This window comes from Vulpes lagopus, chromosome 18, assembly GCF_018345385.1.
Source record: "Vulpes lagopus strain Blue_001 chromosome 18, ASM1834538v1, whole genome shotgun sequence".
In the NCBI taxonomy this organism is placed as follows: domain Eukaryota; kingdom Metazoa; phylum Chordata; class Mammalia; order Carnivora; family Canidae; genus Vulpes; species Vulpes lagopus.
This window is the reverse complement of record NC_054841.1, coordinates 15,978,364-16,264,771: the sequence shown is the minus strand read 5'-3', so window position 1 is coordinate 16,264,771 and position 286,408 is coordinate 15,978,364. Positions and strand designations below refer to the sequence as shown.

Genomic DNA, 286,408 nt, shown 5'->3' with positions numbered 1-286,408 from the left:
GCATTTCCTCCAGTGGCTCTTGTGTTAGTTGTCTTACCTCTTTTTTTTTGGAAAGCGATAAATGTTTGCACTCTGTCTCAGATTATGTCTTACAGTATCAGTGAAGCACATAATTGTGTTTTCCTAATGGCTCGACATTAACAATAAGCCACGACCCTGTTGAGGCGTTCTCTGGGACAATTTTCCATCTGCTGACAGCCCTGTGCCCATCTGATGCTCCATCAACACATCCTGTCATTTGCTGTTTTGTCTTGCTTTTCTGAAAGGCGGCTACCTCCCACATGCCAGCTGGGGATACTTGGCTTTGGGAGACATTTACTATTCAGTGACCACAAGTCACACATCAGGATGAGCTGAGGAGCTACCCAAGCCACGATCAAGATCTTTCTGATGTGTAAATTGAATCCTGTCATTTCTCTGGGCAAAACCACACAATGGCTCTCTGTTATGCCTTGGTGAAGTCTTACTTGCCTAAATCAGGCCTCTGCTTCAGACCTTCCAATGGCTTTCCCTGGTGTGTAGATAACATCAAATGCCTTTTTGGGTCCATGTGAGAGGCAGTGTCTGGTGCCGGCAAGTATTTTATTTTGGTTTTATGTTTTTATTTATTCATGTAAGTAATCTCTACACCGAACCTGGGGCTCGAACTTACAACTCTGAGATCAAGAGTTGCACGCTCTGCGGACTGAGCCAGCCAGGGGCCCTGGGGCCTGCAAGTGTTAATAAATATGAATTCCCATTGTAATGACATGCCACCCTCACCTGCTGCTGAGCCCAAGGAAGAGAGTTGAAGTAGAGTCAAGAGGGCTGATATTGAAAATCCTCACATATTTTAATCAATGCTTGACTTCTGGGGCAAGGACTGGCCGACCTCAGGCCCTTGTTTTGTCCCCCTCCCCTGTCCCTGCTCGTGGTGACCTTGGTGCATTCGGGAGGGAGATGTAGCTCCCACTCGCCTGTGTTGGGTATCTGGGGCACAGTCAGTCTGGCCTTCAGAGATAACAAGATCCCCAGCTCGTGGGAACATTTCTGTTGAGCAAGCAGGAATTTTTTGGTGCCTTCTCTCCTGAAGTTATTGCCCCTTCTCTTTTTATTAAACTGTAAATCATGAAGATTATGTTACCTGCCAGAAAGTTTAGGGAATGCGAGAAGGTCCCCTGCCACTGTTGCACCATGCAGACTCAAGAGCAGTGTTGCTTTGGGTGCGTCTTGTCCTGAAGATTCAGAGCCACAAACTGTTCTGCTCCAGCTGGCTCCCCCCAGAAGCCCCTGACCTGCCCTTACCTGTTTTGTCTTTTCTCTTTTCATGGTATGTAATTTGTTCGTTATGTTTATTGTTTATGTCCTGCATCTGCCCCTAGAACTTCAGCTTCGTGATGGTGGGGATCCATCAGAGCAACTCTAACTGCCCTGCCTCCTTTTGGGGCATTGCCCACCTACCTGGCTGACTCCTGCACCCATATCTTTTAAGTTTCTTCTCAAGTGCCTTCCCACAGGAAGGAGGCCTTCCCTGCCTTCCCCTCTGCTGCTGTCATTGCCCTTGCAGCACGTGGAACACTTCGGGTTCCCTGAGAGCTGGGGTGCTCTCTGTCCCCTTGGAGGCCATGTCTGGGAGCTTGGACTGTGTCTCAAGAGCAGTGGGAGCAGTTAGAAGGACCTTGGTGACTGTCAACACATTGGATGGGGAAGGGCAAGAGTGGATGCAGGAGGATGGAGGGAGGTGATTGCTGTGGTTTAGGAGAGAATTGATGATGGCTCGCTGCACTAGCAGGAGAGCCACTAGCCACATGAGGCTGTTTTGGTTTAACATCAAACCAGATCAAATCCAACCTAATTCCTCAGTCACACTACCCATATTTTAAGTGCTCTGTAACCACCGGCCTGTGCAGAACATTCCCATCATTGCAGAAAGACCCAGGCTGTTGGTTCTGGGCCAGAGTAGAACCCCTGGGTCAGAAGGAGTGAGCACTTTTAGGGCTCTTGATTCAGCTGTCACGCCATTTTCCAGAACAGTCATCCACGTTCCCTAGCCGCACAAGGAAGCACCCATTTTGTCGCACCCTCCTGCCGTGTCCTGTTGTCTTCTGAAGAACCTTCAGTTGTGCATGTGCCTCTTGTCAAATCTGCCTTCACGGAGAGTCTAACATGTGGACCATGAAGTCTTTGTGATCAGGGAATTATATGTATATTAATGCAGATTTCAATAAAAAGAGTTATGTTTGCCATTGTGGTACAGTCTGATGCTGTTTAAATGCCTTTGGTAATATCTTCAATCAGATGGCAAACAGAAAATAGGAAAGTTAGTAATAAAAAATGAATTAGAACGATTAGCAAAAGGTGAACCGCTTCCCTCCTCAGGCAACAGGCAGCGTTGACTGAGCTTTGCAGGGTGCTTCTGTCCAAACACGCGTGTGGATTATCGCAGCCTCCGGGGCCGGCCCTGGGGTCTGTTCAGCACATAGGACTTGGTTATTGCCTTCAGTTTTGCAAAGGTCACGGACATCCCCTTAGAGGGACTCTGAGGGGCTCACACGGGGATGAGGGGCTCATGCCCTAGGGTGTCTGGAGTGGGGCCTCAGAAGAGGGGTTTCTGACTCAGGGCAGGCCAGCAGTTCCTCTTTCCAAGGCAGAGACATCTGTGTCTGCGTTCCCCCTCCCTGCATCCCCCAGGACCCTGGAGAATCCTAACCACCCCTCTTTCTAGCATCTTCTCTAGGGATGCCCTTGGGGAGCCTTTCATGGTTGTCTAGTGTTGGAGGTGGGGGTCTCCCCAAGAAGGGGTAGATGCAAAGTCTTTAATTGACTAGTGCAGACACTGGACTAGTTGCAAAGAGAAACAGAATTCTGGGGACAGAGTGAGGCATGTGTGGCTGGAGCTCAAGCCAGAAGGACATGGAACTTGCACTGTGGAACCGTTGAAACTCACTGGAGCATGGGCCACAGAGATGACACACTGGTGGTTGGGGTGATTATGTCCATACTACCTGGCTCACTTCCACAGTCAGTCATCAGGGTTGGATAACGCCACCTTAGCTGTATAACTGCTGCAACAGATAGGCACGTTTTGTTCAGACCATGTTCGCTGGATGGCCCCCACAGTTGGTTGGTAACTACCTACCTTAGGCCAGAGCTGCCCAACCTTTAACAGGCATGGAAATCACGCAGGGTCTTATTAAAATGCAGATTCTGATTCAGTAGACCTGGAGTGGGGCCAGAGATTTTGAGGGTCTAACAAGGTCCAGGAGATGCTGAGTTGCTGGTCAGTGGACCACAATTTGAGAACCAAGGCCTCTGTGTCAGACTGAGCTCTCTAGAAACAGAGCCCTAGACAAGGATGCTGGTGAAAGAGTACTCTCCCTAGAAAGGGCTTGAGGGCCCAGGAAGCCCTGGGGGAGGAGGTGAGCAAGGAGGTGGTCTCAGCTGGAGATCTGCTTCAGCCCAGTTCCGTGGGGAATCCTGGTGGTGGTCTTTTGCACACCCTTGTCCGTGGGTTCCTGGCCATGGGCTTCCTCAGGGAGGGTTGGGGGAGAGGTGTCATACTTTCTATGCTTTTCTTCTGTCAGCCAAGGGTACTTCTGCAAAGGAGGGGGCATTAACATTCACAGCCACTGGAGGATAGATGCACGGCCTGAAAAGAGGGATCTTGGTGGGACCCATCAGCATCCACACACTGTATCATCATCTGAGAATAGCTTTGGGAGTGTGGAAGGGGAGCCAGGACTGTTGGCTTTTGTTTGAACTCTGCTGTGTGACCTTGGGTAAGCCACCTCTGCTCTCTGGGCACTGTTTGCGCTACAGCCTCACACGGTTTGGTTGTGATTGGTCCTTGGTCCTTGTCCTTAGGTTGTGATAGAGCCTGCAGGTAGGGATGGGTGGATAGGTGAGGGTCTGCACAGGGTAGACAACTCTTGCTTCAGAGCCCAAGGAGGGGGAGGAGAGAGGGAGCAGAGAGAGGAGGATGGGGGGGGAGGGGAAGGGGACAGGGCAGTGGTGGAGGGAAGAGAGAGAGGGAGATTGAAAGAGAGGGGGAGGGAGAGACAACAGGGTGGGGGAGAGAATCCCTGAGACCTGCAGTGCTCAGGGAGTGCTTCCTGGCAGAGGTATTTCGACAGGACCTCCAAGAACGGTAGGATGGGGACATATAGAGGAAGGGAGGACAGAAGAGCCAATAATTTCATGTGTACCATGGGATAGGTGTTTTACTTATTTATTTATTCTTCATAACCACACTTGGGAGTAGAAGCTGATCCTGCTGTGCAGATAAAGGAAGGCACTGGAAGTCAGGTGACTGGGCCATTGTCACACTGGGACTGGAACCTGAACCTATTTGCTAAGACCCCCATTCTTGACCTCCATAACATCATCAAGCAGGGAGAGGGTGTGGCCAAGGCCAAGGGGACGGGTGGCTTGGGGAACTGTGGCACAGCTGTCTGGATGGGTACAGGCTAGTGTGGAAGTGGAGACAAAACCTGCAGCTTGGGAAGGGCACTCAATGCCAGGCCTTGGAGTTTGGGTCTTACGGTGGGGAGCCACGGAGGGCTTTGGGGCAGGTGTGATGTGTGCAAGGGAAGTAAGGCAGTGTTGCACCCTTTGCTTGGGGGCCCTTCCCACCCCCACACTGGGCCACCTTCCCCACACATCTGTCTTCCCTGATTCATCAGTCTCTCTCTGTGTGTGTGTGTGTGTGTGTGTGTGTGTGTGTACATGTACATGCTGGGGTGGGGGCCTGGAGTCCTTCCTGGACCCTTTCTGTAGACCACTTTCTTAGCACTTGGGGTCCTTGGGGCAGAGGGATTTCCACATTTGCTGTAGGTGCTTTGTGGTACAGGGGCCCTGGAATCCCAGTGCTATCCAGTGATCTCAGGGTAGGTAAGAGCTGGTTGCCTTGCTGCTTAGATAAGCCCATCTTCCTGCCTCTCTCCTCCTGTGCAACCAGCCCCAAGCTGCATGGTGGCACCTGGGAGGTGAAGGGAGGAAGGACCACAGACCGTCATCCTAGATGGACATAGACGTGGACTTGGGTGTGTCAAGACTTTGAAGTTGAGGATTCGGGTCTGAATCATCTTCAGCCTTCTTTACTCTCTTATCTGTGGCCTAAGTTTTCTCCCCCAGTCAAAGCTGGCAACATCCAGCTCTTTCTCATTCTTCACATAAACCTCTCTCTCTCTCTCTCTCTCTCTCTCTTTTTCAGGATGTTATGTAAGCTACAGTCACAACTTGGCACCTGGCATAAGATGCTGATAACAACCATAGAAACTGTTACTGCCAAGTGGGGTGGCAGGGCTAAGATGGTAGTGGGAGAGGTACCCACTAGGCTGGGGTGGTGACAGAGGAGGAGCTACTGTTTATTGAATACCTACTGTGTGCCAGGTGTCTTATGTATACTGTGTTCTTTAACCCTCACAATAGTCCTGTAAGTTACATGTTATTATTACCATGTCACAAACAGCGGATAGCTGACACCACAGGCTCAGAGGGGTCGAGAAACTTGTCTAAGGTCAACAGCCTGCAGGTAGGAGAGTGGGTCATGAACCAGAACCTGTCCAGCTCCAAAGTCATGATCTTTATTCTGCAACATATGCAGATCTTTAGCTTCCCTGGGGGGAAGGGATTCCCTGCTTAGAGTCAAACCATCCCAACCTAGACTTGGCATAGAGTATATTATTCTCATTGCAGACAGAGGTGAATGCTCACCTTGTCCAGACTCAAACCCTCATCCCCCCCCCACCAGCTGCTTTCCACCTCCCAAGAGGCTTGTATTGTTCTCAACTTGATATTGTATAGACCAGACACTTGTTCTTTGGCTGTGAGAATATCATGGCCAGTGCTCTACTGTTAGCTCCTATTAGTTGCTGCCTAACAAGCCACCCAAAATTAGTTGTTTAAAGCAACCGCTGTTTTATTTAGCTCACAATCTGTGGGTTGGCTGGAGGACTGTCTGGCTGGCTGGTCTCTGCAGGGCTCCCTCCTGCATCTGTGATCACTTGGCTGGTTACCTGGCAGCTGGGTGATCTAGGATGGCCTCACTCACCTGTTTGGCAGTTGGCAGGCTGCTGGCTGGGAGCTGGCTGATTGTTGGCTCGGCTTTCCTCCAGACCTCTTCTTCCAGCAGGCTAGCTCAGGCTCCTTCACTAGGTGCTCCGGGGCTCCTGAGGCTGCAAGAGTGAGACGTTCCAGTGCACACATGCTTTTCAGGCTTTTCCTTGTGGCACATTTGTTGCTGTCTCAGTGGCCAAATAAAGTCACATGGCTAAGCCTGGCTTCAAGATGGGAAGAAAAAGACTCCCATCTTTTGGTAAGAAGAGCAGTGACATCACTGTGCAGAGGGCAGGCATGTAGAAATGGGAGGACCTGTGGTCATCTTTGTAATCTACTGTGGCTGACAACAAACATTTTTATGAAGCCTCTGCTGTGTACTAGGCACTGGGGTGGGAACTCCAGGGTGAACAAAAGATGTATAATGACACAATGAAACACAAAATGTGAGCATGGCAGGGTCAATCAGGAGAGCTACACATGTGCTACGAGGCCGGGTAATGGGGGGGGAGTCAGAGGGAACTTCAGGAATTGTAGGTAGACAGGTTGCCACATGGGGCAAGAGCAGCATTCTAGATAGAGAGGGCAGCATGTGCGAAGGCCCTGTGGAAGGAGAGACTTGGCACATTTGAGCACCCATTGAAGTGCCAGTTCCCTATAAGTGTCAGCATGCTTGGTCTGAGAAAGGAACTTCTGGTTCATAGATGTCCTCTGACCAGCCCCCACATGACACAGTCCTAGGAGGGAGGTAGGGAGAGACCTTTCCATCGGCACCTTATACACAGGGTGGCTAGGCTTGGTGGGCTTTGGGACAAAGGAGAGATTGATGCTCACACGGTCACCCAGCAAATCCTTATACAAGAGGAGAGATTTGAGCATTGGAAAGGGCAAGGGGGCAGTGAGGGAGAGGTCAGATGTGTAGGATCGAGGGGTGGGTCTGGGATGCTGGGTGAAGTACAGGGTTTGGATTTAGTTCTGTTGGCCAGTGATCTTTAGACCCTGAATGGAGAATGTCAGATCTGGTGTGGGGACCTGAGTATCCAGCCCCCTGGGGAACCACCTGCTTACTGCCTTTACTGTCCTTGAGCCTTCAGCAGGTTCTCTCAAGGCATATCAGGGGGTGCAGTTTCAGAAAAGGTCTGAGGTTGCTGGGAGCCAGAATAATGATCATAAATGAGCTAGCACAGAAATGGAGAAATGGGATAAGTCAGACAAATTCGAGTTTGAATCCTTGTTTCTTGTGGTATTGCCCTGAAATTCTGGGCAAGTGCCACTAGCCTCAGGCCTTGGTTTTCTCATCTGAAAATGGGGCCTGATTCCATCCACCTCAGGTTGGGTGAGGAGGGGCCTGTGGGGCCAGGTTAATCTTAGTGCTTCTCCTCTGTGCATGCAGGCTCTTGCCTGTGTGCAGCCGAGGACAGTGCTGGGAGCTCAGTGACTGCAAGTCAGAATATAGCAAACACTCCTCTTTACCAGGCCCCAGAATAAACAGAAACCATGGTAACCAGGAGGCATCACATGGGCGGGCAGCCCTGTCCTGCTGTAGATGGCCTCTAGTGATGGCGCAAGCCATGGGGACTCTATTAGCCCTCCTTCCCTGCCCGCCTGAGGTAGGACTGAGTGGTTCTAGCAAAATCAGTCCTCACTTTGGGTTTCTGTTCAACCTCACATTTCATTATTTAATTTTATTTTTTCAGTCTTGTCCCAGAAAGCATGTCCTGAGTGAGATAAATTGGAGCAAACCCCCCTGCTGTCTCCTTCCCTCTGGCATCTCCTGACTGATGCCCTAGAAGAAGTTGCCACGACCCTTCTGGAGGCAGGAGCTGAAACAGAAGACGTCTACACTAGAAGGGAGGGCAAGGGCCAGTGGGCCAGCAAGGTGGTGACATCTAGCAAGGTGGTAACATTAATGCAGAGAGGCTCACCCTTACCCAGGGTTCACAGCTAGTAAGGGGCAGAGCTGGGATTTGAACCTGGTGTCTTCTTGTTTCAGAACCCATTTCCATATTGCCTTTGGCTGAACTGGCGCCCAGACACTGGCGTGGCCGGGAGGAGTGTGTTTGTCAGCTTGCCACGTGGAGGCAGCTGGCTTGCGATGCCCGTCCCACCCCGCAGAGGTCCAGGGTGTTCATAGTGGAGGGGACCGAGGTAGCCTTGGAAACCCCAAAGGTTTCTAGTCCCTGTGTTTCTGTTTGGAAGCCTCCTTGTGCACATGTGGCAGGAGCAGGCTTATACCCTCCCTTCTAGAAGCATGGCTTTGCCTTGGCTGGATATTGAGAGGGGCCTTCCTGGAGCCCCTGGCTTCTCCCTCTACATCTGCAGCCATCCATACCTGATAGTCAAAGCCCAGGCTTGGGTGAACCTGTTGTCTTTTGTAACCTTGTCTCCTTACCTGTAAAATGACGGATTTGGTGACTCCGTTGACAGCCCATAGTGAGCAGAAGTTTACTTCCAATCCTGCTTCTGACACTTATTAGCTGTGTATATCCAGCAAGTTACTTACCTTCTCCATGCCTTAGTTTCCTTCTCTGTAAAATGGGGATAATAATCACATCTACCTAACAAGGTTGTCTTGAGAACCAACATATGTAAATGCAGGAACAGTACCCAGGACAGAGTATGTGCTATTCTTACTGTTACTTCACGTTGGGAAATTAGTATTGATGTAGCAGGACCTGTTGTGCTTGGCAGGAAGCAGATGTGCAGAAACTGCTTTTGGTTGGGTAGGGGAAGAAGATGGGGTCAGATAGTAGTAGGAAGACCTCTGCTGGGCCCACTGTGGGACCTTGGGACACTACCTAACCTCTCAGGGTCTCATTTTTGGTGGTTGCTTGTTTATTTTTGGTTTTTCAGTAACAAGAACACATAGGAAGATATAGAAGCATATATGGTACATTACAAAACTAGAGTCAAGGAAAATATAAAATAGAACAAATTCTATTGAATTTGGAAAATGAAAGCAGATTTGTTGGCCCTGGGGTCTTATGGAAATTGGCTTGTAAATCTGGCTCTGGGCTTCCTGGCAGATGAGTGAAAAGGGAAATAGATTTACTCCATGATTTTTTTGACCAAGGGGAAGAGGCTTAGCAGGTCCTCACGAGAAACACAGCCTTAACTGGCATTTGGAGCTGAAAGAAATTCCTCTCACCAGCCTCATGGAAGTTCTCAGACCTCAGTTTCCCCAAATATAAAGCAAGGGGATGAGACCCAGCTCCCTTGCTGCTCTGGCTGATTGTGGGGATTATTACATGGGTAGAAAGTACCTGGTACATTCCCAGTGAGTAGTGGGTGCTCAGAGGGCACAGCTCTTACCCCTCTGCCCGGTCATAGCTTGCTCCTATCAGTTTCTGGACAAAAGCTGAAGTCTGCACAAAGTCAGGCCAAATATACCTGCCAGTGCCCGGAGTACAGTTGTGCTGTTGGAACCCAGCGGAGGGGAGTTCTGTGTGCAAGGGGTGGAAGCTGCTTCCTAACAGGATAGACGCCAAGGCCATTGGGGCACTGTGATGAAATGAGGTTGGAATGTGGTGTTGTGCATAAGCCCCACAAACGAGTACAGGTGGTGCAGTGGGAGGTTGTGTGAGGGCCATTCAAGTGAGACTCCCTCCGTGCAGTCCGACATGAGTTCGAATTCCGACAGGGCTGTGGCAGGGTCAGGGGGAGTGGGGGGCATCTACAGAGGATGAAGGGAGGCAGGGCCCAGTGCAGCCTCAGGTATGTAGTGTGGCCCCAGGGTGGCACGCGTTTTGGGGCAGGAGGCATGCAGGACTGGAGCAACCACAATGCCCCGGGGGAGGGGGGGCAGGATCCAGAAGGCATTAGAGGCACAAAGTGGCTTTAATCACTTCCCTTGGGCGAGATTTATTTAACAGCAGCTCAGAGCTTCTCAGCACTTACAGGTGCTGACGGGGGCATCACAATATTGTGAAATTAAGCAGGGAGCCGACTTCATTACGGCTTACCTGGCAAGGAAGCAGCCGCCTTAGCAGCGATGGTTGGATGTGACGGAGCTAAAATTGAACTTGGCAATTACGCTCCAGAGAGGTTCTCCGTGCTGTAAAAGGAAGTTCCATGGAAATCAACCCTGGTAATCATAGGGTTTACAATTAGTCAGTTACTATTAAGGTTGCCCTGTCAGCATGTACTTCAGGGCAATGCAGGGGAAGAGGACGGAAAAGGTTTTGACTGTCTTGGTTTCCATGTGTTCACCTGCATTGGGGTATTTTTTTTTTCTTTTTTTCAAATTGGTTCCAGGACAAAAGTTTGAGAGACCCTGTGTTAATATCACGGTGCAGGGTGGCCATTTGAATGGTGGGTCGTTTTAAAGTCTTTTTATTTTATTTGCATGCCCTCGTACGTCTTTCTCATTTTTGGGTTTTCTCCAGACTCATGAGGGTGCTTTTCCAAACAGCTTCATGACTCCCCTTGGGATATTGTATATGAAGAGCTCAGCTTTTTGTTGACTCCTTGTTCCAGAGGAATGATGTCATAACATGGAAGTTGTATTTATTTTTGTTTTTTAAGATTTTGTTTATTTGACGGAGAGAGAGCACAAGCAGGGGGAGCAGCAGGCAGAGGGATAAGCAGGCTCCATGCAGGGCTCGATCCTAGGACCTCGGGATCATGACAAGCCAAAGGCAGAAGCCCAACCAACAGAGCCAGCCAGGCATTCCAATATAGAAGATTTTGAAGCACCTTCATGGAATTATTTTTATTAAGCTGTGACTAGGATATTACAACAACTTCAGAATATTGTGCCCATTTTGCAGATAAAGGCAGTGAGGAGCTGATGTGTGTTTGGCTGCTGTGCAGTCAGACAGAAAGAAAGGGCTTGTACCGATTCACTTCTAAGTCGCCCCAGGGTGTGTGCACTGACCGTCTTGAATGGGAAGATGGAAACTCAAGTCAGCAACTTGCTTTGAACCCAGGCCGATTCATCAGTATTACGGGAACTTGTGCTAAGCGGTGTGTAAGGATTGAGATAATCCAGGCACAGTAGGAGCTCAGCACAGGTCCCTGTTGCTACTAATAGTGATATTTATCACCCACTCACTTTGTGCCAGGCATGGGACCAGGCCCTTTCTATGAGTGATGGTGGCTTTGCACAAAGACCCCTCAAAGCAGTCTTAAGTAAACACAGGCTCAGAGGGGATAACTTTGTCCAGGTCTTCTTAGTTCGTAAGGGGGTAGTGCCAGGATTCAGATTTGGGCAGTCTGGCTCCCGGAGCCTGGCCCTTGTCCTGCCCCTACTCTGGGAACGGTTGAATGTCAAGAACAAGGCAGCCTGGATTAGCGGCCTCTGTGGCTGAGAAGAGAGAAGCATTAAAACAGAAATATCTTTTCCAAAAGGCTTCTGCTCCTTCACATGAAGCTGAGTCATCTCTCCTTGTTTTGAACCATAACCATCGAGCTGCCCCCAAATGCCCCCAAATTAAAAAAATAAATAAAATAAAAAATGCTGAGCTCTGTTAAGGTACAGAGCCTCCCTGGCTCCACCCCAGAAGGAGCTAAGCAGAGGGTCTGTAGAGCTCAGACCCCCTCAACTGGGTACCGTGGCCCAGATGTAATGGGGACTCACTCTCAAGGTGAGTCCAGGTTGGGAAGCCATTCTGTAACCACATACCTGGGGACAGCATGGTCACAACCCCAGAATTCCTCTTTCTAGGTCATGAGTGGCAGAGTCAAGTCCAGAATCTTCTATTCCCAGGCTCAGCTCTCAGATTCCCTTTCCTGCATGTGGTGGAGGCCAGCATTTGATGGAGAATGCAGGGACTTTCTGCATCTGTCCTGTGTCACCCCACCTCTGCCTCTTAACATGCTTCCTCCCTTCTCTGTATACCCAACACTGCCCCTCCTGCAATCCCCAGCTCAGATGACACCTTTTCTGTGAAGCCCTCCCTTAGCCGATAACCCTGAGGCTCTTAGCCATGAGCACTGTCTCCCTTATGTACTAATTTCTCCCCTTCGTGCCTGAGCTCAGATGTCTTTGGGGGCAAGGACAATGTCCTGATCACACACTCCCCTTGTGTCTGGAACATGCCCTGCATGGAGTGGGGACTAGCCAAAGGGAACAGTAACTGCTGTTGAGTGAATGAGTTAGTAAATGATAATTGAAGGCTTTTTACCTTCACACTTTCTCTGTAACCATCAGTTATACCTTTTGCTTGTTGGAGTCTCTGGTCTCCAGTTAGAAAGTTCAATATCCAACACTAATATGGGCGTTTTTTCATTATCAGTGAATGCAGATCATTTGTCATGGCTGCATAGTATTCCACTGTACAGAGTTGTGATTTATTTAACCAATACCCTATCAATGGATTTTATTCTTTTTTTAAAACAGCAACAGTGTGATATTTAAAGATCTTTTATTTATATATTTGAGATAGAGAGAGAAAGTGACAAGAGGGGCAAAGGGGAGAGAGAGGGACAAACTGACTCCACACTGAGCATGGAGCCTGACATGGAGCTCGATCCCATGACCTTGAGATCAGGACTTGAGCCAAAATCAAGAGTCAGATGCTCAAGTAACAGCCACCCAGGTGGCCCTCAGTTGTATTATTCTTATTTCCATTTTCTTATAAATAATGTTACAACAAAGAATAAATATCTGTGTGCAAATGCATGGGGCCTAGGAAGTCCTTTCCCATCTTAAGCCTATAGAAGCATTCATGGATGAGCTTTTGTAGTACCCTCCCAGCTTTGTGTGTGTGTTTCCAGCTCTTTGATATAGCTGAAATTTCCATCTTTCTGTCATAGTACAAAATCTCTCTTTCCCTTTCCTTCACACAAGGATCCATGCACTGGGATCTGGGCCTTGGATCTACAGATTGCGTGTACTTTCTGTTTGTTGAGCATCTGCTGTGTGTCAGCCTCTGCTGGATCTGCTGATCCAGCCTCTCTGCTAGGAGCCGAGACCCAGAGATGAGCAAGGCTCTACAGAGTCCTGGTCATCATGGAGTTCACAGCCTAGTGAGGAAAGGTGAGCAATAAACAGAAGTGAAAGCCATCAAAACAAATAAACAGAAGCCATTGGAGTGATGTGCTAGGAAGAAAGGAACTCAGTGTGGGTGGGTCAGAGGAGCCCTCTCTGGGGAGGAAGGAGATCTCCAAGCAGAATGTGAATGAAGGATGAGAAGTCGATTGTGTGAGGGAGCATCTGGGCGAGCACGATCCAGGCAGAACAGCATGAGAAAGGTGCAGAGGCATGAACACAGGACCCTTCCTCTCTGGAGCCCTTTCTGATCCCTCCACCCCCTCCTCATGCAGAGGCCTGAGCACTGGTCCCCTTTGTCACCATTTGTTACCTGGGTCCTTCTCCTTATCACTTAGTTTATTATTGGTATAAGTGTTCGGTAGTGGGATACTTCCAGAACTCCTCTCACTGAGTCCTGGATGCCCTCAGCTATGTGAGGCTTCCTCCACAGCCTTTGGTGTTTCTGAAATGTCCAAAAATTAAAACTGGCTTAACAGCACCTGGCACAGTACATGGCACTTAATAGTTACTGTCATCCCCATTTTACAAATGAAGAAACTGAGGCTCAGGGAAGCTAGCACAGCTAGGATTTAAACCCAGTTCTGTCTTACTCGAGTCCACATTCCTCCTGGAGCCCTGAATTAACTGCACCTGTGTGAAAACTAAGGCCGTTACAGGGGAATCCATAGTTCCTCAGGCCAGCGCTGTCCCAGGCCTGATCCAGCCTCGGCCCTTGGCCTGCTGGCATCAGAGGAGTGGGAAGGAACTAGGGCGGCTCTTATATTTTTGGTTAATTTTTTATTTTATTTTTTAAAGATTTTATTTATCCATTCATGAGAGACACAGAGAGAGAGAGAGAGAGGCAGAGACGCAGGCAGAGGGAAAAGCTCCATGCGGGACTCGATCCTGGGTCTCCAGGAGCAGGCTCTGAGCTGAAGGCAGCGCTAAACCGCTGAGCCACCCGGGCTGCCCCATTTTTTTTTTGTCTTAAATTACGAATGTCAAACAAAAGAAAACAAAACAAAACACACAAATGTCATGCATGCTTGTGGAAAAGAAAAAAAGAAAAAAAAATTAGACAAAAAAGAGAAAAGTAGCAGATGAAAAATACCTCCTTCTACTCTGCAGATGATCGCTGTTCTCAGTTTGGCATCTCTGACAGGGCATATCACACACACAGTTATTGTTTTTGTTTTGTTTTGTAAAGATGGGATCATGTCTTTGACTTTTTCTTCCAAAGGGTCCCAAGTCAGCACCTGCAGACCTTCCTCATTCCCTCACATTCCATAGAATGGATATATTTTACTCGGACGCTCAGAAGTCTGATTGCCAATGAGATGGCATGCAACTTTCACAGGTTGACAGGTGCTGCTAGGCTGCCTTCCAGAAGCCTTTCCAGCTCAATACCTGCTCCGGAGGCAGTGTGCGTGAGTGGGGAAGGCTGCCTCCCCTTCCGCTCCCTGAGACCTGGTGTGGAGACCGCTGCCAGGAGCTCGGAACACTCAGGCCCAGATTGGGATAGGAGATGGATTTTGATAAAAGAGGTTAAATAACAGGTTTTTCCATTTCACCTTATAGGAATGGGATGGGGGGCGGGGGTGCTGGGCCTCCAGCCAATAGAGGACCAAGACTTGTCAGGAGGGCTTATAAAGCTTGCTATTTCTGGCATTTTTTCTCTTTCTCTGCTGATTATGCAGCAGAATCGCACAGAGGCTGTCGCGGGCGCGTTCTCTCGCTGCCAGGGCTTCTGTGGAATGAGACTCGGGCTCCTTCTACTTGCAAGACGCTGGTGCATTGCAGGTGTGTTTCAGCAGAAGGTAAGCAGCGGGTGCCCGCTGCCTCCTGCGGTGGAGGTGGTCAGGCCGTTGCTGTAGGGTGAAGAGAGACGGTGCCTGGGTGGGGGCAGGCAGGGGCTTGGACTGGTGCTTGTCACCTTATGGAGTGACGATGCTTTGGAGGGTCCAGGAGGCCTGCAGTTGGCAGCTCCTTCTTGAAAAGGAATTTTGAAAGTGGCTGGGATTGGCCCCTGGAGGGGCAGGTCTTGGCACCCTGAGCATCAGAGGTGAGGTGCCCAGCATGCTCAGGAAGCATCTGTTCATCCATCCATCCATCCATCCATCCATCCATCCATCACACCTTGCAGTGGGCCTGGCCAGGTGTGAGTGGGGGGGTCTGGCCAACTCAGACCAGAAACAAGGATGAGGATAGCACATGGTATGGTAGGAGCCCAGAAGATATCTAGAGTGAGGAGTGAGAAGGGCTTTTCAAGGCAGGAGGGATAAGGAGTAGCTGGGGCTGTCACTATGAGTAAAGTTTGAGCTGCCTTCTTTCATTGAATTTTGGAGTTTGTGGAATCAATAAAACTTTACCCCAAATTTGCAAGTACCACCTTTTCCTTTTGTCCATTAAGGATATGAAAAATAACCAGTTGGGCTCTCCAATTGCCATCCTATTGTAAAAGCAAGGACAGCAAAAGATGAGGAAGGACATTGTCACAGATTTAAGGGCAAATACATACCCATGTACTAGGTGACAGAGATTTTGAATGCAGAAACCTAACATTGATGGCATTTTCCAGCTGTTGCTGGGGAGATGGTCTTTGTGGAGGGTGTTGGCTGATTTGGGGGTGGGGCTTGTTGCAGGTGACAGGGCTGCACCCAGCTGAGCAGGAGGCCTGACCTCTTCTGGTGCTCTGATTTATCACAGTGCTTGTTGAAAAATTAGCTTTGTGCACATGTGTCCCAGAAACAGAAACCACCCTCTCATGCTTGCTTTCCCTTGCTTGGAATGTCCCAGGCAAACTGAGAGAGACCAAGAAACAGGAGCTTCTGTGCCCCCTACATGATCACCACTTTCTGCATGCTGGGTCAAAGGCAAGAGGCCACAGGCCTTCGGTCTGCTGGGGAATGCTTTGGAGCCAGCCAGGCACTGAGAAGGTAGCCAGGGACTGCCTCCTGTGTGCCAGGGTCTTGGTTAGATTCTGGTTTCAGATCTCACTCTGCCACAAATACAATCTGTGACATAGGGCAAGCTTCTTGAGCCTTGCAAGTCTCAGTGTCCTTATCCATAAAATGGGAACACTGATACCTCCCCTGTATTGTGATGATTGTGTGTGTGCGTGCATACACATACTGTCTAGCACTTTGCCTTATATGTGGTAGGACCTCCACAAATGTTGAGCGAGTGAATGAACAAATGACCCAAACCCTTGGTTCTGCTTTGGAGAACTTCATGGCTAACACTGTGTGTGTGTGTGTGCATGGACATGCCTGTGCATGTGACCTGGGGACCTCTCTCCCTTGTGCTTATGACCAGAGACTCTTACGTTCTGGTTCTCTTCTTAGGGAGCTTGGATTCAGAGCCACATTCTACTTCATAGCCCTGTCTGGTACCAATTTCTCTATGTCTCTGGTTATGTCCATAGTCTCTTGACTGGGAGAGGAATTAATTACAGGGACTTACTGGCTGTCTTGAAACAGAACTGACTCTTATTTTTAATGCTTCCAGAACAGCTTTCTGAATACTAGCATTGTATTGGTGGGGTCTTGGGATAATAGCTGCCCAGTAAACCAGTGCTAGCTGAGAGCCCAGGGTGAAAGAAAGGCTTTGGAAGGGAGGTGGGAATGGTTTTAGAAGGGAGAGTGTGGCTGAAATATCACTACCTCTGAACACTCCCTGGACCTGGGGAACAGGAGCTGAGCCCAGATTTAAGACTTGGCTTTGAGCCCTGGCTCTGCTTTGTGTTTGCTGTGTGGTCTCTGGCAGGTCGCTTTACCTCTCTGAGCCAGTTTCCTTATCTATAAAATGGCAGATTATTGGAATTAAATGGGACTAGATCTATAAAGCACTGTGTTGGTGCTCAGTAAATAAAAATACCCCTCTTGGGGAAGGACTGTGGAAGCCTTTGACTGGAGCCCAGTGTATCTGCTGGCACATAGAGTTTGAAACACAGCAGATGCCTGATGAATATTTATGGAGAGGATGAAGGTGCCCAGGGAGTGGGAAGTCAGAGTTATATGTTTATATCCTCCTGTGTAATCACTTTGCAATCATTGATAAGTTCTTTGCCTTCTTTTGGTCTCTGACTTCTTTTGGTCTCTGATTCCCTTAGAAAAATAGTTCAGGCTGGTCCTACCAACTCCTACTGTTCTATTCCATGTTGGAAATTGGAGCCGTATGTGGAACTTCCAGTGAAGGATGAGCTTCATGTTTGAAATTAATTTCCTTTCTGTGATTAGTGGCACCCGTGATGACTCTCTCCCTCCTGCTGCCTCCTGCATTCTCAAGCCAGTAATTAATGAAATTGGGAGCAGAGGCAGGGATGCAAGGTTTCCTCAGGAGGCATCTCGGGCATAGCTGGGCCTCCCTCTGTGGCACCTGCTGTGATTGCAGGAGGCCCAGGGCTGTCCAGGAGTCTCTGTCTCGGTCCAGCCACAAGGCCTGGCAAGTGTTCACATGTGTGGATCACAGCTGAAGCCCTGAAATATCATAGATGGGAAGTAATTTCTCCAGCTTTCCCTAGCCCTGGGATGGGGTGGCGGGGGTGGGGGTGGGGACCTCCTGCTTTTGAGTATCTGTCCAAATGGGCATTGATACAGGAATCAGGTGGGCCTGGATTTGCAGGCTTCCCTCTCTTGATTTTTGGCTGAGACATTAAGCAACGTACTCACCTTCTCTGGGTCTACCTTGCTGTGTGAAGCAATTGAGGCCATGGGAACAGCAGCCTTTTATGAATGGGGCAGTGGTATAGAAAAGCCACTTTGGTTTGCACATCTTTGCCCCAGAAGCTTCATCTCAAGGAGACAGTGGCTCTAAATGGTCCTTGTCTTGACTCATCTGCCCCCACCCCAAGACACGCCCTCCCTAGTCATGCCCATCTTGGTAAACACAGTGACTATCCACTCCTTGGCTTATATCATCCCTGGCTCTGCTCTCTGCCTCACTCCCTGACGGTTGCACCTGCAGGGTACAACCCCACCTCCCCACTTCACTAGTACCTGGGTGATCGCCTGGGTGATACAGGAGCCTCTGCTCAGGCCTCCTTGTCTCCACCTTCCTTGTAGAGTTTGCTCTCCACACACAGCTGGCAAGTTCTCTGTGAGCCACTCCCCTGCTGAAAGCCTTTTGTTGGATGGTTGCTTGTAGCCTGTTGGATCTGTTCTGATACCCTTAATGTGGCCACTTGGGGGGCTGGGGCACCTGTCTGATCTCATTTTTTGCATTCAGCAAGCTAGCTTCTGCCTCCTTCCTCCCAGGCGGAATCATCACGGCTGAGCAGCTTCCTGAAGCCCCCTCCCCCACTAGCCAAGCTGTGGTGCTTCTGGATTTTATACATGCAGACCTTTTTGTCCAGAATGTTTCCTTTCCCCCTTGAACTCCTGCTCATTCTTGCAGACAGAGTTGTGACATCACTGCTTTCCAGAAGCCTGCTCTGATCCCGCACTCCTCCCACCCCCAACAGTGTGGGCCAGGGACCCTTCCCTGTACCCAGCCCACTGATGCAGGGTCTGATGCACCTTTATCCTCATGCTCTCTGGAAGGACATATAGCACAGAGTAGCTGCTTGAAAAACAGTAATTTACGTGCAGATGCAAATAACTCCTTGCAAATTTAAGGGCCTTCAGACAGACTGGATTAGAATCCTCAGCCTGTGGTTTGGTTTTGGCTGTGTTACCCTGGATAAACCATCTAACCTCTCTGATCTTTGAGGGTCACGAGGACGGACAAGAGGACACATAAAACCGATCTCCCCTTCTTTCACACCTGCTGGACAGTAAATGTCCCCAAAGACACTTGGAACATTTCAATGGCTCCTCTACTTTACTCTGAGCAGAGCAAACCCAAAGAGGGGCCGGATCCAGCGGCCCCCAGTACTGTGCACAGAGGAGCCCTGCACAGAACCTCAAACGGAAGCAAAAATAGCACCCATTGGGGCAACCTGAGTTGCAGAAGCCACAGGAAGAAGCCGCAGGCCGAGCGGATGTCAGCTGCTCTGAGGCCCCACTGAGGCTCCTCGGATGTGTTGAGCTGTTGCAGCCCTCACGCCTGCCCTTACTGGCTCCTCTGACCACAACTATCAGATAAGGCTGCAGAAAAAGTGCTGGCTTCCTCTCTCTGGGGAAGAGTAATCTCAGTGCCATCTGTGGGGGATACTCCATCCTCTGTTGCTTCTCTGGTTTCTCTTCCACCCCCCTACCTCCTTGCTCGCTCTGCCCACCCTACTGGTCTTCACCCTCCTAGCCCCACCTTAGGGCCTTTACACGGGAAGTTTCTCCACCTTCCCCCCCTTCCCCATACTTGCCTGGCTTAGTCTCTTCCCCTAATAAACTAATTAATTTATTAGGTAATTAATAAATATCCTTTCAGGAAATGAATGCATGCATGAGGGGAATAAGAACCAGTCCAGCAATTAGAAGAGGGTCAGGCTGGATGTGTTTGGATTCTTGTTTTACATGCGCACACACATGCATGAACACACACGTGTGCTCACACAGGGGTCCTCAGCCACTTTTTTGAGGCTCTCAGTGTTCAAAACAGGACTGGCCCAGGGTAGGTGCTCATCAAATGTTTGTAGAAAGGAAGGGGAGATGAAGCAGGACCAGTGGGACTAGTGCTAGCAGGACTAGCAGGACTAGTGCTCTGGGGAAAGGGCCTTGGCACATTCTGGGAGTGGTTCAGCTGGCAGGAGAGGAGAGGTCCAGTGGGAGATGACGAGGGATGGGGCTGGACAGAGTGGCAGGAATCAGGTCAAACAGGACCACGGAACCAAGAGAAAGAGGTTAGGAGCCTTTGAAGGATTTTAATCAGGGGATGATTTAGGACTGGCTTCTCCTGCTTTGTGATTAGGTGGGAAAATCTAGTCTTTGTTCTAAGTCAGCCATATGCCATTCACCCTTGCTTGTGCTTTTTATAAGGCTTCTCATGAACCCATTATGTAGATGAGAAAATTGAAAGTCATGGACAGGAGTCCCACAGAATCCATCCTCCTCCATGTGAAAGCCTGAGTCATCTTCTAAAATGTAAATCAGAACCTGTTACTCCTTTGCAAGAACTTGCCAACGGCTTCCCATCTGGGATAGAATCCGTATGTCTGCTATGGTCCCAGGGTTTCACATGCTTGGGCCCCTGCCGACCACTCTGGTCTCAACCTTGTCCCTACTCTGTGTTCTAGCCACATTATTTCTCTCCCATGTGGCAGTTTTCTGCTTGCTGACCCCAGGGACTTTGTGCTTGGTAATCCCTCTGCCCATAGGGCTTTCTTTGTGGCAGGCTCCTTCTCCCCCCCAGGGCTCCCCTAATTTAACTATCACCTCTAAAGTAAGTCAATCGGAGAAGGACAAACAGTGTATGTTCTCATTCATTTGGGGAATATAAATAATAGTGAAAGGGAATATAAAGGAAGGGAAAGGAAGGGAAAAGTTGGGAAATATCAGGAAGGGAGACAGAACATAAAGACTCCTAACTCTGGGAAACGAACTAGGGGTGGTGGAAGGGGAGGAGGGCGGGTGTTGGAGTGGAATGGGTGACGGGCACTGAGGTGGACACTTGATGGGATGAGCACTGGGTGTTTTTCTGTATGTTGGTAAATTGAACACCAATAAAAATTAATTAAAAAAAAAAACTATCACCTCTAGAGAGAGATCTTTTCGAGTCCTTCCTCTCCACCTTTTATCTCTGTAGTTCCCTTGTGTACTTCACGGCGTTTATCACAACTGTAGCCATGTTTGTGTGTTTGCATGTTTGGTGCCTGCCTCCCCCAGTGGGCTCTGAGGTCTCTGGGCCTGGGACTATGTCTGCAGAGGATGCGGGGAGCTCTGGGCCTCTGTGGCCCTGGATGGCTACATGTTCCTGGGCCTGTGTAAGGAGACAAACACCAGCCCCCCCTGCCCTGAGGAGGAGCATCATGATTCCTGCCCCACCTGGTCTTGACCCCACTCCCAGTGCCACCCACATTCCCCATAATGCTAAATGCTCTGTCTGGCATTTCACCTGCCTAGAGAATCTAAATATGCGTGGAAAGATGTCAGGGTTGGGCTTAAGTCCCAGCTCAGCCACCTAATAGCTGTGAGACCCAGAACAGTTTCCTTTACCTTTCTCACTTTGCTCCTCTGTAAAATGGGCACACAGAGGGATGGTCTCTCAGCAGGGGCCTACCACCTTGTGCTCAGTACTTGATTCAGCTCTAAACTCCCTTATCTGAAATCCAAAAAGCTCCATCACCAAATGTTGGTTTGTGAATATGCCACAAACTCATTTGGCCACAGAACCTGATCTGAACTGACGCGAAGCTCTTCGTAATTTTTACTTAACCCACTTGTGTGAATATTCATAGGATTCAGTGAAGAAATATGAATGTGTTTTACTGCAGGGGTTGCTCTGGACCCCCTACCAAAGGCACAATGTAATTTGTGGGATTCTCACACAGAGATCCAAGCAGATTCTGAATTCTGAAATCTCATGAGTTCTGGCTAAGAGGATGGCCCCTGTGTATGTGAGCTGGCACTGAAGCCCTCTTGGGGCATGGGAGGGTTGGGGGGCCTCTGACAGCTCTCACAGAGCCAGAAACCTCTTGTTTCCTCTCGGTTTCTTGGCAGCCAGTGTCTCTGGCTGCCTGGGGTTAGGTTGGGTTTTGTTTGCTCGGGGCAGAGGTTATGGCTTGGGCAGGGTGAACTCAGGTGCTCAAGCATTTCTGGTTTGAATTTAAAAGGGGAAATTTTTTTCTTATGAATCATCAGAAAAAGAAATCAGAAGGAAGTGTGTGACCAAGGAGAGGAAATTAGGGTTTGTGAACTGGGTGAGTCACCCCCTTTCTGACTCCTGGGTGATCCCTTGCTCTTGGCAGTTTTCATTCATCTCTGAGACTCTCGGTGGTTCTGTATGGAAAACACGCTGGGATTTTATTCTGGCTCGAGCCCTGCTTCCCTTTCTAGCCATCAACATAAAATGTCTCTTTTTGAATCACTGCCACATTGGCTTACTTATTATTACCTTATCAAATGTTTCTTCTCTCCCCAGGCTCTGCGCAGAGTCCTGCTTCCTGGTCCCCCCTGCCAATCATCACAGCAGCATCTGCCTGGCTTCCTGGACAGGCTTCATACTTACCTTTTCCAACCCATTCCCTGTCTCGAAGCCAGAGGCCAGCTTCTAAAATGCAGCTCGCACCCTGGGCTTCAGCTCCCTAGTATAGCCCTGGAAACCCATCACATGATAAGGTCCTGTTTGCCTTGCATTCCAGCTCTGGCTACCTCCCTGCTCAGTGAATGCGCCCCCTCTCCAGCACCCCCAGTCTTGGAGAGTGTTGTTCTAATGCTCTCTCCCTTCCATCTGGTGCCTTCTCTCATCCCTGGCCTATTATGCTCATCCTGCTGGTAGGTCTACTTAGAAGCCTTCTCCTCTGTGAAGTCTTTTTACAGTGGCCCTTCTGTAGGCTCCCACGAACTCTGGCTCCCAGTATGCTCATCACCCATGTTATAATTCCTGGTCCTGTCCCCCTCACTACACCACAAGCTCAGGAGGATGAAGACCATGTCCCACCCATTGCTGGTACCATTGCCAGCACTCAGAACAGAAGACCATTTTAAGCAAGACAGGGTGCACTTGCGACAGGATGGGCAGTGTGGTGAGGGGGTGACTCCTGAGGCAGGAGACAGGGTCTTGGGTTTTCCATCTACTCTGCTTCAAGCTGGCTGGCTGCCTTGGGAGTGGCTGCCATATTGCTTTCCAGTAGGCTGGAAATGGTTTTCCTTGTCAGCAGTGGCGTGAAATACCCCTTTCCTTACAGTAGGTGTGGTTCACATACATTTCTCCCGTCATCACCTCAAGTGTACATTTTGCCTGTACATTTGTTTCTTGGAAGATTGCCTCTTGCGTGACTTTCCTGTTTGTGTCCTGTGTCCTTTTGTCTATCGGTATCTTGCTGTCTCTTTAATTTGACTGAAATGTTTCTACACCGTATATATTAACTGTCTCATAGTTGGTGCTGATATTTTCTTAGTCTGATGTCCTTTTCATTTTGGTTTTATTATGCTTCCTTCTACAGAAGATATTAATGCATATATATTTGAATCTGTCAATCTCCCTTCCTCTGTGATTGCTTCAAGGGCTGAGGAAGTTATCCTGCTGCCATAGATCTGATAAACATTCTGTTCTGTTTTTCTGATATTTCCCTATAACATGATTTTTTATACTTAACTCTTTAATCTGTTTAGAGTACATTTTGGTGGGTGGCTTGCAGTGAGTATCTAGTTAAGTGTTCCTAAATAGGAACAGGATAACCCTATTATCCCCATTCTGGTTTTAAAGAATTGGACTTTGTCTCTTTGTTTCCAAAAGGAGAGACAAAATAGAATAGTTGTTATCAGGGTGAACCCTGATAGAGCTAAGATTTTGGCTTTGCCACTTTCTAGCTGTGTGACCTTTGAACAGTTGCTTGAATTGTACCATTAATTTTCTCCTGTGTAAAGTGGGATCATATCGCCGTCAAAAGCTTGAGGGAAATACTGTGTAAATCATGTGACATGGTACCTGGCATATAGTGAATGCCCTCCTTCACCGTATGTTTTCATGCAGAGGTGGGTCTAATTCTGCACTTTCTCTTCTGCTGCACTGATTTAAAGTTCTCCCTTGAGGGACGCCTGGGTGGCTCAGTGGTTGAGTGTCTGCCTTTGACTCAGGTCATGATCCCAGGGTCCTGGGATCGAGTCTCTCATCGGGCTCCCAGCAAGGAGCCTGCTTCTGCCTATGTCTCTGCCTCTCTCTCTGTGTCTCTCATGAATAAATAAATAAGTTCTTTTTATTCTTTTTATTTTTTTAATAAGTTCTTTTTAAAAAATAAAGTTCTCCCTTGACATCACTATCATACTCCTTTGGTTGCTGGCTTCACAGAAAGTTTTAGTCTCTGGCCAAACTAGGCACCCCTCCATTAGTTACTCCTCTTTTAGGAATATTGCTGCAAACCCTCCCTGTTTTGTTCGATGAATGTTGATTCCTCCTGCCCACTCAGCACAGCCCCCTCAATGATTCATACACGCGCCCCGACCACTCATGCACACACACCCTGGGGTTTTTAACCCTCCCAGCTGCCTGGCCTTTGCTCACTCTAGTCCTTCTACCTAACAGGTGTGCATCAGTTGCTCTCACTTGGCTTATTTCTACCTCATTGCCTTGTCACCCCTGGTGTCATCGGTGCTGGCACCTGGATTCCCTCTGGATCCCAAGGTTCCCTGGGGATCGTTTGTGTGTCCAGTCCTCAGGGTCTGGCACATGGCTGGGTACATTGTAGGTACTTGGGTCAGGGATTGGGGAGGGCAGGATGCTCCCTGTGACCTTCAGCTTTGATGGCAAGCAGGCTAAGTCTGGCTTCTTTTTGAGGCACAGGCTCAGGGGACCCAATGGTGGTTGTCACCCCCAGCACGCTGTTACCAGCAGCTATGGGTCATCTACCAGCCCAGGCCTCAGTTTCCTCCGTGGGATAATGGTAGGGTCTTTGAGTTCCCTGACTTATCTTAACCTGGGTGGCTCTAAAATGAAGATGAAGTAGAAGAACTCACTGGCCTGTGCTGTGCCTCCGTGCAGGCTGCTCTCTCTCTCTCTGATTTCTGGGGAGCTAAGGTCTGTTGGGACAGAGGTTCCTCTTTGCCTTCCTGGCCCCTGTGCCTGCGAGGTCCTCAGGGAGAGCCTAGACTTGGGGCATAGGAGTTGATTGTCAAGAGCAGAAGGGTGAGGGTGGGTAGAAATCCAGCCTTCCTAGCGCAGCAGCTTGGTGTACCCTCACGCTGCGATGCTCCCAGCCTGCCCGTCCCGTTCCTGTTTTATGGGGAGGAGCCCGAGGATCTGACCGGCCAGGCCCTTGTCTTGGCCAAGGGCCACACTGGGCATGAGCGAGTCCCGGTCTGCGGGCTTCCAGGGCTGCGCCGAGCCAGGGTTCTGTCTGCTTCCCAGTCCAAAGGCTGGTTTTAAGACAGCACTTAAAAATACAGCAGCAGTGTTTACAAATATCATTTCCTGTGTTATCTGGTAGTGACAGAAGGAAGTGAATTTGGTACTTCGTCTGTGTTAGGTTTTGGGGTTAGATGCCTAAATGCCAGGTTCAGGTGACCTAGAAAATCTTTCTAGGTCAAATTACTATTTCAAACGATTTTTCTCCCCCCCCCCCCCACCACACTTTCTTTTTAACCGTCCCACGATTGAACGCTGTCGTTGACATATTTCCCTTCCAACAATGCCAGCCCTTTGTGGCATGATTGAGGGCTTGTTTTGTAGCGCTGGGAGAAAATATCTCCCAAATCATCTGCTGCTCATTGTCTCAGGCACTCGCTCACCCCGCCCCCCCGCCCCGTGCCACAGTCTCACCCGACGCACGCTCATGTGGCCTTTGGTTAATTGTCTTTGGCAAGGATGGGTTTTGGGACTCGTTCCCAACCGCGGAGGATAGATAATTGTCAAGCACGAATCCTGGCAGCACTGGCGCCCTGAGGCTCTGGACGGCCGACCGCAGCGGCTGGGATTGGACAGCTCCGTGCCTTCGCAGGGTGGCAGGGCCAAGCCAGACACGGAGAAGCCTGGGCGTCAGAGCCGCGACCCCCCAGGGGCACTTCCTGGGTGTTTGAGTCCTGACTCTGCCCCCTACCAGCTGTGTGGCCTTGGGCAAGCTGCTTAACCTGACTTAACCTCAGTTTCCTCATCTGTAAAATGGGAGCCTGAGTAGTAGTGACTTACCTCGGGGTTGTTGAGAAGATGATACGAGCTAAACTGTACAATTAAAGGAGTCCCTGGCTTGTGCAAGCACCGCATAAATGTTGCACAAATCAGCTAAAATGAATAAATGATAGTGGTAGTGGATGCTCTCGTGAGTCACCCAGAGCCCTCCTCAACGGAGACACTCATTCTGGCAGCTATTGAGAACGTCAGCTGCCGTTGCCCTCTCTGGGGGTTGCCTTTGGTGGGGGGAGGTGGCCTTTCCCGAGGTTATCACCCTTCCCCGGGGCAGCCCGGGTCCAGTGGGTCCAGCCTGGGTCCACCTGAGAATGTGGTGGCTCCTTGCCTCAGTCTGGGACATCGCTCCAGAGCTGTTGTGTGGACAGGCTGCTGCCTCTGATGTGACTGCATCGCAGCTCAACTTGTCCCTCTGCCCCTCCTGCCTCCCGTCTTTCCTGTGGTGCCCCCCAGCGAACCTCCAACCTTCATTCTCAGAGCCTGTTCCCAGGACCCTGCCCTAAACCCACAGGTAGCCACCAGGGGCTGAATGGATCTCGACATCCATTTTAAAACACGTTTATTTCACTTGCTTGTGTTTCCAGAAGCTTTTTTGAGGAGCAGCCTTGAGGTTTCTGCACCATCCCTGTCCCCCCATCTCTGGGTGTGTACCATTTGTGCACCACAGATGTTGGCAAACTTCCCCTGCTCTGTAGGGTCCTGGCGGAACATTTGGGGGGGCAGGTTGGTGATTTCAGGACCCTCCTCTGGTAGGAAGAGGAAGGTCTAGTTTTGAGACAGACCGTAAAACTTAAAACTGACCAACCAGGGCCACCTAGGCGGCCCAGTCAGTTAAGAGTCAGAAACCAGTCTGACTCTTGGTTTCACTCAGGTTTTGATCTCAGGGTTGTGGGATTGAGCTCCCCATCAGGCTCCACACTCACCAAAGTCGGCTTGAGTGTCTCTCACTTTCCCTTTTCCCCTCCCCCTGCTTTTTCTCTCTTTATAAATAAATAAATAAATAAATAAATAAATAAATAAATAAATAAATAATCTTTAAAAAACAAACAAACAAACACCTGACCAAATGACTAAAGGACCCAGAGAGCCTCACTCATTCAAACCCCTTCATATACAAAAGAAGAAAGTGAGGCCCAGGGAGGGGAAGGTGTTGTTGAAGACCACACAGTACACAGAGACCTCCCCCCACTCCCAGAGGAGATGGTGCTTTGGGGAAATAGTAGGACAGGCTGGTCTTAGGAGTCAGACATGCAGCAGTTGGGTATGATGTTATGGTCCAATAAATGCTTTCATAGTACTCCCAAGCAGAGGGGCAGCTAGTCCTATTGGGGGCTTCCTGGAGGAGGCAGCATGGAGCGAGTGGGAAGTAACTGCAAAGAGAGGGAAGAAAGAAAGAAAATAAAAACAAAAAGAGAGGGAAGAGACGGAGGTGCAGGAGGGGGGAGTGCAGAGCTGAGACCTGGATGTGTGTTTGAGACCTCTTGGAAAGGCAGAGCAGGGGAGGAGCCCAAGTGAGGGACAGGAGGCCACCAAGATAGTTGGGTTGGCTGGGGACAGGTTCACAAATGCTTTCCAAGACTTTTCCCCAGTGGGCAGAATGTGGCTCTAGGGACAGGGTCCTGGGCAGAACCAGGCAGGTGCCTCATCTTTCCTGACCCACCCTGGCCCCTCCTTGCCAGTTCAGGTCTCTGCGCAGGAAATAGTTGTGGAGTAAATGAGTGAACGGATGAGAGAAGGGAAGACTGCTGGAGAAAGCCGACTCCACTGCAGTTTGGGGGGTGGGTAGGAGCAGGGACAAGCAGGAGGCTTTAAAGACACCAGCTCCTGGTGGGGGAGGACTTATTTATTTTATGCTCCGAGCTGAGAATGTAGGTCCCTATCCTCCCTTCTCCGACCCTGGTGAGGCCCATTGGTGCCAGCTGAGAGGACACTGTGGATACAGTAAGGGTGCAGGTGGGACCAGCTGAGAGCACTCACGCTGACATCTCCTGCCGCAGGAGCCTGGCGGAAGGCCACCAGAGTCCGATCCAGACCTGCGGGGGTCCTTGCCCTACTCTTGGACAGCCTCGTTGGACCACACCCTGACCCACTTCTCAGCCTGCTCCCTCCAGCCGCAGGCAGCGTCTGCAGCCCCTTTGGAAACATTCCCCCTCACAGCGGCCAAATGAAAATGTTTGTTGAAAACAACATGTGCATAATTAAAGCTTAATGAGCGCTTGTCTGTTTGGAATGTGCAATTAGATTTATAATCGGGGATGGGAGCGAGCTCCAAATGGCTTTAAATGGAGCTGAGAGAGAGGATAATTTTTGCCATAAATCTGTGGTAGTGCGGATGGTATGTAAGCTGCCACGGTCCTGCCAGGCCATGCTGTGCGCACTGGGCTACCCTGCCCGTCAGCCTCTCTTGGCCGCTGCAGCTGGCTAATGGCCTGTGTGGGACTCACCAGGGGTCTTTGAGGTGGTTCTGCTCTGGGCTGGAGTGGGAGCTCTGGGCTGGAGTGTGTGTCTTCCTTTCTGTACTCCCTGAGCTCTGTAATCAGAGCTCACTGCGGGGAGACGAGGGTTGGTGCTGAGTCCAGCTGCCCTGGTCCATGGGGGCCTGGCCGATAAGGAACCAACCGTATCCTCACCATGTCACCCCTGGGTTGGGAAATGCCTCCACATTTTGTTCTCTGTTCATCCCAATACCTAGAACTCAAGTAACATTCATTGAATGAGTGGTGAGCCTCCATACCAGCCTCTTGCCTTAAACAAGTCACTCCCCCTCTGTGGGCCTCAGTTTCCCCATATCTATCACAGAGAATTCTTCTATTTCCTGGGGACTGCATCTCAACCAGTGCTGTCCAGTAGAAATGGAATGCAAACTACATATGTAATTTTAAGTTCTCTAGCAGCCACATCTAAAAAAGTAAAAAGAAACAGGTCAAATTAATTTTGCTAATATATTTTAGTTAACTTTATATATATGTATATCTCCATCCAAAATGGTATCACTTTAGCATGTAATCAATATAAATATATTGATGAAGCATTTTACATTATTTTGCTGTTATTCTAAGTCTTTGAGACCTAGTGTGTATTTTACACTTATACACATCTTAATTTGGACTAGCTGTGTTCCAGTGCTCCGTGGCCTAATGTGGCTGATGGCTACCATGTTGGACAGCACAGGTCTAGAAGGAGAATGGTTGGAGCCAGTTGAGACCATTCTGCTTCCCCATCTGTAAAATGGGGACACTGACTCCTGTCTCCTAGAGGAGGCAGGTGCCTGGTGGCACTTCACCATAGGTGCTGTAGTGATCACTCTACACCTCAAAGTATTTTATGGCTAAACCAGGCAGTACTATCCACACCCAGTTGTCAGCAGTGGGGAGGAGGGTCCTACAGTAGCCACAACACTGGGCTTACTCACAAGACCCACTCCCAGCCCCCCTGGCTGGCATTATTCCCTCTGACTGCTAGATGAGGCTCTGGGTGCAGAGTTGTGAGGTCACCTGCTCTGGTTTACAAAATTTGGAAATGGTGGGGATGGGAGGTCAGTATAGGCCTTTGGGGGATCAGCAGCCTGGGCTGCAGACTCAGCTCGGCCACATCCTTGCTGTATGACCTTGGGCAGATCCCCTAACCTCTCTGGGCCAATAATAGTGTTGGATTTCTCAGCGGGTAGAAGAAAAATGTGCATTATGCCCAGTAAAGCAGGTGCACCAATAAAGAGAAAAACTCTTTTTATTTTATTTTATTTTTTTTAAATTTTTTTTTTATTTATGATAGTCACAGAGAGAGAGAGAGGCAGAGACACAGGCGGAGGGAGAAGCAGGCTCCATGCACCGGGAGCCTGATGTGGGATTCGATCCCGGGTCTCCAGGATCGCGCCCTGGGCCAAAGGCAGGCGCCAAACCGCTGCGCCACCCAGGGATCCCGAGAAAAACTCTTTTTAGAGAGAAATTGATATCTGATATTTAGGAACAAAGCACGAAAGTCATCATCATGGGAAAAATCCTCTCTCACTTAGACTCTTATGAAGATTTTAATTTACCATTTTATTTCAAATTATAGATGGCAGGTAGATTGGGGCAGGTAGACCTCATCAGGAGTCTTTCCCATGTGTAAGATCTCAGAGGTTTGCATGCAGGCCCACTCAGTTTCCTCACCTGTGGAAGAGAGGTAGTTACAGTGACCTAGTGACCTCTCAGGGTTGTTGTGAGGATTCAATAATAACGTAAGTAATAGCTAACAATTATCGAGTGCACGCTGTGTACCGGATGTTCTGAGTACTTTCTGAATATTAACTTATTCAATCTAAGTGACTAAGTGATAGTCCTCCCCATTTTCCAGGTGAGGAAACTGAGAAATAGGAACTTAGTTAGAATGTCACACCACTTGAAAAGCAAGGCTGAGATTTGGACCTAGGGAGCCTGGCATCAGAGCCAGTGTTGGTGACCACTGTACCACCGTCCTCTTGTAGGTGCGTTTGTGCCTGACAGCTCTGTCTCTGGCCCCCTTCCATCTGCGCAGTGCCTCTCTGCCCCTCCTCCACCTCTCCCTGGTCCTGATGTGCATCTCTCTGTGACACCGCCACGGAAAACCGCACTCTCGGCAGGGCCCAGCGCGTAGCTGCCACATTCGCTGCTTCTAGCTTTTGAGCCGTGTTTTATCTGTGCAGAAGGAGTGTTCTCACGGCCCGACGTGGGGGTAGGCAGGCGCAGTGTATGCTGCTTTGATTGTTTCCTCTTTAGATCTCTGTGAGGTACAGTTCTCAGTGTCTGCCACTGACTGTGCTGGGGGCTGTGCATCCTTGGTCTTTGATCTTGTCTCTGGGCAAGGGAGGAGAAGGGGGAAGCAGATTCTACAGAACAACTGTTGCTTTGGTACCAGGAGTCAAGGCCAGGTTCAGAACTGGCTGGATGGATTTGGGCAAGCTCTCCAGCCTCCCTGAGCCTTGCCTTGCTCATCTCTATAATGGGGCTAGTCATGTAGTGTTGGGATTTCTGGGAGGGTCCCAGTGAGATGTCCAGGCACAGTTCTTGGCTGAGGTCTGGTATACAGAAGGTGCTCACTGGTCTGAGCTCGTAGCAGTCTTGGATGCCATGTTCCCTGCTCTTTGCCTGGCCAACTCCTGTGTGTTCTCCCTCCTGGGGCTCCCGAGTTACCTTTTCAGGAGCCTTTCTTAAGAGGCCCTCCTCTTTGCATCCACTCCCCTGTGATAATTTATCCTGCCATTGTCACATTTGTCAAAGAAGCAGCCATTATATGATATCTGAAATGCTGAATTCATTGCTATACTTTGCAAAGCTAGTCTCTTCAAATCAAGCATGAGCTGAGCTTTGTGGGTTTGGGGGGGAAGCATGGACCCTTAGGGTAGAGGGACTTTGAGAAGCAGGAGGTTCTGGGACTGGACATGTGGCTATTGGAGTTAGACTGTTATTGATCACTTAGGCTGGGTGAATGCAAAGCTGTCACTGACCAATTGGGATGGGCTGCAAACAGGTTTTGTAGTTACTTGTTCCCATCTCAGGACTATGGCCAGTGAACTGCCTTTCTTTCTCAGGTGTGGAGAATAGGAACATTTTATTCCTTGAAGCTTCTCCATAGAACTGGGAACTCCTTGAGGGCAGGGACTGTGTCATAATCATTATGGTGTACCTTGTGTCAGTACGATGTTGGGCACATAGTATACACTCTCTAGATATTGTTCAGTAAGCAACTGTTGCCCCCTCTGTAACCTCAGAATCCCTTTGCGTTTATGTTTCTGTGCCTTGTGACAAGTTTTATTTATTATAAGTTCCCAATAGTTGGGGGTGCATTCCTTGGTGCATTGTAAGTGTTTAGTACATGGTATACCAGGGAATGGACTGGTTTTATTTTGCTTCTGCATATTGAAATTCGATCCTAGGGACAGAGAGTAAGAGTGAATGAGGGGAAGACATGAGAAGAGTGGGGTCAAGATGAATGGACAGAACTGAGATATTTCACCTTTTCAGAAGAAGGAAAGTGGTCAGGATGGGTATACTGTCAACAATGTGGGGGAGAGGAGAGATTTGAAGGGGTAGCTGACAGCCTCAGTGACTGTCTCCATCAGGACCGTGTTTCCTATGGTCCTGATGGAGAGGGTTGTGGCTGATGTGGTGATAAGAGTTTAGTTCATAATAACAATAATAGGTTAAATCCAAGGTCAAATCAACTAGTTACTGGTGGAACCAATACTCTGATTCATGAATCCATACTGTAGCCCAGTATATCACAGTACATGTAGAAGTTAAATGGAATCCAGGGTCGACTTGGGATGGAAGCTTTAAGGTTGGGCCCAAGAATACAGGTCTACAGAAGCAGGCAAGACTGCTAAGGGGGCACTGCGTAGCCAGGAACAAAAGACCCAGGGACAGTTCTATTTCAGTGGGTAGAAAAGTGGGGAAAGAGGGTCCTCCAGGCTGATGATGGGACAGTGTGTAAAGGCAGGGGCACTGAAGGCTTCTGCAACCTTGAGGGATGTCGTGGGAGCTGAGACACAGGGCCAGTTGTCATGGAGGGTCCTGGATGTAAAGGCTAATGATGTGGTGTCATTGCAGGGTTTTGATCTGAGCACTGAGGAATCACTAGTGATAGCCACAGTAGAGGATGGACTTGGGGGAAGGGGAGCTGAGGACAAAGCCTCTGTGGGTGTTTGGATTAGGGGTATGTAGGGGCAACGGGATCCAGAGTCATCCTGGAAGTATTACCTGTGTCCTGTGTAGAAGGTGACATCTTCTACCATGATGGTAGACCACTGGAGGAAGAAGAGGTCCATGCACATGTCATGAGTTCAGTGTGGATATGTGGAATTTGGGATGCTCATGGAACAGATATCCAGGGAGAAGCTATACATTGGAATTTGGACATAACTTAGTTGAAGATGAGCATTGGAGAGTCAGTGACATGTTATAACCCTAAGAAGGCATGACATTGTCCAGGGAAAGTGTGAATAGAGTGAGAAAGAAATACCAGATATAATTATCCACCCACCTATCCATCCCACTCACCCATGTAACACACTCTATCAACCCAGGGATCCCACTCATCTGTTTATCTCACCCACCATTGCAGTCATTTTCTCATCCACCTATCTCTTCATTCGCACCCAGCCATCCTATCCATCCCACCCACCCATCTTCTAAATCTGCTATCTAATCACTGAGTCATCATCTGTTTATCTATATACTGGCCCATCTATCCCATTCATTCCTCCAAACTACTTATCTTCCCTACCCACGTATTTATCATCCATGCATCCAGTCATCCATCCATCCATCCCACCCATGCACCTACCCACCATCCATCCACTCATATTACCCATTACAATGATTTCCTTTTCTATTCACTATGTCAGCCACCACCTACATGTGACTTTTGAACACTTGAAGTGTGGCTAAGTCTAAAGTAAGAGATGTGCTGTAATGTAAAATACACACCAGATTTCAAAGACAGTATCAAAAAAAAAAAAAGGACTGTAAACCATCTCATTCACAATTTTTCTGTTGATTACATGTTGCAATCATAATATGCTAAAAATATTGGGTTAAATAAAATATGTCATTAAAATTAACTTGACTTGTTTATATCTGCTTTTTCAACTGTGGCCACTAGAAAATTTAAAATGACATACATAGCTTGCATTTGTGACTTGCATTATATTTCCATGAGACTGCGCTGAGCTATACACCATCTATGACTCATCCACCTATCCATTCACTCACCTTCCCACGGATATTTAATTTACACCTATGATGGATCAGTGACTCTGTGGGTCGTAGAAATGAGGAAACCGAGGTGTAGATCAGCTAAGACACATGCCGATGGAGCTGACATCATATGAGTCTAAGATCAGGGCTCTCACCTTTCACCTTGGCTGCCTATTTGCTAAGTTTCCTTAAAGATTAACATGAGACCTAAGTTGAGAGGGTTGTTGGAATAGGGGCCCAGTCGCCCCTCTTGCCAAGGGGACAACACAGCACCGAGGGAGAGACAGACCCTTCTGAAGCCTCTATGAGCAGAGTCGCTGGTGGCCGTCATGAAAGGGTTATCCCCACACGTTCGATATTTGCAAAAAATGTGGGTTCTTTCAGATTCCAAAACTCATTTCCATGACAAAACTCTTGGGAAGAGAAGATGAAGGTCTGGCTTTTGCAGAACAATCTTCCAGCTGTAATGAGGACTGAAGATGGCGATGGGAAAAGGAATTATAATTAGAATATGAAATGGGGAAAATTAATCTATTCCAGTCAGTGGTAAGAGGATGTTCTCCTGGCATTTCGTGGAAATTCTTAGGCTGTTGTCTCCCCTGCATTTTACCCCCTGATTTTAAAGCATGCAGAAGGTTGTGTGGTGTGAAAAAAAATAGTTTGGGCTGAGGAACTGATCCAAATATGATGTGAAATATGCACAGAATTTAAGTTCTTGTGTATGTCTCTACATGCTCAGGCCATTCACATTTGTGGGCACATTTAGGTGAGTTCTATTCATGTAGTTGCAGATGAGGGGTGTATTTTTTTTTTTTTTTAAAGACCTGGCCCCTGCACAAGGGGATTCTGAGCTGCTGGGAGTGTGTCACCCAGGGCTGCCGTGCACAGGTGTCTTGTTCAGCCCTCACTGCTGGCACCCATCAATGTGGCTGTATTCACCCCTCTTTTCATGGCGTGGGCTTCCTGTGGCCATCGACCCTTAATCTTTTTTTTTTTTTTTTTTTTTTATGATAGTCACAGAGAGAGAGAGAGAGGCAGAGACACAGGCAGAGGGAGAAGCAGGCTCCATGCACCGGGAGCCTGATGTGGGATTCGATCCCGGGTCTCCAGGATCGCACCCTGGGCCAAAGGCAGGCGCCAAACCGCTGCGCCACCCAGGGATCCCGAGGGGTGTATTTTTATACACATCTGTCCATCCCTTCCTTTCCATGTGTGCGTGCTGTAGACATTGCATAGTAGTCATGTGAAGGGTCTATGACACATGCACACTCATGTTTGTGCTGTGGATGCCTTTGTGTTGTGGTACATGTGTGACTAAGTGCTGTCGTTGAGTGCTGTGTTGTGTTTGACACGGTCCTCCACTGGTTTGTGGTGTATATATGGTCACCATGCTTGGGAACATTGCATCTGTCATATACATGTGTGTCCATGTATACAGTCAGCATTTGCTGTGTGGTGGGTATAGACGTGGGGATTTGTGATCTTGGTTGTGCACACGGAGGTGGAGGTGGCCCTGCTTTGCTTTGTGACTTCTCCTTTTGGCTTACAAGTTCTTTCCACTGGAAAGCAACCTCCCCAAAAGAGCTGAGGAGGTAAGCCCAGGCATTAGGACCCTGGGGGCCAAACCAGGAGAAGCCTGGGACCCTTGGGGTCATCCTTTCTCCTTCTTTCCCCCAAGGGCTCTCATATGGTGGAACCCTGGGCAGAGGTAGGGCAGAGAGCAGACCCCCACTACCACCTCGGGTTCATGGCCACTGAGGGGCCAGGTCTTGAGCCCAGTGTGCTCCCAGGGCACCATGCAAGGCACCTGGGAGTAACCAGTCAGAGGCTGATCCGGCCTGGCCTTGGGACCCTCTGCCAACGTCTCAGGTCTTCGCTGAAAGTAAGAAGCAAGCTTTATTCTAGTATGTGGCAGCTTTTCTTGTTTGAATAAATGAATAAGCCCATTAGAGGCAGGCTCTGGTGACCTCAGGGAGTCCCACTGACCGACTCCCTTGTGTCCCCCAGCGTATACACTTCAAAACCCAGAGTTTGGGCAGCCCCGGTGGCTCAGCGGTTTGGCTCCAGCCTTCAGCCCAGGGTGTGATCCTGGAGACCTGGGATCGAGTCCCACGTCGGGCTCCCTGCATGGAGCCTGCTTCTCCTTTTGCTTGTGTTTCTGCCTCTCTCTCTCTCTCAATCTCTCTCTCTCTCTCTCTCGATCTCTCTGTCTCTAATAAATAAATAAAATCTTACAAAAAAAAAAAAAAACCCAGAGTTTTCTTCTCTCATATCCCCAGAGCCATCCCCCACTGCTTACCGCAGATAATGCCTCCCTCCCTGAAGCACTAACACATATTTACCACACACCTATTATGTGCCAGCCCCAGGCTAATGATTGGTTCTGTAGTGGGGTGGGGTGCAGCAGAGCCTTGATCCCCACTCTTAAGGAGCTTCCAGCCTAGTGGGAGAGACCAAACCAAAGGAGTAGGCAGCCCACTCTGAAGCCCAGCCTTGTCTCTATGTGTGCAATTTTGGGCAGCAGCTAATCCTCTCAACCTGTTTCCTTGCTTTTAAACAGGGAAAATAACACCTGCTTCACTGGGTTGTTTTGAGGATGAAATGAGATCTTTTATGGCAAGCATTTTACTCAGTGCCAGGCATATTCATTCATTCACCAGATACTTGTTGAGTGCCTGCTCTGTTCAGCGGGGAGAGCTGATAGGGGTCCTTCCTTTTGTGGTGGTTCCCTTATAGCCAGCAGTTAATAAATTAATAAATGGTCTGTTACATGGGTTTTGGGGGGGAACATCATTCCCTCTGCTTCTTTGATACATGTTCCTATATTTTTAACCTATACCATACTATTTGATTACTATTGCCTTATAAAATGCTTCAGATACCTGGTTAAACTAAGTCCCCCTCCATTTCTAGTCATTCTTTCTTATAGAACATACTTATAAATTATGTGTGGTTTTTAAAAAGGTTTTACTTTTATCATAGTATTAAATGGCCACATCAGATAGTAACCAGGAGCTCTTATTTAAGCTCCCCACCCTGTCCCATTCCTAGTCTCACTTCTGATTCTAGCCTCTTCCAGGTGGTGGGAGGTTTGGAGATGGCCAAGACACAGTTCTAGCCTCCATATTGCTCTGGGGCAGGAGACAGTCTGTGTTGTAAGATGGATAGGCAGAGGAGGCGAAGAGCATGGCAGGCCTCCTGGAGGAGGTGGTTTCTGAGCAGGGCCTTGAAGCGTGAGCTTCAGGTGCAATGTGGTGGATGGACCCCTGCCTTCGGGGCCAGTGCCCAGACTCTAGGCATGGTGCTACCTTTTCTTTCGTTAATCCAGCAGTCACTGAAGGACTCATCCCATCCCTGTGCTGGCAAGGCATTTGGGTATAGCCATTAATCCTATTGCCTTGATGGGAAGACTGGCCTAGTAAAAGATAATGTGAATGGTGTCGTGCTTGCTTCATTCATTCATTCATTCATTCATTCATTCAAAAAGCAATTATTGATTATCTGCTTTGTGCCAGGCACTATTCTAGGTGTTTGGGAGGCAGAGAGATTGAGATCTCTGACCTCCAGGAGCCTCAAGGGAAATCCTCTATAAGCAGTGAGCATGGTAAAATAAGTAAGTGATATACAATGTTAGCAGGTAAAAGGGTTTATGGAACAAAGAGCAAGGTAGAGCTGGGCAGGGGAATCAGGAAGGATGGTAGTGGTGGGCCCGCAGAGGTAGGAGGCTGGCATCTGAGCTGGTTGTTGAGGAAAGCCTCTTTGAGTGAAGAGGGTCTGGATGAGCTGACACCTTGTGCATGATCATGGGGAGGGGGGATTTTTACAACCTCCATGAAGGTGCTTGGCGATGCCTAGCAAAACTACAAATGCACACACGTCTGGACCAGCGATTATACAAACTAATCCCACAGATAAACTCACACCCATGCGGAATGATGGATGTACAAACATATTCATCAACACAGTGCTGAAATAGGGAAAGACTAGAAACAACTCAATTGCCCGTGAGCTCAACTAGTTAAATATATCTATTACATCCATACTGTGGAATACTAGGTACCAGAAGACAGAATTACGTTCTGATATAAAACACTTCCCAAGATGTGTTGCTGGGAGAAAAATGAGGTGCAAAACAGGGTGTATAGTATGTTGTCATTTATGTGAAAGAAACGACTATAAAAATGTATATATGTGACCATCTCTGAAAGGATATAAAGCTGGTCGACTCAGCGGTAGCCTCCGGAGAGGAGCTATGGCTGGCTGGGAGGTGAGGTGGGACAGACTTCTCACTCTGTTGCTTTCTGTGCTCTGGAAATTTTGGACCATGTGAATATAACCTAATAAAAAAATTAAAATTTCAATTAAAATGAAATGGCCAACTGCCACTGGGGCCCCTCCCAGATCCCTTGCCTACACAGCCATCTCCCATCTGCTAGGAGCACTGGCTGCAAATGGCTCACAGCTGACGCAGTTCTCTGGGGAACTGTCCCTGGCCAGATTGGGGCCACCCTGCTCAGAGGTTATGCCTCCCCTTGTCCCCTGAGGGCAGCCCACAGCCAGGGACTGACTGAACTCCACGGGGTGGTTCATGCCCCACAGCTCCTCGTGGAATCGGGCTGCAGTGGCTCTCCAGCTGAGACCACGTCTTTGCTTAGCTACTTCCACTGCCCTGTCCTGCTTCCTTCTCTCCCTTACAGATTTTCCTAAAGAGCACTTCTGAAAAATCACATGCCTTGGAGTCCTGGTCTCAGGCTCTGCATTTAGGGAACCCGATCCAAGACACCTGTTTCAAGGAAAGAGAACTTACTGTAAATGAGCTAAATGCTTTACATGGTTTGGTACAATACCTCATGGAGAGGGGACCACTGTCATTATCCTCATTCAACGGATGAGGAACCTCAGAAGTTCAGACACCAGCTCAATAACACACATCATGGGAAAAAGCCAGTGGCCCCCAAGCCCACACTTCTCCTATGGCACCTGCTTCCTCCTGCAGGGAGATCTTCCTGAATCCAGAGTTGGCAGCTTGTCAGAACACAGGATTGTAGTTTCTATGCATGGTTTCTACTACAGTCCTCACTGCCTGTGGTCAGGGATGGCCTAGGGGGCAAGTGTGCGGAAGCAAAGATTCTTAGGATGGTAAGACCTGTGGAGGGCATGTCTGGGGCAGGTGTCATGACCTGAGGGGTCTGAAGATCTCCGCCTCCCTCCATCATGTGAAATTCCAGCTGTAGCTGATAGTCTGTCATTTTGGCCAGAGAGATATTTGCATACTTCCAGGAATGGGGAGCTCAGTATCTGACAAAGATCACCTGCCACATCTGTGGACAAAGCATAAAGGGCAGAAAGGTTTTTCCTCTCTTCATCTTGTGATTAATGGTGCTAATCCAGGCCCACGGGGGCCACAGAACAGGGGCTGCTCCTTTCACCCTAGAGGGAATCCTGCTGAAATGTGATTTGGGCATCTTGGGCTCATGCTTTGCTTCCCAGGCCACCCCCAGACCTTTCCTCTCAGTGTATTCAGCACTCTGACCTCCTCAGGCTTCTCCTGGGGCCTTCTTGAAAACATCTTACTCAGACCTGCTTCTCTCTCTTTCTCTGTTCTAGTTTGATGGTGACAGTGCCTACGTGGGGATGAGTGACGGGAACCCAGAGCTGCTATCGACCAGCCAGGTGGGTGCTCCATCCTCCCTGTGTGGGGGTCCAGCCTGGAGCTGGCTGGAGCTATGGTGCTTCAAGGCGGGCCTGGGATGGTGCAGAGCCGTGGGGCACAGCCCACGACTCTCCTCTCTCACGTTGATCAAGAATATCAAGTATCTCCTTTAAAAAAGACAATCCAAATGGGACTATAGTGTTTTCTGTAAATCACCTACCTGGCTACGGTTGACTTAAAATGGGCACCATTGAAAATTTGGTAAAACTCCAAATATGTTGCCCCCATTCCCCATGCACAAGAGGAGAAATTTTCACCAGCAGCGAGGAGAGATGTCACATGCTCTCTTGTGTGCCTCTTGCCACCACATAGCACCCATGGGATATACACTGACAGGGAGGCACACACATCCATGCAAAGGCATGCAGAGTTCTCCTGCCCATTTAGAGCTGTTTAGGACCACTGGGGGGAGGGGAGGGGATTGTGGATGTGGCATACAGGGAAGAGAGCAGTGGCTTCCTGCGTGCTCCTTCCAGGTGGTGAAAGAGACTGAGTCATCCTGGGCAAGGCTATCCTGTTCCCTAGCCCTCTGGGAGTCCCAGATGCCAACTGGAATCTGAATTTCCACTGAGAGCCTGGTCTCCAAAAGCTAAGCTTTCTTTCAGCCAGGAGTAGCCTCCACTGCAGGCCAGGATGCTGGGGAGGGTCTTCACCATAGGCTCTGGCAACCTGGAGAATGGTTCTGTAAGGAGTTGGTGCCTGCAGGATGGCAGTGGTTCAGGGTGCACAGGGACTTGGGGAACTGGAGGGAAGCTGGAAGATAAGCCCTGGAGCTGACCTCCATCCTCTGTCTGTGCATCATGAAGGTTGTGGCAGTCCAAGTTGGGTGGCTGCACCCACATTTTCCAGTTGGGGAATCACAACCCTGTTCATTCACACACATTTGTGTGCCCTCCTATGTGACAGGTGGTGGACATAGATGAGTAAGGCATGGGCCTGTGGCCCCTGGCGCGCACTGCCAGTGAGGGAAGATACTGTGTTCACAGTACAGTGCACAAGGCCCGCTGCAGGGCACTGCGCCCCCGTCCTTTGCCACTACAGGGGTGCTCATGTTGGGGCCACCATGCCGTCCATGCCCCTTCTCTGGCCTGTGACCATGTGAGCATCATGATGTTGCTGCCAAGCTGCCTTTGCATGGCTCTGACTCATGCCAGCCTGAGAGACACTCTGGTGGGCAAGACTCCAGGTCCTGGAAATGCTCATTTTGGAAGAGACCACTGAAATCATTTAATTGTCCATAATCAGCTTGGAAATGTGGTTGTCTCAAAAGACCAGAGTTTCCTCCTGAGCATCTCATCTGAGCCCTTTCACAATGTTTAAAGTGCATTTTGTTAACATGCCGAGCCTTGGCTCTCAGAACCATGGCGCAGTGGAGTCAGCATGGCTCAAACACGAATGGGGCCTGTTGGCACAATACTCCCATGAGAAGGGGAAGTGGAGCTCACGGGGCTCCGTGTATGCTCCAGGCTTGGGCAGGGGAGCACAGTCCTTTGGAGAGATGCAGGGCAAGTAAGGGTCCCTATGAGCTGTTCACAGCAGCGCCCTCACCTGCTGCCTGGCTCCTCACAGTTGCAAAGCCTTTTTCTCAGTGCTTGTTTCAGCTGATCTTCACCAGTCTTGAGAAGTAGTAGGTTACCATCGAGCCCATTTTGTAGATGGGGAAACTGAGTCTGGAGGATGTTGAGTGGCTCATCCAGGGAGGAGGACAGCTGGGACTCAGAGCTCCACACATTACCTTGCTGTATGTGGAGCACTCCATTCCCACCCAAGCCTGCCACCGACTTGCTTCAGCTAAATGTCCATTTCTCAGAGAGCTTTGGTAACCTTGAGATCCAAATTAGGTCCCTTCCCCGTGATTCTCTTTCATGGCACCATGTCCTTTTGATTCATGGCATTTGTCACTGTTTGAAGTGGCCTGCTTATATCTGTGTGACAACTTGGTTAGTATCTAATTTCCACACTAGACTGTGACCTCCATGAGAGCAGGATCTGGTCTCTTGTTCACTGCTGTGTCCTCCAGTATGTTACAAAGCCTGGCACGTAAAAGGTACTTAGGAAAGATTTGCATAATGGGTCATATGGCCCCTTCTCTTCTCTGGACTTCAGTTTCCCTGGCAGTGAAATGAGGCAATTGGATTCCCCAAGGGTCCCTTCAACTCTCTTGTGCTGTCACTCAAGAGTCTCTCTAACTTAGCACTTTATAAAGAAAACATCAGGATTCCCTGCAGCTAAGTACACCTGGGGGCGTGAGCCAGCCTTGATGGGAACAGATTTAGCAATTACAATCTAGACTTCTTACAAGGTCCCAGTTGGCTTTTGCTGCATAAGAAGCATGTCAAGGGGATGGATCAGTTGGTTGGACGATACGTTGTATCTGGTTGTTGGGCTCTTGATTTGGGCTCAGGTCATGATCTCAGAGTTGTGGAATTGAGCCCCACATTGGGCTCTGTGTTCAGAAAGGAGTCTGCTTGAGATTCTCTCCCTCTGCACCCCCATTTTCTCTCTCTCTCTCTCTCAAATAAATAAATAAATAAATAAATAAATAAATATCTTTTAAAAACCCCACGTACTCAACTTAGTGTCTTAAAACAACAAATATTTATGTAGTTCATAATTCCTTGGGTTGGCAGTTTGGTTGAGTTCAGGTGGGTGGGGGGGCTCTTCTGCTCATGGCTAGCACCTGTGTAAGTGGCATCTGTAAGCTGCCAGGTCAGCTGTGGGGTGGTTGGTGTCAGGACCTGCTTCTCTTCCAGATGGTCTCTCATGTCCCTCAGGCTAACTTGAGATCGTTCATGTGGTGGGAGAAGGGTTCCAGAGTAGTCAGAACAGAAGCTGCAAGACCTGTTGAGGTCTAGGCTTTGAACTGGCATATGAGTACTTGCAGCACATTCTGTCATCAAAGCAAGTCAGAGAGCCAGTCTAAATTCAAGGACTGGGGAAGTAGACCCCACCTGTCGATGGGAAGAGCTGCAAAGTATCGTGGTCTTTTAATAAACTTCAACTGCCACCCATGGGAACGAAGGATAGTGCTCATACTGATTTTACTGAAGAATAACAGACTTATCCCGGACGTGCAGCCTCCAGTGGCTGGATGGGGCTCCAGGATCCTTACTTCTTAATGTTTTCTTCCAGTCTTTTCTCTGAAGTGCTTGCTTGAACACGCACACACACACAAGCTCATGAACGTCCTGTCATGGTGTCCTGCCTCACCAACTGCAGGGATTGTGTTGTCCCAGTTCTTGGGGGACTGGACAGAAACACCTGGGCAAAATGAGGGCCTCCTTGCTGATAGAGGATTCAGAGTACAAACACTCTATATTTGGTGGGGGGTTTTTGTTTTGTTTTTGTAATGTAGGCTCCATGCCTAGCATGGAGCCCAGCGTGGGGCTTGAACTCACAACTCTGGGATCAAGACCTGAGTTGAAATCAAAAGTTAGGCGCTTAACTGCCTGAGCCACCCAGGTGCCTCCAGAGTACAAACGCCCTACATGGCATAAATGCATTTTATAAATACAGTTAAATATAAGGTTCACTTGTTCAACAAATGAACCTTGGGCACCTGTTACATGCAAAGCTCTCAATGTAAGCAGGAAGCCTTTTCTGGAAGACGTTTTCTTCCAGAACATAGGATTTCATCATGTTAAAAACCTGCTCTTTAATCTTACCTTCTCTGGAAACATCATCTTCTTTATTTAGAAACTTCAGTAGAGACACAGGTTCTTTTGGGTATATATCAGGCAACGGTGCTCCCTGTTAAAAACTTTCAAACCAGCTGTTATGCGCTTAAAGTTTCTTTTGCAAATGCATGCTTTGTTGTTTGGTTTTTGCAAGTTTCCACAAAATACCTGCCTGGCTGCCTTAGCTTTCATACAGTATCCCCTTTCCCCCTTCCCTGGACCTTGTGTTTCTTTTTTTACCAGACTTATGGGGTGGTCTGAGGCCAAGATGCAGTCCTCAGGCATGGCTTCTGGCCCATCAGCAGCTTCTGGGAGGGGAGGGCCCTGTAGAGATCAGCTCTTCCCCCTGCTGAGAACAGACCCTGGCCAGGAGTTACAAGGAGAATATTTCCTTTTTTTTTTTTTTAATTTTATTTATTTATGATAGTCACACAGAGAGAGAGAGGCAGAGACACAGGCAGAGGGAGAAGCAGGCTCCATGCACCGGGAGCCCGATGTGGGATTCGATCCCGGGTCTCCAGGATCGCGCCCTGGGCCAAAGACACACGCTAAACCGCTGCGCCACCCAGGGGTCCCGATATTTCCTGATTATGCCACCCTGGGAAGTCTCCTTCTTGCTAGGATAAGGCTGAAGAGGAAAGGAACGAGGCTGTGGGCTCAGCAGACTTGGGTTCAAATCCAGCTCTTGCACATCTCAGCCAGATGTCCACTATAACCCTCTGCAAGTTGTGTCAGCTTTCTGTCAAATGGGCGGAGTAACGTCTGCCTCCCAGAATATTATAAGTACTTGAGGCAAGTGTTATGGATTCCTGTCACCAGGCCAGAGCACCTGTCATCCAGCTGTTGTGAGTGCTGGCTGCTAACTATTCACAGCTGCCCCTTCTCTGGAGAATTGGCCTCTGCCAAATGAGAACCATAAATGGGGAGGGGTGTGGGGAATGGTCTAGAAGGCCAAGTGGGCTCCCTGTCTCAAGGGGGGAGCAATTCTGCAACTCCCAATGGAGCTCCAGCTAACACAGCTCCTTTCCCTGCCCTGTCCTGCTTCCCTTCCCTTCCCAGTCACTTCTCAAAAGGAATGTCAATGTGCTAGGAATCCCTATTTCAGGCTCTACTTCAAGGAAATCTAACCTAAGATACTATATAAACTACCAGTGTTCCATAAAACTAGCTGGGACTTACTTCCATGTTTTTCTTATCATAAGTAATGCTTTGGTTACACAGTTGACTTCTGGTCACCTCTTATGCCCATTTATAGGTCTGTGCCTTTATATGCACTATTTCCTCTGATAGGATCCCCCAGCCATTTTCACCCAACAGGTGCCTATTTGTTCTTTAAGGGGCACTGCAGATATCACCTCCTTAGTCTACTCTTCCTGGCTGTAGGTAGAATGTTCCACTCTCATGGCTGTAAATATGATTTCTGCTAAAGATTTCTGACTTTGTTCTAAGAATTATTGAAAGGATGTGTTTGGAGGGTGGGGAGAGAACTGGCACAGGATTTCTAGCACATTCTATTAGGCAAAGCAAGTCACTGGGCTTTGTTAGTGAGAAAGAGATTGAGATTGGATAACATGATCAACTGATGCAGTTTTAAAAGCTGTCAGTGGCAAGATCAGATACAGAGAGACGACACAGGAGGGTAAGTGAATGATGATGTTGTCCTCTATTGTGGTTGAGGCAGAGGATATGGAAAGACGTGGATGGATCTGAGATAAGTTTTGGAAATAAAGTTGGTAGGTCTTGATATGGATGGATCTAGAGGGAGAGAGAAATGAAGGAATAAGGGATGATTCCCAGGCTTCCAGCATAAAATTTTCTCCAGCATGGTGGTATCATTTTTCTGAGTTGGGGAAGGTCTGGGGCAGTAAAGGTTTGATAAGGTCAGACTTGGACATTTTGCATTCAAGATACTCATCCAAGTGGAGATGTCCAGGTAGGTAGATGGCTGTACAAGTCTGGAACTCACTGGGGAAGTAAACTTGGAAGTTCTTAGCGCATGGTGTTAAAACTGTGTGAAGACAAAATTTGCAAAGACAGAGAGAGAGAGAAAGAGTGAGAAGAATAGAAGATCAAGGAGTCTTAAATGTTGAGCTCCAATATTTGAAAGCAAAGTGGAGGAGGAGAATATTGTGAAATAGGTTGAGAAGCAGTTACCAGAGAGGTAGGAGGAGAACATGGAGTCTTAGAAGCCAAGTGCAGAGTGTTCCAAGATGGAGGTAAGGAATTTAGGGCAATATGATGTTGGATTGACAGCTTCTTTCCTATCAAAGGATAACTTTTGAATAAATCAAAGATTTAGGTACTCAATGGAAATCATAAAGGCACCAGGAAAAAAAAACCCTTAAGGTATGCTTTACAACTTTAGAGTGGGAAAGATATTTCTATGACTCAGAGTCTTAAAAGAAAAGACTTAAAAATTTGATGACAAAGAAAAAAGAAACAGAACTTTTGTGTGGCTGAAACAGCATAAGTCAAAAGACAAGTGAAAAATTGGGCAAAATTATTTTCAACTCACAATACAGTCAAAGGATTAATCTCCCAAATATATAAAGAGTCCCCAGAAATCAATTCAAAACTCTGGTAGAAAAACACGTGGGAGATATGAACCAATAGTTTCCAGCACAGGAAATGCAAGTGCATCTTAAGTTTGTGAGAAGATACCAGAATCAGTTCATAAGAGAAACAAAATTATCATTTTTCATCTTTTAGATTGACAAAAATCCAAAGGTTTGATAAAACACTCTTGGAGCCCTTGTGGGGAAACAGGCACTCTTGAACATTGCTTAAAGGAAGAGTGAATTGGTATAACCCCTATGGAGAGCAAATTGGCAACATCTATCAAAATTTCAAACCCATTGACCCTTAACCCAGCAAGTTTTCTCTTAGAAACACATCCTAAAGATATATTTGCTCACATGAGAAATGATGTCCTCAAGACTACTCATTTTAGTATTGGTATATAGGCAAAGGATTGGCAACAACCCAAATATGAAACAGTATGGGACTAGTTACATAAATTATGTACATTTATCAAGTGGAATACTGTGTGGCTGTAAAGAAAGAATGAAGGAATTGGAAAGATATTAAAGTTCTTTAGATACAGTTTACTGAAAAAAGTAAGGTGGCTGGCTAACAGTCAGTACCCCCATGTTACCATTTGTGAAAAAAGGTAGTGAGAATGTTTGTTTGTATTTGATTAAAGCAACTGTGGAAGAATATGTGGGAACTAGTAACAATGACCTTGTACATTGTGTGTGTATAAGTGTATCTGTGTGTGCACGTTTGTATGAGTGTGTATATGTATCTGTGGTGTGTGTGTGTGTGTGTGTGTGTGTGTGTGTGTTATGGAAACTGGGCACATGGACAGGTGTGGGAAAAGACTTTTCACTTTTTTATATTTTAGGGATTTTAAACTATAGGGATTTACTATAATTTCAGAAAGATGAATAAAGTATAAACAAGAAGGAGGGGATCAAATGCTCCTGAGGGATTGGTTGGTATAAGTGTTGAAATGTGTCCAATTGTTTTAAGAAAAAGGAAGTCATCCTGGATCTCAGAAAAGACGGTTTTGATGGGTAGTGGACTTCATGCAGGTCCTGGGGTGGATTGAGAGGGGAGCATGGGGCAAGGATGTAAACAGTGAATGTAGACAACTTGTGTGGGTGAAGTCTAGGACACACAGGGGCCAGCACCATAGCTCAATGAGATGAGGACACCAAAGGAAGGAAAATTTTTTAAATGTTTAGAATGTTTAGTTGTCAATGGAAGGTATCCGAGAGAGGGTAAAGCTTGGGTTTCAGGAGATATAAGGGTTAATTGATGGTTTAAATTTTGGGAGAAGGTGGGAGGGGCTGGGTCCTGCCCAGAGGTGGAAGCTCTGGCCTTAGCCAGGAGCAAGGACAAAGGGGGAAAGGAGTGTGTCCCTGTAGACTGTTCACGGGAGCAGAGGGCATCTGCATCTGACAGCATCCTCCTGGAGAGGTTGGGGGGGGCAGGTTACCTGCTGAGTCGGGGCACTGAAGTCTGAGGGGGTGGAGAAGGTCTGGGATTTTGTGTGGCCTGTGGGAGACTGAGTTCTTGGTATAGGTGATATGAGGGCAGGCAGTTGGTTTTATCCATGGTGTAAGGATTTGCGAGGCAGGTATACCAGAAGGATGCTTAAGCTTTTCTGTGCAAAAGAGAGACTGAAATAAAGATAAATGAAGAATCCAGTCATCTAAGCTAGATGAGGAGAGAAGTGAGAGGGACCAGGCTCAGAAGGTCACCAAGTGGGGTGCTGGACAGTGAGGATGCCTTAGTCATGGAGTGGGAAGAGGGTGGTGATTCTGAGAGAAGGAGCTGTGGGCATTCATGGGGTCCTAGGTGCATCCGGGGGGTGGGTTGCTGACACAGAGTGGTGCAGAGCCCAGCATAGCATGGTGGCTGAATTCTAGGGACCCAGAATGGTGCCAAGGTGGGGGAGATGGAAAGTCAGAGCCCGGAACCAGAGCCTGGGAGCATGATGGGGTAGGGGGATAAACAGGAGGTGTGTGGACAGCACTTGCGCCAAGATGCTGATGGAGCTGAGGAGGGTGGGGTGGAATTTGTAGGGAAGATAGACAGCGGTCCAGATGGGACAGCAGAGAGGGAGGAGGATGTCAAGCTTGCCTTCCAACCTGAGATATGTGAACAGTGGGGGGATGGGCAGCTCGTCTGTAGAGGAGACAGGAAGTCAATGGAAGGCATGTTCTAAGAAGCTCTGGGGAAATAGGGAAATTTTTGTTCTTGGAGTAGGAATCCCAGTGGGTCCAGGGGCTATTTGCAAGGGGAGAGGTTCAGGTGGCTCATATTCTAGGTGTTCCTTGGGGAAGCCTGGGGCCTGGAGACTGTCATCAGCACCACCAACTATGAGCCAGGTGTGAGCAAGGTCCAGTGTGGGTCCTGCCCATCCACTGCTCCCTTTGCGTCCCTTGCTAACATATCTGCGGAACATGTGCTAGACTAGAGTTATGTCATAAAGGCCAAGCTTCTCATGCTACAAAAGGAGGCCTCGCAGTTCCTCCCACCACACCTGGCACACAACAGGCATGCAAGGACTTTGAGCTAAGCAGATTCTTGCTGTGGGGTCTACACACCACTGTGTGTGGTGACCCTCCTTCATAGATCCCAGAGATGCCTGGTCTATTTTTCTTACCATTGGATCAAGCATAGCCCTAGGGTGTATGGTATAACCAGGAGCCCAGAAGACCAGAGCTGGTCAGAGTCACACCTGTAGTTCCCCGGCACTGTACTCGTGGCTTGAAGCTGCAGCCTCCTTCAGTAAGGGATGATGTAAGATGCCTGGGATGGGGAAGAAACCCAGAGCTCTGAGTTCCAGATTCCATCTGCTTCATTTTCCTTCACCTGTGTTGGTATCTTTCCCAGCCTATTATTCCCCATGCAAATGATGAGGGTAGATGGTCTGTTGGATTTTCCCAGCCCAAATACCGATGGTGCTGACGATAATGAACATTCACAGCACACTTCCTTGGGCTCAGGCACCGGAGCTAAGTGTTTTCCATTGCAGTCTATCAGGTAAGTACCGTTGCTATCCCATCTTACAGATGAGAAAACTTCAGGCCAGAGAGACAGAGAGGTGGTGGAGTCTTTTTGAAACAAAAATCAAATGATGCCTTGGGAATAAATGCACCAACAGTAAATGCACTGGCAGGCAGGAGGCCCTCCTGTCCTTGTTGCAATCTAAGATTCTGGGCTTGGTAACTCCGGCCTCTGAGTCTGTGTGTACAACGTAAAGGGCAGAGACGACACGGCTTTTATTGCTTTAATTAAAACCTGGGTGAAGAGCTCGCGATTCATATTAAAATGAAATTGTGTTTCGCTGGCCGTGGTGCCGAAAAGGGAACGGCAGTGATTACTGCTAAGATTACAAACAATCAAAGAGAAAAGGCCTTTTGCAAGCATTTCCTATTAAAGCCACAAACATCACACTTTAAAAATAATTATGGTTGTGTTATCCGAACATGATTCATGAATTCTGAATAAATATGAGGGGGCCTTGAAGGAAACTGTTTCAAGACCATAGATTTTGTTCAAATCTGATGAAATTTAATATCATTTCACAGCTGGAGAATAAAATGCAAGGAGGGGGAAAAAAACCCATCCTATGTGTATGGAGAGAATTGAGTATATGTCAGACTGAACTAATGAGCTTTCCCTCATCAGTCCTACACACGTGCTTAGAAAAATGGACGAGCCTCTCTTGTTTTCATTGAGAGAAAACTGCTGAGAAGGAGTCGGTACTTACACCTCACAGATCTTCATTTTGCATTCCAGCGGCTAAAAATATATGCAGTTTAAAGCTCTGCATTCCTGGCTGTGACATGTTTAAATGTTTGAGGGTGCAGGCGTGGAAGCGTTAGGGGACAGATTTGGGGGTGGGGAATTCTGGTCTGCGTTTACTCCGCCTCCCCTGTAGTAAAGATATTTTTCATACAATGCAGTGAATGTTTACAGCATATAGTTTTGTTTCCTTCCAACTATTATGAGAGAAATTGAATCCCTGGAAACGTTCCCTCTCTCTAAATGGGATGGAAACAATGAAGATGATGCAGGAAGTTTATGGGTTGGGGGAGGGAACAGCAGCGGGCTGGAAATGTAATTGCAAGGATTTTCTCTAAAACAGCACCCGTCTCCCACTCTCAGACACCTTGAACTCAGCATCTTCGACTAGGCCTGGGTCTTTGCTGGGGAGTGTGGGAGAACCATCTGCTTTAGCACATTGATTCATTGCTACATGAAAATGAGCATCAAGAAGTAGAAACAAAGCCTTATGAAGCACCTTTCCAAAATGAAGCTGGATCCTTAGTTTCTGGAGGACTGAGAGCCTGAGTCTGGCCTCTTTGACCATGTACCCTTGGGGAGGTCATTTGCCCTCTCTGAGCCCCATGTGGTTCTTTTGTTTTGTTTTGGTTTGTTTTTTGGTTTTGGTTTTTGTGTCTGTAAATGGGGGCTGAATTGGTATCTCTGAGAGATCTTCGAGGTTATAATCTGTGGCCAAAGGATTGGTTTCCTCCACCCCCTGCCCGAGTCTCTAGGAGAGACAGTGGTCTGTCCAACATGCCAGAGGCTCACCTCTCCTCCACATAGCTGAGTTGCCCCAGTGCTGAGGGGACCTTGGAGACCGAGATCAGTGGCTCTGAGTGAGGGTCCAGCCCACCACTGGCAACAATAAAGAGATTCCAGTGATCACATGGCTTATAAGGGTAAAGATATGAGAAGACAGGCAGACCTGGGCTCAAATTATGGCTACTGGGTTTTGTTTTGCTTTGTTTTTTAAGATTTGTTGTTTATTTGAGAGAGAGTGAGTGCACACGTGCTCTGGGGTAGGGAGGGGCACAGGGAAAGGAAGAGAGTCTTAAGCAGACTTGCTGCTGAGCATGGAGCCTAATAAGGGGCTTGATCTCATGACCCTGAGATCATGACTCAAACTGAAACCAAGAGTTGGATGCTTAACCGACTGTGCGCCACCTAGGTGCTCTTCAAATTATGGTCTTTGTGTTCCATGATTGGGTGACCTTGGACACATCAGTCAGTTTTCCTAAACCTCAATTTTGTCTTTAAAAGCTCCTCAAGTGACAAAACATGAGAGACACCTAACTCTGGGAAATGAACAAGGGGTAGTGGAAAGGGAGGTGGGCGGGGGGTAGGGGTGACTGGGTGATGGGCACTGAGGGGGGCACTTGGCAGGATGAGCACTGGGTGTTATGCTATATGTTGGCAAATTGAACTCCAATAAAAAAAAATATATATATATATATAATTTTTTAAAAAGCTTCTCAAAGTGATGCAGGGAGAAGTAAATAAGGTGCATTTATGTCCTAAGTTTTTATTATGGTACTTGGTACATGGCAAATGGCAAAGTTACATGAGGTGCTATTAAAGTATCCATTTTACAGATGAAAACACTGATTTTCAGGAAAATAAAACAACTTGCTTAAGGTCATCCACCCAGTATATGGTGGGCACAGGAGTCAGTGAGGCTTCAGAAATAACAGTAAAGGGGAGCTAGTCAGCTATTTTTCTTTTTTTTTTAACTTTTTTTTTTTTTAAGATTTATTTATTCATGAGAGACAGAGAAAGAGAGAAAGTCAGAGACACAGGCAGAGGGAGAAGCAGGCTCCATGCAGGGAGCCCGACGTGAGACTCAATCCCGGGTCCCCAGGATCAGGCCCTGGGCTGAAGTCGGCGCCAAACCGCTGAGCCACCTGGGCTGCCCCTCAGCTATTTTTCTTAAAAAAGATTTTGAGAGAGAGAGAGAGAGAGAGAGAGAGAGAGTGAGTGGGAGGCAGAGGGAGACTCCTCTGAAGCGGACTCCTTGTTGAATGTGGAGCCTGACGTGGGCTCCATCTTAGAACCACAAGATCATGACCTGAGCGAAAACCAAGAGTCTGATGCTTAACATACTGAGCCACCAAGCACCCCACCAGTCAGCTATTTTATCTGATGCAAATCAAATTATGTTAAGGGTTGAAATTGAAAAGATGATATTGGAACTATCTTGCTTTTAAAATATGCCAAGAAATGTTCCCCCTGAAATAGCAAAAATAACAGAAACTGCCTCCTACTAATTGCAAACTTGCTGAAGATATGCGACCCCTTCCCAGCTCCCTCCATTAGACTGTCCTCCAGCGCAGTGCTCCAGGGAACAGCCAGCACTGTCAGGCCTCCTTGATTCACATTATCATTAAAAGGACATCATGGGGTCCAGACAGTTGATTTCTCTGTTGAATATACTCAAAGCCCATAGCTCTGGTGGGGAATGAAAGTCTGGGAATGAGGTGGTCACTGCTTCTGGGCCTGGCATCCTTCATCCTGCTAGCTCCCAGGAAAGTGTGGAGCACAAGGGACCCAGGTGAGAGTGAGCAGCAGGTCTGTGGTCCTTGGGACTCCTACTTCTGCCTTGTTCTTACTGTATGACCTTGACCATACTACTTACCCTCTCTTGGCCACACTTTCTACTTTTCTGTCAAATGGGAGTATTATTACCATCATGGCAGGTTAAGAAAGCCAGAAGTGGGTAAAGCTAAGTTAATAGTTTAGTGTAGTTAGATTAGTTCAGTGGTGGTAGGCTAGTTAAGACTGGTTAAGTGGATAGAAGGTAAGCAGCTTGGCCAGTGCTAGTTATAATAGGAGCTTGGTAAAGTTTTTGTTGTTGTTTTTGGAATTTACAATGTGGAGAAGAAAAGCAAAACAGTGAAGGATCTAGCTAATTGGAGCCTGACATGGGCTCCATCTTAGAACCACATTATTAGCTCTAATTTTCTGTGAATATTTGTCATGTAGGACTGGGGTGGAATGAATAAGATGGAGTTTGTGCCTCAGATAGGCAGAAATCTCACTCAGGCCAGCACCGCAGGCCCCAGAGATGCACCTATTTACCCAGTACCACAGTCTGAAAAACCACCCAGGGGCACTGAGCTGTTGGGAGGGGGACTCACAGGAGCCTAGGGGAGCCGAGGTGCATAGCCTCAAGGGGAAGTGCATGCCAGGCTGGACGAGGACAGGGAGGTGGGCTGTGTGAATGACTATTGGCTTTGGAGATGGGAAAAGAAGGCCTTGCAGAGGTCTGGCTTGGCTTTGTGAAGTGGGGTCATCTCTTTGAAGTCCCCTTGAGAAAGCCTTAAAGTTCTCTCTAACAGCAGGCCTTGAAAGTTGATCAGGAATACTTTGGGCTGTTTACCATGCTGGAGTGGCCCTCAGGGACAGTTGGGTCATGGCTAGAGGTGGTGTCTGTGTGATACATAAATGTGGGGCAATTCTAAACTCACTGCTGGCCTTCATAAAGAATTGCCAGAGACAGCAACATGAGCCGGACAGCAGAGGGCATGAGGAGGCATCTTGAAATTTATTAAATACTCTCCCCAATGCCACCAAATGTAGAAAATGGAAAAGACAGAAAATACCAAATTAGATAGGATGGAGAGGACCTGGTACCCTTGTACGTTGTTGTATAAACTGGCATAGCCACTTTGGAAAACGATTTCTTGGCCTTCTAAGCAACATGACCCAGTAATCCAGCTCCTTGGTAGTCATTCAAGAGAAACGCATGCATCTGTTCACCAAAAGACATGTGTGGGAATGTTCATAGTGGCACTTTTCATAAAAGCACAAGATGGGAAGTAATCTGAATGCACTTCCACAGTAGACCAATGAACGATGACAGGATATTCTGATACCATGGAATACTACACAGCAACCAGAACCAGCGATTTATCACCACACATGATAATACAGAGCAATCTCACAGACCCCAGGGTGAAGGGAAGAAGCCAGACACTGAGACAGAACATTCTGGATGATTCCATTTACTTAAAGCATATGAACAGGCAAAACTAATCTATGGTGATAAAAAATCTGGATTGTGGTTGCCCTGGTTGGGGGCAGGAGGGGCTTGGGTTGTGAGGAATCTTGAGGGGCTTCCGAGGTGCTGATATGGTTTTCTCTCTTTATTTGGGTTGCGGTTTCTATGTTTGTTTGCTTTGTAAAGATTCATCCTTGAGCGCTTGTGCACTTTTGGTTGGTATCCTGTGCTACAGTAAAGAGTAAAAAAAAAAATTTTTTTTCGAGGTATTTGCACAGATGTCTCCATTTTTAGAGACACGGCAAGAAGGGGAAGGGGACCTAGCCAGATAACTTGTGTAGTAGGTTCCCAGTAGAGGTGTGGGCGGACTAGCCCTTCACAGCCTGGGCAATTTATTTAACCTGCTGGGAGGGGAAGGACTATTTTCACCTCATCATGGATGATGAACTGTGAAATTGCTCTAGCAGTGGCTCACCCCAGGGGAAACAGGTGGTATGGGCTGTCCTGGATCGGCTCAGCTCTGCGGGCCCCGATCTTCACTCCAATTTCTCTGTGGACAGAGCTTTAGGAAATGATTGAAAATATGAACACCTGAGAAAAAAGAACGTGTATGTGCATATGTGTGTTTTTATGATACTCTGTTGTGGTGCCAGGAAATCTTGTTTATGGAATATTTGAAGATATCTGGGCACATGCACAGGTACATACATGCTCGTACACAGACACATTCACACACAAATACAAACGTGTGCATGTCACACTCACATAGGCACTCTTGGGGATATACACCTTTTTATGCACTAAGTATCACTTTGTGATGCTGAGCAAGCCATTTAACCTCCTAGTGCCTCAGTTTCCTCAGTGAAATGGAGCTAAAGATAGTACTCAGTCCTTACGGCTGTTATGAACAACACACACACATACATAAATTAGATTTTTATTTGTGTTTGTTTGATGGCTGCCTCCCTCCCAGACTGTTGATGTAGTGGGAGCAGGGACTTGGCCCAGAGTAGGAGCTGAGGGAGTGAATGAATGAATGGACGGCTCCTACAAATCCACTGGCACATGTACTGATGTTTAGATACCTCGGCACACACATTGGTGCATGTCTGGAGACACATCCATTCACATGTGTAGACACACACACACACACACACACACAGATAGATATATCCAGGTACAGAGCTCAGGAAGGTGGATTTAGCTGCAGTTTTAAGACTTTGAGCTGGAAATCAGAACACAGGGCTCTGTTTGGGGCTCCAGGTAACTGTCATTTATTATGTGACCTTGGGTAGAACTTTCCACCTCTCAGAGGTTAAGGACTCCTAGCTGGGATGTAACAATTGAAATTTGAACCATGGTCTGTCTGGGTCCAAGTCTATGCTTTTAATGCCTAAGGCTTTGCTGTCCACAGGGTGACCCACAGACCAGTAGGCTCACCTGGAGCTTGTTGGAAATGCAGCATCTCAAATCCTACCCCAACCTCCTCAACCAGAACACTCATTTGAACAAGTTCTGCAGGTGATTTGTGTGCGCATTACTTATTGAGAAGCATGGCCTGAGGTACACTGTCTTCCTAAGATTAAGAGGAATTGGGGTTCATAAGGTGGGTGGAGCACAGGCGCATGTCCATCCTGAAGACCACCAGAGAGGAGCAATCAGAGAATGGGAGGAGGGCAGCCAGGAGCTGCCTATGCACAGAGGCTCAGCATTGCTCATGAGGGACTCGTGTTCAGTCCCTGCTATTTATATACAGAATCACACAGTCGTTAGGATACCAATTCATAAGCTAAACTTTTAAATGTAAAAACAACACATGTTAATCATCTTGTGGTTCCTGTGGGTCAGAAACCCAGGTTTGGCTTCACTGGGTTTGGCTCAAGACCTCTCACAAGGCTGCAGTCCATGTGGTGATCAGCACTGCAGCCTCATCTGAAGGCTCAACTGGAAAGAGATTTGCTCCCAAGCTCATGGGTGGTTATTGGGTTTCAGATCTCTTGAGCTTGACTTCTGAGTTGGAACCTGGCTCTATCCCTTCTTAGCTGCATGACTTCCATCAAATTTCACATCTTGGTGCTTCTGGTTCTTCCTCTGTGGGATGGATATAATAATAGCACCTAAATTCATGTACAAAAAAAGTCCACAGAACAGGGAAGTACTATATGAATTCTTGCTGTTCTTATTATTTGAACAAAAGTGCAGAAGCAGGACTGCACAAGCTTGGCTCCCAGAGGGTACTCCCTAAGCCTTAGGGAGTGGATGAACTCTGGTTTGCAGTTTCCTGTTAGGGCTTTGGGGCATATTAACAGGAGCATGGGGTCCAGGCTGTCAGAGGAGGCTTTGCTCCATTCTGCTCAGAGCAGACTTAGAGTGCTGGGCATAGTCCTTGGTATTGCCACCTGGGAAGGCACAAGGGTGTTGCGGTGATCCTAAGCATGAGCAGGTGTCATAGTGGCCCATGCAGAGAGTCTAGCACATCCAGGGGCCTGGTGATTTATTAGAGTATGTGTTGTCTGGGGTGGGAGTTGCAGTGGGCTCCCTGTGCCTGGTGTCAGGTGATGTTGCAAGATCTAGCCCAGGAGGTGTCATGTGCCAGACAAATATGAGGAGCCTGCTTGAGGAGCCTTGGAACAGTCTGAGCAGGGTAGCGTCCTTGGAGCAGCATGGACTGGGGGACTTACCTACTTAGCTATATGTCAGAGGACTCAGAGCACTCACAAAAGCCAGTGTCTGAGAACTTGGGTGCCTTCATACCCACGCTGCTGGCTTGGCACATTTTTAGATGATGCCACTTCTATAGTTTTCAAAAGGTAGAGTTAGAAAAGAAAAAAGACTGCAAATAGAATTTTTTTTTTCCCCCAGAAGCTATTTTAACACGGAAACAACTGGAGAGCCTACTCATCATTTTAAAATGCTTTTAAAATTCATGCTGCCTCATATCTGCCTGTGTACCTGCAAACCAGTGGCACATACATGGAATAAACTTGGGTTTAAAAATCCCTTGGTCCAACTCCCTCTTTTCACATATGGTGTACCTCAGGGCTAAAATGGGGCAATGACTTTCCCAAGGTCATATAATCTATCTGGGGCAGAGATGGGGCTCTAGCATCTTCATAGGAGATGGTTTCTAAGATGAGAACAGGGAACCAGGAGACCCTCATGGGTGAGGTAAGAATTATTTCATTCTGAGAAGCATTTTTAAGTGGAAGGCTGCTCCAGACATTTGCTGACTTCTTAGAGCTTACGGGGAAAACGGTGAAGAGCCCAGCCTGTATGACAGCAGGCCATCAGTAAACTCATTCATGCATGCATTCATTCAAAACAATATTTACTGAGTAGCTACCTTGTGTCAGGCAATGTTCTAGGTGCTAGAGATACAAGCATGACCACAGCAGTCCATTCTCCTGATTCTCATTCATTCATGTATTGTTTCATTCAGCAAATGTTTGAGGGCCTAGTAGGTACAAGGCGCTCTTCTTGGTCTTGGGATAGTGACCAAACAGCAGAATTTATGTTCTGGGGAAGGGAATAGGCAATACATATTTTTTAAAGGTTTTGGATAGTATATGTTAGATGGGAGAAGTTTGATGAGGAAGAAAAACCACCTCTAGGACAGGGCTCAACAAATTATGGCCCATAGGCCAAAGCTGGTCCTCCACTTGTTGTTAATAAAGTTTTATTGGTTCATAGCTGTATTTGTTAGTTTAAATACTGTCTATGGCTCCTTCCATGCTACAGCAACAGAGTTGAATAGCGACAGAGACTGTATGACCTACAAGCCAAAAAGGTTTATTATCTTTACCTTTGCAGAAAAAGTTTGCTGACCTCGCCTCTAGGATATCCAAGGGAAGGTGTCAAAGAGGCAGTTGATGTGTGATTACAAAAAAAAATGTCATTAAAATAAAACTCTGACACTTATTGGAAAAGTGAACATCCTTATCTGTAAAATGGGGTGGTGCCCGGTGCTCAGGCTGCCCCATCTCCCCGGAATGCTGTGGTTCAAAGTGAGCCTCAGCTTTGCTACTTGCTGGGATTGTTGTCTCCTAAAGAAGGGTACTCCACCACTCATGGCTCATGTTTCTAGAAACACGTCCCGACCCCCCAGGTGAATCAGTCCAGAAAGCTACCTGAACCTTAGAGTGACAGATAATTTTCCAAGGATTCCCATGTTTGTTCCCAGATAGAGTTTTAGTAAACAAAAATCATGGCTAATGTGACTGGTGATGGCCTCTTTCTGCTCTGATCTAAGCTTTTCAGGGTCAAGACCACCAACAGGAGGTTGTTATACTCCCTCCTGCGCCCCGGTTGCCAGGGCTTGGGAGATCTGCCTGTAAATAAAGGCTTAAAACAATCTTGGATTCCTTCCATTCCTCCAGAATCCACATTTAACTTTAACAATATGGCTTTTTCATTTCCATTTTGTTTCTATATGGTACAAGCTTTTATTTGTTTGTTTATTTTTAAGAAGCATTTTGAGTCTGGGAAAATGATAGCCCAACAAGAAGGCATAATTGTACTGATTTTCCGAAGTGCGGCAATACTCCAGCTCTGATGGACTGCGAGACATGAATCAGAAAGATTCTATTACACATCTCTGGGACGGGCGACACAGGGGTATCATCCAACATGATTAATTTGACTTGGTCATTATGGACACAGACAAGCCTGACAAAATTGCATTTCATTCCCCACTGAATTCATAAAATCACTGTACACATAATAAGTTATAGCGATGGGTGCCCTGCTCCAGCGGATCAGGGATTTCAGATCTGGACAAGGTACCATTTTCCCTGTTTTGAAAACAGAGCCAAGAAACACTGAATTGTATGACAGTCTTTTTGCTGAGATGTTCTTATAGGGTGTGGACTCTCCTTGTGAAAATAGTAGGGTGGTAAGGTGGCTGTATCATTTACTGTCCAGACCAGGATGATTTTAGAGTAAAAGAGAGTATTAAAAATTACCCTGGGACAAGAGGCATAAGGCAGGACTGTCCCTGGCTAGTCAGGATCAGTGTGTGTGCTGGGAAAGCGCCAATAGTGGCATGGCATATGTTGGCTCTGGATAGGGCTTCCTGTCATTGTTCCCGAAAATGCTACCTGTGTGACTCTGGAGAAGTCATTTTGCCTTTTTGGGCCTCAGTTTCTTCATCTGTATGGTGGAAAAGACATTTAATGCTTGTTCTGCTCTGCCACCTGACATCTTTTTTCCCCTCCCTGGGTATGGGGGTGGGGTGGAGATTGTGTTCACTTTCTGTTCACGTATTTTCACATCTGTTTCCTTGCATGATTCTCTCAGCTGTTAGGTGGGGTTTCATAGATAAGGACACTCAGGAGTAGACAGTTTGGACAAACTGCCAGAGGTCTCTGAGCTGTACATGGTGGGACTGGAATTCCCCAGGTCAGGCTAACTCCAAGGCCAACATTCTGTCTGCAGATCAAAAAAAACCCCCAGTATTCACTGATTTTGTATTCCAAGAAACTTGAAGCCTTTTTGGGGAAAAATATTTGAAATACATAAAAGCATCTGAAACCCCAGAGTCCTGTGTCAACATAAGGTACTGTTGCTGTCACTCGGGTTATTTATTTAGCAGCCTGGGCTTCTGCAAGAAGGCAGAGGTCCGTCCCTTGTTCATTCTTCCCATGGGGAGCGGCAGTGGGAACGAGGGTGGTCTCATTTCCTCTGCTGCTGTTGGAGACCCTAGGGTTGGGCAGGGTGAGGTGCAGTTAAGGGAGCAAGGGTCAGAGCATCTTGCTGACTGATGTCCTACCATCCTGCGCCCACTGTTCTAGTAGATTATCACATACTGCTTCTTTTCCATGAGGCACTTGGAGCTGGAATTCTGGCCGTGGCTCCCCTCATATGGCCAGCTTCGCAGCTAGTATACCTGCTGGTGTAACTCCTGCTGCTGAGGCCTCCCTGCCCTATTAGTAGGCCACTGTCTTGGGTGGGACCCTTTTAGATGCCTTCAGCCAGCTGCCTTCCTTAGCTTTCACTTGCTCCCTAGGACTGTTCACGCATCCTTGCCTTGCCAAACCACGTCCACGCAGATTGTTCTCTGTCTCTGTCTCTCTCTCTCATCCTCTCTGTCTCTCTCTTTTATTCTCTCAGTCTCTCCTAGCCCTTCCATTTCAGGCAGCTCCATCTCCCCAGAACCTAACAATGCTGGTGGCCTCCTGAGCCTCTCAACTCTGGGAACACAAGCTAGGTCCCCATGAGGGCATTTTCTCACCAGGTTTCACTGGGTAGTGAGGTGTCACATCCTGTTATGTGCTGCACCCAAGTCCCAACAAGCTGTGCTACCAGGGCTTTTCTTACGTGGCTCAAAGGTGGGGCTACTCTCCTATCGATTCCCCCTCAGGGAAACCTTCCACCTTTCTCTTATAGAGCGTTGGGGTGGGTGATGAAAGTGGAGTCCAAATGCCAGTCTGAGAACCTTCTGGAAGCATTAATTGAATGAAGTAGGAAACCATTGAATTGCAAAATGTATATTTCCCCAAAAAGATATCATTAATTTGTAAATAATGACATAGCTCTGAAACAGATGAAGCAAAAATAAACAAATTCAAGAAGAAATTGATCCAAATCACAATCATGGCAGACATTTTTATGTCTCTTATAAACCAGGGATCAGCCAGAAAGAGAAAACCAATGTTAATAGAAGATTTAAATGACATAATTAAGCTAGAAATGATAAACCTGAATGAAAATTAGCTTTATATTATATAACAAAGGACTTTTCATTGACTTTCAAAGAATCAATATATTTTTATTCTGAGTATGTATATTTTCATTTTGGGTATTTTTTTTTCCTACTCAGTGGTTTTCTCATTTATTAGCCCTTTAAAAACACCCAGCTATTCCTTAAATTTGTCTAAAATTCATTATCTGTTTTTTTACTCTTTCTTCTCCTGGTTTATTTTGTTTCTGTGTCTAGCTTCTTGAGTGTTGAGTTTAATTTTTTGTTTTTCTTATCTTCTGTAAAATTCACTTAGGTAAAAAAGTTATGAATTTTCCATTGTTCACTCTCACAAGTTTTGTCAGATAGTGTTCTCATTTTCTGTGATTTCAGTTACAATTGCCTCTTTAACTCAAATGTTCTTGAGAAGATTGCTCTTAAAGTGTCCAAGGATTTAGGAGCGTCTGCCTCCCTCTATTTTTTCCTGCTCCTTCTTTCTCTACTTTCTTTGTTTTTTGTTAAAAACTAGGTTAGTGCATTTAGATGGTAGAATGTGGTCTGTGTCATTTCTTCCTTTTGAAAAATTTGAGATTTTCTATGTAGCTAGTACATGGACATATTTTTTAACTGTCCCACAGACATTTGAAAAGAATGGGTGTTCTTTAAATAGCGGAAGAGATCAAGAGGGTGCATTATGTTGTTCAACTCTTCTATCCTTACTGATTGATTTGTCAGTTTTTGAAGAGAGGTGTTAGTGTGTCACTATGTTTATGGTTTTGCTAAATCTTTTTGTACTACTAAACAGTCTTTTTACATTTTATATTCCTGTGGTTTATCAGTCACCATAAAAGTTTATGTCTGTCATTTTTTCTTAATGGATTGTATCATTTATCAACTTAAGTATTTCCCTTACTTCTTTCAGTGCTTTTACTCTGAATTATACCTAATGTCTTGTTAATTTTGCCACTTCTGCTTTTTACTTGTTTGCTCTATTTGTAATCTTCTGTGTCATTTTATTTTGGGCATGCCTATTATAAGTGCCATATGCTGTATTTATTTATTTTAACCAAATAAAGGGATTTAAATCATTCATATTTATTGTGGTTAATAATATTTAATCTTAGTGCTGTCATTTTATGAAGGTTTTATTATCTTGTTTCATAGTTCATTCCTGTGTTCCTTCTTTCTTTTCTAATTATTGTTAGGTTGGTCAGATTATATTTTCTTTTCCTTTGTTTTAGTTCCTCCACCAATGTGGAATTTCTGTTTTCCCTTAAAATTATAAACAAAAATGCTAAGAAATGAATTTAGTCAAGTTTCAGAGCATAAGATCAACACATAAAAATCAGTTGTGTTTCTATATACAATGCAATGAACAATCCCAAAAGGAAAACAAGAGAACCAATTCCATATGTAATAGTGTCCAAAAGAAGAAAATATGTAGGAATAAATTTATACAAGCTAGTGAAAGACTTGAACACTTACTATAAAAGATTACTATAAGAAATAATTAAAAAAATAAATGAAAAGATATAAATAAATGGGAAAGACATCCTGTGTTCATGGATTGGAAATCATGATTTTGGTAAGATTGCAATATCATGCAAGCAAGCTACAGATTGAGTGCAATCTCTCTATCAAATTTCTACCAGCCTTTTTGGGCAGATGTGTTAATAGCTGATCCTCAAATACATAAAAGTTGCAGGGGGCCCTGAGTAGCCACACAAATCTTAAAAAAGAATAACAAAGTTGTACAACATACATTTCCCAATATCTACAAAAGCTGCAATAGAACAGTGTGGTACTGGCCTAAGGATAGATATACAGACCAATGTAATAGAATTTTTAAAATCTAGGAATAAACCTCTACACCTATAGCACATTGATTTTTGACAAGAGTGCCAGGATCATTCAGTGGGGACAGAATAGTCTCTTTACCAAATAGTACTGAGACAACTGGATAGCCATGTGGAAAATAATGAAGTTGGACTCCACCTCCTGCCATATGCAAAAGTGAAGTCAAAATGGACCCATGACTTAAGGCTGAGAGGTAAATCTATAAACATTTTAGAAGAAAACATAGGGGTAACCCTTCATGACATTGGATTTGGCTGTGGATCCTTAGGTATGACAACAACAAAAACAACAAAAGAAAAAAAATAGATGAATTGGATTTCATGACATTACGCACTTCTGTGTATCAAAGGACATTATGAGAAAAGTGAAAAGACAACCTACAGGTTAGAAGAAAAATATTTGCAAGTCATATATCTTATAAGGGTCTATATCTAGAATACATAAAGAACTCTTTAATACAACAACAAAAAGACAACCCAATTTAGCATATGTGCTGCCGAAGTGAGCACAAAGACAACTCAATTTAAAGATGGGCAAAAGACTTGAACAGACATTTCTTCAAAGAATATATGCAAGTGGCCAAGAAACACATGAAAAGATGCTCACCATCATTAGTTGTTAGTTTGATACAAATCAAAACTACAATAAGAAACCATTTCAGATCCCCTAGGATGGCTATAAAAAAAAAAGTAATGGAACATAAATGTTGGTGGTGAGGATGTGGAGAGTTTGAAACCTTCATATGTTGCTGATAGGAATGTAAAATGTGCAACCATTGTGAAAAATTGTTTGATGGTTTCTCAAAGTTAGACATAGAATTACCATAAACCCAGCAGTTCCACTCCTTGCTATATATGCAAAAGAACTGAAAACAGGGACTCTAATAAATATGTGTACACAAAGCAGCACTTTTTACAATAGCTAAAAGATGGAAACTGCCCAACTGTCTGCCAATGGATGAATGTATAAACAAAATGTGGTATTTACATACAGTGGAATATTATTGAGCCATAAGGAATAAAGTACTAATGCACACCACAATATGGATGAACCTTAAAAACATCATGCTAAGTGAGAGAAGCCAGACACAAAATGTCACATATTATATGGTTCCATTTATATAAAAACTATCCAGACTAGGTAAATCCACAGAGACAGAATGCAGATTGGTGGTAACTGGGGGTTCAGGGACCAGAGTACAAACTGCTTAATGGGTATGAGGTTTCCCTTTGGGGTGATGAAAATATTGAACTAGATAGAAGGGGTGGTTGTAGAACATTGTGAATGTACTAAAAGCCATTGAAATGTAAATTTTTAAACAGTTAACTTTATGTTATATGAACTTCATCTCAGATTTAAAAATTGTAACATGTATTTAAATTTTCCTTACAGTGTAAATAACTATTAATATCTGTAATTTCCTTCTTTACAGAAGACACAGCTTCTATCCAAAATCCTCTAGATTTTTAGTTTGTGGTCATCAATAATTTTATAATCCTATGCTATCTCTCTTCTATTGTAGGAGTCCTTATAAAACAGTCACATTAAACCCTGCAGCCACCTTATCACCTTATTGGAGGGCAGCTATTTTGAATTGATATAAACTCTAGTGGTTTCTGAGCTCACTACTCTTTCTAGAATCCCTTTCTTGGGTTTCCTTTTTTTTTTTAAGATTTTATTTATTGGGAATCCCTGGGTGGCTCAGTGGTTTGGCGCCTGCCTTTGGCCCAGGGTGCGATCCCGGAGCCCCGGGATCGAGTCCCGTGTCGGGCTCCCTGTGTGGAGCCTGCTTCTCCCTCTGCCTGTGTCTCTGCCTCTCTCTCTTTCTCTATGTCTATCATGAATAAATAAATAAAAATTTTTTTAAGATTTTATTTATTGATTTGACAGAGAGAGAGCAAGGACAAGCAGGGAAGCAGCAGGCAGAGAGAGAGAGAAGCAGACTCCCCACTGAGCAGGGAGCCGCATGTGGGGCTCGATCCAGGACCCTGAGATCATGACCTGAGCTGAAGACATATGCTTAACCCACTGAGACACCCAGGCACTCCCTTCTCAAACCATTCTCTAGGTTTGAACTTTGAGTATTTGTCTCAGAAAATATCATTTAAGACAATATGTATGTATGTATTACTATGGATGAATTTTTTTATTCCTTGTCATTTTGTTGTAGTAAATGAAAGAGTATATTCTGATGATTTCATAGAACATAAGCTTATCGGGGCGCCTGGGTGGCTCATTCAGTTAAGTGTCTGCCTTTGTCTCAGGTCATGATCTCCAGAGAGAGCCCCAGCATTGGGCTTCCTGCTCAGCAAGGAGTCTGCTTCTGTCTCTCTTTCCCTCTGCCCCTCCCCACTGCTTGTTCTCTCTCTCTCTCTCTCTCAAATAAACAAATAAAATCTTAAAAAAAAAAAAAAGACATAAACTTATCACTGCAACAGGCTTCTGGCTCTTTGGATATTCTTAGATTCCTTCCTCTGTGTCCCCTCCTCAAAGCCCAGAGATGAACCCTTTGCCCCTGTCTACTCTTCCTGCCTTCAAGAGTCATTGCCTTAGGTGCTTAATGAAGACCCCTCCTCCTAGAAGCTCCAGGAGAAGATGTACGCTTCCCTGACCCAAAGGGCAAGCCACATGTCAGAACAGCCTAGCATTCTTCCTTTCCTGGTGCAAGGAGTGCACAGCAGTCTGTCCTTCTGCATATCCCTTCTACTCCAGCCACATTGCTTTGCTCTGAATTTCCATTCCTTAGTTATTTGGAAAGAAAAGCACAAATGGAGGAATTGAGGAACAAGGTGATTTTAGCAGCCTCATAACCCACTTCTGTGTGGTTGGGGAGCTCTACCTTCTTGCATGTTGGTCAACTCCACATCCTGGCCCTGCCATCTGCCTCAGTGCTCCCTCCCTCCACTTTCTGCCCCAAAAGGACCATCAGTTAAGGTTTTTCATACACCACTTCTGGGGAGGGAGGAACGCTGGATTGATTCAAACTGCCTGTCCTGCCCTTGGGTCACCGCCAAGACAAGCCCTCTCTCAGAAGGGGGATTTCATGGTCTGCCAGTCTGTTCATTTTCTTCCTACTCTTACTTCTGGCATGTGGTAAGAAGTTCATCTCTTCATCTGTTCACTATTTGAGCACCCATTACTGATGACGCTCAGGATACAGCAGTGAACAAAACAGATGAAAACCTCCCCCTTCATGGAGCTGACATTCAATGGAATCTATTGATTCCAATGAATCAATAAAATTTGAAGGACGTTAGAAGGTGATAAACCTGAAAGGGATAAAAACAAGCAGAAAAGGGAGCGTGGCCAGTGGTTTGTAATTTTAAATCAAGCAGTGAGGGGATATTTGAGTAGACATGAGTGGCAAAGGAATGAGCTGTGTGAGTATCTGAGAGAAGAGTGTTCCAGAGAATGGAAACAGCCAGTGCAAAGGCTCCGAGGCAGAACCATGCCTAGTATGACCAGAGTGGCATGAACTGGGAGAATGGTGGGAGATACTGGGGAGGTAAGGGAGATGGAGGTGGGAGTGGGGGCACTGGACCATATAGCATGGGGGTAGGAGGCCATTGTAAGGGCCTTGTTCTTACTCTGAGTGACAAGGGGACCACTGGAGGATGGTGAGCAGAGGAGTGCACGATCTGATATTTTAACAGGATAATTCTGGGCCCTGAAGGAGAAGAGACCATAGCAAGAGTGGGGGCAGGGAAACCCATCTCTTAGGGGGAGTGAGAAATGGATCTTGAAGAAGCCTCTGATCCAGTGTAGGAAAATGCTGGATTCAGAGTCGCAAGACCTGGGTTTGAATCCCATCCAAGACTTCCTACCTATGTGACACCCCCACTTTCTCAGCTTCATCATCTTCACCTGCAAAATGGAGAGAATAGTCATATGAATTATTTGCAGAACTGATGTGGGTTTGATGGAGAATGCATGTGGAAAAGCTGGCTCTAGTGGCTGGCACACAGTAGGTGCTCAGTAAGAAGCAGTAGCAGAATGAGGCAGTATTCAGGTGTCATGCATTTAGGATTTGATTGCGTTTGAGGGAGGCATGTAGTGTTTGCATGCTTAGTTATTTTTAAGTGTGCTAATCGCCTCTTTAAATGAATTGTCATAATTGTGTTATTCCAATATTTTGATACAACATATGCTTATTTTTGCAAAAGGCTTCTGGTTGGTTGGGCTGGCTCCAGTGTGTTGAGGTTTTGGTTTTTAAATGAAAGGAATGGACTTGTGTACTCATTTAGCATCATGTGCCAGCACCTGCTCTGGGAACTGGGGTGGAGGGGGGCGGGCAGGGGGGCTGTATGGAGAGGCATGAGCTACAGATGACTGACGGACTCCCAGTCTGTCAAGAGGGACAGATACAGATTGACCTAAGTGAGCTCTAAACCTAAAGTCTGGCACAGTCCTCATTCACATTCTAACTGAGTACCTACTATGTGCCAGGCACTGTGCTAGGTGTTGGTGATGAGACAGTCTTACCCCTGCCCCGTGGAGTCTGAGATTGGGGGATGTGGGCATAAGTAAAAGGTAAATAAAGAATCAAAAATAATTGCAGGTGTATGTGATATTCTGGGGAGCAAAAACAAGGGGCTGCAGAAGAGGAATGTGAGGAGTAGAGTCTTGTTGCTGGATGGGCAGGGGAGCTGGGGGAGGCTTCCTGGGATGATGTGATGCCTGTGGCTGAGTCCCACCAAAAGCCAGTCAGCCCCCAGCCCATCCCAGTAGTCAGGCTCAAGACAGACCTATCACCCCACGGCACGCAGGCTTGGGGTGTGAGGAGTTCAGAACACTGACCCAGTGCCAGGCAGTGGCCTGAGCAGTTCACATGATTGATCCAGTTCCTTTTCACAGCCACCTTGTAGCACCTGCTGTTATTACCCTCTTTTTACAGAAAAGGAAACTGAGACACAGAGCAGTTAAGTAGTGTGCCCGAAGTCACATACCTAGTGTGTGGCAGAGTCAGGATTCAAACCCAGGCCCTCCAGCACTTGACCACACACTACACTCCTGTGCAACAAGGATGTCCAGGGCAGTCATGAGGGTTGAGTGAGATGTGATCCCATGGTCTCTGCCCTGGGATCTGGCTTGTTCATCCATTTGACTAATTATTATTTAGTTCTTACTTTGTGCCAGGTTCTGGGAAGCAGGACCAACAAGGGCTATCCCAACAGAACTCACGTTAAACATTAAATAACTATGCAAGCAGTTAGTTGACTACACATTCAATGAGTGCTTCCAAGGGGAATGCAGAGCCACTTGGGGGTATATGATGCGCTCTGACCCACTCTAGAGAGTATCAGGGAAGCCATCTAAACCAACTGATTGCTGGGGGTTGAGTAGAAATAAGCAGGTGAAGGGAGAGCATGTGGTGGGCACAGCATTCCCGCAGAGGGAACAGCCTATGTGAGGGCCTGGAGGCAGGCAAAGTCCCTGTGGCTGGAGGGGTGATGGGGAGCAGCAGGCATGTGAGGATGACAGAGCCATGTTTGAGACTATGGACTTTATCCTCAGGGCAGTGGGGAGCCATCAAAGCATTGTAAGCATGGGAGTGGCAAGGTGATCACCTTTCTAGAGACTACTCTGGCTACATGAAGGGGATGGATTGGTGGGGGAAGGAATGGGATACCAGGACAGAGGCTGTTGCAGTTGTCCAGGAAACAGATGGTGTGGCCTGGAGCAGGGCAGGGGTAGTGGGAATGGAGAGATGTTGGTGGGTTTAAAAGATAGTTCAGAGAAGTTTCAGTGGATTTGAGGGGTGACTGAGGGTAAGCCCCAAGTTGGTGGCTTTATTACCTGCATGGAGGACAGGATGAGGGAGATGCAGCTGCAGGGTTGGGGAAGGGCAATGTGAGGGCAGCTTTGCACATATTAACTCTGAGATGCTTGTGATATGCCAGGTGTGAATATTGGGAGGGGGCAAGTGTTTAGATGCTCACATCTGGAGCTCAGATGGGTGCCAAGACTGGAGATGGAAATGTGGCACCTAGATGGGAATGAAAACTGAGCCTGAGATCCAACCGGGGAGAGGTTGTAGGGAAGGAAGGGAGAAGAGTCAGGACTCAGGCTGAGAGAATGCAGCATGGTTACGTAGAAAAAGAGGAGTGGGCATTGGAGAAGATGAAGTGGGAGCAAGAGGATGAGCAGCAAGAGGTCCTGGATGCTAATGGAGGGATGTTCTCAAGATGAAGGGAAGGGATCTATTGGACCAACATTGCTGAGGAGACAATGAAATGTGGTTTGAAAACTGATTTGATCTGGCACCATGGAGGCCTCTGGGAGGTGGAGTTTTGGAGGGTGGGGGGGAGCAGGTCTCAGTGGGCTGTGTAGTGAGTGGGAGATGAAGAAGAGGAGCTGACCACCCTTTCAGAAAGACAGATGTGGACTTGGGAGGAGGTGGTGGCAGCTGGAGAAGGACAGGGGAGTGTGCAAGTCCAAAGAGAGATGAGCATGTTTCAGTGCCAATGAGAGTGGTCCAGCAGAGGGGAAGGCTGAAGAGCCAGGAGCAGGAAGAGTTCATGGGATGCCCAAAGTCCTTGGACAGAGGGGGAGGGGAGAGGGAAGGATCATTCTCTACACAGGCAGGGAGATTGGCTTTAGGAAGGAGGGATGGCTCTTCCGGCATCAAAACAGGAGGCAAGTTGGTACCAAATAGGCAAGTTTGTGTTTCTGGTAACAGGATGCTGTTAGAGTTATTTTCTATTTTCCCTGAGGAGTAGAAGGTGACAGGTCATCTGCACTGGGTAAAGGGGCAGAGAGTGCTGGAGGATGAGGATGGAAGACAGGCTGGGGAGAACTGCCATGGGAATGAACAAGCTGGGAGGGAGTGGATCCCAGAGGCATGAAGACATCACACACAGCTGGTGACCCTGATTTCTGGTGCAATTTGGCCAGAGATTTGCTCAGCTCTCTTGGTGAGGGTGAGAAGGGGTGGGTGGTTGGGTTCATGTCATGGTAGGGGTTTCACTAGCCAGGTGCCAGGCATAGAGGAGCAGAGAGAGGCACAGAGTGCTTTCTCTCTTCCACCTATTTCTGATTACTTGGGGGTGCTCTGCCCCCTTCTCCATTCTACCCCCCTATAGCTATCTCTTTCACCAAGCCCTGGATTACTCAAAGCCTTAACCATAAAATTATACCAATTGACCTATCAGCACCTGTCTTGGAAAATATGCACTTAACGGCAAAATTACATTAATACCCATATATATGCATCAAAGTGCATCAAAATATAACATGAAAAATCATTTTCATCCCCCGCAGGGTGCCCATGTTAAGATGTTTAGAAGGTTCTCTCCCTCTCTTATTCTCTCTCCGTCTACCCCTTCCCCAAGATTTCCAGTAGAGATGTACTAGTTTTTAAGCATGAAATATTCAGGATGTATTTATTACCACTCAGTGGCCTCATCCAACAAATATTTACTGGAACCAGGTACTGTGTTAGGCTTCAATTACCCTAGCTTTTCTAGCATACACACTTAACTTATCAAAGAGAACAAGATGTTAGAAGATGTTATTTCCCATATGCTATCATGGTTTTGTGAGGTTCCCCCTTCCCCTTTACACAATATGTATTATAATTGTTCTAAGATTTACCATTATATTCATTAGTACCTTTGGAGTCTTTCCTCAGTTCTGGAATATTCCCAACCATTATCCCTTCAGTTACACCTCTGCGCCATTCCCTCACTCTTCTCCTTCCAGAATGCTGATCAAACAGTGTTAACTTAGACACTTTCACTTTGTCCTCTGTGTCTTCTAACTTCTCTTTGATGTTTTCTTATATTCATCTACAAATCTACATGAGTTTCTTGTCTGTGGCCTGATCTCTTTCAGAGTACAGAAAAGGGGAGTGATCCCCCAGGCTAACATCATCTTTATACTAAAACCCAGCAAAGGCAGAAATAAAGAGGGAAATTATAGGCCAGTCTACTCATAAGCTAGATGCAAAAATCCTGGACAAAACATCAGCAGTGAAAATCCAGCAAGGCATAATACATCATAACCAAGTAGGGTTTATTCCAGAAATGCAAGGTTGTTTTAACATTAGAAAACCAAGTGAAGTAATTTACCATGTATTAACTAAAGGAGCAAAGTCACTAGAACTTTCAGTAGATGTGGGGAAAGGAATCCAATAAAAGTAAAACAACAACAAACTACACACAATTGAAAGAAAAATAAACACCTTCTTGACGAACTAGCAATGCCTTCACGCTGTTACAGAACACCTATAAGAACCCATGGCAGATGTTGTACTTAGTGGTAAAACATCAAGATATTTAAGATAAGGAAGAAAACAAGGCTGCCCACTCTCACCATTTTTATTCAGCATTGTACTGGAGCTTCCTCATTGTGCAGTGAGGGGCAGGGGGAAATGAACAAACAAGGACTGGAGAGGGAGTCCAGAATGGCTCCTGGCTTCTGGGGGAGTCTTTGTACCATTTACTAAGGAAAGACCAGAAGAGGATCCAGTTGGGCTGGGTGTTCAGGGCACTCAAGGGAATTGGACACCTTTCTCAGGTGTCCAACTGCCATGGAAGACGACCAGGCAGGAAATAAGGATACTTCAGCTCTGTTCCCAACTCTGATTAACCTTGAATGGACCACTTTCTTCTTGGACCTGGATTCTCTCATCTGTAAAATGGGTGGATGTGAGAAGACTCGTGGTAGGCTGCAGTGTTTAGATCTGATGGGAAAATGAAGAAGATGGGAATAAAAGCTGGTCCCACTCTCCAGGGGAGCAGGTTTTTGTATACCAACCCCTAGTGGGAGGGAGAACCCATTTGGAGATGGGGCAGGAATCTGACCAAGTCATAGGGCCATCTTGACTGTCTGCCTTCCAGAGGAATCATCCTTTCTTTCCTTTGTCGAGAAGTTGTTACCATTTTGTTGTTATTATTGGTGCTATTAAGCATGTTCTGCAGTTGTAAGACACTGACTCCCCAACAACATGCCCTTTTGATGTTTTAGACCTACAACAGCCAGAGTGAAAGCAACGAAGACTATGAGATCCCCCCGATAACACCTCCCAACCTCCCTGAGCCATCCCTCCTGCATCTGGGGGACCACGAAGCTGGCTACCACTCGCTGTGCCACGGCCTTGCGCCCAACGGACTGCTCCCTGCCTACTCCTACCAGGCCATGGACCTTCCAGCCATCATGGTGTCCAACATGCTGGCCCAGGACAGCCACCTACTGTCGGGCCAGCTGCCCACGGTGAGTCTCTGTCACCCACCATGATTCCTGCTGGATACAGCAGGGAAGACAGTTGGGAGGGAAGCAGGATGCCAGTGTTTTGATGAGGACCCTCTGCTTGTATGCAGGATGTGGGCTCGGATGTTTGTGTGGGGTCTGCAGAATATGCGGGATGGGTATGGAGGGCCATTTATGTCTTCATATGGGTAACTTCTGGAGCCCTGTTTATAATATCCTGGTATTATTTGTTTTATTGTTATTTCTAATAATATCATCTTTATTTTTATTTTATAATGACTTTATTGAGATATAATGCACACATCATACAGTTCCCCCATCTAAAGTGTACAAATCAATAGATTTTACACAGGGTTATATGACTGTCAACACAGTTCATTTTGGAACATTTTGATCATCCCGAAAAGAAACCCTACATCCCTTAGTCCTCATTTTCAAACCCCCCCTCCCCCAGCCCCTAGCCCTACGAAACCGCTAATCCACTTTCTGTCTCCAGATATTTGCCTATTCTGGACATTTCATATAAATAGAATCATAATATTTTAAAAATACTCCATCTTGTTTTTTGTTTAAGCTGCCAGAGAGAAGGGTGATTACTGAGTTAAAGCTTTGGAGGATAAGTGGAAAATCAGCAGGCAGGGGCACCTGGGTGGTTCAGTAGGTTGAGTGTCTGCCTTCGGCTCAGGTCACGATCCTGGAGTCCTGGGTTTAAGCCCCATGTTGGGCTTTCTGCTCAGTGGAGAGCTTGCTTCTCCCTCTCCCTGCCAATTCCCCTGATTGTGCTCTCGCTCTCTCTCTTTCTCTGTCTAATAAATAAGTAAAATCTTTAAAAGAAGAAGAAGAAGAAAAAATCAGTAGGCAGACTAGGGCAGGAAAGGATCTTCCAGGTTAGGGGAACGGCATGTATGAAAAGCAGGAGGTAGGAGGGTTCATGTCCTTCTTGGGGACAACATGTGGTTCATTCTCTTTATAAAAGGACCTGGAGGCAGAGAGGGAGAAAGGAGGTAAAAGAACTAGCAACACCTGATCATAAGGGTCCTGAATCCCATGCTAAGGAGATATATGATTTCTTAGCATATGGCTGATTTGAACAATCAAGAACTATAAAAAACTAGTAGAGCATATTTTTTTATATATAATAGAAAAAGCCCCTTAAGGGAATCATAGTACTTCTCCTGAATAACTGTGATGTCTATTTATTTTTGCTCTTTCCTTCACAGTTAGTATTATATACTAGTTACAACTCTTAAATTCATTCCTAAGTGACAGGAACCAAACTCAAACTAGTTAAAACAAAAGACTGAAATATCCAGGGGTGGGCAAGGAATTTCAGGTATAGCTGGATCCAGAAACCCCAGTAGTGTCATTAGGGCCCTATATCCCATGCCCATTTCTACACAGCAGGCATGATGGCTGCTGGCAGCCGAGATCTTCCCTGACATCTCTGGCAAGTGACAGTTTAGGTCTTCCAGGAGCACAGCTGGACCAACAACCATTGTGTCCAAGAGGAAGCAATCTTTGATTTTTGTCAGCTTGGGTGACAAACTCACCTGTGTCAGGGGACAAGGGACCACGTAGCTGATTTCTTATCAGAGTCACATGGTGTTGGGTGGATCATGTTTATCTCTGCTGAGGATGCTCAGAGGCCACAGCCATGCATGTGGCCCAATTCTAGCAGATGCCTGGGACCTTGGGGACATACAGTGTATATTGTAACAATCTTGACAGTGTTTTCTTTATTGTTTACTTTTACTATCACCAAATCTTCTTGCTTAAAACAAAGCTGGTATCCTATATGTATTTTTGTAAGTTACACCACATTTTTTTCTTCTTTGAATCTAGGTGAGAAATAAAAGGAGGGAGGGACAGAGGGGAGAAGGAGACTGCTAGCTCAAGCTCCACGTTTTACAGTGTTCCCACTCGGACTAAAGTGCTCAGTGGAATTTGATACTCCATTTCTTGAGGAATACTTTTCTTTGGGGCCCATCAATAATGTAGGCCCTCGGCTTCCTCTTCTCTAAGAGACCTGAAGATTCCAGAGCCATGTGGTTTTAATTCCACTTTGTTAGAATGATGTACTTTAGCTGCCTGCTCAGCTAATTGCTCACAAAACATCATTACTCCAGGCTGTCCCTGTTGGGGAGTTCTGGTAGCACAAGCAAGGGCAGAGCCAGCAGACACCTCTGGTGTGTGCCCTGGGGAGGGCTGTGACTGCAAGTGTCAGTGTGGCTGTGGTCCTGAACCCTGGGGTTGTTGGTCTTTGGTGCCGGTGGGCAGGAGAGACAGTGTGGGGTAGTGGTTAGTGTGTGGGCTCTGGAGTCCCACAGACCTGCCTCCAATCCTGATTCCCATCTCAGGCTTCATTCTCTTGTGTCCTTGTATGGGAATCCTAATAGTACCCACCTCAAGACTGCAGTGAAATGTATCTGAGGTCATGTGTGCAAAGTCTTAGAAAAATGCCTCGCAGAGAGTATAAAAAATCAGGGAATATTTATTATTGCACTATTACTAATAATCTTTATTAGTAATAAAAGCAAATTCCCACTGCAACCAAATAGCGATGGTTTCCTGTGAGTCTCATTTACCTAAAGGAACAGATTGCAGACACTCTTAGGTACCTTTGTAGGGCCACCTGGTGACAATAGCTCTGATAATTACAAGGAATGCTGTCTGTATGTCAAAAGTGACCTTCTGATCACTCCTCCTTGGATATGTTTTGGCTGGGCTTGGTCCAAATAGGCACTTTGCAGTCATTTTCCAGATTTCTTTAAAGCTAGCTCATGTTAAAGATGCTTCACAAATTCAGATAGCTTTAATTCTTCCATTAATCAGTTGTCAAGGGCTCTCTGTTTTATATTCCCTTGTTACATAATGAAAGAGAAGCCGAACCATTTTATGCAGGGGAGGGCTCCTGGGCCGAATGGGAAGCCAGATAATCACAAGTCCATCCACTAGGACTGTCTGAGGAAGAGGCGCAAGGTGCCCTTGGAGACAAGTGTTTAAAGTTTGAGCAGTAGGAGACAGGTGTGTGCGTGTATGGACGTGCAACCTGAGGATGGTGCTGGAATTTTTGTCACCTAATAGGTCTCAAGCTATTAGGTAGTGCAGAGAGCGTTGCAAATTCTTACACACTGCTCCCAAGAACCGAGTGAGGCATAAGGAAACAGGTTTGGAGCACTCAGGTAATTGTATGGGCTTCCCGAAGCTGCTCTAACAATTTGCCTCAAATGTGGTAGCTTAAGACAACCATAAATTGGTTCCCTTCCGGCTCTGGAGGTTAGGGGTTGAAATCAGTGTCACCGGGCGCACATCAAGGTGTCAGGAGGGGAGAGTTTCCTCTGGGAGCTCTGGGGAGAATCCCTCCCTTGCTGCTTCTAGCATCTAGGGGTTGCCAGCTATCCTTGGCTTGTGGCCACATCACTCTGACCTAGCATGGCCCTCTGCCAGGGCAGTCTCCTCTGCCTTTCTCATAAGGACAGATGTGTTTAGGGATAATCCAGGATCATCCTGCCATCTCAAGAGCCTTCACTTATTCACACCTACAAAGACTCTTTCTTCCCAAGTACAGGTTCCAGGGATTAGGACCTGACGTTTTGGAGGGTTGTTTTCAACCTACCGTAGTGATCAGCTGTGCAGCAGCCTTTACTGAGAGCCTCCTAAGTTCCAGGCATTGTTCTGAGCCCTGGCTCTGCAAGACACCCTTGAGGAACTCCTGGTGCAGGTGGAGAGGCAGGTGGAGAGGCAGGTGAAGACTCCACTTCTGGAGACGTAATACATGGTCCTATAGAATCAGCACACATTGCTGTGTGTGCCCAGAAGAGGTGCCTTTAGGAAGTGATGACCTGACACATAGCAGATTCTATAAACACTTGATGAATAAATGAAGGAATGAACGTTGCCCAGTTATTAAGAAACAAAAGCAGAATTCCAGCCCAGCTCTCTGTTCACTACCATGTGACTCTCAGTTTTAGCAGGTGCCCAAGAGATGGAACAGCTGGGCTGCAAGGCCGCAGGTGGCACAGAAGGTGCCCCGATGGCCAGGAGGTCACAGATGCTGTTTGCACAAATCGAGGTGCGTCAGGGATGTCGTCCCTGGAGAGGTGGTTGAGGCCAGGGTGTCTGACAACCATCTCATTTATGCCAAGCCCTTTTGGCTCTGGTCCCAGAGGCCACTGATTCCTTCTGGTCCCCTGCCCTTGCCGGGCGGCCTCCTCACATGCATGGCAGTTGGCTTTTCTGCTTTTAAGGTATGGCTGCTGGTAGGAATGCTGTGCAGTATTGGAATTGGGCCCCTTTTACAAAATTAAATATGCTTAAAGCTTCTCCCTCAACTTCAGCATCTTAACTGATTAAACATTCATTTCCAAGACAAAAAGAGTCAATTTAGTATGAAAGATACATTTTGCCAGTTTAATTTAAAGCACTGCACCTCCATCTGACCCCTATTTTCATAACTCAATAATTTTATCCTGTGTTGATTGTCTCATTTTGAGAGAGATATTGTATGTATAAATCAGTTTCTAAAATACCCAAAGAAACTAGAAGAGTGGAATTTATTAAGCAGCCTCTGTTAAATCTGAAATAATTTATTTTGGAGTTGTCCTTGGGAAATATTAGAGCTTATGGTCCCGGCATACCCAGGAGAGGAATTATCCTGGGAAGGGGCAATGCTGGCTGCTGCCAGACAAGTCCCGGGGAACCTGCCCCTCCTGTGAGATCAGAGAGAGTCCTGGGAGAGCCTTGAGTAGGTGCAGGTGGGCCCAGCAGGAAATGAATCTGGCAGAGCTGTCCCCACCCCCGCCATCAGTTCTGGGATTTCCCCGAGCTGAGCCCTGTGGGTCGCTGGAGCTGTGCGGTCCAGTCCACCGGTTAGCACAGGTGTGGCATGCACCTGCCATTCAAGCATTCTCTTCCAGAGTTGACTATCGTTTGCTTTCTCTGGGGCCTGGGACAAGTCCCTTCTTTCCCAGCCTCAATTCGCCTATCTAGGGGATGGAGATTCGGATGCCAGCTCTGACAAACTCACAAATGGGAAAATGGGAATAATCGCTCTGTCAACTCTGACACGCTGGACAAGTATGTGGGTTTGAGGTTGGATAGACCCTCCACTGCCACCACCACACATGCCACTGGCCCAGGGGCTCAAGTCTTACTAACTCGGATCGGAATCTTAGACTAGTGGGGCGCCTGGGAGGCTCAGTGGTTGAGCCTTCAGCTCCGGTCGTGATCCCGGGGTTCTGGGATCGAGCCCCACATCGGGCTCCTCGCAGAGAGCCTGCTTTTCTCTCTGCCTATGTCTCTGCCCTCTCTCTGTGTCTCTCATGAATGAATGAATGAATGAATAAATAAATAAATAAATAAATAAATAAATAAATAAATAAATAAAATCGTAAAGAAACCCTAGTTTGAGATCTTTTGTGTTCTAGGTCCCTGTCCCAAAGCTTCTTGCTCAGACTCATCCTTCTCCCACGCAGGGTGAACTAGAAGCCATGGCCCGGGGATCCCATGCCAAGTGAAAAGTCTTTCCAGGCTAGTATCCTGGGGCAGGCTGCTGGGGAGGAGGCTGGGCAAACCTTGGTTGCCACTTCACCCCTTTGCTTTAGAGGTAGTTCCCATGAGAGAGCCTGCAGTGCTGGGTTAGGGCCTGGAGTGTGGGGCAGGGCCTGCGGATTGACTCTGGGGGATCCTTGACCTCCTAATGCCTACCCCCCTATCTTTCGGTTCTCTGCTCTTCCTTCCCAATCTCCTCTTTCTCCTCCTCCCTTCCTTGCCTTATCCCTCCTCCCCCTAGGAAATTGGTCTACCTCTACAATATTCTCACAGATGCTAGGGATTCCGTTCCTGAGCCTGAGAAAAGGGGACCAGAAAGACCCCCACATATACACAACCCTTGTCTGGACGAATGAGCCACAGGGGGCAGCGGAGACCCAAACCAATCTATTTGTTTTATTGTCCTTAATGCATTAAGTCTGTTTTTTGTTTTGGTTTATGATTATTATCAGTTTTTGTTGTGTAACAAGCCACCTCAACACTTAATAGCTTAATGCAAACAGTAAACTTTTCTTTTTTAAAGATTTTATTTATTTATTCATGAGAGACACAGAGAGAGAGGCAGACACATAGACAGAGGGAGAAGCAGGCTCCCTGCAGGGCACCTGATGCGGGACTCCATCCTAGGACCCCGGGATCACGACCTGAGCTGAAGGCAAGTGCTCAATTACTGAGTCACCCAAGCATCCTGCAAACAGTGAACTTTTACTATTTCTTGTGATTCTGTGGGTCAGTAGGTCTTTTGATCTGGCCCAACTTGGCTAATTCCTAGGGTCAGCTTGCAGCTTGGCTGGGACTACCTGGTCTGGGACAACTTTGTGCATATCTTGGCGGTTGACCCAACATTGGCTGGGGCCAGTGGTTTTTCATCCCATGATGGCCTGGGCCCGTTTACATGGCAATGGCCACGGGATTCCCAACAGCATCAAGGAAGGACAGGCCCCAGGGTGCAGCTGCTCCTCAAACCTCTGCTTGCATCACGTTTGCTGATGTCCCCCCTCGGCCAAAGCAAGGCACATGGCCATGCCTAGATTCAAGGAGTGGAGAAATACCCCGCTTCTTGAAGGGAAAAATGTCAGCATCATGTTGCAGAAGGGCGTGGATGCAGGAAGGGCAGGAATCTGTGGCCATTTTCATAATCTATTGTGATAGTGTTTTGTTTTGCTTATGTGCTTTTGCTTTCTTGACATTTAATATCACCTACTATTTAGGAACATGGGCTCTGGAGTTAAGCTAACCCAAGTTCAAAACCCAGCTCCACCATTTGTTACCTTCTACCCTGTGACTCACTCAGACCAAGGCGTTAATTCTCCATGAGCCTTAGTTTCCTCATCTGTAAAACAGAGGTAATGTTACTAGCCTCATAGGAACTTGTGAAGATTCAATGATCAGATGTAGGAAAAGTGCTCAGCCTGGTGTCTGGCACACAGTAGGCACTCATACTAAATGTAAGCTATTTTGCTGATGGGGTTTGGGTGGCCTCAGCCTCATACCTACATCCAGCCAGACCTGCTGGGGGGTTGGCTTTGTTGGGGCAGTAAGTAGTCAGACAGGCTCAGAGGCTGAGATGGAGGGGGTAGGGAGAGGGCCCCAGCTGGAGAGTGGGCTGGAGGAAAGTGTATTACCTCCACCAGGACCTCACTCGAGGCCCAGAGCTTGAAAGCAACCACAAAGTGACAGTCCCACTGCCTGCCAAGAAGGCAACGGCCCCAAACCCAACTTCTCTGAGCTGTTTGACCAGGGGCAGGATCCATTTCAGTTAAAAGCAAAAGGTTCACAAGGATACTCCAGCTTGGGCTTTTCCTGGGTGCCATGTTTTTGTCTAATTCCTCTCTGGGGTGGGAACGGAGGTGCTGATCTCACAACAGGCCCCTGAGGATCCTTAAGTGGGGGTAACCAGAAGCCCAGAGGTTTCTTTATATTCAGCAGAGTCCGGATGAAACTCCCGCCCCCTGTTTTTTCAGAGGCACTAAGCGAAAGAAATATGTCTTTTTACATTTTATAAAACTCAGAAAAATGGCTTTAAACAGCTTTTGCTCTCCTGCTATAATTATTTATTTTCAAACACTCCTGCAGGGGACTGCTCCGTTTTCTTATCCTGCACTCCTTTTTCTCATAAATGAACCATCACTTCAATAAATCATTATGAAAACAGAGACTAACACCAGCTCTGAAAGGTTGAAAGATTTATGTAACACATTTATGTTTCCCATTTTCTCATTCTGGTACTCGGCTGCAAAAGCTAAGCTAATAAAAGCCGCTATTAATATTTCTTGTTGCCTAGCAACCCCAGAGCGGGAGTAATAGCTTCAGCTAGAAAAATAGATGACCGATAAGGAAAAATTCAATTCTTTTATTATCTCAGGGGGAAATGGCCTTTTACTGGAACATTATGATGTACGAGTGTGAAGTTGAACACAAAAGATTTTTGTGTGTGTTTGTTTTTCTATTTTTAATGAACATTATTTTACCTCCACTAACTCTTTTAGGGCACTTTTGTTTTCCTCCACCCTCCCACCCCCACCCACCCCATCCCTCATGCTTAATTTAGCAGCTATAGTACTTAAGAACCTGTCAGCGTTTTTTAGTTTAAAAATGGCTTTTGCAAAGGTTTATAACTCGGTCATAAAAATTCACTCCCTGTTAAAACTCAGGCCAGTGATAAGCCAACACACAGGCTAGTTCTCTGCGAGCAGGCTCCCATTTGTTGAGAGATAAGACTCGTGGTTTTCATAAGAGAAAGGTCGGAAAAGAACAGAATGCGTTCTTTTCCGTGTCCCAGTTTTCTTTGGAACCTGAGGACGCTGTCTCTTCTGAGAACTGTTTGCTCTAAAGTTTGAGGCGTGTTCAAAGGGGGAATGAAGCTGGCATAGGCATTTATTGAGTACCTGCTGTATACAGACTGGGTCCCATTGCCTCCTCCCAGCAACCTGCTAGTGTCTCCATTTTTCAGATACAGAAACTGAGACTTACAGAGGCCAAGCAACCAGCCCAAGGTAGTCTGATGTCACGATGTCTCACACTTCTGTGCTCTAGCATAGGGTTTCTCAACCCAGCACTACTGACATCTGGGGTGGGAAAGTTCTCTGTTGGGGGGGGTGGGGGGCGTGGGCACTGCCCTGGGCATTGTAGGATGTCTAGTGGTGCCGCTGACCTCCACCCGCGATTCCTAGCCTCTGATAACACTCCTTCAGTCAAAATCACAATAAAAAATGTCTCTGGTCAGTGCCAAATGTTCCCTGGGGGACAAAATCAGCCCTGGTTGAGAACTACTGCCTGCTGTTCCTTCTGTTTGGAAGGCTCTTCCCCCTTGTCTTCCCTGCTGACTCCTTTTCTTGTGTTAGGACTCAGTTTAGAAGTCATCTTCTCTTTGAGGCTGTCTGGATCCTCTGAGCTGGACAAGTGAGGCACTTGCGATCTAAAAATTTGAGGGAGGGGGATCCATGGGTGGCTCAGCAGCTTGGCGCCTGCCTTTGGCCCATGGTGTGATCCAGGAGTCCCCAGATCAAGTCCCGCATCGGGCTCCCTGCGTAGAGCCTGCATATCCCTCTGCCTGTGTCTCTGCCTCTCTCTCTCTCTGTCTCATGAATAAATAAATAAAATCTTTAATAAAAAAATAAAAATAAAATAAAAATTTGAGGGAGCACCAAAAAACTCAGTAATCAAGATAAACAGTATCTTACTGTAGTATTTTTTAAAATCAAAATTACCACCAAAGAACCATGACAAACAGTATATGAAACGTTTAAATAAAGAGAGGATCAGTCTGAGTTTGTGGAGGCAGGTGGCCGTCCATTTCAAATGTCTCTCTGTGCTTCCAGCCTGGAACAGCCTAAGGGCTGAGTCTGTGCTGTCCTCTGGCACCAGCATCTGGCAGAGGGCCTGCCTTAGCAGATAACCCGCAATGCTTGTTTATTGACCAAATGAATAGAAGAGAGATTCCTTATCCAAGCAGGAGGGCAGAGCTGGAACTTAAACCTGAGTTCAGAGCTCCTAACTCTGAGCTCAGTGCTCTCTGCAGCCTTCAGGCTGTGCACAGGTGAATGGACATTGCCTGAAGATTGGAACCATGGGGTGGGGGGGGTGGGGGGGCGCCTGGGGTGCTCAGGCGGCGAAGCATCTGCTTTCAGCTCAGATCATGATCCCGGGGTCCTGAGATTGAGCTCCTCATCAGACTCCTTGCTCAATGGGAATCTGCTTCTCCCTCTCCATCTGCTGCTCCCCCTCCTTGTACACACAGTCTCTCTCTGTGTCAAATAAATAAATAAAACCTTAAAAAAATATATTCTCTAAAAAGAGAGAGGGCAGCCCCAGTGGCTCAGCAGTTTAGCACCGCCTGCAGCCCAGGGTGTGATCCTGGAGACCAAGGATCGAGTCCCACATTGGGCTCCTTGCATGGAGCCTGCTTCTCCCTCTGCCTGTGTCTTTGCCTCTCTCTCTCTGTGTCTCTCATGAATAAATAAATAAAATCTTAAAAAGAGAGAGAGAGAGAGAGAAAAGAACCTAAGCCACAGAGGATTCAGAGATGCCCTGGAGGCTTACAACATGGGAAGGGGCCAGGTCACAGCAGCTATGATTTTAGCATGGCATCCACTTGGCTCTCCCCATGGCTCTCATTTCAGCCTTACCACCCCTTTGGCAGACAGGAGTTGCAGACAGGAGTTGTCAGCCTTCTGATGTAGAGTATCTCCAAGAACGGAACCACGATGACCAGCCCCTTGGAGCGCTGTTCATGCTCACTGTGCCCACAGATTCCTTATCTTGGCCTTTGGAGGTCAAGGATCACATCTTGTTTGACTTTATATCCTCTCGGCAAACTTTTCTCCTAAATGAGGGCTGAATTATCTCTCACCGTAGTCCGCTAACATTTATTTAGCACTTAGTATGTGCTTGGCACCCCCTTAAGCCCTTTATATTTATCTCATCTGTAAAATGGCAACACCATTTTACAGATGAAAGTGTATTATTGCCATTTTACAGATGAAAAAACAGGGGCACAGAGAAGCAAATCACTTGGCTACACAGCTGTCAATGTGGTGCCAAGATTTGAACCCTGGCAGGCTGACTCCCAGGTATTTCAATATCTAACCTGTACAGCCTCAAATGAGTGAGTGAATAAAGGAGTGAGCAAGGGAGTGGGCCAACCAGGATTGACACCCACTTTATCTATTCGACTCCAAGTCAAGCCATTCATGTTCATAAGTAAGCACAGCAGGAAGTATGAAATGTTAGCTTGGAACAAGGAACAGATGAATACTGAGGAGTTCCGAGGACAGTAGTAGTGGAGAAGGCTTCCTGGAGGAGGTGGCCTTGGGGGTGGGCCTTAGGGGCCAGAGAATAGCCGCAGAAGCCTGAAAAGAGGAAACGTTACACCTGTTCAGATTTCCTTGTTCAGACCCCATCGCAGGCCATTCCTTCAGCTAGGATTTGCAACAACAGTTTGTGATGTTTTATGATCACGTAGGTGCCCTCTGGTGGCCATCCTCTCCACCCCCTGCCAGGCTCCTAATCGGAGCCATGACCCTGTGGCCGCGGACGGTGCAAGGGGCAGGCATTTAACTTCCATTCTGGGCGAGAAGCCAAGCCTGAGCAGACTACCTCTCCCTCTGAGACCTGCTCCTGAGTCACGGGGGAGACTTCAGGGAGAATCACAGCGGCATCCGTCAGCTGCAGCTTCGACATTACCCGGCATAATGGCCCTTTCCTCCGAGTGCATATTCAGTACCATGTTTGGCAAAATGAGCTTTTAATGTACCATCGGCATTGCTGAGAAACCATCTCTGGCTCCGCAGAATGTCTGGAGCACATAAAACTTGAGATCTATTGGAGTCATTTTCCCCCTGCTCTGGCTGGATAATAAAAAGTCCGTCTCCTGCGCTCTTTCTCTCATCTTGTGGCTTTGTCCATTTAGAACTCGGAGTCTTTAGAAAAGGCAGCAAGACAAATAAAACTCATCTAAATATTAAGGCTCCCGAGGAGAGCGTCAGTGTGCCATTGAAGCTGCGGAGCCAAGAGCATCTGGAGGAGGAGAGGCCACGGGAGATGTCAGCACACCAGGGGGTTGGGCTGGGGTCCAAGTGGTAGTGCTTATGGGGAGCCTGGAATCCTGGGGTCCCTGTTCTGCCCTGCTGGGCAGTCTGGGGTGTTACTCTCCCTTTCCCAGTGCTTGGAGATGATGCTATTTACCCCCTAGGGTGGTGGGTAGAGTCAAACGTGCTAATAAAATACTCCCGGGGCTTAGCTTTATGTGTGGGATGGAGCAGTGTCTGACGTGGGTTTGTCAAATGACTGGTGGACTGACTGGATAACAAATGCTGCCCGTGTAAACGAACACCACAGACTGTGGAGCGCTGCCTCTGTTGCTGTCGGCAAGTAAGCCAGGTAGGGCCCCCCGACTTACTCTGTCTTACGGTGCAATCCACCTTCCCTCATCTAACCCTCCTGTCAACCTTGGAGGGAGACGGAATGACCCTCATTTTACCGATGGGTCCCTGAGACTCAGAAGGCGAGTGGCTGGTCTGAAAACACACAGTCAAGAAGTGGTGGAGGTAAGACAAGAACCTTGTTCCTTTGACCCCAATATCTTGTGCTCTCAGTGTTGTACAGAAGCATCCCTTGCCCCAGCCCCTGGCCCCAAGCCCCCGGCCTCTGAGCTGCAGGTGGGACTGTCCTTGCTGCCAGTCCAGCCAGGGAGGGGTGGTCAGAGCTCTCACCTGGGATAGAGCAGTGGGCAGGGCAAAAATGGCCTTGGGGGCTATTTCCCCCAACTCTTGATAGCGAGGCCAAAGGAAAGGTACTTTGGGGTGAGTATTTACACCCTGTCATTAGGCTGGGTCTGTCCTGTGGAGCCACAGGCCTGTGATGCTGGAGCCTTGATGAGTCTCTTCCGAATAAGCCAGTGCAAGTTTTTCCTGTCACCCTAGAAACTGACCGAGAGACCTGGAGTCTGGGCTCCCATCCTGCCTCTGCACTGCTAATGGATTACGGCAAGCCAGCTACTTTCTTCCTGGCCTCACGTTCTTCGTTCTTCGTATGTTGAGTGGACAAACCTCAGATTACCCAGGGAGTCGAGGAGAGGATGTAGGGAGGGAGCATCTCTGAAGCGTCTCATGAATGGGTGCTGCAAGGGCGTCACTGGGGTTACAGGTCAGAGCCACAGGTCAGGGAGCCTAGGGGTCATTCAGCTGCATGTGTAACCAGCCATGTGACCTCAGCCAGGCCACTTAACCTCTCTGTGCCACAGTTTCCTGATGGGGTTGTTGTAAGGAATGAGTGGTAAATGGTATCCAGATCTGTGCTGGAGGGAGGTCGGCCTGGTCCCACAGGGAGCTCTCGAGTGTGAATCAGACTAATCAGACTGCAGAGTCAGAGTCGCAGGCCTTGGTGCCCCTGGGTGAGGTGTGAGTCAGTCATTGGTCGCAGGCTGGATGGGGGTGGGGCTTGTGCACAGCTTCCTAAGGGAACAGTGCTTAGAGGGCAGCTGCGTGCGAACCTTTGGCAGCCAGTACACCCAGGAGTCCATCTGCCTGGGCCTCAGGCAGCATCTGAGTCTAAAATGAGTTCCCAGTGTGATGAGCATCACCTGGGAGCCTGTTAGAGGTGCAGATTCTCAGGCCCCGCCCTAGACCCTCACCCTATGATTAACCAGCCCTCCAGGGGATTCTGATCCTGCTGGGCTCCCCTGGGCTGCATCATTCTCAGTAGGGGCCCAGGTTCTCCATTGTTTTAGAGTACACAGAACTGTTCTTTATGTGTCAGTTTGCCCTAAGGATTGTATCCCACCTGTGACAGTTGCAAACCTTTTCCTCCTGAGTAACCAGAGAATCCACACCTGTGCAGGTGGTACTAGACTCTTCTCAGCCCCTTACACCTCCCATTGGCTCAGGCCTTGAAACAGACCCTAAATTTAGCATTAGGACTGCCCCCAGCCTGGGATCTGAAGGACTCCAGGCTAGATCTCCTTAGATTGTAGAACGCCTCGTCCTTGTGAGGTCCAAGGGAAATGGTGTACCAGGGGCCCACACAGAAGTAGAAACAAAATGCAGTCACAGAAAAGAAGGGGAGCCCAGAGTGGGGGAGATCACCAGGACCTCCGTGTGACCGGGAAGTAGGCTTCTGTAAGCTGCTCATGGGGGACTGTACCTGTGTGCCAGGTATGGGGCAATCAGTGAAGCATGTTCTCGGAGACCATGAGAGGACCAAGTGTGAGCGGTCAGACAGACATGCCCAGGCTAGACTCCAGCAGCATTGGCAAACCGCTGAATGAGAAGAATGGGGCCTGGGCCAATGTGACAGCAAAGCATACCCCCTCCCCACCCCTGCACTTGATCTAGGCCCCAAAGGGGTCATCATCAGCCTCATCTCAGCCTGAGATTGCCACCCTCCCATCCGACGGGACTCCTCCTCTCCCTTGGGAACCACCCCAGACCTTGGGCCCTTATGCCTTTGCCCATAAGAGCCCTCCTCCCCGCTCCCTTTCACCTGCCTTGTGAACTTGACAGATTCTTAGTTGCTGTGTCCCTGCTAAGGAGAAGCAGAGATCCAGCCAGCAAATTGGCAGCACCCTCCTCTGCATATATTCATCACTGTGACTTTGGTCATATCCAGTTGGAACTGTATCTTCCCATAGCCCTACATGTGGTAGGGAGCTGGCTCACTGAGCCCAGCCTAAGGCAGAAGCCTGCCACCCAAGAAGGTGTTCCCAGGGCAAGTGACCAGCAGCCAGCCAGTGACACTGGAGACAAATCTGTCTTCTGGGAATGTGGGTTTAGCCTCTGCTGTGGCCCCTTACCTAGACACTCACACTGTGTCTCTGTGCCCACTGCCCTGCTAAAAGAGGGTCAGCACTTGGACCAGAATTAGTATCACTGGCTTTGGACCTCGAGAGAAATGGATTTATTTATTTTTTTAAAGATTTTATTTATTCATAGAGAGAGAGAGAGAGAGGCAGAGACACAGGCAGAGGGAGAGAGAGAGGCAGAGACACATGCAGAGAGCCTGACATGGGACTCGATCCAGGGTCTCCAGGATCATGCCCTGGGCTGCAGGTGGCGCTAAACTGCTGCGCCACCAGGGCTGCCCGAGAGAAATGGATTTAAATCTGAGTTCCTCCTGCTGCTTGCTTGAGCAAGCTACCCACCCCCTCTGAATTTCAGTTTTCTTATGTGTAAAATGGATATGTTAATAATTCTTACCGTATGGAGTTGTTTTGATAATTAAATGCTATAATGCTTATAAAATGCTCAGCGTGGTAGCCGTAACAATGCTATTAGTCTCTAAGCACTTCGCGTATGAACTGCCTCTGTTTTTCTTCCCCGCCCACCCACGTGGAGGACTCTGTCTCCTTTCTAGATCTCCCAAGAAAAATAATCCACCTGCCCAAGTATTGGTGGACAAAGTTGGCTCCCTGGGGGTCCATCAGGGGACACCGACCGCAGATAGCTACACATGTCTGTGCTGCTGAGTCCCTTTTTGGCCATGCTGATACTCTGAGACCTCTCTCTCCCATCCCTGCCCACGTGGCAGGTTCAGTGTTGGGCTCCCCTCCGTTCTGTCTGCCACCGCGTTCACCTCAGCCTCTGCATCTCCCACCAGGCCTGCAGATCCAGATGCCTCACTGAGATCAGCTGAACAAAGGCTCCTGCATTAACATCACCTGACTTCCTTAGAGGGTCCCTTTGGTTTGAATTGAGTGTCCTTGGGATCACCCTCCACCCTGAGCAGAGCATAGTGTATTTCTCAACACAAGTTACATACAGTTTTTTCCCAAAGAGGGATTCTGGTTGCATTAGTTTGAATCCACCAAGAAGCAGCACTGGACAGGATTAGGCAGGTAGGTGATTTGTTGAGAGGGAGAAAGAGAAGGTGGGAGGTGGGGAAAATTTCTACCGTGATGCAGGTCTGACACCTGTAGAAGGAAGGGAGGAAAGAGTGGGATTGGGTATGAAGAATCTTGGACAGTGAACAGCTCCTAGAAAAGTCTGGGGAGTCCTCAGACCAAAGTCACCCACTGAAAGAGCTGCTTATCTCACCAGATGTTGCTACCTCAGTATCCCCTGTGTGCTCAGTTGCTGGCTGGGGGTGGCCTCAGTGAGAGCATGTTCAAGAAGTAGGGGAGCAGTGGCTGGGGCTCTCAGCACTGGGGTTCCCCAAGCAGGAGGGCTGACCAGTGCATTTCCACGACCCTTGTGCCACATACAAGGTGGCACATTCTCCATGGTTCCCTGGGCCCCTGTTCCTGAAGGAAACCCTAGTGGCACAAATGAGAGCTTTCCTCACCAGCAGCTATCATCTCAGTGGATCTGCTGGCTTCTACATCTTACCTTCCCTGAAAAGGTCTGAGTCCTTCACATTTGTTCAAGGTTGCTGCACCTGTGCATTCACAGTGGCAGGGGGAAGGGAATGGCAGAAAGTGCCCAGGTGGGTCACCTGGTTACAGGTGTATTACACTGTCTGCCCCCACAGAGTCACAGCCACCCTCCCTCCTCCTGCTGATCAGGGTTGGTTCCCCTGCCGTGACAGTGAGTCCTCTCCTCACCTGCTGGTCCTTAGACCTAAGAAGCCCCAAGGCTGCTGGAGAGGAGAAGGATGGGAGGATGGGGTAACTGGGTGATGGACATGAAGGAGGGCACATGATGTAATGAGCATTGGGTGTTCTATAAAACTGATGAATCACTGACTTCACCTCTGAAACTAATAATATACTATATGTTAATTAATTGAATTTAAATTTAAAAAATTTTTAAAAATATTTTATTTATTTATTCATGAGAAACACTGAGAGAGAGGCAGAAACACTGGCAGAGGGAGAAGCAGGCTCCATGCTGGGAGCCCGATGTGGGACTCGATCCCGGGACTCCAGGATCACGCCCTGGGCTGAAGGCAGATGCTCAACCACTGAGCCACCCAGGGATCCCTAAATAAAAAATTTTAAAAATAAGCCCTAAGGCTCCTGGCAGCAGCCGTACCTATTGTGTCCTCTGGCAAGAACATGCCCCTGTGGGGGGCCAGATCCTCCAACCCAGCAAAGCCCAGAATCGCGGAGTCAGGAAGCACAAGATCCCCCAGTGGTGCTCTGGGAGTGATAATGTGCAGGGCTGCTTCTGCTTCCACCCCTTGGTTCCTGGGCCCCTGTATTCTTCACAGAACCACACGGAGGTCTCCAATTTGATGCACATACCACATCACAAGGACCATACCACATCCTTTCAGTATTTCCAAGCGAGAGCTTTGCACCTTTAGAAGGCCCTTCCAGCATTCTGTGAGGAGCTGGCTTCTGGCTGGTGTGACACGTGATATGGCCAGTAGACCCTCCCGATGAGGGTCATTCCCATACCTGTCTCTGTGAAGTGGGCTCCCCGGTTGCATACTATGCTGTGCAGGATTCCATGCCTGTGGACCAGGCTTCCTTGCTGCCCCCAGAGAGCAGTGATGGCTGAAATTCTGCAGATAGGAGAGGCAAACCATGCCTCTGTCTATCCTTGAGGGGATGAACTGCTGGCTTAGCCATGATGGAAGGGACCCAGTGTAGTAAACTTTCTATCTGGGGACTAGTTGGTCTTCCCATGCTGGGTCTCAGTATTGATCTCTGTTGTTGACAGGGTAGACATCCAGAGACAGTAGCAGCTAAATTGGCCTTGGCGAGGGGGAGTTCATATCACTGGGCCTCCATCTTTGTCATGTTGGCTACTCTGTCCATGTGCTCAGTGCCATATGGAGGTAGTTGATCATAATGGCTGATTAATGGCCACAGGCCAAGTCGTTTTGTCCACTTGATTGTTTAGTGCCTCTCCTATGATGAATGTCTTCTGGCTCAAAAAACAGGATTCAGAAATCCCACTTTATGCTCACTCTCATATCTCCATCTATATACCTCTCCCCCAGATCAGCTTGCCTGCAAGCTCACATATCTCTTCCTTCTATGTCCGTGACCGATAGCCAGGCCCTTGGCCGCCACTGTGAATCTGTATATGATCCATCCTCATTATTGGAGGATTTCTCTATTTGCCACTTCTTCTACTAGCTAAAATTTATTTATAACCCTGAAATCAATACTTATGTGGTGTGTTCACGGTCATCTGCGGACACACACAAAACAGCAAAAAATTTCACATCACTGCACACACATGCACATTCCCAGCTGGGGTCAAACAAGGCAATGCTCTGCCTTCTTATTTCAAATCTCATTCTGTAAACAAGGACCTGTTTTCAGTTTGTGAAGTGCCACTTTTTTTTCTTTTCCTTTTCCTTTTTTTTTTTTTTTTCATTCTGTGTCTTATTTCACTGTGTAAAGTCAGGTGCCTGTAAACTCAAGAAATGCCTCACAGAGAAAATAGATGTGTTCAGGTGTGAGTTACAGTGCTTTGAATTCAATGTTCATGAGTCAACTACATATCAAGGCATTTTTAAACAAAAATACACATAAAGCCAGATTATGTATTGACTGATAGGTGGAAATATTGTGACCGGAGGCTCCCAGGAACCTAACCCGGTATTACCCCCAGGAGCAGTGATTTCACATTGACTAATCAGAACCTAACCACTATGGAGGATAAGAATTGACTATAGTCTCACCTTCTTCCTCACAAAGTGGGTGATCAGATGCAGGGCTCACAGCGCCCTCCACTGCCCCCCCCCCCAAAGAACATCATTCTGATCCCTTTTTTCCTTTTTTTTTTTTTTTTTGAGAGAATGAGAGAGAGAGAGAGAGAGAGAGAGAGAGAGAGAGAGAATGTGTGCATGGTGTGGGAGGGGCAGGGGGAGAGGGAGAGAGAATCCCAAGCAGGCTCCACACCCAGTACAGGGCCTGATGCAGGGCTCAGTCTCACAACTCTGAGATCATGATCTGAGCCAAAGTCAAGAATCAGATTCCCAACCTGCTGAGCTGCTCATGTGCCTCTGCTCTGTTCTCTTTCAAGCCTCCTTACCCCCACCAATCTGTGTTGCTACAATGGAGTCACCAGCCACATAGGGGAACTGACCCATCCGTAATTTATACTTGGGCCTTTCCTTATTTCAGCTGGTTGTTCAAGACCTCTTCCATTTATCAAATGCCTACTAAGTATATATCGAGATGATCATATAGTTCTCCCTCCTTAGTATGTTGGGGTGATGAATTTTATTAAAAGATTCCTCAGTATTAATATATTCTACTTGGTTATGATATGCATGTATATATTTAAACATACACATATATATGTATTTTTTATATATGAGTTTGGATCTAAGGCACTATTATTTTGCTTAAGGTTTTCTTTTACTTTTTTTTTTAAGTAGGCTCCATGCCCAGTGTGGAGCCCAATGCAGGGCTCAAACTCACGACTATGAGATCATGACCTGAACCGAGATCAAGAGGCAGACACTTAACTGACTGAGCCACCCAGGCACCCCCATCTTTTACATTTTTATAGTGACTGATCTGTAGTTTTCTTTATATAAGATAGCTTTCTCATATTTCTGAATTGAAATACAGATTATCCTATAAGCCATATAACCATTATAGAGGTTATACCATTTTCATAAAATGAGTAGTCCTTTACATGGAGATCTGTACAGTTATTACCACTGAATTACATGTAGTATTATCTTATAATTTTTATAGCCGTTGTACCTGTAATTGCATCCCATTCATATTCTTAAAGTTGTATATTGTAGTTTTTCTCTTTTATTCATGCTCACCTTTATGGGAGACTCATTCATGTTATTGGTATCTCAACTTTGTTTCATTCATTTTAGTCAGAGAACCAACCATCAGAGTTATGTTTCAATTCTGTTACTTTTCTGTTCTCTTAATTTATTCATTTCCCCTTTTATATCTATTAATTCCTTCCTCTCTTTCTGTAGATGTTTCAGTTTTTCATTGTAGATTCTTTAGTCAATTTAATTTTATTGATTATCATTTAATGTCTAAGAAGTTTATGGCTGTATATTTTTTCTGAGTATGGCTTTTGCCATATCCTATAAATTTTGAAATGAGGTATTCTTACATCTTCTACTTCTTCCAGAAACGTAGCTTTCTTGATTTTTATAAAAATGGTACATGGCTCATTGTAATAAAAAAGTAAACAAACAAACATAGATACAAAGAAGAGATAAAAGATCACTAAACTGCACCATCCACAAATAACTATTATTAACCTAACCATTTGATGGTTAGGTATCTTTTCAATCATATCTTTGCACATCATACATATAAAATGTACATAAATAAGACATGATATGGGGCCTTTCCCTGTACTTTATAGTTTGTTCTGTTGGAGCTGTTCTGTGGCCTGACGATTTTCTAACAATAGCTAAGGGACATATTTCCATGTCCATTATTATAGGTCGCAGTTGCACCCTTATTTTTAGTGGCTGCCTAACATTCCATTGTGTGGATGTTTCACTGTGAACATAAAGTAAGCAATGTTCTGTTGGCATTTAGGCTGTTTCTGACTCTTCTAAAGCATAAAACCCTCTTGAGATGGGTGCCTTTAGCATTGTGGAAGTGGTTTTTCTGAGGGATTGGTCTCAAGGACAAAAAGAGAACTCTACCCTAGGCCTACTTCTTCGTCCTCTGAGCCTCCGTCTTATCTGTAAAAATGGGAGTCATCATGGTGTCCACCTCAGAGGAAGGAAGTGAGAATAGATGAGAGGCCATTATGGAGGCTTCAAAACTACTCACAGGTTATAGGGGCCCTGAAACTCACCCCAGGAAGAGGGGACACATAGTCCTCTGATTTGGCCATGGAGGGGCAGGGACTCTGAGTTTTAAGGATGGAGCCAGCCTAGATGGTGGAAGAGCCTGTGGACTTGAACCAGTTTGGCAACACTTGGCCATTGTCTTGAAGAGGCTGGGCAGAAGGAATGTCTGGCTTCCTCTATGTTCCTAACATTATCTCCAAGCCGGATGTCCCCACTCCCCCTTCACCTATTACTTTATGGCAAGTTAGGCAGTGGGAACCGCCCCAGAACTCTTGAGTCCTGTCTGTGCCTTGAATGCACTGTGTTACTGGAGGACCAGTCCTTACCCTCTCTGGGCCTCCCCTCCCTGGGCCCTTCCAGCTTGACCTGCAACTCTTCTGAGAAAGGGTATCAGAAGCTTTGCCGGCAGCCTCCAGCCCCTCCCAGACATTTCAATCTTGGCTTAACCAGGGACTTCAACAAGCAACGCTTTTCTCGAGAGTTCATAAAAACATGTAAACACGGATGAGGATACAAAATATTGAGCGGCAAGGCAGTAAAACACGCCAGTGTTTGTTGTGTTAATTGAATATTCATGAGCTGACTGTTTAAATTACAGTTCACAACTGTTGCAGGGCCTGATGAATAATTTAAATGAGGGTGGCCAAAGAGATTTCAACACTGCATTAGCACACTGCTCAGGATCAGCTACAGAGAATTTATAATTAGCTTGGAATATCCTATAATAAATTCTTTGGAAAGATGGTTTTAATTAGCACATGTGCTAATTCAGAATGTAGAATGTTGGATGTTGAGGAGGGGTGAGTAACCCTTCACTCTCCTTGTGGTTCCCTCTCCTGTGGGTCCTAGCCACCTGGAATCTCTGAGCCATGCTGAGCCTACCTCCTGGGTGGCTTCCATTTCACCTTCACTGCCCCTTCCCGCTGCCCCAGCCCAGCTGAGGCCTCCCCTGTCATGGCCTGGGCTGGCTCAGAAGCCTGTGAGCCAGTCTCCCTGCCTCTGTCGCTTCCCTGCTGGTTCATTCATGAGCTGGTTCACTTCTACTGGGGCAGCTGGCATGTGGCTTCCCAAAATGCAAATCTGATTTCACTCTGCCCTGTGTAGAGCCCCTCAATTGAGGAAGCCCAGAAGGTGAAGTTGCTGGTCAAGGTCATTCAGGTCATTCAGGGTAAGGTCTTCTCACCCTGAGCACACCAGGACCATCTGACTTCAGCCAGTCTCTAGACTTGGAGGAATAGTAAGGAACAGCATAAGCAAAGGCAAAGAGGCGGGACAGCCAGTGGGGAGCAGATGAGACTTGAAGGAAGCAGGAGCCCAGGTGGGCGCGTCTCCAGTGTTGGGAGAAGGAAGAGTTGGAGGTACCTCCCAATCAGGGGCTTGGTATCCACTGGTCTGGCCTGGAGGTTGGGAAGGCTGCCAGCTGGGGCCCAGAGCATGCAGGCCTATCTGGCTCATTCCCCTCACGTTCCCTGAGTGCTTGCTGTGTGCCACGCCTGGGGCTAGACATTGGGGAAGTATCCCCGAGCAAAGCAACCGTGGCCCCCGTGTTCATGGCTGGAGCACACGGCTAGAATCACACACACCAGCAGTGATTGTGTAACCCCAAGGCTTGCCGGCCAAGGCCACAAGGCCAATTAAAAAAAATAACGGTGCCATGAAAGGCAGTTACTGGGGGACCTGGTTTAGGAAGGAGAGCCCGTGAAAAGCTCCTGAAGGCATACATTTGAGCTGAATCCTGAGAGAGTGGGGGCTAGGGAGGCAAACAGGGTTGCAGGCATGAAGGGAGCTGCCCAGAGGGAGGTGCTGAGGACAGGGGTCTAGAAGAGTCCCGGCAGTGGCCTGGCGTGGCGCTGAGGGCTGGGGCAATGGGAAAGGGCATGTGTCCATGGAGAGCTATGCTGGAAGGAAGGAATCCCTTTTCTGGTCCCAAACCCGGGCTCCAGTGCCTAAAGCTGTAAGGACCTTGAGCAAGACATGTGGCATTTCTCAGTTTTGTTTCATGGGACTCACTCCTGCACTTTTTATTCATTTTGTAAACTTTTATTGAGTCCTACTGTGTACCAGGTGCTCTCTCAAGCCCTGAGCCAGATAGATGACAGTCATGATCCGTGGAGCTTACGTTCCAGTGTGGTAGACAAACAACACGAAAAGAGTAAAATACACCCTTCCCGCTGCTCAGATGGGGAAGCAAAGGCTGGCTGCCAAATGAGCAGGTGCATCTTTGCAGAATGTGGCTTGGCACTAGTGCTGCTGCAGGGACATCAGGCCCCCTTCAGAACTGGAACTGAAGATGGAATTCAAGAGGACAGAGGATTCATAGCCTGGACAGGTTTTTTTGGTTCTTAGCCCCCTGTGACCAAGGGCACTGACTCCACCTCCTCAGTGCGCTCCCTCTGCCTCTGGACTCTTGCCCTGATCACAGGAAACCTGGTGGGCCATCAGGGCTCCCCAGAGCCTGCAAGGCCAAGCTCTCGCCCTCTGTGATCTACCCTCTGAGTTCCCCCAGCGTCATCACTCCCTGGGCCCTGGTGCACCCCAAGTCCTAGCAGCCCCCTCCCCGACACTCCGGGTGACCATCATGCTGACTCTGGACCTCAAGCCTTCAGTTCTTTTTAATCACAGCAGTTTCCAGGTGGTTTTCATTGCTTTTGTCCTAAGTCCTCAAGCCCCCGTTCTTCCCAAAGATACAGAAGAATTCAACTGTAGTCACAAGACAGCTATCCAGTGCAGACTCCCCCGCATGCATAGCAGAACTGTTCCCTCTCGGGTGTTCTGTGACTGTGGCCCAGCCTGGCCCGTGATGCACCCCTCCATCCTCAGTAGGAGGAGGAGCTCAGATTGTGAAGTCCTGTGGACCTGGGTTGGGATCAAGGAGCAATTGATGCTACTGCTCTGGGACTCCATATGCTCATCTGTAAAGTGGGCACAGCAGGATCTGCCTCACAAGGCTTGTAAACAGGATTGCTTGAGACAGAAGATGAGAACGTGACCGGCAAGAGGCATAGTGGTGTTGTGATCTCTCAGTCCTACAGTTCAGGTCCCCATGGGGGCATTCTGGAACAGGAACACCGGCCCTCCACAACTGTGCCTTTCCTATTAGCATCTACACAGGTCATCCTCGGACACTTGCCTACTGTCCAGTTTCTCTCTAATGGTCCCAGTGGGGCTACTGGCAGGGGGTAGGGGATCATCAGCCCTAGTTGTCTGTATTTCCTTCCTCTCATTCACTCTGGCCTCTGCCTTTCCCCAACTACAGAGCTGTTCCACTTAGGGTTCCCCAGTGGGCTCCACATTGCCAAATCCATGGGGCATATGCTGCCTCTATCACACTTGACATTGAGGGGCCACTCCCTTCCTCCTGAAATGCCCTCCTTCTCTGCTTCCTTGATGTGACTGTGCTGCCCCTGGCGTCCTCCACTTCTCAGACCACCCCTTTGCACAGCCGCCTCCCACACCTTCACTCCTCCCTCCCTCTCAGCCTGATTCTCCCCCAAGGTGGCTGGGTACCTCTGGGGACCCAGGACAGTTGCCATTGTTCAGTCCCTACTTCTAAAGAGCAGACTATGTAGTTGACCATCCCCACCTGGAGACCCCACATGGGTGCTCTGCCCACCTTCAGCGTGCCCACCCCGACCCCTCCCCACCCAGCCACGCATATCTCTTCCCCCGCGTGAACAGCCTATGAATATCATTAGTGGTCTGGTGCCGTTCTGGACCACCTGCCATGACCAGTCTCAAATTCTGCCTCTCTCCCTTCCTTTGGCATCTCTCCCGGCCATCTCTTACTTTCCATGATCGAAATCTTTATCAGTGACTATGTCACTTCTCACCTGGTACCTGCCACCTGCCACATAGCTGCCAAGCTGGCTTTTCTAAAATTGAAATCACTGATCTGCCTAAAATCTTTCTGGGTTCCTGATGATCCTCAGGATGAAGTCTGAACATCACCTGGCCCCTTCCTGGCTCTCTAAGCTCATCCTTTCCACTCTCCTCCCTGCCCACCCTCCCTGACCTTCTCACTGAGGCCATTCCAGAGCACCAGGCTGCCTCTGACAAGCTCACAGTGACCCATGGCTTTCTTTCCAGCGCTCACCACCATTGTGACTGCATGTTGACTCGAGTGTGGAATTGGTTGATGCCTGTCTTCCCCACAAGACCATCAGCTCTGTGGAGCAGGGACCACATTCATATGACTCATCATGAAATCTGTGTTTTGCAGTGCCCGGCACATAGCAGACAGCAGATGTTTCTGTTATGTAATGAGAGACGCAGTTCTACAAAACCTGCAAAATCCTAAAAATGAGAGCTTATGGGAAAAATATGACTGGGGCAAACCTCCCAAGGTCTATGGAACTTTGTAACCACAGCATTAACAGAAAACCTTAATAGTCCTAATGCTTCTACCTGCACAATTAGAAAACTTGTGTTAAATTCTCTAAATAAACTCTCAGTGAGAACTGGAAAGGTAGCTTCATGGAAAGTGGGGAAGGATGCTTTTTTGCTGCTGGGTTATGGGGAAAAGACAAAATGCACACAGACTGGAGAGAAACATGTAGAAAGTGCTTTCACACCAGAACTAGGGGCCAGCCAGGATGAAAGGAGGGAATGGGCAGGGAGGTGGGGGAGCACACAGACATGGGGAGAGTGCTGGCCCGTCCACTGCCTGCTGGGCTCAGCTGGATTGGTGTCCCCTGTGTCAGAGGTGTTTCCTTGGTGGCACAAAATATTAATGTGTGGAAGAGTCTTGGAGGCCTGAATAGGACTTCTGCATGGCACAGCCTTCTCCTGTTCACAGGGATGAGAGAGCTTGTGTCCCAGGCACACAAGCCACAGGGAACACATTGCATTTGTTGTGTGGGTGAGTGCATCCATGGTGTATTAATGGTGGGCGCATTGATACACGTGTTGCACTGTATGACATGGTCGGTTCACTCATCTGTCTGTCTCGCTGGACTTGGTGGCCATTCTTGAGTGGCAGGGGCTGTGCCTGCCTTCTTTGTGGGCAGTCACCATGAGGGCCCTGGGCTGTGACAGATCACTAGGCTCCCACTTCTGCCCTTGAGGAACCAAGAATGAGCCACATGCCACAGGGGAGTCACCCCAAAACAATTGCTGGAAAGATGCCTAAGTAGCCCATTAAGAGGCTTTCCATTGTTCAGGAAAAAGAAATGGCCTCTGTGGTAGTGAGGGATCTGCAGAGAAACAGAAGAGCATATGTAAACATACATATAAGGGGAAATTTATTATAGGAACTGACTCCTGTGGTAATGGAGGCTGAGAAGCCCCATAATGTGCCATCTACAAGCTGAAAAGCCAGGAAAGCTGGTAGGATAATTTAGTCCAAGTCCAAAAGGCCTGAGAGCCTGGGACTCCAGTGTCCAAGGGCAGGATAAGATGGATGGGCCAGCTCAAGAAGAGAGAGAATTTGCCCTTCCTCTGCCATTTTGTTCTCTTTTGTTCTATGTGAGGGTCCTCAATGGATTGGCTGATGCCCACCTGCGTTGGTGAGGGGAATCTTCTTTACTCATCAGCTGAGTCAAATGCTAATCTCTTCTGGAAGCACCCTTCCAGATGCACCCAAAAATAATGTTTTACCGCTTCTGGGCACCCTTTAGCCCAACCAAGTTGACACATACAATTCACGGTCACTAGCTCCGAACCTGAGCAAGAAGGGGTGGCCCTGGGAGATCACGAGGAGCTGGTATTGCCGGACCTAGAGGGCAAGTGGATTTGAGACTGGGGCAGGAGGAAGGAGTCTGAGCAGGTAATCCATTCAACAAACTTTCATTGAACCCCTGCTCTGTCAGGCGCTCTTCTGGTGTTGGCAGTACATGGGTGAAACAACAAAGATGTGAGCCCATGTGGAACTTACACCCTGGCAGGGGGAATAAGATAAGAAATGGTTAAGTAACGAATAAATCACATCATGTATTCACAGGTGATCGGTGCATTGAAAGAAAGAAAAGAGCAGCGTGAAGGGGGTTGGGAAGATGGAGGAGGGGCAGGGGGCTGAGGGCAGTTTAGGGAGGATGGTCAGGGAAGGCCTCCTAGGAGAAGGGAGATCTGAACAAGATGGGCAGGAAGTGAGGGAGTACATAGGGTAGGTATCCCCTCTGCTGGGGAAGACCATCCCCTGCAAAAGCAACATCTAATTTACAGTATTTCCCACCTTTGGCGCTACTGACATTTTGGGCTGGGTCATTCTTCATGCTGGGAGGCTGTCCTGCACATAGTAGGATGTTTAGCAGCACCTCTGGCCTTGTACCCAGTAGAGGGCAATAGCATCTCCCAGTCTGAAGATGTCTCCAAATAGTGCCAAATGCCCTCCGGGGTGCAGAATCACAATGAGCTTGAGAAGGACCCTGAGCATGCTGGAGTGGAGTGAATGTGGTGGGGTGGGGAGGAGGCCAGAGAGGTACCAGGTGCTGCTGGTGCTGCTGGTGGGGTTGGTGTAGGAGCTTGTGGCTTAGAAAGGACGTGGGGTTTTCCTGGAGTGAGGTGGAGAACTAGCACAGGCTCTGAGTGGGGTGTGAGGGCGTGCATCTCAGAGATGGGAAGCGCAAGGACCACGGCGCCCACCCCCCCAACCCCAGCAGAAATCTCACACCCCCAGGAGGGTGGGCCCAGACCCAGTGGCTCAGCGATCCTGTTTGCAAACCTTTCTACAAAGACAAAACCAGCCCTGAAGGGGACAAATTGCTTTCCACTCACATCCTTCCCTGCTGGTGCCTTCATATTCATAACAGGATGATCAGTGTAACCATGAATGGGGCTGTTGCTTTAAAAGGATAAATTAGTCTGACTCTTAACTCAATAATTAAAACTGTGATGGCGCTCGGCCTGCAGGGATAATGTACTATTATTATAGTCGTTTGTTTCAATTAAATGCTTACTGATTTTACAATAGCAGCTGGGCACCTGTGCACTATAGCTATTACTCTGAACAAGACATCTCAAATTTCAGGAGAAATTTGTCAGCATGCGAGGGATCTCCCACCAAGCATGAAAGTTTATTAGAAATACTTACTGACAAGGCTTCGGGGGAGAGGCAGGCACAGGGGAAGGTTTCCCATTGGCTTTCTTTTCTTCTCTTTTGTGCTGGAATTTTTTTTTTTTCCTAAAAGGAAATAATTTTCAAGTAATTGACTCTTAAAGCCCAAGGAAACCTCAGAGAGCTGATTTGGTTGGCCAGGGAGGAGCTTCAATTGTGACTTCCCACATCATTGATTCCAGAGTGTGGTAGACAAAATAATGCCCTGCCCTGAGCTGGCCACGTTCTATTCTCCAGAGCCTATGAATACGTTACCTTATATAGCAAAAGAGATTTTGCAGATGTGATTAAGTTAAAAATCGTGAGATGGGGAGATTATCCTAGATTATTTGGGTGGGCCCAATGATGTAAATCATGAATCCTTATAAGGGGGAGAGCAGGACAGGAGGGTCCAACACCTGGAAAGGTGGTTGAGCATGGAAGCAGAGGAAGGAAAGGCCACATGAGGTGTGACCTAAAGCCAAGGAATAAGGACAGCATCCATCCTAGGGGAGAAAAAAAACAAAAAAACAAAGAGACAGATTCTCCCCTGAAGTCTCCAGGGGGAACCAGCCTTGCCAACACTTTGACTATGACCTGATGGGCGACTTTAGGACTCCAGAACCATAGGGGGATGAGTTTGTGTTCTTTTTTTTTTTTTTTTTTTAGATTTTATTTTTATTTTTTTAAAGATTTTATTTGTTTATGATAGACACAGAGAGAGAGAGAGAGAGACAGAGAGACAGAGAGACACAGGCAGAAGGAGAAGCAGGCTCCATGCAGGGAGCCCGACGTGGGACTCGATCCCGACACTCCAGAATCACGCCCCGGGCTGAAGGCAGGTGCTAAACCGCTGAGCCACCCGGGCTGCCCATATTTTATTCTTAAATAATCACTACACCCACTGTGGAGCTCGAACCCACAACTCTGAGATCAAGAGTCACACACTCCACCCGCTGAGCCAGCCAGGCACCCCGAGTGTGTGTTATTTGAAGCCACCAAGTTTGAGGTAGTTTGTTAGAGCAGTAATAGGAGACAACCACTCAGGTTGTCAGAGAGAAGACAGACTGCTGCTTCTCAGACTCCTGAAACTCTTGTTGGCATTCCCCCCAGACCCCTGTCCCAGGCTGGCAGTTCTGCCACAGATCGCGGGACTCTGTGGCAGCTGGCAGCACCTAGGCCTGGGTTCCGACCTCCTCTGCTTGAAGCCTGTGGCCATCCCCATAGCACCTGCAGGCACAGCCCATGCACCTCGGTCCCCCAGTGCTTAGCCTCTGATGCTCCTTTATCCTCAGTTCCCACTCCTCACAACTCTCCAGCTTTGCCAGCGTGTGGGCAGCTTGCAGAGCCCATCGCACCCCGTGTGCTAGGGGTCTCTGGAGAAAGAGAATGTCCTAGCACTCAGGCTGCTGAGGTTCCCTCTCACTCAGCCTTTTTGTTCTGTTCAGGTTTTCAGTTGATTGGATGAGGCCCAGCCACCTTAGGCAGGGCAATCTGCTGGACTCAGGCTACTGATTCAGATGGTTTTTTAAAAATTTGTTTTTATTGAAGTTCAATTTTCCAACATATAGCATAACACCCAGTGCTCATCCCATCAAGTGCTCTCGTCAGTGCCCGTCACCCAGTTACCCTAACCCCCAGCCCACCTCTCCTTCTGCAGCCCTTGTTCGTTTCCTAGAGTCAGGAGTCAGATCTTAATCTCATCCAGAAACATTCTCAGAGGCACATCTAGAATAATGTCGGACCAAATGTCTGGGCACCCTGTGGCCCAGTCAAAGTGACAGTTAAATCAACCATCACATCACTCCATACCTCTGTGGCCTTGGATAGGCTGTTCCTGCTCCTGGGAATGCCCTCCACAGTCTATTCATCTGCAAACCTCCTCTTCCAGAGTCAGCTCAGAGTCTTCCCTGGTAGAGATGCTTTCTGCCTTCTGGTTCTCCAGGCATTGGAGGGGCCCCTTCTCTGACCCTACCCCGATCCCCTCTGCTGCTCTGGCTAAAACTGTGTGGGTGTATCTCTGTCTCACCCATCAGACTGTGCACTCCGGATAGGGTGCTCTTTTAGTCTGCTCTGTCTTTTGCATCTATCCCAGGGTCCCAGACACAGCAGCCTTCAGGGAATGTTTATTGAATGAATGAGTGACAGGAGCGGGCTTGGGCCCCTTCTGACTAGAGAAGTAAAATGACACAGAGGTGCTTCTGATGAGGGCAGCTCAAGGCAGAGGCCCAGTCGAGAACCTAAGAAAGAGGCTCAAGGCAGCGATGGAAGGTCAGCGTCAGGATCAGGGCTGACTACCAGGTCTCTGTGGCCAGTCTGGGTCTTTCTGATTTTAAAGAGAGGCTGTGGTGCAGTCAGAGCAAGGGCCCAGATGGTGGCCAGGGCAGGGTTCAGCTGAGGGACAGCACCGAGTCCTTGTTTTCTGGGCAGGGGCTGGACAGGAGGATGGGCTGGTGGTATAGTCCCAGAGGACACGAGCGTGGCATCTAGACAGACCTTGAGTTGAATCCCAGCTCTACCAGTTACACTGAATTCTTGGGCACATTATTTCCCTTTCTGAGCTTCAGCATTCATGTCTGCAGGATGTTAATGATAAACATACCCTCCTCCCATGACTGGGTGAGAGTTAAATATGGTGAGAAGGCCAGTGCCTGCCAGATGTTTACTGCCACCTGAAGGGGATGCTTCTACCACTATTTTTGTTTACTTAACACTCAACTAAAACAGAGATTGGCAATCTATGGCCATAGGCCAATTCTGGCCCTTCACTTGTTTGTGTAAATAAAGTTTTATTGGAACATAGCCATGCCCGCACATTTACATATTGTCCAGGGCTGCTTGTGTACAGCAATGGGGCACAACTGAATAGTTGCAACTGAGGCCATCTGGCCCCAAAAGCCTACATATTTCATATCTAGCCTTTTATAGAAGTTTGCCAACTTCTGACCTAACATATATCAACAGATATATGGGAAGCACTACCCCTGTGCCAGGCCTTGTGCTGTTATTTTTATTTTCATTGGAACCTCCTTCCTGGCTCTCTCATATTCCAGAAACTTCCATTTTTCTGACCACTTCTTAGCCCCGTTGAGATCTGGTTATCTGCCTCAAGCTGATACCTTCAAGCTCATAAAGGAATGAAGGAAAGGAACACCTACCATGTGCCAGGCTCTGTACAAAGTTATCTTTTCATTGGATCCTCGCAGCTGCTCAGTGAGAACAGGTTCATTACCTTGCACCCATATTAGAGCCATTCAGATCTGTGTGGGTGCTGTGAAAAGATCTCAGTCTCAGAAGACAACCCAAATTCTGACTTTCCCACTTCCTAGCTGTGTGACCTTGGGAGAGTCACTTGACCTGAGTTTCATTGTCTTTATTTTAAAAAGGGGGGGAGGTGATAGGAGTGTTTATGTTGTTCATGCAGCCCCTGGCAGAGAGCCTGGCATATAGTGAGTACTTAGTAAAATAGTAAGTATTATCATTATCACAACTGTTACTGTTCTCTATAGAACAGGGAAATTAGTATCTGTTGGAAAGAGCTGCTCTGGGGCTGTGGCAAGAAGTGTAAAATGCTGGCTAGTGGCTTGTTAATTTTCCTTTGGGGTCCGACTAGAAATTAAGGAGAAGTTTCTGGCCCCCGCTGGAGCTGAGGCAGAGGCTTCAGTGGGAGAACACAATTGAGCTGAGCTGCTCCCACCTCCAGAAAAAAAGTCCCAGTTCCCCAGGCAGAGTTGTGAGGCTGTGTTTAATGACACCGTGTCCCTGCCTGGGTTGAAACAGGCGGGGTGTTAGGTCTGCAGAATCAGCAGAAGGAGGGAAGGAATAGGTGTGATTTCTTATCCTCTCCCCTCCCCTGGGTGGGGGCACCCCAGCACCTGGGGCTCCTTGCCCCAAGAGACTGCAAATGGGGAATTTGTGAAAAACACCTCTGTGTTCCTGCCCCTCCAAGAATCTATTAAGCCAGGCGAATCTAATTACGTTAGCGATGCCTCCTTACTGTTTCCTCCGCTCCTCCTTCCTAGAGAGGCTACAGATGTGGCTTCTGATGTGCCCATATGTTTCCAGGAGAGAGGCAGGAGGCTTGGTTCCTTTGGTAGCCAGATACCTCCTAAGTGCCAGCTGTGTGCTGGGCTGCCTGCCCGGTGCTGGGGAGGCACATTCTGTGTCTCTGCCCAAGAGCAGATGCTGATGGCCCACCATGCTGAGCCCTGGGAAAGCTGGGGGGGCGGGGGGGGATGACGAGAAGAGGGGGGTGGGGAGGGAAGTCAAGGAAGGCTTCGTTGAGGGGGTGATGTTTCAGGTCAGCCTCAGGATGATGATGTGGAGGGAAGGACCAGTAAGCCACAAGGGGAAGGCCTCCACTTAGAGGGAAGCCCATAGGCCCCTGGGGAGGTCTGGGGAGGATCTGGAGAGGCCAGGAAGACAGAGGTGGTGCAGCTCTTTGTTTCACAGACTAGGACAGTGCTAGCAGGCCCTGGAGGAGCTTCTGAAAGATTCTGAGCAGGGAAGAGGCCCCTTTTCCTCCAGAGAGGTGGCTCTGATGGCCATCATAGCACCTGAGAGGGGGCTGGTGTCTTAATTTGGGATCCCCCTAAAATCAGACTCTGACACAAAGGTTCGTGTGCAGGTATTTTGTTTGGGGGTGACCCCAGGAGGCCCTGCAAAGGAAGAAGGGAACTGATACTGGGAGGGGCGGGCTGGTGAGTGGTGGCCCTGTGGCCACTGGAATGCAGCCCCACTACGTTCTCCCTGAGGAGACCCTGGCACACAACTCAAAGTTGCCCCGCCAAGGGGAGAGGGAGCCCAGGCTCTTCCACATCCTCCTGCCTCTCATGGTCGCGGGGTATTTCTGGGCCCTCACGGGCTGGGCACTTCCGTTCTGCCCTGGGCAGAGGATGCTCATAGGAGACAATAAACAAATCAAGGAACAAAATAATAATAGCTTGAAATAACCATCATGAAGGAAACAGGCAATTATGATGATGCAAAATAACGGTTGTGGGTTAGGGTTTTAGACCAAGTGGTCAGGGAGGGCTTCTCTGAGGAGGTGAGACTCAAGTTAAGACCTAGAAGAGGAGCCACACACACAGAGCAAGGGGAGGAGCGCTTGGGCACGGAAACCTGAGGCTGGGCTGGCCTTCTGTGTTTGAAGATCTGAGCAAAGGACGCCAAGGCAAGCTAGAGATGCAGTAGGTTGTGGGGACAGTGTGCCAGAAGGGGCTGGAGCATCACACGGGGGTCCCCAACGCACAGCCTTGAAAACCGTGGAAAGTGGAGTGGATTTTTTTCTAAGAGGATCAGGATGCTGAGGAAAAATTTTAAGGAAGGGAGTAGTGTGGTCCCGTTCATATATTTTAGAGATCCCTCCTGTGAGTGTATGGGAAACAGGCTGGCAGGAGGTGGGGGGAACAGACTAGGAAACAGAGCAGGGACTTAGAGTTCGCCATAAAGACAGAGCCAACAGAGGTGTGTCTGGGCCAGGACAGGGGGTGCAAGGAGCACGGATCAAGGTTGGTGCCCCGGTGTGGGGCTGGAGCAACCGCAAGGCTGGCAGGCCCATTTAGTGTTTTGGTGAAACAGGTGGAAGGAGAATGGAGTTCTGTTTTCAACATGTGAAGCTTGATGTGCTTGGTGGGCATCCAGTGAAGATGCAGCTAGGCAAGGGAATGGAGGCTTTGGGGCCCAAGCTGGAGCTCAGGAGAGCGATCACACCTTATTTCAGGACCCATTACATAGCCAGCTAAGTGGGCACATGCCAGCCGCCTTCCTGGACTTCCCAGAAGCCAGCACAGTCAGGCTCAACTGATGCTTTGAGGAGCCTCTGTTTATAATTATTAATTATTATCTGTTCGGATCTATTATTGAAAAAATAAAATATTACAGATACAAACTAAGCATCCTTTGTATCTGTCTTTCTTTTCCTGGGATTTTTTTAAAATGCTTTCACTACATTCTTATACATCCTTAAACACTTCATAGTAATGTTTTATGTTTTAAACATGTACATAAAGGCATTATACTACATGTATCCTTCTGAAACTCCTTTCATTGTCGTTTCGGAGTCCATCCACTTTGGCACTTGTAGCTCCAGGTCATTCCCTTCACCTCTGTACAGAATTCTGTTATTGTGACTATATCACAGATTTCAGCATTTCACTAACCGGTGAACATTTACATTATTTCCAGTTTTTCTGGAATTTGGAAAATACTGTAATGATCATCTTTGTTATAATGTATATTTTTTGAAAGGTAACATCGTGACTCTGTTGCAAATATAAAATGAAGATACATCAGTTTACTTAACTCATTAGTTAATGAGAGAGCCAAGTGATATATTACAGTTGGCTCAAAGGAGAATCTGATGAATAGACCTATGTATTGGCAACCAAGAATATTGACATAAATTCTCTAATAAATGCAAAACTGGCTGATATCTATAGAGCCAGAAAATATAATGTTTGGAATCTTCTTTTCTACAAGGTGGACCAATTGTACCTCTACCAGACAACATTTTTTTTGCATCTTTATGGACAAGAATCCATTGCATCTTACCTCACACCCACTAGGATGGCTTCTTAAAAAAAATGTTCAAGTTTTGGCCAGGATGTGGAGAAATTGGAACGCTTGTGCATTATTGGTGGGAATGTAAAATGGTGCAGCCGTTATAGAAAACAATGTGGTAGTTCCTCAAAAATTAAAAAATAGAATTACTGTGTGATCTAGCAACTCTGTTTCTGAGTGTGTACCCCCAAAGAATTGAAAGCAGGGACTTGAAGAGATACTTGAACACCCAAGTTTGTAGCAGCATTATTCACAACAGCCAAAATGTGGAAGCAACACAAATGTCCATCAATAGATGAATGGATAAGCAGAATGCAGCGTACACATAGAATGGAATTTTATTTAGCCTTTGAAGGAAAGAAAGTCTGACCCAGACTATAACATGGGTGAACATTGAGGACATTATGCTAAGTGAATTAAGCATATGATTCCTAGGGTAGTCAAATTCATAGAATAGTAGTCAAATTTCACAGTAGTAAAATGGTGTTTGCCAGGAGCCACAAAAAGGAGAGAATAGGAAGTTACTGTTTATTAGGTACAGTTGCAGTTTTTCAAGATGGAAAGAGCTCTGGAGATGGATGGTTGTGATGGTTGTGCAACAATGTGAATGTGAATGGTATACTTAATAATGGTTAAGATTGGGGGCGCCTGGGTGGCTCAGTTGGTTAAGTACCTGACTGTTGCTTTGGCTCAGGTAGGGATCTCAGTGGGCGATGGGATAGAGCCACCTGTCTGGCTGTCCACTCAGTGGGGAGTCTGTTTGAGGATTTTCTCTGCACCCACCCCACCCCACTTGCTTACTTTCTAAATAAATATTTTTTAAATCTTTTTTAAAAAATGGTTTAGATGGTAAATTTTATGTTCTTTTTAAAATATTTTATTTATTTATTCAAGAGGGATACAGAGAGAGAGAGAGGCAGAGACACAGGCAGAGGGAGAAGCAGGCTCCATGCAGAGAGCCCAGTGTGGGACTCGATCCCGGGTCTCCAGGATCAGGCCCTGGGCTGAAGGTGGCGCTAAACCACTGAGCCACCCAGGCTGCCAGGTAAATTTTATATTATGTATATTTTACCACAATGAAAAAAAATTAAGTAAAAAAAATTTTAAGTAAAAGAAATTTTAAAAACTTTTAAGTAAAAAAAAAAAATTTTTTTTAAGTAAGCTCCACACCCAGCATGGAACCCAACTTAGGGCCTGAACTCATGACCCTGAGATTGAGACCTGAGCCAAAATTAAGAGTCGGACACTTAACCAACTGAGCCACCCAAGCACCCCTAGATGAAAAAATTTAATGATAAAAAATAAGATGCACTAATTTCAGTTTTCTACAGCTTGCAGAGTTGTACAATAGCCTAGTCAAAGACAAAGGCATACATCACTATAGAAACAGATAACCCCAGAAGTCCATGAGCCAATGGTCAGCATTCCATCCAGAGAACAATTATTTGCCCATCCTAATATCATTAAAATTTATCCTGCAGTATATATGTCTTCTCATGCATCTGAGAAAGTTCTTTCTAATAAATGACTTGGAGTAGAATTGCTAGGTTACAAGATTGCACATCTTCAACATACCTGGATAGTATCAGATTGTTTCCAGAAGCGTTTACCTTACTTCCTAGCTTACATTCAGCAGCAGCATAAATAGAAACCCAAATGGCCAGTAAACTTATGTGAAGGTGTTCAGCCTCTCTAGTAATCAGGACAGTGAAAATTAGAACAACTCTGAGAGCATTTCACACTTTGCAGATTTGCAGAATTTCAAAAGTCTGCCATTATCGCATGTTGGCTATATATTAAATTACGGAGTCAGGAATATCTGGTTGAAGAATTCTAAACACCCTGCTGGGAAGGAAAAAACCAAACAAGTCCTAAACACAGAACCCCAAGGCCATCTCGCCCTTGAGGAAATAATGTCAGCGTCTTGTTTAAGATTCTTGGAAGAAGAGTGTGGACACATCCAAGTGGAAAGGAGATTGTTTAGAGAAGAGATTTTTAAAAGCTTCTACTCTTTATTTTCTTGAGAGTTAATTTTTTTCCAGCTTTATTGATATATTATTACTAACATTTAACATATGTAATTTTAAGGTATACAACATGATGATTTGATGCATGCATATATTTTGTGCAATTATTATTAAAGTTAGTTAACACCTCCATCACCTCACATAATTACCTTTGTGTGTGTTTGGTGGTAACTTCTAAGATTTACATTCTTAATAGCTTTCAAGTATATAATAGGTATTGTTGATTAGAATTCCCATGGTAGGACCCCTGGGTGGTTCAGTGGTTGAGAATCTTTCTTTGGCTCAGGTGGTGATTCCAGGATCCTGGGATCAGGTCTGCATCAGGCTCCCCGCAGGGAACCTGCTTCTCCCTCTGCCTGTGTTTCTGCCTCTCTCTCTCTCTCTCTGTCTCTCTCTCTCTCTGTCTCTCATGAAGAAATAAATAAAATCTTAAAAAAAAAAAAGAATCCCCATGCTGTGCATTAGATCCCCAGTACTTATTCATCCTGCAGTTAGAAGTTTGTACCTTTTGGCCACCTTTGCCCATTTTCCCCAGCCCCTGGCCTTGGAAACCACCATCCTACTCTCCCTCTCTCTGAGTTTGGCTTTTTTAGATTCCCACGGGAGTGAGGCCCTACAGTCTTTGTCTTTCTCAGTCTGACTTGTGTCATTTGGTATAATGCCCCCAAGATCCACCCATACTGTTGCAAAAGGCAGTTTCCTTCTTTTTTCATGGTCGAATAACAACTGTGTATATGTGCTACATTTTCTCTATTCATTCATCCGTTCAAAGACGCGAGGCTGTTTCCATGTCTTGGCTTTGGTAAATAATACTGCAGTGAACACAGGATGCAGATATCTCTTCAAGGTAGTGATTTCATTTCTTTTGTATCAATACCCAGAAGTGGGATGGCTGGATCACGTGGGAGTTCTATTTTTAATTTTTTGAGGAACCTCCAGACTGTTTTTGATAGTGGCTGCTCCAATTTATATTCCCACCAACAGCACACAAGGGTCCCCCTTTTTCACAGCCTTGCCAGCACTTTGATCTCTTATCTTATTTTTTTTTAAGTAGGTTCCACTCCCAGCACAACCATGGAGCCAAACTCACAACCTGTATCTCTTATCTTTTTGATAATAGCCATTCTAACAAATGAGAGATGGTATCTCATTGTGGTTGTGATTTGCATTTCCTTGGTGATGAGTGCTGTTGAACACCTTTTCATGAACCTGTTGGCCATTTGTATGTCTTCAAAATACCTATTCAAGTTCTTTGTCCATTTTTTAATCGAATTCTTTGTAAAATCTTTTACTCTTGAAACAGTGCACTTGAAGTCTGTTTCTTGGGTTTCTTTATGATTAGTATAATAATAAAATATACATTTTGCAATATATTGCATTAAGAGCTCAGAACAAAAATCTACCTAAATGCTATTTACAAGATGCACACTGAAAGTGATGCAGAATGATAATAAAATGGAAAAATAAAGAGAGATATTGATCACAGGTGAAGTCATATCTAAGATAAAAACATTAATTGAGGCAAAAGATGCTGATTTTTTTATTAAGAAGGAAAAGCCATCATGAAAATGTGGCATTCTGGAACATTTATAGGAATGAATAATGTTACATTAATATATATGAGAAAACCTGTTTAAATTCTATAGAGAAACTGAAGGAAACAGAAGAATAGTAGGAGCTGCTTTAACTCATTTTTCTTGAGGTCTCACAGCTAAAGTAGTCAAAACAGGTTATTGAATAGACACATGGAGAAATGTGTCTATCACAGCATAAACACAATTTCAGATGCACATGAACATTTTACAAAAAATGATCATACCCTAAGCCATAATGAAAACCCCATAACAAAAGGATACATTAAATAAAGACTCTTCTCCAAATAAACTCTAGGTAAAAATGAAAATAAAACCTTCAGTTGTAGAATATTTTTAAAAATATTTGTATGATACAGTTAAAATGCTCCTTATGAAAAAAAATGCTCCTTATGAGGAGAAAATCAGATATGGAGCAGGGGTCCTCAACTTCAGCACAATTGACATTTTGGAATCCATAATTCTTTGTTGTGGGTGTATTGTGTGTGGGGTGTGTGATGTGTGGTGTATGTGTGGTATGTTTGTGTTGGTGTGTGTGTGGTATGTGGAGGGTGTGTGTGGTCTGTGAGTGTGTGTGGGGTGGTATGTGTAGTATGTGGATGTGTGGGGGGTGTGATGTGTGTGTGTGTGTGTGTGTGTGTGTATAGGGGCATTCTATACATTGTAGGACATCTAGCAGCATCCCTGACTTCTATCCACTAGATGCTAATAGCACCACCTCCACACACACACACCAGTTGTGCAAGCCAGAAATGTCTCTAGGCATTGCCAGATTTCTCAGCAAATGGGAGAAATGTTTGAACCCCTGCCCTCAATAGTAATACTATTAGAATAGAAAATGTGAAAGTATAAATAAATTATTTAATTTGGAAAAAGCCACTTATGTTACCTGAGGTCAACATTTATAGACTAGAAAAAGCAAAATTTAATTATCAGAACACTTGTCAAACTGATTTTTTTTAAAGATTTTATTCATTTATTTATTTGACAAAACGTGAGCACAAGTAGGAGGAGTGGCAGAGGGAGAGGGAGAAGCAGGACCCCTGAGACCCCTGAGATCATGATCTGATCCAAAGGCTTAACCGACTGAGCCACCCAGGCGCCCCTGATTTTTTTTAATGTAAGAACTGGTTCTTTGGGTAGATAGTTAAAACATATAAACCTTTGAGAGGGAAAATTTTAGCAACAGGCATTCACAATATTGCAATTGGCAATTTACGAGAAAGCATAGAGCAGGTTAAAAATATAATATTATCCTAGATATATGCTATTAGTTTTAACATTTGGATGAAGTAGGCAGTTTAAAAGGTATATGTATATATATGTAACTCAAGAGAGTATGGAAACCAAAATAGCCATGGAAAGTATTGTGAAAATAAGTCTTTCAAGAAGCACATAACACAAATGCCAGCATTTGCCAAAGATAACCCCCCAAAAAAGGAAGTGAAGAGAAAACCTAAAAAAGAAAGTTCCTCAGAACTGAGGACACACCAGACAAATTCACACAAATACAAATCGAGGTAAAGATGGCGATAATCCGATCAGACTTCACTAATTGAAGGCAAAAGGGAGGTGCTTTATAATAATATTAACATTCAATCCATGGTGAAGACATAATTGGCAGTTTTCTTTTTGCAATAAAAACCAACATCAAATTCCCCAAGCAAAACACTTTAAGTGTCAAAGGAGGGTTGTGATGGATGCAGAAAAGTTGTAGGCAACTTAAAAGTGGCAAAAAAATAAGGAATCAAAATTATATCGCCACTAATGGAGAAGGTTAATCTGTGCCTGAGCGCTATGGAACAGATACGAAGTATAAACATATTTCCTTCCAAAGGGAACCTTACCAAAGTCTCAAAAGTGCAAATAGTACAGACCATGTCCTTTGATTCACTTGTGTTACTAGAAATTAGTTGCACACATAAAAAAAACATGAACCTCTTAGAAATTTCAAAACTTTTTTTTCCAAAACTTTTTTTAAAACAACTCTTAGATTTAGAAAAAAGGAATTAAAACTGAAATAGAGGGCAGCCCGGGTGGATCAGCGGTTTGGCGCCGCCTTCAGCCCGGGTCGTGATCCTGGAGACCCAGGATTGAGTCCTACGGGCTCCCTGCATGGAGCCTGCTTCTCCCTCTGCCTGTGTCTCTGCCTCTCTCTCTCTCTCTCTCTCTCTCTCTCTCTGTGTCTCATGAAAAATAAATAAATAAATAAATAAATAAATAAATAAATCTTAAAAAATAAAACTGAAATAGAAAATAAACACAGAGAAAAGAACATTCAGGAAAATCGTATATGGTGAATCTATGAGAATGTCGAAGTTATGCCCCAAGGCTACTTCATGGCATTAAGCATATTTCTAAACATTGAGAATGGAAATAATGAATTAGAAATGTGACCAAAATGGGGAGGGGGAGCAACAGTCACATATCTTTAAATCGGAGGAAGTAATTAATAAAGATACAGATGATTAGATATTAAGGAATTAGAAAACAGGAAATGATGAATTTGAAATTTGATTCTTTTGAGGAGAAAAAAAAAAACTCCCACAGAATAAATGGGAAAATCCATGAGCTTGCCTAATGAAGAAAACGTGGGAGGAAAACACAGTAACTTGGCATCGGAAATTACAAAGGGGAAATAAGCACAGATGCAAAGGCAATAAAAATAATTATAAGAGTATGCAAACTGGTATGCCTCACTCCACAGTGTGTGTGTGTATGTATTTAAAATATTTAAGTGGAAAGGACACACTGTTCCACATATGTGTTTCCTGTGAGCAATGCCTGTATGTAAAAAACAATAGCTTTCTGATATTCCAAAAATAACCAGTTAGAAATATCACAGGGAACATTTAATAAGAAAATTACTTAGGGGACAAGTACGTAGCTTTATTAAGGGATTTACTTATACTACACTTTTAACAAACCCAATATATGGCTTACCAGGTGCCAGGCACATTTCATCCTAACCAGTCCTCAAAAGCAGGTTTAGTTATTATCTGCCTTCTTCAGATGAAGAAACTGAGGCACAGAGAGGTTAAGTAACTTTAGCCAGAGTCACCCAGACACTTCTAAAAGTGGCTGAACCAGGATTCAAAATGCAGGCAGCTTCGAAGAGGGAAGATTCAAGGTCATAAAATGGTCCATGCACTGCGGGCGGGAGCTCCCTGGCAGGGGCTGAACTGCTGATTGTCCGTCCAGGGGGGAGTGTCGCAGAAGGCAAACTGTCCAGGAGCCGTGGGCAGGCCCCAGGTCGCAGGAATCTCTCAGGTATCAGAGTGGAAGGGCGGCACTCACCTCTGCGGGGCCTGGGGAGGGCTGGTCACCCCCTCTCATCTGCATGGGCCTCCTCTGAGTCCCTCAGTGCAGATGTGCTGGTGGCCTGCAGGCCCTTTCGAACTCACTCCCGGCGCCCCGTCCTCCTCCCTTAGATCCAGGAGATGGTCCACTCGGAGGTTGCTGCCTACGACTCTGGCCGGCCGGGGCCCCTGCTGGGCCGCCCTGCGATGCTGGCCAGCCACATGAGTGCCCTCAGCCAATCCCAGCTCATCTCCCAAATGGGCATCCGGAGCGGCATCCCCCACAGCTCCCCGTCACCCCCGGGGAGCAAGTCAGCGACACCCTCCCCCTCCAGTTCAACTCAGGAGGAGGAATCAGAAGCGCACTTCAAGGTAGGTGGGGTGAACACGCAGGGCCCTACGATGCCTCCTCAACAGGTGGGTGGGCCCCGCGTGGAAATGGGCATCACCCACCTTGAGACCAGGCTGCAGCTGAGTTCAGCTGTTCAGCTGCACAGAGTTCAGCTGTGTCCTTTGCTGGAAGACGTGGAGGAAGAAAGTCAGCAGATAGGACAGGGGCCACTGGCTGGCGCCCCTGGTCACTGGAGGTGGCACTGCGGGGAATCTGGGGCGTCTGGCCTTGGCTGCTAAGTGTGCCGAGCGTCCTTGCCCGGCCGTGCCCCTCTGCTCCCGTGGCCTCGTGTGGAAAGCAGAGACAATGCTAACTAGTGGCGAGGGGGCTGATGAGAGAATTCAGCGAAGATGTGGTGAAGTCTTATTCCTGAATGGCCAGTGGGTCATTTCTGGGACGTTGACGGCATTGGCAAGATCCACATGGTGACACCTTATGGCTGCTTTAGCCTCTTAGGAGAAGATGTTCTGACAAAGATGTGTGGCTCAGCAGAGGACATCCCTAGGCAGTACTGACCACAGGATAAGGCTCTAAAACTGAACCTCCTCCCTGCCTCTGGGGACATGCTCCCCCCCCCAGCCCCCCGCCAGCATCCCTGGAGTCGAGGGTGGTCCTGCCTCTTCAGAACATGTCAGGGGTGAGAAGTCGCCAGCCATCCAGGCTTGTCCTTTCTTTGCACTGACAAGTCTCCCTGGATGTTGGAAAGCATCTTATTTCACGGGGACAAAGAATAGAAGCCCTGAGAGGCCCAGGGATGGAAGCGCCCACTGGGAATCTTCCAGAGTCTAAACCTGATCCCCCCCACTCCCCCCACCTCCCTTTCTTCTCTCTAAGGGCTCTCACCCCTTCCCACGCGGTGGCCCTGTAGACACGAGGGGCAGTGACTATGGTGCCAGGCCACCTAGCAGAGATCCCTGACTACCTGCCTAGGCTGGATTTAGTCTCACTTCATCCTTAGGATACCTTGGTCTCTATAGTAGGCCAGGCAGGAGCAGTTTTTACTTAATTTTTTATTTAACAGACACCATTGGGGCCAAATACTGTTCTGAGCACATGACCAGTATTAATCCATGGGATCCCTGTGTGGTCAGTGCCACTGTCATCTCCAATTGGCTGGTGGGAAACCCAAGGCCCAGAGAGGTTATGGCACGCTGGCTGCAGTGAGAGTCAGGAACAGCTCCAGCATCACTACAGGCTTCCCCGCACTGTCCCTCAGACACGGACCCCTGAATCTTACCCAGTGGCCTGCGGCTTCCCTGTCGATTCCTGGCGTCAAGCTTCGTCTGCTTGGTGCAGAGAGGGACAGTCCTCACTGTCACTTTGACCTCAGTTCCTGGTGCCCGTGTGGCCTAGGGTCCTGTCAGTGACCCACTGAGGTACACTGTTCCCATCCCACCGTCCCCGAGTGGCACACTCACAGGATTGCAGTCCTGGAGTCTGCATGCTCCTGAGGCCAGGGGTCCAGAGCGAGGCCACACCCACGGAGCCACATAACCTCTTTCCCTTCCAGCCATCTCACAGGGCCCCGGGCACTAAGCCCCTTGCCCCAAGTTGCACACCTGAAAATCGGTAGAAGACACTGGTATTTTGTGATGATCATCTTTGGGGATTATTTGTGATCACCAGAAAGAATTGTTAAGAAAAATTTGTATACCCCAGACTCGGAAATAGGCACAGAACCAGGGCTGCACATGCTTTCGGTGGCATATACCACAGCATTATGTACAGGCTCATGCAAGAATCACCAGCTTCTCTGGGAGAATGGACCACTGTTGTGATTCATTACTCGCGATCGATCAGAGGATTTTCCACTCTGTAAAGGTAGATGTTACCTTGGGAAAGAAGTAGTAGAGATGTAAACGATTTTTGTCTGATTATAAAGCCAATTAATTTTTCCCTGTAGAGACGCAAATGACTTCCACCCACTAGGAAAGATTAAAAGCCTCAAAGGTGGGGCACCTGCGTGGCTCCATGGTTGAGCCTTCAGCTCAGGTCATGATCCTGGGGTCCTGGAATCAAGTCCCGCATTGGGCTCGGGCCCCAGGTGGCATCAGTCTGGTGTTACCTGCATGTGCAAAGAGCCAGACGGGAGGTGGTGGTGCTGCTGAGGAGGGTCCCCTCTGCCTCACGCTGGGGTGGGGAGCCTGGGCCCCTGCTCTCCTGACCCTTCTCACCCGCGCAGATGTCGGGAGAGAAGAGACCCTCAACTGACCCAGGGAAAAAGACCAAGAACCCAAAGAAGAAGAAGAAGAAGGACCCCAACGAGCCTCAGAAGCCTGTGTCAGCCTATGCGCTCTTCTTCAGAGACACTCAGGCTGCCATCAAAGGACAGAACCCCAGTGCCACCTTTGGGGATGTGTCCAAAATCGTGGCCTCCATGTGGGACAGTTTAGGGGAGGAGCAGAAGCAGGTGAGTCCTTGTCCCTTTAAGGGCCACACCCCAGGGCTGTGAGGCCCTGGTGCCCGTGACAGACTTGGAATGTCTGAAATCAGGAAAAGCCTCCTGCAGAGCTCTTTCCTGGACTCAGTTTGCCTACCTGTAAGCTGGGAGGCTGGGTCCCTTCCAGTTCTGCTGTTTGCCAGCTGCATTCGCTAGTGGCTTAACTGTTCCAGGTTTATCTATTAAGTGAGAATAAGCATCTCTGCCCGTCTCGGCCCTCTCACTGTGCAAGCCTGGAGTCCAGGCCAGAGCTTCCTCTCCCGCCGACCGTGTGCCCACAGCCCCTCTCAAGGGCGTCCAGGGAGAACGGGGAACAGAACCAGCTCAGAGGCAAATGCCAGCTACTGGGACCTCGGGCCAATCACCTGACCTCTCCCCAACGTGGCCCATGTCTTGGGTCTTTCAGGCCTACAAGAGAAAGACGGAAGCGGCAAAGAAGGAATATCTGAAGGCTCTGGCGGCCTACAGGGCTAGCCTCGTCTCCAAGGTAACACCCTGGCGCATAGGCCCACCCTGATAAAGGGGGTGCTGCTCGAGGGATAGAGCAAGAACCAAAGCCGCAGGAATGGTCAATGCCGTAGTTCCTGGAAAGGACGGATAAAACCAGTGTGGTCACTGCCCCCGGAAACCTACTGTGTGCCACGCTCACGCTGGGCACTTTATGTGCATTCCATCTCATTTAATTCTTTCAACAAGAACCCAGCATTCAGAGGGGTTAAGTAACTTGCCTGAAATGGTGAGGGTAGGGGCATGATTTGGAAGTTGTCACAGAGGACCCGGCATGTGGGTCCACAAAGGGCCAAGCAGGAGGGCATTCCAAGTTGAGGGAATGGGACGTGCAAAAGCATAGACGCTGGAGAGCAGCATAGAGGCTGGCTGGCTGGATGACGCCGGCCGCAGGGCCAGGCTGAGGAGCGTGGGCTTCCAGGAGTTAGCGCAGGAGGTGGTTGGATGGTCAGAGCCAAGTGCATGGTGGACCCGGGATTACCTCTGGGTGCCCGGAGCTCCCTGCCAAGGGGCCAGAGAGAGTCAGCCAGGGGCCAGGTCAGTGGGTTGCAGACCCAGCTGGTCTCACTGCCCAAGTCCTGGCTTATCCGTCTTCCCCAGAGTGACTAGTGTCTGTGTCCTTGCAGAGCTCCCCAGAGCAGGGTGAGACCAAGGGCACTCAGGCGAACCCCCCGGCCAAAATGCTGCCGCCCAAGCAGCCCATGTACGCCATGCCAGGCCTGGCCTCGTTCCTGACGCCGTCGGACCTGCAGGCCTTCCGCAGTGGGGCTTCTCCCGCCAGCCTGGCCCGGACGCTGGGCTCCAAGTCACTGCTGCCAGGCCTCAGCACGTCCCCTCCGCCGCCACCCTCCTTCCCGCTCAGCCCCCCGCTGCACCAGCAGCTGCCACTGCCGCCCCATGCCCAGGGCGCCCTCCTCAGCCCGCCTCTCAGCATGTCTCCAGCCCCCCAGGCTCCGGTCCTGCCCACTCCCATGGCGCTGCAGGTGCAGCTGGCCATGAGCCCCTCGCCTCCAGGGCCACAGGTAAGTGGGGCCCGGGAGGAACGTGCCCTTCAGGACCCCCAGTGGGGAAGGGAGGAGGCTTGGAACTGCAGATACCAGCCCTGTCCCTCGCCAGCAGTGTCACCGCAGCCTTGGCACCTCACCTCTCTCAGCCTCAGTCACCACATCTATGTAATGGGTAGAGTACACCTTCCATGAGATGTACGGGCTGCAGTGAACAGGTGACAAGCTCCCAGGGTCTTCAGAGTCTTAGGGTATCTCAGGCCTTCCCTCTCTTATCCTCTGTCCATCTCTGCTCTCTGGCCCCAGGGGCTGAGGCGGTGCAGCCTCTGAGATCAGCCCTGGCCCCTGGCTCTCCCCAAAGCCTTCCAGGCCCGACCCCACTGATTGTTCCACAGACACTGTTACGAGACTCGCGTGGCTCAGCTCAGTAACTCCATTTTACAGACTGGGAACCTGAGGCCAGAAAAGGAAAGGCCCCGAAAGCAGAGCCCTTCACCGCCCCGCCCCGCCGCCGGACACAGCTAGAGGAGGGTTGGATTTTCTAAAAGGTTCTCTGCTAGGGAGGAGGAAGCATGGCAGGCAGAGAGGCAGAGGCCAGAGGAAGTGTCTCCATGACTCCCTTGGGCAGAGTTCCCGCCCCCCACTCGCTGCCCAAGCTGTGCACCCCCTCATCCTGCCTTTGCTTATCGCCCCCCCCCCCAGGACTTCCCTCACATCTCCGAGTTCCCCAGCGGTTCCGGATCCCGCTCACCCGGCCCATCCAACCCCCCAAGCGGCGGCGGAGACTGGGACAGCAGTTACCCCAGCGCGGAGTGTGGCGTCAGCACATGCAGGTGGGTCCTCCCACGGCCCCCGGCCCCTCACCCCCCCAGGCCGCCCGTGGAAGAGGGGCAAGGGCTGCCAAGGGATAGGGAAAGGCCGGCCGGCGAGAGCACCTGGTGGGTGCTGCTGGTGGTCTTCACAAGAAGACGCAGAGCAGAGCAGGACTCCGGAAGGACTCAGCTGGTCTGACGCCAAGGCCCGGTGCCCACTTGGGAAATGGGCTCAGCTTTAGGCTTGCTTATCTCCTTCCATCCAGGGGTTTTCTCCCCATGGCTCCTGTGGGACACTCACGATGGGTCATTGGTCTTCGCTCAGGCTCCCCTAGAAGCAGGGCCTGGGCAGCAGGATTTGGGTGCCCCTGATGATGCTGAGAGAGAGCTTGCAGAAGGGAGGGAGGCAGGGAGGCAGGACAGGCCAGGAAAGGAGCCAGGCGACGGTGTGCTGTGACCCGAGATTCACGTCAGCCTGACCCCACCCAGAGCTCTGGGGCACAAATCAACCACAGATTCGGTCCCACCTTGGGGTTAGTGCTCTGTGCACCCCGTGGCAGTCAGCCACTGGCTGCAGGCTGCTCCAGGCAGCATGGCCCCTTGGCACAGCAGCTCCCCTCCAGCCTGGGCAGCTCCCTGGAGCAGAGGCAGCTGGCAGGGCGGGACAGGGGGTGTGGGGGAGGCCCCTGCGGTGTCCACCGTACCCTAGGAGGAGGGGCCAACTAGCCAACACCAGGAGTCACAGGCCTCACTGGTATCCCCAGCCTCTGCTGCAGCCCAGCACCCCCTCTGACACACAAACCCCCAGGACTACTTGGCTCCTCCCTGGTCCATATGTGGACCTCATGCTGCGGACGTCCACTCCCATCTGTGCCCTTAGCCTCTTAGCCTTTCAACGCCACGCCAACTGCACCTTCTCTAGAAGCTCTTTCTGCTCCAAGAGATGGTGACCTCTCATTTCAGCTGGCAGAGAGGGAAATGGGGTGGAGAGGGCACCCTGTTCCTTTACCCGCCAACCCTGACTCCCATTCCCCTGGCCAGAACCAGCCCCATGGCCACCCCCAGGGTAGGTGGTCCCAGCAGCACTCCACACCCAGGAAGGGGGGACCGTGATGTGTGGTGGACAGGTGGCAGGTGGCTGCGGGCTCTAGCTGTCCCAAGTCCTGGCTCTTGGCCTTTCTGCTCCTCACCCCGCCAAGCCCCCTAGTGAGAGGGCAGACAGGGCACATGCCCCACTGCTGATGGGCCTGCCCGGGACAGAGTCCACCTGGGCGGACCAACTCTACTCACTGCAGCTCCCTTCCCCACCCCGGGACAGGTGCAGGCCCTCCCACCCGGCCCCCTGCCACAGGCTCCCTTAATGGGGTCGGAGTGTGGGGATGGGGGGCTCCTTAATGGCTATTGACGAGTGTGTCCAGGCTTCTCCCAACATAGAGGGCAGACCACAGCAGTGCCCTACTTAACTTGGTTTTTTAAATGGAGCTATAACTGGTATATTCGTGGCAGGTGTACAAACGCCCTGCAGTAGGCTCGTGTGTGTTGGGGGGTGATCACCACGGTGAGTCTAGTTAACATCGTGGCCACTCATCAAATTTTTCTTGTCGCGGGAGAACTTTTAAGATCTACTCTCTCAGCAACTTTCAAATACAGAAACTTTAAAAATTCAGTATTATTAACTGCAGTCCCCATGCTGCCCATGGGATCCCCAAGACTTACTCATCTTGTAACTGGAAGTTTATACCTTTTGACCCTTTGCCCATCTTGCCCATCGCCCGCCTCCCGCAACCATCATTCTGTTCTCTGTATCTGTCAGCTTGATTTGGGGTTTGCTTAGGTTCCACACGTAGGGACGCCTGGGTGGCTCCGTGGCTGAGCATCTGCCTTTGGCTCAGGTCGTGATCCTGGGGTCTTGGCATCAAGCTTTCCGTGGGGAGCCTGCTTCTCCCTCTGCCTGTGTCTCTGCCTCTCTCTTTGTCTCTCCTCAATAAATAAATAAAATCTTTTAAAAAAATTCTATATGTAAGTGAGACCATCTGACACTCATACTCATCTTTCTTGGCCTTACTTCACTTGCAGAACACCCTCAGGGTCCCCCTGGCTCTCGATGAGCTCCCTGTTTTATTTTTATTTTTTTAAGATCTTATTTATTTATTCATGAGAGACACACACACAGAGAGAGACATAGGCAGAGGGAAAAACAGGCTCCCTGTGGGGAGCCCCACCCATGCAGGACTCGATCCCAGGACCCCAGGATCACGACCTGAGCCAAAGGCAGGTGCTCAACCACTGAGCCACCCAGGCATCTGGAGCACCCTATTATAAAAACACGCAAGGCACCTGCCCTGCTCCGTTTCTGGGTCAAGTTTACAAATGAACCACTGACTAAGAACGCCCTGAGGGCCCTCGTGGGGTTGGGATGGGCTTCTCTGCAGCCGCCTTCCCCCAGCCGGGATTCCAGGAGGGGAGTTGGGTTCTGCCTGGTGGCCCCCTGGGGACGGACTAGGGTGCCCTCACTCGTCCTCAGAGGGGCAGCCAGCACATCCAGGTTGGGGGTGACAGCGAGTGAGCAGGTGGCCTGGTGCCCACCCCACCCCCCAGCCCGTGTGTCCAGGCCCCTGAGGGCTGAGGGCGCCTGGCTGGGCTCCTGTGGCTCTGACCCCTCCTCCTCTCTCCCCAGCCTGCTCCCCAGGGATAAATCGCTCTACCTCACCTAATCCCGCCTCCCCTCTCCTCCCCGAGGCTTGCTGGAGGGGCACTGCTGAGAGCCTGGGGGCTCGCAGCAGGAGGGGAGTGGGCAGGCAGCAGGACCACCGGGAGGAGAGCGCAGTGGCACACCCAGTGGCACACCGAGGACACCGCCCCAGGGCCGAGTCTCTTGCTCAGCCTCCCGCCAGACCCCGCAGAGGCAGTCCACCGCCCACCACGCCGCCAGCCCAAAGAACCTGCGGGAACCTTCTGCCCCCTGACCTGCTTGCTCCAGGGCCCACGGACCCTGCTCCCCGCCCTGCACACCGTACTCTGCGTCTGGACTTCAGGCCTGGCCCCGCTCTCATGGGCTGTCCCGGGGGGGGGGGGGGGCACCTTCCAACAGAATCCCCCCCAGATGCATGGGCCCGGGCCCCCGGCCAACGATGTGCAAATGCGGTTTTACAGTGTGAACAAAGATTATGAAACCTCTAAACTGTTGGCTCCGTGTAAGTAGTTGACTAAGTGTTTTAGAACCGTGCTGCGGCATCTGTAAGATGATTTTGTGGGGGAGGGGCGTAGTTTCCTTTAAGGTGAAAGAATTTTATATGACCCCTTATTAGCACATTTTTTTTTAAAGTTTTCTCTTGAGGGAGATGTGCACAAAAGCAGCCGCCAAACTGTTTCCTCCCCTGTACAGCGAGAGCCGGACAACGTCGAGCCACACTTGGAAACGTTGCACTTTTTTTTTTTTTTAAATCAAACCCTGTGTCCGTCTATTTAAAATTGCCAACAACGACTTTGTCTATTTATGAAGAAAAGCTGAGAACAGAAATGCAGTTCATCATAAAGTGTGTGTGGTTTGGGGTTTGGTTTGGGTTTTGGTCCTTAAAGTTGTTTGCAGCTGTTTCCTGGCCCTGGCAGGTATCCATCCCGGTGCCCAGTGCTTCTCTCAGTTTCTTTATAATAAAATCCTGAAAAGTTGAAAATTTGCCTCTTTGTGTGCTTGGCAAGCCAGACCCAGGCCTTCCGATGTGGCGTTTGGTGGCAGGTCTGCCTGGACAGAGCCCTTAGTGTCCTTGGGATTCGGGTTACCCTCCTAGAAGACCCTGCCTGGACCTCCGGGCCGCCCTGGCCTCAGCGTGGCCGTCTCCAGAAGCAGGGCGACAATGGCGACAACACGTGCTGTCCTGGAGATGCTCAGGGGTTATGGGGATAGAGCGGCGGCTGTGCAGGGGGCAGGCTCCCCGCCTGGTAGAGGCGAGAGGTGGGTTTGGGGAGCCCTGGGGGGCCGGGTGCTTCTCCAAACCTGCGTGTAAGGGGCAGCCCAGACAAGGGACTCTAACCCACATTTCCTAACAGATGTGAGGTGGTAATACTTTAATAATAATAATAATAATAATAATGTGACTATTTTACCTGTTTCTGGAAAAATAACACTTTCTTGGTATGGAGGAGCATTGGGGAGCTGCCCCCGTTGGGCCTCGTGACATGGCTGTTTTGAGGTGAGGGCCTGCGACCCCCCGACGGAGGAGCTTCCCCCCTGCCCCCCTCCGGCTGCTCTCAGAGCCTCTCCCCCTGTGATGCCAAACCTCCCCTCTCCCAGACAACAGCCCCAGGGCTGGGGCGCAATCTCTCTATGAGCACTTTCCTCACTGGAGGGCATTGTGTAATCCACTTTGGAAAAAGAAAACCAGACCAACAACCAAACACCACGCTGCCCTGCCAGTAGCATCATTGCAGTGTGAAGCATAAATATTTCATGTGGTTACAATTTCCTTTCCTGTGTGGAGCTTGTCAGTAACATGGTGATGACTTAGTTTAATATTCGACTCTTGTTTCTGCATTTGAGAAAACGGCATCCTTGGGATCTATGCAGACAACCCAAAATAATGCGTGCCAGCCTGGCAGGTTCTCGCCCCTGAGCAGAGAACCGCAGGCACCGCCCCTTGGAGGTGCCCACAGGCCAAGGCTGCTTCTCCACTGCATAGGCCACTCACAGATGTCCAAGCAGAGTCTAAATGCCCTGCCTGCAGGTGTCAGGGGTTGTCAGGTGGCACCCCCAATCTGCCTAGGCCGGTCTGTGGTCTGGACCCGCCACACTTGGAGGCCTCCTGTCATTGCCTGGCCCCCAGAGCGGTGCCCCTGGCCCTGTAGGGATCTGCAGCCGCTGCAGCCCACCGCTGTCCATGGCGCTGACCCTTCCCAGGGCCATGCACCCGCTCCGACTCCTCCGCCTCTCACCTCCTCCCACAGACACACTGGAATCCTGGCGGAGGCCCGGCCTGGACCCCAGAAGGAAGAGCCGGCTGGCCCCAAGATTGTCCAACGCTCTTCGCTCCCTGGAGGGCTCATAGGAGGCTCCCCAGTAGCTTGGAAGATGGGCAACACGACCTGGAGGGGCCTTTCAGTTACTCTTAGGAGTCCACACTGCTGAAACCCCAGTGTTCATTGGCAAGAATACAATCAGGGGAGCAGTTACTCCCTGCCCCAGCTGGGCCCCGGGGGTGCTAGGAGAATCTTACACCCCTAGGAGCTTACTGTTTAGTTGGGCAGGCAGAGAAGGAAAACAATATTTACTTATAAAATTAGTTTATATTATAAATCATGAAAATATAAAACTATACTAGGTGACAAGTCCGCAAAGGGCGAGGGGGCCAGGGGAATGCAGAGGTGGGGCCCCCCACCTAACTGGGGTCCACAGAGCCTTCTGGGGGTGAGGCGATGTTTGGCCTTGCCCCGTCCAGTGACCAGGACTGCACCGGAGGACTGACACATCGTTCTAGAGAGCTGTGCTTTCCTGATCCAGGGCCCCCAGGGGTTCTGTGATCGTCTCATCAAGAATTTTGGAGAATTCTTTCTCTGGAAAATGCTGAGGCTGAGTCCACACGGCTGCATGGGGATCTCTGAGTCAGGAGCAGGGACAGTTGTTCTCAGTTTCAAGGTGACCCGCGTGCACAGTTCATGTTCTCAAGCCCCTGACCTCTGCAGCCACGTCCTGGGTCTGGGCCAGCCTCGGCCCCCTGTGTGGTGGGGCTGCTTGGGGGTGCTGTGTGTCTGAGTGTGCTGTCTGGGTGTACTGTGTACTCTGCACGAGGAGGTGGTGTGAGAGTGGGTAACGTACCCATGTGTGTTTTGTGTGTAGGGTCGGCGAGGGGTGCGTATGTGTGCTGTGCATCTCTGAATCTGCAGTGTGCATGTCTGTGCATGGTGTGCTTGGTGAGTACAAGATAAATGTTATGTGCGTGTGCTGCGTGTAGCTGGTGTGCATGTAGGGGAGTACACACATGTGCACTGTGCCCAAAACACATACAGATGCATGCACACCCATCACACAGACATGCTCACACACAGCAAACTCACACATGGGCACATTGCACACACCCACACCACACAAGCACACGTGTGCACATGCACACACATATTCACGGTACACAGTGCATAGCCCAGGGGCATGCATACCATACACATCACATACCACATGCATGCAATGCCCGTGCCTACATGTGTGCTGTGTGTGCACACATACCATGCAATGATATACCACACGCACACAAACATAGGCACGCTACATTCATATACACAAGACCACAGTGCACATGCACACAGACATCCCCCTTTCACGCACCCACTAGACACAGAAATGCATCTTGCATACACATGACCATCACGTACATACACACGCAGAACCAAAACTGCCCACACTCATTCACACAAATGCTGTATCCCTGCATCAGTTAATGTAGGAATCAAATGTTCTTGAAGTCTGAAAGAATTCACATGCAAAAAATCTGAAGTGCAATTATAGGTTCTGGGGCTTTTAAAAAATTGCCCAACACATCAGTTATTATGCAGCTCTGCTCCCTAAATGGCCCCAAATGAATAACCCCAAACCCATGGATGTGGAAGGGCAGTCACTCAGAAGAAGCAGTGGGCACGGTGGTGGGGAGGGAGATGGGGCACAGGGCACAGCCTGCCTGCAGGTGAATGTGTGTGTGCATGTGCACACGTGTGCTTGTGCAGTGTGGGTGTGTGCAATGTGCCCGTGTGGCTTGGCTGCCTGCTGGCTATGTGCCACCCCCACTTCCCCTGCCCTCCCAGGGGCCGGTAGTAACTGTGGGGTAGTGTCCCCTGCTTCCGTAGCGCCGTGTTGTAAGCTAATGTTTATTGCTGGGCCAAGTTGTGTGCTTTAACTGTATTTGTTTTCCTCAAATGATTTTTTGTTTTTGCTTTTTGTTCTTTGGGTGTTTACTTGCCCTGTCCCTGTCACATGAACCTCTGGGACCTGACAGCTCCGTGACTCAAGTCACTGTGCAGGTGCTCAGATGCTGGTGCCGGGCTGTCCTCTCTTTCTGGAGGCGGCCTCATCCTGAAGCTCCCTTGGGTTGTGGTTCAGCCGCTCCTTTTGCTCTTCCTGTGTAGGGTGCTCCCTTTGTTCTTCTCCACAAAGAGTGCTCCCTTTGCTCTTTTCCAAAGACGGTGCTCCCTTTGCGGGGTTCCATCCAGTCCTCTCTCTGGTTCTACTGTTACCTGCTTCCCCTCGGCCACTTGCACGTGCCCCCTTCCCTGGCAGCTTTTAGATGTTCCCTGTGCCTCTATGGCCTCTATGTTCCCCAGGCGGCACAGGGACATCTGGGGCACCTTTGGGTGGGCCAGTCCTCCCGCCCCGCAGCCTGCCAGATTGCCTCCCCTCCGCCTTGCGCTCACTCCCAGGCCGCAGTGTTGGAATCAGAAGGCAGGAGCTTGGCCTCCTGGTGCTCTTGTCCATGCAGAAAGGGTGGCCTGTGGTCCCTGATAGGAGGGGACTGTGGGAACCCAAGCCCCCCGGGTCCTGCAGCGTCACATGGGAGGTCCTGGCACATGGGGGCGGGGCTGGCCCTCGTCCACAGCAGCAGCCCCGCTCAGCCAGCCCTAAAGGACCCCTCCCTAAAAAAGGTCGCCTTTTTTAAAGGTTGCCTCCCTAAAGTCCCCGTCTCTAAAGCAGCGGCCTCTTAGGCGCGGGGGTTAGGGCCCCGCCGCGTGGACTCCAGGGGCCCACAGTTCAGCCCTAGGAGACATGGGCTGGGGCCGATGGGCACGTCCCACCGCTGGTCACGGGCCACGCAAAAGGTGACTGTGAGAGACACGATTCTGGAAGATTCCGTGTGGGTGTGTAAGTGGCCAGATCCCTCTGCTGGGAGGAGGCTGCGAAGTGGAAATGTGCCCCACCCGCCTCGGGAGACCCGCACACCTGGCGCAGGGCCACGGCCGGGCAGGGGCTGCTGGGGAAGGCTCACGAGGTCGGGGAGAGCCAGGCCCGCCTCCCTGCACCGGGACACCGGGACACTGGGACACCAGGACACCGGGACACCAGGACACCGGGACACCCGGACACTGGGACACCAGGACACCGGGACATAGGGACACCGGGACACCAGGACACCAGGACACCGGGACACCAGGACACCAGGACACCGGGACACCGGGACACCGGGACACCGGGACACCAGGACACAGGGACACCCGGACACCGGGACACCGGGACACCGGGACACCAGGACACTGGGACACCGGGACACCGGGACACCGGGACATAGGGACACCCGGACACCGGGACACGGGGACACCGGGACACCGGGACACCGGGACACCGGGACACTGGGACACCGGGACACCAGGACACCAGGACATAGGGACACCGGGACACCCGGACACTGGGACACCAGGACACCGGGACATAGGGACACCCGGACACCGGGACACCGGGACACCGGGACACCCGGACACCGGGACACCGGGACACCGGGACACCAGGACACCGGGACACCGGGACACTGGGACACCGGGACACCCGGACACCCGGACACCCAGACACAGGGACACGGGGACATAGGGACACCCGGACACCGGGACACCGGGACATAGGGACACCTGGACACCAGGACACTGGGACACCGGGACACCAGGACACTGGGACACCGGGACACTGGGACACCGGGACACCGGGACACCGGGACACCGGGACACCGGGACATAGGGACACCCGGACACCCAGACACCGGGACACGGGGACACGGGCACCAGCGCCCCCCCCCCCCGCCCTCCTAAACACCCACGCTCCTCCCGGCTTCCTGCCTCCAGAGCTTGGGGCTCAGGCCCTGAAAGGTCACTGGCGCACGCGGAGCGGCGAGTTCCCAGGGCCTGGGAGCCGGCAGGTGGCGGGACGAAGGCGGCAGGTAACAGGTAACAGGCGCGGGGCGGGGCGGGGCCGGCATCCAGCGTCCCTAACACCAACCACCCCAGCGTCGCCCAACGCAGCCTCGGGGCATCTGATCTGTTCTCCCACGGAGGCTGCGGCTGAGGCGTGGGCTTTGAAGCCAGGCGGCCCCGGCTTTGAATTTAGGCCTCTTATCTGCAAAACCCCGGGGGCCTCAAATCCTGGGGCCGGCGGACGACCGTGACCTAAGGCCCGGGAAGCGCCCGGTGCGGGGCCTGCGCGTAGTAGGTGCTGCAGCCGCAGCGCCGCCCTCACCGGGGCCGGGGCCGAGCGGAGCCGGAGCGGAGCTTCCCGGGCGCGCGGGGAGCCCGCGTGTGGGGCCGTGGCGCCCCCCGGTGGCCGCACGCGGTAATGCGGGGCAGGTGGCGCGGCCCGCGAAAGCCCTTAGACCGACCACGGGCGTGAATCCAGGTGGGCCGCACGCAAGGGGCGACCGGCCCTTCTCCGCCACCCTGGCGGGCTCACCCTCCATCTCTCCGCCAACAGTCAGCACCCGCCTTGGGGGGAGCGGCTCCGACGACTTCGGGAGACCCTGCGCTCTGTCGCCCAGCATGCACGTGATCCTAAAGCCGTCAGTGCCAGGACATAGGGACACCGGGACACCGGGACACCCGGACACCGGGACACCTAGTGCGATCCTACAGCGCTCGGAACACCACGGCCCCGCGCTGCCTATACCCTCGCCCCCTGACGAGGAGCAGATGCACGCCCCGCTGTTACCAACTTTTCTGAGCTGAGAAGTGGAGCGGAACCTGCCTCGGAGCCCCCCCCCCCCCCCCACCAAAAATATAGACCCCCGGTGGCTACCTGAAATCTCACTGGAGCCACGTATTCCTTTGCTTGTGCATCGCTCTCTCCAGACTTCTCTTGCACAGTGAAAATCCCCTGGAACTTCCAAACACCCGGGTGAGGGTGAGTGCATCAGCTTTCTTCCCAGACAGGGGGCCCGGGGATACCGGGGGTGCCGACACTTCGTGCTGTCATCGCCAGGTGGACCCCACTCCACACGCACCCTTCACCTCACCTGCTTTCTGCCCAGAGAGGGGCCAGCAGGGGATGAGGGGCCCAGTGGGGGAGGCCTCCCTGGGGCAGGGAGACCTGCCCTCCAGCTGCTGTGCTGAGCGGTCCCCAGGAGCGGGAGGCCCGAGGGCAGGTGTGGCCGGGACGCAGGGCCCCCTACCAGTTCCCTCTGGAGCAGCAAGTCCCACACCAGCCCTGCTCACTCGCCTCCTGACAACTTCCTGGGCTCTTTTTCCAGCAAAATGAGGTTCTGGATACCCCGACAGCGGGACCCCTGCTTGCCCCCCTGAGTATCCTCTCCCGCTGCCCCAGAAGATTCCTGCCAAGACCCCAAGGTAGTGGTCACTGGCCACAGGCCCTGGCAATGCCCATGGGGTGGTTCCAGGTTCTTCTATGGCACAAGACACCTGCCATGAATGCTGGACGTGGCGGGGCACAGGCCAAAGCTCCCAGAGGTGGCGCGGGCCGAGACTGAGGCGGTCTCTGAGCACACCTGAGCCATCAGGGGGCGCCCGACTCCGGCCAACCTTCCCTGACCCGCAGGCTGCCGCGGGGCTCAGGAATGAGCCTTCTTCCTTCTCCCCCCACCCCCACCGCGCGCCCATCCCCTGAGCCCTCTCTTCAAGCCACCCAAGGTGGTTCTGATGCCGTCATGGCTCTCTCGCCCGCACCCCTCACTCCCATTCCACACACAGTCTACAGACCCTCCTCCCCTCCGTGGGCTTTGCTGGAACCTCTGCAGATTGAAGCAGCTCCCTCCTCGTCCCTATCCTCACCACCCCTGCAGCGGTCCCCCCAAGCCCATCTCTCTCCCCTGGGATCCCTGGATCCTTCCAGGTTTGAACCCTCTTTACCATCCGCAATCCCGAGAGGAAAGCCACGGGCAGGGACTCTGGTTTCTTTGGCAGAAGAGGAAACTGAGGCACAGGAGAAGACACTGACAGACACAGAGCGAGTGGGTGGTGGCACCAGGGAGAGAAATGGGAGGCCTGGTCACCCCCCACTCTGGGAGCTGCCTGTGGGGGGCGTGAGGGACCTAAGGGGCAGCCAGCTGCAGGACAATCTTCACGGGTGGTGCTTCTTCACAGACGAGTCGGGACACCTACTTTCCTGTTGACTTGCTGTGTGACCTCTGGCGGACCCCTCCTCTCTGGGCCTCTGTAGAGAGGGGATGTGGCCTCTGGGTGCCCCCGTGAGACTTTCTGTGACTGTAACTGGGGCCTGGATCATCTCCATGCCCTTGGGGCTTCCGGGGTCCTCAAAATGCCAGAGAGCTTTTGAGAGGGCGGTGACAGTCCTGCGGTGTTTGGTGCTGGTGATACAAGTCTCCACTTCTCCACTGCGTCCTCTCTGGCCTTTTACTCCACGAGCATGGACACTTCGTGGAATCCCACCACAGCCTGAGGGAGGCAGGTACTACTTTCCCTGTTTTAGAGATGGTGAAACTGAGGGTCACTGAGTGGCTGAGGACTGCCATATGTTGCTCATGGGAGGTTCTGGAAGTCTGCTTTAGAAATTCAGGGTTTGCCCCAGGTCTTTGATCTGCCCCAGCAGAACTGAAGCCCTTAGGCCTCCTCTCAAGAGGTAGTATGGGAACTGTAAGAAAAAGACAGGGCTCCCAGCCTCTCTTGCCCCTTTAGCCAGTCCCTCAACCGCCCACAAGCAGACACCGCAGTCCCGCCACAGCCTGCGAGCAGATGCAGGTTTATTATTGTACAGACTGCAGCACCCTGAACCCTCACCCCAAACACCAGCCCAAACCCTAGGCCCGGGAGCTCTGCTACCCAGAGGCTTATCCCCAGCTCTGGGCCAGCCCCAAGTGTGGACAAGGCTCTCAGAGCCAAGGCCTGGGACCCACCGGCCCTGAGCAGTGGATTCCCTCAGAGTCCAGAAAAGCCCAGACACGGATGCAGAGCCACGGGCTGGCTGGGGACGGGAGAACCGCAGGCTCCTCTCTAAGAAACGCAGTCCGAGATGCCAACCTCGCCGTGAGGCCCCACGTGTGAGCTGGAGGACGGCTCCCAAGCACCGCGCGGGAAAGGCACGGCCAGTCTCGTCAGAAGCAGACTCCAGCTTGCAGAGCTGCACTGGGGAGGCTAGACCACACCGCCAAAGCCCCCAAGGTCCACATCCCTGTGGTTCCGCTTGGATGCCACGGCCACAACCTTCCCTGGGTTTGGAGGGGCCTAGAAGCCCTTTCCCTCTGTCCCCCCAGGGCGCAGGGGCCCGAACCCTCGGCCTCCACCCCGCCCCGGCAAGCACAAGGGACCAGAGACCCAGTGTGGTACAAAACATCTGTAATGAGCTACATGCAAACACCATCTTCTGCCAAGCAAGCCGAGGGGCTTAGTGTCCAACAGACTGCACCCACGGGGGCCTCCAGACTTGCTCTTCTCTCCCTGCGAGATGCTGGTTCACAAACAGCTTGTCTTGAGCACCTGCCTGAGAGTCTACCCCAGGGAAATCCGCCTGGGCTTCCACGCTCCTGCTCCCCGCCGTGGGCAGCGGGCTAACTCTATGCTGGCAGCCCCAGGACTCCGGCAGGGCGGCCCTTTGGCGCCCCGGGCACACCGGCAGCCCCAGATGCAATGGCAGCCTCAGGCTCCAGCGCACTCGATCACAGGGGCCATCCTGAATGCCCCTTAGCCCTTCTTCCTGCTCCCACCCTGGCCACCTGGTTAGTAGCTTCCCAGCCACAGGTCCAGTGCCTGAGTGTCCCCCCTTCTCTTGGCCCAGAAGGGGGCTAACTGGACAAGGGGGCGGAGACCGGAGCACCGTGTCGGGGGGGTGTTCAAACTGAGCATGTCCATTTCCTCTATTGGCGTCCTGACATCTGTCAGCAAGGGACAGCATGTGTGCTGCATGGAGCCCATGAAAGGCAGGGCCTCCACACTGAGGGTGGCTCCCTTGCTCACCCGCCATGGGGATCTGTCACTCCCTCGGCACCCAGACGGTTAAAATAAAGCAGGGCAGGGGTGGAAGGAAAGGCGCTGGGAGTTAGTCTGATGATCCTGGTCTAGTGACTTCTCCCAAAACACACAAAAGCTCAGGGAAGGGGGACCCTAGCAGCAAGGCGAGGGAATAGAAGAGGATGAGGGACAGGAGTGCTCAAGAGACCAGGGCACTTCCTTCGAGGCTTCCCTGCCACAGGGCACAGAGCTCCCGGAGGACCCCCAGCACATTCTATTGCTCTGGGCACCACTGCCACCCAGCGCAGGTGCCACGGGAGGCCTCCTTAAACGGATGTGGCGTGGATGTGAGCTGGACCCCAGGGCTCCAGGTCTAGAGTTCAGTCCTCCTTGGCCACCTGGACTGGTAATGCTGGAAGATGGGTCCTCACACCCTCAGCAGGAACTCCTGGCTCTGCAAAGAGACCACAAGAGGCTGAGGTGAGAGAGGGAGGGAGGGAGGGAGGAAGCCCTTGAGCCAGGTTCCAGCCTCAGGCTTGATGTTCTCTGGGGCAAGGAGCCACCTCTCCCAGCCCCCAGGGCAGCCGTGCCCCCACCCCTTGTAAGACAAGTCCCTGAGGCCTGTCCTGGCTTTGCTGGTCCCCCGCCCTCCACCTCCCCACTGACACCTGGCTTGCCCCAGCCTTCCGGTCATTAAGCTGTCCCTGCAGCCATCATGCCCAGATGCCCCGACACAGGGGCCCTGCAGAGCTCAGTACTCACCCCCAAGGCACCACCTACCAGGCTAATATTGTCGCTATTTACTGGGTGATTGAACAGAGATTTCTTTTCTCCTGGGACCAAGGAGGGGCCTCCAGCCCACACTACAGCTAGGACTGAGGGAGGGGTCTTTGGTTGGGGGCAGGGCAAGAGGCAGAAACTGTCAGCATCACCTAGCACAGGATTTATGGTGTGAAGGCTGGTCCTAGCAGAGAAAAGACTTTGTCTTGTAGATTTTTCACCCTGAGACCCACAAGAGCCACTTTCGTCAGCGCAGACCAGTCCGCCTCTTTCACAGGACCTTACTGAGCCTTGGCAGGGGGGGGGGGGGGGGGGGGGACGGGACAACTAACACCGGGAGTTTCTGGAAGAGAGGACTGGGGGATGGGGAGGATAAAGTCAGAGGGATTACAGACTGAAGCAGGCAAGAGAGAAAAGGAGGGCAGAGAGAAGAGGGTCTGCCCATCTCAGGCAGGCTCAGCTGAGACTGTGGGAGTCTGGGGAGAAGCTGCTGTGCCGCACGTGATGTCTGACTTTGGCATAAGGAGCTGTAAGTTAAGGGTTTACTCTATCTTTGCCCCGTCTCTTAGGGTGGGAGTGGGTCCCTGGATCCCAGCGGAGTAGCTGCTCAGTAAGTGGTGGCTGAATGAATGAGTGAGTGAAGCCCCCAGTGCTCACCTGACAGGAAGCAGGTGCCCTGCACATGTTGAGCTAATGAGCTATGTCTGTGTATATGTGTGTGTGTGTGTGTGTGTGTGTGTGTGTGTTGGGGAACGCGTGATCTTTCAAATCACCAATCTGTTCCTGCCCCTGTTGGAGGATGGGCCTCAATTAGCCACAGGACTGATGCCCAGTAGGCAACATCCTTCCTCCATCACCCTGGTGCCTGGAGCTCTCTCTACAGGCTCCCACCCCCTGGGAGACACACCTGGTAGACAAGGGTCAGGTCAGGAGGTGAACGAAGAGGATGGCCAGGCCGATGTTAAGCAGGATCACCATGCAGATAAGGACGGTGTTGGGGACCTGGGAGCAGTGGAGAGAAGCTGCCTGAGTCCTTATGGCCTCCGAAATACCCGTACCCAAGACCCAGCAAGGCTAGACAGAGGAGCAGGAACTTCTGAAAGAACCCTCCTGAGAGCACCCCTTGCTTTGCTCCCTGCTGTGTCCAGCACCTGGACAGCAGGCCCTCGGAGCTGGAAGGATTCTGGGAAATGATTAACCAAACCATTTAGGGTTGAGAGGAGAAAGGATGTGTCCCAAAGCACACAGTGGGCAGCATTGGGCCTGGAAGCCAGAACGCGCCTTCCTTCCTGCTAACCCTCCTGGGACCATACTCACTGGTCTCACTGAATCTTGCCTTGCTCGTGATCCCTGGCTTCTAGCTCCCAGGCCCCTCTAATAAGCCCTCCTGGGTCCTTCCTCCACTACCAGGAAGCCCTCCCTGCTACACCTTGCAGCAGGTGCCCTGCTCGGGTCGCCCGGGCTCCCAGGTGCACTCCCCGCCCCTGAGCTGCTTAGGGCTCCCAGCCCTCCCTTCTCCACAGCTGCCCCCTGCTCACCCGCCAGCAGGCACAAGGGCCTGCCCCTGCCCCAAGGTGGGGCGACTCCGCAGTGTACTTTAAGCCACTGCCCTGGCCTCAGCCCACAGCCCTGCTGCGGCTTCCCCGCCCGTCCTGCCATCGCTGTCCCACTCCCCAGTCCTCCGCGCCCCAACCGCCCCCGCCCCGGCCTCACCTCCTCCACCTCGGCCTCGGCCTCCGCGCAGGCCGCCTCCTTCCGAGCCCTCTTCTTGGCCCCCGCCTTGGTCAGCCCCCGGGCCTCAGTCTTGCGGGCCTTGGCCCTGGGCTCGGCTTTGGGCACGATGGGCTTGGGCTCCAGCCTGGCGCGGGGCTCGGGCGCGGGCTCGGGCGCGGCCGGCGACGGCGGCGCGGAGTCGGGCGGGGCCCGGGGCTCGGGCGGGGGCGCGGGCGCGGGCGCGGGCGCGGGCGCGGGCTCGGGCTCGTCCTCGAAGGGCGGCGGCGCGGGCGGGGCGGTGCGCACGGCGTAGCTGTGGTAGCCCCGGTACAGCGCGACCTCGGGCTCGGGCGGCGGCGCGGGCGGCGGCTGCAGCGCCTCGATGGCCATGCGCTCGGCGGCCGGCTCCCCGTTGCAGGCGCGCGGGCTCGCGGGGCGCTCGCCGGCCGCCCCCGGGCGGGGCCGCTTGGGCTGCGGGGGCGTCCCTGCCGGCGACGGGGGGCCGCCCTCGGGCGCGGGGGGCTCGTGCTCGTGCTCGTGCTCGTGCTCGTGCAGCTGCGGGCTCTCGCGGGCGGGCGGCGGGGCACCCGCGGGCCCTGGGCCCCGCTCCGGGGGCTCGAGCAGGCTCTCCGAGTTCTCCAGGATCTCCTGCAGCAGCCGGCGCTTCTGATACTCCGGTCCTGCGGGGAGGGGGTGGGTTCAGCGAGGCTGGCCCCGGGCCCCGGACCCGGACCCCGGACCAGGACCCCGGACCCCGAGCCCGAACCGGGTCCCACCGCCCGTGACCCTGCGACCCTGCGCAAGCCGTGTAACCTCGCCGCCCAGCCGGCACCTGCCTACCGTCCAGGGTGGGCCCAACGCCGTGCCAAGCAATTTCCAAAGAGTAGCTCGTTGCCGCCTTTTAACAACCCTGAGAGGTCCATGCTGTTACTGGCCTCATGTTTACAGATGAAGAAAGGGAGGCTCCGAGAGGTAACCCCACTTGCCCAAAGTCACCCAGCTGACAAGGGGCAGAGCCAGCACCAGCCTCCAGTCCGACTGGCTCCAGTGTTTATGCTTTTCACCGTGACACTGGTTTCTTTCCATTCCTTTATCAGAAAAATGGCCTAATCACGCCTATTTCATAAATACTAATGGACGAGTTAATGGGGAGAAAATGCATGAAATGCAAAGCTCCAGGCCTGGCACATGGCGACAGCTGTAGCTATGAGCACCCAAGGTGGAGGCAATGCCAGGAGGTGTCGGTCTTCCTGGGACCAGCAAGGGGAGTGCTGTGCAGGGAGGCAATCTAGCCTTCCAGGTATGCATCTGCACTGCAAGGTCCCCCAACTGGTCCCCTGTGGTCTCCCTGCTACAGCCAGAATAACACTTATAAAATAAAGCCTAACCATGCCATTCACCACAAAGCCCTTCAATGAGGAGAACAGCAATCTCCCACCTGCTGCGCTCCCACACGCCAAGTCTCTACAGACACAGGGCTGCTGGGTTCTTCTTACTCCGCAGTGTCTTCCCACCAGCTCCTGCCTGGCTTACTATCTAGCCTCCCAGCCTGCCACTCTACTCCAACCTCTGTGCCTTTGCACGTGCAGTCCCTTCCTCTTTGTTTGCCCGGCCCACACAGCACTACGTGGTGCCATGATTCTCAATGAACGGTCCCAAACCAGCAGCATCCAGCAGCATGGGCATTGCCTGGTCCTTGTTAGAAAAGCACATTCAGGGGTCCCTGTGTGGATCAGGTCATGATCTCAGGGTCCTGGGATTGAGCCCTGTGTTGGGCTCTGTGCTCAGTGCAGTGGCTGCCTGTCCCTCTCCCTCTGCTCACCCTCCACCCCACCCCGCTCCATCTCTCTCTAAAATAAATAAATAAAATCTTAAACAAAAAAAAAAAAAAAGGAGAAAGAAGGAAAGGCACAGTTGTGGGCTCCACCCCAGACCTACTAAATCAGAAACTAAGGGTTGGCCCAGCATGCTGTGTCATGTTTGAGACCCACTGACCTGGTGAACGCTCATTCAGTCTTCAAGATTCAGCTCAAAGGGCCTCTCCTGAGGGCGGCCTTCTCTAGCATCTCCCTGCCTGACTGGGCTAAGGGCTCCCTGTGAGCTCCCAAAGCCCCTGGTCTAGTCATACAGAATTTATGCTGTGTGGAATTTAATCCTAACGGTGACATGAGAGCTCGATATGGACTGAGAGCCCTGTGCTCCCCACCTGACATGCATTTGATCCACTACCCTCCAAGAGTAAGTATTAGGGACGCCTGGGTGGCTCAGTGGTTGAGTGTCTGCCTTTGGCTCAGGGCGTGATCCCGGGATCCGGGATCGAGTCCCACACTGGGCTCCCTGTGTCTGTGTCTCTGCCTTCTCTCTCTGTGTCTCTCATGAATAAATAAATCATTTTTTTTTAAAAAGTAAGTATTATTCTTACTTCTATTTTAAAGATCAGAAAATTGAGGTTTACAGAGGTTAAAGAACTTAACAAGGTCGCTGAGCTGGTCAGCAGCGGAGTCAGGAGGCAAATACATGCCTCACTCCCTGATATGCTGCCTTGATGATTCTCTGCTCCTCTAGATTCTGGATCCCGGAATCCCAGTTTTGTACCCCAGAGCCCAGCACAGTGCCTGACACATGGGCAGCACTCAATGCCAAACTGAAAGGGATGACAAGAGCACGAAGGCTTTTTGCCTCCTCATCCACAGAGACTCCTCTCTTTACTAAGCTTCATCAGCTCAACTGTCAGCCCTGCCTGCAGGAGAGAGAGAGGAAGCAGCCTAGAGTGGGTCCAGTCCACAACTGGGGATCTCTGATCCCATCTCAGCATGAGTCCTAGTGTTACTCCATCTTATGCTTTCACCATACCACCCCCCCACCCCCATTTCTTGAACTCACGGACATTTGTGGACCCACTTGGGCATCTCAGCTTCCCAACAAAAAAAAAGAAAAATGGTCCAACCCTGGGGGACCTCCCCTCACCCTGTCCTGCCCGTCTCCACCCTGGCTGGCCCTACCTGGCTGGTAGAAGTCTGGAGCCAGCTCCCTGGCCAAAGTGCGAGCAATGTTGGACTCCTGGTTGGCAGCGAGGGCGGCCTGTTCTGCTGCCTCAGCTTTGGCCTTGGCGTGGCTCGTCCTAAGGAGACAACATAGTAGAGACTCAGGATCCCTCCAGAAAACCAGACCTCTGCCCACAAAAGATACATGAACAGAGCATTCATTCAATGGATATGTATTGAACGATGTGGCCCAGACTACTGTGCATCCCCTAGACCATTTCCTCTTCCTCTGGGCACACATACAGGCTACATTTCCCCTGCAATCAGTGCGGTCAGGTGACTGAGTCCTGGCCAGTGCACTGTGGGAAGACACGATGTATGCTGTTTCCAGGCCTGGCCCATAAAAACCTCCTCTATAGTCCTCTACATTGTCTCCTTTCCCCCTGTTGCCGGGTGAATGGAGGGAAGGCCAACAGCCCGAATGGGGAATTTAACCTCTTTTGTGTCACAGGCCCCTTTGGCATCTGGTGACTCTTAGGAACCCTTTCACAGAATAATATTTTAAAATACATAAAATACATAGGATTACAAAGGGATGCAATTATATTGACACACTGTTATCAAAATATTTAAAGGAACAAATCTGTAATATAATGCATGTCCTTCTTTATTAACACATCAAAATATCTAAGTGTACTTACTACAATTTTTAAAGTACAGATCAGTATAAAGGACATTTGAAAGATATCTGTGAAGGGGGCACCTGGGTAACTCAGTGGGGGGGACCATGTGGCTCTTGATCTTGGGAGTCTGAGGCCCACATGGGGTATGAAAATTACTTAAAAAAAAATAAAATCTTTATAAGAAAGATATCTGAAACAATAATGTGATTTCCACTGGTAACAAAGTCACAGATATTTCTACTACTACGATGGTTTATTGCCTACCTCCATCATTGAAGCAAATGCTACATTTCAGTAAGAGGTCAGTAAAAAAGACAGTTTTCCCATCTGTTGTAGACACTTGTGGTGCCCTGCCCAGATCCCTTCTCTGGGGAAATGCACCCAGCCCTAGCTCCTGTACTGGCTGCTAATGGCTCACTGCTGTCCCAGGGAACTGCACCCAAGAGAAGCCACGCTGGGTGGCAGCTCACAACTAATGACCTATGACACCCACCAGTCGCCTTCCTGCTCCAGGAGGAACCAACTCTGTGGTACAAGCCAGGCTCCAGAACCCCCACCATGGGGTCAGACTGAAGCAGGACAGATGAGAGCTGATGAGACTGAAGCAGGACAGGTGAGAGCACATCCTTCCTTGGTCACTTCTCAACCCTACTCTGCTTCTGTCACTACCCCTCTGTCCTGAGAGTGTCCCCTCAAAAAAATAATCTGCTCAAGAATCCCCACCTCAGGCTCAGCTTCTAGGCAGTCTAACTAAGACAGCATCCAAGTTCACAGACTCCCTGAATTCCATCCACAAAACCCCCTGTGAGCCCCACGTTAAGAAACATAGTGGAAGGAACCCAGGTCTAGAAAGGATTCTTGCACAGTGCAAAGTTCCCCTGCCACAGTCCCACACTGGAACATGGCACATTTAGGTATTAAACATTCAATATGGAACACTAAAGCAGGCCTTACATGTTTGCTGTGTTAACCACCTGAGATTTCAGGGATGTTTGTTTGTTTCAGCTGTTAGTCTAGCCAGAAGCACTTACTGAAATAATAATAGCTTCATTATGAATGGGCCAGGTACCATTCTAAAGGAATTATGAAGATTATCTTGTGTAATCATCATACCTTAGGGAAGCCGGTGCCGTTGTTATTTTCCAGATTTTACAGAAAAGAAAGTGGAAGTACAGACAAGTGAAATAATTTGTCCTGGGCCTCAGGGTCATGAAGTGCAGGAGTTAGGATTTTGAACCCAGGCAAGATGACTCCAGTGATTATATGCTTGAACACTACTCTGGAACATGTGCCACGCTTGGCCAGGAGCCAAGGGCAGAGACTCCAGTGGGGAAGACAAACCCTGTCCCTGTCCTCACTGTCAAGTGAGGGAGGAAGGTGGTAAACAAATAAAACATCTCTAATAGAATGTGATTAAGTGAAAAATCCTCAACTGCAACTGTGAGAAGTGCTATGAAGAGTATAGAAGGCAGTGAACATGGATAGGAAGATGGTATAGATTGGTGGCAGGGGTGGAGTCAGGGAAGGTTTCTTTGAGAATGGGGCATTTAAGTTGAGATAAAGTTAGATGAAACAAAAGTTAGAGTCGTAATAACAGGACAGGTGGGGACAGCAAGGCAGGTAGAGGAAAGAGCAGGTACAAGGGCCCTGAGAGAGACAGCAAGAGCTCAGTGCCTTTGGGCAACTGAAAGGTCAACTCAGTGTCCACACTGCTGATGAGTTTGGGGAGTTGATGTGTGTTTGTCTTTGTATCTCAGTCTCCAGTGTCTACAGAATTGGGCCTGGAATAAGGGATATAGCTTTTATGAAGCTCCTTCCACATGAAAGGCCCTTTACCTATGCTGTCCCCCTCAATCCTCAAAACTGCCTGAGGTGGTTCTTACTGTTCGTACTTCACACATGGGGAAACTGAGGCTCAGAGAGGTTATCTTCTCAAGAAAGCACACTGATGGTTAACCCAAAGCATTTACTACATGCCATGGGGTTTACAGAAATGAACTCATCTGATCCCCAATCACGCTGGGTGGCAGATGGTACTACCACCATTCCTCTTTACAGAGGAGAAATGCAGGGCACGAGGTTTTAAGGAACTAATGCAAGTGGCAGAGGAAGACTTCAAACCAAGGCCTTCTGGGCTCTAGAGTCTGTGCCTTTGACCACAGGCTATACAGTCGATACTGAGTGGTGGCGGTCAGACCTAGAACTGACTTCCAAGCCCTGCCCTCTGCTATGCCACACTGCCACAGTAATGATTACTAAAGGAAAGAATACACAAAGGTGGGGTGCCTGGCTGGCTTAGTGGCTCTTGATCTCTTGATCTCAGGGTCATGAATTTGAGGCCCACATTGGATATAGAGTTTACTTTAAAAAAAAAAAAAGAGTACATAAATGAGCTCATGCACGTGCACAGGTCTGAGCAAAGGGGCACCACAAGGAATAGCCCAGAGCACAACTTTCAATTCCAATTTTGGCTCTGCCAAAGCTGGCACTAAGGTGAGACAAGTGAGGCATTTACCGCAGGCTCAAAATTTAGGAAGATGTGAAAAACTCAGGAAGCAAGATAAAACGATACTTTAAAGCAATATTTTTAAAAGTCAGAAATAATGCCAAAAATCCTTAATGAACAAGTTATGATCAAAATTTAAATAAAAACTAGATCAGACCCTATACTTCTGCATGACCTTGCTCATGTCACCCGAGTCCCAACCCCATTGAGACTCCAGGACTGTGAGTGAGTAGCTCTGCCTCTCTGTGCCCCAGTTTCTTCATCTGTATGATGGAGATCGTAATTCTCCCCTCTTGGAATTGCTATGAAAACTAACGATTTAAGAGGCAGCGTATGAAAAGTGTTTAGGTCAGGATGGGTCTGAGCGGAGAGGGTGGTGATTGGTGGTGGTGATGGTGGTGGAGGTGGTGATGGAGGTGGAGGTAGTGGCGACTCATGAGGTAGTGGTGGTGGTGGTGTAACAGTGGGAAAGGTGGTGGTGACAGTGGTGGTGATGGAGGAGGTGAGGTGGTGGTGGTGGTGGTGGTGGTGACGGAAGTGATGGTGGTAGAAGCAGTGGAGGAGTCAGTGATGGTGGTAGTGACAGTGGCGACAGTGGTGGAGGAGATAGTGGTGGTGGAGAAGGTGGTATTAGAGGTAGAGGTGATAATGGAGGAGGTAGTGGTGGAAGACACAATGGAGGTGGAGTGATGGTGGTGGTGAAGGAGGTGGAGGTGATGGTGGTAGAGAAAGCAGTGGTGGTAGAGGCGGTGATGAAGGAAGAGGAGGAGGAGGAAAAGATAAGGTTTATGACAACAGAACTGAATGTGGTACGTGCATATCCCCAGGTTCATATTCGCCTGTACACAGATGCATGTGATTCAAAGTCCTACACTTTCCAGAAACACTTCCCTGGAAACCTGAAACCCCAGGTGGGGGGGGGGGGGAAAGGGCTGGGCAAACCTTCAAACAGAGAAAATGTCCTTTTTTGGTAACACAAGCTGGATGGTGCTTGCTTGTTTCCTGGTGCCCAGGGAAGCTGTGTTGCGGGACTCTTCCTAAGGCCAGCATGATGGCTTGCACACAGAGCCCCAGAAGCACTGGGGGATCAACCGTGGACCCCGCCCAGAACAGCCAGAACAGGGGTGGAGAAAGGGGCAATGAGGGCTGCCGTGTTCAAAGGAAGCACACCTCCCCCTGTGCTGTGTCTGTCAGTCTGGCAGACTGAACCCCTTATCAGCCCTCCCCCACGTCTCTGGTCTCAGGAAGGGCTCCCAGCCTTCGAGCCAGGCACGCCAGTGTTCTCCCGCCCGCTCCCTCCTCCTCATCTCCTTGCCGCAGCAGCCAGCCAAGGCCATGACTCACCAGGTCCCCTCTCCTACTCCTGCTACGGCTCCAGCATCTGCAGCCTCTCCCTCCTTCCGTCACTGCTCCTCAAAGCCCCCCGACGTGCTCCCTACAACTGATAGCGGTGGCACCGTGGGCTGGCTTAATCCAGTTGTCCAGCGGCCTCAACTCTTGCTTAAAATCTTTGCAAGGCTTCCTACCACGCTCAAAATAAAGCCCAGGGCACTTAACACAGCCTCCCGGGCAGGCGCTCCCGATCCTCGGATCCGCCAGGCAGTTCTGACGGGTCTATCACCAGCTGCCTTCACAGCGCAGCCCTGGGCCGGCCAGAGGGTGAGGGCGCAGGGCCTGCTGCTGCCCAGAGGCCCTTGTAGGCCAGGGCCACTCACAGTGTGGCCCCATCACCACCCCCCCGGGCCCTTCATCACCTGGGAGCTTGTCAGAAATGCAGGTTCTCAGGCTCCACCCCAGACCTGAGTCAGAGCGGCAGGGGGAGGAGCCCAGGAATCTGTGTTATCAGCCCTTCCGGAGGCTTCCTCGGCTCACTGAAGTTTGAGAAGTGTCCTGGCAGAGAAAACCAGCTGGGCAGCTCCCAGCCTGTCCAACTCCCAGAGGGGCTTCGAGTGATACCCCTCAAACACCAGGATCCCTCTCTGAGTCCAGGTCCTGCTAGGGAAACGCTGGACCCACTTCTCCTCTGACCCCTCCCTGTATCTGGGCTGAGGCCACAGGGGGAGGGTCTCGGAGTGTGGCTCTGACCCACAGGGGGAAAGGAACCAGCAGAAACTGGGGCAGGGGGAAGGGCAAGGATCAGTCAGTCTTCTTGATTTCATTCGGATTATGGTTCGTCAGCAGGGTTAAAAATAAGGCTGGTGGTTCTGGGATAGGGGCAGGGCGATAACCCAACAGAACCACTTCTGAGAGCATTCCCTTCCCCCAGCCCTTTCCCCCACCCCTAGGTCGGGGCTGCAGCTCCCCCAGGCATGGATGGTTTCAGGGGCTAAGGGGGATACCTGCTGGACTCACCCCTGACTCCAAGCCTTTACTCAGGCTGTTCCCCCACCTAGAACACTCCTCACCTCCGTCCACCCTCCCAGTCTTAAAGGGCCAGCTCAAGACTCACTTCTACATATTGACTCACTCATTTAATACAACTTTCTGGAGTGCCTACTGTGTGCAAGACACTGTTCTGAGTACTGCGGACACAACAGCAAAGCAAACATCCAAAACCCCTTGCAGAGCTCATATTCTAGTGCAGGGGGTTGGCAAACTGTGTCAGCAGGCCAAATCTAGCCCAAATCCAGCCCTCTGCTTGCTGCTCTACTGCCTGGAGGCTGAGACTGGTTTATATACTTTTGAATGGTTGAATGAAAAAAAAAAAAACAAGAGTAATATTTTCTGACACGTGAAAATTACAGAAATTCAGGTTTCAGTGTCCATATAAATAAAGTTTTACTCAAATCCAGCCACACCCATTTGTTGACACATTGCCTAAAGTTAAGTAGTTGCCACAAAGACTGTGACCTGCAAGGCCAAAAATATTTACTATTTGGTCTTTTACAGAAAATGATTGCTGATCCCTGTTTTTTTGTTTCTTGTTTTTTTTTTTTTTTCTGATCCCTGTTTTAATGCCTTCACTCAAGAACTGTCTATTCTACTACTACTATTAACAATACTGAGCAGCCTGGGTGGCTCAGCGGTTTAGCTCCTGCCTTCAGCCCAGGGCGTGATTCTGGAGACCCCCGATCGAGTCCCACGTCAGGCTACCTGCATGGAGCCTGCTTCTCCCTCTGCCTGTGTCTCTGCCTCTCTCTGTCTCTCATGAATAAATTAAAAAAAAAAAACAAAAAAACAATATTAACCTGTTCCTTGTTGTTTGTGCCCTGCTCTGTACTGTGGTCGCAAATGACCACAGAGAGAGGGAGTTCCTTTTTCAAGGTCACAGCTAGCAAAGTGCTCTTACCCATTACACCAAGCTGTCACCCTCTTCCCACCGACTCTGGGCCAAGTCCTCCATGTGCTGGGACCAGGGATGGGGATGAATAGGACCCAGAAGCCACGTGAAGAACTCACAGCCTAATGTTGCCCTGCCAAGACAACCACACCACATCCCTGAAAACCAATGAATGAACAGGGGCATGAGCAAAGCCTCTAAACTGCTTGGTAGAGTGGCTAAGAGGGGAAAACTCCAGCTAGGTTGCTTGGGTATAAGGTCCGAACTCTGCCCCTTCCACCTTTCGGCAAGTCTGAGCTCCCTGAATCCCAGTCTCCTCCTCTGTAAAATGAGGATAATAACAGCACCTAGTGGATAAATGATGTAATGAACAGTCATCTGGCTCTTAGAGCAGTGGCCAGGCCATAGGAAGTGCATATAGTGCTTGTTAATAAGATAAAAAAGCATAATTTGGAGGGGGGGAAGACTAAAAATCCTGAATGTACTACATGCCACTGATTTGTTAAATAAAAATTAGACCAATGTTTTCATTTTTAAAATGAAAAAACAATCTTCAGAACAAGGAACCCATGGTATGTTTGGAGGACAGAAGTGGGTAATGAGAGGCCCCAGCTCAAACCTCTGCCTGCCTGTCTGGAGGCTGCAGGAGCAGTTGACAGGGAAAATGCTGCCAAATGTCTTCCTGCAGTGAGGGATGCTTCAGATGCCACTGCCCTGTCCTCTCCCAAAATAGCCCCTCGCCCACAGCTCTGGCTGGCCATGGCCATTTCCTCCAGAACAATCATGGTCAGAGTAATCACGAGAAGGAACTACAGCTGGTGTATTCAGACACACGCTCACAGAGCTCCCTGGAAGAAAGTCCTTTCCCTTCCCCAAGGATAAGCCAAGAGCACAGTCAGGGAGTCCTGACTGATGGGGGAACATCCTTTCCACCCCACCCCACCCCCAGACTTCATTTGGCAAATGGGGCTAAACCCCTGCTGGGAAGCCCCTCCCTAGAGCGGTTAAGGGCAGACACTCAAGTCCAAATCAAGAGCCCCATGACATTTGAGGTATCTGAGCTTTGCTCACTGGTCTCAGTCTCGTCAACTGTAAAATAGGGATAATAATACTTCATTAAGTCCTGAGAGTGTGAAATGAGCACTTAACGAATATTAGCTTTCGTTTTCATGTTTTTTGTTACTATTGTAACAATGCTGACCACAATTCCTTTCAGAATCCTATGGACTGGGTGACTGGGTGACGGGCACTGAGGGGGGCACTTGACGGGATAAGCACTGGGGGATATATGTTGGCAAACTGAACTCCAATTAAAAAAGAAAAAAATAATCCTATGGACTGCCCACAATTGGGACATAAACATGCATTCTTGTAGAAGGATATGTCATCTGAAGCCTGTTTTAAGGTTCATCCATTTGCAGGTGGATCCATCCTTCATTCCTTCCTACTGCCAGACATACTCCATAAACCAGACTGAGCTCACCTGCTTCTCAGTCAGTGGACATTTGGGCTGTTTCCACTTTTTAGTTGCTATGGACATTTGTGTACAAGTTTTTATGTGGTTCTATGTTTTCATTTCTCTTGGATGCACACCTGGGCATAGAATTTCTTGGTCATATGGTAACTCTATATTCCAGGCAAGGAGCTGCCTGGCTGGTTCCAAAGTGGCTGCACCATTTTAGATTGTCCCTGTAACATAGGAAGGCTCCTGTTTCTCCACATCCTCGCTAACACTTGTCATTAGATCCATCTTTTAAATTTTATTCATACTGGTGGTTTGTGAGGTGCCATCTCAACATGGTCTTGATTTGCATTTCCTGGATGGCTAATGATGTTGAGAACCTATTCATGGGCTTCATGGCCATTAGTATATCTTTTGAAGGGAAATGTCTATTTGGATCCTTTGCCTTTTTGTAATTGGGTTTTTGTCTTTTTAGTATTGAGTTGTAAAAGTTCTTTATATAGTCTAGATATAAGTCCCTTATCAGATAGTGCCAATCCCATGTTGCAAATATTTTTCTCTCCTGTGGGTTGTCTTTTCACTTTCTTGATAGTGTCCTTTGAAGCATAAGCACCTTTAAGTTTAAGAAGTCCAGTGTACCTGGTGTTTTTCTTTCATTGCTTATGTTTTTGGTGTCAGGTCCAAGAAGGCTTTGCCTAACCTGTGGTTGCAAAGTATTTTCCTCTAAGAGTTTTCTAGTTTGAGTACTTACGTGTAAATCCATAAGCATTGCTTCTAATAAGTTAAAAATGAGAAATAACCTAAGGGTTATGCTGTCCTGTGAGGTAGGCACTACCATCATTGTACAATTGAGAAAACTGAGTCACAAAGAGCTTACATGGTGTGTCCATCATTATTATAATGAATGCTGGGCAAGACATGGAAGGAAGTAGAATCTGGTAAAAGAGATGAGACTAGATGAAAGGTCCTGAGAGCAGAACAAACAGAAGGCTACACAGCAGGAGTAAGCCCATCTGGTGTGTTACATGTCCATAATTTGTCTTGTTATTTTATATTATATATTATAAAATATAGAGTATAAAATGGCATGGCTTCATTGTAGAAAAGTTTTGAAATTAAGCAGGTTTCCTTTTTTTTTTTTTTTGGTTTCCTTTTTTAAAAAGAAAAAAATTGCTACTCACAGTTTGGTATTTTGAGGTGGTTAGGAGCACAGCTGTATGACTGTGGATGATTTAATAAGCCACAATAAGCAAGTTCTCTGTGCTTTGATTTTTCTATCTGTCAAATGGGGACATGAATAGCCCCAACCTCACTGGGTTGTTGGGATTATAGAGTGAATTAATGTAGTAAGGCATTTTGAACAGGGCATGGGAGATAGTAGGCTCTATGGAAGAGTCTGAAAAATTTCAATAAAGGGGTTTTGTTCTAGTTGAAGTAGGGGGCTGTGCCACCTCCTCAGGCCCTAGAGAACCTCCCCACCTTGGAAACCCAGCCTGAAATCCCCAGGCCATGGAGGTGACCTTTCCAAATCACATTCTCTAGGGACCCTTCTTCCCTTCTCAAAGAAGAGCCCCCAGCCCTGCTGGGAAGTCTCCTCCACGTGTGAGCAAGTGTGCGACCCCCGCCCCCAGCCTAGAAGGCAGAGGCAAAGTAATAAAAGGTGCTGTTTACTGAGTGCTAATTATGTGCCAGACACTTGACCTATGTGGTCAGCTGAATAATGGCCCCAAAGATATCCCCGTCCTAATCCCTGGAACCTGTGAATGTGACCTTATATGGCAAAAGGAGCTTTGCAGATATGATTAAGGATCTTGAGATGCGGAGATTATCCTGGATTATCCAGGGAGGCCCTAAATGTGATCACGCATGTCCTTATAAGAGGAGGCAGAGGGAGACGGGATGGCAGGAGAGAAGGTGAGGTGATGACAAAAGCAGGGACTGGCCACATGTGATGTGAAAACAGAGGAGGGGCTGCAAGCTGAGGGGTGGGGGTGGCCACAAAAGGCTGAAAAGTCAAGGAATGGGATTCGCCCCTGGAGCCTCCAGAAGGAACCAGCCCTGCTGACCCTGGCTGCAGTGTGGAGGCTGATTTCAGACTTCCCACCTCCAGAAGCATAAAAGAATAAATCTGTGTTGTCTTAAGGCCCCACGTTTGTGGAAGTTTGTTATGGCAGCAACTGGAAACTAAAACAACTTGTGTGATCTCATGTCATCCTCAAGACAACTCACTTTACGGGGGAAGAAACACAGGCTCAGAAAATCATTCGCCAGAGGCACAGAGCCTGTGAATGCCAGAGCCAACTGGAACGGGCATCCAAGGCCTTCCAGCAGCAAAGCCTTTGTGCCCTATGCATCCCCTGTGCCGCCTCAGCTTAAGCCCAGTCTCCAGAAGGCTCCAGCGGCCATCAGCCAGCCTTTTCCCACAGGGCAGGGTGAGCCCTGCCCTCTGAGAAGACCTAGGGCTAATGGTTACCAGCAGTGATAACCTTACTCCCCCCAAAAAGGGCTAGTCCATGAGGTCTGGGAGCTGCCTGGCTGACTGTATAGGACTGAGGTCTAGCTGCACTTCTTGGGTGACCAGTGAAATGACAGGGCAGGGACCTCAGGCCTTGTACCCCTTCCCCACACAGGACTGGGTCCTGCAGTCCAACCAGGAACCCAGTTGCCAGCAGGGAGGCCTCTTCTGCTTGAGTTGGCTGAGATCCTTAGAGCAACATAGAGAAACTTCCATTTTAAAAAGTTTATACCAGGTTTGAAAGTCACATTTTAGAACCTACAAAAACAATCATATTAAAGCAATAGCACTGTGAATCCACTGAGCTTCCATGTGCACAACCCATTTTCAACAGGGCTCTGAATACAACAAAAATTCAGTGTTGAGGTACAGTGCTCAAGAGCATGCAACCTAAAGCCACACGACCTGCATTTGAATCCCTGCCTGAGTCATCCACTAGGCTGTGTGGCCTTGAGAAAAGTGCTTCACTTCTCTGCGCAGCCATCTGCTCTCCGGAAGACAAGGGTGGGGATGCCTGGGTGGCTCAGCAATTGAGCGTCTGCCTTTGGCTCAGGGCGTGATCCTGGGTCTGGGGATCAAGTCCCACATGAGGCTCCCTGAGTGGACCCTGCTTCCCTCTCTGCCTATGTCTGTGTGCATGTCTCTCTCTCATGAATAAATAATTTTTTTTTTTTAAAGGAGGGTGGGAGGCAGATTTCTTGGGCAGCTCCTGGTAACCACATCCTTACGTAATCCCCTCCCCTCGTGTGTGGGCTAGACTTAGACTTACTTATTTCTAAATAAAAGAACGTGGGAAAGGTGATGGCATATTATTTTCAGAAGACAGTGCCTTCTCTCTTGCTGGCATTTTTTCTTGCTGGCTTTGATGGGGAGGTCCACATGACAAGCAACAAATGCCAGCCTCGGGCCAACAGCAGTAAGAAACTGAGACTCTCAGTTCAAAGGCCTGCAAAAATATGTCTATCTGCATTATTGTGATTTATAAGAAATACACCTGACCCTTAAGCAAGGCAGAAGTTAGGTGCACCAACCCCCTCTCCCCCCCACACACACAAAGGTCCAAGTATAACTCTGATTCCCTACAAACTTAACTACAAATAGCCTGTGTTGACTGGAAGCCTTACTGATAACATAAACATTATCAACCTTACTGATAACATAACATTAACACCTATTTTGTGTTACATGCACCATGCATTGTATTCTTACAATACAGTAAGCTAGAGAAAAGAAAAGGTTATTAAAATCATAAGGAAGAGAAAATATATTTACTGTACTGTAACTACTGAAAAAAAATCTGTGTATTTAAGTGGACCCATGCAGTTCAAACACATGTTAGTCAAGGGTCAAGTGTATATATTTAATCATTCAGATGACCAGAATATAGTTCTCATATACTTAGTCTTCATTCCCGGGTTCCTGTCTCAATTTCCAAAACTCTTGGAATTTCCTGAGTGATAAGAGCAATGGGAGCATCTTTTGTCATCTTTGGTCTCTTGTCTCCAGTTCCTGTAACCACTTCAGAGCCATAAAAACAAAATGGGTGTCTCGATATTCCTAACAAACCCCTTCCACCACACCTGAGTCTATGATAATAAGGTGACTTTCAGAAAGCACCCAAGGATGGGGGCTGGTTGCCAGGGGAACCAACCAAGAATGAAAGGTTGGAACTTCCAGACCCACCTTGTGATTTTGGGGGAGAAAGTACAGGGGCTGGAGGTTGAATCAATCACCAACGGTCAATAATTTAATCAATCATGCCAGTGCAATGAAGCCTCCATAAAAACCCAAAAGGAGGGACACCTGGGTGGCTCAGTGGTTGAGCATCTGCCTTTGGCTCAGGTCGTGATCCCAGGGTCCTGGGATGGAGTCCCACACTAGGCTCCTCGCAGGGAGCCTGCTTCTCCCTCTGCCTATGTCTCTGCATAAATAAATAAAACCTTTTAAAATAAAAAAATTAAAAACCCAAAAGGATGGTGTTGGAGAGCTTCCAGGTTGGTGAATATGTGAGGGTACAGGAAAAGCCTCACACTTCGAGGGGCTCAGAAGCTGTGTGCCCTTCACCAGATCATGCCCTACACAGCCACCTGGCTGCTTCTGAGTTATATACTTTTATAATAAACCCATAATCTAGTAGTAAGTAAATTGTTTCTCTGATTTCTGTGAGCTACATTAGCAAATTAATTGAACTCAAAGTGGGTTGTTGGAACCACCTGTCTACAGCTGGTCAGGAGCCCAGGTGACACCCTGGACTTGCAGATGGCATGGGGGTGGGACAACTTGTAGGACTGAACCCCTAACTTGTGGGATCCTATGCTATCTCCAGGTAGATAATGTCAGAATTGAGTTGAATTCTCAGAACCCCCTGCTGGTATTGGTGAATTGCTTGGGTCCTTGGGGGAGAACCACAACCCCTCTCCCCTGCCACATGTTGAAATTGGGTGAGGAGACCCCTTACTATCTCCTAGGGTTGCTATGATAATTAAAGGAGTTAATATACAGAGCAGTGGCTCACACAGAGTGAGCACTACAGGAGTGCTAGCTACCACTACCACAGATTTTTCACTTAAATAATTTTGTGTTTCTGTATGTTTGTATTTATCATTTCAAATTGCTCAGCTTTTTCCTTTAGAAATTTGGCATCTACCTTTTTTTCTATGCCAGTGATTCCTCTTCTGGGAATCTGGCCAACAGATATGCTCAAAATGACATGTGTTCAAAGGCATTTATGGCAACGTGGTTTGTAAAAGCAAAAAGACTGGAAACAAACCCAAAGCTAGCAGTGGGGACCTGGGTAACTAAGTCATGGTATGGCCATTTGAAGGACTTTACGCAGCCAGTACCCAGAACAAGATAGATCTTTAGCACAGAGTGAGTCCTGGTATGTCAAGTTAAAGAGCAAGGTGTAAATTAATGTATATTGTATGTAACACTTGTGCAGACAAACTAGTGTGTTTGCTCCTCTATATATGGAGTATTTCTGGAAGGATAGGTAAGAAATTGGTAGGTGCCTACTGGGATGGAAACTAGGTGGCAGGGGAGGTGGTGGGAGGGAGGACCACACACACACACACACACACACACACACACTGAGCTGGAGACTTTCTTTCTGCCCCATCTCCTCCCCTCACCCCACCATATCATTCTCCACCCTGCTGTGTGCCCTTGGGAGACAGGCCTCTCTGGTCTGCATCCACAGTGCCCCTGCTCTCTGGCTCCCAGCTGGGTTTGGCGAATAGGGGATCCCAGCCAAGGACTGGAGGACTGAATGGTGAGGGTATTTATTCCCTGCCCCTCTTCCAGAGGGCTCTCCCCTCCACAGCTTGCACCCTCTGACTAAAGTGTTATACCTTTATTTCCCCTGACCTCTCAGGCCTAGGACACTAATGGCTTCCCATCGTCACTGGTCCTGGGTAACCCAACCTCCCTTGTTAATTTGCTGCCCACAGGGTACGTATTTCCAGTTACAAGATGCATGAGTTCTGGGACCTAATAGTGGTGATTATAGTTAAGAATACTGCAATATATACTTGAAAGTTGCTAAGAGAATAGATCTGAACTATTAACACTGCCAAGAAGAACCGGTAATTACATGACACAAAAGAGGTGTTAGCTAATTCTAGGGTGGTAATCATTTTGCAATATTTAAGTGAGTCAAATCAACACATTTGTACAGTGTTATATGTCAATTACAGCTCAATAAAGTTGGGGGGAAAAAAAACCAGTAGTTTCTTGAAACTGTCTGCAATTGAATTCTTTGACTATGTTCCTTCATGCCAGGACTCTGATACAACCCTTTTAGGTCTTTCCAACGTGCGTATAGTATGCCTATCCTGAGATAAGTAAATGAATACATTTTTAAAAACCTAACATCCTATGAGTGCTAGGACTTTTATTCCTGAAAACAATCCTAAGGGGTAGTATTACTATATCCACTAAATAGGGAGAGTCACATGGCCAGTCACATGGTGTTCTAGGCTCCAGGCTGGCCCAATTCCTAAGCCCATGTCAGCCATGCAAGATGGGCCTTCGTGGGTTTTCCAGTCTCACCTGCCCTCCCTGCAGGATGAGGGCAAGGACTGGGGTGAGACTCAAGTTTCCTGAGCTGGTCCTGCTCTATCTGATGTTCTCCAATACTTTCTTGGAACTAGAAGACTTGACTAAGACATACATGGCAGTGTGATATTAAAAATACTGAGCAACTGCTGTGGGACGTGGGCACCAACCAGCGAGAGTGATGTGTCAGGTGGTTAACCATGTAGTTGCTGGGTCCTGGAGGAGTCCATCTCCTGGGCAAGAGGCCAGATATACAGGACAGTAACAGGAAGTGGGGAGCACTTAGGGAGTTCAGGATAGCTTCTGGTTACAAACTGGTATAAACCAGAATATTTCAAAACTTTAACTACTGGTGCAATGTTACTGGCATGTCCAGCTGGATACTAACCCCAGAAGTAAGTTTTCCTTCTTATGCCCCACCTGGTTCAGAAAGTCTTCCCCAGAGGCCACCCCCCAGTAAATGTAATCTTGACCCTCTGCTGAAGCCTGCTTAGCACCTTTCCCAGCACCTGGAGGATAATATAGAAAGGCATTATTATGCTATTCACATGACCTCATGACCTAGCCCCTGCCAACTCTCAGGTCTTAATGCAAACCAGCCCTCCAGAGAGCCAGAGATTTCCAGGTCCCCACTTGTGCCCTACTATTTCCACCTCTGTGGCTTTTACACAGGCTGCTTCCATTCCTGGGAACACCTTTTCCCCTCTTCATCTTCTCTTCATCTGGAAAACTCCTACTCATCCTTCAGGACATTTCCTCAGGAAAGTAACACTGACTGCCAGCTCTCTGCTCTTGCAGTCCCCTGCACTTAGCTGACAGGTCACTTTATCTTCCTCCAATTGGCCTGTGAGGCCCCCAAAAGGGCAGAAGCATCACTCTTGTGTCTACCACAACAGAAGCAGGCCTGCAGCGGTCGCTCAGTAAATATGCATCAGGTAAATGTGTTATATGGATTACATAATTGATTGTGAGACTGACACTGCTGGTAGAATCTCAGAAAGTATCTCTTCTCATTTAATAACAATACCGTAATGGGCAGCCTGGGTGGCTCAGTGGTTTAGCGCCACCTTCAGCCGAGGGCATGATCCTGGAGACCCGGGATCAAGTCCCACATCAGGCTCCCTACATGGAGCCTGCTCCTCCCTCTGCCTGTGTCTCTGCCTCTCTTTCTCTCTGTGTCTCTCATGAATAAATAAATAAATAAAATCTTTAAAAAAAATAACAATACCATAAGAAGATGGAGAAACAGTCCCGGAGAGGCCTGTGTGATCCTTTCCCATAACTGAAAATTAATCATGGTAACTATTACCTCTGTTATAGATATGTTAGAAGGGTCATTTACTATGTGACAGGCTCTGGTCCAAGTGCTCACACATATGACATCATTAAACATCAATAACTAGATGGGAAATACTACTATTATTATCCTCTGGGTACAGATGAGAAAACTGGGACTCTGGACATTTCAGTAACTTCAGTAACTCTGGGGACTCTGCCCCATTTCAGGGCCACACAGCCAGCAAGGATGGGAATCCTGACAGTCTGGCTCCAGAATCTGTGTTTCTCCAGCACTACACTCTGCTGCCACTCCATAGTGTGGCCACAGGCTTCCGTGTAAGGGACGGCAGCCGGCCCTACTTCCATCTGCTCTATGGAGACCGGCACATAGTAGGTGCTTGTGGAAACCCTGGGCAATCAAGCCGATTGTGTACCAGGTATTAATAGGGGAGGGCATGATTGTGTACCAGGTATTAATAGGGGAGAACCCAGACCCTTCCCGTCCCTTACTCTGGGATTCTGAAAGGCTTCAGACAGGCTGGGAATGGCTCTCTCCAGATGGCCAGGATTGTCACTGTGCTCCAGGAGGGGACAGCGTCTGCTGGTAAACGGCGCCACCTTTTGTTCACTCGGCTGCTTGGGTCCAATCCAGCCAGGAGGATGCTGAATCCCCTGAGACCCATCATCATCATTATCATCATCATCATCATCATCATCATCAATACTAACAGACAATACATGTTGAGTACCTACTGTGTGCTGAGTAAGATGCTAAGATATGTGTCACTCCACGTGAGCCTCACAATATTCTCTAAGGTAGATATTACTATCGATTCCCATTTTACTGTGAGAAAACTGAAGATGGAGAGGTTGTATCATGGATCCAACTTGCTCAGCCAATAAAGGAGGAAAGCCAGGAATCGCAGTGTAGCAGGTACCAAGATGGGAAGATGGGAACATCAGTTAGTGCTGGAATCAGAGAACCTGGTTTCGAACTCTTGCATGCTCTCTTCCAAATTTCATGACCTCTGCCAAATCACAGGACCTCTGTAAATCTCAGTCTTACCACTTACAAAATGGGTCAATAATAGCACTTAGCCGCCATTAGAATTACTATAAGGATCACATGAACTGTGGCATGTGAAGTCTATATTCACTCAATTGTGACAAGTATTTACAAAGTACCTACTGTGTGCCAGGTCCTGGGCTAAATCTGGGAGCACAGCCAGGAATAGGAAAAATTCACCACCTGGAGCTTTACAGACGGGCCTAGCCTAGTGCTCTGTGCGTAGTAGGTACCCATGAATGGTAACTGCTATTTTTGTGATTATTATTTAGAGAGTGATTTTTCTCCCCAAGGGTTGGACTTCCCACCAGGACCGCCTGCCCAAGAGCCCACTGACTTGGCCCCAGGAGTGCTCTGCACACCGCCCCCCCACCCTCCCCTGCCTGGTGAGCCAGCCAGCAATAGCATCCCACAGGCCCGAGTCAGCAGACATCTCCTGTCTAAATAAGGACAAGGCGCCCAGGAGAGCTTTCTGTGAGCGGGAGGAATGTGACAGCTGAGGCCTCCCTGCCCCGCACCCTCCCCCACCTCCGGCCCCTCCCCAGGTGGGGTTCAGGCTATGGCATTCCAGCTTTTTCCAGAGCAGTCCCCACTGTCCCTAACACCCCCTTCATCCCACTCCAGCCTGCTCTGAAAACTGATAAGGAGCCCTGGGAAGGAATTCCAGGCAGCTACAACTGTTCCTGAGGCCTGGCATCTCTGCCACAACAAGGACGGGGAAGAAAAACCACAGGGAGGGGCCAAATCCAGTCCCAGAGAATCACATCCCTTGGTTCAAAAAGCATTTCCAGAGATTCTACTTGGCCCAGGCGCTGTGCCAGGCTCCAGCGGAGAATCTGACCCTGTTGCTGTCTTCCTGTCACAAAACTGTGTCACAACAGTCCTGACCAGGATAAGTCTATCCAGAGCACGGGATCAGGGAAGATCTCTTAGAAAAGTTTGTGTTAAGGCAGTGATTGAGTGGCCACAGATGACCTGGGTTCAAAACCTAGCCCTACTTCTTCCAAGCTGTGTGGCCTTGAGCAAGTGACTTTACTGCTCTGTGTCTCAGTTTCCCCATCTGTGGAAAGGGTGAATAATAACACCAACCTCATAGGGTTGGGAGAATCACATTATGTACAAAGTGCTTAGAACAGTCAGAGAAGTCATGTCCTCAGGTGACTGGAGAGCTTATAAAGCCAGGGAAGCTGAAGGTGAAGGGGAGGCTGCAAATAATTATACCTAGCATGAACCAGGACTGTCCCAGGCACTCGAAGCTGTGCGATCATCCCAGCCTTGACCACACCAAGGTGCCAACTGAGGCTGAAGATTGGCAACTGTATCTTCATTCTGTAAGCCCTGCAGTACTGAGCATCATACCCAGCACACAGTAGGTGCACACAGGGGCTGCTAAGGTTTAATAAATTTGACCTTCAGATTTTCCAGGAAGAAAAAAATAACCCATACAATGAAGGCATTTACAACTGAGACTTGGTCCAGAATCCAAGGAAAAATCAAGGATTTCGATGCATTAATTAAGAGATGTGTATTGAGCTCTTCATGTGGGTCTGAGCCCGGGTCTTAGAGTGGTGGACTGAAGGAGGAGGGGAAACAGGTGTCTCAAAGGGAGCAAAATAAAGAAGCAAATGATTCCATTCCTGGTGGCCAAGCACAGTCAGCCAGACAACAAGAAAGGATTTGGAGACAAGGCCAGAGACACAGAAAAGACACTGTTAAGGGAGGAGTCAGGTTGCAGGTGGCCTGAGAGATGTGTTCACAGGAACAGATCAAATGTGGAGAGGGCACACTGGGAAGGGCATTGGGATCTGCCTGAGTAAAGGCAGAGAGGTGGTCAAGAAGGGGGCCTGTGGGGAGGGAAGGGCATATTGTGATGGCTAAGAACCAGGTCCTGGGACCAGATGCCAAGGTCCAAGTGCCATCTTTGCCCCCTACACACTGACTGACTTCTGGCAACTCCTGCAGCAGTAAAAGGGAGCTAACCTCACCTTCAGCTTTCAGGCTTGCTGGAGACTGAATGAGATGGTGCCTGGGAGATTCCACTCAATTGGTGGCACGTTGCAAATATGGGATGCAAGCTCCATGAGGAAGGGATTTTTGTCTGTTTTGTTCATTGCTGAAACCTTGGCACCTAGAACAGGGCCCGTCTCAGAGTAGGTGCTTAACAGAACTTTACGGAACGAATAAACAGCAGCCATTACTATCGTTATCATCATAATTACTATGCAGTGCTAAGCCTGGCCCAGCTGGGGCAGAGGAAAATAAAGGAGCCTTGTGTACAGCTGGGGAAACAGGCCAGGGGAAGGGATCCGCCTGATGTCACACTGCCAGCAAGTCACAGAGCAGAAACTGCCTCCCTGCATGGGCCCATCAACCCCATCTCCTCCAGCCTTCTTCCTGCCCACCTTCTGTAAGCATTTCCTGGGTGCCTTCTAAGTGCAGGCATCCAGCAACACCACAGGAATGCAAAGAGCAGAGTCCTGGACATCAGAAGCTTGCAGACTAGTAGAGATGACCGAGAGGAAAACAATCCACTTTGGAATGTTCGGGCTTCTAGAGTCTTTGGGAGCCCCAAAGAAATAAGGAGCTGGGCTACAGCTACAAGCAGAACAAGATGGAGGAATCAAGCTCTAGGTTAGCTGTGCATGGGAGCCACTCATCCAAGCTCCTGCTCAAGAGAGTCAATCTTGTCACCTCTCTTCCTGGCTCTGCATTCGGCAACAGCACTTTGGTGGTGTGAAATGGGCCACAGTGGCAGTATTTACACCATGGAGCCAGAGCCAGGCAAACTCAAGGAAGCGGGTTTCTTCACTTCCTCCCACCACCCTTCCCTCCAACAGCTACTTTATCAGCACACGACTTCCTGGAATTGACATAAACTATACAAAAGTTAACTGAGCAGATTCAACCCCTTGCATTTCACCTTCTTCCTGGGAAATTTCTGCAACCTCCTTTGGCAAACAGGTTACTAGTTTTCTTGGCAAAAAGCCCTTGAGCTTTGTCATCTCTGGCTACAGATCCCCCTACCTATCACAGGACAATTCAAGGAGTGGTGCTTGTGTATGAATGGAAACCTGCAATCTGCTCTATGAAGGAGGTGGGGGAGCGGAGGGGGACCTGTTCAGGCTGTGGACAGGTGTCCCCTCTTCTCCCTGAGTGTAGTCCTTGGAAAATGACAAAGTCTTATTTTCAACTCTGAGGCTGTGGTCCTATTCTCCATATTCCCGGGAGCTGGGCCATCAGAGAAGACAGGAAACAAGTCAGAAAAGGCTGTTCTGAATAGAGGGAACTGCAGGAGCCAAGGCATAGGAGGTGTTAATAGACAGACAGACACACAGACACACACACACACACACACGCACACACACACACACACACAGTTTAAGAAACTGAGAAAAGTTCAGCCTGAGAATGTCAATGTCATGAGTAAATGATGACCTAGGATGGAGGCAAATGATAAAGGCCCTCAAATGCCATGTTCACGAAGCATGGCCAAGACCAGTTAGCAGTTCATCAAACCAGTTTCCTCTTCTTCCTGGGTACATGCCTGCCTGGACTGTTCCCCAGCCTCCCTTGCAGGAAGGCATGGCCCTGTGACTGGATTCTGGCCAATGGAAATTAAGAGGACATGATGAGCCTGGCCTGACTAATAAAAACCATCACTTGCATTTTTCTGGGTGTTTTCTCTTCTCACTGGCTAGAGCAGAAAGAGCCTTGGAAGCCAAGTGTTGAAGATTGCAGAACCACAGGATGGAAGGAGGCTGGGCCTCCAAATCGCTTGAAAGAGTGCTGCCCATCAAGAAGGGCACTGATTTTGAACTTTCTATGAGTGGGAAATAAATTTAGGCTTGATCTCTTTGACGGCTGTATTTGTGTTCGTATCCTACAAACAGAGATATGAAGGGATGGCAAAAGTTGAGGCTGATCCTGTGCTCCTCCCATCCACCTGGGTGGCTCCTAATCCAGTGCTTCCCCAGCAAGCCTCAGCTGTGAGGTAAATCATTTGCCACATGAGGACAGAGTGAGAGGAAGGCATCTGCTCTTGGACAAGATTCCAGGAGGCACCTGTTAGTCTAAATGCCCATCCTTTCATAAGAGCCCCTTGGGCCCACTAAGAAGTCAGTCACTGATAAGCATTTAGTGAGTGCCTACTGTGTGCAAGGCTGTCTAAGCTTAGGTGCCTCTCACCCAGAACTCCACAGAATCTAGTTCATAGAGCACAGTCTTCAAAATTAGCTTCCCCCTCCCCTCTCTCAGTGGAGGCTCTGGGAAGAGGGAGTGGAGAAACCTGTCTCTTTATACCAATGTCTGTAAGTGTGGAATGCTTAGCACTGGTAGGACCAAAAATGATAGGTGGTACCAGGACATTTATCAGGTCACCCTGTTCTTTTAAAATTCAAATTTAGGGCAGCCCTGGTAGCTCAGTGGTTTAGTGCCTGCCTTTGGCCCAGGGCCTGATCCTGGAGACCTGGGATCGATTCCCATGTCAGGCTACCTGCATGGAGCCTGCTTCTCCCTCTGCCTGTGTCTCTGCCTCTCTCTCTCTCTCTCTCTGTGTGTCTCTCATGAATAAATAAATAAATAAATCTTTTGAAAAAATAAAATTCAAATTCAACCTTCCTGATTTCAATGAGAAAGTCTCCTTTGGTGCTTCTATGTCTTTAACAGTCTCTCATACTCCATTTTTTAGCAGACAGAAAGCACAGCAGCAAGCAGCCTTGGTCTGAGCTTTTCATGAGCAACAATCTGAGGTACAGTTTAACGATGTTTTGCTTCGCTGTATTTTTTTCTTGTGGTGCCTTTTTTTTTTTTTGGTGCTAACTTTTTATCTAACACTGGATTTCTATTTATGGTAATGATGTAAAAAATGCCTTTATAAAAATAAATGTAGGTTTAAGAAAGTTAAAAATATTTTTAAAATAGTAAAGAGATAATAACCCAGATGGTGTGTGGATATGGCATGGCTTAGGGAAGGTATATCGGTGACTGGCATTTGTGAAACCCTGCCTCATCCCATGCTCCCACACCTCTGTGCCTTTGACCGTGGTGGTCCCTCTGCCTGCACTTCCATGCTGACCTCACTGGGCTGCCATGGCCTCGGGTGGGGCTGAAATCATCTCCCAAAGCTGTGGCAACAATAGCTGCACATGCCTGGGGCGTGGGAAAGGTCATGCAAGGAGACAAATCTGGGTCAGCTGTTTTTCCCAAGGACAAGTAAAGGAGAGCTCAGTGCTGCAGGAAACAGAGACCCACAGAGGGCAGGGACTTGCCCAAAGTCATTCAGCACATCAGTGGCAGAGGCATTCTCATCCTCATTTAACGTGGATTGGAAGATAAAATGGGACAACCCCCACAGACAGACTTCATGTAGTCATTGCCCTTTGGGGAGCTTATCCTAAAGATATACTAACCCATGGATGACATGATAGGTGTCCAGCTTTATTTAACACAGCAAAATTCTGGAAACTACCCAAATGACCATGTTCAGGCAAGAGGGGCCTGATTCAATAAATTATGATCGAGCTATATAATGGAATACAATGCAAGTATTAAAAAACTGATAAAGGCCTTTATTTGGGAAGATATGGAAAGATCTCCAATATATACACAGCAGAGAAGAAAACACAGTTCAGAACAGCATATGTGATATGGTACCTTTTTTGTGTAAGAAAGAGAAAAATAGGAATCCAAGTATGTATTTGCTCGTGTTAGGTGGAACTATATGAAATTGCCATTTTGTAGGTCTGACATGTTGATTTCATGGGACCTGCCTCATATATGCACAAAGTAACTGGAAGAAAAGGAAAGAAACTGCAAACAACAGTTGACCATGGGGTGCAGAGGTGTTATCACACAGTGGACAGAGAGAGGAGGTGAACTCTACATTTTTATAACTGTGGGGTTCTGAACCATAGGAATGTGTCACCTATTTAAACAAATAAAGGAAGAAATAATTCAGGTTCCATGATGATTTTTCTGCTGCATAAAGACTGTCTCTACATCCACTCCAGTTGGGGTGGTCAGAGAAGAACTGTGCAGGCCTGGAGCCCAATAGGGCTGCCCTAGGCTGGCCTCTGACAAATCCCTTTTTAGAGGACATGACCTATGGCACTTCTGACCCTCTACCAGGTGGATCAGAGCTCAGGGCCCCCCACCTTTGGCCAGGCTTCTGGTAAGGCTGCAGCAAGTCCTGTGGGGTACAGTTTAGGCTGCAGGCTTCCATGACCTTGGGGTAACTAACTCCCCTTCCAGAGAGGGTTGCATGAGCCAGGGCTGATGGGAACAGTGCTCAGCAGTAATGTGATAGCCCCCACAAGGGATATGGCTTGGCCAAAGGTGGCTCTGGAGATGGATCCCACTGCAGCCCCTCCTTCCCACCTGTGGGTACCTCTCCACACCCCTTCTTCAGATGTCTCCCTGGAGTGACTGCTGGGACTATGGAAACACCTTGGTGATCCCAGCAGATGGAAAAGCAGAGCAGACTCACAAAAGCAGAGGCCAGAGGAACGGGACTACATAAGCTTAGGTCAGAGAAGAATCTTGGGTGGTTAAGACAGTTTTTACATCTCTGTAGTGACTTGGGGGGGGGGGCAGATACAGCTAGCTGCTCACCAAATATCCATTTTTCTCCATCTTCCCCACTAACGGAAGGCTAATCTTGTTTGGGAAAACAACATGTCTGGCTAAAAATATTCATCTTTCCAGACTCCTTGCATGCAGGGAAGGCCATGCAATCCATTCTGGAGAATGAAATGTAAATCCCTGGAGTGGGCTTCACTTCCCCACAAAGAGAGGCTGCTGCTTTGTGGCCTCTGCCTTGGAATGCAGAGGTGATGCTAGGGGTGCGATGGCCGTCTTGGAGGACGACAGAGGTCACACTCTTAGGAGAGCAGGAGGGAAAGACAGCTGGAGATGGGTCCCTGTGGGCACAGCCTGGCACTGGATCCCTGATCTTATGTGAGGTCAGCCCAGTGGTTAAGACATCAGAGGCACAATGTGTCACCGTTCTAACTGATACAGTCCTGGAGCTAACTGGGCTAACTGGGACCCATGCTCAGAAGCTACAGATGCAGAACACTCTTCTGGTTTTAGCAAACCCAAATGTCAAAGTTGGCCTGGATCTTCTCAGGAAGGGTGTCTCCAATGCCCAGAGATACAGCAGCCGTGACTGCAGGACCGCCTGGCGAGGATGACAGGAAAGGCATTCTGACACTGGCTGGGGTTGGACCAAATGGCCTTGCCTGCTTTAATCATAACCACTTTGGGAGGTGAGGAAAGGACCCCAGGATGTGTGCCCAGTTATGTATGGGCAAGGTTGCTGCCCTACAATGACCTGCAAGGCCCTCCCAAGGCACTGTGCAATAGGGCTTTCAGGGGAGGAAAAGGACTCTATTTGTACTGTCCAAGTCGGCAGCTATCAAGCACTTCACACGTGCCTACTACAACTGAAGAACAGGACTTTCACTTTATTTAATTTCAACTAATTTAAACTTAAATCTCCACGTGTGGCCAGTGGCTCCCATATGACACAGTGATCTATCCCCCCGCACGCCACATGCTCTCTGGCCTCCTCGGCTACTGTCCTCCTCTAGCGCTCCCATCAGCCTCGCTGGTCTTCCTGTGGCTCCCAGAGCACGCTAGGCACATGCCCACCTTGGAGCTTTCTCCTGGCTCTGCCCTCTGCTGGGCTGCTCTTCCCCCTAGATATCCCATTGACTGATTCTTTCAACGCCTTTATGTCACCTTCTCAGTGATGCCTACCCTGACCACTTACGGAAAAAGGCAGCTTGCCCCCTACCACATGCTCTATAATTTATTTATTCTGTTGGCTGTGTTGTCTGTCTCCTCAATTAGAATTTCAACTCCGCGAAGACCAGGAGCTTTAGCATTTCTTCCCTAAAGCTTAGAACACTACCTGGCACACTGAAGGATTCATAAATATTTGCTGAATGTGTGTGAAGGCTTAAGGGAGTCAAGTGGAGGGTGCTTCCCATCATGACATCTTTGAGAATTAATGTTGCTTCCTGAGCCTCACTCCATGCTGGGTGCTATGCCAGGTGCTGGTATCTGGCAGTGAACATGGCAGACAGGGTCGCTACCCTCAAGGAGTATACAACCTAGCAGGGAAGATGGGATGAGTGTGGACAATGGTGGAGGTGGGGGTAGCAGCTGAGGCAGGGGCACACAGGGTGCCAGAGGCACCCAACACGGGGAACCCAAACTAGAAGGGAGCTCTGAGGAAGAAATATTTGAGCTGAGTGAGGCCTCGTGAACAACAAGGTGTAAGCAAGCTAAAGAGTCAGGCAAATGCAACAGTATGTACGAAGGAACATAAAACACAGGCAGAAAAGAGAGCAGCCCTTTGGAGGAATGGTGGCTGAAGGTGAGCGATGGGGCAAGCAGTGTGAGATGGGGCTGGTGGGGTAAGCTGGAGCCAGACAGGAAGTGTCTTAGGGGCCGAAGTCAGAAATCTGAAATTTCTCCTAGAAGCCGACATCCCTGATCCCATGTCACAGCTCCCCACTCTTCTCGTGATCTCACCCACTGCTATGGAGGGAAGCTCTGCTTATGATAACACCCCCTTGGGCGCTGCTGGTGTCTCGCCCATGCCCAGTTTTCTGCTTTCTGCCCAGAGCCTGTTCTGATGCTGCAGGAGGCCCCTCTGGCCCCACCCCAAATGCAAGCACACCAGGAAGCAGAGGAAGATTTATGCCTCCATGGGAAATCTTCAGTGAAGGGAGGACTGGAGTGAGGGGGACAGTGCTTTGTCCACCCAACCCTCCATTCTCCAGGTGCACAATCTGGGCGGGGCGGGGGGGGTCTTCTGTACCAAGGTCCCAGCCCAATCCAGTCCCTGTGACCTGCAGTGATGCCTCCATAACACGTACTTAGACTGGCTTTGCCTTCTTACCTGTTTCTACTCTACCCACTCACCCCCTCACCTTCTCCTTTCTGCATCACATCCCAAATCAGCTACCTACACCCAAATCCTTGCCTCAGGCTCTGTTTCCAGAGGAACCCAAACTAAGATCCCCAGGAAAGTCTTGCTCACCAGAGTGGCATCCTCTGGCTTACAATGATAAAAACCCACTCCAGCTATTGTATGGACGAGAGTGCAGGGCAGCAAGAGGAGTAAGGAGCTGCTGAGGGGCCCCTACAGTGGGGCAGTGAGAGGGGCAGGTGGCCAGCACTCAGCTGGTGGCAATGGAGACAGAGAGAGGGGGCTAGAGACACTTGCATCCCCCTCAGGACCAGAGGCTCCGTGGCAATGTGGGTGATGTGGAGGCTTGGCCCGCGCCTGCCTGGCTGTGAGAACGAGGCCCGCCAAGTTCCATCCCTCAAGGCCAGGCTGGCTCTGGAGCCCAGTTGCAAAGGCGCTATTTTTAGAGAGCTAGGTGTTTACTTGAAGGATTTAAAGACTGGGCTTTATTTTTAACTCCTCTCCCCATGGCGGGGACTCACTGGTGTGGACTTAGGAAGTCAAGTGGAAGTTGGACCGGGCTTTGGAAACCCAGGGGAGCAAGGTGGCTTGTACTTGGGGAAGGATGAGCTTGGAGGAAGAAGAGCCTGCTGGCCTCTCCATGTTCCACCCACCTGAGTCTCTGGTGGTAAAATAGGCCACAACCTCTGCTCACCAAGCACCTGCTGAGCACCAAGACAATGCAAGCCCTCTCTGCACATCACCTCAGGGAATCCTCACTGTAACCCGGGAGGCAAGGCTGATGCCGTCCCCATCCTACAGATGAGGAACATGAGGCTCAGAAGACCAAGGACACACAGTCAAGTAATAATGTAGGATTCGAACCTCAATTTCTCTGTCTCCCCAGCTTTTGCTCTCAACTGCCCTGCCATACAAAAGGAATGGCCAGGTGCCAGGGTCCAGGCTCAGAACATCAGATTGGCAGGGCAATGACTTGAAATGTTCGAGCTGAAGGACTTCCTCTTCCAACTGAGGTTAAGAGGACCAGGTTTGGATCTCAGAATTCAAAGCCTGGGTTGTATGAGTTACATTGGGCCTTTGAGTGAGTTAGTTTCCTCGCCTACAAAATAGGTTATTTATTACATATAAATAGCGCCTCACTCATGAGGATTAAATGAGATGATGAACATAAAAGGCATCTATACAGAGTCTGGCACACAGTGGTGAGAACGGGCACTGTCCTCTCACACACCCCATGAGGCAGGTGCTCCCATGACCCCATCTTAGAGATGCAGAAAGGAAGGTACAGGATGCTTCAAGGGAAGGTACCCACCCATGTGGCCAGCTAGTGTCCAAGCCTAGCACACAGGCAGCCCACGCTGGAGCTGAGTCCTGGAACACTCAACTTGTGAAGGCCCCTGTCATTCTCATTCTGTCACTGTTATTCTAATACCCTGTGCCCTGGCTCTTCTGGCGCAGACCTCTGAGTCCCTTGTGCTGCTGGAGCTCAGCTCGAGTGCCAGGGTCAGGGGCCAAGCACTGGTTTCACGCGGTCGGACCTTCCACTGGGATAAGGGGAAACACTTGCATTGACAGCAGCAATTTTTCCCTTTACATGTAGGCTATCAGGCTCTCTGTTCTCTGACTCTGCTACTGAGGCTAAAAAATCAAGCTAGAAAGGTTTCGGAGTGGGACCATAAGCCCAGTTTATAGGGCTAAGGCCTGGGGAGAGAAAAACATTCCTTTCCATTCTCCCGAGCTCTGTTCTCTTTCAAGCTGATTTATTAGATGTGTGTGACCCAGAAGTCAGCTGAAGTTTCACCAGAGCCCTCCAGCCATGTCCCTCTCTCTGCATGACCCTGGCTGGGTGGCTGTCCCTTTCTACATGGGGACCTCCATTTTCCCCATCTGTGAAATGAGCACAGTGGGCTGTGTCCTCCCTAAGGTCCTTCCAGCTCTGACCAGCTTTTTCTGAGGAGTGATAGGAGCTCCCTGGGTCTTTTCTCTGGTTTCCCACTCTCCAAGCTTGGAAAGCCTGGTTCCCACAAACACTGCCCCATAGTTTGAACATCTTCTTGCTGCCACGGACCCAGGCAAGGTCTTCTCTCTCCCCAGACCACTCAGCTTTGGAGTCACAGCTGTCTTGTGTATGTCACAAGAGTCCAGCTCTGACAACTCAGGACATTCCATTCACCCCAGTCTTCAGGGAGCAAAGGGATTTTGTCCACTGGCCATTCTCCAAGGAGGGATGTGATGGAGAGCAGGAGTCGAGTGTCAGGGGCCTCTCCAACATTTCAAGGCCATCCCTAGGGAGTTTAATCCCCCTCAATGGAACCCCATATCCAGAAAGAACCAGGAAGCGAGCCGAGGACAAGCTTCTGCCTCGATGGAGCATGGGCAGTTGACATTTGTCATTGTGTTTATGGGTCATTGCGTTTATGGAATACCTGACTGTCCTCAAATAATTTGGTAAAGATGCAAAAGGCTGATAATACATGGTATTGGTGAATGTGAGGAAAGCTGCCCTCCTGGGCACTACTGGTGGTGAGGGAGGGTATAAATTTGGTGCAACCCTTTAGGAGGTTAACTAGGGTTCTGGTAATAATGAAAACGCACATTCTTTTTGACTTGGCAATTACACTTCTAGGAATTAAACCCATAAATGTACACCTGTGTGAAGGACAGGCAGAGATGTGGGGCCATGCCAGTAGGCTAAGAATCCGGCACCCCTCAAAACAATTATTCTTAAATTATCTATTGAACCATGGGGGGAGGGTGGGCATTAGACACGGCTGGTTTGGATTTCTGCTTGTCTATGTTAATTTATTCAAAGGTACTTGAGTATTTGAGTGCTGGAGGAGAGAGACCACCAATTTACCTTTCAACAGTGAATGCCAAGAGTTAGACCCCTGCAAAGACCCAGGTGAATTGGCATCATTTTTCCAATGCATTCCGAGGACAGTCAGATGTCACTGATGGAATAAGGCGCCTGGCTGAGCCACTCCTTTCACCAGCATACTCTTCCGTGACCAAGAGTACATGTCCAAGGATGTTCACTGCAGCCTTTTTTGTAATCATGAAAGCATAAAGTGGTTTTAATCTCCATCAAGAGAGATCTGTCTAAATAAATCAGGATACTTCCAAACTATGGAATAGTATGCAGCTGTTAAGAAGAACAGGGCAGATTTATGTGTATAAGATAAAAAAAAAATCTCAAAACATATGAAGTCAAAAGAGCAAGCCAGCGAATATTATATAGGTAATCCTAGCTGCAAAAGAAAAACAAAACAAAACCCCAGAATGGGTAAGTGGAAGATGGCTGTAGGTGAGCTCTTAATAGTGGTTACACCAGAGCTGTGGCTGAGACAGGAGTAGGAGAGGAGTTTCATTACTTTTTATCTTTGATTATTCTGAATTTCATTTAATTTAACAAGTATGTTGCTCTGAACAATGTAAAAAGAGGAAAGGAAGAAAAAAAGAGAGAGAGAAAGAGGGAGAAGCTCCCTGTATGTGAGTGGCAGACAGTGCAGCGGCTGAGAACATAGACCCCAGGGCCAGAATCTCTGCCCCAGCACGGACTAGCTGTGTGACTTGGAGCACTTTAAAGAAATTTCTATGTGCCACCATTAAAAGGAGATGAGTGAATGCGGCCAGGCACCTAGAATGGTGCCCACACACAGTACACCTGACACTCCTTCAGCTGGCATTCACAGCCCATCCTACCCTGGCCCTCGGCTGCCTTCCCAGCCTTATCTCCAGTCTCTTCCCCACCCATTCCAGCTCCCCATGACTCACTGCTTCCAAAATACACCACACACATTCCTACCTCCATGCCTCTACCTGAAATGACCTTTCTCGCCCTCTTGTCCATCTGGCAAACTCCCAACTAGCATCACCCACCACTGCAGGGAGCTTTCCCAGACCACCTCTGGGGCACTTAGTTGTTCCTTCCTTGCGCTTCCCTCCAACCCCCTAGGGGCTGTGTGGAAGCCCTGTCTGTCTTTGCCACTAAGCTATGAGTCCCCAGAGGATGTTGACCACACTGATGCACTGGGTGCCCTATGCCCCAGCACAAGCCTGGCACAGGTAAGTGCTAATCAGTTTGTGACAGAAAACCTGCTAAAGGTCAGATAATGGTTAAGAGCATTCTAGAACCAGGTCTCCCAACTCTGCCATTACTCAGCTGAACGATCTTATTTGAGATACTTAATCTGGCTGTGCCTTGGTTTCCTCATCTGTAAAGTAGTAATAATTGTACCTTCTTCATACAATTGTTTTGAGGATTAACTAAGTTAATACATGTAAGGAACTTAGAATCCTCCTGGCTTCCAGAAATATGGACTGTATAGATGTTTGTCAAATGAAAATAAACAGTTCAAACATGGGCAACTGCCAAGATCAACCCTTACACCTAGTCCAAGGCCAGGCCCTCTTTCTCCTGGGTGATCTCATACTCTAGTGGTGCTGGAAATGACCACTGGCAGTGCAAAGCCCCAGATTAAAACAGTGCCAAACCCATCCGTCTTGTTGGTCTAGGACAAACCTTGGCCAGGTGCATACAGGTCTTTCATACCCGGCAATCTCTTGCCAATGTCTCTTTTTAACAAAAAGAGCACAGGCTCCTGGTTTAGCACCTTTGGTATTAAGTCTGACTTCTGTTTCAGAACATGATATGGGTTTCCCTCTTTCAAGTGGGAAAGGCTTCCTTTTCAATAAATGTACATAAGTACTTTTAAATAAGTTGATTGAAAGGTAGCGATTAAGAAAGTAGGTAGAGGGGGTGTGCGTTATAGCAAGAACTGGGATGGTGGTGTGCAGAAGAGATAAATTTGGGAAACAGTTGTAAGGGCTGTGATAGAAGACAGGTCTTCCCTCGGGGCAATTTCATTCTCAGAGAAGACTGTTAGATCCTTACAGATATAGGAATCACAGTAACAGCTTTACTGCCTTGCATACCTTCAACACATAGGCCCTCTACATGGGCTATTTCTTTTTTCTTTTCTTTCTTTCTTTTTTTTTTTCTTACTCTCTTCAACACTTTGAAGAAGGATTTAATTTAATTCTCATTTGACTGAAGAGGAATGTGAGGTTCAGCATGGTGAAGTAAGTTGCCTAGGGTCACACAACTTATAGGAAGCTGAACCCAGAGTCAAATCTAGGTTCACCCAACACCACAGCCCAAGCTCTTAGCTCACATAACACACACACTCCTGCCCACCTGAGAAATATCTCCCAGTAACCTGTAAAAGCCACCTCTAACCCTACACTCACTCAAGTTAGGAATTTCCAAGGCCAGTCTAAGGAGGAAAGGACGGGTGGGAAGGTAGAGGAGCAGAAGACAGACCAATTCAGAGAGTCCTGCCTTCAGAGCCACAGGATGCCATGCTGGCACAAAACCTGAAATGTTCCAAACCTCAAGGACTGGGGCAGCTGAGAACTCCCGAGGGCCAGCCCCTGCTTCTGCTGTGGGGACTCCAGACTCAAGAACAAGAAAAATACTACAGTGACAACAGCTAACATTTATTGAACACTTGCTGCTCCAAGCCCTGTGCTGAGTGCTTCACATGCAGTTTCTGATTTAACCCTTGTGATACCAAGGTAGATATCATTATTTTGTTTTCAGAGATGAGAGAACTGAAGTCTGGAGGCAAGACAAGATATGGCAAGCAAAGGGCAAGGCCAAAGCAGTACTCTTAACCACTCCCTGTGCTCCCTATGGAAGGGAGCCATTTATCATCACAGGGTTGGCATGACAACCAGAAACATTCAGCCACTCCCCAAACACCCAGCTTCCCTCCACCAGGATCCATGGCCTTAAAAGGCATCACGAAAAGAGTTTTTAGGCACAAAATCAGAAGACCTAAGGCTAGCTCCCCCTTGAGCATTCAGTGGCTCTGTATCTCTTTATCCTTTCTGTACTTCCATTTCCCCATCTGGTCAGGGAAGGAGTCAGACTATCTCCTGGAACCCCTGATGGGTCTAGAGTAACTCTGTGCCATAAAAATACAATGTGAGTCACGTTTGCAATTTTTTAATTTTTTAATGGCCACATTCAGAAGACTAAAATGACACAGATGAAATTAATTTAATAGCTATGTTATTAATGCTATCAATTTAACAATAATATAATGATACATTTTATCCAGCTTAATATATCTAAAACATAATCATTTCAACATATCATCAATATAAAATACACAGGTTCCTTTCCACTGCTAAGTCTCCAAAACCAGTGTGTGTGTTTCACACTTAACAGCACATCTCCGTTCAGATCAGCCCCACTTCAAGAGTTTGGCAGCCACCAAGTGGCTACCACATTGGACACTGCAGGTATACAATCTTTTTCAGCCCATAGCCCATTTTAGGGGGGACACAATGTCTCATTTTTCTCTCTTCCCTGGGAAAGCCATCCTGATCCTAGACCCTGAGCCAGCAAGTTCCATCGAAGCCCAGGACCAGCAGTTGAGGCCACAACAGAGAGAAACCTCAGGTCTGCCTGGGCCAAGGAGGCTGGTGGCTGCTAGGAATGCTCCCTGCTCCTGTGCAGCTCGATTACTCACCAAAACTTCTGCAAGGGAGACAATCCTGCTTTCCCTCCTAACCCAAAGATTGCCTTAATTGGAAATTCAGTCTGAGCTTAAAACTGAGCCAGGGAGCTGTCCCCCACATGGTAAGAGCCCTGCAGGCATATAGGACGTGTTTCCTAGACACATGAGGAATTCAAATCTCCCCTGCACACCCTTCCTGGCAAAACATGTGGAGGAAGCTAGACAACACCTTCTCACTCCAGAGATTCAGTTCCCAGCTATCAGCCCGGTGGGCTTCTCCAAAAGAGCTCAACATCATCACGTTCAAGGGGGCAGGAAGAGGCAAGATTTCACCCCCCAGCAGGTGAGAGCTTGGGGAAATCCCTCCTTCCCAAGCTTCCATTTCTCACCTTTAAAATCAAACATGTTAGATGATGGCAATGACTGCTTTTGCTGCTAGCTGCTCTGTGACAGGCATTTTACAGGCATTAGCTCGTCTACCCCTCAAAACAACTCTAGCTGGAAAGAAGATCCAGGGTTCAGAGTAGTGAACCACTTGGTCAAGGTCATACAGCTCTTCAGTAGAGAAGCAAGAACTCTAACTCATGATCTTCTGAATCAAGAGCCTAAGCTCTTACCTATTGTAAGCTCTGCCAAGTCCCAGGGTAGCCCAGGACAGTTCAGGCTTATCCCTGTCCCAGTGACATACACTTGGCCTAATAATGAAAAATGTTCGATTTGGAAGAATGAACAAGTCTTCCTTCCAGAAGAATTCCAGCTAATGTATGTTGATACTCCTCTCTTTGGAGATTAATTCCAGACCCTTCTCCCTCTCAAGTGTGGACTGAACTTAGTGTCTGCATTCCAAAGAACAAGAGTATGGGAAGGGGGAAATAGTAACTCTACAGCAGAGAAACCTGGCAGATACCAGGTGATCAAGGTTAACATCATCTCTAACGAGTCATGTTAAGACCACATGCCCCTGATGTGCTACAGTAAGGGCACCTTACCTCCTGTGGTCTTCTTCCCTCAAACCTATAACCTCAGTCTTTTTTTTTTAAGATTTTATTCATTCCTTCCTTCATTCATTCATTTATTAGACAGAGAGACAGAGAGAGAATACAAGTAGGGGGAGCAGAGAGAGAGGGAGAAGCAGACTCCCCGCTGAGCAGGAAGCCCGCCTCAGGGCTCCATCCCAGGACCCTAGATCAATGACCTGAGCCAAAGGCAGACACTCAACGGACTGAGCCACCCAGGCACTCCCTATAACCTCAGGCTAATGAAGAGACAAACATCAGAGAAACTGAGGGATGTTCCACAAAATGTCGGGCCAGTAGTTCTCAAAACTGTCAAGGTGATGAAAAACAAGGGAAGGCTGAAAAACTCTCTCTCAGACCAGAGAAGACTGAAGAGACATGACACCTGCATGCAATGTGGGATACCAGATGGAATCCAGAACAGGAAGTGGGGAGTAGCAGAAAAACTAGTGCAAATCAAATGAAGTCTGGACTTTAATAAACAGTAATGACAGCAACAGTAATGCTGTTGGCTGTGACCATTATGAAAATGTAAGAACTTAACACTAGGGGAAAAGGGGCAAAGAGTAAGGGTAATTTTCTAAAAATTTAAAAATACCCTCTTTCCATCTTAATGATACTAACTGCTCACACATACACAGCAATTTAAAGTTTACAAAGTTAAAAGATAGCAAGAGGTGCTGGTTAAAGCTTTAGAATCAGAAATTTAGGAGTGGAAGCCTTGGTTCTCCCATTTGCTTGCCAGGTGGTCTCAGGGGATATTACGTTCCTTCCCTGGGCCTCAGTTTCCACACCCATATAATGAATTCACTGAATGACAACAATGACTAATAATGCTTACTGAGCCTTTGCTAGGTGTCTAGTACTGTAGAGGGTACTGTGATTTGCCACCCAGTGTCCCCTTCAGGACTGAAGGACTGATCTTTCCTCTCCTCCTCCCCCAGCCACTCAAAGGGGTGCCAGCAGCTATCAGTCCGGTCCAGGTATTGCCCTTGGCAGAAGGGAACCATCCAGCCCGAGGTCATGCCCCTTCCTGGAGGGTAGCTATAGTCAGTGCAGAGGGTGTAAAGATCCAGCTCCCTCCTCTCAACTAGGGACAACATTGAAGGTCATCTCCACTGCAGCACACCTCTTATGGTCTTTGTGGAGACCGCACGGCAGCCCAGCATCTCCCTCTGCCCAACCCACCTTCCTTCCTTCCCTTCCCAACACAAATGTTGATCCTGAATGCTCCGCATAAAATCGTCCCATGACAGGAGTGTTGACCATGGGACCTGCACTTCCTATCTTAACCCTCAGACTAACCCTGTTTTTATAGAAGATATACTGAGGTTGCAGAAGAAAACACATTTGGCCAAGAACATATAACTGAGCCAGGGAAAGAAATGGTGGTACCACAGATGGGCAAATTCAAGCTTGGACAGGCAAAATGATCCACGTGGGTCTCTGAGCTAACAGATGAGAGGACCAAGATTTGGTCCTCTGTCTGCTTCACTCTGAAGACCACAGCACCACAGCCTCCAGCCCAGACCACTCAGCCGCCAGGAGGACCACTATGGGCACCATGACAGACGAGTCCTGCCACACCCATTGCCCTCCCTGTAGTTCACTCCACATTTGCAAGATGGGAATAATAATAGTACCTACCTTTTCTGATATGTTGTAACGATTGAGTTAATTTACATAAAGGCCTCAAAACAGTGACTGGCATGTAAAGAGCCCTTCATAAACAGCCAGTTAAAAACAAATCACAGAAGCAGCATAAACTTTCAAATGTGAGACATTCTAAGAAAATGGCCACGTCGTCAAGTGAGGTCAGCCTGTGACAGGGGGCTGGGCTTCATCAGCTCCCTAAGGGAGTCAGGCTTGACCTGGGCTCTGAAGGAGGGGTAGGAGTTAAATGGGCAGCAAAAGGGAGGAAGAGCAGTCCAGGCGGGAAACCAGCAGGAACAAAAGCTCTTTGGCAGAAGGAACGAAGGAAGGATAAAAGGCTAACGTGACTATCACAGAGAATAAAATCCAGGTCCGGGACAAGAGTGGTAAAAATGAGGCTGAATGGGAGTGCAGGAATCAGATTATGAAGAGCCACTCACTACCTGGGTGATTTGGGACCAATCACTTTCTCTCTCTAAGCCTCATTTAATCCATGTGTAAAACAGAAGCAAAACCAGAACTGATCTTATAAGGCCCGTAAGGAGATGAAATGAGTCAATATTTGTAAACTACTAAAACAGTGCCATGCACATAGCAAGAACTATAAACGTTTGAAGACAACATTAGAGCTTTTTCTCAAGTATAATGAGAAGACATGGAGGGATCTGAATATGGATCTGAACATGGAATAAGGGTGGGTGCTGAGTGGATAGGAGGGTGGATGGACACAGGGCTAGCAGATGATAGGTGACGGTAGCTGAGTGACTGGAAGTGAAGTTGGATTGTTGAATGGGAGTTACGGTGGTTGGATGGATGGATGACAGATAGGTGCTTGCATGACTGGGTAGGTGGGTGGGAGTGGATGTTGTTTCCGCAGATGAAAGCATGGTTGCGTGATGGGGGTGATTGGATAAATGGAAGAGATTGGGTGAACGGAGGTAGTCAGGTGAATGAAGTATGGATGGATGTTAAGATGGAGATAGCCTGGTAGATGTGAGAGGTAGTTGAGTGAACGTGGCTGATTGGTGACTAAGGGGATGGATGGAGAGTTGAGTGCCTGTCTGAGTGGGTGTCCAGGTGGCTGGGTAGATAGGGTCGGGTGGGTAAAAGGATAGAAGTTGGAAGGGGCTGGACGGATGAGTGGCTGTCCAGGTAGATTTCAGAGAGGCAGAGTGAGGGGAGGTAGTGGTCTCGTGGGTTGTTCAGATGGGCAATGGAAAAGTCGGGTGGAGGAGGAGCTGGATGAATGAATGGGTGCCCCGTGGCTGGACGGGTGTCTGGGGGTTGATGGGTAACCAGACGGTGGAGGGGGTCGGTGGGGTGAAGAGATGGTTGTTCGGTGGCTACTGGAAAGGCTGGATGAAGGGAAGGGTTCGGCGAACGGGTGGACGGCAGGAGTAGAGTGAGTGGATGGAGGGACCGACAGGGACCAGAAGCGCCTCGAGTTCAACTGTTTAAAGGTCCGGGGTGGGGATGCCCGGGGGGCCCGGCGGTCGAGCGCCGCCTCGGGCCCAGGGCGTGACCCTGGAGGCCCGGGATCGAGTCCCGCGTGGGGCTCCCCGCACGGAGCCTGCTCCTCCCTCTGCCTGGGTCTCTGCGTCTGTGCGCAAGCGCGTGTCTCACGAACACATACACACAGATCTCAAAACAGAAGCGCGAGGAGCCAGGGCGGGGGGGGGGGGGGGGGGGGGGGGGGCGGCGCCGGGGCCTACCTGGAGGCGGCGATCTCGGCCTTCTGGCGCGCGATGGCGGCGGCGCGCTGGGCGCCCTCCACGCTGTGCTCCACCTTCTGGCGGACCTTGCCGCTGCGGAGCGGCAGCACGCGGCGCTTGGCGCCCTTGACCAGCACGTTGTGGCGGTACTTGCCCTCCTCGCGGCGGCCGTCGGGCAGCGTGGTGCAGCCGTAGCCGTGGCGCAGGTTGTCCAGCCACTCGCCCTCGTAGCGGAGGCCGCTGGAGCGCTCGCTCACGCCGAAGCCCGAGCGCTTGTCGCTCTTCCACTCGCCCATGTAGGTCTCGGTGGTGGTGGCGTCGATGTCGGCCTCGAAGGGCGCGGCCTCGTCGGCGCCCTCCGCGCCCTCGGCGCCCTCGGCGCCCTCGCCCAGGCTGGCGGTGGACGCGGCGTCGCTGGCGCCCGAGCTGAGCTCGCTCTTGAGGAAGCTGACGCGGCTGCGCTGGCTGCCCAGGGACGTGCGGGACTCGGCGCGCCGCAGGCGGCCCAGCAGCGCGCCGCGCGGGAAGAGGCCGCCGCCCTTGGGCGCCCGCGCCGCCTCGGCGTTGGCCAGCAGGCTGAGCGCGAAGCCGCCGCGCGGGATGGCGGCCGCGGGCGGCGTGGGGCCGTCGGGGGCCGGGGAGCCGGGCGAGTCCGGGGCCGCCGCGCCGTTGCTGTGCTCGCTGCGCAGGGACGAGAGCGACGTGCGCAGCGGCGAGCGCACCACCACGGCCATCCCGTAGGGCACGCTCTGGCGCACGCCGTAGCCGTGGCGCATGCCGTTGGTGAACTGGCCCTGGTAGGTCCCTGCGGGCGAGGAGAGGGGCGTCAGTGGGCGGCCGGATGGGGGGTACGGGGGTGCTGATGGAGAGAGGGTGGATGGAGGTAGGGGAGGGGGGTGGGGGATGGGGATGGAGGGGTGGGGGTGGAGGTAGGGGAGGGGGTGGGGGATGGGGATGGAGGGGTGGGGGTGGAGGTAAGGGAGGGGGTGGGGGGTGCGGGTGGAGGGGTGGGGGTGGAGGTAGGGGAGGGGGTGGGGGATGGGGATGGAGGGGTGGGGGTGGAGGTAGGGAGGGGGTGGAGGGGTGGGGGTGGAGGTAGGGAGGGGGTGGGGGGTGCTGGTGGAGGGGTGGGGTGGAGGTAGGGGAGAGGGTGGGGGGTGCTGGTGGAGGGGTGGGGGTGGAGGTAGGGGGAGGGATGGGGGATGGGATGGAGGTAGGGAGGGGGTGGAGGGGTGGGGGTGCGAAGACATCTAGGGAGGGGGGTGGGGGGGGGTGCTGGTGGAGGGGTGGGGTTGGGCGGTAGGGAGAGGGGTGGGGGGGTGCTGGTGGAGGGTGTGGGGTGGAGGTAGGGAGGGGTGGGGGGTGCTGGTGAGGGGTGGGGTGGGGGTGCAGGTGGAGGGGTGGGGGTGGAGGTAGGGGAAGGGGGTGGGCGAGGTGCTGGTGGAGGGGTGGGGTGGAGGTAGGGGAAGAGGGTGGGAGGGGAGACTGGTGGAGGGGTGGGGTGGAGGTAGGGGAGGGGGTGGAGGGTGCGGGTGGAGGGGTGGGGTGGAGGTAGGGGAGGCGGTGGGGGTGCGGGTGGAGGGGTGGAGGTGGGTCGTGGGGATGGAGGAGAGGGTGAGAGGGTGGAGGGGAGATGGGGGTGGGGTGGCGGGGTGGGGGCATCCGTGAGCGTGCCAGGACATGCGTGGGCAAGCCGGGAGGCGTTCACTCAGTGGTGTGAATCTTCACACGCAGGGTCACAGTGGGTGAGGCAGAGTGAGGTTGTGCGAGTCAGTGTCAGTGTGTGAAGCTATATGAGCAGGTAGGGACCCGGAGTGTGTGCAGTTAGACCAGTGTTTGAGTTCACAAGTGGACGGCCAGGAGTTTCATGATGGTGTGAATATTTCCAGTGGCAGCCCCACGACGAGGTCACGCTGGGCGAGACAATGAGGTCGCGTGAGTCAGAGCATCAGTGTGTGGAGCCGTGTGAGCCAGGGAGGCCCCGGGAGTGTGTGGGGTTAAACGAGTATTCGAGGACGCTCATGGATGGCCAGGAGTTTGCATGATGGTGTGAATATTTCCAGTGGCGGCCACACGACAAGGTCACACTGGGCAAGACAGTGAGGTCGCCTGAGTCAGAGCATCAGTGCGTGGAGCTGTGTGAGCCAGGGAGGCCCCGGGAGTGTGTGTGGTTAAACGAGTATTCGAGGACGCTCATGGATGGCCAGGAGTTGTTTGCACGATGGTGTGAATCTTTCTATTGATAGGAACACAGCAGGGTCACAAGTGTGCAGAATAGGGCAAGTCAGTTTTAAAGTGTGAAGTTGTCCAAGCAGATGAGGTCTGGTGAGTGTGAATTTGAATGAGTGCACAGATTTTGAAACACCCAAGAGAGACTGACCATGCAAGACTGTGAGTGGGCAAGACAGCGAGTTTGTATGGTAACATGAATATTTGTGTTTCTGGGAGTGTACGAGGCAGTGTGTGCCCTGAGATCACATGAGTGTGACTTAACAGGATATAACGTAAGGTCATGAGAGTATTTGAGGTCTTGAGTATGTAAGGAAAGGCAAAGTTGAGTGAGGGTGCAAAACCATTAGAGGTTCAAAGAGTGCAGAGTTGTGTGAGCAGGCACATCTGTTGGTATGTGAAGTTAAATGCATGTGCCTAGTCATCCTATTTTGCAAGGTGATGTGTGTGTTCAAGCTCATGAATGGATAAGACAGTGAGTTCGCAGAGTAGTATGAATGCTGGAGAGCGTGCAGTTCTGTTGGAAAGCATGGGAGTGCGTGTATCTGTGTAAGGCCAGGTGTATAGAAGACTTTTATGAACACACATGGCAGTGTCTTTTGACTATATGAGATCATGAGTGTGCAATGCAGTGTGTACGCTGTGGGGTAAGTACCCAAGTTCCTGGAGGTGACGTTATGGGTGTGTGAGAGGTTCTGGGTGTACAAGGCTGTCTGAATGTTAAAGCACAGAGTAATAAGCACTTGAGTCTGAGTGTATGAGGTTGTGGGCCTTAGGGAAACTGAGACGGTGTAAAACCGTGCGTGTGCAGGACAGCAGTATGTACAAGGCGTTGGCCACAGTGGAGGCCTCGTGTGTCCATCAGTGTGGGCACGTGAGCTCCTGGGAACAAGAGCCCATGTAAGTGCGTCCACTGAAAGTCAGTTCCCTGCCTTCATCTTCATGCCTTCGGTCTGTAGACTAGCCCCTGCCATAATCTCCACTAAGTCGAGGGTGGGAAATTCAGAGCCTTTGCTTTAAACACAGGCTCCTACTTTACCCTGGTTAACCAAAAACAAAACAAAAAACAAACAAACAAAACAAACAAAAATCCCAAATGGCCTTCTTCCCAGCAAATGCCCAGGATGAGTTGGGAACTGAAACAACCAACTAGGTAAGGGATTCTTAAGCTCCTCACAACAGGGATGCTCCCTTTTGGGCCTCTGTGCTGGCTGGTTCCCTCTGCTTGGAACTCTCTTCCTCCAGATCTCCCTGCACCCCCACAAGCACCTGGGCATCCTTGATCTACTTCTGTTTTCTATAGTATGTTTCCTTTTCTAACGTATTGTATGACTTAACAATTATATGTATTGCTTTTCTTTTCCCACTAGAATGGAAGCTCCATGATGGCAGGCATCTTTCCTGTTTTGGTCTCCACGGTAGCCCCAACACTTGGAATAGGGGTAGCTCCATAAATAGGGGTGCTCCATAAATATTTGTTGATTGATTAGCCGGACCTGTCCAGAAACTCCATCTCCTTGTGTGACCTTGGGCAACTCTCTTCCCTTCTTAAGACCTTAGTGACCCTACTTGTCAATGACGTTTTAGATATGAAGCTCTCTAAAGTTTGGCCTACCTTTGAGTTGCTGGCCTTCTGGGAATTGGGCACTGTGACTCTGCAGGGGAAGGACAGCGTGTCCACCTGACTCCACACTGCCCGGTCCCTCCCAGCACAGGCTGCTCCTGCTCAAACCCCCAGTCCCTGCCCCGCCCTCAGCCCTTTCTACATGAAGAGACCCCATTAAGAGTCAAATACAGTGCCCAGGGCTCATTTAAACCTCTCAAAGGTCCTATCAGGTGGGTCCCATGATGATGCTCATTTACAGGAGAGGAAGTGGGTGGTCTGAGAGGTTAAGTGACTAGACCAAGGAAGCAGAATCTAAACCCAAGTCTAGCTAATGCCCAAAGTTCATGCTCTGAGCCCAGAGTTTATCCTGGCTGCCCTTCAGAAGCTCTAAAAAATACCAATTTCCAGGCTTCACCACTAGAAAATCTTGTGTAATTTGTTGGAGAGGGTCCCCAGTTTGTGCAGCCTCTCTCTACATACAGGAGGCAGGTGCAGCCAGCAGTGAGAGGGACATCAGAGTTCTCCTCCGTTCAGTGAGCAGCCATAAAAAACCAATGACCACAGTACATGAACTGTAAAAGGGCCTCTTTATTTGGAAAGAGACAAAAAAAGGAAATATCAGTGGGCATGATCTTGTAGAGGAATATACAAACATGATCTCCATTTCACAGGTGGAATGGTTCAGAGAGGTTATATGACTTGCCCAAAGTCACCCAGTAAGGAAGAGGCAGCTCTGGATTTGAACCCAGTTCAAATGGGCGTGACAGGTGCAGAGAACAGAGAAATGAGAGCATGGTACAGAGAATGATAAAATGGGGAGGTGGATAGATGGGAAACTAATGTGTTCCCATTTCTAAGCTCATTCACATATGGTCACATTGTATGGGAGACAGGGGGACAAATAGATGTGATGTTGGAGACAAACTGAGCTCAGATATCATCTAACCTGGAGAGCCTTGAACAAGTTACTTCTGATTCTCTTTTTTTTTTTATTTAATTTTTATTTTATTTATTATAGTCACAGAGAGAGAGAGAGAGAGAGAGGCAGAGACACAGGCAGAGGGAGAAGCAGGCTCCATGCACCGGGAGCCCGACGTGGGATTCGATCCCGGGTCTCCAGGATCGCGCCCTAGGCCAAAGGCAGGCACCAAACCGCTGCGCCACCCAGGGATCCCCTACTTCTGATTCTCAATGTGCTTATCTGGAAAATGGATACATACTACCCACTTTCTAGGGTTTGGGGGAAGATTAAAAAGGAGACAACAAAAAAATGAAAACAACCCAAATGTCCATCAGCTGGTAAATGGATGGAGAGGTAATCAACCACATGGTGGAATTACTGGTCAGCATTAAAAAGGAATAGGCTACTGATTATGCAGCATGGATCTCAAATGCATGTTGAGTGAATAAAGCCAAAGATGAAAGAATACAAACCGTGTGATTCCAGTTACATCAAAGCCTGGAAAAAACTGACATAGAATGACAGAGAGCAGATCTGTGGTTACCAGGGCTGTGGGTAGGAGGGATCCCCTTGAGCTTTCTCAATTTATAGAAACCTTCTATGCCGTGATGGTGCTGGTGCATACATTTGTCAAGACTGTACACCTGAAATGTATTTTATTGCATAGAAACTATACCTTGATTTAATTAATGAATAAATTAATTAACTTTTAAGAAGGAAAAAAAAAAACACACTGCAGCACAGCATTCTGCAAATACCCATCAGAAAATTCTGTCAACTGTCTTTTCCAAGTGAGTCTGAGATCCGGCTACTTCCCACCACCCCTGCTGCTACTACATGGTAGCCCGAACCATCCTTGTCTTGCCGGGATTTTCATAACGGCTGCCACGCTGGTCTGTTTCGGCCCTGTGCTCCTCTCTCCGTTCCTAACGCACCCATCCCAGGGATTCTGTTCAAATGTAATAAAGTCAGAATCGCAACACTGCTCTGCCTCTTCTCATTCAGAGGAAAAGCTGAAGTCCTTAGTGATCCAGGGACCCTCCCTGATCTCATCCCTGTCACTCCTCTGTCCTCACCTCCCTCGGTTCTCCCCTTTCCTTCACCCCACTTTAGCCAAAAAGGCCTCTTGCTGTTCCTCCCACACATTAGCCATGGTCCTGCTCGGGGCCCTTCTGTTTGGGGCTCCCTCTACCTGGAATGTTCTTCCCCCAGAAATCTGCATAGCTCACTCCCAGAGAGGTATTTAATGGTTCCTATAAGACTCACTCAAGGCGAGAGAGCTAATAACTATACCAAGACTCACATCCATGTTTAGCTGTGCTCCCTCCACTGTACTCAGAAGAAAGAAGAAAAAAAATATGTATATGAAAGTGGAAAGTGAACAAGAATAGAGCAGAGAAGATGGAAAACTGGGAGAAAGACAGATGACATCTAATCTCTGGGTTGGATGAGTTTGTGAAATTAAATCAGCCAATCTACCTTTAGCTTAAAGTTGGCATGAGATGGGCTGACATGGTCCCTTTAAGCCCAAGAAAAACTGAGATTGCAACAGGAGAGCAGCTCTTGGCCACCAGTTGGGGAGGAAACGGCCAGGCTATATTAGGAAACTTACAAGCAAGTGGCAAGAGGCACAGACACCCAAGGGAGGTTGGGAGTGATGGGGCCCTGGGAAGGGGGAAAAGCCAAGTGCTGGGGCCATCCCCAGCCTGACTCTCTCTAAGACAGGGCAGCTCTCCCTGGGGACTGGAAGAATGCATCTGCATCGGAAGAGAGGGGGGAGGAGGACCCCACCCACAGCCATCTGGCTGAGAGGAGCTTTCTGTGGAAGGAAGTGCCTCCTGATAACCTTCGGGCTGGCCCCCTCACTTGGCCCAATAGACTCTGCAGGACTTCCCGCTGCCCTTGGGATAAGGGGCAAGACTCTCCACAGAATACAAGGCCTAGGGTGGCTGCCCCTGACCACCTCTCCTGATTTATTTTGAACAACTCTCCAGGCATACTTGCCTTTCTACCTCAGGACCTTTGCACATGCTCCCCCACGCCCACTCCTCAGCATCTTCTCCTCTTTTCCCCTAGCAAATTTCTATTGGTATTCCAATCTTCAGCTTAAATGTGACTTCATCCGGGAGGATTCCTTGAGTGCTACTCCCTGAGTACTGCTACATGATGTCATGTTGCCCCGAATTTCTTCTTGGCACTTCTCCCAGTTGTAGTTAAATAATTACTAAGATCATTTGTTCACCATAAGCCTTTCCCACTGGACTTTGGCTTCCAAGAGGGAGAGAGCCATGTCCAGCTTATTCCTGCTGTGATCCCAGCATCTAGCACAGTTCCCAGGCCCAAGGAAGCCCACGGTATACGTCTGATGAATCTATATCTTCTCAGTGATACCCTTCTGTTCTTCCAGGAGCAGGAACCACATTCTCTTTCATCCCTCATGATTCAGCACGTGGTAAGTGCTCAGTAGTGACTGGCAATGGCTGTCAACGTGTTCGTGTCTAGATTTAGCAGCCCAAACCCTGGAGATTATCAGGGTACGTGTAAAAGGCTAGTGAAAGCCATAACCATGGTAAATACGTTCTGCCCCTCAGACCAGGCTCCTAAATTTTATGAAACCTGAATATCACCTTCTCCCTGCAGTTGCCCTTGTGGTTTAGTATAGAATAACCTGGGTTTTAACCTTCACTCTGACACCAAATAGTTCTAGAATACGCATGAACTATTTAAGCTTGCTAAGCTTCCGTTTGTTCTTCTTATAATGGAGGTAGTAATACCTACTTCAGATTATTGTTCATTCATTTACTCAAATTCAATAAGCATTTGCTGTAGATCCTGCATGCTTGGTGTTAGATGCTGGGAACACATTGCTAAATAAACAGGCATGATCTTTGCCCTCAAGGGGCTTGGAATCGAGTGCCAAATAGACCAGATTTAATCAACCACCGGAAATAAATGTGAGGCAGCCACAGCAAGTGGTGCAGAGTGCCTTGGGTGGTGGGAGAGAATTGGTTGATCAAAAACTAAGTGAATCATATGTGAGGACACTAGCACACAGTAAGCGCTCAATAAAAACTAGCTTTTTGCCAGGCCAGAATCTTTGCTCAGAAAAGGTGGCCCAAAAAAAAAAAATAAAAAAAATAAAAAAATAAAAAAATAAAAAAATAAAAAAAAATAAAATAAAATAAAAAAAAAAAAAAAAAAAAGAAAAGGTGGCCCAGAGGGGATTAACTGGAGAGATCATATTTTGAATAATAAAATATAGTATTAAAATTAATTTCACCTGTTTAAATGTGGCTACTAGCAAATTTTAGATTGTATATGTAGCCCACATTATATTTATATAGAAAGTGCTCGTTTAATTCACTTGGAGGTAGGGTTTTCTATTACCTGCAGATAAAAAAATATATCCTAAAAAGTATAGGTATCATCATTCTGATTTCATAGTTGGAACAATTGAAACTAAGAATTTAAATGACTTGCTCAAGATCACGCAAGTATAGTAGCTGTCGGTGGTCACAACCAAGTGTCCTGACCAGTGCTTTCTCCTTGGCACCCCTAGAAATCTGAGCACATTCCTTACAAGCACATCCCTTTGAAAGCCCTTACCCAAACCTCAGCTTTGAAGGATGCCCACCATATCAGAAACCCACAGGAAGTCTAGGAGATCCAGAGTCCCTTTTGAAACAGAGAAGAGACATGTGGGCCAGAACATGAAATTCTGGCAGAAATTCTGCCTCCAAATACAGGCAGAAATTCTGCCTCCAAATACAGAAGGGACATCGAGAACACCACCCCCTCTGGCCGATGACACCTGCCTATTTCTAGGAGACTCTCTTGAGATCTGAACATCGGTGTCCCTGGAGGACCGAAGAGAGATGGAGAGGAAAGAATCATGGCTATCTCCTTTCCAGGATCCCTGCTGCCTATGGAAATCCTGACCTGACAGTCAATGTTTTCATGACCTGGTCCCAATCTACCCTCCTGGTTTTGTCTTTCCAAGTCCACCCAAAGCCCAGCTTCAAAGCCACCTCCTACAGGAAAACTTCCCAGGCTATCTTCCTTCCTCCATACTCTCATTGCTTGAGAGGTTTGTCACTTCTTACCTCCTATGACAGCTATCTTGTCTCTATCTCTTCTATTTGGGCTAAGAGGCATCCCCAGTCCTTCTCTAAGTCCTGTCATGTAGCATTAGATGTTAGCACAAGATCTTTGGACGGGACCAGGGAAGTGTCATCAGCAGATTTCACACAGGGTTTAAGATGGAGAATGGCAGGTAGGGGACTGAGCACAGAGAGTCCAGGTCAGGGGCTCTTGTCCAGGCACATCAGAACTGGAACAGATAAACCAACGCACGTGGTGAATGGCCATACGCCACAGATAACTGTATAGATGCTCCTGAGTATAGGGGATGTATCCCACCTTGGCTCTAACCCACCTTGATAAAGAGCATGGACCCAGTGTCCCTGAGAAAGCGAGTCAAACCTGACACATCTTTGGGGACAGCAGAGTAATGGAAATTGTTTGGGCTTTGGAAACAGACCTGACTCTGAATATTGCTACAATTTTCCCCACTTCTCAGATCCCCACCCCATCCATCTGGTCTAGTGTGTACCAGTTCTCTCTAGTTTACTACAACAGCATCTTCCCTGGTCTCTCACCTCCCCTGGTACTTCAGTCTACCTTTCACTGCTGCCAGAGTCATCTCCTTAATTAGAGGTAGATCTGACCAGGTGACCCCACCTAAAACCTTGCAGTGGCTTCCAAGTACCTTGCAGATTGTCTTGGGTCCCTAGGAAGCCAACATTGTATGTGAGAGACTGGGGGGGGGAGGGATGCTCTTGGGATGAACATCTCTAAGGAAGGAAGTAGGATTCAACAGTAGAAATTGTTCAACTGTTGTAACCAGAGGCTTCCACTGATCCTATGGGGGTCTCTGGAGCTGGTACAGCCCTTCAGAGTTGTCCAAGGAGGCTGGGTCTTTGAACTCCTGTATCAAACAGTCATTAGCTACCCCACAGAGTCAGGCAACTCCTTTTGACAAGCCATCAGCAACTGGAGCCCCTGGCAGCGGTAGGCAGGGGGTGGAGAAACCCTGCTCCCGAGCAGTATCTGAGGGTGTCTGGCAGCATCCATAAGGATGAAGTCAAACTCTGCACTGCGACCCACAAAGCCCTCATGATCTGGGCCCATGCCAACCCTCCAGCCTCACAACTCCACTCTTTCTCAATCTCTGTACTCCTGCCTTTTCTTGAACACAACAGGCTTTTCTTGTGTCCACCTCCAAGCCTTTGCACTCGTTCCTTTTCCCTGGCACAGCGTGGCTCCTGTTACCCAGCTAACCCTTGTTCATCCTTCAGATCTTAGCCTAGACACCACTTCCATGATTACCAGACCAGGTCAGGTTCCCATTACCCCATATACTCTTCTACTTTCCCTTCAAATTGCTTATCCCACTTGTAATTAACTAGCTGTCCAATGCTGGTCTCTGCTGTTAGAACACAAACTCCTGAGGGCAGGGATCAAGGCTGCTTTAATCACCACAGCATCTCCAGCACTCAAGGCAATGACGGCCACATAGAAGGCTTTCATCAGGTATGTCAGATGAGTGAACAAGTTCATGGCCCTGGGCAAGTTCCCTTTGAGTCTATCTCTGGTCAATAAAGTAAGCATAGCAAGTTTACTTTGCAGAGTGCCTGGAGGGTTTACGTGGATTCTCTAGCAGAGATCTCAGACTCTCAGTAAATGTTGGCTCCCTTCACTTCATGGGGAAAGATTGCCAGATGACCAGTCATCCCAGTTTGCCTCAGACTGAGGGGCTTCCCAAGACATAGGACTTTCACTACTAAAACCAGGACAGTTCCCCAGGCAAAACAGGATGGTGGTTACCCTCAATCTGGACGAGAAAGAAAAATGAACATTTCGTATTAGCACAGTGTTCAGTGGTATATTGGTAGAATAGTTCTTTGGAAAAATAAACAAACAACCCTAATTGGTAGTGCTAGACAATTTTCATCATATAAATATACCCACAATGGTTAGAAAGGCCACAGTCAAATAGCCAGCTTAAAAAATTCCTGAAAATTTAGCGATGGGCTCTCATGAGATGGTAGCAGCTGGTGCCAGCACCCCACATGTAATACAGACTGTCGTATTCACTCTGGATATCTGCAAACGTGTAACACGTTCCTAGACAACCTCAACTTGGGTGAGGGTAAGTGAGACTATCTCAATCCCAAGGAGGCCACAGGTGGAATGGCCCTCCAAGACCATTTAGTTCAAAGCAACAAGTAATCTGTCATATGGGACCTCTCTTACCCACCCTGTGTCCACAACAGACATTGCCAATCAATCATGATGCTGAATCCTAAAGACTTGCTCTCTGGCTTGCCTGCAGGATAGCACCAAAGTCCCTTCCCAGAGCTCCCGAATGCTACCACCTACCAAAACTCCACTGCCCCTGGTTTCCCAGGATCGCTGAGAGGCAACCCAAAGCAGAGGAGCTAGCAGCATGTTTATGACCAGCTCCTAGGAGCAGGGTCGGGTTACAGCAGGTGTATGACAAGTCCCCAAAGCCTGCAGGGCTCCACCTTCCCCACATTCAGAGGCTGCTACCCCAAATGACACCCCATAGCTCACACAAGAAGCAGAGGATTAGCCAAGCAACATCACCCTGGTTGCTGCCAGCCCTGGGGACCTGTGGCCTGGGTGAAAATCCCTTTGCCAGGCTCTGAGTCAGCTCAGTAACCCTGAGGGCCCCGGAAACCAGAAATAATTGGGTGTAGAGAAGGCAAAAGAAATCAAGGGGAGAGTCTGGGTTCAAAGGAGGCCCCACACTGGTCATCCGGGCCCCCTTTCTATGCTCAGGCCTCCCCACAACCCTCATGCCCACGTGACATGTGCAACAGGCATCTCTCACCCACAATGTCCAACACCAAGCTTCTGACTTTCCCTCTTTGAATGCTTGGCCCATCTCAGGACAATACCATCCTTCTGTGGCTTAGGCCAAAACCTTGATTCCTCTTTCTTTCTCTCTCCCTATCCAATCTGTCAGCAAAATCTAATGACTCTACCCTTCAAAATAGATCCAGGATTTAATTACTTCTCTCCACCATCTGCTACAAGATGGTGGCCCAAGCCTATATTCTCACCCATAACATTGCAATAAACTCATTAATTTATTTCCCTGCTTCTACTCTTTCTGTACCACCTCTTCTCTCCCAAACAGTCTCTCAACACAGTTGCAAAAGGAATCCCTTTTATCAAGGTCCTATCACGTCACTCTGATAGGCCTTACTCTTTTCAGAATAAAAGCCAGAGTCTTACAATGATATACAAGGACCTGCATCAACTGCCTGCTCTCCACACCTTCCTGGTAGGAACAGAGTATAGGTGATATTGTGCCCTTCTCTGCATGTCTCCATCAAGCGCCTGTATTGTAAGGTTGTCCTGTCATCAACAATATGAAATTTGATCACTTTGTTAAGATGGTAGCCATAAAGGATTCAAATTTAAATTAAAAAGAAATCATAGGGACATTTAGGTAGCTCAGTTGGTTGAGAATCCGACTCTTGGTTTCAGCTCAGGTCATGATCTCAGGGTTGTGAGGTCTAGCCCTGCATCAGGCTATGGTGCTCAGCGTGGATCTGCTTGGGACTCTCTCCCTTCCCTTCTGCCCCTCCTGCCTCTCTCTCAAATAAAAAAATAAATAAATATTTTTTAAAAAAATACAATAATAAAATAAAAGTCAGAGGAGCACCTAGTTGCTCAGTCAGTTGAGCATCTGACTCTTGACTTTGGCTCAGGTCATGATCTTGGGGTCCTGGGACTGAGCCCCATGTCAGGCTCTGCGCTCAGCAGGGAGTCTGCATGAGGGTTCTTCCTCTCCCTCTGCCCCTCCCCCTGCTCCTGCTTGCTTACTTTCTCTCTCTAAAATAAATAGATAAATCTTTTAAAAAATAAAAGTAATAAAAACTTTGTGCATGCCAAACAGAGCATTTCCTGCAGGCTGTATGCAGCCCATAAGCCTTGGTATGGCTCCCACTTTACACTGTCCATATGACAGTTGGCAGCATGTGCTTGAATGCTTCCACACACAAGGTGCTCTGTACTTGCCTAGAGGGAAGGGGGTTCTGGAGTTCCCACAGCCCCTGGATCATTCTGTGAATTTTGCCAGGTGGGTCTGGGCCTGTCAACTCTCAGTTATAGAGGAATGAGTACGGGTCCTGGATGCTTCACTTGTGACCAGACCTTACTGTCTACCTACTCTGTGGCTCTGGCTTCGGAAGAGATAGGTGAGAACAAAGACAGCCCTCTGGTCTATGACAAGAAGCAACATCGTCCTGCTCAGCCTGCACCCCAGCTTCAACCAGAGCCCTCAGAAAATGAGGCTCAACATTCCTCACAAGGGTGTGGCAGCAAGGGCTGATCCAGGGAACAGCTGCTGGGGACACAGAATTAGCAGTCTCTGGAAATAAGCAAGCTTGATGAATCCCAAGTGCCTGGCCTTGGACAGGAGCATGTGTGCAGAGATTTGGCCAACTGGACACATGTATCACAAAAAGCAAGGCTGCAGAGAAGGAAGACTGTGTCCACTTCCCTGTCTTGCTGAGGTTCTGCTCTGCTCCCCTGGGGTCCCAGATAAAGTCAGGAAGCTGCCATGACAGCAACTCAGCTGGCTGTCATGCTGGCCCCCTGGCTGTGAACTAGGACATGAGATTTTCAAGATGAGGTTAAATTATGCTGATTCTACATTCGAAAGGGAATCGTGCCTGGCGTGAGTTCCATCTACACTGGCAGGACTCAAGGCAGAACTAATCAAATCAAAGTCTTAGCTTATTAACTGCTCCAAAGTCAAAAGGTAGTTTCTGTGCTGAAATGGTCTCCCCAAAACAGCTTTGTTTCAGGCCATCCTGAATTAGTTCACCCTCTGACTGTGAAGGAAATGCAGAAAGGAGAACAGCTTCAGCACTTTCTATGTGCCAGGCATTATGCTGAGTGCTTTTTATGTATTATCTCATCTCATTGCATCAACCATATTTTGAAGGAGATTTTGACATCTCTAATGGAAAAAAGGAAACAGGAGCTCAGAGGGGTTACATGTGTACACACATTCATAGAATTAAGAAGTGGCACAGCTGGAATTTGAACCCAGATCTGGCTGCTGTAAGCCGTAAGTGCTAAGTACCACGTGCCTCTTTTCATACTGTGAGACTCTTTTAGGATTTCCACACTTGATTTTTAATAGCAATTAAGAAATTTTAAATTAAAAGATGTTCCTTTTAAATCCAAAAGAGAACCAGAAAAATCCCACTAGAACTAAGAAATTAACTTAGCAGTGTAAAAAGATCCAAAATCAATGTACAAAATAATTGCATTTCTATAACCTAGCAATGAACAATTGGAAAAATGAAATTTAAAATTCCATTTACAGTATCATTTTAAAAACTTGTGTATTTTATTCAACAAAAAATGTGCAAAATACTGAAAACTCCAAAGCATTGCTAAGTGAAATTAAAGAACCTAAAATAGGGATATATATATATATATACACATACCATGTCCATGGACTGGAAGGTTCATTGTCATTAAGTTGTTCATTCTCTGAAAATTGATAAATGGGTCTAATACATTATTAATCAAATTCCCATCAGGCTTTTTAGTAGAAATCAATAAGCTGATTTTATAATGTATATGGAAATGGAAATGACCAAAAGAACCCAGTCGTAAACAAGAAGAGCAAAGTTGGAGGATTTTCTCTGATTTAAAAATTTACTATAAAGCTCTAATGACAAATGCAGTGTGATATTAGCATAAAGGTGGGCAAACAGATCAATAGAAAAGATATTCCTTTGGAGAACGAATGAATGAGTGAACAAATGAATGAATGCAAGAATGAATAAAGTTGCTTCAAGGAATACATGTCCCAGGGTCAAATAATGTGACACTAGGTATTACTCAGGCCCCTGGGTGGCAAATTCATTTTGCTCCCATGTTCAGATCTGTTGGGCTAAAATGAGCTTAAGTTATCAACTTTGGGTAAGAGAAAATTGGATCCAAAGAGGAGAAGCTTGGGTTTTTGACTCAATTGTCATAAACATAAAAATGCCATCTTTTCAGCATGTAATAATAATAATAATAATAATAATAGCACTAACCACATGTTAAATTCTGTTCTACGTGCTTTACTCTATCAGGGCATCATTTAATTCTCTCAACAATATAGAATAAAAGAAAAATAGTAAGTACCACACATTTAGAAAGAAAATATTATTTTGTGATAATTTATTTCAGTTTTACATTTCTGTGTGTATGTACAGAATTACAATGTGAAATATCTAATTTAAGGCAGGTTGCAACCAAAAAGATTTGAACCCCTTGAGTGTAGTCAACAAGGATTATTAAGAAGCCTGAATAATGTAATGCATGTAAGATTCTTAGCACAAAGCCTGGTGTAAAGACATGATAAGTGGTAGAGGCAGTTGTGACCATTGTCAAGGTCTGCCTCATGAGCATCAACCTGTGTCATTGCTCAGGGCTCTGCACTTGGTTTAATGCTCTGCTGTCATTAACTTGAAATTCTTAATGATTTGGAAGAGGGGGTCCTACATCTTCATTTTGTACTGAGTTTCACAAATTATGTAGCCAGTCGTATTTTGTATAGATGTTTATTACTTATTAAAATATTACACTATGAACTATTTTTTAAAGATTTTTATTTATTTATTTGAGAGAGAGGGACAGAGAGGATGAGAGGGAGAGGGAGAGAGAATCTAAAGCCAACTCCACACTGAGCACAGAGCCCAATGCAAAACTTGATCCCACAATTGTGAGATCATGACCTGAGCTGAAACCAAGAGTCAGATGTTTAACCAACTGAGCCACCCAGGCATCCTATATACTATGAACTATTTAATTATCATTTATTACCATCAAATTCTGTCTCTGCCTCTTACTAGTCAGAGGACTGTGAGAAAGAATACAGCATATAAATCATCTGACTCCTTTGCCTTGTCTGTAAAAATAGGAGTAATAACAGTATTTCCTCATAAGCTTATTGTGAAGGTTTAAATAATACAACATGTTCCATGTCAAGAGCAGCACCTGGCACATAGTATGTACATGAAAAATTAACTATTATTATTATTATCAACTTTATGAACAAAGTTAACTTTGGGCCTGGTTTTTGGGTTGTGGTTTTTTTTGCGGAGGGGGGGTTGTTTTGTTTTTGTTTTTGTTTTTGTTTTGAGAGAGAATAAGAGAGCAGGGGGTGGGCAGAGGGAGAGAGAGAGAATCTTAGGCAGGCTAATGCCCAGCACGGAACCTGACTCGTGTCTTGGTCTCACCATCCCAGGATCATGACCTGAGCTGAAATCAAGAGTTGGATGCTTAAACGACTGAGCCACCCAAGCACCCCCTGGGCCTGGTTTTTCCATTGCAGATTTGAGGGAAGGAATTACTGACTAGAAGAGTGCTTCTGGAACCTAGCACCAGATTACTTTGAGAATCTGATGGTTATCTGAGGAAAAACACAGACAGTCCACGTACATATGCACACATATTGCCTGCGTGCTGATGGGCCTCTGAGGCCAAGGGGGTGGTGGTGCAGGTCAAGGACCTCGGAAAGCAAAGATTGCTGGTGGCCCTTCCTGGAGTCTGTGGGTCTCTGGGGTGGGAATAGCAGCTAGGCAACCAAAGGAGCATTACTGCTTAAGGCTGGGGTATATGCTTGCTTTGGCGCTTTAAGCCAGCAGCTATTTTTAGGTTTGCTATATATGGCCAGGGAGGAAGAGGGCTACAGGGGGGGAGGGGGAATGGGTAGGAGACTTATAGCAGGGGTTGGGAGCCAGAGCTCCTTGTCTCAATACCTTCCTCTCCTCCCCAGGCCCTAGGAGAGAGCTGGAGAGTTTAATGAACCTCCCACCGAAGTGACAGGCGAAGTGACAGGCGTGGAGGAGAGGGAGAGTTTGTGGAGGTGGGGGTGGCCACGGCTTTGATGAAGATGCCACGTCAAGTCACTTTAGAACAGTGATTTTCAAACTTTTTTGACCACGACCTGCAGTAAGAAATACATTTATGCACACATTGTGTAAGAAATACACGGTGTATGTAAACACAGGAGTTTTGATATGCACACACATTTCACATGTACCTACATCTTCAGCTGAATGAAAGTTTCAGGAAGCAATATTTTCTTATGCTCTGTGAAACACTCTGATTTTCCTATTCTGTTCTTTCATTTTTAAAAATGCAGGTCACGACCCACTGAACTGATTTTACCACCTATTAATGGGACAAGTCCTCCAGTTTAGAAAACTGCTGTTTCCTTTGGTTTAGAGGAGGCCATCACCTGGGACATTTGGCTGCAAGGTGAGGTGGGGCGTGGAGGAAATGGGACATATTGTCCCTTTGGTCAGTACTTCCTTAAACTGGGGCTAAGATGCAAGTTTCAGCTTTATCTCTTGGCTGGCAGCAAGTTCAAGACCTCCTAGCTTTTGTGCACTCCATTCTCTCAACCTGGAGGACGCATCCTCTACCCTTGTCACCTGGCTCGCTCCATACTTCAGAGCTGGGCTTGCCACTTTCTCCATGAAGCCTCCCTGAATGCCCAAGTCTGGTTAGTTGCCTGCCTCTTCCTTCCTCAGTCCCCAGGACTTTCCTGCCTAGCACCCAACACTCTAGAGTATGATTTCTTGTTAGAGTCTATGGAAGGTAGGGATCTTTTCCATTCTGTTCATTTCTATGCTCTTCCCGCCCAGTGCTATACTACTGGCTTCATAATAATCACTTAGTACATATTTATTGAGCAAATTAATGAAAGTTAATAGTAATGATCGCCACTACCACTTACTGAGTACCCGTTTTTCCCATGAGAAATCTTAGGAGAGATTAGCAGAAGTCCATTTTATTGGTGAGGAAACTAAGGCTCCGTGATATTAAATAATAGGATAGGCCAAGGTAATAACCCAGGGCTACCCGACTCCCAGCCGTCTCTAATCACAGGATCTTATTTGTCTACATTCTCTTCAGCACTACTCAGGATGGGGCAAAGGGCAGGTCCTTAACAAACCCTCAGGGAACTGATGACAGGTTGATTAAAGAGATTTTCCGAAGCAGTGGCCACATCTAATTTTGGAGAGTTGCATCTCATATGTGGCTTGGGAGAGATCTGTGAGGTTTCCAGGGCCCCTGGATGTGGGACTGTCTCATTCGGAAGAAGAGTCTGGGCCTCTGACAAACCAGAGGAGCAGGTCTTTCAGTTACCTGGCCTGAAGAACTCCTGCATGCACCCAGAATCAAACCCAGAGCTCTACAAAACCTACGTGATCTGGCTCACACCCACAGCTCCATTGTCAGCCCCTTCCTCTTCCCTTCATCCACTCTATTCCTGCCACCTTGCCATTCCTGCTGCTCCTCAAACATGCCATGTCCAGTTCTGCCTCAGGACCTTTGTGATTGCCATTCCCTCTGCCTGGAAATCATCACTCCCTCCTGAGTCTTCCCATCCTGCTTCGTAGACCATGCTATCCAAAACATCAACCTCGGGCAGCCCAGGTGGCTCAGTGGCTTAGTGCCACCTTCAGTCCCGGGTGTGGTCCTGGAGACCCAGGATCAAGTCCCACGTCAGGCTCCCTGCATGGAATGGAGCCTGCTTCTCCCTCTGCTTGTGTCTGTGCCTCTCTCTCTCTCTCTCTCTCTCTCTGTGTGTCTCATGAATAAATAAATAAAATTAAAAACAAAAAAAACAAAAAACGAAACAAAAAAAACACCAACCTCTTCCTTCTCCATTTTTTTTATACCTTTTCTTGCTCATGGCCCTGGCTACTGGAACTTGCTGTAGGATGGTACCTGACACATAGTTGGTACTCCATAATATTGGTTGCATGAATGAATGAGTGAATGAATATGAATTCATTCATATTGAATTGAATATGAATGAGAAGTGAATGAGTGAATCAAGTGAATGAGTGATTGAAGGGTTTTCCCCCTTTAAGACATGTGGGAAATCAGTCCATAGTTTCCCAGAAATGTGTTTCTCTAGGACTCGCACCCAGGCCCCCAACACACACCTCTTGATTTGGAGAGAGGAAAGAGGGAAGGAAGGAACATTTGGCATACTGTGTACCAGTAGGTAGGTAGGTAACTGATATCCAACAAGCATTCGAGGATCATCTCCATGTTATAGCCAGAGAAACCAGGGCCTGCTCCCTACTCATCACCAATATCAGCGCAGTGTCCAACATAAACATCCAGTGAATGGAATTACACCGAATTAGGAAGCATGCAGCCAGAATTTGTCCTCAGCGCTGTCCAATTGTAGCCAGTGCTGTGTAGCTGCCACTGTACCCATAGAAACTCCAGGGACACAGCCTCATTAACATCCAGACACATCTGAGGGTGGGCCCGCACCAGACACGCACCAACAGGCAGCCCAGGCAGGAGCCCGTCCTACATCGGAGGCCCCTCTGTATATGCCCAGGGGCCTCAGCTTGAGCACATTTTCCACCCTAGGCTGGCTCGTGCTCCTTCCTGCTCCATCCCAAACCCACTCCCAGACTGCCCACTTCCTGCCCTCTGTCAGAAAAAGGGGAGACTAGTGACAAATAATAAACTATGAATGCCTTCTGACAGAAGCTAAAATATTTTTAAAGTAGCTATCATTTTGAGTTATCTGTGTCAGCTCTCTTCCCAATGGGGCATGTTAAGGAGACTTCACAGAATTATCCTGAGCTGGAAGGAAACTGAATGACCATTTAACGCAGGAGTCAGCCAACTTTCCTGTAAATAGCTGAATAGCAAATATTATAGGCTTTGTGGGCCAAAAGGATGTTATGTGGGGATTTTCATATAATTTCCACATGTCACAAAGTCAAGTTCTACTTTTGGTCATTTTCAAATGTTTCAAAATGCAAAACCACTCTCAGCTCACAAGCTGTACAAAAATAGGCAGCAGGCCAGTTTAGCAGGCTATCAATACTTTGCAAGTACCTGATTTAAATCAATCCTTCTTAAACTTTATGTATATAAAAATTTCCAGGGGGACTTGTTTAAAACAAATACCTAAGTCTACTCTTAGAGATTCTAATTCAGATTCAGGTCTAGGTGGGGCCCCTGAATTTGCATTTTTAACTGGTGGGCAGGTGGTGTTGATCCTGCCTGTCTAGTGACTATATTTTGCACAGCACTAACATTCTAAAACCCATTCTGTGGATGAGGAAACTGAGGCCTGACTAAGTGATACGTGCAAAGTTGTGCCCAGTGGATGAGGTGACAATATTTTCTCTGTCACTTCCCATGGCTGTTTCACCACAGAAAATTCCTTTCCATCTCCTTAACCCACCAGGCACACTCATGCTTTTGAGCTTCTTACTCATTCCTCTCCAAAGCAATTTTCCCCCAAAAGATCCAGCTAGATGTTACCTCTTCTAAAGCAGTCCCTGACCTCCTCAAATCTAACTTCTCTGCCACAGCTCTCTGTCCCGACTCATGTATAATTGTCTACAGGCCTATCTTTGAAGCATTGGGCTGTATCTTATTCTTCTTTATATCTAACTCTTTTATAATACCTGGTAAATAGGAGGTACCACGGAACGATTGTACATCCAAAATGATGGATAGATGGATGGATGGATGGAGGGATGGATGGATGGATGGATGGATGGATAGGTGGGTGGATGGATGAGTGGGTGGATGGATGGGTAGGTGCATGGGTGAATTGGTAGATGAGAGGGTAGATGGATGGGTGAATGAACGAATACTTCATGATCTATTGCTTGAAAATAATTTTCATGGTCAAGTTGAGATTAGACCCAAGCTCCTCTAGAGCACAAGCCAGAGTATATTCCATGGCTGGTTGTAATCCTAGCATGCAAACAGTGGTAGTTAGGTTTTACTGAATGTGTGTTGAATGTGTATTTATATAGCAGGTCTTGTCCTAAACACTGCTTAATGGCCCTGTTATGGGCCCCACCTTTACTAACAAGGAAATAGATGCTGAGAGGCCCAATGCCACACAGCAAGGAACATCCTGGCTCTTCAGATTCTGTGTCACATTGCCCCTCCCTCTTCCCACCCTCCACCAGTCTTCCTCACTCATCTGGCTCCTACTAGCTCTGCGGGGCCCCGGGCTGGGCTCACCTCCATCTGCATAGGTCTCCGTGCCATAGCCGTCCTGCAGGCCATTGTTCCAAGTGCCCTCATACTTGGCACCGCTGCTGCTGCTCTGCCGGGTTCCGTAGCGTCCCTTGAAGCCGTGCGTCCACTCGCCCTTGTAGAGCCAGCGTCCCTTGGTCTCTATGCCCAGCCCATGCCGTTTGCCCTGGCTCCAGTATCCCTCGAAGGTGTTCCCACTGGGCCAGGTGTAGACGCCCGCCACTTCGAAGCCAAAGTTCCAGGAGCCGGAGTACTCACCCTGGCCCTTCGGGCCGGTGCACAGCCCATGGCCGTGGGCCTTCCCCCCTTCCCAGCCCCCGCAGTATGCCCCGCCATCATCAAAGTCAAAGCGGCCCCCACTCATCTCATCGTAGCCCCTGACAGCCTCACCGTCCTCCAGCTTGGGGGAGAGAGGGCGATGGGGGCTGCCAGCGACGCTCCACGCACACTCAGGGCTGGGCGCCCCTGACTCACCACTGTGCCCCGGGAGGGAGAAAGCAAGATGCCCCCCGAGGCTGAATGAGCCCGGGAGCCAAGTCAGCACTGGGTCGGCTGGTCAGTGCCATGCCCAGGAGGCCCCCACTCAACCAGCCAGAGGAAGGCTGCCAGTTGGGAAGGAAGCAGGAGGGAAAGATTCAAAGTCTCCATAAAGCGTCCCAAGTCTGGCTTCCCCAGAGTCAAAGGAAAAAACGGTGTGATCCCTTTAAGAAGCACAGTGGAAGGGGTGGGGTGGAGGGGTCCCCAGCCTGTTTCAAAGAGGGGAAATTCCTCCTTGGTGACAGCCCCCAGCCTAAGGCTGAATTCCTGCAGCCGGCTGGCCCCCTTCTCCACCCAGTGGGTGTGCAGGGCTGTCGGTCTCCGGGCTGCTGCCCCGCCCCTCTCAATCCTGCCCTCCTCCTGGGACGGAAAGGTCAGTGTTGCCCTAACAAGGCCATTGGATCTCAGAAGCTGCTCCCAAAATAACCCCCCAGCCAGCCCAGCCTCCTTCAAAGCGGGAGGGGTGTTTCAAATTGGGCTAGTGCTTCAGACCCAGGGAGTAGCCGGAGGGGCGAAGGAGGGCAGCTGAGAACTAAGTGGAGGTAGCTGGGGCAATTGGGTGGCTTTTCTTCCCCTGGGTAGGAGCTCCCTTCCACGTTCAGGGTGTCCTGAGTCTGCAGGAGGAGAAGGGGCAGAGGGGCCAGGGAAGGGAGTGGGGAGGAGGACTAGTGGAACACCCAGTCCTGGAACACTCAAAATCCCCCAGAGTGTAGAGGTTGGCAAATCTCAGCCCCACCACCACTCACATGCCCTAACAGGACCTGGGGCTATACCCGCTGCCAGCCCCATAAAGGAATCCGGTGACCTAAAAAGAAAGGAACGGGCATGCTTTCACATATGCTTTTGAAAGTAGAGGAGGAACTCAGGAAGAGAAGTCAGGTTCTGGAAACAGAGTCTGGAAGATAGAGTGAACCTGAGTCCATCGCTCAAGCACAACCCCTGATCCCTCTCCACACCCCTGCGAAACCCTGGAAAGATCCCGCGCAGAAGGCACTGATGGCTCCCTTGCTCTCCTCTGAGACACAGAGTTGCTGGTTATTTGGAATGAGGCTGTCTCAGCAATACTCAAGGATCATGATTTTTAAAAAATATCCCCTTTCCAAGTTTCTCTTTTTCTCTGGTGTCCTCAGAGCCTATGAGACCAGACTTGAGAAAGCTCTTGGGGCAGGATCAGGAGTGAAGGCCCTGGGTGGATTCCCAGCACTCAGGTTCCCACCAAACTTCAGTGAAAGGGACAAATAAATCTCTGTGACTTGAGGCTGTGGCCAGGACTAAGGATTGGAAATCCCAGCTGAGCCCAGGGTTAATAGTAGCATAGAGTAATTCTGGGAAAGGTAGGAGCCGTCAAGAACAGGAAGCTGTTGGGGCGCCTGAGTGGCTCAGTCAGTTGAGTGTCTGCCTTTGGCTTGGGTCGTGATCCCGGGGTGCTGGAATCAAGCCCCACATTGAGCCCCACATTGAGCCCCACATCGGGCTCTCTGCTCAGTGGGGAGCCTGCTTCTCCCCTCCCCCGGTGCTCCCCCTGCTTGCACTTTCTTTCTCTCTCAAATAAATCTTAAAAAAAAAAAAAAGAACAGGAAGCTGCTGGGGCTGGGGGGATCCCACAGACGGAGGGATACGTTGGAGGGGGAGGATAAGATAGAAATCACTAAAAAAGCAAGCACAGAAGGCACTTGAGGACTATTGGACTGTTATTCGACTTCAGACTTCATCTGACATACTCCAAATCCCACGATGACTCAGGCTCCTTGAAGTCACTGCAGATTTGTTCTTGTTTCAGAAATGGACAGAAAATGTTCTCTCCCTTCATCCCAGTGGACTCCCAGTTCTTACTGGTTCCTTCGTTGTCAAGGCGCCCCTCCTGGGTCCTTGCTTCACTCCCAGGCAGAAACACCCAGCCTCTGAGCTCACTGTCACTGGCTGTTTGCCGAGTGGACAGGCAGCAAGTAGCAGCGGATGAAGACTGCATCGTCTAGGTTTTGGTTCACCATCTAGCCAAGCGGACTGAACTGCTCACACAAATTCACTTCTAAGAACGCTTGGCTGCCGACCCCAGAGAGCTCTGGGTTTGCCACTTTCTCACCAAGGCCTCTGGAGAATCACATGTTTCTTTCTAGCTCTGCTCTCAAGGGGGAAGGAAAGAACATCTCTAAATGGAAGTTAAGAGGGGTTTGAATTACCCAAATTCAATACTCTTTGTCATTAAATGCTGGGTAAATCACCATAATCCTATTCTAGGGCTGGGTGGCTGCTGTGTCTTCCTGAGCTGTTCCACCTGATCATTTTAGCCACTGTTTATCCGTGCAGCTCCCTATGGTGGTTCTTTACCAAGGGTGGGTGCACTTAAGATTTAAATTCAACACCTGTTGAACTTAAAAACATAAACAGATTCCAGATTCCAGAGCACTCTGCCCCCAGCCAATGACTAGAGTGTTCCCTGAAACGGCTTAGGCAGTTGTATTCTTTTTAAAAGCTCCTCAGATGAATCTCATTCCTGATTAAGAACCCCCTATATGTTTTCAAATTAAGAAACTGTTTCTTGGGGGCACCTGGGTGACTCAGTGGTTGAGTGTCTGCCTTTGGCTCAGGGCGTGATCCCTGGATCCTGGGATCAAGTCCCACATTGGGATCCCTGCAGGGAGCCTGCTTCTCCCTCTGCCTATGTCTCTGCCTCTCTCTCTCTCTCTCATGAATAAATAAAATCTTTAAAAAAAACCAAAACTATTTCATAATAACATTTACATGTTCATGAATCTATTTACCATAGGCTATGTAGGATAGGTAGTTGTGGAGTTAGCTATGTGTTCACATCCAAGGTATGACCTTGGGCCAATTCTTAATTTCCGTGAGCCACAATTTCCTCAACTGAAAGTACTTACCTCAAAGGATTATTAGTATTCAGGATAACATTATCTTCCTTATATGGTTGGGTAACTTAATACTGTACAAAGGCTTAGAACACACTAAACACCTAATAAATATTAACTATTATTAATATTATCCTCACATGATAAGTTGCTCTTCAAACTAGAACGCTTAATAAGATAGTTACCAAAGAGTTAAGTCAGAATCACCTCCCAAATGCTAAATACCTTGACACGGAAGCAGTCTTTCTCTTCACAATACGTGGTTACTCAACATTGCCCTGTGGTTTTATCACTTCTTAAATTGACAGACTCTGTTATTGGTAAACGGACACTTTGATTTCTTAAAATCAAAATTTAGTTTAAGTAAATTTTTTGCCAAATTTGGTACTGGCCTTAGGCGACCAGTGCCGAGATTTTAGAGGAGCTCACTTTTTTGCCTCTCCCGTTAAACCAATTCCCGGGAAAGGGAGTCCTCTTGAGGCCATTTGGGCATTACAGCAGCTTTTCCTTAGGAAAACCCACTCCCTCAGACAGAGGGAATTTAATAAACTTGGAATTAATTCTAAATCACTTTTAAAATTAGCTAGCTATTCCATTCTTGCTCTTTCCCAGGTCTTTTCTTCGTCTGTGGTTCTGTTATTTGATCAGAGAAGGAAGTCATTTGCTCCCTCTGTTTCTCATTGCTCAAGTGTGATCATTTCCTAGGGAGCCTGGAAGGGAGGGACCTGAAAAATCCAGAACAGAGGGGCATCTGGATGGCTCAGTGGTTGAGCATCTGCCTTTGGCTTAGGTCATGATCCCAGGGTCCTGGGATAGAGCCCTGCATGGAGCCTGTTTCTCTTTCTGCCTGCTGCTCCCCCTGCTTGTGCTCTCTCTCGGGCACGATCTCTCCCTCTCTGTGGCAAATAAATAAGTAAAATCTTAAAAAAAAAAAAAAATCCAAAACAGAACAAGAGAGAAGGCCTGCACACAGAAACCCACTTGAGTCAACTTTTCTGCCACTGAAGACGCAGCTGAAGAAGCCCCACCTCCTTCAGACAAGTTTCCTGAGTTAGGTGCCTTCCCACATGCCAGCTCTTCCTCCAAACTGAGTTGTTTGAAGCAAGGATTATCGTCATTTTAAAAAATACGCATAAATGCAGTCTAAGTGCCTGGCGCTCCCCACTCCCCCTTGTATGCCGTGTGTGCACATAGTGGGTGTTCACCTTTCCTTCTCTGCACCATTTGGCAGCTTACAGCTCCCTTCTTAATTAAACGCTTTTTACCTTGACAGGACTGCTCTCTTGATTCTGCTCCTGCCTCACTGGCTGCTCCTACCTAGGCTTTGGCTGGTTGGTCTTCATTCCGGGGACCTTTCTACTGTGGGAATGTTCCAGAGCTTGATCCTCTGTCTGGGTCTTTACCTACATTCACTTCCCAGGTGGTCTCCTCCAGTCTGACCTTTAAACACCATCCATATACTGACGGCTCCTTCATTTGTGTCTCCAACCCATACCTCCCTACTGATCTTCAGAACAGGTCTGCCACCAACTCAATGTCACCACAGGGGTCTCAGAAGCACCTCAGACTTGGCAAAAGCAAAACCAGACTCCGGAATTCTCCTCCCATGTCTGCTCCTCCAGCCAATTCGCAGCTTCTGAAAACCTCTGGAGTCCTTAATTGCAGTTTTTCTCTCACACTCTGTATCTAATCCATCAGCAACTCCCCTCAACTGTACTTCCAAAATCATTCGAGAATACATCTTTTTCTCTGCACTGCTAAGTGTCCAAGCCCGGGAACCCACTGCCTGATTTACTGCCTCCTTACCTCCCCTTCTCCTGCTCTCCTCAGTCCACACAGAGCAGCCAGTGCTTTATAAAGGTCATTCTGATATGTCTTGCCTCTCCCCCAAATACCCAAATGCCCCTTACCTTATTCAGGAGTCACAGCCTTTAAAATGGCCTGAGAAGCCCTCCATGATCTGCCCTTGCCCCTGCCCCATGCTTCTGAGCTCACCTGCTTCAAGCCTCATTGACATCTGTGCTATTCCATCTGTCAGGAATGCTCTTCCCCCCAGTAGCCACCAGGCTCACTCCCTCACTTTCCTCGGGTCTCAGCTCAAATGTCACTGACCTCATCACAGAAACTTCTCTGCCCCCAGCTCAGCCCCAGCCCGTATGATCTTGGAATCCTCCTCTCTCCACTGAGTACAAGGATGTCATTCTGCTTTCTGCTCTTTTCCTAGCACCTAGTATGCTCTGCCTGGTGTTGTGGGCACTCCAGGAGTTATTTGCTGAGTAAATGGATGAATAAATGTTCCATGAATAGGTGATAAAGGCCCAAGTCAGGATGCTACTTTTCAAGACATCAGAGTAAAATTTCTCAATCCATAATCTGAATCCATCTCCCATGGTGCAAAGAGATTGGTTCAATAAATCACACTCACAAAAGGTCACAAGTTTGAGTGAGGGACACACACATAAAAGTTGGCCCAACTTGGTCTGAGCAGAGTAATTTTTAGCTTCAAGATTCATGTTTTGAGATTTTGACTGAAATGTAAATACTTAAAACTTATTCCCATGAATCTGGAATGCTTAGCTTTCATCCAAGTTTGGATTTCTTCAACAGGTTAGTCAGTCACTGGAACTCTGTTCTTCTCAACTTTGTCCCAACACCTCTCCTTAAAATAATTTTGTTTGAAAGGAAGGCATTTTCTTTCTTCATTCTCTGGAGACTGTTCTGTTAGCATACAGAATTAAGTAAATAACCAGACCACTGGACTGAAAAGCTAAAAAGGACTTTAAAGATTGAGGAACTTTAGGTAACACAATAAGCCCAACTGCTCCACTCTCACCAGTATAAAAGGTGAAGCAAGATACTAGTTGTGGAGGAGTGGGTGTGGGTGGTAGGTGCCTTTACAGTAGAAACTCTAATGGCCTAATTAGTGGTTCTTTTTTTTAAGATTTTATTCATGAAAGACACAGAAAGAGAGAGAGAGAGAGAGAGAGAGAGAGAGGCAGACACAGGCAGAGGAAGAAGCAGGCTCCATGCAGGGAGCCCGATGTGGGACTTGATCCCGGATCTCCAGGATCACAATCTGGGCCGAAAGTGGCGCTAAACCGCTGAGCCACCCTGGCTGCCCCCTAATTAGTGGTTCTTAAAGTGTGGTCTGGAAGTCTACTGTTTCAGGAGATCTGTGAGGTTGAAACTACCTACATGATATTAACATATTAACTGCCTTTTTCATGCTCATCCCCCCCACAAGTGTAGTTTTCTAGCGGTCACACGATACCCCATATTCACAAGAGGCTGAATGCAGAGGCAGATATGAGACCTAGTTGTCTTCTATTAAGCCATACATTAAATTTGCAAAAATGTAAGACAAGCCACTCTTTTCACCAAATCTTTTTTGTTAATTTTTCGATTAGAAATGTTAACATGTAAGAAGACCATTATTTTTAAATCAATACATATTTTTTAAATTTCTTAGTTTTAATTTCTAATATGGTAAATATAAGTATAACCCACAAAAACAAAAGCTTTTTGGCACCCTTAATTTGTAAATGTGTCATGAGACCAAAAGGTTTCACAATTGTTGCCTTAGGTATATGCAATAGCATTCCTTCTGTTAGCATCAAGAAATCTCTCAACTTCCAGTACTGTGATGGCAAGGATTATGCTCCCTTGCTCAAACCACAGCCTTCACATGTCACTAAATCCATTCTAAACTAGTAACATGCAGAGGTTTAGGGCTTTTCCAGAGAATACCCTCCCCACCTCTCCCAAGTACAAATCACGTTAGGTGTGAAGCCCAGACCCCACTGTCATGAACCAACTCCAGTCAGTGGATGTTTTAGTAAAGAATAAAACTTATTTTGTAATCTAAGTTAAATAAACTTTCTGTTAACATGGTGTTAAAATGGCTGGACAAATTTTCACTGGATTTGATAGGATGGTCTGAAATAAAACATGTGGTATATGTAAAAATCACTTTGGAGCCACCTAAAAAAAGATAGGGATTCATCCTCTAGTTGAAACTGAGTTTTTTGTTTTGTTTTTTTTTAACCAAACTTTGGAGAGAATTTTGGGATGGCCAACTAGAAATACAGGATATAGCAGGTATAAAATTCTGTTTTGGGGTTCCCGGGGCAGGAGGGGAGTGCAAGGAGATAACATCCATCAGGAACATTGGAAACGGAGATACAAGATCTACAACTAACTGAAACATACCACATATAATACTGGAGATGGAGAAGATGCGTGCTTATTTCAAATATTACACCCCTCCTTCCAACTGAAGCAGTCTGCTCCAAGCTGCTTCTTACCTGAGAAACTTCATGTAACACGCCTTCACATACCAAGCCCCAGCAGGGGTTTATTTGGGGATAATTAATGATTCTCTCAAACAATAGAGGGCAGGCCAGCTAGTTTATTCATATTGAATCTAAACCTTAGATCTCTGGCTTAACAATAACATAAGAAACCCTGAAAGACACAATAAAGTTGTGTTAAATCAGTCCTATAACTTCTAAGATCCTGGGCCGGCAACTACAGCATGACAAGTGTTCAGTCCAGTTACAAAACGTTTCCTTTTCCTTGGCCAACAAATTCTTAAACAGATCTGAAAAATGCACTGCTTTACAAAGGCTTTTACCATATAACCCACTGCTACCAGTCAAGTTATTACGGTTTCTTCATCTCCCAGAAACTTTTCTAAAGGAGAGGGATTTTCCTTTGATCTGCTCGCCTTGGTGCATATGTAAGAACAGGGAGTAAGAGCAGGGAGTAAGTTTAAAGGAAGAAGATGAACGGAGATGCCAAGAAAAGTTTTTATTGCAAGCACAGTGAGCAGAAGATGTCTTCTCACACAACGTGGCCGCAAGGTCTGCCATTAACTAAATCTCTCTGACAACCTTTCATTGGTTTAAAGCATATTAATTAGCTTCTTACTATCAGGTGTACATCATTTCTGCCATGTGGGACATTTTCTTGGGAATATACAAGTAATATTCCATGTAGCCTGACAGGTCCTCAATGGTCACATCATCCACATAGACTCGAGCTTGCTCAGAACAGGAGCGGGGGGAGCCAGAGAGAGTTCTGGTGTGCAGTGACTGAGAGTAGTCCTCAAGCATGGATCTTCGTTCTGGGGCCAAGGGAGGGACACTCTGCAGGCCTGAAAAGGAATACACTTCCATATCATGCCATCTCTTACACTGGCACTCCTTGCCTATGCATGCACATGGCTTGCCCTGGTTTAGCCTGGAAACCGCTTGAAAGTCAGAGAGATCATTGGCCTTGAGACTTGCTTGGGAGACTTGAGTAGCAACAGAGGAGTCTTCCTTCTTACTCTCTGATGGGAGCCTGGGAACCGAAGTTCTCAAAGGCTCAACAACTGCCCCTGTGTGATTAGTATCGAGAGAAGTAGAGCATTCTCCTGCATTGAACTCTTTAGGGGTGGAAATTCCCAGCCCACTGCTGCCATCAGGGGAGTCAGTCTGGCTTTTGTGCTTGAGCTGGCTGCTGGAAGAAGCAGCTATTGTACTGCAATGTATAAACTTTGGAGGATGAAGGACAGGAGACTTAGAACGTCGACGACGCTGGGTTCTCGCTGCTCCTCGTGAAGACTTCCTTGTAGACCTAAAAGGAAAACAGTGCACAAAAAGATGTTGGGACACGCAGGTCTCCTACACAGATTCTTTATGATAGCTGGAGATTTACTTCCTCTCTTAAGTCTGAGGTCCTAAGTAAGTTTCCCCCAAAGAGTTGTGCCTACCTCTGTTTTCAAGCTGCCTAAGTCTACCTCTCAAAAACTTCAACATCTCCTTATTAGCAAGCTAAAGAATGGGAGAGGTAAAGGGTTGTTTTTAATTGCATTTCTCGGGCCAAACATGTGTGCAGAACACTTCTGCAAACCTTGGCCTGGGAACCTTTGGCCACTGAGTCTGGAAACCACTCCCACTCCCGCCACTCGCCACAAAGCACTTGACACTGTAAAACCCATCTGTTGTGCTCTACCCTCTGAACATAGCAGCTTTCATGCCATTGTGTGAGGCTGATGATGCGAATGGCCACTATATCATGATTACCACACAGAGCAAGATTTAGGATTCATTTCTATCACTGGTTGCAGTTGACGAATAGATTTCAACTCCCTCAAGTTTTCAGATACTGGGAGTTACCAGACACTCTACATAACTTTTAATGAAATATTTAAATAAATAAAAGAGCTGAGCAAAGGAAAAACAACAGAGAATCAAAACTGCCAAGCAAAACTGAAAACAGAACCCAAAAGAACTTTAAAAAATAAAAAAACTGTATTTGAAATTAAATTAAATGGATGGGCCACGCAGCACAATACACAGACTACTGAACTGGAAAATAAATCTGAATTATTCGCAATAAAGTTCAGCCAACTGTAGTCTGTGGGTCTAAACTGGCCCCCTAGCTGTTTTTATACAGCCTGCAGACTCTGCTCCTGTGGGCTGGCACTGTGAGCCAGAGACCAGGTGGGGTACCTCCCTTTACCCTGTTCCCTACTTCCCGCACCTGCCTTTTTTCTGGCCAGCACATGTGTCACACCACTGCCAAGGTCCCACGCTGGCTACTATCTACATATTGGGGTTTGCTGTCAGCAATTGCTGGCACCTGAGAAGTGGAATCTCAGTTCAAGAGTCTGGCTTGTGCTGGGCTCTCTGAAGAAAGAAGGGCATGCTAGAATCTGGGTGCCACTGGGGCACAGGGTAAAACCAATTCTGGTACTACCACCCTTCCCCACATCCCACCAGGCTACTCATTTCATCCTGAAACTAAGCAATTGAACACAGAGTGTATCCAGCAGCCAGGTGATATGCATCAGGAAATGGGGCAGGGCAGGAACTTTCTCACTTACATACATACATAACTATATAATATCCTTGAATCTCACCTCTTGGCCTTCAGAGCCTAAAATATTTAGGGGATCCCTGGGTGGCTCAGCGGTTTAGCTCCTGCCTTCTGCCCAGGGATCAAGTCCCACATGGGGCTCCCTGCATGGAGCCTGCTTCTCCCTCTGCCTGTGTCTCTGCCTCTCTCTCTCTCATGAATAAATAAATAAAATCTTAAAAAAATAAAATAAAATAAAATATTTACTATCTGGCCCTTGACAAAAAAAGTTTGCCTATCCCTGACCTAAAAGGTAGTACAGAAAACTTGGAGGAGAACTGGAAAAATATAAAAGAAGTTAAAGAGAGATGTTAAGACAATAAGAAATCTGGAGTTTCCAAAGGAAATAATATAGAGACTGTAGAGCATGAAAAACAGGTGATTTTTGAAGAGATAATGGCTGAGAAATTTTCTGAATTGATGAAAGTGATCCACAGATATAGGCAGCACTCTGAAACAGAACAAATAAAGAGCAATCCACATCTAGACCCATTATAGCAAAACTGTAGATTCTTCCAAACTGGAACATCCAGAAGCAGCCAGAGACTGACAGATTATTTCCAAGAACAAGAACAGTAATGTTGAAGGTGGACTTTTCAACATTGATAATGAAGCTAGAAGACAACGAAGAGCTTCCAGGGCTATGAGAAAATAACCCAATCTAGAACTATGACTTCAGGCATATCAAATCTTTCAAGAACAAGGATGAAACAAGGACATTTTCAGATAAATTAAAGAATATTTACCAATAGAACATGATGTTATACAAGAAGGGGGCAACGTTCAAATTTATTCCATGAGGCATCTAACAGGAGGCCCTATTTACTAACAACAGATCTTTGCTAAAGGAATTTCTGAAGAAAGCACTTTAGAAAGAGAGGCAAGGCATTCTTCTTTTTGTTTTGTTTTGTTTTTGAGGCAAGGCATTCTATATGGAAGATCTGAGATGCAGCTACACATGAAAGTTAGGTCAGAGTTAAAAAGACTATAAGGAGGGGAGGGTTAAAATATAGCTGATGCTTGAACAAAACAGTTTTGAACTATGTGGGTCTGCTTACAAGTGGATTTTCTATAGTATTTGTAAATGTATTTTTTTTTCTTTTTATCTTTTAAAGATTTTATTTTATCATGAGAGACACAGAGAAAGAGAGGCAGAGACACAGGCAAAGGGAGAAGCAAGCAGGCTCCATGCAGGGAGCCCGACGTGGGACTTGATCCCAGAACCCTGGGATCACACCCTAAGCCAAAGGCAGACACTCAAGCTCTGAGCCACCCAGGTGTCCCTGTAAATGTATTTTTTCTTCCTCATAATTTTCTTAACAAAATTTTCTCTTCTCTATCTTATTGTAAGAATACACTGTATGATACATAAAACATACAAAATATGTGTTGACTCTTTACATTATCTGTAAGACTTCTGATCAAAAGTGGGCTGCTAGTGGTAAAATTTGAGAAGTAAAAAGTTATACATGGATTTTTGACCTACACAGACACTGACCCCCTAACCATTCTGTTGTTCAAGGGCCACTGCAATAACTTTTGTCTTTGTTAATAAGCATGTACCGTGGAATTTCAAGGCTAACTACTAAAAGAATAGAAACACAGCATATAATTTCCAAACCAGAAGAAGGAAGAGGTAAGGGGAAAAAAACACACCCATCTCAAACAAGTTTTTACAAGGAGGAGAGAAGAGGGAAGGTCAAAGAATAAAAAACAAAAAAAACAAAGAAGCAGGACAAACAGCATAAAGTAAAATGGCAGAAACAAGTCTAAATATATCAACCAATAATCAAAAAAAATGTAAATGCACTGAACTCAGCACTGAACGTGAATTTCAGCACTGAAATGCACTGAACCTTTTTTTTTTTTTAAAAAAAGGTTATCGGAATGAATAAAACAAAATAAGCCATATATATTTGAGAGACATCTAAAATTTTAAAACACACACAATGGTTGAAAATAAAAGACAAAAAATGATATAACAGGCAAATACCAACCAAAAGATGACTGGATTAACTATATTAATTCTGGAAAAAATAAGACTTTCAGACAACAGCCATTTATGAGGAATTAGGAATGTCACTTATGTCATTAAAAATCTCCATTCATCAGGAAGAAAATGTTCTAAATGGTATGAACCTAGACTGTATAAACCTAACAAAATGGGTTCAAATACATAAAACAAAAATACAGAACTTAAGGGGAAAACAAATTCACTACCTTGGGGAAGATTTCAACATACATCTCTCAATTATTGATAGATTGAAAAAAAAGATTTAAATAATACATTTAAAAGTCTGATTTAATGGACATGAAAGAAACCCAAGAATGATTACAGAAGACCATGCTTCTCAAACACACCTAGGATATTTATAAAAATTGACTACAAACCAAGCCATATAGCAAGTCTCGGCAAATTCTCAATTGAGAAGAATGGTTCATCTCTAATCACTGGATTTTGGGTTCCATACCTAACAAACTTTTTTCTGGATACTCAGGAAAGTTCAATAGTAATTTATAGAGTATTGGGATAAAAACCACCTGCAGTAAGAAAGCTCTTACCCATGCCAACTGTCTTTAGATGCACATGTGGTTTTCGGTTTGGTATCATCTGCTGCTGTTCTGACTGATGCTCTGACATTTGTGCCTTCTCCAACGGACAGAGATGCTATGGACCTGAAGAAAACAACAGCATACGGCTTAAAGAAAACTGAAAGGAGGAGGACTTACTGCTCTCACCAACTCAAATACAACTTGTATTAATGCCTTTCTTTGTTGTTTGGGTTCCTCAAAAAATTGCTCACCTTTTAGACTATATTTTCCTCTGAAACCAAATTTAGGGGAATCCCTAAAAGCCCATGGTTGCAGAATCATAAGCCAAAGAGTAATTCTTAAGTATGACCAGCAGCAGGATATAAATAGACTTTTAGGCTGTTTATCTGGGGCAGATAAGGTCCTATGCCCACAGAGAACACTAATGACACTTTTATAAAATAAGTATATTTTATGTGGGCAAATCAGAGCAAGAGAACTAAGCTGAGGAGCAAAAACTTCAGGAGATTCACTCTAACTTCTTGAAAATAAGTATTTTTGACAACTAATAAACTTAAAATATTAGTGAGAGTTAAATCTTTGCAATTTAAAATTACAGAAGTAATATGGGTTCCCAGTAAAGAAGAAGAAAAAAATTGAGAAAAAAGAATATAGTCTCACAACCCAGAGATTTACAACAGTAACATTTTGGTATAAATCCTTCCAGACCTTTTCAATATACACATATATACACACACACACTGGGTTCCTCCTATATTATACATGCTGCGGTATTAACAATCCTTTAGACAGAAACAATCTACGAAGTAAAAAGATGCTCACTGAAATATAATTTAAAATAAAAAGTAATAAGAATAACCTAAATGCCCAGTAGAAAATAGAAAATACTACATTATGTAAATGACACATCTGTTCAACGGAATACTAGGAATTTTTTTTTAATTAAGTATATAAAGACCTTTGTTGACACAAGAGAGAATGCATATAACATTAAAACAGTAAGGGATTTATAACAACCATATATATATCATGATCTCAACCATGTAAAAAAAAAATTTGTATGGTGTTAGGTACAGATGGTCTAGATGTTAACAGCAGTTACGGTAAATTGCGATTTTTACTTCTTTTTTCTGTGAATTTTTCTTTAAGAAGCATTATTATTTTATAATCAGATAAAAAGGATTTATTGTTTTCTAATAAATACATAGAGATTTATCCTGATAAGACAAATACCACTGGGAATCAAAACCTGTTGAACAGGATCATGCTAAATTCCTGGCAAGGCTTAGTTAGTTTATGAGTCAGTACCTCAGATGTCCCTGTTTGTAAATCAGCAACAATATGCAACAACTAGAAACATATGATACATTACACAAGTCTTAATTCTGCTTAGTCATGGTAATGACTCACTTCTACTAGTATTTGGTTTTCTCAAATGTTCTCCACTGTTCCTTTCCTTTCTATAATTTTACTCTAGGCAGATCACATACTACAAAAATGCAATATCTGATCATAGGTTGTACAAGTATCTTCAGAGGTTTGGTTTTTTTTTGGGGGGGGTGTGGGGGTGGTGCCTGGGTGGCTCAGTCAGTTAAAAGGCTGCCTTCAGCTCAGGTCACGATCCCAGGGTCCTGGGATCCAGTCCCACATGGGGCTCCGTGCTCTTCAGGGAGCTGGCTTCTCCCTCTGCTCCTCCTCCCACTTGTTCTCTCTCTCAACGAAATAAAAATCTTTTTTAAAAAGCGGGGAGGGGGATTAGTTGTTGTTTTTAATGTTCCAGGTACTTTTTAGAGGTACCGGAATAGCTTAATTTTATGTTCCAACTTCTTAAAACACCAGGAAATAAATCTGTGTATGAAGAGTTACTCATGTGAATTTATATATTAAGAGATTTAAATGTGTATGTGTGTATGTATACACATTCCTAGCATTTTCCCGATTAAAAAAAAAATAATTTCTCTACTAGAACTCAAAATGGAACATGACCATAATCTAGAACTATTTTTCTTCTTTGCTTTTATTTCCTAAAATGCCTTAAAAAGTAATAATCAATTTAAATGGCAAGATGACCATAACAGAAGCCACTGGGAGGAGAAAGATACTTATCTGAAATCATGGAAGCAAATGTGAGCACCATTAACAGTTTTTTTTTTTTTTTTTAAGATTTTATTTATTTATTGAGACACAGGGAGAGAGAGAGAGAGGCAGAGACACAGGCAGAGAGAGAAGCAGGCTCCATGCCGTGAGCCCGATGTGGGACTTGATCCAGGGGGTCTCCAGGATCGCACCCCTGGCTGCAGGTGGCACTAAACTGCTGTGCCACCAGGGCTGCCCGTACCATTAACAGTTCTTATGCAAATCCATTAGTATAAATCTTCTCAACTGATAGGCCAAAAAAATTAAAATAGTACTAGCAATAAGCAAACTGCTATAACAACAACTATTTAATTTTTACTATGTGCCAAGTACTGTGTACAACTGATGTTGTCATCAAGTTATCATATAAAGGAATGGTTAAGAGCACAAGTTCTGGAGAAAAATTGTCCAGGTTCAAATACTGACTACCACTTCTCACCAATGTGACCTTTAGCAAATGACTTAATGTGTAGCTCATCTATAAATCACAATAACAATAGTATCTATCTTCCCAGTTGGTAGTGAGGATTAAATAATGTGTACAGGTACTTAAGGCAGTGTTTAGGGAATAGTAAGTGAGTAATAAACCTCAGTGATTATAAGTTGCTGTGAAGTGTTCTACTCTGAGCTTCTAGGGTTTAGTTTCCATTCATGAAAAGAAATATTCCTATATCTACCAAGATTTGAGATTTCTTCTGTCCTGGGGTGAAGAATGGGAATGAAAAGAGTCCTGCACAGAACATTTTGCAAAGGGCAAAATATTAACATTCAGACAGCAGCTGGTCTGCAGGTGCTCTAATTAGTTTGGCTAAAGGGTTCAAGATTATTGATCTCAGTGACAGAACCCTAATGAATAGAGGTTTCCATAGTGATAGACTCAGCAATCAGAGCATATGAAATCGAGAATGTCTGCTGATTTCTGTGGAGCCAATTCACTTTTAGGAAAAAACACTGTGATTCCCTAGAGATGTATGAGGAAATTCCTGATGGGACACTGCTTGATAATTTTGATTAAAGAGCGAGGTGGGGAACCCTCCTCAAAACTAAGGGAAACCAAAACACCCAACTTAAAGTACAAAGGAGCTGCTACTTTTCAAAATTTACGATTAAGAGTTTCTTTTATAAATAAAATAATGCTGTGCAAAATTTGGTAGAATGTCACACTACTAACATTTTTATCTTCCACAAATAATGAGAAATCTTATAAAAGAATGAGACTTTCCTCAGTGAAAAGGCTATTTAGGTCTACTAAACAATTTGCAAATAATATATTACATATTTAATTACCCTGATGCATCCACTCTTAATTTCTTGAAAGCAGTTTGTAGACTCTCCTCCTCTCCATCCTTGGCTTCGGATTTCATTATGAAAGTTTTTACACTACTATGGATGTTGCCGTTAATACTAAAAAATAAAATAAAAATAAAATGAGCAAAGTGAAAGCAGGTAGGTTCAAAAGTATTCCTTTTGTTAAAATCTATATTCCTGATACTAGTACTACTTATTAGGCGGGAAAAAGTAAGTTTCTATTTCTAAAAGGAAGTTACAGTGTTGACAGTTGGGAACTGTAGATTTTACTTCTTAAGAAAAGACAAATGAAATGATACAGAAACATGTATGTATTATAACAGATTTTTTTATTGAAGTATAGTTGACATGTTATATTAGTTTCAAATGTACAACATAATGATTCAACAATTCTGCATCTTACTCAATTATTATGATAGAATTTAAACTGTCCAAATATTTAATGCCAATATCCTTTACACAACTTTAAAAACGAGATCACCTGAAATCCATGTTTAAGTATATTTTTCAACACAGGGGTAAAAATGTCCAGTTGTAGAGGTCTAGAAATCTACAAATGATCTGTGCACCAGAAATAAAAGAAAAAGCTCAACCTACAGCACTCTGATCCTTTAAAATAACCAATAGTTAGTCTAACCCTAACAAGTCCCGTTAAGTATAACTTTATGACACAGGGTAGCATTTCTCCAAAGCAATTCTGACCTAGATCTCAATATTCATATTTACATAAATATTCATACTCAAATATCAATGTTATCATTGTTAGAGCAGGATTACAAATATGTTTCAATGACTACTGTTTATTCCACACTTTTACCAGTAAGATTAATACCTTCATTTTTTAAGCTTTGAATTATTTTAATTATTACATAAGATAGAAAATAAATGAACTATGCTTGCAGCTGAAAAAGATATGCAGAACTTTGCCAAAAGAAAAAGGTGGAAAGTAAAAAATATATATAAATTATTTTTCTGTAGATGCACCTTTAAATGATCTCCACTTAGTCAACCAGTTTGATTAATGAAAACTTCTCCATTCTTCCACCTTGATTTTTACATTTAAACAAAAGGGGAACGGGGCCAATCAAAGCAATAAAAGACACAACAGAAAAGTCTGTTAATAAATCCTTTGAAATCTAGTTTCCTGATTTTTTTCACTAGGTAATAAATTAGTTAACATCAAATCTGAACAAAAAATAAACAAATTAGTATCTATGAACATACCACAGGGAATCAGAAAGAAAAAAGGTAAAACAAAAAATAGAGGTTGGTGGATTTGTGAAGTAAAGGATTATTAACTTTACCTCTTCCTTATTTCTAACTTGCTAACCCCATGCAACCCCCTCCCCCCTCCCCCCACCAAAGGCACTCTCAGAAGGAGCAGTGCCTCTGAGTGGACCCTTGTAACTTCTGATTCCTCACCTGCTCATTTCTCAGGAGAGAGTCTGAGGTTATTGTGAGACCTCTAATATTCCAAAGGTCAGGGTGTCATAATATGTTTGATATAATCATATAGTACCAATGGCAGAATAAAGCAGCAAGGAATTAGAAGACTGTTTCATTCATTTATTTACTTACATATAGAAGTAGGTATTTTAGGCAGATCTCTCTGGTGAAGATTGAAAACAGTCTCCAAAGAATTCAGCTAGCTTTTACTGCAACTTCTTAAATCAAAAAATTTGAACACATTCCCCACATATATTTTGCTGGTTTATTTAATCAGTACATGAACTTGAGGAAACATTATCAATTCCATATTTCACTGGTTTCTAATTCTTTTGGATTTAGAGGAGGATTCTCCTCCAGATACACATTCATGTTCTATGTATCTGGGGAGAGAGGTGGGCAAAGATGACAGACATATCCTAATATTTTTGAAGCTCCACAGTACTAAAAGAGCACTACTGGAGATTGTAAACAAATTCTTTCCGCTGGTAGAACTAAATTAAAGTTTGGCTTACAGTTTTCCTCAATTACTTTATGACCAGTCAAATACTCAGACTATTGGCCTTTACAGAGTTAAACAATCTGAAGACAGTCTTCCCATCCCTGAAGACCCCAAACAAACCCTCTTCCAGGACTCTGGAAAACAGTACACATCACATCTAAATATACAGTGCTGAATTCTATAGGCAGAAATTTATTCCATCCACAAATATTTACAGAATTCCTACCATGTGCTTTAGCACTAGACTGGTTGTTAGGGATAGAAGGATAAACCTGACAGAGACCAGAGCTGTGAACCCTATTCCTGTAAGGATTAGAATCTCATTCCTGCCCTAACATTGAGCTAAAAAAGCTTTGCACCCAGATATGTAATTTTTAATTATATAGTGCTAACTTAATTGCACTGCAGGTGACCTCTAGATGTTAATACAAACTTAGCATTCTTGTTGACATACTAAAAGATCTATTATTTGAAAACCAAAATAGACCAGGGCAGCCTGGGTGGCTCAGCGGTTTAGCACTGCCTTCAACCCAGAGCATGATCCTGGAGTCACAGGATGGAGTCCCACATCGGGCTCCCTGCATGGAGCCTGCTTCTCCTTCTGCCTGTGTCTCCGCCTCTCTGCCTCTCTCTCTCTCTCTCTCTCTCTCTCTCTCTCATGAATAAATAAAATCTTAAAAAAAAAAAAAGACCAAAATAAAAACTGGCTACAGACTAAAACTTCAGGAATGAAGTTCTGTCTAAACTATTTTCAGACTTCCAATATTCTGATTACGCACCTTTTCCCTGTTATATTAACCCAGAGCAAAGGCAAGTCTTAGGTGTAACCTTAAGAGCTAAATCAGAGCATGTCTGTAATTATAAAAGGCTTATTATGCTCCTCCGTATTCCTACCTTCCCTTCACTCAAATCAAGAGCGTATAACTAACTCCGGGAACATACAATTGGTTTGTCTTTTTCATTAATATTAAATTAGTGGAGACATCTCTTGCCATTTCACTGCACTAACTTCTTGAAAAAGGAGCAGTCCCCAAAGAGATCGAAGTTTAAAGGCCTACTGTAAGATACTTTTTTTTTTTAAAGTTAAATCACAAGGGGGCAATTTTAACTTTGCAAAGATTTTCCTAACCTTTCAAAAATGACAAGCAAAGTTCTAAGTTCCTCCATCAAAAAGGGCAAATTCCTGGTTTTCTCTGACTTTCGGCGAATAGCAATGCGTCACAGCCTCATACACATATCTCGGTAGTTTTAATCACGACCTCTTTTAACCTCAAATCTAGGGCTAAATTTCCAGGAACCCGAAAAGACGTGAGATCGATCAGTAAAGGATCCCCGCGGTAAGCGTGTCATCGCAATGTTAAAGCTCTAGAAACTTTCCCGGCCTCTCAGGAAGCGCGGAGTGCGGGAAAGAAAACCCTGTCCTGCAACACCCCCCCCCCCCCCAAGACACAAACAAGTCTAAGGTGAAAACTATCGGCCCCCCCGCAGGACAAAAACACACTCCGGTCTCTCCGCACACCCTCTCCCCGCCACCCTCCCCAGGGCAGAGCTAAAGCGCAATGTTAATTCCGTGCCCCCCCCCGGCCCCGCCCAACCCAGAATCAGGAGCGGTCGCGATTCAACGAGATGAGGGGGGAAAGGTCAGGATCTGGGGGGTCGGGGGCGGGTCGGGCAGTGGAGAGCTAAGGCCCCAGCTCTCCTAGCCCGGGGTCTCCGACTGGAAAGGTGCCCCTGCTGGATGCTCCCTCCGCCGGGAGGAGACGCTGGATGCAGGAGGAGGCGGGAGCGGAGCCCAAGAGGCAGCCAACGAGGCTGGGGCTCGGCAACAGCGGGAAAGGGCGGGAAGGGGCAAAGGGCGGCCAAGGAAGGCGAAAAGGGGAAGCTACAGGCGGGCGGGAGCGGGCGGGAGCGGGCGGGAGCGGGCGGAGGGGCGGGCCGCGGGAAGGGGAGACGGAGCCGAGCCCGGGCCGAGCCGAGCCGGGCCGCGGCTGCCCAGGGGGTGCGGAGAGGCCCAGGCCCGGCCCGGCCCAGGCAGTCAGCGCCGGGGGACTACGCGACGAGAGGCGGGCGGGAGCGCGGGAAGCCGCCGCCGCCAGGCCGGAACCCCTCCCCGTAACGTCAAGGCACTCACCTCCTCGCTGCTGGGGCGCCCCGGGGATCCAGTCCCGTCGGCTCAGCTCGTCTCTCCCGGATCGCGGCGCCTGACTGACCCGGATCCAAACCCGCGGAGGGGGCCAGCCCGCGCCTCCGAGGTCGCACTGCGCCTGCGTCACTCAGCACGCGCCCCGCCCCCCGCTCACGCTCCTCCCCCCCCGTGACTCGGCAGCGCGGCAGGCGGTGGCTGCGCAGGCGCGGGGCGCCGGCCGTGCCTCTCCAACGCCTTGTACCCGCCCCTCTCGGAAGCACGTGCGCTCACGTCATTTCCTGTTATTCTCCTCGCTGGGTCTTCGGTGCTCCGTGGGTTCGCTCGGGACCGGGGTTTGGGGCGTGCCCGCTTCCTCTGTGTCAGGTGAGTGAGTAGGCGCTGTTCTTCGCCGTGGTCCAGCCGCCGCGCTTCCCAGGGTCTCCCGGGGCCTGGTGCTCGTCCTGGAGTCGCTGTGGCAACGGAAATTCCGCGGCCGGAGTGGGAGAATCTCGGCGAGGCTGCAGCCCCGCTGAGCTCGTGGCCCGACCCTCCTTGGTGCCAAGGAACCGGGCGACCGGCGACATCTCCAGCGCTCGGACGCAGGCCCTCGTGTCCTGGCCTTGCAGAGGAGCGGAGAGGTAGGAGGCACGGCCAGGGCCATCACCGTGAGGCCGGAATCGGAACGGCTGTAATGCCCCTGTTTGATCCGAGACGACTGCTCTTCACCTGTCTGGGCCACAGTTTCTGCGACTGTTAAGTGAGGAACTTGGACTTAATCAGCGAATCTGTTTTTGGTTTTTTTTTTTTTTTTTTTCAGGCATGGACTCCTTGGAAAATCTAGTGAGAACTCGACAGAGAAATGCACGTGCGCACTAAATTTTGCAACAAGGTTTATAGAGCCGTTCACCTAAGTAGGTTATTTTAAGGGATCTTTGCATTTGTAGGACTCAGTTGTTCAGATGAGAGACAGAGAAGGGGTTATGGGTGCCACAGTTGCAGCCTCCCTCCGTCCCCAGGATTGGTTCTGCTTGAAAATTTATTTGAGAAAGAGAAAGAAGACACATGCGCATGGTTTGATCAACAGGGGACTTGCAGGACCTTTCTGCCAGGGAAGGACATCAAAAGGAAGATAGCTTCCCTCGACAGAATTGGCTAGAGTTGGTTCTGACCCAACACTAGGTAGGGTGAGGGCTGTTACTTGAGCCAAAACTGGGCCTTCCCACTCCCACTCCTTGATACTCAGGTGTAGTCATCTAACTGGATAGGCTGCTGGGAATAGTTTAGTCTAACTTAATTATAGCCAGGCCTTGGGATACCTGACCCATCCCTGGGAATGGAATCTACAGGTCCTAGTATAACCTTGTTAAAAATAAAGCAGGTAGGGCAACCCCAGTGGCCCAGAGGTTTAGTGCCGCCTTCAGCCCAGGGTGAGATTCTGGAGACCAGGAATCCAGTCCCATGTTGGGCTCCCTGCATGGAGCCTGCTTCTCCCTCTGCTGTGTCTCTGCCTCTCTGTGTGTGTCTCTCATGAATGAATAAATAAATAAAATCTTTAAAAAAAATACAATAAAGCATGTAGGGGGCCCTGGGTAAAACATTTTTAAGTTCTTGTTTGTACCAAAGGCTCAGTAACTGACAGGAGATAAAAAAAAAATTGTTAATTGTGAAATTCTAAATATAATTCTAACATTAGCATATCTAATGATGCTAATAGTAATGGCTACCCTCTGCTATGCAGCAGCTGTGTGCACGTTCTCTCATTTGATATTCCTGTGACTTCATACATTTTACAAATGAGGAAGCCTGGGATTCCAGATCACTTGTTCTAGCTCCCTTGTCCCTGGCCTGTCACTCAATGCTAGTAAGTGACTGAGTCAGGATTTAATCTGTCTCAAAAGCCTGTCTATCTACTGCTGCCCATTTCCCAACATCTTTTAGAAAAGAATAAAAAAGAGGAAAATATGGTGCTTTTATTTTTCTCAGAAGTTGCAAAGTGAGTTGCATCAAGACTAAATATGTGCATTTAAGCTGTCATTTGAAAATACTCCTTCAAAAAAAAAAAATACGCCTTCAGATAAGACTCCCACATACTTGACGGCAAGGCTTATATCTAGATCAGCAACGAATCCCCAAATCCTAACAGTTCCTGGAGGTTAGTAGGTACTAAACACAGTTTTGGTGAATTCTTCATTCTATCTTATTTCCATCCATTAAGGCATTAAATACTAACCAAAAAAATTTTAAGTGCTTCATGTAAGCACATTTCCATCATAAACTCAGCTGCTTTCCGAGAATGTGGCTCATTACTCAGGGAGTATTTGGAAAGTGAGAACCTCTGGGGAATACCTACCAAGTTTCATGGTGGTTAACTCATACCACTTGCTGTGGCCTGAAATTTCAAGTCATTACACACAGGCCTGGCTCATTGTGTGATACCTCGTGACAGAATGAGATAGAAAAGCTACAAAACATTTCATCTGAGGGAATAAAAAGCTAGATATGCCTCCTGTATTAGCAACATGGGGTCTTTCCAACCATGGAAAAAAGCCCCGAGCTTATATGCAGAATTTGTATATTTAGGAAATTAACTTGGTATTAATTTACTGCATGTTGTAATATTTAATCAGCTATGGTAGCTGTATACAAAATTCCTTCAGTACTTCCTATTTCATGTATCATAACTGAATAGAAGAGACTTAATTTCATAAAATTATACTCCAAACAATATACATAGGAAGATAACTGATTTAAAAAAATAACTTTGGGGGCGCCTTGGTGGCTCATTCAGTTAAGCATCTGCCTTTGGCTCAGGTCATGTTCCCAGGATCCTGGAATCAAGCCCCTCAGTGAGGAGTCTGCTTCTCCCTCTCCCTCTGTGTCTTCTCTTTCTCAAATAAATTTTCAAAAATAACTTTGGAGAAGGCAAGTTCAAAACCTTAAAAAAATTTTATTTTCCCAATAATGTGGCTGCTATCCTACCAGCTGGTAATCTGGAATAGTAGTTTTAAATGTTCCTAGGTCTGAAATAGGTTATTCCTTACCTTGATACAATTATAAAAATGACTTTGGAGTAAAAGATGGTGATGATAATGATCATTTGTATCTTGGTTTACAAGGACTGACTCATTAAATTTTTGTAACCAACTTGGAAAGCAGTTGCTTTTATTTTGTCCATTTTCTAGCTGAGTAAACTAAGGATCAGAAGTTAGATAACTCACCCAAGGTTACACAGCTTGTAAGTGGCAGAATTGGGATTCAAATCTAGGCCATCTGACTCCACACCCATCTTCCTGGCACTGAGTTAGGCCACTTCTCTCAGCCTCAACTTGTCTTCCCTTCTTTTAAAAAATTTTTTTAAAGATTTTATTTATTCATGAGAGACACAGAGCGAGAGGGGGGGTGGCAGGCTCCATCCCAGGACCCCAGGATTACGCCCTGGGCTGAAGGCAATCACTAAACTGCTGAGCCACCCAAGGATCCCTGTTTTCCCTTTTCACACCCTAACTAAATCAGGCATACTTGCTTTCACCTGGGAAATACACTGGGCTTGAGGAAATTTGCTGCCTACGGTGTGGGACTGTGTTCTGCACTTGCCTGTTCTAGAACTTATCAGGCAGATTTTCCTCTTAGGTCTTTTGTATATGATGTTCCCTCTGCTGGGAACGTTGTTTACGCACAACTCTCCTCTTCATTCAAGTCTGCTCATATTGGTTCCCCACCAGGGCCTTTCCTGGCTACCCCAAAAGCCCTCTTCATCTGTGTCCCTTGAACTGGCTTTTTCATTATAGCACTTACCACTACCTGACAATATCTTTCTGTTGCCACGCCCTTCACTAGGATAGAAGTGACAGGAGAGCAGAGACTGTCCCTTTTGTTTATCACTACTTTTCTCATTGACTCCTAGATAGTATTTCCCACAGTTTAGCACCATGAGAAAATCATTGTGTCTTGTAATTGACAGCTGTGTCCTAGTAGCATTTTTTTTTTTTGTCTTGATTATACCTACAGTGCAGTAGTGGGGAGAAAATGCATGGTGTCCTTGTAGAGATCTGGGATAGGGAAAAGAGCTGCATCCTGGCCTGTGCTGTGGGACTGCAGTGTGTCAGGTTGCCTTGCTTGTCCTCAACCCCCACTCTTCCTTCCACAGAAATTTAGCGAATTTCCCAGTGCTATGTATAAGCAGAGGCACAGGATGTCATGTGGGCACCCAGAAGTGTTGCCTAGTCTGGTCTGGAGGCTCAGGGGGATGTCTCAGACAAGGCTTCCTGGAGGAAGTTCTGTCTAAACTGGGTTTTGAAAGTCAGACTTTGACGTGGGAAGTGGGAAGGGACGAGGATGAGACTGGAGAGAATCCAAGGGAACTCAAGGAGAGAATCTTGTTAAATAGCTTGCATTTTGTTCTTAAGCAAAATAGTGATGTGCCAGGAGACCATTTGTACCACTCTGGCAGCCCCTTAGAAAGTAGATGAGGAGGGAGGAGAATGTAAGAGAGTCTAGTTTGAAGACATTTGAATGAATGTAAATGAAGGCTGGAACTGAATTGGTGGCTGAAGTGGAGAGAGGCATCCAAGGGGCCACAGCATCTCAGTTCAGCGGGATTCCACTGAGCTTGCTAGTCAGAGAGCTGCCTGGCCTGAATGAGTGAGTGGCCAGTAGGTGGCACCATTCACTAGGGAGGGAAACCCAGGAAGCCAGTAAGTTTGGGGAATGGGGGGAGTTTAGTTTTGGGCATAAGGAGTTTGAAGTGCAGGTGATAGCAGGAATCCCATCATGAAGGGTCTTCATCCTAGAGGCTGGAGGAGGGGGGCGGTAGTATTTTCAGAATCGTGGGGACTATGGAGGAGAAGAGAAATGACCATTTTATTTTAGAACAATTATCTGGGTTAGAACCTGGATAGCACAGTGATCCCGGCCTGAGTAGGCAGTGATCTAAAGAGCAGGTGGCCCGTAGGACTGGAGAGCAAGGTAGCAGACTGAAAGTGGAAGACATCAGGCTTCAAGGAAAGATTAAATGCGAACAGAATGAGCAGTGAGTGAAAGTGGACAGTGAGAATCTGCTTTCTGATTTGAGTCACTGATTAGGTATTATTGCCTATTTCTAATGTCACCCCACTGAATCCATTTGGCAGGGAACAGATGGAGAACAACATTTAAATGGAGGATAATAATAAAAGCTCATACTTTTATAGCCCTTTCTGTGTGTCAACAAACTCCGTCTAATCCTCTCTATGGTCTCCTGAGCATCCCATTATCATCTTCATTTTCCAGATGAGAAAACTGACAAGAGAAGCACAGTAACTTGCCTGAGGTCACACAGCTAGTAACTGGTGCAGCCGGAATTTGAACCAAGGCAGTGCGGCCGAAGGCTGCTCTCACTGCCTGCCTGCAGGGAGGTTCCTCTAAATGAGAGATCTGTGGGGCAGCCCCATTGGGGTATCTGCGGGGTTGGGTGGGGGCAGCCTGGACCTCCTGTTCTGCCCGTTGAAATCTATAGTGTATTACCCATGTAAAACAACGACCAGAAATGTAAAGAGCCCCTGCTCCAAGGCTGTGGAGGTAAGCCTCAGGCATTCATACTTTACCTGCCAGTTCACAATGCCTGCGTTGAGTTTTTAAATTTGTGTTAAGTCTTGATAAATCTTCAACTTATTCTACATTGGAGGTGTTGTATTATAGTTTCCTGGCTCAGCCTAACTCCAAGAATTCTTTCCTTGCCCTGCATGGTCTCTTAACCCATCTTCCCTCTTGAGCGTTGACATTTAGCTCTAATTTGTTAAAGTATTTCTTCATTCTCTGCTTACACATTCATGAGTGTCTGATTCTGCCTGAGGGAAAAAGGAAAGGTTTCACGAGAAAGGTGCACCAGTGTTCCCGGAAGGCTTTGGAAATAAGGTCTTATTATGGGTCCTTTACTCTTGGCCCATCTCCACAGCCATTCCTGCCCCTTCTCTCTCAGACCAGTCCTTACTCTGATAACACTTTGGTTCTCATCTTGCCCTTGTTCTCGTACTCACTCCATTTTTCCATACATGCAGACACATACTATATCTTTTCACATCCTTTAGAAAATAAAAAGCAATGGGAAAAAAAACCCAAACCCAAAAAGCCCTCTTCTCCCCAGATTCCCTCTAAAGCTCTTGTCCTTTCCTCCCCATTAGAACCATGGTATCTCTACTACTTCAATTCTCTCTCTCTTCAGCCCACCACAGTCTGACTTCCATCCCCACTGAAACACTTCTTGCCAAGGTCACAAGTAACTTCTTTGTTGCTGAATCCAGTGACTTCTTTCTCAGTCTTCTGTTGCTTGAGTTCTGAGCACTGTCTGACACTGGATATGACCTCCTTAACTCCAGTCCCCTTCTGGCTTCTGTAGCCCTGCACCCAGGGTCATGATCTCAGCTGCTCCTCCTCTGCCCAGCTGCTGGTCCTCAGGGACCTCACCTCTCCCACTCCTCTTGTCTTACATGCTCTTCCAAGATGATGCTGTGTCTGACACGAGAGAAATCTGTGCTTCTCTTGGAAAGGATATCAGAAAGATCCCTCAACAGACAACAACGCTGAACAACCAGACCTTCTCAGACTGGAGACCAGAGCCTCTACCAATTGCCAGGAATTCCCACGCAGCTTCTGAATTTCAGATTCAGAACTGAGCAATGGCTCCCAAGCAGCAAAGGCCATTTGCTAAATGGCTGGGGCACTGCAGGCTTACTAGGCATCATGAATTACCTGCAACAGAAGTATAGGTTTGACCTCAAGAAATGTTCTTTAGCCTGATGGATGTGCCCACCTCTTGGAGAGCCAGGCATTTTGCCCTTCTCACCAAGACTACAGAGGCCCGGTAGGGTGTTTCTCCAAAGGAAAAGATGGGTCGCTATTACCCAAAGAAAGGGATAGAGGGAACAGGCAGGCAGAAACAGTAAATGTCTTCCACAGCTTTGGTGATATATCTGCGTGCTGTTGACACCAAATCTAGATCTTCAGCCCGTATGTCCCCTGTCAGGGAACAGGAATTCCTATCCCCTTCAGGAGTCCTAGCTGGACTAAGATTGACCTGGGACAGATCAAATTGACCTGGGACATATTAAGAGGAAAAAGTCAAATTTAATAGTGTACATGCAGGAAATCTACACAGGCAAATGTCATCCTGAACTAAAGAGAAGGGGACAGGAACCTGGAACTTCAGAGGAAAGGAGTGTACTTCATGGTGACAAGAAAAACAAATGTTGGTAATTAGATGTTTGTCCTGCCGTACAGATGGGTCACTCACATAAAGTTGATCCCTGCTGGTAACTTTCATTCTGGGAAAGCCCCAGTCTAGATTCTTCTGCATGGTTAAGGGAGGGGCAGAAGTTTCTTTTGAGCCCGCAGAGTCTTAGTGGCCTTCAGCTCGCAATCATCTTCATGTCAAAATGACCATCTTGACCATCAGGTGCTCATGCCTCTGCACCTGCCACCACACCTGTGTCTCGTGTCCTGCTTGCTGTCTCCATGGATGTCCCACAACACCTGGAAAAATGAGATGTGTTCAGAATTCAATGAGTATCTTTCCCCCTCAATCTAGTCTTCAGGCCTTTCCCATCCTATTGTATTGGATCAAATCGGATCTGATTCACCACCTCCCATCTATCTGGCTCCTAGGTGATTTCATACCCCTTGTACTTTGGAAATATTTTTAATGTGTTAATATATTATTTTTTAAGTAAAAGCTAATTTTAATGAAAGAAAATACCTCTATAGAAAATGTGGGAAATACAAAGAAGAAAAGTATGCGTTCTTCAGCCCCAGCACTTGGGGATGACCGCTGTGAGCGTTTTGTTGCAGTGCCAAAGAGTGCCTAAGAGCCAGACTGGCTCTGTTAACAGTCTGGCCCCACCATCCCCACTCCTCTGTGTGACCCTGGACGTGCTGCCCAAGCCCCTGTGCCTTCATGTATTCTCTGAGAAATGAGGGTAATGATAGTACCCGCCTCAGAGGACTTGGAGAGGGCTGTGTGAATAATGGGATAGGACACTGCCTCGCTTATAGCATCCAGTACATCCTTGCTGCTATTGTTATTATAAATGTATATGTGTTAATTGCTGATAAACAGTGTATACAGTTTAATATTCTATTTTTAATTAACTATTGTAAGCATTTTCCAAGTCACAAAGTAGTCCTCAAAAACATGATCTTAATGACTGTGTAATAGTTTGTTATTTAAATATATTCATAAGTTCTTCTGTAGTTGACTATTCCTCTATTTTTGGGCAGTTGGGGTATGTATGTTTGCTCTAATAACTCTGAGCTGAAAATGTTTATGTGTATATGTACATATAAAAGTGTCTCTGTGTGTCTGTATCTACATCTGACTATGAGTCTGATTATTTTCATAGAATAGAATTTTACACCTAAAGAAGGGATGAGCTGTTTAAAGTCTCCAGTAATGTCCTGAGAAATTGCATAAAGGCAAGGTTTTCAATCACATACTCCCAGGGCCCACCTCACTACACCATCTCCAGCTGTGAGATGAGCTTGTTTTAAGTCTGCCCACTGTTGCTGCTGTTCTTGACAAGGTCGATTTTACCACAATTCACTGGGGTAGGAGGAGATGAAACCTTGCCCCAGGTGCTTCTGCATACATTACTCTTCATAATGGTAATAAATTAACTGAGCACTCCCATAAGCCCTAGACAGACATACTAACTTGCTTCTCGCCCAGTCTGTTTTCCTGTGAGTAGAAATCTACTTCCTGGTACTGACAATACACTCCATTGGGTTTTCTTATTTCCCTGCTCCTCTGCCCTAAGATGTTTAGCATTTTGGCACCTCTCTCTGGTGACAGCACAGGTCCCCAAGCCCAGTAAAAGGTCCTAGGGGAGCCTGGCTCAGGTAAGGTACTAGCTTAGATGGACTGACCCATTTTCAGAACTCTGTGTGACCCCCTCAACATACTGCAATGTATTGCGAATCTTTGTACAATATTTCAGGTTTGAAATACCCCCATAGGAAGAGAGCTAGAGTTTTCTTTTGCTAAAGGAAAAGTAATATTTTCAAGTGCCTTCTGTTTTACAAAATGCATTCACAAACATGATTCCTTTGAGCCTAAAAACAACTCTGGGAGTTAGGTACATTTGTCTCCATTTTACAGGTGAGGCCCAGAGAGGAGAAGCCACTAGTTGAGCTGGTGACTGCCAGAGTCAGATCTCGAATCCCTCCTCTTCCTAAGGAAGGATGCCTTCAGTGAAGGAGAGCCAGAAGGAGGAACATAATCTTGGGGGAGGAATAATACCAGCTTTGCTTGAAGGAGTAAGAGTCGAAGAAGTAGAGGCCGTAAGTAGGAGCACTTGAACAGGGCAGGCTTCTTAGATCCATGCTTATGGGAGCCTGTGGCTGGACCTGCTCCTGTGACTTTGTGGGAGTAGTCCCTGGAACTCTGGAGAGATAGGCCCTTGAGTGAATCCTAGCACTCCCTAAGTCTCAGTTTCCCCATTTGCAGGATGGAAATAATTACCCCGCTCTGCCAATTAGAAGAATTGCTTTGAAGATCTGGTGCCGGGGTGCCTCTGATGCTGCCTGGGACCTTTGAAGTGCAGAGCAAGCATTTAAGCCAGGTTTTCTTACTTCAGGTAAGAGCAGTCAGGACTCCAACCAGTGTTCCTTTCTTTTTCTCCTTTTTTTTTTTCTTTTCTACTTCTCATTTTTATCTTTATTATTTTGCAGTGTCCTTGTTGTAAAATGATATGATTCTGAAATATAGAGATGGAAAATCTCAGATGTTCCCCCTGTACCCCTCCATCCTACTCTACAGAAAAATAGCCACAGATTGTGGTTTAGTGCACTTTCTTCCAGAGTTCTTTTTTTCTTCCAGAGTTTAGAAACATACAGACTTTGATGTATGTATGTATATATATATATATACACATATATATACACACACACACACAGAGACATCCATTTACTAGTACAATTTTGTTCTTTAAATTTTACAAAAATGTTCTTTTTTTTAAAAAAAATTTATTTATGATAGTCACAGAGAGAGAGAGAGGCAGAGACACAGGCAGAGGGAGAGGGAGAAGCAGGCTCCATGCACCGGGAGCCCGACGTGGGATTCGATCCCGGGTCTCCAAGATCGTGCCCTGGGCCAAAGGCAGGCGCTAAACCGCTGCACCACCCAGGGATCCCCCAAAAATGTTCTCTACACTCTTCTGTACCTTGCTTTTTACCCCTTAACAATTTTATCTTGAAGACATGTTTATTTTTTTTAAAGATTTTTATTAAAAAAAAAGATTTTTATTTTATTTACTCATGAGAGAATGAGAGAGGGAGAGGCAGAGACACAGACACAGGCAGAGGGAGAAGCAGGCTCCATGCAGGGAGCCCAACGTGGGACTCGATCCCGGGTCTCCAGGATCACGCCCTGGGCCGAAGGTGGCACTAAACCACTGAGCCACCCGGGCTGCCCTGAAGACATCTTTATATCAAAGCTGCCTATATCAAAGCTGCCTGTGTCTCTGCCTTTCTGTCTCTCTCTCTCTCTCTCATGAATAAATAAATAAAATCTTTTAAAAAAATAAAAAAGATTTATCTATTTGAGAAAAGAGAGAGAATGAGAGAAAACAAGTAGGGGGAGGGAAGAGGAAGAGGGAGAAGCAGACTCCCTGCTGAGAGGGAGCAGGACATGGACAACATGAGGCTCTACCCACATGGGGCTCAACCCACGACCCTGAGATCATGACCTGAGCTGGAGGCAGATGCATAACCAACTGAGCCACCCAGGTGCCCCAGGACACAAATTTTAGTATCTGTTAAGTATGTTATACTGCCAGATACCCCTCCCACCAAAGGTGTTTGGGTTGTCCATTTGCCTACAAGGGCTCTTAGCAGGGGGTCATTTTGCACCCCACCCCCCGGGAACATTTGACAGTATTTGGAGACATTCTTGGTTGTCATAGACTGGGACCTAGTGCTGGAGATGCTACTGGTACCTAGCGGGTAGAGGCCTGGGGTGCTGCTGAGAATCCTGTGATAAACAGGAGAGCCCCCACCACAAAAAATTATGTCAGTAGTGCTGAGGTTAAAAAACCCTGGCTTCCACCCTTGCCGATGCTGGAGATTACCATTTTTTTTATAATAAATTTATTTTTTATTGGTGTTCAATTTAGATTACCATTTTTTTATTTTTTTAAAGGGTTTTTTTTTTAATTATTTATTTTTGATAGTCATACAGAGAGAGAGAGAGAGAGAGAGGCAGAGACACAGGCAGAGGGAGAAGCAGGCTCCATGCACCGGGAGCCCGACATGGGATTCGATTCCGGGTCTCCAGGATCGCGCCCTGGGCCAAAGGCAGGCGCCAAACCGCTGCGCCACCCAGGGATCCCTAGATTACCATTTTTTTAAAGCTTGCTTATCTGATAGTTTGAAAAACGATACCTTATTTTATGTTGTACCTCTCCAGGAGAATGGAGTTATAGTTACTTCTTAGATTATGTATTATTTGAAATTGTTATGATGAATATGTTATTTTTATAATTTTCTTGAAAAGCCACAGATTTTTTTTAATCAATACCTCTTTGATTATTACTATGCAATCTTTTCTTAAAATTTAGTCATGCAAATGCCTGTTTGCCTTTTTTTTTTTAATATTTTATTTATTCATGAGACATGTTTGCCTTTTCTTGATAAGGAGTAAAAAGAATTCTTTAGTGTGGGCTTTGAGAACCTGTCAGTGCTTCAGGTTCAAGTCTCTCATCCTCTGGCCTTCAGAATTTCTCTACTGCACTTCAAAAGCACCTTTTCCTAGTGGACACCCAGACCTAGAAACCACCTCGGAGAATCATCTTAGCCCAGAGATACTCTTTATCACAGACCAGGACCCCAAAATAAAATGTATTCTGCAGCTAACCTTAGGACACCCAGAACATCCACCATGGACTCATCTGCCCAGATGCCAGGAAAAAAAAACAAAAACTTATGCTCATTTCTCAGCTGCGAAACCTGAGATCCATTCACCCTGTGAATTTTCCAGCCTGTCACAGCTGAACCAAGCCCCTGGTGCTCCTGCAGAGCCTGAATTTGCTGGCATGGGTTCTGGTGCAGCATGAATGCTTTTCACATTCTCTCCGCTGAATCCTTATCAAATGGAAAAGCTATGGAGCCCAGTCCTAAGCCCTGCTCAGCATGGCAAGACTCCTGGAAAAGTGCTGTGCACCTTTCACTTGGCTCAGAGAAGCCAGGGCCAGACTGGAGGACACGCCCATGGAGAACTTCTCAGTAATTCTGGAAACTCCCAAGAAAATATCCCATGTGGCAGAAATGGCACAGACTTGCCCGCAGCCTTCGCAGATCGCCCAATAGCAGACTTCAAAATGGGGAGACACCTCCTGGTCCTGGTGCCAAGGACAGGGCTTCTTCCAGAAGTTCTTTGCATTGGATCTGTAGCCTGTTGTGGTTTTCCAGTAAGCAAAGGCATAGGTGGAGGCTGCCTTGTCTGATGGCTCTCTTGGCTCTGAAATCTACACAAATCCAGTCAGTGAAATGAAATATCGAACCTGTGAGGCGGTAAATGCCCAAGGCACCCCTGCCTTGCTGATTTAGTGAGGGAAAACAGTAAGAGGTTCACAGTGGGAAGGGAAGAAAATGATGTATAAGAAAGAACACCTGTCTGCAAGTCAGGGCCTGAGTTCTGCTCTTGCCTCATGTGTCCTGGGACAGATAAATCACTTTATTTCTCTGGGCCTCAGCTTCCTTGTTAAGTAGTTATTAGAAGCATTTGCTCTGTTTTTCAGTGTGCAATTTTCTCAAATAATAACATTGCTAACTAGATAAAACTGGCTAAAATAAATTAGAGATCTAAAATGGAGTTTAAAACCTGTCTAGTTCCTGATGGTTACTTTTTCTTATTCAAAAGCAATAGATGTTCAGAACAGGAAAAAAAAAAAAAAACAAATAAAAACAAGATACAACCAAGTACAAAGTAGTTCATAGAGAACACTCACCAGAAACCATGCTGTTGACATCTTGTTGGGATCCTTGCAGAAAAGAGGTCCTTAACTTGGATTGGTGGGTGGGCTTTGTGGAGGAGAGCCCCTGAATGATTTAACAACCCCTCTTCATGGGCGGCTTAGAATGTTTTGAGTTGTTTCGCCATGACAAAGAATGCCATGCAGATACGAACTGGATGAAAAAGAATTAGCACTTATTAAGAAAGCAAGCAGAAAAATGGACAATTTGAATACCTGACAAAGATGCTTTAAAGGGCACAAAAGGATGCCAAATTGTCCCACAGCATACAAAAATTACCATTGAGAGACAGATTAATGATCATGTTCAGCCACTTGCATTTAAGTTAACAAATATTTACTGGACAGATGCTGTTGTATCTGTGTCAGATGCTGTGGACTCCACAGGCAGCCCAGCCACTGACCTCGCAGCTATCAAACTAGTGGAGACCAGCACGGAAATTATTTCATGCACAAGCAGTCATGTTTGTGTTTAAGCAAACTTCCTTTACACATGATTGGCACATTAGAACCTGGAATCATCTCACTCCCCGAGTTCTCCTTGTCCCAGCCTCATAGCCTCTGAGGGGTCTACATGTCTTAGCCTTGAAGGGAGTTCTCTTTCCAGCTTGCATGCTGTCCAGATGTTGCCTCTGAGTGCCCCTGCATGAAAGCCACTCAACTTTTGCTTGTCCTCTTTGGGGAACAGGAAGCTTACTACCATCAGTTTTGCTCCTGCTTGTTTGCAACTTTTCCCTATATTGAACTTCAACCTCCCTCCCTGTAGCTTCCTCTGATTGGTCCCAGAATCTCACAAAACAAGTCTTCCTTCTTCTCCAACCTGCAGATCTAAAGAGCTTTAGGTCTTCAGGTGAAGCACCCAATCCCACAGTCTGTCCCCAAGACAGTACGCAGCACCTGTGATGTCCTTCCCTGGCAGAAAGGTCCTGCAAGTCCCCTGTTGATTGATCAAACCATGCGCATGCCCAGACCAAACAAAGTATCCATGAACAGATGGCCGTGGCACCGGGGCATCAAGGCCCAGACCTTTGAGGACAGACTATGCTAGTGACACTAGAAAACCTTTTGCAGCCTCAGGAGGGTGTATGGGGATGGAGAGAAAATGAGCCGGTCCTGATTGGAGGCCCTAATATGCTGTCTTCCCAAAAAAAGAGCCGATGTGCCTAGAGCATGTGCTTATTTCCTGGGGATTTTCATTCATCAGGTCTGGTGTAGAACCCGAGATTCTGCTGTACAAGCTTGCAGAGATATGCTGATACTTCAGAGGATACTTTGAGGAGCAGAGCCCTAGAGCAGTGGTATCATAATACCCTGGAGGAGCTTTAGAAATACAAAGTTTGGCTTACCCCAAAGCTACTGATTCAGGCTTTTGATCCATTTATTGAGAAGGTCTCAACCTAGACAGCATATTAGAATCATTTAAAGAGTTCCTAAGATGCTGGCTCAATAATCTCTCTCTCTCTCTCTTTCTCTCTTGTTGCTTTAGTTTGAAAAACTTACCAGCCTAATTTGGTATGGGAGCAGAGGTTCCCAGCCCAAACTGTACATCACTGTCACCTGGGAATATTATAAAATGTCACTGTCAGGGCCCCTCCCTGCAGACCCACTGAATCAGAACTTCTAGAGGTTAGGGCCAAGAGATTAGCATTCCACAAAGCTTCCCAGATGATTCTGAGGTGCAGCTCTGGGTGCAGAGTCTGATAGAGGAATCATCTGGGATTTTTGATGAAAATACAGGTTACCACACTCTCCCCTGAATATTCAGGAACTTGTATGTTTAACAAGTGCCATGGGTGATTCTTACGAAATGGAAAGTTTGGGAAAACACTGAGGTAGAGGAAAGGTCCCTGGATTGGAGTCAGAAAGACAGTGCTCCTGGCTGCAAGACTTCCCACAGGTGACTTAGCATCTCTGAGATTCATTTCTTCATTTGTAAAATGGAGAAGACGGTAACTGCGTGGGGCAGAGATAGATAACTGCCCCACAGGTCTGCACAGACAATCTTTAGGACAGTTCTTGTTGGAACTGGCCAGAGATTACATTTCCCAGCTCCCCTTTGCATTTTGGTGAAGTGGCCACAGGACTAAATTCTGGCCAATGGAACGAGGGCATAAGTAAGGAGGACTGCTACCCATAAAAACCTCCCATGAGGTCCTCTTCTTGGATAGCAATGCCCATTGGATAGCAATGCCTGGGTGATCTTGGAAGCCACATGATAAAGTTGGCAGAGAACTCCCTGCCCTACCCCCCTACCTGCTAATTAGACTATGTGAGTTAAAAACTGTGTAAAGACACTGTGATTTGGTGGTTTATCTCTTACAGTAGCTACTGCTATGCTAACTAACATATTGCCCCTAGGACTGGCAAAAATTATCTCATGTAGCGGCTGCAGACTGACAATATGAGGGCTTAGATCCAACCCACAAATATGTTTTGTTATTTCTGTACCAGCCAGTTTTTTTTTTCTTAACATATTTTAAAATAGATTTCATGTGAACATCTGGATCTCCAGGTTCTTTAAAACCTGGAATAGTGGTGGCCATGCTTGCAATCCACTCCAGGAGTAATTGGCCGGAACAAGGAGCAGCCAACTGTATGTTAGGTGGTACACATGCTCTACCAATCTGCCGTGGTCTCCACCACACCCTTATGGCATTTTGGGGGTCCCTGTAGCTTCCTAAGCCAGTAGGCCCTGTCGTAATGGATGTAGACATTAGACGCATTCTCTGTTAGGAGTTTTCACAGTGAATTTCTTAAGGTGACTTCTAACTTCTGGGAGAACCATTCATCCTGCCCAAAACTTGGAAACAGAATCTCCTGAGTGATCCTTACAAACTGAAGGATGTCCTCCACTCCCACCCCAGCCTACCCATGGCTGTGCCCCGTTCAGCATCTGCTCTACATGGAGGCAGTCGTCTGCAGAGAAAAGGGCTCAGGTGTATCTGGGGGTCAGATATACCTGGATCCCAACCCCAGCTCTGCTGCTTCCCTGCTGGTGATTGCGGGTCAGACAGTTCATGTTTCCTGAGCCTCCATGTTCCCATCTGTCGGTGTGGACATTAGGACACTTGTCGTAGGATTTTTGTAAAGCAGTAGGCTAAAGGACACTTAGACCCTGTTCATTTCTTCTCCTTTCCCAGGCCTGGCTTGCCCCCAGTGGGGAACAAGAAGTCAAGCAGTATCTTTTTAAAAACGAAAAAACATAAAACCAAGCTCGGATCCTTTTTAAAAGATGTAAATCATGTAGTTCCATTGTAGGTGTATTCATCCGCTCAGGCTGCCACAAATTGGGCTGGCTTAGCAGAATTGTACTTTCTCATGGTTCTGAAAGCTGGAAGTCTAAGATCAAGGTCCCAGAAGGGTTCGTTTCTGCCTCTCTTCTGGCTTGTAGACGGCTGCCTTCCCACCATGTCCTCACATGGCTTTCCCTTGGTGCTTACTTGAGGAGACTGTCCTCTTAAAAAGGATTAGGGCCCCACCCTTGTGACCTCCTTTATCTCCAAATACAGTCATGTTGGGATTTAGGGCTTTGACAGAGGAATTTTGTGGGGACACAATTCAGTCCATAATAGAAGGAAAACTGGAAAATCCAACTGAGAGAGAAAAAGGCATTTGTGATCCCCTCTTATCTGTGTCCACTAAGCATAATATAATCAAATAACCACTTTTTAAAAATATTTTATTTATTTATTAGAGAGAGAGTGAGCACTCGAGCAGGGGGGAGAGGGGAGGGGCTGAGGGAAAGGGAAAAAGAGAATCTCAAGCAGACTCTGTGCAGAGCCTGATGCAGGGCCCAATCTCATGACCCTGAGATCATGACCTGAGCTGAAATCAAGAGTCAGGTGCTTAACTGACTGAGCCACCCAGGCACCCTACCATGTAACCACTTTTACTGACTATCCTTCTATAACTTTTATATTTTAAAAATTGAATGGTACGTACTTTTTTGGTAACCTGTATTTTTTAATGTTTATATTTTAAATATTATAGTATCCTTGCTAAGTAGAAGTTTTAGAGCAGCTCATATAATTATTACCTTTATATTATACCCTTACACATTTAGTGGATATAAATTATTCTATGATAACAATGTATTTTATCTAATCCCCTATTGTATGGCTCTTAGAACTCCCTTTTCTGGGATACCTGGGTTGCTCAGTGGTTGAGCATCTGCCTTTGGCTCAGAGTGAGATCCCGGGGTTCTGGGATCGAGTTCCACATCGGGCTCCCTGTATGGAGCCTGCTTCTCCCTCTGCTTCTGTGTGTGTGTGTGTGTGTGTGTGTGTGTGTGTGTGTGTGTCTCATGAATAAATAAATAAGATCTTTAAAAAAAAAACAACAACTCCATTTTCTGTGGACTTGGATGTTAGCACTTGATTTGGGGCTAACAACCTCATTCACCTGAGCATCAGTTTCCCCATTGGCAGTATCAGGATAGTAACAATATCAGTTCAACTGAGTTAATGACTAGAAAGTGCTGAGCAGGGATGCCTGGGTGGCTCAGTGGTTGAGCATCTGCCTTTGGCTCAGGTCCTGATTCCGGGGTCCTGGGATCGAGTCCCTCATCAGGCTCCTCACAGGGAGCCTGCTTCTCCCTCTGCCTATGTCTCCACTTCTCTCTGTGTGTCTCTCATGAATAAATAAAATCTTTAAAAAAAATTAAAAATGCTGAGCACAGTGTTTGGCACATGTGAAACCCTCATAGATGTTATTATAACATGTATTATAATCTAGCAGTAGTAGGCCCAAGTGAGAAGTTCCCTAAGAGGCTCCCCATCTCACTGTGCACGGAGTTCACATTCAAGGCAACCTCTTGGTGGCTGAGTCTATCCCTAGTTCTTATGGAAGGAAGGGCAGGAGTAATCCCATCACTGGCAAGGAACAGCTAGACTCCAGTGTGAATTAATACATTGGAATTTCAGTATATGTATTTCAGGTGTTTTGAGATTTCTAGCACACAAACTGGACACTATTTCCTTGATTAAAACCCTCCAGTGATTCTCCAATACCCTCAGCATGATGTGATAACTCCTAAAGGTGGTTTAGCAGGCCTGGTATGACCACCAAGCCTCATCTTTCACCTCTGTCTCCAGCTAGATAAAAAGCCATGGGTCCCTGAAACACCCCACCCTCACTCTCACCTCTGGCCTTTACACCTGCCCTCTGCCTGGAGCATGTGTCCCTTTCTCCATCTTCTCTCTGTCTGGCTAATTCCTTCTCATTCTTAAAGTCTCCGCTTAGAGGTCCCTGAGCAATGCTGGTAATGCCCTCCCTGTGTCCCCTACTTTTACCATTTCTGTGCCCATTGCTGACCCCCAGTCGGCAGCACCAACATTTATGGCCTGAGGGCTTTTTTGTAATCACTGGAAGCAGCTCTGCCAACCTCAGGGCAGGCCTGAAGTGCTGGGAAATTAACTCTGCCTGCTCCCTGCAAGGAGCAGCCTTCCAACAATGACTGACAGGAGTTGGTGTGTAAATACCCTGGCTTTCTTCCTCCTCTGGAGGCACTTTACACCAGCCTCAGAATTTCCCTGAGGGATTAAGCTCCAGATACCCATGGTGCTAACTTGCTTGACAATACACCTTCCTTGCTGCCTTTCTTGTCTATATTTTCCCCCCACTTGCTTCCCAGAATTTCCTTCTCCCAAATTAACTGCTTGTCTTTGAATTCTTGCCTCAGGATCTGCTTCAGAGGAACCTATACCTAGAGCCACCAGCTCCTGAGAGCCTTTCCTGGCATGTCCAGCACCCAGGTGGTGCCCCTTCCAGGCTCTTACCCTGGCACAGCACTCATCACATTGTGGTATAATTGCCCAGGTCCCCACAGAAACAGACAATTCACTGGGAAAGAAATTAAAATGGACTTGAAACATTTGAAAAGATGAAACTCAAAGAATGCCAGCTGATAAAGGCATACAAAAGGACAGAATTAGAAAATCATTTGACAGCACCTGATACTTGGTTCACCCAAGGACCATCAGTGAATGAGAAACCAGATACCCATAAGGGCCTGGTGGGAAGAGGAAAAATGGGCATTTAACATGGAGAGTGGTGGTCACCACCTTAAACATGGCATCATTAGTAGTGGGACATCAAGACATTGTGGATTTCTGGATGCAAGACGAAACTAAGTAGGTAGCATCACCCATGAAGGATTAGTTACATTTTGCACACAAATAGTTCATCTGAATCTAGTCTATCCTTTGGACCTAAGTACTAATTTATAGGAAACAGAGGAGAGTACGACAAGGTAAGAGGCGCCACAATGACCAAGCAGACTCCCCAAGTGGAACATTGTACAAGACAACTGGCCCAGTGTCTCCATGAGTTGACATTGTGGGAGAAAAGATTTACAAAGAAATTTAATTTTTTAAATCTGAAGAGTGTATTGTTTATGTAAGAAAATGATTTATGTTAGGTCTAAAGTATCTAATACAGAAGTATTTCATGGATGAAATATCATGATGCCTATAATTTGTTTCAAAATACTTCAAGCCCCTTCAATTTCCTTCCCAAATTAAAAATGGCAAATTTTAACCAATGATTGTATTTAAGTGATGGATAGATGGGTGTTGATTGAGCTATTTTTTTGCTATATCATATGTTTGAAAAAAATTTTTAATAATAACTCAGAAGAGAGAAGCAAATAAAAACTACAATATATCATTTTCACCCAAAGATTCAAAAAGGAAAAAAAAATGTTTAGAAATATGCTGAGTTGGCAAGGGTATAGGGAAATGGGCCCTTTTGTAGATCGTTAGTGAGGAGTGTAAATTGGAACAGTTTCTTCTGAGGGAACTTGGTCAGAGACATATTCTTTGATCTAGCAATTCCACTTCTAGGAATTTATCATACATACTATACTCAAACATGCACAAATCTGTATGAATAAGGATTTTTGCTGCAGCATTGTTTTTATAACAAAATATTAGAAACGGCATGTTTGTCTGTTAATAGGAGTTAAACTTATTACAGCACATTCATACAGTGTAGACTGTTAAACAGTATGGGTTAGACCTGCGTTGATAGGAAACTCTTTCCCTTTATGTATTGTTAGGTGGAAAATGCAAAGAGCAGGCCAATGTCTATCTTATTTATCACTGTATTTCTGATGCCACTTAAAGTGCCTAACACACTGTGGGTGCACAATTAATATTTGTTGAGAAAATGAATACACGTTTGAGTGCAACTGCTGTGACATGGCTCCTGAGATGCATTTAGGTTGAAGACACAGAGAAGGCCTATGGGGCATCCAAATGGGTGGGTGCTGACAGTGCCAGTGCCTGGGGTGAAAGAATTCACCCAAGGCAGAAAAAGTTGATAGAAATTTATTGAATACATTGTAAGAGAGCAGTGACAGGGCCGCCATAAGGAGAAATTATCTGCCACAAGACAGTGGTGAGGAGCTATAGTTATAGGGTGGAGTATGGGGATGGACAAAATTGTACTTTTTGGGGAGTAATCTTAGGAACTGTGCTTGGTTGTAATTGGTCAGTTAGGGATGGTGGCTACTTCAAGTTGGGTCTGTTAATGAGCCTGTTTGTGTCAGGTCAGTGGTCACTGTGGGCCATTTTGCCTTGCTCAAGTTTCTGTTGCTCAAGCCTGTTGCCTAAAAGCAGCCTCTACAGGGACAAGATTTTCCAAATTTCCTGATCAAATTTCTAAGGCCTTACTTCCCTGAATTCAGACATTTGAGTTTTCCCTGAAGACAGATCATATCCTGCTTTGATTTTTGTAAAAAAAAAAAAAAAAAAAAATAGTGAACAAGAACACACTTTGAGGAAAAAGAAGGAATAAAAATTTCATGGAGGGGTGCCTGGGTGGCTCAGTCAGTTAAGCATCTGCCTTTGGCTCAAGTCGTGATATCGGGGTCCTGGGATTCAGCCTCCCCCAGAGTCGAGTTCCTTGTTCAATGGGGAGTCTGTTTCTCCCTCCTCCTTTGCCCCTCCTCCCCAACTCAGGTTCTCTCTCCCTCTCTCCATCTCCTTCTCCCTCTCTTCCTCTCTCCCTTTGTCCCTCCCTCCCTCTTTCTCTCTGTCTCTCAAATGAATGAATAAAATCTTTAAAAAAAAAATTTCAAAGTGCCTGGTTGGCTCAGTCAGTTAAGTCTGCCTTCCACTCAGGCCTAATCCTGGGATGGAGCCCCAAGTTGGGGTCTCTGCTCAGCAGGGAGGCTGCTTCTCCCTCTCCCTCTGCCTGCCATTCTGCTTGCTTGTGCTGGCTCTCTCTCTCATTCTCTGTCAAATACATAGATAAAATCTTTTAAAAATGAATTCATGGAAGGGTGATCAGGGAGGCTAATGTGGCAACTGGGACTTGGTAGAAAACATAGCTCCAAAAGCCAAAAGGGAAGCCCCTGGGCCACAGAACTTTTATTATCTGGTAGAAGAAAGGACACTGATTCCTCAAGAGCCATGCTTATCTATCTGAAAGGGTGATGTGCTCAGGAGTCCTTGATAGCATCACATGGGGGAGGAAGGGGCAAATACAGAAGCTTATCTTCCTGGTGCATCTGTTTTCTCAATGGTAAATAAATTAAAACAGTATTTGGGACACTGGGTTAGTTCATGGGATGAGTGGCTGCATTTGGCTCAGGTCGTGATCCCAGGGTCCTGGGATCGAGTCCCGTATCAGGCTCCCCTCTGCCTATGTCTCTGCCTCTCTCTCTCTCTCTCTCTCTCTGTGTGTGTGTGTGTGTGTGTGTGTCTCTCATGAATAAATAAATAAAAATCTTTACATTTTTTTAAAAATTAAAACAAATATTTATAGCATTGGAAGCAAGGGCATATTAAGGAATTTTATGTAAAGCTCCCATGAATATTTAGGATAAACTAAGTGATAGCAGGGCGTTATAGGCTTTCTTGAGCTTTGTGCCTCAGTCTCCTGGGTGAAGATGTGACCTTGGACCAAGGACTTGACATCTCCAAGACTCACCTTCCTCCTCTAGTAAAAATGATTATTGTGCAGATAAATGAGATGATGCATGTAAAGTGCTTGGGTTGATAACCGCTTGCTGTGCTGTTGTCTATATCATCATCATGTCTACATCGCTAAGAGGATAGAGTCTGGAGCCAGACAGATTGGGTTCGAATCTCTGCTCCAGCACTTACTAGCTAGGGGACCTTGGCCAAGGTCACTTAACCTCTCTGTGCCTCATTTTCCTCCTCTGTAAAATGAGGCTCATGCGGTTATTGTGGAAGGCTCAGTGAGCTGATGGTTGTAAAGCCTGGGCAGGTGGCAAGTGCTATGTAAGCATTTGCTCTGTACTTCATAGTCTGTGCCCTTCTGCCCTTAGAGGTCCTTGAGGAGAAATGCTAGAAAATGACAGGTCCAAAGAGAGACAAGCTATTTCCAGAGACTGATTTATAAGAGGAATGGGTCTCTATAACACAATTGTCCTAAAAGGTATTTGCTTCTTGGAAGATAGAGAGTCAGAACCCGTTAACAATGGTGGAGTCTTGGCAGAAGCCTGGCCAGATATGAGCCATTTGGGGGGCAAGGCCCACTCCCCTGTGGCTCCTCGAGCCCTTCCAGGGAGCCTGACCTAGAGGACGGGTGGTTCCTGGCAGGGGCCAGGGGCGTGCCAAGGGGAGGAGGAGGGAAGGAGCTCCCGGGATCCCCTCGCCCCTCCCCCAGCGCCCAGCGAGTAATGACATTCACGGAGAGGGGAGGGAGGGAGCGAAAGAGGGGCAGGCTCGGCGAGGCCATGTGATGCTGGGCGAGAGAGAGCCGCCGCCGCGGAGCCTCCTTCTTTCCTCCCTCTGATTCCGGGCTGTCATGGCGACCCCCAACAACCTGACCCCCACCAACTGCAGCTGGTGGCCCATCTCGGCGCTGGAGAGCGATGTGGCCAAGCCCGTGGAGGCCCCCGACGCTCCCGAGGCGGCCAGCCCCGCCCATTGGCCCAAGGAGAGCCTGGTTCTGTACCACTGGACCCAGTCTTTCAGCTCACAGAAGGTAGAGCCCAAGGGAGCTGGGGAGCAGGATGCACCCGCTGGCGAGGAGGCTTGGGGGAGGGGATCCAGGAGGGCCCAGGGGGTCTGAGGACAGGGGAGAGGCTGGAGGGTGGAATGTGGGATTTCGGGGCTGGAGGGTGGAGGATGCCGGAGGTGACTGGCCCTGTCTTGGGCCCCAAGAGCACCGTTCCCAATTGTGGGAACATCTGTTATGCCTCTTTCCCTCCCAGAAAGACCTGGTCTGTTGGAGGGCTGAGAAGAGAGACAAAGGCAAGGGGAAAGGAATGGGCACTGCTGGGAAGGCGGCCTGTTGGAGGGGGCGGCTACTGCGGGGAGGGAGGAGGAGTGCTTTCTGGGATCCAGCCTCCAGCCCCAGTAGTCGGTGGTGGGCCTCCCTCCGCGCTACTGTCCTGGATACTACAGGCCCTCCAGGTCGCAGCTCCTGCCTGGCTGGGAGCCCTCCTCTGGCTGGGGCTTGGAGGGTCTGTCCCCAGCCCTCTCCCGCATCCACACTTACCTGGAGCTGAGAAGGAAGGAGTTAACCCATCTCCTTAGACTAGCTTGGGTTCGGCCCCTAAAATCTATGTTTTGCTCTTAAAGACACAGCCCCTCTGCTCCTTCTCAGACCCAGACGAGCTGGGAGGGCAGCTAGGAATCCAGCCTGGTGCTGAGATTTCGGGGTTCCCGCTTCCGGGGGGTGAGGGCCAAGCCCTGCGCCTGTGAGACAGGGGCGCCTCTAGGGGCGCAATCTCCCACCCGGGGCGGCTGTCCGTCAGTGGGGCACGAATTCAGCACCACGGCCAGGGCCCAACAGCGAGTGTTGATGGTTTGTTTCTAAGGGATTCCGGTTGTCAGACCTTGGAATTCCTCTTCTTCCTGGGAGATCCTTTTGTTACATTCACTCATTTTTTTCAGATGAAGAAACAGATTCCTAAAGAGAAAGGGCCTTGGAACCAAAAGACTTAGATTTGAGTCTTGGTCCAGGCTCAGTTCATCATCTGGAAAACTAGATGATGATGAAAATAATAATAATAATAATAATAATAGTAATAGCTACTTGTAATTCCCACCCCTTCTCAGAGTTGCTGAGAGGGTTGTTGAAGAGGCGGTATAACTTAGTGTTCTAGACTGGCGCTTCTCAAACTTGAGCATACATTAGTCACTGCATGATCCTGGTTTAAACACAGACTGCTGGGTCCCACCCCAGATATTCTGATTCAGCAGGTCTGGAGTGGGGCTCAAGAGGCTGCATTTCCAACTAGCTACCAGTGATGCTGATAAAGCTGGTCCACTGATCCTTTTTTGAGTAGCTCCAGTTTAGAGTATAGACCCTGAGGCCAGACAGTCCCCAGTAGAAGAATCATCTCCCCCAGTAATTCACCGTAAAGCTTTGGACAGGTCGCCTTGCCTCTCCAAGGTTTTATAATCTGTAAAATGGAGCTAATGGCAGTACCTTTCTCAAAGGGTTATTTTGAGGGTGAAATGAGGTGATACACAAAAAATGCTGATAGCAGTGCTTGGCAAAGGGTCAAGGCTCTGATAATTATAGGTGTTATGATATCACTAAAGTGCTGGGTGAAGGAGGGGTCTGCTTAACCAGAGCCACTCTGGGACTTATCCATAAATTCTACACGTGCACGCTGAGCACCTACTGCATGCCAAGCTCTATGCAAGTTGTTGGGGGTTTGAAGATGAATCAGACTGACCTCCAGACTTCAGAATCCCTTCTTTCCCAGAACCTCAGGAGCCAGGTCCCAGTGATTGGGACTGGACAGGTGGCAGAGGGATGGCACCTGCCATCACCGTTCCCCAAGGGAGCTTCCTGCTCTTCCCCTTGCCCGCAAGGAATATATCCTATTCAATCTGCACTCAGAGCTAAGGTGGCCCTTTATTTTGGGATGGGACTCTCCACTAAAACCCATTTGTGACCAGGCCAGCCTGGGCATCCTCTTGCCTCCCTTTCAGGGCCTTCCCCTTGTCTGGGTGCCCATGGTAGGTTCTAGGGGCAGTGTAGCCTGGTGGAAAGGGCATGGGCTCTGCAGTCATTTGGTCTTGGATTCCATTCTCATCTTAAGTGCTTACTGGATGTGTGACCTTGGACAAGTCACTTAACCTCTCCATGCCTTAATTTCCTCAACGAGACTTTTGCATCCAACCCTGCAGAATTCCTGGGGGATTAAAAAGACATGGACATATGTTAAGTGTCTGGCACATAGTAGGAATTTAGCAGGTAAGCTTCCTTCTTTTCAGTCCTTAAGGGCCCTGCCTGCATTCAGGGAGCAATTCCCCTTTGTTTAGCATCTGAGAAGCCTGTCTTAAATGGTACATGAATAGCAGAAAATAGCCTACCCTCAAGAGTGGTGGTGGCTTCATGGGACATCTGAGGACTATCCCAGAGCCAGAGGGCAGCAAGACAGTGAGGGGGGGTCCCGAGCTCCATCTCTGGGGCCAGAGTGCCAAGGATTCAATCTTAACTCTGCCACTGACCAGCTGGGTAATTCTGGGCAGGTTGCTTAGCCTCTCATGCCTCACGCATCACGGCTATAAAGTAAGAATAATAACAGCACCTCCAGGATAAGGTCATTGTGAAGATTCAGCAAATGTATCCATTAAATCCCCTAGAGCAGCACCTAGCATATAGAAAGTGCCGAGTAAGCGCACTTATATTTACCAGACAGGAGATCAAATCCTGACTGTGCCACTTCCCTCTGTATGCCTTTGTGCACGTGTCTTCACTTGTAAGTCTCTGCTTCCTTCTCCGTGCAGGAGGAACAGTAACCTATCTCAGAGAGTTGTGAGGATTGAATGATAGCATGCATGACCGCACACTTAGCACAATGCCTTAAAGATTGCATGCTAACAGTGAACTTTCATGCACCATCATAAGTGATCATCTGGGGCCACAGGGTTCAGAGGAGGTTCTAAATGCAAAATGTAGATATTAGTTTGTTTCTGAGGCTGTTCTGCCCCCAGCCTGCTTCTCCTTGGCCGGAGGTGAGGGCCAAGGGGTGAGACTGGGAGGGGCAAACATGCAGACAGTCAAGACACCAGCATTCTGATTGCTGGCATTCCAACTCACTAGCTTGTGACCCCAGGTAGGTCCTGACCCTCTGTGGTCCTCAGCTTTTCAGCATGAAAATGGACTAGATGTTTGATACAACCTGCATCCCTCCCTCCCCAGGCAGGAAGAATCGCCCTGTTTCTGTGTGTTCCCAGCCTTTTGAGCATTCTTCTGTCCTCATGCCGGCCAGTTTAAAAAAAAAAAAAACAAAAACAAACTAAGATTGCTATTTACTGGCTGTGTAACTTTTGCCAACTTAGTGTTGTCTCTGTGCCTATTCCCTCTTTTGCAAAAGGTTCATGATACTAGTACCTACCTCATTAGGTTTTTGTAACACATATAAATGTCTTAGAGCAGTTCCTGGTACAGAGAAAGTGCTATTTGAGGGTTAGCTATTCTTCCTGTGATTTCCACCAAGGTGAGTCTCTGAGACCCATCCTTGGCTTCCTGCAACAAGCCTGTTCAAGATCCCCTCATCCCATCCTCTCAGGGTCTGCCTTTGTCTTGGATGTACCTGTGGGTGGAGCCTTCTGTCCCCAAGAGTAGGAGGCCCAGATCTGAGTCCTGTCAGAAGATAGTCCCAACACCCAAGACACCAAGGTGATCTCTCCCTCCCACCCTGGCCTTGCCTTTCATGCTCTTGGGCACTGGCCCCCAGCGCTGTCCACGCTGCACTTGACCATTTCCTCCACCCCCAGAAGCTCACAGGTGACAGCTGCAGATCTCACTACTCCTCTCAGAAGCCTGCAGTTGCTCACCAGGTCCTTCCAAGAAAGAGACAGGCCATCCTCATAATGGCCTTAGGCTCTACTACAGGATGCTAACCTTGTCTGGGTCATGGACCCCTCATCAATGGGGGGAAGCCTGTGGATCTTTCTCACAATAATGCCTTTTAATGGATAAAGCAAAATATACAGCATTACTAGAAGGGAAGCCAATCAAAGTACAGCTATTGACATACTTTTAAAACAAATTCAAAAAAAAAAAAAAAAAAAAATAAAAATAAAACAAATTCATTGTATAATAGTATGTGTTTCTGTATGAACCTGTTATATAACCTGACCTAGTGACAGGACTGATCACTGTAATGTCAAAGTCATGATGAGTGTAACTGTAGGAATGTGCAGTGATGAAAGTATCTGATTTCTTGTGGTGACAATGTATCAGGCACAGCTAACACTACCATGCTTTGTCGCCTACACTCATAATTGCAGAAAATGCTGTCAGGCTGAGATTACTGAAAATAAACATCTAATTTTCCCATCCTAGATCAAGGAGTCCCTGGATTGATTCATGGACCCCTGAATCTGGGAATCTCATTTAAAAGGCCCTGTGCAGGGATACCTGGGCGGCTCAGTGGCTGAGCGTCTGCTTTTGGCTCAGGTCATGATCCTGAGGTCCTGGGCTTGAGTCCTGCATTGGGCTCCTCACAAGGAGCCTGCTTCTCCCTCTGCCTTGTCTCTGCTTCTCTCTCTGTGTCTCTCATAACAAATAAATTTAAAAAATTTTTAAATCCACTATTAAAAAAAAAAAGGCCCTGTGCATGACCTCCTCTCCTCTTGTCTCCCTGTCCACCCTGTTCCAGCCACACTGGACTCCTCGCTGTGTTTCAAACACGCCAGGCATGCTCCTGCCTCAGAGCTTTTGTGCTGGCTATTCCCTCTGCCTGGAACTCTTTTCCTCAGATCCGTGTATGGGCCACTCCCTCACCTTTATTAATTTTAAAAAAAGAAAATATTTGAGATAAATACACTAAGGTTCAGAGACTCTAAGTGTCTTTTACAAAGTCGCACAGCAACTAAGTGTTTGAGCAGAGATGCCAACCCAGCACATTGCAGTTGCCTAATAAACAAGGGCCTGGGTGAGGAGGAACAGTGCCCATCTATGATAATGAAGCACCAGTGAGCTAATTCCATCCCCCCCCAGGGAAGATAGTTTGCCTAGGGGTGGTTGATGTTCAGTCACACAGAGTGGTGACCACCCAAGTCTGGTCCAGTCTCCAGGATAAAGAGATGGCAGATGGCCTTGGTGACTGCATGCCCTTCCCCTGGGCCTGGCTTCCTCCCACACTCCCCTCCCCTGCAGGATGGCACATGGCTCTGGCCTACAGCTCAGCTAAAGGAGAAAGTCTCCTTGGCCGCCTGCCGGCATGACCCTGAGGCCGCTCCAAGCAAAACTGTTACATCTCTAAAGATAGTCTCCTCACCAGGCACTTAGTTGCACCTGGTGCTCTTACTAGAGTCCCAGGGCAGGGCCTGGGAGTGATCCCTAGGGGCAAGTGCCCTGCCAGGAGGCAAGGCCACATGTCTGGATCTGCCAAGGGCAGAGGCCTGGTTCGGTTTCCGTCTCCATCCATTCCGCGGTCCCAGCTTGGCCTGGAGGCTGAATGGCTGGGTGGAGCCTGATTGCCCAGGGTGGAGGATGCCAGGATGGGCAGGAGGTAGGGAGTGGGCAGTTCTGCTCCAGCCAAACTCCAGCCTTGATTGTTCTGGGGCTTCTCCAGGGCACCAGCACCACCTAGGAGCTCAAGTATACACATCCACGTACTCTCTTGCTCATGCACACTCCCCTATACATACACACAAAGACACACATGTGCATATGCACACTCATATCCACACTGATGTACACAGACTCACACAGTACTGTAATACAGTTACGCACTCATCCATCCACACCCACACTCGTGCACAGATATGCACACACTCATCCATACACATCCACTCATGCAGACACGCATCTACATGCATTTGCTCATTCACGCAGTTGCCACTCCTCTTCAGGCTCTTGCACTCATACACTCACATACCAGACCAAATAGATGCCACCCCAGGGCTCACCCTTTGCTACAGTTCCTCTCTTAGAACTAGCAGTACCCTCCCACTGCTCCTTTAACAAGGAGTCCAGCCCTCAATCTACTAATGATTAAAAGGAGGCTCACAAAAGGGCATGATAGCTCTAAGGTCACATAACATCGCTGTGGCAGAGCCAGGGTGAGGACCTCCCAGCCACATCTGCAGGACCTGCTTTTGGCTAATGGAGCAAATGAATCTGTGAATGAGTGTTGGGGGTTCAGGGACTAATTACCTCTCCCTCTCCACAAGGAAAAGAGTGTTTGTTAGCTGTGAGAGGGGCATGAAGTACTACTTTAGGACATCAACCATGGGTGTGAGGTAGTGTGTGTGTGTGTGTGATGATAGAACCCATGTATTAATCTCCTGTCTCCTGTGCTGGGACATTATCCATGTCATCCCATCCAAACCTCCTGCCATGCTTGAAAGAGTGGATTACATTCCTCATTTCATAGAACCTAAGATCAGAGAAGTCAAGTGACTTGTCCAAGATCACAAAGCAAATAAGCAGCAGAGCAAGGCTTCAAATCCAAATCTGTCTCCTTCCAAGACCTGATCTCATACAAGTGGCTAAGACACATTATGCCTACAGTGTGCCAGGCACTGTTCACAGGGACTGGAGTATCTCATCCCCACAGCAGCCCTCTGTGGAAATTGCTAGTGGGACTCTCATTGGACAGGTGAGGAAACTGAGGTACACAGATGTAAAGCCAACTCACCCCGCAAGCAGGTGCTAGAGCTGGGATTTGAACTGACAGTCTGGCACCCAGTCCAAGGTCTGACCCAGGATACCATGCTGCCCCTCTGTGCATGACTCCTGGCACCTGGGAGGGAGGCTGGGGATGCCTAGTTCCAAGAGCTACCAACTGGCTGTGTGGGGACATGTACACTCCAGGAGAACCACTTTTGCTGGCCTCAGTCTCCAGTCTCCAGTGGCAACTGCTTCCCTTCCCCCTGGACTGGAGCCATTAGTGGAGAGGGGTGGAGTCACTTGCCATCATTCTTCTGGGGGACCTTGGACCAGTCGTCTTCTTTCTGAGCCTTAGTCCACTGGCAGGGGGCAGCTGGACCAGGTGACCTCTGATTGTCTTCCGGCTCAGAAATGTTGGGCTGGGTCAGGAGCAGACCCCAGCCTCAAGGCTCTCCATTAGCTTCTAGTAGCTCAAATGTTTGTCTGGGACCCCTTAAAGACATAGGAAAGATGAAGGAGGGACAGGCCCAAGACTCCTTGAAGGTGCCCACAGGGCATTTGAATACTGGTCTGGGAGTCAGGACCCATTGCTTCCAGTTTCAGGTCTGCTGCTAACTTGCTGTGTGCCTTTGGGGAAATTACTTGCTGTCTCTGGGCTTTGGTTTTCTCATCAAGACAAAGGGGATAGTTCCTATTCTATTCTCTTCTAAGAGCTTTTGTGAGCATCCAACAACAGATGGGAAGTGTGTGGGGGCACTAAAAGACTCAGCTGGTGTTGGCAAATTATTTTGCACCTTGTTTTATTTCCCAAATAATTTGAGAAATTTAGCTATTGATTATGCTGATAAGAATTTCTATGAATTTCCTGGCCTGATCTACCCCTAGGAGCCAGGCTGAGTGTCTAATCGTGATAATGAAATCATGAGTTGAATGCCATGTACCAGACCCTGGGGTGGTACTATTAATACTTCCAAATAAGAATACTGAGGCTCAGAAATTTTAAGAAATCTGCCCAAGCACACATAGCAGAGCCCAGAATCCTACCCCAGATATGTCCCACTGTGAAACCCAGTCCTATAACCAGCAGGGAGCACTGCCCCTTTGCCCCAGAGTAGGGCTGTGTTCCTCCCACCAAGAGGCTCTGGGCCCGTGGGAGAGTCCCCCCCCCAACCCCTCCCTACCTCCAGGAGCCCAAGAATGAGCTGGAAGCAACAGTGTCACCTCCTGTGTGTGACCTCTGACCTCCCTCCCTGCATGCCCCACCCCGCCTGGGCAGAGTGTCCCCTTGTGTCTGCCCGCCTTCCCTGCTCTGACCCTGGCGCCTGCAGGTGCGGCTGGTGATCGCCGAGAAGGGCCTGGCGTGTGAGGAGCGGGACGTGAGCCTGCCACAGAGTGAGCACAAGGAGCCCTGGTTCATGCGGCTCAACCTGGGGGAGGAGGTGCCCGTCATTATCCACCGAGACAATATCATCAGCGACTATGACCAGATCATCGACTACGTGGAGCGAACCTTCACAGGAGGTACGGCTGCCGTACCCACCAGGGGCTCAGCCACAGACCCCGGGGACCCCACAGGCTCAGACAGGCTCCCAGAACCTTGGGGAGCCTGAGGAAGCCCACTGGGGCAGTGGACATGGCCCAGTCTTCCCGAAAAAGGAATGATGGGACTGCAAACAGGGCTCGGATGCCCCGCAGGAATCACAGAGCTACAGGCATGGCAACGATGCTTGGGATGCCACAAACCCTTTCCCGGACACTCCAGGGAGAGGGCTAGCCCAGACACGCCCCTAGGAGCACTGGGGCTGCAGCCTCCTTCCCCAGGAGCCCTGGAGTCAGAGGCATGGGCACAGGTCCTCAGAACCCCCAGGCAGGAGCAGGACCCAGGCCCTCCTAGTCACCACAGACAGGACCCAGATCTTCCAGCCACTCCAGGGCATGGACAGGGCCCAGCCCACTGAATCCCTATAAGCATAGTCAGGGCCATGGAGCCCCGGGAACCCCATAGACATGGGACCCAAGTACCCTAGAACATTGCAGATGTGAGGAGGGCCCAGACACCACAGAAACCCACAGGACCCTATGTCTCCCTCTCTTCCTCCAGCCCCCTTCGGATTCAAAAGCCCCCTGCCTACGGCAGATGCCGCAAACCACAGCTGAGCGAGGGGCAGGGCCCAGACATAAACTGTAGAGAAAAATTAGTTGCCAGCAATTAAAAATCAAAGAAAGTTCAGTTTTAAACATCCAGGTTTCTGGCTTCTCTTGAAGCCTGGCAACACTGGGCCTAGACCCCCACCGGTCAACAAGCCTGGAGTGACGAGGAGCTGCCCCCCAGGAGACAGGCTGGCAGGACTCCCGGTGGGCAGGCAGGACCGCTAGGATCCCGTGTCAGCCTGGGGAAAGGGGTAGACCTGTGGGCCTCGACATTTCAGGATTTCGACATTTCCTTGGGATTGAGGGATGGGGTAGGTGGCCAGGGCAGGCCCTGCTAACCCCAGCCCAACCCTGCCTGCACCCCGCAGATCACGTGGTGACCCTGATGCCTGAGGCGGGCAGCCCACAGCACGCGAGGGTGCTGCAGTACCGTGAGCTGCTGGACGCGCTGCCCATGGACGCCTACACACACGGCTGCATCCTGCACCCCGAGCTCACCACTGACTCCATGATCCCCAAGTACGCCACGGCCGAGATCCGCAGTGAGTGCCACGGGTTACCCTTGTTTGCCCACCTTTCTGCTTTCAACAGGAGTTCTCCTCCTCCATCTCTTCCTCCCACTGTGTGTCTCTTACCAGCTGTCTTCCTCCTCTCCCTCCTGATCGCCCCCATCCCTCTCTGCCTCTCTCTCCACCCTGTTCTCTCTGTCTCTATTAATCTCCCTGGCATCCCTCTGGGTGTTCTAAGTAGATACTAGGTGTCAGTAAATGGTCACTTTCTTCCTCTTGAAGCCAATGTTTAAAAGTGGGAAGGGGCAGGTTGTGGAACTTGATCCCGTCCCTTTGGAGTACTACCCTCAAACAAGACTCGAATTTAGCAATATCATCCTATCTCCATTCAGTCAACAACATTTATGTGGTCTACTATGGCCCAGGCCCTGGGCAGGGGGCTGGGGACAGATGGGGACAGCCACAGCCTCTACCATCCCGGGGTCACAGTTCCATCCTGACAAGTGACCAGGTGATTGCAGCGTGGGACTAAATATGTTTGAACAACCTCTCGGGAGGGCAGCCTGGCACTCTAGATGGAACACAAAAAGACCCACACCTTGGAGATGATCCTGCAGTTATACCTGGCTTTGTGCACCACGAAGCATGTACAAGGACATTCATTGCAGCATAGATGGTAACAGCAAGAAGCTGGAAACAACCCAGGTGTGCATGAGTTGGGAACTGGGTAAATAAATTCTAGTCTTCCCGTACACTGGAACACTTCTAGTCTTCCCATATGATGGAACACTGTACAGCTGTTAAAAAAAATAAGCATATGACGCTGGGTGTTACATGCAACTGATGAATCACTAAATTATACCACTGAAACTAATAATACACTATATGTTAACTAACTTGAATTTAAATATCTTTAAAAAATAAGCATATGGGATGCTCACTAAGATATATTAGTAAGTAGGAATGAAGGGCAAAAAATGCACCTAGTGTGGTATCATTAACATATTTAAAAGGGGGTTAAATGGACACACAGGTGCTTGCAAACACAGAGGATTCCTGAGGGATATATGAGAAGGTGTTTGCTTTTGGGGAGCAGAACTAAGAGACCACAGATTCAGAGGAGAGAGATTTACTTTTCACTGTACATTATTGAATATTGTTTGGATTTTTAAACAAGTGTGTACATATAACCTGTTCAAACACTAGTTGATTAAAGATATGTCACCCTAGAGCCTCTCAGTGTTATGATAAGGAAGCAGGAAGGCTACGGGACCAGGGAAGGTCACCATCTCAGCCTTGGGAGCATGGAGAGCTTCTGAAATGCAGCAGCATCCAAGGGTGACCAGGAGGCACAGGGGAAGGAGAGCTAGAGAATCCTTTCAGTGTCAGGGGTAGGAGAGAGTGTGGTATGTTTGGGGAACTGAAGGAAGTTCAGTGTGGATGAAGTGTAGCCCAAGAGAAGTATGAGTGGCTGTGGTGCAAGCCTGGGGAGTGAGTCTGGCAGAATGGGAATTTTGTCCAAAGAGCAGTGGAGAAACAGGGATGGGAAGTGACATGATCCGATGTGTGTTTTACAAAGTTCCCTCAACCAAGAAAAGAATGGGTGGGCAGTTAGGAGGTCCTCGCTGTCATCTAGGTGAGCAATGGTGGTGACCTGGACGAGGCGAAGACAGTCCCTAAATGTTTCTGGGGGTTGGAGGCCCTTCTTCATTCTGCCATGAGTCATTTGAAGAAGTCTAGGAGGCAGTGAGGGGTCCAGCCTGTTCCTCTTTTGAGGAGAAAGATCTCAGGGCTCCAGCCCCACTGGGGGAGGGAAGGGGATCTCAGAGGATACAGAAATCATCCTGCAGTGACCCCTCCAATCAGCCTAAGGTCTTTCCTGGGCTTTGCTGATTTGCCCTCCTGGAGTCTAAAGACAGCCACATGTGCAGCCCTGGGTGACTGGCAAGAAAGAAAATGCCATACTTGACCTTCACGTTCATAAAATATCGATGAGACTTAATATAGCCTGAAAGCTAAAAGGTCTGGAAGTGTGTTTAACTGGGTTTTGTATCAGTCCAGGAGATGGGGTGGTGGATGGTGAGATATCAGAAGGCAGAAGCTGAATACCTGCAGTCATTCACTCACTCATCCTATTCATTCATTCATTCATTCATTCATTTAACTCTCACTAAGCTCTTGTTCTGTGCCAGGTCTGTACTGGGTTTTAAGGAAACAGAGACAAGTATGACAGAGCCACTGGTCTCCAGAAACTCAAATTCTAGTAGAAGACACATACATCCAGAAATAAGTACAACAAAATCTCCATGTTTAGTGGTACGGGTTGTGCACTGCACAAGTCCAGGGGGCACTTTTCACATAGATTGCAATGTGAATGGATTTGTGCAGTGGCGGCTCTGATTACTGTATTTGCACATTCTGGCAGAAATCTGGAGGACAAAGGCATTGAGTGGTCAGATTCAGGACAGACCTCGTGGAGGAGGTGATCTTGAATTAGGGCTAGAAGGGGATTTTCGGGAGGAACACAGAGAAAGCTATCCCAGGAGGTAGAAGTAGAGTGAGTAGAGGCCAGAGGTTTGGAATGGCCTGGTACATTCAGGGAATGTCAACCATTTGGAGTCTGGGGACAGGGACAGGTGGGACAAGTCAATGAAAGATGGAGTTGGTAAGAAGAGAGGAGATGGATCCCGCTGTTTTTTATTTTTATTTATTTTTTTTCCTGCTGTTTTTTAAAGGCAAGTTGAAGAACTTGGATGTTATATGAGGGCAGCGAGGAGCCAGGGATGGGTTTTAAGTAGGGAATGGCATGGTCAAGTGTGTGTTTGAGGAAGACCTCTTTGATGTAAGTGGGGAGAAGGGCACAGAATGGAGAGAGTGCTGGTGTCTCTGGCTGGGTCAGCATCATCCAGAGACATCAATGAGGGGATCTGAACTAAGGGAGTCAGGATTGACAGGGAGAAGTTAAGCGTGAGAAAGAATAAGAAAGAGGAATCAACAGGACCTGGGACTGATTTGGTGCAGGGATGAGGTGAAGGAGGATTGAAGGCACCCCCCAGGCATCTGGCTTGGCTCAGTGTGGGGCAAGGGTGCTGCAGTTGGGGGAGACTGCAGGCAAGGAGCAGATGAAGCAGGGAAGATGATGAGGCCGGGTGGGCCAGGATGAGTTCAAGGCGCCTAAGTGATCTCTAAGTGGAGTTGGGACACAAGGGAAAGGGCGGGGCAGGATTGGGGCACCACTGTCCACCTGACCTGCCACATCCTAAACTTACTGGCCAAGAATTTTGGAGACACTCTACCCCGATCATGGAACAAACTCCAGGATCTTATCCTGCATGATGCTTTCACCTCCTCTTATAAGTCCCCAGAGTTTACAGTTAGATTCTCAAAGTTAAATTATAGGGCACTTCTCTCTCATTAAGAATAGTTTTCGGACTTCTGGGTGACTTGGTCGGTTAAGTGTCTGCCTTCAGCTCAGGTCATAATCTCGGGGTCCTGGGATCAAGACCCTCCATCCCTAATTAGGCTCCTGGCTCAGGGCAGCCCTGGTGGCTCAGTTTAGTGCCCTGGACTCTTCAGCCCAGGGCGTGATCCTGGAGACCCGTCAGGCTCCCTGCATGGAGACTGCTTCTCCCTCTGCCTGTGTCTCTGTCTCTCTCTCCCTCTCTCTCTCTGTGTGTGTGTGTGTCTCATGAGTAAATAAATAAAAATCTTTTTTAAAAAAAGGATCCAGAGAAAAAAAAAAAGGATCCCGGCTTAGCAGGAAGTCTACTTCTCCTTCTCCTGCTGCCCCTCCCTCCTGCTCCTGTGCTCTCTCTCACTCTTGCTCTCTCTCAAATAATTAATAGCTCTTTTTAAAAAAAGAATAATTTTCAAAGTTATGGTTTTTTTTTTTTCAAGGTTATGGTTTGAGTTCCATCACTGACCCACTCACTGTTCCATCACCCTTCCCTTTTTGGCTTCTTAATAGGCCAGTTTTTCCAGGAAGTATGGGGTTAGCATATCCCCAAATCTTCAGGAAAATTGCCTCACCAGAAGAAGTTTCAACACCAAAAGTCTTTTATGGTTTTTCGCACATTAAGCAAGTTTTTCCTTGTGAGCTATAGTGAGTGAGCACTAGACGAATTAGCAGATGGACCCAAGCTTGAAACCTGTTTATCATTTACTAGTGTGGGCTATTATTTAGCCTCTCTGAACCTGTTTCCTTACCACAGGAAAGGGTGGGCGGGGAGACATGCTCTGAAATACGTGTTTGTCCAGGTTTATAACCTATCCGTTTCTGGCAAATTCCTCTTCATCCCCTAGTAGTCTCCTCCCTCAGTGAGGTTTCTTGATGCCTGGTGGCTCAGGCTGGTGGCCCTGTGTGTCCCACAGAATTCTGTTCACTCTTCATTACAGATTGATCATGCTGTATCAGAAAGATTTATTTATGTGTCTGTCTCTCCCACTAGCCCAAGCCTAGAGCAGGATGGCATATCATCCATCCCTACCTTGCAGCCTGTTGTGCTTCCTAGGTGTTGGTTGTTGATATTGTTATTTCCCAGGCCAATGTTTGAGTGGGACCTACTGGCAAACTTGTGGAAGAAGAGTTATGGGTAGCCCTGGGTATCAGAAAGATGGAGACTTCCTTATTCTCTCCCCAGGACATTTAGCCAATGCCACCACAGACCTCATGAAATTGGACCATGAAGAGGAACCCCAGCTCTCTGAGCCCTACCTTTCCAAACAGAAGAAGCTCATGGTGAGTGCTTCCAGACTTGCCCAGTTCCCTTCCCGACCATCTCTCTCATGGAACAGAACAAATGGAAGAAGCTGGTTCTAAATGGAGGATCAGCTGATGACATGAAATGGAAACAACATGGCTTGCTTTTCCAATCCTGTCTCCTCTGTCATTTATTGGCTATTTGAACTTGGATGAGCCACTGGCCCTGGTGGGTCTCCTCACATCTTAGGTTGTGTCCCTAAGAGCAGAACACTGGACAGAGGTTCTTGGGTAAGAGTGGCATTGAAGGAGTGTTCTGAGGAGAGGAGAACCCAGTAGGGGTGGGGGGGATAGGGAAGAAGTGGGCGCCAAGTTCTCCTGATCCCACAGGAAGCTCTGCAGCATAAGTGTCACCACAAACTCAATCCACATTGAGGCAAAGGGCAAGCCTTTTATACTCCTGTGTTAGTCAGTCATTGGCTACAGATTGTCTGGTGGGGGTATAAGGGGGTATATAACCTCCCAAATATTTCCAGGCAGACCTGTTGCCTGAGAGCATTTCTCTCGAGAAGGGGCAGCAATGAGCTGCTATCAACTGATCCTCACAGCAGCTGGTGTATGAAAGTGCCAGGTCTGGTCAGGACAGCCAAGCTCACAGCGGGACACCCTCTACACTGACGGGGTATTTGGAGGCTGGGTTTGCCAAAGGGGGTTGGGGTCCAGCTCCTTCCATCCCTGGTTATCCAGGCTCAGTGGGAGCCAACTCAACTCCCCTGGTTCCTGCCTATCTTGTCCCCAGGCCAAGATCCTGGAGCACGACGACGTGAGCTACCTAAAGAAGATCCTTGGGGAGCTGGCCATGGTGCTGGACCAGATCGAAGCGGAGCTGGAGAAGAGGAAGCTGGAGAATGAGGGTGGGTGCCAGCTCTGGGGTAGGTGGGTGCTGGAGCCTCTTCAGCCCACCCACCCCTGCCCAATTCCAACCCCTTTATTCTGAAGATCTCAGAGGACCTCCCAGGTGGTTAGGGTCATGGGCCATGGAGGCAGAGGGCTTAAGTCCTAGCTTGACCACTTAGTTAAGTGGTTAAGTCCTTAACCTTAGTTAAGCTAGGTTTAAGTCCTAGCTTGACCATTTAGTTAAGTGACCATGGGTCAAGTGCTTCACCTTCCTGGAACTCAGTTTCTCATCTGTAAAATAGGAATTATAATAAGACCTATCCCAGAAAGGTGTTGAGATGTTGTATGAAATAATACATGTAGGTATTAGGTCAGTGCTTAGCATCCAGTAGATATTTAATAAAGGTTGGTGAAGATGATGATGGTGGTGGTGGTGATGACCAGGACCCACCACATCATCTCACCTTTCCCCCACTCAAGGATGTATTACGGTTCTTTCTGACCTTGATTCTTTCTGTTCTTGAGTGACTCTCTGGACCCTGAGCCTGCCAAGTTCCCATCTCCACTCCTTTTGCTCTTGCAGCAATTCCGCTGGGAGTACCCTCTCAATGCCACTCTGCTCCTTCTTCCTTCTATGTGCTGTCTTTGCCACCACTCCTCTTCAAGTTTGATTCTGGACCTTCTCATCTTGCTCTGGTGGCCTATTAGTCTTGTCTCCTCAGTTATGCTAACTTACAAAGCTATGTGACATGCACTGCTGCACTCACAGCTTCACACATGCACACACCATCTATATGGGAAAGCTGTGGAGCAGTGTTCAAAAAGATTGGTTTGGGGGCACCTGGATGGCTCAGTTGGCAGTGCATGCAGCTCTTGATCTTAGGGTTGTGAATTCAAGCCCCATGCTGGAGTGTAGAGATTACTTAAAATCTTTTTTTTAAAAAGATGGTTTTAGCATCAGACAGGTTTGAGTTAGAGTTCTGGCTTTGCTGTCTGTACTGTGACTTGAATAAGTTGCTTTCCTATTGGAACCTCAGTTTCTTCATCTGTAGAATGGGCTGATAATAATACAACTTAATACCACCTTGTTGGACTCTTATGAAAAGTAAAAGCACTCTGAACATTGTCTGAACATGCTAGTTTAAACATACGATAACTAAAGTCATGCATATTCTCTATTTGAGAAAACAGAGGGTCAGAGAGATACAGGGACTTACTCAAGGTTGTGCAGCTTATTAATGGCATGGTCAGGGCAAGAACAGATTCCTTCCTGACAGGTGCAGTGCTCTTCCAGCATCTCACAGCAGAGGCAGGCATAAGGTACGCATAGATAGCTAAAGTCCTGAATAGGATGTTGTCATGAGATCTAAAGCCAGGGTCCTAAGTCCTCTGTAGAAAAAAAGCATGGCAAGGCTTAGTAATGAAAATAGTACACACCTCAGGCAGGAACTTTCTCCTTTCTGTCAGAGAAGGTTCTTAGGGGAAGCCACCACAGAAGAGTGCTCAGAGGCCGGAAGGCGTGGTGTTTCCAAGACTGTCTCTGGGCTCAGAGTCCCAGCTATACCCTTCTCTCATTGATTGACCTTCATTCTCAGGCACATCTTACATATTTATGGGTTAATTTGCTCGGGTGCCCTAATAACAAAATACCACAGGCTAGATGGCTTAACCTGCAGAGATTTACTTTCTCACAGCTCTGGAGTCTGGAGTCTAAGGTCAAGGTATTGGGAGGTTTGGTTCTTCTGAGGCCTCTCTTGGGCTTGCAGAGGCTACATTCTTGCTGTGTCTTCACATGGGCTTTGCTCCGGGTACGTGCTCCTGGTGTCTGTGTGGCAACATGTTCTTTCCTTATAAGGACACCAGTCAGATTAATTAGGGCCCACCCTGATGACCACATTTCAACATACTTAACTCTTTAAAAGCCCTTTCTCTAAATATAGTCACATTCTGAGAGACTGGGGATTAGGGCTTCCACATATGAATTTTGGAAGGACACAGTTCAGCCCATACAATGTATCTTTAACATCACTTACTGTGAGCCAGACACTGCTAAGTGTTTCACATAGTTCAACTCATTTAAGGCCCATAGGAACTCTAGGAGGTAAGTAATATGAGCAACCCTATTTAACAGATGAGGAAACTAAGACACAGAGAGGTTCAGTAACCTTCCCAATGTCACACAGATAGAAATGGTGGAGCCTAGATTCAAACCCGGGCTCCCAGAGTCTTGAGTTTTTAAGCACTAGCTCTGTTGCTTCTTCTGTTCTCTAAGAACATAAAATGAAATGATCGATCAAGGGAGACATGGAGTATGACCTCCCTGATACGATCAAGGGAGACATGGAGTATGACCTAGATGGAGGGCAGAGTTGATGGTCCTGGAGAATAGCTGTGGGTGCTCATTCCTCATGTGATTCCTAGTTTGGGAGCTTCTGACCTCAGTCTTTGTTTTGGTCCTGAGCTTTTCCAAGAGGAGGCAGCATTGTACTGCCCCATGGCAAGATGACTGGGGTTGTTCCAGATGGAGATGTTGGACAGACTTGGTGTCCCTCCATAGCTGGGGGAGGCAGCAGAGGTGTGGGTGGTGGTTGGGCCCACATAGTCTCATTCACTCACTGTAGTACCCCCCAAAATTCCCTGGGGATAATGCTTATGCCCTCCACTTGTCCCCTTGTGGGGCAGAGAGCAGGATTGGGAAGTGTTATAATGTCACAGTTAAGACCCCTGGCATGGAGCCAGATGACATTGATATGGATTCTTGATCAGCTACCTCCTAGTTCTGTGGCCTTACAGAAGTCACTTCACCTCTCTGAGCTCATCTATGAAACGTGGATAATAATAAGATCTAGGTTACAGGAAGGTTGTGAGGGTTCATAAAGATAACAGGTGTTGATCACTCTCCACAGTACCTGGCTAAAGGTAAAATGTTCTAGAAATAGAATCTCAAAAATAATTACTATTACCATTCTTTTTCATTCATTTATTGAAATATTTCTTAGACACCGACTATGTGCCAGGTCCTGAGGATAAAATTGCAAGTAAAAAACAAGATGTCGCTCTTGCTCTCATGGAGTTTACAATCTTGTGGAGAAGTGTTAAGATTGATAGTAAAAAGAGCCAGGCAGATTTGATGAAGCTTCTCTGAAGAGATGGTGTTTCAAATGAGACCTGAAGGTTATGGAGGAGCCAGCCTAGTGAAGAACCAGGACAGGTGTGTCCCAGACTGAGGGGACACCATGGAGGAGGGTGGGGATACCTGGGAACTCCCCAGTAACTGGCTACTGTGTGGTAAGTATTGGGGAGAGTGGCATAAGTGAGGCTGGGCAGAGTGAGAGAGATGCAAGATCATGGGGATGTATTTAGAATTTAGAATATACTCATATTTATATTTAATTTATATTTAGAACTTAGTCTATATTTAGAATTTAGATTTTGTACTGTCTACGATTGTACACATCTGATGGCAAATCCTTGGAAGGCTTTGAGAAGGGGATTGTATTAGTTAGCTTTTGCTGCATAACGAATAAACACTAAATCTGAGTCACTTAAAAAAACCCTTTTATTTGTTCATGATTTGTGGCTTGGCAATTTGGGCTGGGCTCAGCTGGGATGCTTATCTCTGTCCCGCATGCTGGTGGTGGCATCACTCACGTATTTGTAGTCAGCTAGCAGTCAGTGACCTCCCTGGCATGGCTAGTGGCTGACTTGCTGTCAGCAGGGCCAGTGGGCCACACGTTGCTCATCACCCAGCAGGCTAACCCAGTCTTAATTCAGCAGCAAGGGAGCAAAGATTCAGTGTATAAACACTTTTCAAGCTTCTTTTTATGTGGAATTTACTAGAGTCTCATTAGGTAAAGCAAGTATGGATTAAAGGGTGAAGGCTTAGACTCTGCCTCTTGTTGGCAGTGGCAGCAAAGCCACGTGCATACAGGAATGGGAGGAATTGGTGGCCATTTTCGAAATCCACCCAGGGTGAGATGTTCTGATTTAATTTTTTAATTTTTTAAATTATTTATTTATGATAGTCACACACAGAGAGAGAGAGGCAGAGACACAAGCAGAGGGAGAAGCAGGCTCCATGCACCGGGAGCCCGACGTGGGATTCGATCCCGGGTCTCCAGGATCGCACCCTGGGCCAAAGGCAGGCGCCAAACCACTGCGCCACCCAGGGATCCCAGATGTTCTGATTTTAAAGAGCATCCTGGTTACTGTGAGAATGGATTTCAAGGGAGACAGAATGGAGGCTGTCGTAGCAGCCCAGGAGGGATGATGTTGGCTTGGACCAAGGAGAAGACAAGGGAGATGGGGAGGCGTGTATGGACTCGAGAGGCATTTTGGAGACAGAATGTATTGGAATTTGCTGAGTGGTCAAGTGAGGAGGGGAGACTAAGGGAAAATAATCCAAGATGACTGCTGGGTTTTGGTCTGAGCTACCGAGTGCTGCTGTTTCCTGATATAGGTAAGGGGAGCCGAGCGCTCGATTTGGAACACAGTGAGTTCAAGAGGCCTTCCAGACACCCAGGAGGGGGTGTCACAATCCATTCGGTATTCTAGTCTGCCTTGTAAAGGAGAGGTCAGAATTTGGAGAGAGATTTGTGAGTCTCCAGCATGTATGTGGTATTTAAAGCCTCAGAACTGGGTGATTTATCTAGGGAGAGAGCGGAGAGAGACAAAACAGAAGAGTCAGGGCTGATGTGTCCTTTTGCTCCACAGTAAATTGCCCGTGAATTAGAGGCTGAAGCAGCGACAAAAACCACATTTATTACATCACACACTTACTGTGGCTCATGAGTTTTGGAGCAGGGTGGCTGGGTGGTTGTAATTTAGGGCTGCATGATGCAGGTTGCACTCAAGATGTTGCCTGGAGCTGCAGTCCTTTGAGCTGGAGAATCCATAGCCAAGATGGCTCGTTCACATGGTTCCCATCTAGACATCTCAGTTCCCCGGTTCCTCAATACCTGCCCTTCTCAATGGGGCCACTTGAGTGTCCTCACAACATGGCTGCTGGCTTTGCCTGGAATGGGTGAGTGCAGAGAGAGAACCTACCGTTGGGAGTCATTGTCTCTTCTGCCACATTCTATTCACTAGAGGCAAGTGACAAAATACTGTCTATATTCAAGGGGAAGGAGATTGCGCTCCACCAGAGAAGTACTGAGTGGCTTGCGAGCGCATTTTAAAACTACCACACCTGCCCTGAGGTCTCCCCGCATCAGGGGAGAGGTAGAGGCAGAGAAGCCAGCAAAGCCGACTGAGAGAGTAGCCAGCGAGGCAGGATGAGCCTTATGTCAATAGAACCCAGAAGGGATGTTTTAAGGAGAGAATAGTGTCAAATGCTGCTGGGAGTCTGAGTGAAGCAAGTGGGGGACAGCATCCCCTGGATTTTGTCTCATGGCTGTTGGTGGTGACCTTGACAAGGGCGGATTTCCATTGGACTATGAGGGTTGAAGGCCGAAGAGTGAATGCAAGGTGAGGAATGAAGACAGCAGATGTCGGCACCTGTTTTGAGACATTTAGCAGTGGAAGGGACTAGAGAGATGGAATGGTGCCTGAAGAAGGAAGTGGGGTGAAGAGAGGAGATATAAGAGCATGTTTTCAGGCCGGTAGAAAAGAACCCATGGAAAGGAGAAATCAGTGCTATAGGATGGATGGCACCAAGTCCAGGAAAGGACACGAAGGGTGTGCATCAGACAGAGGCCCCATGGGAAACAAGGAACCTTCAATTGGGTAAGCTTAGACTTAAAAAGAGAATTTCAAAAAAGAGAATTTCATCAAGGGACTGTTTACAAATATGTGGGCAGGATGCAGGCAGAGCACAAGGAAAAATGGGGTGCCTGGGGCCTGAGGTTGTGAGGGGTGGGAGTAGCTTCAGGGCCCCGGACAAAGAGGCTGTGTGGAGAGGGGGACTGCCTGACAGGAGCTATACCTTTCAGTCTGTGGCTCCCACCTCACTCTCACCCACCCTCCTACTTCCTGCTTCTGCTTCCCAGTAGCTGAACCTGACTGGAGCCAGAGGGCATGGAGCCCCACTAGGGTATCCGTCAAGTTGTCCTCCTGGGGCACAGAGCAACATGGAGAAGGGAGGAGGGCGGATCTGGAAGGCAAAGGAAGGATGTGCAGCCTCAGATGGGTGCAGAGAACCCAGAGGGCCTGGCCTTAAAAGTGGGTGGCAGAAGGCAGTGTGCATGGGCCTGGCTTTGTAGGGTTCATGGTTGGTGTGAGGGCTTTCCTGGCTGAAGGTTCCTCTTTTCTGAATGCAGCATGTGGTGACATCATAGGCTGAGCGAGGACTAGGGACAGGGTGTGAGGAGAGAAGGAAGCTGTATGGCTGTCTCCGCAGGGCGTGGGGAAGCCAGTCTACTCCAGAGCTAGCAGAGGCCCCAGCACGGCCAAGTGCCCTCCCTCTTGGGCTTTGTGCTCATGAATTTGAAGCAGATCTGATCAGTGTAACAGTCTCTAGCACCCTCAGCTGGCAGGCTCAGGATAGGATTTATCCAGGGCTGGGGGCTTTTCGAAGGGATGCAAGCTAGAGGAGGGGGCAAACCGAAGGGTGACATGCCAGGTAGGGACACATGTCCACCTACATGGTGGTGGTGGCTCTCAGCATTTGCCCATACACATAAACACAGGCACGGACACACTTCAATAATGACACACATACATGCTTATGAACATCTGTGTGTAGGCAAACAGCCAAATGGACGTGGGCATCACTTCACTTACACATGTGGGGGTTCCACGCCACATGGATGCAGATGCCCACGTGTGCAGATACCCACATGTATAAACACAGTCGGCTGCATGGACTGGAGCAGGTGCACACATGGGCGGATAGACACACCACGCATGACCCGGACACACAGATCTGCACACAGACCCAACAGGGAGCGCACCTATTGAAAGGGGCCCGAGTGTATGTAGAGATGCAAGCCTCTGCGCGTGCTCATCTGCACATGGAAAGAGGCAGTGTTCTGCGGTGGTTCTAGAACCACACGGCCTGAGTTCAAATCCAGGCTCTGCTCTTCCACGTCATTGCTGTGTGGCGTTGGCCAAGTTACTTGACCTCTCTGTGCCTCAGCGTCCTCAAGTGTAAAGTGGGGATAATAATAGGACCTATCAGATGGGTTGCTGTGAGGCTTGGGGAGGTGACACTGCATTCTCTGGCGCATCTCCCACTTCATAGGCCGTTCCTTCTCATGCACCCTTGCTGGTTTCTCCTTGTCTGTTCCCTAAATCTTGGAGTGCCCCAGGGCTCAGTCCTTGGTCCTGTTCTCAAATCTGTCTCCTCCGGTCTGTCACTGGGGACTGCGGGCCCCTGGCCCTGCCTCCTTCCACTGCCCCTCACCCTCATCCTGATCTCACCACGCTCCGTACCTGGCAGTAACTCCCTTGTCCACCAGCAAGAACCCTCCTTTGCCTGCACCATCAGCTTCCTTGCCCTCTTCTGGCTTTATCATGCTTTGCAAAACCTCAGATGGTTACACCCAAGTCTCTACCTGGTCAGCACCTGCAGCCAAGTGTGGCTGGAGAAACACAGCGCTGTGCCGGCTGGTCTCACTTTGAATTCATGACCACGAGCCTTTGATGGCTCTCTGGTTGCCCTAGGCCAACCCCGTCCCCTCTTCAGGTGACTGCTTAATACCTTCTCTGTCTTCCTTGACCTTGCAGCCCCTGCCTCCACTGAGAAAACACAAGTCTTAGGAAGAGACCCACACGGCTACTCTGCTGCCAGCAGCAGTGCTCAGGCATCACCGCGTTTTTATCAGCCTTAAGAGGCACGTTTGTTGCATCGCATCTTAACATCTCTGAAATTGGGATGTTTCTCACAAAGTTTAATTGGCACCACTTGTTCTCTCCGGGATGGCTGTCTTACACTCCATAGCAACTTAAATTTGATGAGATAGGGATCCCTGGGTGGTGCAGCAGGTTTGGCGCCTGCCTTTGGCCCAGGGCACGATCCTGGAGACCCGGGATCGAATCCCACGTCGGGCTCCCAGTGCATGGAGCCTGCTTCTCCCTCTGCCTGTGTCTCTGGCTCTGTCTCTGCCTGTGTCTTTGGCTCTGTCTCTCCTTCTATCTCTCAAGAATAAATAAATAAAATCTTTAAAAAAATTTTGATGAGATATAGCACCACGCACTCCCTCCAATTACCTGGACTGAGCTGTCCTTGAACTAGCGACCCCTCCCCTTGCATCTTGATGTCCATCTGCTCCCGCGTTCACGCTGGTAATCCCTTCCACTGTCTTCTGTAGCATCATTTCTGCCTCTCTGCTCCAACATTCCCATCAACATGCTGGGTATTCCCTCCCCGCTTGCAAAGACACTCTTGACCTGTCTCGCATTATTGGCGTGTCTTTCCCATTATAGCAAAACTCTAGAGAGAGTGATCCTTGCTCACGGTCTCCAGTTCCTCTCCTCCCTTTCTCTCTTGGACTCCCTCCAACCAGGCTTTCAGTGTCAGCATCCTCTCCTACTGCTCTTGTCAAAGTCACCAGTCTCGGCCTCCTATTTGACCTCTCTGCGGGGTTTGAACACCCCCCTTCTCCTTGGAACACTTTCATATCTTGGCTTCCAGGATAACACCCTCTCCTGGTTCATCTCTCACCTCACAAGTGCCCCTGCTCATGCTCCTCCGCTGGTTTTCATCTTGCTTCTGAATCTTGAAGCCCCAGAGCTCAAGATTGGCCCTATTCTCAGTTCTGTCTATAGTCACTACCTTGCTTCTGAATCTTGAAGCCCCAAAGCTCAAGATTGGCCCTATTCTCAGTTCTGTCTATAGTCACTACCTTGCCAATGTCCTCCCACCTCCATGCTGATGATGCACACTTGTACTAGGTACGCATACCTCTAACGCTGATTCATCATCTCCCCTTGGATATCCAACAGACATCTTGAAGGTTATGTAACAAGGACAAACTTCGGATTAGAGCCTTCATTACACTTTACCTCCTCCTCTTGTGAAACCACGAGCCTCTCAGGACATGGTGTCTTGTTATGTGTCATGTCATGTCAGGTCTTTATGCCCAACACATACTACTAGATAAACATTCACTGGGTGAATGAATAAATGGATGAACAAGAAGACACAGGGTGGGAGGGATGGAGGGGCTCAGGCTTTGATGGGGGAAGGCATCAGATTCAGGATATTTCTGAGCTGAAAGGAACATCTGCTCAAAGATGCAGAAATGAGCTTCCCAAGACAGCAGACCTTGTAGGAAGTGGAGGCAGAGGGGAAAGCATTCCAGGCATGAGGCCCAGCAGGGGCCAAGGTGGACATGGAGGTGGACATGGAGCTCCTTTGGTCTCTTAAATCACGTCTTTGCTCAAAACCCTGCAATTCTCCCCACTGACCGTGTTCATATCCAAATTCTTTTGTGGGGCTTCTAAGCTTTTTCATTAGTTTATCTTCCATCTACTTCTCTAATCTTGACTTCTTGTGAATCACTCCCTGTTCACTGGGCCTCCCAGGCAAGCCATATGCATTTCCAGTCCCTCCGGCTGCTGTGTTGAGAACAGACTCTAGGGAGTCAAGGGGAGAGGCAGCGAGATCTATCAAGAGGACATTCTGACATTCAGGTAGGAGAGGATGGTTGTTTGGACGGGACTGGTAACAATGGAGGTAGCCGCATACTCTGTATATATTTTGAAGAGAAGTTGATGGGAATTGCTGACACACTATACATGGGAAATGAAAGAAAGAGGTCTCAATGCAGCATGGAGTTTTCACCCGAGCAAACTGAAAGAGTGGGCATGCGGTCGCTGACGTGCGGATGAGAGTGGTGGGTTTGGGGGTGACAATCAGGAATTCGATTTTGGACATACCAAGTTTGAAATGCATGGTGAACAGCCAAGTGGAACTGTCAAAAGGGCAGTTAGACGTAAGTGTCTGGAGTTCAGATACATGTATTTACACTTAAAAGTCAGCTGATTTGAAGAAAAAATACCAACAGAAGTGGTATAAGCCTAGAGCAAAAGTGATTAAAGCTGTGAAGAGTGAGGAGCCCCAGCAGCAGTGCTGTAGGCAGGTGGGCGTGTAGGTAGGCCAAAGCCCGAGGAGTCAGTGGCACAGAAGCGAGTCAGGGAGCAGAGGCTGGCCCCTCCACTCCCATCTCTTCTCCCTTCCGCTCCAGGGCAGAAGTGTGAGCTGTGGCTCTGCGGCTGTGCCTTCACCCTCGCCGACGTCCTCCTGGGAGCCACCCTGCACCGCCTCAAGTTCCTGGGACTGTCCAAGAAGTATTGGGAAGATGGCAGCCGGCCCAACCTGCAGTCCTTCTTCGAGAGGGTTCAGAGGCGCTTGGCCTTCCGGAAAGTCCTCGGCGACATCCACACCACCCTGCTGTCGGCTGTCATCCCCAATGCGTTCCGGCTGGTCAAGCGGAAACCCCCATCTTTCTTTGGGGCGTCCTTCCTCATGGGCTCCCTGGGTGGGATGGGCTACTTTGCCTACTGGTACCTCAAGAAAAAATACATCTAGAGCCAGGCCCGGGCTTGTTGCCTGTCGGTGTGTCTGTACTGTGTGACTCCCAGCAAGCTCTCAGTAATGCACTGTCTCATGAACACTTGGACAGCCACTCCCCGCCCCGTTTGGAGTAATTCTGTCGTCAATGTGAAAACATTCCATAGTTTAGAAGTAGACGTTGCCAATGCCGTGAGTTGAGGCCATGGCTCTACTAAAGGAGAGAAAGAGTGAGTGTGAGAGACAGAGAGAGAGAAAGAGAGAGAGAGAGGGAGAGAGAGAGAACAGAAACAAAACACGAATGCCTTTTCTTTTGATTCAAGGTCTCAAGATGGAACTGTGGGGACTGGTTAGGATCTGAGGTGAGTCCCAGGCTGTTTCATCCACCAGGGCCCAGATGCTGGGAGGTGCTGGGGGCTCGGAGGGCCTGACTCCTCGCCTCACCTTCCCTCTTGCCCAGGGAACTCTTCCACAGGACAAAGCCAACATCAACACTGACTCTTCTAAGTGGTGCCTCTGGGTGGGGCTGGGGACCACAGACCTTGGGGGGGTGGGGGTGTCCTGAAGACCCCAAGGGGCCCCACTCTTCTCCTGCACATGGATGGAGATAGCACTGGCTCAAGCCAAGGCAGTGGTGGCCAACCACCAGGTCATGCCTGGGACTGACAGCATGAGCACACCCTCTTATTCCCCCCTCGCCCCCGATTTGGCCAGTGTATTTTATTTGACACTTTCCCAGAAGCCCCTGGAGGCAGCAGCCATCATCCTCTTCCCACCTGGGGGTGACTTTTCCCACTATGGGAGGGCAACTTCCAGTAAGATCTATGTTGGCCTTCTCTCAGAAGGTCAGTCCTGGCCTGAGTGCAGGGGTGGGTCTGGAGGTGGATGGACTAGGGTCTTTCTCTCTGCCTAATGCCAAAGCCACCTCCTTTAATTCCCACCTTGCCCATCACTCATGGGGCTGCCCCTGTGCCCCATCACGCCACATGGAGGGGGTGGGTGGTACCTGCATCCCTGCTGCCTCCCCTGGTTGTGTCTCACTCTTCCTGTGCCTTTTGCATGTTGGGAGAGGGTCTGGGTGTCACTGCCGCTCATGCTTAGAAATCACTGAAAGTCCCCAATAAAATATTCAGGAGGAACAGTTGCTTTTCATTTCTAAAACTATGTTGTCCATCCATCTCTCATTTCCAAAGTTTGGGGCCAGAGATACAGAGACATAAATTTCAGATTCAGTGCTTTGCAAGAGCAAGCAAGAGTTGAGTCCAGGTCTTGGGTTGCTGGTTGTGGGGATGGATTCTGCATGGACTTTGGGATGCTCTGACCTTTGTGATCCATCTGACCTGTGATGCCTAAACCCACCTCACTTGGACACAGGGCTTCCCAGTTTAAGGAGCTTGCTCACAACCATCTACTCATGGTAAACTGGATGTGGCCTTTTGGGGTATACCCAGGGAACATGCCCCATAGTCTCCCAGAGGGAAAAATGGGTAAATGTCTAAAGAACATTAAACCAAGGATATAACTCATAGAATATAAAACATAGTTTACTGATTTTGCAAAAATGTATAATAATTTGCCCATTTTTGTTTTTGTTTTTGTTCATCAAGATGAAAAGAAAAAATATAACTAGGGCCCAGACAGGGCAAGCATGAAACATAAGAGAGCAGAGTCACCATCTGGCACTGTTCCCTCCTTAGGCTACTATCCACACTGACTCTCCACTCATAATTAAACTCCATTCAAGAACAATAACATCATGCTTCATCCCGGTGGGGTTGACTGGTCTCCTGCTCTCACCCTCACTCCCTCTCTCACAAAGCTTCATCAGTAACATCACTCTGGATGATGTCAGATTTTCTTCTCATTCCTCTACTTCTAGAGGTCACAGGCACTCCTCAATATGCTGTAATTTACAGTAAAATGTCAGTTTAACTTACATCACTGGCATTCTTTTTGTGCAATGTATACACACATAACAAGCAAGGAGGGAAATCCACATAGCTGCCGGAGTCCTCGTTTCTGTAACCAATCCCAAGGCCATTGTTGATATTTATAATTTCTCTTTTTCCTACTAGCTATTTTATATTCTCTTTTTCCTCAACCAGCACCTCACAGTTGTGGTGTTTTACCCTGTGAAAGAACTCAGACTTTGGTGGTCCTTGGGCTGCTGTGGTCTTCCATTAATCTTTTACTATTGGCCATGGAAATGCTATGGAGCACCCCAGAGAATCCTCTACTTCCTATTACAGTGTCCCACGCCACCATTGCAGCAGGAAGCCCATTTACCCTCAGTGATCGGCATTAATCATTGTAGTCTGTAGAGTGCACTTTTTGCCTCTAGTTTCAATGGTATCAGGAAATCAAAAAGGCCAGATGGCAATCCCAACTTCTGCTCATTCAGTTGTACCATTGATGTATTCCCCAACAGAAGCATTCCTTCCTTGGGAACTATAGACCTCTAAACCATCCAAGTCCAAAGATTCAGGAATGGGAAACAATATCTTCATGAATGGGTTATTATGTGCAATAGTGAGAGCTAGTCTCCCATTTCCACCTCAGCACAGCTGGATCTGTTTTCTGGGTGTGGGAGAAGTAGCACTGTGGTTCATACAAAGTATATATTGCATCCTGTAAGACATCACCCCAACATAGCAGCATCTCCTGGCTGGTGCTATAATGGAGTCTTCAATGGGCCATTTCAATGTTCTATAAGCCTAGCTGCTTCTAGATAATAGAGCACATGGTAAGACCAGAAAGTTCCATAAGTACAATTACACTGCAGCATTTCTCTTACTGTGATATCAACTCCTTGGTTAGAGGCAATGTTGTATGGAATACCAAGACTGGAGCCAAGGTGTCCATGGGTTTTGTGGTCAAAGAATGCAAATTCATAAATGGAATATACGAATTGCTGCTCCCTCCATGATGGAAGGGGTCAGTGTACTAGTTCCTATGGGGAATGGTCCCATATCAGGAATTCTGTGCAAGCTGGGGACTTGATACTGGTATTAGCTAAATCAGTCTTGCTGAGAGGAAGTCCATGTTGAAGTGTCCACCTAGAATCTCTAGGTCCATTACCATGGCCATTTTGTATGTGAGCCTATTGAGCAAGCACTAAGGTGGCTGGGGGAAGGGAATGCCACCTAAAGAACAAGTCATGCTGTCCAACTATTTGTTGAAAGTCTCCTCTGTGGTGAGTACTTCTGGGTGGGGGATATCACATAGAATACAAATATCCTCTCTTTCTGTGCCCCTTGTTATAGGTCCATCCACAGTCTTTCTCTTACCGATCTCCCTGTTACCAATCTTCCATTCCTGTTCTTAATCATCCAAATGACCCATATCCCTGAATATCTGTAGATCCACATTTCTGGACTTCTGTCTCCACTTAGATACAGTGGACAGCCACAGGTACTGCTTGAAGTGCTGTTTGCTGAAAGGATTTTCCTTCTCCTATGTCTTTGAGGTCATTCCCATGGTGCTGTGACCATCCACTTCCTGGTGGTACCAACTGAGGTACCAACTGAGGTTTTTCTTCTTCCATCATTTGATCATAGGGAGTTCATCACAAGGCCTTAGGTGTTGGGTGAGGAAGAGGTGGCAATGTGTCAGGAATAGTTGATATACTCTGAGCTGTTTCAGTTCCACTTGGGAGAACACTGCTTTACATATCTAGCTTTATGGCTTGATGGATTGGATGACATTTGGTTCAGGACGGGCAGCTCAGGTTGCCTAGTCATTTGGGGTCTCATGGTTAGGTGTTCAGTCTCTACCAGGGCTCAGTAGCAGGCCAGAAACTAATTTTCAAAAGGACAATTGTTATTTGCAGAAGAAGACATGACTTTGTTCCAACTGTTAGGGATGTGCACTGAGATTTTCCTATTAGGGCTGGCTAGACGCTCCACACAACATGTCTAAATCACAGACAATTTAAGCACCATTGGATCTTCTGGAACATAAGGCTTGGCTGGTAGAGCACCTTGCACTGCAGCCTGACTGCTTTGGGATCCATCCAAAACCAGCAGTCTTATGGGTTACTCAGTAAATGACTTGAAGCAGCACACAAAAATGGGTGTACATTGCTTCTCACATCCAGAGAGGGCCACCAACTGCAATGCTTTTTTATCTTAGCATAGGCATAGCAACTTGTCTTTCATTTGGAGGGGATCGCCTAACATTTCCTAACTCCTCAGTCCCTAGAAATTTCACCAAGGTTACAGGCCCCTGAATGTTCTTGGGGTTAAGATACCACCCTCTGGCAGGCAGGCGTAGGTCTTACTAAGGCATCTGGTGTACTTGCTATTTCCTGTTCACTGGGTTCAGTCTGATGTCATCAATGTAGTGGATCAATGTTTTGTTATGGGGACATCAGGATAATCAAGTTCTCTCCAGATTGTGACAGAGAACAAAAAAGCTGACATTGCCTGACATTAAGAAAGCAAAGATGTACTGCTGCCCTGCCAAGTAAAGGGAAATGGCTTTTGGTGGTCCTTACTAAATGATACAGAGAACAAAATTTTCTTTTTCTTTCTTTTTTTTTTTTAAGATTTTATTTATTCTTCAGAGACAGAGAGACAGAGACACAGACAGAGGGAGAAGCAGGAGCCCGACGTGGGACTCAATCCCTGGTCTCCAGGATCACGCCCTGGGCCGAAGGCGGTGCTAAACCGCTAAGCCACCCAGGCTGCCCGAGAACATTTTCTGGACCAGAGACTGAATTCAAAGTGCCAGACACTGTGTTGATTTGCTTTAGCAAAGAAACTGCATCTGGAAAAACAGCAGTTGGGGTCACCACCTGGTAGAGTTCACAATAAAACATTCTCCAAAACCCCTCCATTGTGCAGCGTTGAAACTAGTCTAGTGTGTGGGGGTGGTGGCAAGTTCCAGGAGCTTCCCCTCATCTACCCAGATAGCCCTTCTACCTAAATAGGACGATAGAAATGTGGGGATGGGCTTAACACATAACTTTGGCCCAAGTGATAATGGAGGCTTGGCCTAGGTCATTGGGGACGGTAGAAGAGGGTGGCTGACCAGCAGGAAGAGATAGAAATCTGTCGATCCTGCTGAGACTCTGAGGTCTTTGCCCATGGCAAAGACAGAGAAGCCCCGACCTCAGTTCGGTGACTGGGAGGGTCTTCAGGTATTAGAAGAACTGGCAACTCTTAGAACCTGCAGAGACTGACACCCTGCCGGACTTTGTCTCCACCAAACGCCTAACACACTCCCGCGTTTCCCAGGGCATCCGCCTGGAGAGCAAGGAAATCAGGCCCGGAGACGTGGGAATAAAGGAGACAAGACGGAGTACAGCAGGCAGGGAATGCAGAATCGCTACAGTGCGTGCCACACGGTATTCAATAAGAGGGGGAAAACATCAAGGACGAGGACGTAGGAGAGTGGACGTTCAGTGTTCTCCCATTCACAAGGTGAGTGGTAGAGACTAGCCTGGAATCTGTTTCCTGCCTTCGTTCAGGGACTCGGGCTCCTGCCATGCTGTTGCCCCACCCTTCCTCCAGCACACTGTCCTCATCCGCAGGGCATGTGAGGCCCAGGTGTCAGGTGGTGAGGAGGGAAAGAGAGGATGGAAGAGCACGTGTCCAGCATTTCAAGGCCTACACTTAGAAGAGAGTCACGTCATTTCCACTCACATTCCATGGGTAAGAATGTAATGGCTGGGCCTTGCCAGCTGCAAAGGGACCGGGCAATGTCATCTGGTTGGGCAGCCTGTTGCTAAGGAAGGAGAGAACAGATCTTGGTGGACAGCTCGCAGCCCCTAACACAAGGAATGACCAAATAAGAAGAGCCCCAGGCAGATGGCTGGAAAAAAATCACAGGCTCAAAGTCCAGGTTGGAAGACACTGTGAAACTCTACCCACCTGCTTCAGGTGGGGAAGAGGGAAACTGAGGCCCTAGATGGGCGGTGTCTGGTTTGGTCAGGATCCCACTATGAGTGAGCTAGAGCCAAGAGTCCTTTCCCTGGTCCCAGTCTGTCTCAGGGAATGTGATGGAGAGAAAGAACCTAGGGTGGAGGATGAGAAGAGTCAATACACAAACATTTTCTCAGAATCCATCAGCTGCTGGGCCTTCTATGAGGGGCCGTGGAGGGATGCAGAGATGAAGGGGATGTGTGGCTGTCAGAGTTAGGTTGCTACTACCACCACCTGGACTGTGGTAATGGGCACCCCCAAAGTTTCCACTATCATGAAAGGTCTCTCCACTGTTTACAGAAAGATCTGTGGTGGGGAGGACTGTAAGGTCGTATTTTCCTCAGCACACAGCCTCTTCATTACCAAAGTCACAGAATCACTTGTCCAGGTCACTCTGACATATCCCCAGAGACCTGTTCCCACGTTGGCTCAAGGCCTCAGTTTTCTCATTTATAAAATGGAACGGATAGGTGCTCAGGCTGTTGGACATCTGACTCTTGGTTTCGGCTCAGGTCACAATCTCACCCCATGTCTGGCTTTGTGTTCAGTGTGGAGTGTATTTCAGATTCTCTGTCTCCCTCTCCCTCTGCCCCTCCCCACTCGCATTCTCTCTCTCCCAAACAAATAAATAAAATCTTAAAAAAAAAAATAGAATGGAGCTGACAATACTGATAGCTTCCATCCAGTGAACACTATGCCCTAGGAAACTCACATAAATAATTTCTAACTCTGCAAAACATCAATATTTATGTTTCACCAATAAAGAAAGAGAGGCTCAGAGAGTTAAGAGCCCAAGACACAAGGGGTAGATGGGGTTACTGGGTTCCCTAACAGGATGATCTTTTTCCAAGCAAGTTTGTAGCACGTCCCAGTATGGGTGGAATTTGTTTCCTGTCCTGTGAGTGCCAGGCTTGCCCATGTGGCCACCTCGGGCCAGTGGAATGTGAGTGGAAGGACGGGATATAAGCAGAGGCTTTAACATGCTGTTCAGTTTGTATTAGGCTTTCATGTCCCAGTGATTGTCACAAGAAGAACACATCCCAGGTACTTGCTGTCATTTTAGCCTGGATTTAGCCTGAATGTGGCCTGGAGCAGAACCTACTAGTTAAGGCCAGTCCAGGTCAGTAAGTTGCAGTTGCAGTGACCTGTGAGCATCTGTGGTCATAAGCCACCATGTAGGAGGAGGTTTGTTATAAAGCATTATTGCGGCAACAGCTGACTAATATAGTAGCAGAGCTGGGATATGAAGCCAAATGTGTGAGAAGCCAGAAATCTTTCTGTTTTCTCTATGGCCTAGGTTGTTAGCAATTACAGTTGAGATAATATCATAAAAATATAAGGCACTGGGAACACCTGGGTGGCTCAGTGGTTGAGTGTCTGCCTTCAGCTCAAGGCATGGGCCCTGGGTCCTGGGATCGAGTATTGTATCCCTCTGCCTAAGTCTCTTGTCTCTGCCTCTCTTTCTGTATCTCTCATGAATAAATAAATAAAATCTTTAAAAAAAGTCAGGCACCAGATTAAAAGATTCAGAACAAATGCTAGTTGTTATTAATTTTACTCAGTGTTGCCTTTTAAAGAGCACACTGATGATACAAGTCATTTCAGGGTTATTGGGGACATAAAGGGGTTATAGTGCCCAGGCTTCTGAGAGAGACATTCACTAGGCAAAGGCAACTCTCTTCAGTAATAAGCAGCCTTCATAGGTGACTGACATTTTAAAACTTACAAAATATGGGGCAGCCCTGGTGGCTCAGCGGTTTACCACCACCTTCAGCCCGGTGGGTCCTGGAGACCCCAGATCAAGTCCCACGTCGGGTTCCCTGCATGGAGCCTGCTTCTCCCTCTGCCTGTATCTCTGCCTCTCTCTCTCTCTCTAGGTCTCTCATGAATAAATAAAATCTTAAAAAAAAACTTACAAAATATTTTCCCATCCATGATTTCATTAAGCCAAAGACTAGTGAGGTAGAAAAAAACATATTATCACCATTTCATAAATGAGTAAGAAGCCCAGAGGGGCTAAGTGACTTGCCTAAGATCACAAGCTGAGGTGTGGACAGGCAGCTTCTAATACCTCCATATGAGAGTCACCATTCGCCCCTGCATTAGTCCCCAGGAGCATGGGGGTAACTGGCAGACACAGAACACTCAGGAAATACAAGCAGAAGTCCAGAAGGATGGGATGAAGGGGGCAGCGGGCATGGACAATAGCAGCCTGTTTGGGCAGAGCCAGAACAACTTTGCTCCAGAAGTTAAGATGCTAATCAGGGGTGGCTCCCAGGCTTCTCCACCCACTTACCTCCTAAGCGCTCAGACACCCCAGACACATACCCAGGCAGCCACACCCTGGCAGAGAAGACCAGGGAAGTAGCAGAGCTCCAGTTATAAGGCACCCAGCCCAGGTCCCCAAAATAAGCAGCCTGGAAACCCTAGCCAGTCAGTCTTGAGCTTGCCTGTGAGTGGAAATCTCCTCACATGGGGAAACCTACTTCACTGTGCCCCAAAACCCCATAGATAAATAGATGGCCCTTTCCCTCAGCCTTCCTGGGTAACACCTCTCTCTGTCCTTCAACCCCGAGTTAGCCTTGAGAGCAGACTGCAGACTCTCCGGGACTCCATTCCCACACCAGGTCACTGGGACACAGCCTTCTACATTCATTAACTGTACATTTTCATTACTTCTGAGTTGATCAAAATTAAAACACTGATGTGTACGGTGTTTCTTTCTCCTGATTTTAATATGTCACAGTGATGATGGTGCATGAGAGACTCACTGTGCACTTGAAGACATCTGTACGTACTTCCCACATAGTAGGTCCCATTCTAAGCACTTCACAAGGATCAATTCATGTCATCCTCCCAAAAACCCTACGAGGTGGGTACTTTTATTATCCCCATTTTACAGGTGAGGAAATTGAGGCCAAAGGTTAAGGAACTTGTTCAAAGTCACAACGCCAATGTGTGTGTGTGGCCAAGCCAGGATTTGAACCTAGGCAGTCTGGCTGCAGTCCCTGTTAATCACCCTCCTCCTTTGCTCTTCTAAGTGCTTTATGCAGACCACCTCTGCTTGAGTGGTGGCAGGTCAGGGCAGGTTGGGGGCACACCCTGCTTGAGATGTCCAGCGCAGTTTGGACTTGCTCAGGTCATCGCCTGCACCCAGCTGGATGAACCCCCTGAAGGCACCATGTCTCTGTGAATGACCATTGCGCCTCCCATGGTGCCTGGTTCCCTCATTGTTCCTGGAATACCGAAGCCGAGAATGTTGAAGATGAAGCAGCAGCATCCCCACCTTACGCTTCAGGAACAGAGGTTCAGACACACTGATGTGATTGAGGGCACATGGCTGTAAGTTCTAGTCCGTGGGGATCCAAGTCTTCCTGCCTCCAGATTCCACAAGAAATACAACAGCCTTGATTCTTTGTAGGGAGTGCATTACGTTCCTAATACAGTTACCATAATTCGTTTAGACTGATTGGCATCAGTTAAACAAACATTGACATCTTTTCACTATCACAAAGAGCTGCGATAAAGTCTTTTGACTTCTGTTTGCCCACTTCCACAAGCATTTCCACAGTCCTCCAGCCCTAGACTGAGATTGCTGGACATTCTAAGTTTGGACACGACTATGTTACCTTCTAAACACGTGGTCCCAATTTGCCATCTCCTGTTCTCCCCAGGGAATGAGAGCACCTGTTTTCTGTGCTGTGTGTGTTCAATTTTAAAACTTGTCAAGAGACTGGATGAGGGGTTTCTGGGACAAGTTCAGAAGGTGACCACAATGCACAGGATTTCTCCTAACAGAACCTCCCTTCCCCCTATGGCTGTCAAACATGGCTTGAGTATAGAGGCTTTTTTTTTTTTTTTAAAGGCTTCTGCAGTTCATCCCTCTGGGAATGAGGCTGAGCCCCCCAGTGTCGAGTAAGTCCAGATGAACACATGCAATCAGGTCTGAGCTGTTAGGCTATGGAAGCAGACTGTTGTGGGGGGCGGGGATAAAGAGTACCCAGAGGTAGGCTCCTCCATCACTCATTGGAAAACCAGCTGCCGCCTCAGCTCTGAGTAAGTTTCTTTTCATGTTGTTTCCTGAAATAGGAGTCATAACCAGCTTGAGAAGCTTTGCCAAACAGAATAGAGAAACAGAATAGACCAGAAGAGTTGTGAGATTACTCAGTCTACTTCTGCTGTTTATCAGATAAGGAAACTGAGAGCCAGAGATGGTGAGTGATGAATTCCCAGTTACACAGGAAAGTTCAAAACAAGGAGTAGCAGGATCCAGCTCAAAGCCAGGTAGCCCGACTTCTAGCTGAGTGCTCTTCAGATCACAGCAGGACCCATCCATCACCTCTGCTGACCGTCCTTTCTAGGTGTTCTCTTGCTTTTGAAAATGAGGGGACTATCAGTTTTCTTGAGAAGTGCTGTCTGGGTAAAAATCACCACAGTATGTCTATCTTCGTGCCTTTGTGCATCCTATTCTCACTTCCTGGAATTCCCTTCTCTGCCTAAGTGCCTGAACTCCTCCCCATCCTTCAAGACCCACAAGAGCAGTTACGTTCCGCGAAAATATTCCGATTCCCCAGGGCAGCTGGTTGTTCCCTGCTCTATGGTCCCAGGCCCTGACCTTGCCCCAGCACTCAGAACGCTTGATGGTGGTTGCTGGCTCCTGCTGTGTCTTCTCCATAAGCCTGGAAATTCCTCAACTGCACAGATGTGTCAAATTCTCCTCTGAAACCCTGGCACACACCTGGAGCTCCTGTGGCATGGACTTTGGACCACAAACTGCAGCAGAGAGGGGGTGTATCCTACCCTATCAGCCCCTGGCTCATATATGAACTCAGAAGTTTGGCGCCCCTGAAGGAATCCGCATGGGGAAGTTGTGCAGTGTAAGGAGCTTTTCTAATCCTGGAGCCATGGAGTTTTCAACAGACAGTACCTCGCAGTGCCAAGCAGGTCAGGCTGACAAATGAGTGGGCACTAAAAGGCAGAGAAAGCCGTCACATGTGTCTAGGCCTCCAGGGCACAGGGCACTTTCACAGCTGACCTCATGAGAACAAACTTTGTAACTCCTCTTCAGTGTTACTTCCATGAAACTCAACTCTTCTCCTTCTGCCAGGAAAACTCTAAAATCCTGTTGACCCAAACCTCAGGACCCTCAGATATGGATATGAGGGAAAAAGTCAATCAAGCTAAGGGATGTATGACCAAGCATGTACTTAGTTTGTAGGATTTAGGAGGACACAGAAAGAGTGAGTACAGTCATGAAACACCCTATGTAGCAAGTAGCTCAAGTAAGAGCTTCACCATTGTCATCAAGTAGGCTGAGCTTTCCAGGTTCTGGGCTTTCTCAAGGATTTTAGAAAAGACCACATGAGACACGGAATGTGGGATTTCATTATCTCCAGTTTACTTAATTTGCTTGTTTACACACACTATCTCTGTGTGCATAACAGTGGCAAGAGCCATTCTCTAAATACAATCTGGTACTCAGACTATGACAGATGCACATGAAAAATGAGGCATCACTGAACCTCAGCATGGAGAGGCAAAACAAGCATAGCAGGATTCTGGGACCACAGATGCCCTTATAAGCTTCTTGTTCAGCACCTAGGACAACAGACACTTTCCAGAAGATGATGCAAGGCTCTTTCAATGGAAGACCCAGACCCCAAATGGTGCTGAAACAGGAACAGCAGGATCCAGCTCAAAGCCAGGTAGCCTGACTTCTAGCTGAGTGCTAGAAAGCAGAGACTTGTTTCCCTGCCTTCCTAAGGAGCCAAGAAGTTCTAAAGGCTTGTCAAGAAAAAGGAGACAGGAGATTAGCGTCTGCTGAGCACAGGTGCTGGGCAGTTTACATACATCATTACCCTTAATCCTAATGGTATCATCTCCATTGTCCAGATGTGGACACGAAGCTTGCCCATGGTCAGACAACCCTCAGTGCTGGTACCAGCACTGGAACCCACATCTTGGGTTTACCTAAGCCCAAACTCTTTCAGCTTCGGCATGCCGTCTTACACAGGGGTACAGAGCATGTTCCCAGGAGAAAGGCAAGGGTGCTAACACTGAACAGGAAATGGTGGAAGACCACTCAACACACGGAGGTCAGTCACAGACACTTGCCACAGAGTTAACTCAATGCTGAGCCTGAACCAGATCTGCCAGAGAGAAATGGCTGGGGATTTAGCTGCGACAAATGAACGTGTGCAATCATCTTCTTGTGCCTGTTGCCTGTTGGTGCTGAACATGAAACTCAGGAGAGCCCCCAACCCCTTCAACCAGCCCCTGCCACCTACTTCACCCCTGCTTTCATTTCCTGTTTACAGACAGAAATTCCAGAGGGCAAAAACATTTTCAGGGGGCCCATGACATCTGGCCAATGCTCCCAAAGCACTCTGGTGACACCTCTGAAATCTCAGTGCCAGAATTTCTGCCACTTTTGGGTACAATGTATCCCAGCTCACGTTTTGATGGATATGAATTAACATGCAACCTGATGGAATACCAACTACATATTTTAAATACATCTTTGTATGAAATACAGTTTACCCTGAAGATTTTCCAGGCCTCAAGCTCCTAACAATCTAAGCTTGAGTTAAGGCAGTCAAGTATAGTGCTTTTCAGTTAATGCTATTATCAGGTTTAACTTGGTGTGGGGAGAGGAGGAACATCAAGGAAGCTTCCAGGATGATTACCCAAAGTGCAAGGCGCGGGTACAGAAGGCCTAAGGACGCAGCCTGCGGGGGCCAGTGGGTGGCAGGCTGTCCTATCAACAGAGCTATAACAGCACCTTTGTGGGTGGAGGTGACAGGCCACAGAAGGACAAGGCTGGATATTGAGAAGTGTGCAAAGGGGACAGAAAAGATCGATTTCAAGGCCAGTTGAACAGGCCCAGGTTTGGTCTGGTGTTGGTACAAGTAGGAGGGTGGGTGCCAAAGTCACTCCAATATTAAATAGGGACATTTTTGCAAATGGGTTGGCTTCTTGCCATTGGAGGTAATGGAAGACATTTTCCTTCACCTCTGATTTATCATAATCTCGTCCAAATGTAAATTCCTTGGGCCACTGCAAACTGATCAATGAGCTTATCAGCACACTGTTCAGATTATACCACTGATGTGTGGTCAGGAAAGTGTCAGTGCAAGTATGCATTTTGCAAAGTTACTCTGACTCAGCTTAAAATTCATCCAGTTGTTATTAAAATGTCTGCCTTTGGGATTTATTCTTAATTTTTTTTTAAGATTTTATTTATTTATTTGAAGGAGGGAGAGGGAGAGAGAGAGAACACAAGCAGGGAGGAATGGCAGAGGGAGAGGGAGAAGCTGGCTCCCCACTGAGCAGAGAGCCAGATGTGGGGCTCGAACCCAGGACCCTGAGATCATGACCTGAGCCCAAGGCAGACACTTAACCAACTGGGCCAGCCATGCACCCCGGCTTCTATTTTTAATAGAGAAAACAGCCCATAAAGTGAGGTGGAATTTAATACCATAAGCCAAGAGTTTGGATTATAAAAAGTAAATTAGTGTTCTAAAAAAACCAAAAACAAAAACTCAAATGTATCCACACACGTACCAAAGTGAAGCCCTGAAGTTGTGGATTACTCTCAGGGGTTTTGTCAACAAAGAGCAAATGCCATAGTTGTTATTAAAAACAATCAAGCATTTGCTCAAAATAATAGGGAAAAAAGGTAACCTTATTGTTCCAAAAACCAATACACAATAGACAACATGGACAGTAAACCAGCAATGTTCGTTACATAAATATCACCCAACACTCAGCCAGAGAGGCACTCCAGTTTAAATATTTTGGTAACTAATCACAAGTCAGTTGCAATATATAACATTCTGAGGATAAATGAATACCATGACCGGAGAGTGTCTTTCAGGCAGCTGGCTGTTTTATAAAAAACCCTGCTGGAAATAAGTGCTTATGCAAAACTGACCAGAGGGCAATACTGTTAAACCACAGTGTTAACAGCCATTACAATACAAGACACCCAGAATCAGGGAGATAATGACAGCAGCGGAGAAGGGTCTTGAGGCCCTGGCCTCCACTTTGGCCACACAGCAGAGGCTTTCCTGATTCTGTCCTCTCACTGAGCCTTAGCTCTGCCCTCTAGAGACAAAAGGAACATTCCAGATTAAGGTCAAGTCTTGCCAGGGACAGAAAGTGCCTGACTGGGAATGGTGGTGCTTGTGACACAAAGTGACATGGCCAAGAAGTGTGGGAATTAAACTCACTCCCCCGCCTCCACCACCGCTCCCCAAAACTGCCTGGTAAGCTTCCTCTCTGAAGCAGGATTGATAATTTAGTCAAATAACTAATAAAAATAATGAAAAAAATATATATTAGCCATTGTCCTACTATCACCCCTTTTGTTTTGCTTTTACTTCTTATAACTATCTTGCTTCAAATTCAAACTAGAGCTCTGGGGAGGAAGTCCTGGGGAAAAAGATTTCAGATACCAAAACCCATAGGTCCCATACCAGCCCAGCAAACCAAAGAGGGTACCAAATACTTTCTGGGACAAGTTGTGGAAGTAAACGGCTGTGCACAGAAACATCCACACCCAGATGAAGGTCAGGAAGCCCAGGGCCACCACCAGGGTGGTGATGGCAGTGTGGAGACAGTGGCTTCGGTCCATCTTCAGTTCATGCAGCACGGCCATCTCCTCCACAATCATAAGGGCGCAGAAGGTCAGCAGGAAGGAGTGGCCTGAGATGTCAAAGCCATGCCAAAAGCCTCCTTCCCCGTGGCATTGCTGCTTACTCTGGTGCTCCTTTCTGACCCCTTCCAGGGTTGGTGACTGGTAGCAGCTGCCCGTGTAGTGTTCGATGTTGGAGAAGATGGCTGTGCAGACATACCAGATAGCCGTGCCCACCAGCAGGGTACTCAGCCGCCGCAGGACCAGGCCAGCCCTGCCTGTCAGGTGGTAGTTGGTGAGGGCAATGAAAGGCAGGAGGAGACAGAAGGTCCAGGCCCAGGCCAGTTTGACAAAATATCTGGCAGGAGAGGAAAGTGGAAGTGAAGAGAGGGGACACGGTAGAGAGGAAACGATGTCATGACTCGGGTCTCTAGAGTCTCAAGGGAGGGGAAATAAGAAAAGCTGATAAAAACTACAGATAACAACTTCACTTACTAAGTTTCAAATGTAGTAACTCCTTACTCCTTAAACAGCTCTGCGAGGTAGGTACTGTTATGATACTCATTTTACAGATAAGAAAGCTGAGGTACAGAAGTATCAGACCCAAAGTAGAGATCATAAGCGGTGGAGCTAGGATTGGATTCCAGGGCTTGTGATCTTAATCTGAGATCCAGGCCCTGGGATGGTGGACACACAGGATATTCATGGCTACCCCGAGAAGAAGGTCTCATTTGCCCCCATTTTCCAGAGAAGGTGAGGCTCAGGAAAGTTCAGTAACTTTGCCCAGGGTCACAATCACACCACCAGCAAGCCCGGAGTAAATCAAGGTTTGGCCAGCCCCAAAGCCTGTGATTTTTCTACTTGCGGCTCTTTCTTACATGGCAGCAATGATCTCAGAACAGAGCTTGAGTTCAAGCTAGAAGACCGGGTTCAGGGCACCTGGGTGGCTCAGTGGTTGAATGTCTGCCTTTGGCTCAGGGCAAGATCCCAGAGTCCTGGAATCGAGTCCCGCATCAGGCCCCCTGCAGGGAGTCTGCTTCTTCCTCTGCCTGTGTCTCTGCCTCTCTCTGTGTGTCTCTCATGAATAAAGAAATAAAATCTTTCTAAAAAAAAAATTTTTAAAAAATTAAAAAGACTGGGTTCAAGTCTTGACTCTCACTCAACTTGCTCTGATCACTTTCTCCAGGCTTCAGTATTCCTAGCTGTAAAATAGAGCTAAGGAGACCGAGTGATTTTTTTTTTTAAAAATCCCTCCCACAGCCAATGGTTCAGTGGTTCCCTCCAATTAGCACAGAGGCTTGGAACAAAATGTCAGAATCCATGGCTACCCACAAACAGGGACTTATCTGCCAGGCCACTGGGTCCCCAGCTCACCCGGAGCCAGATGAAGTGGCAGCTGCCTGTCTGCCTCCCCTTGCTCATCAGAAGTGGCTGACCTGGGGACCAGCCACGGAAAACACACGGGCGGGGAGACTTGGGGCTACAACCACACTCATCATCATCATCTATTCTTAGTGCAGCCACGGGGGGTGGGTGAGGAGGGAAGGGGGAGTCAAGGACAGGACGACTTTTCCCTGGGTTCCAATCGCTGCTCAGACACCACTCCAGAGCCTGTCACTCACATCTTCCCTGGGGCTGATGATATATGCAAGGACCTTGCCAGAGCGAGACCTGTCAGGCACTTGACAAAACTGCTGGGGAGAGAAACCAGGGTTTTGAGTAGATGAAGCAAAGCTGGGCTGCCTTTTGGGAGACGCTGTAAGTCTGCTGTTCTAAGGAGGAATCTAAGCTCCCTTCAAGGCAGTTTTATAACTTCACTAATGCAACACTGTTTTTGTGCAAAACTCTTGAAAGCCACCAGTTAGAGAGAGAGAAAAAAAGAAAAAAAGAGCGTGAGTGGGTGGAGTTAAGATGTCTCAAGGAGCCCAGCTGGTTGCTTTCCTGGGCTACTGCCATGGACTTTGGGCGGCTGAGAAGGTCCAAGGAGATGCAGGGTCATGCAGGGTAAAGGTCGGAGGCCGCAGGGTTCCTTCACAGGCCGGGCCGGGCTCGCCGGGGCTGGGGGGCCAGGAGAAGGCAGGTCTTTGGGTGGGTGGTGATGGGATACGGTCACAGGCGGGGTGGGGTGGGGAGGAGGGGGGAGGCCCGACACCCCCCAACAGGTCCCGGCCGACCCCGATTCCAAGGGGAGGTGGGGGGGCGCAGGGACGGAGGCTCACCGACGCCCCCCACCCCGTCCCCCCGACGCCCCATCCCCCCACCCCGTCCCCCCGACGCCCCATCCCCCCCCCAACACACACACGGCCCCGCCCGTCGCTCCCCGCCCGCGCAGCTCGGGCTGGCTCATCCGGGCGTGCAACCCCAGCTGCGGGTGACACCAGCCGCTCGCGGGTCCCTGCGGTCGCCACGCGCGGGCTCGCCCGTCGGGGCCGCTAAAGCCCGGCTCTGCGGACCGGGGCTCACTTACACGTTGAGAACGTTGCGCTTGTTGCTGAGGTAGCTCTCGGGCAGCGGGGAGAGCTCCTTGAGGACGGAGCCCGCCAGCATGGAGAGCGCCAGCGCCCAGGGCAGGTAGCGCCGCACCGCCGCTCGCACCAGCGTCCCCCGCAGGAGCCTCGCGCAGCGCTCCAGGTGCTCCATGCCGGACCTCGTCGGCCACCGTCCGCCTCCCCGCGGCTTCCCGGCCACCGTCTTGCGCTTCGCCCCGAAGCCGCGGCCTCCCCGCCCCCCGGCGCATGCGCGTCGCCCGCGAGCCGCGCTCCCCCTCCCGGCCACCGGCCGCCTCTGCAGCGCGTCCTGTTCCGATCCCCGCGGCCTCCCTTCTCCCTTCTCCCAGCGCCGTCGCCAGGCGGCAGGCAGGCGCGGAGTCTTGCCCTGGGTCTGGGGGAAAAAAGCTCCAGGGAGTATTTGCTGGAGATGGGGAAGAAGAACTGCAGCACTGTAGGAGTTAGAGCAGTGGTCGCGGCATCGGTTAGTCTCTCTCGGAAGCTGGGAGACACCTGCTCCATCTGTGCCTCAGTTTTCTCATCTGTAGAATGGGGAGAGTTCAGCACTTCCTGAGAGTTAGTCCATGAAGCCCAGGTCATTACGGTGACCCAGGTATAGGGAAATGAGATTTACTTTTTTTTTTTTTTTAATAGAAGTGCTTAAAACAAACCCAATTTAAATGTTACGTTATTAAATTTTAAGAAACATTTTTTTAAAAAGGGTTTTATTTATTTATTCATGAGAAACACACACAGAGAGGCAGAGACATAGGCAGAGGGAGAAGCAGGCTCCCCACCAAACAGGGAGCCTGATGCAGGCCTGAATCCCAGGACCCCGGGATCATTATCTGAGCCAAAGGCAGACCCGCAAGGGCTCAAGGGCTGAACCACGCAGGTGCCCTTTTTAGAAACTTTTGAAACAACTATTGTATTGAGTGAAAATGCTGGGCTCTGGGGGTAAAGATTAGATGAGGGTGCCAGTGCCTCAGTCATTCAGTTTATCACAGAGCTAAGCTCTCACCCCCATCATGGCTGGATGCCTGATTCAGGGTTTCCCAAACTTCAGGCTCCCCTCCCCCATTGCATCAGTGCCCTAGGACAGCCTTAACAAACTGCTGCGAACTGCTTGGCTTAGAACAACCAAAATTTATTTTTTCACGGTTCTGGAAGCCAGAAGCCCCCAGCTGTTGACAGGGTGGGTTCCTTCCAGAGCCTCTGAGAGAGCCTCTTGTCCATGCCTCTCTCCTAGCTTCTGGTGACTGCTAGCAATCCTTGCTGTTTCTTGCCTGTAGCTGTATAACTCGGTCTCTGCCTCCCTCAGCATGTGGCTTTCTCCCCTCTGTGTGTCTCTCTCCTTCTGTCTCTTATCAGGACAGTAGTCCCTGAATTTAGGGTCCACCCTAAATCCAAGATAATCTCATCTTGAGATCCTTAATTATATCAGCAAAGACCCTATTTCCAAATAAGGTCACATTCCCAAGTGCCAGGGGTTAAGGCATATCTTTTTGGGAATCACCGTTCAAGCCATTACAGCCACCTTAAGTGCTCTTGCTGTGTCCATACACCATCAATACTCTATTTACTTAAAGCTTTCTTTTAAACACACATTTCAAACTTAAATGCCTACTGAATAGCCTCCCAAGCCAAAAATATCCTTGAAATCGTGGATTGTGTATGCCAGTTATATTTATTCTATTACAATAAAACATTTATATTGAAATATTCATCATCGCTAGCTGCCTAGAATAATCTCATGCCCCTAAATCAATGATAGTTGCCAAACTTTGGGAAACACTGGCCTGATTTATACCTATCATGGACTGATGTTTAAACTCTCATGCAGAGAATTAATTAATGAGACTAAAAGCATTCATTCCTTAAAACCATCTTAAGATGATCTTCATATCTGTAAATTTGCATTTATCTAATCAGGGTTCTTCCATAGCAAGATGTCTCTGGGCTTTGAAAAAGTTATGTTTTAAAAAGAAAATATAATGGTGATCACACCACTTTGGTTTCTCATGATTGGAAATAAAAACTACACAACTGAAAGGTGTTATTTGTGAAGGCAGCTTGTAAATAGTATCTGAAACCATCTCTATTTTCTGAAGGTTGGCAGGTGCTCAATTATTGTTACTTTGCATAGCAAACTCCATAATGGTGAAGAACAGGGAGGTACACTGGACATTATTAAAATGATTTCATCAGGGCAGCCCCAGTAGCCCAGGGGTTTAGCGCTGCCTTCAGCCTGGGGTGTGATCCTAGAGACCCTGGATCGAGTCCTGAGTCGGGCTCCCCGCATGGAGCCCGCTTCTCCCTCTGCCTGTGTCTCTGCCTCTCTCTCTCTCTCTGTGTCATGAATATATAAATAAAATCTTAAAAAAAAAAAAAAGATAAAATAAAATAAAATGGTTTCATCAGTGACAATCCAGATGCTGCCCTTCCACCCCAAGAAAAGGTGAAATGGTGCTGGGTGAATAGAAACTCTGTTCAGACATCACCCAAATGAACTTTCAAAAATACCTCCTGAAACTTTCAGGATTTGTACTTCTGTAGAAAGGATTTGGGTTTCCCCTTAGGAGCCTATGTAACTTCATCCCTGGAGAATTTTGAAGACTAGGTTAAACCCAGACCTGAAAAATTGTAGGTCTCTAGAGAAGTCTGTCTCTCTTTCTTTCTGTCTGTCTTTCTTCTTCCTTTCTTTCAACTTCAACCCATATTAGAAAATTTATGTTTCTGAGATCCCTGGGTGGCTCAGTGGTTTAGCGCCTGCCTTTGGCCCAGGGCGCGATCCTGAAGTCCCGGGATCGAGTCCCACGTCGGGCTCCCGGCATGGAGCCTGCTTCTCCCTCCTTCTGTGTCTCTGCCTCTCTCTCTCTCTCTCTGTCTATCATGAATAAATAAATAAATAAATCTTTTAAAAAAATTTTATGTTTCTTTTGTGAGTCCATTGGTAGGCTGGAGCCAACCCATTCAGGCCTAGGAGAGCAGATTGTTAGGCTTTCAGGACTTCTGCAAGCTGACTATTTAAACACAGCCACTATTTAAAATTGTATTATATAAACTAACAAACTCAACATAAATATTCCAAACTCATTATTTCTTAATCTTTTTACTATATGCCCTTATTTACCTATGCTCTTGGGATTACTTACATCCATTGTATCTGTAGGGCATATTACAGTGCAATTTTGCCAATTGTGAGTTCAGCAGCATTACCCTGGTAGCTTGAAACTAGCCATGATGGAAGTCTTTACACCAGTGAAAGTGGCAATTATTATAAATCAGGGCTTCATTTGGTCTGTTTATTGTCTAGATTGAAATGCAACTCCATTGTCAAGTATGGTTCAAACTAAGTTGTTTATAGATACAAGAGTCCAGCAAAAATCAGTGAAAGCATTCTGTGAGAATCAATTTACTATATAAAATTTACAGTAAACAATATTTGTGTATTTTATTGTCTGTAAATTATATGCTACTTTATATTAAGAAAACTATGATAGAGCTATGCACATATACCCTTATACATTTTCTTAGCTGGCTGTTAAACATTTATCAATAAATCACTGGCTGTAATCCAGGATACACATAAAAATGTATATGTAGCATATGAGTGAATATCCCCACTAAGAGATACAAAGACATAGCTGTAAATATAGCTCTATGATAGTTACTAATGGAATTTGCTTCTGCTATGTATGAGATGTTCTGATATTTTCTGTTGAGTTACAAATTCAATTTTTAGAAATGCTGATCATGACCCATGGAACTGATTTTACAACTCACAAATGGGTTCTGTAGTTTGAAAAATAGGAGGTTTTAAGGCATTGGAGGACCATGCCCTGCCCTTCCCCACCAGAGGGTGATAAAAGACCATGAATCACAGGGTTCTCACCGCCGGAGGCTACCATGGTACCACCCAATTACTAGTTTCATTCCTTCTTTATCTATTTACCAAGTACTTGTTACAAGTATATGGTCTCTGACCTCAAGGAACTTAAAATCTAGTGAAGGTGATAATCCTTCATTTACTCAGCCAAGCAACATTTATTAATTTGCTATGCACCAACAACTGGGCTACATGTTAGGACTTCCAATGTGTTGCATAGGTGAGTTTCCTTAATAACTGAAGATTTATCACCCTTTAAAAACACAATTTCCCTCGTTGGAGGCAGAATAACTAACTCTGTGGAATGGTTGCATGGAAATCATCTGAGGTTACCATTGTGCTTTGGCCAGGTTGGACATGCATATATAGAAGCTAAAGATTCAATAAAAGCAAATGTAAGTTTGTGCTGCCTTCTCATAATGCAATTTTCTTCTGGGGACGCCTGGGTGTGTGGCTCAGGGGTTGAGCTCTGCCTTCAGCTCAGCGTGTGGTCCAGGGGTCCCAGGATCCCAGGATGGAGTCCTGCATCTGGCTCCCCGCAGGGAGCCTACTTCTCCCTCTGTCTGTGTCTCTGCCTCTCTCTGTACCTCTCATGAACAAATAAAATCTTAAAAAAAAAAAAAGTATTCTTCTTTATTATCACATTACACTATAGTGCCCTTGATTTATAGAGATTACATTCTTCCAGAGTGGAATACATAAAAATCTCAGTGTTTGTTTCCATTGGAAAAAAGATCTTTTTTTTTTTTTTTTAAGATTTTATTTATTTATTCATGAGAGACACAGAGAGAGAGGCAGAGACACAGGCAGAGGGAGAAGCAGGCTCCATGCAGGGAGCCTGACATGGGACTTGATCTAGGGTCTCTAGGAACACACCCTGGGCTGAAGGCGGCGCTAAACCGCTGAGCCACCAGAGCTGCCCTGGAAAAAAGATCTTTATTTTATTTTTTTAAATTTATTTATGATAGTCACACAGAGAGAGAGAGAGGGGCAGAGACATAGGCAGAGGGAGAAGCAGGCTCCATGCACCGGGAGCCCGACATGGGATTCGATTCCGGGTCTCCAGGATCGTGCCCTGGGCCAAAGGCAGGCGCTAAACCACTGCGCCACCCAGGGATCCCAAAGATCTTTATTTGAATAATCATCTTGGTCTGTCTTAAAGTATTATTGGCCTGAATCACTTGTTTAAGTGGCAAAGAACAGGAGGCATTTATGAATTAGGAGAATCATTAAAGATCCTTTTTAAAAATACACTTTAGGGGCGCCCAGGTGACACAGTTGGTGAAGCGTCTGACTCTTGGTTTCAGCTGGGGTTGTGATGTTGGGGTTGTGAGGTGGAACCCCGGGTTGAGTTCCATGTTCAGCGAAGAGTCAGCTTAGGACTCTCTCTCCCTCTGCGCCTCCCAACCTCTCTCTCTCCCTCCCTCTCTCTGTAAAGTAAATCTTTTTAAAACACTAAAAATAAAATACACTTTAAAGACTTAAAATACACTTTACAATTTACTTACTCGCTTGTTTATTTTTAAAGGTTTTATTTATTTATTTGACAGATTGAGAGAGAGCACAAGCAGAGGGAGCAGCAGACTCCCCACTGAGCAGGGAGCCTGATGCAGGGCTCAATCCCGGGGCCCTGGGGTCATGACCTGGGCCTAATGCAGCTGCTTAACCAACTGAGCCACCTGGGTGCCCCACACTAGTTTATTTCTGTCTCGCTACTTGAATGTCAAGTCCAGAAGGCAGGGAACATTGCCTCTCTTGTTCACTGAAGGATCCCAAGTATCTAGAACGATGGCTGGGACCCACTGAGCACTCTTTTTGTTGTTGTCAAATAAATTAATGAATCATTATTAATATGCTGATGTAAAGGAAGTTATTTTAAAGTGATTTTTTAATAAACTGAAGAGAAGATAGAATAATAATTATGAAATTATTATTTTCTAATCTTATGGGATTTCCAAGATTACAAATCACCAGGAAAGGGATTTTCTGGTCCATAAAGTGTGAACGATGCTGCAGTGGAATGACAGTGGATTTAGTAGAGGATGCTTGGGGCCACTGAGGAGAAGACCCCATAGGACCAAGAAAAGGTCAGGGAAGGTCTTGGAGGATATGATTTCTATGTAAGTATAAATGTCTGCAGTAGAGCCCCTGAAGCCAGGGGTTATACAGAAGAACAGTGGGAAGCAGCCATTCCAGGAAGAGCAACCAGCAGGTGCCCTTTTGTTGGCTGGTGTCTGTGTGAAATAATTCTCTGTGGGTTGGGGGAGGGGGCAGGCAGCCCAGTAATTCTCCCAGCGGGCAGCCCTCACTGGCCATAGCTCCTGGCCAGCCAGCAACAATTCCTTCCTTCTGAGCTCTCCTCTGCAATGCCTCCCCCATTCTTAACCTCTGGCTACCTCTTTCTGGCCAGAGGGGACGACTAGCCACTCCCTGGGGTGAGGCAGCTGAGCAAAGCCAGTGTCTGCCAGAGGCCAGGCTGCCTGACTGCTAACAGGGAGGGGGTTGTATCCTCTGGCGGTGCCCCCAACACACACAGCCCCAGGCTGCTCCTCGTGTGGGCACAGAGTCAGAAGGGCTGGTGCAGGAGGGCGGGGTTCGGCCTTGCTCATCTGCAGGCCACAGGGAGAGCAGCAGGAGGGGCTGCCTTGGATTCTGCACCACCCTCACCAACCCTACTCCCTCCTCCACCACCCCCACAGTCTCCTGCAGCCCCCAGACCCTCCTATCTCAGGTGGTCACAGGGCTAAGGTTTTGTTGTCTGAAAAAACGGTGGTAAAACTAGAAAGAAAAGCAATAAACAGAGTATCCCAGTGTCACAGGGCAGTTACCTGTAGGATAAAAGGAGGGCGCTGGAATCAGGAGTACAGGCAATGTTCTAGCTCTTTACCTGGGGAGGTAGTCAGATGTTTACTTTAAAAAATTGATTAAACTACATATTTATATTTTATAAATCTACTACACTTGTTATATTTCACAATTGATGAGATGGTATGTATTTTTTAAAAAGAACACCAAACAGGGAATAAAATACCCAGGTTCTAAGAATAACTAGTTTTAATTGTACTTTTTTTTTTTTTAAAGATTTTATTAATTCATTCATGAGAGACATAGAGAAGCAGAGACACAGGCAGAGGGAGAAGCAGGCTCCCTGCAAGGAGCCCGATGTGGGACTCGATCCCAGGACACTAGATCATGACCTGAGCCAAAGGTAGATGCTCAACCACTGAGCCACCCAGGTGCCCCTAGTTTAACTGAACCTTAATTGTCTGGCACTGTGCTAGGTGCTTTATTGTTTTTGACTCATTCTTCTCACAACCACACAGGTAAGTACTGCTATTACCTCGTTATGCAAACACTGAGACACAGAGAAGCTAAGGACCTTAGCCAAGGTCACACAGCTAGCAATGCATCACACCTGGGATTCAGACCCGGTCAGTACACCAGTAGGACAAGTCACCTACCTCTCTGTTTCTTCGTCTGAAAAAATGAGAACCCTACAGTGTCAGCTTTCTTGCCCGGATAAATAAGCGAGACCTTACTGTACCAGATGCCATGCATACAGGAGGCGCACCATAGATGGTCACATCCGAAATAAAGATGCTCATCTTTGGCCGCTCATAGTAACTTGTGAGACAGGCCCAGCACCGTGTCACTGTCCCCCGTGAATAGATGAGCGGTCTGACTCAGTTCTCAGGTCGCAGAGGAGCCAGGAGGCCCAGCGGCTCCCCCTGGTCCCTCCCTGGTCTCTTCCCGCCCCGGCCCTGCTGAGCTCTCAGGGTCCTGCGGCTGCCAGGATGTGGCCGCGGGGCTGGGCTCCGCCTGGCGCAGGAATGTGGGGCGCCTCGGCGGTGGTGGCCAGGCTGGGGGCGCTGACACTGAGGCTTTTCCGCTCCAGCTGCGCCGGCAGGCGACACAGCAAATTCCGCGACCACACCTGGCTGTGCAGCTGTTCAGGCTGGACCGGGAGGACGATTCCCCAGTCCCCTGGACGCCGGCCCCGCAGGGCACGGCCTTGACCCCTGGCGGCCTCACGCGGGGACT

General features: G+C 47.9%; 5 protein-coding genes and 2 long non-coding RNA genes across 14 annotated transcripts in view; 3 read left to right on the top strand and 4 right to left on the bottom strand.

Moving 5' to 3' along the window:
- Positions 1-119,845, top strand: part of TOX2 (TOX high mobility group box family member 2) — a 132,877-nt gene extending 13,032 nt beyond the window's left edge. The window contains exons 2-9 of one of the 4 annotated variants that reach the window (XM_041732228.1): positions 39,046-39,111; positions 70,668-70,913; positions 111,784-112,023; positions 114,225-114,452; positions 114,889-114,969; positions 115,616-116,011; positions 116,696-116,826; positions 119,483-119,845. In XM_041732228.1, the coding sequence (XP_041588162.1) occupies positions 39,046-39,111; positions 70,668-70,913; positions 111,784-112,023; positions 114,225-114,452; positions 114,889-114,969; positions 115,616-116,011; positions 116,696-116,826; positions 119,483-119,519 (1,425 nt within the window). In that variant the 3' untranslated portion in view covers positions 119,520-119,845. Of the gene's footprint in view, positions 1-14,758; positions 14,810-39,045; positions 39,112-70,667; positions 70,914-111,783; positions 112,024-114,224; positions 114,453-114,888; positions 114,970-115,615; positions 116,655-116,695; positions 116,827-119,482 lie in introns of those variants that run through there. The other 3 variants (XM_041732230.1, XM_041732227.1, XM_041732229.1) reach the window with 3 other exon arrangements.
- Positions 119,846-129,046: 9,201 nt separating this feature from the next.
- On the bottom strand, positions 129,047-193,663 carry JPH2 (junctophilin 2). The gene is made up of 6 exons (XM_041732268.1): positions 192,775-193,663; positions 171,845-172,649; positions 135,171-135,289; positions 132,169-132,848; positions 131,363-131,457; positions 129,047-130,129 (listed from the first exon to the last, which is right to left on the bottom strand). Exons 1-5 carry the CDS (start codon positions 193,151-193,153, stop codon positions 131,377-131,379), a joined length of 2,064 nt encoding a protein of 687 aa, XP_041588202.1. The 5' UTR covers positions 193,154-193,663; the 3' UTR covers positions 129,047-130,129; positions 131,363-131,376.
- Positions 178,089-196,846, top strand: LOC121477752. Its single transcript, XR_005984357.1, has 3 exons — positions 178,089-179,092; positions 188,891-189,006; positions 195,107-196,846. It is a non-coding gene; the product is annotated as an uncharacterized LOC121477752 (long non-coding RNA).
- Positions 196,847-200,581: 3,735 nt separating this feature from the next.
- OSER1 (oxidative stress responsive serine rich 1) lies at positions 200,582-213,321 on the bottom strand. The gene is made up of 4 exons (XM_041732274.1): positions 213,173-213,321; positions 209,073-209,189; positions 205,659-205,772; positions 200,582-201,812 (listed from the first exon to the last, which is right to left on the bottom strand). The coding sequence occupies exons 2-4, from the start codon at positions 209,147-209,149 to the stop codon at positions 201,125-201,127; spliced, it is 879 nt and encodes a 292-aa protein (XP_041588208.1). The 5' UTR covers positions 209,150-209,189; positions 213,173-213,321; the 3' UTR covers positions 200,582-201,124.
- Positions 213,322-213,442: 121 nt separating this feature from the next.
- On the top strand, positions 213,443-262,572 carry GDAP1L1 (ganglioside induced differentiation associated protein 1 like 1). 5 transcript variants are annotated; one of them, XM_041732270.1, is made up of 10 exons: positions 213,530-213,550; positions 213,984-214,077; positions 222,294-222,475; positions 222,642-222,771; positions 235,936-236,121; positions 244,053-244,245; positions 245,244-245,417; positions 250,025-250,122; positions 250,883-250,997; positions 261,108-262,572. In XM_041732270.1, exons 4-10 carry the CDS (start codon positions 222,712-222,714, stop codon positions 261,449-261,451), a joined length of 1,170 nt encoding a protein of 389 aa, XP_041588204.1. In that variant the 5' UTR covers positions 213,530-213,550; positions 213,984-214,077; positions 222,294-222,475; positions 222,642-222,711; the 3' UTR covers positions 261,452-262,572. The 5 variants fall into 5 exon arrangements, with proteins under 5 accessions (XP_041588203.1, XP_041588207.1, XP_041588206.1 ...); XM_041732269.1 differs by lacking the exon at positions 213,984-214,077 and having other exon boundaries at positions 213,443-213,550; XM_041732273.1 differs by lacking the exon at positions 213,984-214,077 and having other exon boundaries at positions 213,444-213,550; positions 235,980-236,121.
- LOC121477753 lies at positions 219,641-246,175 on the bottom strand. The gene is made up of 3 exons (XR_005984358.1): positions 246,008-246,175; positions 226,141-226,318; positions 219,641-220,672 (listed from the first exon to the last, which is right to left on the bottom strand). It is a non-coding gene; the product is annotated as an uncharacterized LOC121477753 (long non-coding RNA).
- A 12,106-nt stretch (positions 262,573-274,678) lies between the features above and the next one.
- Positions 274,679-278,715, bottom strand: FITM2 (fat storage inducing transmembrane protein 2). The gene is made up of 2 exons (XM_041733082.1): positions 278,460-278,715; positions 274,679-276,350 (listed from the first exon to the last, which is right to left on the bottom strand). Exons 1-2 carry the CDS (start codon positions 278,630-278,632, stop codon positions 275,735-275,737), a joined length of 789 nt encoding a protein of 262 aa, XP_041589016.1. The 5' UTR covers positions 278,633-278,715; the 3' UTR covers positions 274,679-275,734.
- Between the last annotated feature and the right edge of the window lie 7,693 nt (positions 278,716-286,408).

Coding starts and splice junctions, on each gene's coding strand:
- JPH2 (XM_041732268.1), bottom strand. CDS start 193,153: ATGAGTGGGGGCCGCTTTGACTTTGATGATGGCGGGGCATACTGCGGG. Junction 172,650..192,774: donor GGAGACCTATGCAGATGGAG/GTGAGCCCAGCC, acceptor CCTCGCCCGCAG/GGACCTACCAGGGCCAGTTC. Junction 131,458..132,168: donor CCGAGGCCGAGGTGGAGGAG/GTGAGGCCGGGG, acceptor CACTGCTCCCAG/GTCCCCAACACCGTCCTTAT.
- OSER1 (XM_041732274.1), bottom strand. CDS start 209,149: ATGAAATCCGAAGCCAAGGATGGAGAGGAGGAGAGTCTACAAACTGCT. Junction 205,773..209,072: donor TTAAGAGTGGATGCATCAGG/GTAATTAAATAT, acceptor TGTTTTCTTCAG/GTCCATAGCATCTCTGTCCG. Junction 201,813..205,658: donor TCTAAAGACAGTTGGCATGG/GTAAGAGCTTTC, acceptor TTTTCCTTTTAG/GTCTACAAGGAAGTCTTCAC.
- GDAP1L1 (XM_041732269.1), top strand. CDS start 222,712: ATGCTGCCTGGGACCTTTGAAGTGCAGAGCAAGCATTTAAGCCAGGTT. Junction 236,122..244,052: donor AGTCTTTCAGCTCACAGAAG/GTAGAGCCCAAG, acceptor TGGCGCCTGCAG/GTGCGGCTGGTGATCGCCGA. Junction 250,123..250,882: donor CCAAACAGAAGAAGCTCATG/GTGAGTGCTTCC, acceptor TCTTGTCCCCAG/GCCAAGATCCTGGAGCACGA.
- FITM2 (XM_041733082.1), bottom strand. CDS start 278,632: ATGGAGCACCTGGAGCGCTGCGCGAGGCTCCTGCGGGGGACGCTGGTG. Junction 276,351..278,459: donor AAGCGCAACGTTCTCAACGT/GTAAGTGAGCCC, acceptor CTCTCCTGCCAG/ATATTTTGTCAAACTGGCCT.